Source organism: Camelus ferus, chromosome 12, assembly GCF_009834535.1.
Source record: "Camelus ferus isolate YT-003-E chromosome 12, BCGSAC_Cfer_1.0, whole genome shotgun sequence".
Taxonomy (NCBI): domain Eukaryota; kingdom Metazoa; phylum Chordata; class Mammalia; order Artiodactyla; family Camelidae; genus Camelus; species Camelus ferus.
The window spans coordinates 11,245,840-11,524,694 of NC_045707.1; the positions used below are offsets into that span (position 1 = coordinate 11,245,840).

The following is a 278,855-nucleotide window of genomic DNA, read 5'->3' on the forward strand; positions in this document are numbered from 1 at the left end:
GGAGGCGCGCTCCCAGCGCCGTTCTGAAGGTAGGGTCAGCCGTCTCCACCTGCACAGAACTTGGAATCGTGCCTGGCACTCAGGACAGAGTAGAGAAGCACCACTTATCAGTGTTAGGACTGAATCAGTAAAATGGATAATTATTCATAAAAATGACACCGCGATCCCACCCGCCGACTCCACGGAAGGCGCAGCTCCAGGCGCTGAGGCTTCATCCCGTGGTCTCGCCCCCATGGAGCTCCGTCTGCTCCCGCTGAAGCTGCCCCCCCTCCTCTGCCCCCGGGTGCCCCCCTCCTGCGCCTTCGCCGGCAGCCTGAAAGCTCACCACGCAAGCGGCTGACCGCCTTGACTAGGACGTGTCCCCCGCAGCTGGCCGGTGCCTGTCTCTGTCGACACTGCAGCTCTCTCCCTAGTTTTCCAGCCAGAGCCTAGGGTCACTCTGGACACCTCCGTCCTGGCCCACCGTGCCCAGGCCCCAGCGCAAGTCACCCCCACCTCCTAAAGAATTAAGGATGCGCTGGTCTCCCACCAGCCTCAGTCTCCGAGAGAAGCAGCCGGCCCGCCTCCCACGTGGACTTGAACACCTGTCCTGCCCCCCGACCCTCGCCCCCCGTGGCACACAGTGATGTCTTTGCTAGTGCACAGGGGAGACGCGGACGGCAGGGGCAGCCCTCAGAGGGAACCCGCCATGCTCCAGGCGAGGAGTAGCCGGGCCCCACAGCCCAGGCCTGCAGCCGCCTGCCGGACACAGATCCCCATGTGTGCTTCACACACGAGTGCCTGCTTTTTCATAAAAGCGTCCCTCTGCATTGTCCCAGTGGAGACATCCCAACGTCTCACCCAGTTAAAACATCCAGCCCCAGGTGCAGGGTCCCTGGGAGCTCTCGGTCACGGGCAGCCCACGACTCAGTGACAAATATGACACTCAATGTGGAGAAGCCAAGAGAGAACGGGACAACCACAGCCAATATTCCTGTTCGCGAGAGCAGAGAATGCGTTCCCCGCAGGGGAGATGCTACAATTTCCTGCCCGGACTTGGGAGGGGTGCCTTGTGACCCACTTTCTTGAACCACACCTCCCTTCCGGGGTCTTTCCTTTGCTGGTGCCCCCGTGGCCACCTGAGGCATCCGCGGTGAGGGACGCCCCTCCCTGGGACCGTCAGCGCGGCGTGTGGGGTGAGGCCCGGGGACTCCCTCGGGGCTGAATGCCCACGTCCCTCGCTTCCCAGGCTTGGAGTGAGGGCGGCGGTGTGATCCTCTAATAAACTTAGTCGAGTTCCACAACGTAACGTTCCATCCGCTCTGGCTGCTGATCAAACCCAGCCAATCAGCAACGGCACGCTGTCACTTGCTAGTACCCGCTGGATCCCGATCTGAGCTTTCCGTCTCCTAGCAACAGAATTCAGCGCTGTGCTAATCTCCATCCTCAGTTTCCATCTTGGTCTCTCACCAGGCCTCCGGGAACCTCCGGCATCTGCCCCTGCCCCTGGGCTGCCTCCCGGCTGTGTGTCAGCCCCTCGGCCCCGGTCAGGAGGCCCCAGTCCCGTCTCTTATCCCCCCCTCCTTGCCCCTTCCAGCCTCGCTGGGTTTCAGACTCTCTGCACCCTGGATTCTGAGGCGTAAGTGCCAAGAACTCCATTCCCCGTTCTTGCTGCTGTGGGTTTTCAGTACTCGGCATGAACTAGTCAATCTGCTGCTCCGGCTTCCTGAAGTTTTCCCCTCAACAAGGTTCTTTGCTCAATCAATCTCCAGACGGGCTCCTGGACCTTCTTTGGGCCCCATCTGTGTGCTTCCTTCTAGATCCAGTTTTAGCAAGAACCCTGCTAAGTCGGTTTATCAGAAACCCCCCACCCGGGGATACCCGAGGAGGCTCCTCTCTCCACTACCCCCGCCCGCAGGGTGGCGCCTGACCGCCTGGTCTGCCTTCAGCAAGAATCCTGTTGCGCTGGTTTAGCCAGAAGCACCCCCACCCCTGATGTTAGTAATTTTCCATCCTTGACCCACCTGCTCCTCGGCTATAAATAACCACTTGTTCATGGCTTCCTCAGAGCTGAGCCCAGTCTCTCTCCCCGACTGCAAAACCTCACCCCCGCGGTCCCGGTACATAGTTTGGTGGTGCTGAATAAAGTCTGCCTTACCATCTTTAACAAGTGTCGTTGAACATGTTTTTTTTCTTTAACAGGTCAAACCCCTAACATTGCAGCTACAAAAATCTCCAGGTCTGAGTTTTGGGATGAAGGAGGTGGTTTAACTCACTCAGTGTGCCTCCTCCATCTGCTTGGAGCAACCTCCCCAACCATCCCACGGTCGCCATCACCATCCCCTGAGTCCTTTGGCATGACAGCCCCAAGGTATCCTCCCAAGTTCATCAGAGAGCACATCTCTCTGTGGAACAGTGTTTGTCAAACAAAGAAAATGACAGTAACCAAAATTATCAGGTGGACAGCCAGCACTTTAAGAAATGAACTGGCCAGACTAGGACATACCAGAGAGTACCGATGGTGTATTGTTCTGCGAAACTTTCATTTCAAGTGTGTGTGTGTGTGTGTGTGTGCACGCACATTTGTCTTAAGGATGCCTCCAAAAATGTTTGGAAACCACTCTACTGGGAGCTTCCCTGGACACCCTGACTGCGTCCCACAACCTGACTCGGGGCCAAATCTCTCCTCTGCCCCAACAGACTCTTCTATCCCTCCCTCACAGCACTGGCCACACTGCTCTGTGACGGCTGGTTTCCTACCCCACCGGAAATTTCCAGGGGACAGAAAGCACCTGTCTGGTTTACCACCCCTCCTCCAGCACCTGGCATCTAGCAGGTGCTCAGTAAACGGGCATTGAATACAGGACTGTCCAGAGCAGGAGTTCAGAATGAACAGGACGAAATGGAAGATGAAACACTTTTATAAGGTACATCCTTTTAACAGGATGAAAGGCTTCAGTCAAAGGAATGGATTGTCAGGTGGAGATTCAGGCATCCGTGGTGGCCCCTCCCTGGCCAGGGGGCAGAGGCCAGCAGGGCACATAAGACAAGGGGTCCTGCCCCCTGTGTCCCCTGGGGTTCTCAGGAGCACAAGTCTGGCTGCACCTCCCTGCCGGCAAAGGGAGACAAGGAGCTGCAGGTTGAGAAGATACTGAGCAGCAAAGTCAGAGTATTTTCATGAAACAGGAGTAGAAAATTTATGGAAAAAATGTCATTTTTGTTATTGTTTATGGCTGAGTAGTATTCCATTGTATAAATATACCACAACTTCTTTATCCAGTCATCTGTCGATGGACATTTAGGGTGCTTCCTGCTGTACACCAGAAACTGACACAACATTGTAAACTAACTATACTTCAATAGAAATATATATATATACCCAAAAAAATGAGCCTGGACACAGTCACATTACTAGCCCCAGCCATGCCGGAGCCCCTGGAAAAGGCTCCCACCGAGCCAACCCCTGGGACCTGGACAGACCGCCTGGTCTGGGCCTCCTCCTCCCTGCTGGATTTCCCCCACAGGGTGTGTGTGTGTGTGTGTGTGTGTGTGTGTATGTGGAGGGGTGCCTGCGTGCATGGTCTGGGGACAGCTGTTCCCTCATGCCTTCATGGTAAGCTCTGGGGTTCCTTGGGGGCCTCCCAAGCCAGGACTCGGGTGGAGGAGTGATGCTGGGGACCGTCTTCCATCTTCGCTTCTCCCAGCTGTTCAGTCCAGCGCTCAAGCCCCCTAGTGGCTCCTGAGAAAGGGTCCCCAGCTCCAACAGGACCTCATGGGTCCTGCAGCTCCCCTTCCTCATGCAGAATCCAGAAGAGACTCTGGGTTGGGAAGGGTGAGTTTCTATGGCATGTCCGCCAGCTGGCAGGAGGCAGCGCCTGGTGGACAGTGTGGCCGGCACGGCAGGCCCTGGTAGCAGAGCCCTCAGGTGAGCACCTGGACATGGGAGCTTGTCTTGCCGACGAGGCCTGCGCAGGAGGAGGGGGTGGGGAAACTGACCTCCAAGGAGTCAGCTTTTTCAACCTCAGCGTTTTCATAGGAGACCAGCTCCTGGCAGGGGTAGGGGGTAGTCTGGAGATATGAGACTGAGGCCTTGTGAACGTGGGGCACAGAGGCCATTCACCAAGTCCAGGGCAGTGGGCTGAGGTGGAGGGGCTACAGCGGGGACAAGGAGAGAGCTCCGGGAACATGTGTCCCTTCCCCGCCTAGGGAAACGGGCAGCCTTCCTAGGTGCGAGAACTCAGCGGACTTTGCGTGGGGCCAAGGCTGTGCTCTGCTGGGGGCTGGGGACACCAATACACAGAACAGAACAGGGATCACAAGGCCCATCAGAGGAAACGGACCAAAGTGCTGGGAATAAATCCCGGTACCCCCGCCCCAGGCAACACCCGGCACCCCAGCGTTGCAGGCAGGGGCGGGGAAGGATGCGGGCGTCCAGGGCCGCGGGCCACATGGCCCAAGTCCGCAAACTTCACGCTGGCCGGGCCCGTCCTCCCCTGAGGAGTCCAGGCTGCGGGCGCGCCGGGCCGTCTCTGTCGCCATCCAGAGGCGCGGCTCTGGCGCTTCGTCCCCTCCGCCGCGGGCCTCCCCCGCCAGTCCCGGGGCCCGCGCGAGGCCCCCGCGGCGCCGGGCACGCGCGTCGGGCGCGCCCCTCGCATCGCTGGTCGGCGCGCCGAGCCCGGGCGCGCAGCGACGCCCAGAGCGGCAGGGCCGGCGTCCCCGGGCTCGGCGGGCGCGGGCGCGGGCGCGGCGCGCGGGGCGGGCCGGCGCGGGGCGCAGTGGGCCGGAGCCCGGGCGCGGCGGCGGCGGCGGCGGCGGCGGCGGAGGATGGCGCGCGCGGGGCCCGCACGTGGAGGCCGGCGCGGGGGCGCGGGCAGGGCCGGCTGCTGAGACGCGCTGCTGCCCCCCGCGCGGGCGCCGCGGCTTCAATGGCGCCATCGCCCAGGACAAGCAGCCGGCAAGATGCGACCACCCTGCCCAGCATGTCCTCAACTTTTTGGGCGTTCATGATCCTGGCCAGCCTGCTCATCGCCTACTGCAGTGAGTACCGCGCGGCCCGGGCCCCCGCACGGCCCCTTCGGCCCGGCCCCGGCCCCCGATCCCGGGCCGCGGCCCCGGCGGGGCGCCCTGCGGGCCGCCCCGAGTCTGTGAGGAGTTACGAGCTCCGGGCGCGCCTTTCCCCAGGTCCCCGCCGGTCCTTCGCTTGGCCGGGAGGGCGAGGGTCCCCCCAGGCTCCCAGCTCTCTTGCACTTCAGAGGCCGGCGCCGCTGCCGAGCCTCCCTCCCCCGACTCTGGGGCAGGGCCCAGGCGCCAGGCCCCGGGTGGCGCGGCGCGTCCCTGCGCGGCGGTGCCCGCGGCTGCCCGGCGTGCCGCCGCCGCCGCTCCCGGCCCAGGCCCGCGGTCTGAGCCGGGCCGGCGGCTTCCTGGCGGAGCCGCGCGCTCCGGAGGCGGCGGCGGGTCCGGGGCGGGCGGGCAGCGCTGCCCGGGGTGTCGGCGGAGCGCCCTGCCCAGAGCCTTCCGCTGGCGACACTCCCGCGGGGGATGTGGGGGCGCGGCAGCCGAGTCCGGAGCGGGGCGCCCGGGGCAGCAGCGGGGCTCGAGCTAGGACACCCGGCTGGAGCTGCTGTCGCCCCGGGAAGCAGGCTCGCCAGGCGCTTTCCTAAAAAAGGGGAGAAGTGAGAGGTGGGGTGCCCGGAGAGGTCCCGCTGCTGCCGCGGGCATTTCGCGACTAGTGTCCGGGGACCTGAGCCGGTGACTCAGTGGGTCTGGCGCGGGGCCGCGGGCTCGGGGCTGGGGAGGCACGGGCTGGCGGGTGCCCCGGGCACAGGCTGGAGGCTGGGGGACCGGGAACAGGCTCGAGGTCTGCTGGGGTGCGTGGGGATGGGGCTGAAGGAATGGGGGTGGTCAGACACCGGGCACAGCCTAGGGACTGGGGTGGGAGGGGGTGGGCAGTGCTCCAGACACAGGTTCGCCGCTGGTCGGGGTGGGTCGGGAGTGCTCAGCGTCCCGGGCACAGGCTCCTGGCCGGGATGGCGCGAGCTGGTCGGCTCTCCGCCGACCGCCTGGCACAGGGTCTCGTTCCCTTTCCACCCCAGCGAGAGGGAAGGACGGGTGCTGAGGAACAACACCTGTCATGGAGAATTGCCACGGGCGCCGGAACCGATGGAAAAATATGGATTCTTTACCAAAAAAAAAAAAAAAAAAAAAAGAGGCCGGCGCCAAGCCTCGTTCCACCTCGCAGGCCCTTGGCCTCGGAGCTCCCAGTTCCAGCCCGCCGCTGTCTCCAAAATGGGACCGCAGCGGGCCATGGAGATCCCGGCCGCTTGCGGTCGCCCGAGTCCTGGGACAGCCCAGCCCGCGGGAATCGCGAGGGAAGCCCGGTGCTCAGAGCAGGAATTGTGCTGCTCCGCTCAGCCCCCTTCTGCACTTCTCTCTAGCTGCTGGCGCCGCTGTGGCACCTCGCGGGGAGGGGTCTGGGAGCGGGAAGATCCCCTGCCGGGTGGCTAGCCCAGCTGCCCAGGCTGGCACTTAGATCCGGCATGCACCCTGGGCGCCCCTCCGAGGGCACCGGCTGGGCTGGCTGCCTGGAGCGGGGCCTGGGGGTTTGAGCCAGGTCTGCTCCCTCTGGGGGCAGCCGCCCCCGGGGCCAGAGCAGAGCCCTAGCCAGCTTCCTTGGTGGTGGGGAAAGGGCTGAAGGCGGAACAACCCAGGGGCTCACGGAGGAGGGGGCATTTGAGTGCACCTCCTGGCGGCATCACGGGAGAGGGGCTCATTCAGCAGTGTCTGGGGAGGGGATCGTTGTGCTGCCGTCTCTGGCCGGCTCTGGGGACGATGTCCTTGGTGCCAAGGCGAGATCCCGGCAACCACAGGCTGGCGGGGAGGCAGCCCTCCAGGTGCAGGAAAGAGCAGCTGATTGTTGTTAAGCACATGGCACCTCCGCCCCGTGGCTTCAGCGCTTCACGCCCCAGGCGCACCAGCCAGGCCTCCCTTTCTCACCTTCTCCATGTGCGCAGCCTCCGCGGCCCCGCCCCCCGCCCCCTCCCCCGGCACCGCGGGACCTGAAGGCACACCGCTCCGTCTATCCTGACACTCACACCTTTGCGGGGCTGGGACTGCTGCCTGCCTCTCTCGGGGGTCAGAGTGCAGCCTCCGGCAGCTGCTCAGACGCTTGGTGGAACCCAGACCCCGTCCTCCACTCAGGCTGCCTTTAGGAGGCCTCCCTGGCCTTCTGGAAACAGCTCTTCCAGCAGGACAAGGACATTTCGTAAAAAATGTCTTATCCAGAAGAGCAGAAATCATTAATAACGAAAGCTTGGGTTAACCACATCTTGACGGCTGTGTCCATCGCCATGTGAGGGAATAATGACAATAAGATAATGTTTTTGGACACACCCCGTTACACCAAATGCACTTGGAGAAATTAGACATTTCCCTAAAACACAAACAGGCATGTGCACTTGGAGAAATGAAACATTTCACTAAAATACAAAATAGACATAATAATAATTTATAGCTTGGAACATCAGTCCTAGAGAAAAAGAAGTCCTTTCTTTTTAGAATTGATAAAGCAAATAAAATGCAAATTAACAGTTCCTGTGAGTTCATTTTCTTTTCCAGTATATCTGGGATAAAGAAGAACAGTTAGAATCCGTGTTTGTAAATTGTTTTTGTTATCAGTCGGGATTTTTATTGCCCCAAATGTTTTTGTGTTATGGAGCAGATATATTTGTATCATATTAATTAGGGAAACTGATACGTATCATAGAAGATTCAATTATCCTGCCTATTAGATTGGGGCGTTCCTCTGCAGCATGCAAGGTGTTGACTTCCTGGCGCTGCTGAAAAGAAGACTGGACTGTTTCTTGGCCTGGTTGTCGGCTGGCGGGTGCTACGTTCTTGGGCCAGGGAAAGCCCTCCCTTCTCTGCAGCCCGCTGAGATTCCTGTTTAAGGAGTTGAGCTCCACCCTCTGGCTGGAGAAGGACCTGCAGCCCATCAATTAGCTTAGTTGCTATAGTGACACAGCCTTGTCATTTTCTCCTATTGGGGAAGAAAAGCAGGAAGGGGAGAGGGGCCCCTCGATGCTGTCTTAAAGATGCACACTCCGTCTCAGTGTGCTCTCCCTGAACAGCAGGGCTGCACGCCTGGTAAAGGGTGGGCTTGCGGGTGGAGAGCTTGGAGGAGGAAGTTGAAATTCTCCTTCGTTCTGCTCTGGGGAAACATCTGTCCTTGTGGCTTAGAAAACGCTGATTGAGAGCGTCTTCCCCTTAGCGTGTCTGGAGCGGAGAGGGCTGCCTGGACCTGGTCCTCGGCTCGAGTGGGACAGCTCTGGCGAAGCCTGGTTTCACTATGTGCTGGGCTCGTCCCCATGACCCCGAAGACGCGGTGTCTCACGCTGGCAGACGACGTATCGGCTGTAGTAACAGTGAGGGACGCGGAGGGAACGGTGGGCCTGTGCCTGCCCCACCGCACTAAGCCTTGACTTGACACTTGTGCGCAGGCTTTCATTTGAAGGTGGAGAAGGCGGTGCTTCCCCGTGGTTGCACGTCCCCTGTCTGGACAGGCTTGGTGGACAGACCTTCCTGGTGTGTAAACGGTGGCAGGAAAGCCTTTATTTTCAAGCACCAGGGAGCAGGGTGGGGAGAGGCAGTGTGACTGTTTTTGACTTTTTTCTTCGCAAATAAATCTCATCAGAGTTGAATTGTAGCTTTAAGTTAACTTCACGTCCTCGGCCGCAGCCGTGAGAAGAAATTGCAAACAGCATCTGAATTGTTTTTAATCCATTAGAATCCTAATGGAGCGTGGGCTCTCTGATGTTGCATTTCCTTTATAAATATAATTTATTGCATATTTAGGAGAGATTAGAATATGCCACTTTTCTGCTGTTGAAATTTTATTTCTGGAGTTTGTGAAGAGGTAAAATGGAGACTACTGGAAAGTTAATGGAGTGGCAGCACTCAGAAGTTTATTTCGTGTCCTTTTTTTCCCTCCTCCTGTTCCCTCCTTTATTTGATGAATTTCCAGCAGGAGGAGAGGTGCTGTTTATTTCTTTCAGCTCCATAGAGAGAGGTTTTACCTGTGCATGGGGTTCGTATTCGCTGAGCTCCGTACTCCAGGACCAGGGAGGTGGAGGCAGTCTTGCCCCTGGAAGGCAGCCAGGCTGACTGGTGCCCCTTCCCCTGAGACACCAAGGGAGGGTCCACACCCTCTTGGATGCTCCCTGACATCTCAGTCCCCGCAGCAAGGCCAGAAGACAGTGTACCCAAGATGGGGGCTGCCGGGGGCGAGTACAGCTCAGTGGTAGAGTGCGTGCTTGGCATGAACAAGGTCCAGGGTTCAATCCCCAGTCCCTCCATTAAATAATAAATAAATAAGTAAATAAACGTAATTACCTCCCCCCTAAAAAATAAATAAAATAATACTTAAAAAAAACGAGGTGAGCTGCTCAGCCCACCCGCTCTGTTCCCTGCTCTGGACCTGCCACTTGACAGGCCACGGCGTGAAATATGCAGATCAACTTTTGTGGCATGAAGTATTTTCAGGTGACTTTTATGGGTGTAATTATGGGAGGATGTTATGATAATGTGGCAATAGAAAAGGGAAGAAAAGCAAAACATTAAAATCCCTGTTTCTTTATGTAGCGTCACAGCTGTGCTGATTTAGAAGGGCTCATTTTTGCATTAAAATGTGGTGCTCCGGAGTTAACGACCTTGACAGAATGCCACCTGTCACCCAGAGCCGTGGGTGCCGGCCGAGTGACAGGAGGAGACCGGTGACAAGGAGGCCAGGGGCCGGGACCCTTGCTGGAGGGAGGCCCGCGGAGAGGGGCCTGAGCCTCTGCTGGGTCAGGTTGCTGGGAAGACCGTCGCTCGCCGCCCTCCCAGGGGCCTGGGTGGCACACGGGACTGACAGTGCCTGGCGGTGTCCCTTTCTGAAAGCGGCTGCGCAGGCCATGGGTAGCCCCCGAGCCCAGCTTGGGGCTGCCGGGGCTGCCCCAGGGCTCCCACGGCGTCTGGGAAGCCTCCAGCCTGCCGCTCCCTCCCCTGGCCCCTCCACGCGGTTTCCAGATCTGGGCCCTGGAGCAGCGCTCACTGAGGCTCCCAGCAGGCAGCACAAGCTGTCTTGATGGCTGGGCTTTCCAGAAACAGCCCCGCAGCTGGCAACGGATCCGGGCAAGCCTCCCTGGCTCTCCTTCACCCCGGCGGGCGCGGTGGAGGGCTCCCGCAGGCCCTCTCACGTTCACTTATTTACTCGAAGGGCTGGCAGGAGTCGAGGGAGGAATCAGTCTTGTCTCCAACGAGGCCGGCGGGACTCCTCTGGCCTGCCCTGGTCCCGGTGGCCCTCAGGAGTCCCCGTTCCAACTTTGCGTGCCCGCGGTGTCCTCGGGGATGGCGGGTCCAGGCCTGGTGGGACAGTGGCTCCCAGGTGAGATGTCCCCGGGAGAGGCCCCACTCATCTCAGTGCCCTTCCCCGCTGTCCTGGTGGTGCTGGGTGGTGCTGGGTGCTGCTGCACCCCCTGCTGTGGAGGGACTGGCCTCTGTGGGGCCCCACCTGGGGACCTGGCTCCCTTTCCGAGTGTGTTGAATGAGGCAGGAGCAGGTGGAGGACCAGCTCCAGGCGTCTGGGTGAGGCATGGTGCTCAGTGGCTTCTCTGTCTCCAGGCTGGCTGCCAGGAGGTCCTCATGCGTGGCTCCCCTAGAACGGAGCTGTGCACCCGTCCTGCCCTCCCGTCGTCCACCTCCTCCCCTTTCACCTCACTGGGGCCTCACAAAGCCAGATCTTTCCTGCCCGGTGGCTCTCTCCATCCCTCTGTCCTGGCCTGCCCGAGTCCAGCCCCGGGGCCTGCACCCCAGCACCTCCCTTCTTGGGAGCGTGCTAACAGCCCTCAGTGCTACGGAATGCACAAAGGGAACCCCGAGCTGGACTGGGCTCCAGAAAACGACCTGACCCCAGTGTCAGAGGCCCCTTCCTCCAGGAAGCCTCCCCTGAGCACACAGCCTCCTCCCCTTTCCAGTGCGTTCATTCATCTGGACACCGGCTCTCAAGGCTCTTTTCCCACCTCTGTTTTCTACTCTGAGCCCCAGGCACTGACTGCCGATTCTCTGAACAAACATGCATTGATACGGAGCCCTGGGCCAGTGATCTGTTATGGGGCGGGGCTGAAGGGCTGGGGGTGGGGCCCAAGGTTTGGGGCGGGGCCAATGTGTTAGGTGTGGCCAAAGGGCTGGGGGCGGGACCGGAGAGAGGTCTTCTGACAAATGAAATATTTGTGGGGTCTGGAGGATCAGTCTGGTTCTAACACTGTCTGATTAAAAAGAAAGAAAAAGAAAAGTTGTGGACTCTCCGTGAAACGTTCGCTGTTCTGTGATGTATTTGTGGCTGGGCTCTCACAGGGCCAGGGTAAGAACCCACCTGCCGCCTGGTGCTCCCTGGTTTGTTGAATCAAGACTCAGGTCCTGGCGGCGTGGCAACCGTGTCCCTGTCTGTAGCTGAAGGGCCAGCGCGGGGATGCGCTGACGTTCAGCCCCGACGCCTTTCCCCGCAGGCCAGGCAGGTGGGCGCGTCCCCGCAGCCTGCGCCCCAGCCAGGCGGAGCCTGGGACAGGCTGTCTGCTGGGAGGGGAGGCTCCCCGCGCGCGCTGTGTCTCCAGGGTCCTGGAGCCAGCCTCGGGGGCCGCGAGTTGCTTGCAGCCTCTCTGCCGCGTAGTGATTGCTCCGCATCCCGCGTGGAACTCTGTTGCCGGTGGTGATAAAGCCGTGCGCAGGCAATCAGACCTTCCTGACCCAGCTGCGGTGACGGGGAGCCCACCGCCCTCCATCAGCTCCCCACCTGCTCAGTGATGCTTGCCTTCCTGGGAGGCAGTTGAGTCTCTGGGTGTAACTTCGGAGGTTCCTCTCTAAAGCCTTTGGAACAAATTCATAAATGTCTTTCCCTCTGGAAGGTTCTGCTGCCTCTGGCAGGACTTGGCTGTCTGGAAGCTGCCTTTATTTCAGTCCTTTTGGGAGGGGACCAGAGCCAGCTGCCTGTACCCCCAGTTGGAGCTCCACCGGGCACTTTCTGGTCCAGCCTGCTCCCACCCACCGGCCTGGGCCTGGGCCTTGGGTGGGAGCAGTGCCCGGTGTCAGGGGGCCCATGCCAGTGGAGCCTACAGACCCACGAAGTGCCAGAATGCCCCTGGGCCCGGCAGGGGTCCGTCCCGGGCCCCCGGGAAGCCTGTGGCCACCCTCCTCCGGGAGTCCACCTCCCTCTCATGCGCCCTCCTTGTGAGTCTGAACTTCGGTGTTTCTCGTGCCACGCTCCTGCCAGGCATTCTCCCTGCTTTTTCAGGTGGCAACAGCTTTCCCCGGGTCCTCACGTGGTCCAGGGCCCTGCGTGGGCACGTGCACAGGGTGTGTGGACGTTTACGTGGCTGCATGTCGAGCTGAGTCTGAGGGCACCCCTGCAAACACGTGCCCGTGGAGCACACACGCACACCTGCAGCCCCCGGACCCAGCCTGCACTTTGCTTTTCAGCCTCAGATTCCGAGTGTCTTGAACCAAGCCCGTGGTCTGCCCCCACCAAAGTCAGTCACTTCGACCTCAGGTGGGAGGGAGACCCCAGGTAGTGCGGCTGGCACTTCACTGGTCCTCAGGACTTTCCTCACCAGAGAGTCCTTCACCAGCAAGGCGGGACGCCCGGGTGCGGCCTGGCCACTTCCTTTGTGGACAGAGGCTAGACATGGCTGGACAGAGGCCATGCAGGGAAGGGCCGGACCGTTCGGAGCTCAGGCCTCCCCTCGCTGTGCCGGCTCCTGCCCCCGCCCGGCCTCCTCCGGCCGCGTCTGCTTCTGTTTGCGCACATGTGCACACACCGTGGACACACGTCCTGTCCCTTCCATTGGGGCCTGTTTCTGCACCTCAAGGTGCTAATCATCTCGCCAGGCCCAAGACTTTAAGAGGATAAGCCCAGAGCTGAGGTTCGCAGATTTGCAGGGTTCTGACCCGCGATCCCAGAGCAAATCCCCGTGTGACAGACGGCAGCTTGGGCTTGCCGGGACCTGGCCCCTCACGCTGCAGCCCAGGTTGGAGTGACGGCTGCTTGCTTTCTGCTTCAGCTCCTCGGGCTGAAGGACCAGCGGGCTTTCGCTGTAGTTCACACAAGGAGGCTGAGACATCACTGGACAAACACCTCGAGTGTGCTTTCAAACGAGGGGCGGCTCCCGCGGGTCACCTGGTGCCACGTGGGCTGGGCTGGGCTAGGGTGGTGCCCCGGGGTCCCTGAGCACACATAGCGTGTGGCCTGGTCCTCAGGGCACGGGGACCCTCTCTGCGGAGCAAGAACTGCAGATGGGTGGCCCCTGTAGGTTTGCTGCTGTCTCCGCTTCTGCCCCGGCCGAGCCGGAAAGCAGACCCTGCTGGGGCTCTCCTGGCACTGAGCAGCCGTGTAATGATGTCGCTGAGAGGCCCTGGGACCTCGCGCATAGTCACCTCTGCAGCCAGGCCCCTCTGTGGGCCCTTCCCCGCTGGCATCCTTCCACATGCCACCTGCCACAGCCACCTCGGGGCCCCGCGTGCAGGTAGGCTTGGCGCTCCAGCAGGTGGGCCCGCGCCCAGCGGCTCCTCCCAAGGGAGGCTGGTGCCTGGCACGTCTGCTGGAAGGAGTGAGTGAGGAGGAGGGTGGGGGCTCATGCACCCCGCTGGCTTCCTAAGGCTCCTTCTGAAGTAGCTCAGTCACTCTGACCCTTCCCTCTGCCCAGGGCTCCTCTGGCTCCAGACCGGCCAGCCGGGCCCCCCCAGGCACCTGGCCCTGCCTCTCTTGCCCCACCTCAGTCACACCCCGTCCATCCTTGCAGCCACCCTCCAGACATTCCGAGTGACCGCGGATCCCCAAGACCACCCTGTCCCACACCAGCCTCATGGAGCCCATGCCCCCGTCCTGCCCCCGCCTGGTTGGCTCTGTCTCCATCCTGGTGATCCCCCTCCCTGCCCCCCAGGACTGGCTCATATGCTCGATGGGGAATTGCCGTGGAGGAAGTGCGTGGACTGATGGGAGGGCCTGCTCTCCTGGGCACTGGGACCCGGGGCTGCACTCACCTCACATGCACGGAGCTCCTGCGCCAGCTCTGAGCAACCCCAGGCCTGCCCCTTGCGCTCAGGTCCCCCCCCCCCCGATGCACGGTCCGGCAGCTGGGTGTGCTCAGGGGTGCGGCTGGGGTGAAGACGGCTCCCCGAATGTCCCTCTGGTCCAGGCTCATCTCCCCAGGGAAGGGAGTGCCCAGGGAGGGCAGGGCAGACGTGGGCCTACAGGGGGAGGCAGCTGCTTCTGGGAGGGCTGAGCTCTGCTGACCTCGCTGTACCGCCCCCAGCACACCTGCCCAGGGCCCAGGGGCAGGGGCTGGGGAGAGGTCCTTGCGCCTCACAGGTGCACACTCGCTGCACGAAGGAGGTGGTCTCCCTCCGACCCGGGCACTCGTAGGTCCTGGGAGTTCTGATGGGGTGGCCGGTAGAGCCTGACCGACCAGTGAGCCTGCACGCTGAGTGGTGTCCCCAGGGGGGGGCAGTGTGCTGGCCCTGCTTGAGGCCAGAGCTGGAAGCCTAGGAGGGCCTCCTCCTCTCCCGGGAGACTGGGGGAGACTTGTGGCCACTGTCCCTGAGGCTGCTCTCTGTGCCCCTGCAACTGACGCTGCAGGCTCCCACAGCCCCAGCTGTCCTGGTCACCGTTGTGCTGTGTCCTCAGTGGGGGCCTCTCCAGGGAAGGCCCCCGGCCCCCAGCACTGCACCCCAGGTTTACCGATGGCTCTAGAACGGTTTCCCAAGAGATCGGACTGGACTAGAGTTGCTGTAGAGATGGGGTCACGAGGGCCCTGAGCCTTTCAGGACACCCCCCCCCCCGTTGGTCCCACCTGGTCACACCTGCCTTGTCCCCGTGTCTTGAATGTCCAGCGAGAAGGGACGCTGAACAGTCAGGCGGGCCCTCCTGGTGTCCTTGCTGACGACCTGTGATGGGCCAGTTTCCCCTAAGCTCTACCCCGAGGGCTTCAGTGGACGCTCAGGAAGCTCCATACCAGGGTTATGAACGTCGGTGAGCTTCCTCACTTGTTCCTGACATCACTGGTTGGCGAGATGACGGAGCAGTCTCCCTGGCCTGGTCCACCAGACCCCACACAAGTCGGCGGAGCTGGACTGAGGTCCGTGGCCCCCTGCCATCAGGTGCGGGCGGAGTCGGGGAGAAGGGCGCGGCCGTCCTTCTGGGACCAGGCGTGTTGTGATGCTGCCGAAGGCTGTGGAAGACGGTCTGCAGCCCCCCCCCCGGGCCCTGAAGCCTCGCAGCTCAGGGGGAGACCCGGGCAGTTCTTGGGGGGCTTTGCTGTTAGGATGTTTCACAGCTAAACTGCTACTGTCCCCAAGCTGCCCTGAACGCCCCTGGACGCAGGTGAAGGCCTCTCTTGGCTCTGTTTTTTGATTATTTTTCTCTGTTACCTGATAGCACATCCCGATTACGGCTAAATACCATGAACGGGTTGACAGGACTCTGTTAATTAGTTGATGCTAATCTACGTTCCTCGCCACGGCCGCGGCTGAAGGAGGCCGGCCTCAGAGCCACGCCAGGCGTTCCGCGCACTCCCCTCGTGGTGCGCTGTGTCTCTTTCCCTCCCCGGCTCACCCCGGGGGCCCAGCGGCCACAGGAGCGAGCTGTGCAGGGGGCAGAGGTTGGGCTTCTGAACTGCGTGCTGGGGACCATCACGTCCACGTCTGCAGGCTGGAGAGGACAGGTGTCTGCTCCCTGTGTGTGGCGGGTGGGGCTTCTTGGGAGAGTGTCAGCTTCCCCGGGGACAGTCACCCTGAGAGGACCACGGGGGTGGCACGCCACTCACTCGGTTAAACACTCCTGTGTCCTGGAAACACTGCCTCTCCGTCAGGCCAGCTGGGGCCACCACAGCGTCCTGGTCATTCCAAACCGCACAGTGAAAATTCTCAGGACCCAGATCTGGGAGTGCACATGAGTTAATTAACTTGGGGAGGTTTCTGAACTCCATCACACTGAGATGCGAGGTCCCAAACTAAGAAAAAAGCAGAATGTGTCATCACCGTCAGCACCTGGGACATTGGGTTAAGGTTAGGGTTAGAGCTAGGGTTAGAGCTAGAGTTAGGATCAGGGTCAGGTTTAGGGTTAGAGTTAAGGTCAGGGTTAGGGTCAGGGTTAGGGTGTGGGTTAGGGTTAGGGTTAGAGTTAGGGACAGGGTTAGGGTCAGGGTTAGGGTCAGAGTTAGGGTTAGGGTCAGGATCAGGGTCAGGGTTAGAGTTAGGGACAGGGTTAGGGTCAGGGTCAGGGTCAGGGCTAGGGTCAGGGTTAGGGTCAGGGTTAGGGTCAGGGTCAGGGTTAAGGTGTGGGTCAGGGTCAGGGTTAGAGTTAGGGACAGGGTTAGTGTCAGGGTCAGGGTTAGGGCTAGGGTCAGGGTTAGGGTCAGGGTCAGGTTTAGGGTGTGGGTTAGGGTCAGGGTTAGAGTTAGGGTCAGGGTCAGGGTTAGGGCTAGGGTCAGGGTCAAGTTTAGGGTGTGAGTCAGGGTCTGAGTCAGGGTTAGGGTTTGATTTAGGGTCAGGGTCATGGTTAGGGTTGCCAGGTTGGCTTTGTGAGACACCGGCCACCGTCACGTGACAAACCATGGGCCTCTTTTCACGGATTTAGATTTCATCATGTGAGTGGTCCGTTGTAGCAGAAATGCATTTGCTGAATGTGGCCAGTGTTTGGTCTGTTTTAGCTCCGTCTACATCTCAAGGTTCCAGGATGAAGAGGGAACAGATTTTAAAGGCAGAGCAGCAGAAACCCACGCAGTGGAGTGGTGACCGCTGGCCGCCCCCAGCTTTGAAGCCCGGCGTGTGTGAGCTTGACGCAGGTGGCCTGTCAGATGCTGTCATCATGGAGATGTTACAAGGCGCCCCAGGCACCATCCCTCTCTCAGGGGTTCAGAAGGGGTCTGCCTGTTACATCGGCGGAAGCTGGCAGGACACGCAATACCTCTGTCCACTCAACACGCCAACACCGCCTGCTGGGACCTGGAGGGAGCAGGTCGATAAGCCTCCTCCAGGGGATGGGACCCTCAAACCTGATGCCCGGTTTGCTCGCTCCTGGTTCTTGGGGCCGGTGAGGCTGCCGGTGCTTCTGAGAAACAGACACAGTGCCACCGAGCACACGTGGTGCGGCCTGGAAAGTGTCCTCTTGGGCGTCTGCAGGGCCCAGAAGGTTCCGTGGGGTGGGCCAGCCACCTGTGACTGGACACTTGGCACAGCCTCGTCTCCCACCGGCGCCGTGACCAGGGCTTTTGCCGGTCAGATTTCCATCAGGGCAGCTGCAGGCCCGGCACGTCCTTCCCTGCAACCCAGGTGGACGCAGTGGGGAGGGCCAGGAGCTGGCCCGCCATGCAGGCTCTCCCGCAGGCTTCCCGGCCTTGGACTTGGGTCTCCTTTCCTGTTTCCCGCACTCAGGTTTGGCGTCTCCACTTACCAGGCGCCGACAGGAGCTCCTCCAGAAGTGAGAGCTGGTCCTCAGCTCCTCGCTGTGTGGGTCCCACGTTTGCACTGGGCTCTGAGCCCGAGGCCTGACCCGGCCTCCCTGTTGTCATACTGTCCGGGGGCTCCGGGGCCTCCAAAGAGCCAGTGCTGCCGAAGTCAGTCCAGACTGGCCGCCGCTGTCGGTCATTTACACTTGTGTATGGATAAGGCTCTGATGGCTGAGGTGTGGACATGGGGATCCCACCTGGTTCCACTCTGACTTGGAAGACTGGCTCTGGCAGGTGTTTTTACCTGCATAGTGGACGGGCCGTTAGTGACTTTCTAGTCCACTGAAGTCCTAGGAGGAGACAGGTCATCTGGGCCATGGGGTCCTCATGGTCAATGCCTCGCCTTCCGGCCCAGCTGGAATGCAGACGAGGACCCTATTTGCCCCAGGAGTCTCCCCTCTGGAGCTCCTCACGCTCCTTTCCCACCAGGAGCCCCCACCTTGTCCAGCACGCAGCGGCCCTGAGCCTCCCTCTGCGGCCCCACCCTTGCTGGTCCCCGTGTGTCCGTGACGGGTTAAGTCCTCTTCGATGCCGGGGTGGAGGTGACCTCCGGTGGAGGCACTGCCTGAATCTGCTCCTGGCACTTGATTCGTGCAAAAGAAGGACCCCTCCCCCCCCCCCATGCAGGGCTGCAGTGTCTGGAACCCTGTCCTGCAGACCTGAGCCCCGCAGACAGGACGGGGCGTCCCCCGAGGCCCCCGGAAGCACCGGCCCAGGGAGAATGGGGCCTCTGTGTGGTTCCTTCGTGGTCACTCTCTTCTGCTCAGAGAACACAGCATGTGCGCCTGTCCTTCGACAAGCAGGACAGGGGCCGGCGTGCAGCCCACATGCTGCTCACTCGCAGTGACCCAGAGGAGGTCCTCACCTGTAAAACCACATGGCCGGCGCTGCCACCGCCTCCACCTGGGGACGGCAGGGCCCTGACCGGCAGAGGTTCACCTGGACGTGGGTTCACCTACGTACCTGGCACAGGAGGGCCAGACACACCAGCCATCGCATCACGGGACGCTGTGCTGAGGTCACACCCCAAGTGATGGGGGCTCTGGGAGGCGTGTCCACCTGCACGCGGTGCCAGTCTCTGAGCTGAGCAGTCCTTGGAGAGTGCCCCCAGCACGACACTTGACTCCTGTGAGGGAGCAGCCCGAGGAGCCTTCTGGAATGCGTCCACCGGCCTGCGACCTCCAGCAGCCCACGCGGGCTTGCCTGGCCTCAGAGAGCCCCGTAGCCCATGAGCTGTCAGCGCCGAGGGTGCGTGCGTGTTGGGCTTCCGGAGGCAAGATGGGTTCTGTCCTGAGCAGGGGCTGAGGGCAGTAGTGGGGGTCGCCGACCCTGACGGCAGATGTGGGGGTGAGCACGCAGAGGCCACCGGCCAGGAGGAAAAGTGGGGGACGCGGGAGGGCTGGGCCGTCAGGCGGGCTTCCGCCCAAGGACTGTGTTGGGTGGGAGGCGTCCTTTAGGTCCCCTGGCCTTGGGACCTTCGGGGGAGTCGCGTGTGGTCAGTTACCCCGCCCAGCCTGGCCCCCGACACAGCAGCTGCCCGAGCTGGGCCAGCTGGTCTCCTGCAAAGAGGTGTTGGAGCCTGTGCCCGGCGCGGCCCTGCATCCAGAGGGGAGCGTGCTGATCCAGCCCTGAGGCGACGCTGGTGTATGGGGGGCCCTGAGCACACGGCCCTGCTTGCCCCTCGCTCAGTTACCGTCTGTGCCAAGGCCACTGGGTCCAGGCTGAGGCTACATTTCAGAGGAGGGTGGGTGCTCGGCAGTGATAACCTGTGTCTCCACAGGATGGAGAGGTGGGTGCTTGCCCCGGGCCACCTGGAGAACCAGGGACAGGCCGGCCATCCCTGTGGGGGTCTGGCTGTGTCCACTGGCTCCGGGGCTCTGCCCAGCTCTGGTTCCACCGTTCTTGTTTTGCTAGAGTTCAGTAGTTACTGCTTGTTTTTGAAAACAAAATTTCCCCTAATGATTATAGCTTTAAGAATTAAATTTAAGACAAACGTTCATTAGGCAATAATCGACTTAAATTTGAGAGAAAACAAATTGCGGGATTCTACCACGAACTGTTTTTACAGCAACACTGTGTCCTGCAGTCTTGTTCTGGCCCCCTGTGAGATCTGGTGTCAGGCCTCCTCCTTCAGGAAGCTCCCTTGGGAGATCTCTCCCCTGCCCCCACTGTGCTCCAAGGCCCCTGAGGTCAGAAACACCGCCACGTCCTGCCCTGCAGCCTGTGGCCGTCCCCTCAGGCCTCCACGGAGGAGGCAGATGGTGAGTGTGGACGTTGAGATGTCAGTCTTTGCCCTTTCCTGCCTCCTCCTGGGCAGGCAGAGAGGTCTGAGCATCACCCGTATCTCACAGACTTCCTTCCCATGTGTTAGAAGCACTTGGGGACTGAAAGAAAGGACTTCAGTTGTTTGCAAAAATTCAGTCCTTAGGAGCAATGGACAAATTCTTAGAAAGGTGCCACCACTCAAGACCAAACCAGGAAGAAATAGAAAATATGAACAGACCAATTGCCAGTAATGAAATGGAATCAGTAACTTAAAAACTCCCAGCGAACAGAAGTCCAGGACCCGATGTCTTCACAGGTGAATCCTACCATGTTGGGAAGAGGTAACACCTGTCCTTTTGAAACTATTCCAAAACATTTCAGAGGAAGGAACACTTCCGAACTCACTCTGTGAGGCCAGCATCACCCTGATACCAAACGCAGACAAAAATACCACAGAAAAGGGTTACAGGACAGTTCACTGGTGACCATGCAGAAATCCTCAACAAGATACCAGCGTGGCGAATCCAGCAGCACATGCACAGGGTCATGCACCACGATCTAGTGGGATTTACCCCCGGGAGGCCAGGATGGTTCAATATCTGAAAATCAAAACAGTGGGATACGCTGTGTTAACAAATTGAAGAATAAAAAGCATGTGATCATCTCAATAGATGCAGAAAAAGCTTTTGATAAAATTCAACGTCTATTTATGGTGGGAAAAAACCAAAACTCTCCAGAAAGTGGGCATAGGGGGAACATACCGCAACAATATAAACTCCGTGTGCGGCAGACCCACAGCTAACGTCATACTCAGTGCTGCAAAGCCAAGTGCATTTCCTCTAAGACCAGGGACAAGGCAGGGATCCCACTCTCATCAATTTTATTCAGCGTAGTTCTGGGGAGTCCTAGCCAAAGCGATCAGAGAAGAAAAAGAAATAAAAGGAATCCAAATTGGAGAGGAAGAAGTAAAACTGCCGCTGTCTGCAGAAGACAGGGCACCACACACAGAAAATCCAAGAGGCGCCACCAGAAAACTGCGAGAGCTCATCAGTGAATCCGGGAAGGTTGCAAGATACAAAATTAACACACAGAAATCAGCTGCATTTCTATATATTACCACTGAAGTATCAGAAAGAAAAATTACGGAAACAATCTCATTTACCATCACATCGAAATGAATCAAATCCCTAGGCGTAATCCTGTCTAAAGGGGCGGAACTGGACACGGATGATGGAACTGCAAACAACGCGACAGATGGAAGCGCACGCCCTGTGCCTGGGCTGGCGGAATCAGTGTTGTTAAAATGACCGTCCCATCCAAAACCATCCGCAGGCGCGGTGCAACCCCTGTCAGATCACCAGTGGCGTTTTTCACAGAACTGGAACAACAAATTGTTAAAATTCGTATGAAAACACAAAAGGCCCCAAACAGCCAAAACAATCCTGAGAAAGAAGAATGCAGCTGGAGGCGTCACCCTCCCTGACTTCAGGCCGCCCTGCAGAGCTGCAGCCATCAGAACAGCATGGCCCTGGCACGAGACCGGACGCATAGGTCAGTGGGACAGGGTAGAGAGCCCAGAACAAGCCCACGCACTTACGGTCAGTTAACCTGTGACACAGGGGGCAAGAATGTACGATGGAGAGAAAGACAGTCTCTTCAGGAAGTGGTGCTGGGAAAACTGGACAGCTGCCTGCGAAAGAATGAACTTAGAACAGTCTCTGACAACATATACAAAAATAAACTCAAAATGGATTAAAGACCTAAATAACACTATAAAAGTCCTAGAGGAGAACAGGCAGAACACTCTTTGACATAAATCGCAGCAATATTTTTTTGAACCAGCTCCTAGAGTAATGGAAATAAAAGCAAAAACAAACAAATGGGACCTAATTAAACTTAAAAGCCTTTGTACAGCAAAGGAAACCTTTAACAAAATGAAAAGACAGTCTACTGGAAGGGAGAAGATCTTTGCAAATGATACGACCTATAAGGGATTAATATCCAAATATAAAAAGTGCTCATGCAACTCAGCATCAAAAATACAACCTGATTAAAAAATGGGCAGAAGAGCTGGTTAGATGCTTTTCCAAAGAGGAACTGCAGACGGCCAACAGGCACATGGAAAGATGCTCAGCATCGCTCATCGTCAGGGAAATGCAAATCAAAACCACAGTGAGATGCCACCTCACACCTGTCAGGGTGGCTGTTATCAAAAAGGACACAAATACGAAGTGTTGGTGGGGATGTGGAGAAAAGAAAACCTTCATGCCCTGTGGGTGGGCATGTAAACTGGTGCAGCCACTGTGGAAAACAGTATGGAGGTTTCTCAAAAAACTGAAAATAGAGCTACCATATGATCCAGCAATCCCAGTCCTGGGTATATATCTGAAGAAAAAACCCCACAAATTTATAAAGGGACCTGCACCCCAATGTTCACAGCAGCACTGTTGACAATTTCCAATCTGTGGCAGCAACCCCAGTGTCCACTGACAGGTGCCTGGATAAAGAAGCCATGGTGTATATACAGTGGAGTACTACTCAGCCATAGCAAAGGACAGCATGTTGCCATTTGCAGCAACATGGATGGACTTGGAGGGCATTATGCCAAGTGAAATGAGTCATACAGAGAAAGACAAATACTGTATGATATCACTTATATGTGGAATCTAAAAAAATAAAACGAACTAGCAAATAGAACAAAAAACAGGCAAGCACACAGATACAGAGAACAAATTAGTGGTGATAGGCAGGGGATACGTGAGTGGGGGAGGGGGAGGGCAAATAACTGAGAGCAAGACAGGCTCAAGGACATGTGTATGACACGGAGACAGCCCCTCCCCAGGCCCGAGTCCCGAGCCGAGTCCGTGCTGTGGCGGCACCCTGCCCGGGCCCGGCCGGTCTCCGCAGGGCGCTGCGTCTCTCCCTGGGAGGCTCGTGCATGTCCTGAGTGTGGGACCCTGAGTGCTGGGGGCTCTCTGTGCCGACAGCCTCGTCTGTCTGCAGGCTCTCTGCCCAGGGATGCTGGCGGGGGCAGTCAGTGAGGGATGTTTGGTCCAGGTGGCCTTGGTGGGGACAAGGGCACATGGCTTCCAGGTGGAGTGGAACAGAGGAGGACTCAGTCCTCCTTCCCTGCCCTTCGTTACTGTGAGGTCTCCAATCTCCAGCAGGCATGTGCCCCATCTTAATGCTCATATTGGCCAGAGGTGACAGGCGGCGTCAGGGATCTTTCCTGAGCCCCCCACGTGGAATCCAGGGCAGGCCACCAAGTGGCTGCCCTGCGTGTGCACTGGCGCCAGACGGAGTGAACACATGCTCCTCTGAAATTCCAAATTGCAGAATTTTCATCTCAATTAATGTAACAATGAGCTTGGAAAGGCGGCAGTGGGCATTGGCAAATTAAATGACACCTTCTTGGCGTCTCGTGTTGCTGAGAAGGCCAACTGATTATTTTTATATTACAATCCCTAGGCATTGTCAAATTGATTAATAAATTCGCGGAAAACCGATTACCTCTTAATAAATTTAATTTCGGTAGTTGGGGATAACTTTCCTGTGACCTCTGAGTGTGGGCTCCCTGGGCAGCAGCGTGGGGCTGACTTCTCCTGCAGCAATGGCACACACGTGAGATGGCAGGGCAGTGACCTCTTGTCCCCTAGGGGCATGTGGAGTCATGGGGGTGGACGGTTCTGTCAGCTGCCTTTCGAGGGACACGGTCCCTGGATCTCTCCAGGTGGCTTCTGTGCTAGACAGAGTGGGAGCCTGCTGGGCCACCCCCCTCTCCATTGTCAGCCAGTTGACTCGTCCCAGCTGAGAATCATCAGCCCCAGAGGGACTCCAGAATTTGAGCACAAAGCTCTGAGCTTCCTGGCAGACAAGGCAAAAAGGGGAAATCACTGGGTGTAGGGCCCTCAGTGTCCATCAAGGATTAAGCTCAGAAGGTTGAAAAAACACTAGCAAGGCTGTTACTCTGGCTGTCACAGCACCTTGACAAATGATCTTCAACCTCCAAAACCAGGCAAGGTGGGCACCATCATTTCCTTTTTTTAGGGCAAAATCAGAGAGGCCCTAAGAGGGACTGATATGCAGCTGGGTGGGCATGTCCCTGAGAGATGGACCGGGCCCTCCCCAGGGTAGGGAACAGTGGTGCAGAGCTGCTTTGGGGCCAGAGAAACCCCAGCACAGGGCCAGCAATGGGGACGGCACGGGGATGGACCCACTGGACCACAGCTTCCTGCTCTACAGAACAGGGATTTGGGGTGCTGGTCCGGCTTGGCCCCTGCTGGATGACCCCTTCCCATGTCTTTCCCACGCCCCTCCTATGGCACCTTGGCTTCAGACCAGACGACCTCAGCTCCCCCATCCCGCCTGTGGGATCCCCCCGACTCCTCTCCTGCCTTCTGGGGCAGGCGGCACCCCCCACCTGCCCAGCACCTGCTCTCCCGCGGTGCGGTGCCTTCATTCCCCGGGATCTCGCCCATCAAGGTCACCATGTCACCATCACCAGGGCCAACGCTGAGGTCTTTTGGGGTCTTGTGGCGCCGGTGGCCGCGCCCCCCCCAGCCCCTCCCCATCTCCTCCTCCCGCCGCTGGTCCTGGTTTGTCTCCTGCTAGCCTCATTCTCCTGGGGTGCACTCTGTCTTCTGTATGTGGAGGGCTGCCCCCACCCCTGCCCCCTGCCCCCTACCCCTGCCCCCCGCCCCCTGCCCCTGCCCCCTGCCAGGTACGGGCCTTAGCTTTGATGAGAGGGGTGATCCGGGCTGTCAGTCTTTGTAGGCAGCTGTCTTCGTCCAGGGGACTGAACGCAGAGACCCCACCCTGCCCAGAGCAACCCCGCTGGCTGTCCTGCCAGCGCCTAGCCTCACCCAGACCCCACCCCCCTGCCCCTGCCCGCCACGCGTCCTTCGCAACCTCGGCCTTGACCTCCCTGGCAGCAAGTCGGGGAGAAACGGAGGTGAGAGGCCGCCCCGGCAGCTGCTCTGATCAGCCCGGCGTGTGCCCCATTAACTCGGCGGTGCGCCACCCGAGGTCTGATTAAACCAGATGGCGGTAAAACCCGAGTGGAGGCACGGAGACGCCTTTGCATTTACGTGGATCAAAATTAGGTGGAATGGCATATGTTAGTGGAGATTAAGAATTTTTTACCTACATACTAACAGCTCTTCCGAACACCCTCCGTAGTGATCCCGGCCCAGATCTCGCCTTTCACACCGCTTAATTCTGGCTGCCCTGGTTCTCTGTTCCCCGAGACCTCTGGGCAGCTGGGTTTTGGTGCCACTTAAGCCAGTAGAGTGTTCGGTGCCGACGTCACCATCGTGGGTGGCGTTGTGGCTGAAGAAAAAGACACTGGCCTGCTGCTCTCATCGGGAGCTGGTGGGCCCTTCCCGGGGACCCACAACCCCGCAGATGGCCGTCTCCATGGCGATGTGACGACTCTAGCTTTGCGTGGCGGGGCCCACCTGCCGGGACCCTCTGAGCCTACGTTGTCCTGTCTTGTTGTTGTGTCTCTGGCTGGGGGGCTGGTCCCTCCAGGGTGCCCACCCGGCATGGAGGGGAGGCTGTGCCCCACAGGGGGCAGCACCTTCTGGGGGGATGGTGGCTGCAGCCTCAGTCAGGCCCTTGCTGGGCGCCCCTTCCAGGCAGTGTCCTAGGCCCCATGGGTTGTGGCCCTGGTGCCCGGGTGTGTGCGGCGGGCGGGGGCCGTGGGGCTGGGGATCTGTGCGTCCAGGCTCCCTGGGTGGGGGAGAGTCTCACTCTGGCTCTCTCGGGGAGAATCTGGAGCTCCTGCAGCCTTTTAAAAAGGTCCCTTGTTTTACTTTTGTGTTGAGGTGAAATGCACGTGACAGAACTCGCTGTGTGCAGCGTGCGCTTGGTCGGCATTGAGGGAGTTCAGTGTGGCCGCCGTCTCGATCAAGTTCCCAAACATTGTCATCCCCCACAAAGGAAACCCCGGCCCGTCCAGCAGGCCCTGCCCGTCACCCCCCCACCCTCCGCCCCCCCGAGAAACCTCCAGACTCACAGCCTTTGTGAAGCAAAGGCCCAGAGACCCCTCGGGTCCTCGCGTGCAGAGGGTACACGGGCGGTTCTGAGCGCCGGAGCAGGCACACCGTCTTCCCTCTTGGCCCCGAGCAGGGAACAGAGACCTGGCTCTGCCGCCGCTGCCCAGCTCCCTGACCTTGGGAGAAACCCCTTGTGCTGGGGGCCCTCAGGGTCTGGCACCGGCACACAATGGACAGTCACCCCTTGATCCATGACCCCTGCCCCGCAGGACGCTCGCTCCAGGCCCTGCATCCTCCTCGAGATGCCCCAGGGCGTCCGTGTGGGCCTGGGCTGGAGATGGGGGTGGCCCTGGGCCCTGGAGCTGGCACTGTGGCTCCGCCCGGCTGGTGAGGCTGGCACACGGACATCCGGGGCTTCTGCCCGAGGGCTTGGCTCTGGGCCATCTGGGGGCCTCCAGTTGCGTCCCAGTGGGAAGCAGCCCCTCGCCAGGGCGCAGCAGGCCCCGGGCTCCTGGATCCCCTCAACCAGGGCTACAGGGAGGTGGACGACGTGATTCCTGGGTGGGGCCCACAGCCATGGCCAGCCCGTGATGGGGCAGGGGTGGGGGCAGGGGGGGCGGCCTCCCCCCTTCCCTCCCTCCCCTGGCCGCCCTCCCCCGTCCGTCTTCTCCGGGCAGGCTCGGGGGGGGGATGAAGTCCTGGCAAAGCCTGCTCTGTTTTCCAGCCCAGTAGTGCTCACATGTGACAGCAGAGGGGACAGTCCCCATGAAAAGCCCCTTTGTCTCTCTGGCTAATTAAGAAATAGCAATGGGCTCCGAAAGGGGCCCTGGCCCCAGGTCCTCCCTGGATGGCGGCCACGGTCCTGAGGGGCTGGACGAGCGCGTCCAGGAGTGGACTGGGATTCACAGCAGACCTTCCAGCCCCCGCACAGTGTCCAGCCGCTCGCTCCCGGGGGCCTCGTCCACGGTCCGCGTGCTGTGGCCTTCTGCCCTGGCGGGCCAGGCCTCGGAGCTGAGGCCTGCTTTGGCGTCGCTGCCGGGAGGCCCAGGCAGGGGTCGGTGTGCTGAGGCTCGGCCCTCTTCCCTGTGAAATGGGCCAGCAGCGCTGCTGAGCCCAGACACTGAGGCTGACTCCAGGTGCCCGCTTGCAGTGCCCTCAAGCCGGGGGGTGCCCACATGGGGCTGCCCTCTTCCTGCACGGGCTGCAGGGTGGTCTGAAGTGGCATCTCGTGTGCAGCCCCTGCGCCCAACCTGGCGCCCCTCCACACTCCAGTCTGTACCGCCAGCGAGCGCCCGGGGATGGACACCAGAGGACCCACCTTGGAGACGCCAAGCAAGGCTCGCACGGGATTAGAGCATCTCCCTCAGTGACCCTTGCCGGGGTCCCGCCCCCTGCCATGACCCTCGAGAGCAGCAGGGCTGTGTCCGGAGCAGAGGGCCGGCGAGGGAGGCCTCTGTGATCGCTGGGCAAAGCCGAGAATGCGGCTGCAGGTTCCGATTTGCTCAGAAACAAGACGTCCAACCTCTGAGGTCCGACGGGCGCTGCACGGGCTCCTGTGTGTGCTGTGGGCCCGGGTGCCACAGACTTGCTGGAGCTTGTTCAGCTCTCAACTGCGACACCTCTTGATGGAACCCAGAGCGGCTCGGCCTCTGGGGCCTTGGTTCACTGGTCTGCATAATGGGGGCAGGAGCCCAGGAAGGCTTACTTCCAAGGCTCACTGCCAGGCCTCCCTGGGTTAATGTAGGTGAGTGAGGGTCTCCCAACACCCCCTCCAACCTGGACGGTAGCTCAGCCGGGTCCCCATTGCCCCCATCACCACCAGTGACCTCACAGGACGCGGGTCCCAGCGAGGATGCCTGGCTGTGATGAAACGGCCCCGGGACCCCTCCTGCACAGCAGGCATCTTGTATGTCTCCCCCATATGGTCCCACCCAGGAATCCCAAAGCCTCAGGGGCTCTCTGGGGGCAGGCGGGACTGGACAATGATGGCCAGTTTGTCGATGAGAAAACTGAGGCTCCCAGTGGAAAATTATTTCCCCATGGCACAGTAACGCTGAGGGGCATCCACCCAGCGTCCCCCCCAGCGCTGTGCGGACAGTCCCTCTGCCAGGGGCGGACCCTGGCCTTCCTCCCGGGGAGCAGTTGTCACCTGCGTGGAAGGTGCAGGCTGGGCCAGGAAGCGCCCGGGGATGGCCCCGGCCTCGTGCGATCAACAGGCCCTTAGGGGCTCGTCCCGAGCAGGAGAGCTCTGGGGGAGTTTAAATTTGAAAATTAACATGAAATCAAAAGAGACAGAGTAATTTTTCATTCTGCTTGAAAGGTTATTTGCTTTCTCGGCCGCTGCTTAGTGTACTGATACATGATGTCAAAAGGTAAATGATTTTAAACCAGATTCAATTTAAATTTCATTACATATTTGTAGGAGACGGAGGTGCCAAGAACCCCTCGCTTTCTCTTGGAGGACCTTTCACTTTTAATAACTCTGGTGCCCAAAGCCCTCGTCTGTTTATTACACAGTCAGGTAGCAGGGGTGATGCTGCCCGTGCTCCCCAGAGCCCCCCACGAGTGTCTGTGAAACAGGCTGTGCTGGGGCCCCAGCGCAGCCCGGCAGTCCCGGGGAGGCAGGCTGGAGACCCCGGTCCCAGGAGCCACTTGGCCCGAACACCGTGACTGTGGACAAGCTGTACCCTTCTAAGCTCGGTCTCCCCATCTGCAGCATGGACGCCTGAGTCGCTGACCTCCCGTGAAAGTGAGGACAGGGGCCAGGCTCCAGGTGTCCAGTCGAGGTCTAGTCTTGGCTCGGCCATTTAGTTGCTGTGCAGCCTTGGACCAGTTGCTCAGCCTCTCTGGGCACGGTGTCCTCCCCGACACAGGGAGAGTGGTAGCACCGCTCGTGTAAACTGGGTAGCACCCCCTCAAAAGCTGTGTACACATGGGACCTCACAATGCGACCATATTTGGAACTAGGGTCCTCGCAGTTGTAATTGGCTAAGATGAAGTCATACTGGAGCAGGGTGGCCCTAAAGCCCGTGACGGGGGTCCTTGTAAAACGGGGAGGGGACACAGAGACACAGACACATATGGAGAAGCCACGTGATGTCCAAGGCGGAGATCCAGTGATGCATCTGCTTCTTGGGATGCCAAGGATGCTGGCAAACCCCAGAAGCCGGGGGAGAAGCCTCGGAAGGAACCAGCCCTGCAGACACCTTGCTCTCTTGTGAGAGGATGAGTTTCTGTGGTGCAGTTTGTGGCACCCGTGGCGGCTGCCGTAGGAAGCAGCACTTCCATCCCCTCCACCCACGGCCACGGCCAGTCACAGCTCTGCCCTGAGCCCCCCGTTCCCCATCTGAATGCCGTGGAGCAGGAGATGGGGCAAGGCCGCCCAGCAACCACGGCTTGTGTTCTGGTCCACGGAGGAGCCGACTGCACCTCGTTCTGCTGGGTGAGACGGCACACCGCGAGGACGTGCTCAGGATGGGGCCTCCAGGTGGGCAGCGTCACTGCGGAATGGGAGTCAGAGCCTGAACGTCTGCTTCTGGGCGTGTGGCTCACCCCAGAGATGAAACTGTGATGTGAGGATGATCCCATGGGTGGTCCTGAGCCCCACTGCGGGCTTCACTCGCGGGTGTGGATGGATGTGGAGGCTCAGCAGGGCGCCCGGGCGGGACCTTGGAGAGGGGAGAGCCTGGGGGCTGGGGCGGGCAGGTTTCCCCGACGGTCCCGTAAAGTGCCACCTCGTTCTCTGATCACCGGGGGCTCGCACTGGGCTGACTGAGGGCGCCATGCTGCTGTGCGTCACATTCAGAGAGGAACGTGCCCTGACCTGCGCCACACTGACCGTCCTGGCCACACCCAGCCTGGGCTTCGGGGACTGAGTAGTGGAAATGTCACTTTGATTTGTCTCTAGGGCTCTCCAGGTCTGTCGAGTGGCCACAGGTGGAGGCCCCGCGGCAGGGGTGCACAGGGCTCGCTGAGGGCCCAGGGGAGGTGGACAGGACACAGCTCGAAGGAACACATAGATGCCTGAGGTAGGTGCTGGGCTGGTCCTGCAGTGGGTGCAGAGGAGTGCAGAGGGGGCCGGGGCCAGCAGGTCCCGACCCCAGGTCCAGTGTCAGCATCCATCTCCCGCACCGACTGCTAGAAAAGCCTGGTGGGTGGGTGGTGACGTCCTACAGGCAAAAAAAAAAAAAAAAAAAAAGGTCTGTTTGTTGGGGAATGAGAGCACGGACAGAATTTTCTTTGGAAACTAATTGGTGAATTCTTCCCACGGAGGCTGTGACCAGGCAGGGTCCAGGCCGCAGGGAAAAGGGCTGGAAACGGGTTCCTTTGGCCCATTTCGCCCATTCCCGCCCCGCTGCCGTCTTCTGGCTTATTTACCTGGCAGGAAGTTGCTCTTAAGTGTGCATCGGGGCACTTTTAAAAAAGAATGTTAGCGCATCTCGGGAGCACTTCTCCCTGGTTTGGGTTTGTTTTATTTTGCAGCATCGCATGGTGAGGATTCCAGATCACGGCCTGCAGGCCTGGGGGTGAAGTGAGCATGCGGACTCTGTCAGCGTGTGTCTGCCTGCCTCCAGGCCCAGGTCCCTCTGCCTCGCCGCCCCAGCCCCTCCGCTCTGCGGTGCTGGTGGTGTTTGTCCCCCGTGCCACACAGAAACAGCACAGGATGATCACCCAGGCATTAGTCATCATTGAGCTGGGGAGGCAAACAAAGACAGGCCGAAGCTTTGTTTCCAGGATGGGCGCTGTGTCCTTGATGAACGGTGTTTGTTACAAATGTGGGGTTTCAGGGATCCAGGTGGCCCGGTGCCGAGGGGGAGGGGGAGGCAGCCTGGCTGCGGGCAGCTCCCGTCGGTGAGGCCTGGAGGGTAGGCGGACCGGGAGGTAAAACTGCCACTCTGAGCTGCCCGCATCTGTATTGGATTTGTCGTTAAGCGTCTGGGCGGCCCTGGGCTGCGTCAGCATGGCCCCCATCCGCTGTCCTGCGTCCATGAACTTGGGGCGGCATCAGGGCCTCCTGTCGTGAGGTGCTGGGAGGAGGGTCCCTGTTTGCTCAGCTCCTGCTCAGAGCCAACTGGAGCCCTGGGCTCGGCTGCAGAGAGGACCGGGACCCGTCAGGAGGGAAACGTGTTCCAGGAAAGGAGCCCAGTCTTCCGGGCAGCACTGGGCGGCCCAGGGTCGGGGCACAGGGCAGGGGGGCCTCTGCACCTTTCAGCCCTCCCGCGAGGACCACTCCCGAATGCCCTCCTTCCCCCGTGCTGGGACCTCCCTGGCCACCACCCCCCCCAGCTGCTCCCCACCTCCCCTCCCTCACAGGCCCCCTGCGGCTTCTCTTCCCAGGACCCCTCCTGCTTGCATCCGGGACTGGGCGCTTTTCGCGTGAGGGACCTCGTGCCCTGCTGGTCGCTGGGTGCTGGGGTGAGAGATGGCACCCAGGTGACCACCACAGTCAGAGTGGCTCAGACGTCGGACGCAGGGCCGCAGTAAATGAGGGAAGCATTTGTGTCTGCATGAGGATGGAGACAAAGCCACCTTCCAGGGGCCTCTGAGGGGCTTTGCAGGACGTCTCAGCTCCGTAGGGTGGCCGTTGCACGGGGAGGCTGGCAGCTGGCTCTCCTGGGGTGTCTTCCCCAGGCCCAGGTCTGTGGCGGCTTTTGTCACTGCAGAGGTGTTTTGGGAGGGGCAAGGGGGCCGGGGTGATGGGGGAGCCTCTGGGACCCCTGAGGGCCCCGCCTGCCCTACCTCCCCTGACTGTGTCCACCCTCCAAGGCCACAGCTTCCCCTGTGTGAGTGCCCGGAGGCTGCAGGAACAAGTGACCACAAACTGTAGTGACCGGAGCGCACAGATGCGCCGTCTCACGGCTCCGGAGGTCAGAGGTCTGAGCCGGCATCACGGGGCAGAAGGCAGGGTGAGGGCACAGCCGGCTCCTCTGGGGCTCCAGGGAGAAGCTGGTTGGTTCCTGGCCTTTTCCAGCTTCTAAAGGCCGCCCACCTCCCTTGGCGCCTGCCCCCACCCACCAGCGCCCATGGGGCAGTGTCTTCCCTGCCCCTCTGACTCTGACCCCGCCGCCCTCCCCGCAGGGGGCCCTGTGCTGACACTGAGCGCACCTGGGCAACCCAGGCCCTCTTACCTGCTCTTCATCACAGCCACCGGCTCTCTGACGCCGTGGCAGGGGACACACTGTCGGGCTCCGGGGATTGAGGCTCCTTTGGGGGCATGACTGGCCTGCCACGCCCACCAAATGGTGGGGTCCCACCTGGGCTGACCCTCCTGGGGTCAGGGAGCCGCCTGGACCCCCTGACTCAGGACCCCCCGACTCAGGACCCGCCTTCAAGCCCAGGAGGCCCCTTCCAGGTTGGCCTGGCCCCGCCCCCTCGGGTGCCTCCTCCGCCCTCTCCCGGCAGCCCTCGGCCCGGTGGGTGTCAGAGGCCCTGGAGGGCTTGTGGGTCACCCCTGGGGCTCTGAGCCAGCGCGTCTGGGCATCTCTGACGTGGAGAGCCCCGATTCTGCCTGCACATGGGGGGGTGCCCTCCGCTGCCTCCCGGCTGAGCCCCCGTCGAGGCTGGAGACCTGATGTGGGGGCACTTCCTGCCTCACTGGCCAGCCGCCGTCAACCAGGTACACCTGAGGTTCCCGTCCGGCTGAGCACGGCCGCCAGGTCACAGGAGGGTGGAGGCGGGCTCCAGGCAGCCCCTGGGCGGTTTCCAGGGACTGTGGGCACCAGCCTTCCAGGGGCTGGTGGGAGGGAGGGCGCCATCACTGGCGTCACGGTCACAGGGGAAACAGGCACGCCTGGCCCAGTGCTCCCAGGTGAAGAGGACACTGGCTGTGCATGTGCACAGTGGGAAGGTTCCTACACCCTTGCCAGCATCCTAGAGGCCCTCCGGCTGCAGTGCCCTCATTGTGGACGGATGGACAGCCGACTCCCAAGTCCTCAGGTGGGCTTGGTCGAGCGGGTGCAGCGGCCAAGCCTTCAGAGAGCTGCCGCCCACAGCCACATCCGTGGGTGGCCACGCAATGCGCTGGAGCCTCCAGGTCCCTGGTCCCGGGCCTTTGTCCTGAGGGACAGGGCGGGCATCTGAGGACCGCTCCGTCCCGTTAACACTGTTCGCATACCGGCTCCCCGCAGCTGACTCGCGGGGGCTCCCGGGGGACAGCTCTCACTGCTGCCTCCTTCCTGGTTCCCGGGGAAGAGACAATGTCCCGTGAATGCATTTGCATGCTGATCACGCTGCCATTATGTATCCGCGTTTTTATCATGAGAAGAATGAGATAATCACGTTGGTATCTACTGAATAGACTTTAAAAGATTGCAAGACGGCACTTTCGTTGGGAGAGGGGAATTAGTTTAAAAATACGCTGTCAAAATATGTTGTTCTAAATGCTGAGATGATGGTTCTTTTGTTTTGCTTTGTTTCTTGAATGTGTCATTAGGAGAAATTAACAATGACATCGACTGTGAGACGGGCCACCGCTCCTCGGAAGGGAGGTGTTGAGTTGTTCTTGTCATTTTCCTAAAATGATTTCTTTGACTTTAAATATTACATCTCTCATGCAGAAAGCCCATCGTAACTTTTTCATTCCTTTTGTGAAAGTCAGATGTGTGCATTTGGAGAGCTCAGGACATCCTCCCGGGGCCCGCGACAGCCTCCCGCCCGCTCCCCGTCGTGGGCTGGGTCCAGCCCCGGGGGGACTTGGGCCCCCGGCCCCAGGCTGGGCTGTGCAGGCCACACGGCCCAACGTGTCATCTCAACTCCCTATAGCTCTCATCCGTGTTTCGGACTCCAGCCAGGTCCACCCTCCAAGGACACCTAGAGCAGGGCAGCGTGAACGCTTCCCAGGCCGACGGGCAGTTGCCTGTGCGTTACGTGAGGTGGGTGTGTGTCTGCGTCCACGGGTGAGCAGGTGAATGAATGAGTGAATGGGCGAATGGTTTCAGGAACGCAGGGCGGCCGAGGGGAGCCGTGGCCCCACGCCAGGGGCTCCCTGCTGAGGAGCCCGCACCTCGATGTCCTCTTCCTGAGACCCCCTCCCTGGAGGTCGTGCTGTCTGAGCCTCAGGCCCACAGCGGAGACGGGAGCCACCTGCTCCCTCCTGTCACAGCTACTCCTGCCCAGAATCCTCTCCTGGGAAGATTCCGGGATCCCAGAGGCCGCCGGGACCCAGAGCAGGGAAAGGCGCGTGCTGACCCTGGCGGGGACTCCAGCAGAGGGGCGGTGGCAGCTCCCAGCAGCCCCCAGGCCATCACCCCTCCTGCCTGGAGAATCGATCACCCTGGCCCTGGACTGTAGAACCTTCCAGAAGGCAGACCAGGCATGGCTCAGGGAAGACGGGGCAGGCATAGAGTCAGTGTGTCAGGGAGGATGGGGGCCCCGACACGGACCCTGAGGTGGGCAGCAGGCAGCCCCCAGCTCCACCCCGGAGCCCTCCGCCGGCCTGTCCCAGGGAAGCCCAGGAGGCATCGCGGCTCAGGGTGGTGGTGACTCAGAGACACACCCAGGGGCACAGCGAGGACAGCGTTTTGCACATTTAAATTTCAATAATTCTTTTTCCAGAGTGAGAAGGAAACAGATCGCTGCACCAGTTAAAAACACACTTCCCGGAAGGACACTCAGGCCCCCCTCGTGCCTCATCCAGAAGTTCCCACCCCAGCCAGTGCTGGGCAGTCCCGGTGCCACTCTGGTGGGGGCCAGGCCAGGTGCCTGGCCCCTGGAACCCCCGCCTCCCCAGAGCCCCGCAGGGAGGCGCCCACCCTCCTCCCTGGGGTCCGAGCGGGTGAGGGAAGCCCAGGGAAGGCGAATGGAGGAGAAATGCCCCGGGGCTGCCCGGGCTGTGGGTCTCCCCGGGCTGCTGCGCTCCCCACCAGGGGCCCAGGAGGGCGGCCGAGCCGCACGGTGGCTGCTGCTCCGGGCAGCAGCCCCTGGGGAAGAGCTGGTTTCTCCCGTCTGAAGGCAAGCTCTGGGCAGCCCCAGGGGCCCACGGGGGGGGGGGCGCGTGCACCTGATCTCGGTGGGGGATGCGGGTGGTAGGGGCCGTCAGGGGGCCCCGTGGACGGACAAAGCAGCCGTCTCCCTCGTGGGCATGTGGTTCTCGCTTCCGTCGAGGCTGGGTGGGGGTGGAGGGACATCCGGCTCACGTTGGGTTCCAGCCCATAAGCCCTTCCTGAGCGTGGGGCCCCCGGACAGACGGGGTCTCAGCCCTCGGGAAGCTGGCGTCCCAGTGTGTGTGGGGTGTCTGAGAGCACGCATGTGTGTGGACATCACCCTCGTGGGTGCCTGTTTGTGCGTGAGGCTGCGTGCCCGTGGAAGCACGTGTGCGTGTGAGGCTGCATGCTGAGGAGGTGCGTGCGACTCCAGCTGGGGCTCCGGGCTCACTGCACCCCAAGCTCTGACCAAGCCCAGCCTCCACCCTCCTTCCTGGCCCTGCACCCCGGCCAGTGACTCCCACCCTTTCCCGCAGCCCTGCTGTTTGAGTGGCTGCTGCCACAATGTGGAAAGTCCCCCTGGAGGGAGGGAGGCTGTGCAGGAAAGAAAGGTTCTTCCTCCTGGAAACTGGCACGTGGACCCCAGCCCAGGTGTGCAGGGCAGTTCCCACCAAATCGGGGCTTCTCCGCTTCCTTGCAGTGGTGCCCCGCTGGCGGGCCTGCATCTTCCTTACTGAGTGGCCCCGTGGCCTCCTCACCACAGGACGAGGCCTTAACCCTCGGAGGTTCCAGAGACAGCGGGTCCTCAGCCCTGTGGTGGGGGGGTCACCAGCTGGCAAAGTGGCCCCACCTGGCCAACAGGCCCAGACAAGGGGACCGTCCAGGAGCCTCTGAGCAGGCAGACGCCATGGGCAACCTCGGGGGCCCAGGAGCCAGGCTCTGAAACTTGATTTTGGGAGAACGGGTGGGAGGAGCAGGGGACAGCGAGGGGACAGTATTCCGGGCAGAAAGCCCAGCCTAGGCAGAGGCCTGGGGTGGGGACTCTGCACAGGGTGAGTGGTGGGCAGGCCACTCGGGCCACGGAGGCCACTGACCAAAGCAAAGAACACCATGAAGGGTCATAACATGGCAGTGACCAATGAAACCTTTTTCATTTCTAGGAACTTGCTCTGAGGCCCACGTGTCTGAGCTCTGTGTGAAGGCGCGGAGATCCAAGGCCTTCAGGGTGTCCAGGCAGGAGACCCGGGTCTGGGTGGGAGCGCAGGCTGTCTGGCCGGACGTCCCAGGATCCGGGCTGGACTGTGTGAGCTGGACTTTCAGTCCCAGTGTGGCGGTGGGCTGGGTGTGCGGTGCAGGGGAGCAGGTGGGTGAGTGCGGCTGGGCAGGGCCAGGTGGCGGGGAACTCTTGAAGGAAGGGCCGTCGAGTGAGATGGGATCCTGGACGAGCTGGTGCGGCCCTCGGCATCCGCTGTGGACTAGGCCTTGGGCCCTGTGTGCGTGGCTGCGGGACGGGGCTTGCCCGCTTCTGCGCTGGTGACCCTGCAGCCTCTCGGTCGCCATGGAGACCCGAGGAGGAGGCGGGGCTGCATCCCCACTTCTGCAGCAGCAGCAGTTCAGCAAATCTCCTCTCCTCTGCCTGCGATGTCCGAGGCTGTCTGACCAGCAGGCGGTCCGGAGCCATGCGCTCCCCGCACCATGGCTTCCTGAGAAGACGCGGGCAGAGCCAGCCTCCCTCGTCAGCTGGCTCAGGGGCAGGGGGTCATCCAGTCCAACTGGCTGGTGTTTTACCAGGAGAGGAACTGAGGCCCAGGGCAGGTAGCGGGCCGGCAGGGCTCTCCTATCTGCCCCCGGTGTGCAGGTAGGGGTCACCACTGAGGAGGGTGAGTGGGCTTGAGGTCTTCGGGGTGGGAGAAGCAGAGAGTGGGAGGCCCCCCTGGCAGGGCCCCCGTGAGTGAGTGGGGAGTGCAGCCCCCCCCCAAGCCCTGCAGCTGTGTCCTTGCCCGGCGCCCAGGCTGCAGTGGCGTCCCGGCAGGTGCAGGGCTGTCTGCTCAGGCCCGCCCTCCACACCCGACTCCAGGAGCACGGAGTTGCTCGGCCAGAGCAGGACCCCGCATGCTCCAAAATACCAGGAAAGGGCCACGGCTGGAGCGGTGGGGGCCTGGCACTGACTGGAGGAGGGTCTCTCGAGGGTCACCAAGTCCTGGAATTTCTTTCCCGACAGCATCCAGCCTCCGGCCAGAACAAAATGTCACGCTGTGCCGTCACCCAGAGAAGGTCATTTCACTTTTCCCCACTTTTATTTTTCCTTTTCCCACCCATCCCTTCTCTCTGGACAGAGAAGCCAGTGTCTGGACCAAGATGAGAACATTAGGTCGAGGCTGGGCCTGCGGCTGGGCACAGCGGGGTCCTCGCCCTTTGCTGGGAAGCGTGGAGGGCGCCTCTGTGGTCTGTGGGCAGGGGCTCCGTGCCCCGAAGTGCAGCGAGGGAGCCTCGGCACCAGGGCCCCTGGGAGACACAGAGAGGCCAGAGCAGGTGACGTGGGGACAGGCCTTCCTCCCGGGTTCTGCCCAGGGGTCCCCACGGAGGTGGCCCTGCCCAGTCTGCGGTGGAGCTGATAGGGTGCCAGGGCAGAGAGGAGAGGCCGTGTGTGCCGGGCAGGAGGTTCAGGAGAGCAAAGGGCCTTGTGGGTGGGGGCGTGGAGGCTGGGAGGCCGGGCGGGAGGGAGATGTGGTCAGAGCCCGCAGAGCCCGCTGGGGCAGTGGGATTAGCTGACGCCCAAGGTTGAGCTCCTGGTCTCACGTCCCCTCCCTCCTGTGTTAGTTGGGGGTGCCTGGCTGGGGGCCTCGGGGGTCAGGGAAGGGCTTGGATCTGGTGACCACTGTGGTAAGGTCGGCACGGAGAAAGGTGGCCCTGCAGTGATTCAGAGGGAGGGGTGCAGGGTGGGGCGGCTGATCAGTGCGCTGGTGGTGGGGCCCCGGTTACACTTCATACGGAGCCACACCTGGGCCTCTGGTCCCCTCGTGTCCTTCCAGCCTCACTTGTCCCTGGTCGGGGCTGGGATGGCTCTGCCTCCTGTGCCTACGAGTCCTTGGAAGCCTCCCCTCCCCCCACCCAGGGCCCACCCCGCCCCTGGGCTGCTGGGTGTGGGGCTCCCCGACCAGAGGACACCCCTGGCCCGGCTCCCGGGCCTGGTGGGACTGACCGGGGCGGGGTCAGAACACTTCATCATGGCGCATTATGGTTCTGATTCTCTGTGTGTGTGTGTGAGTGTGCCCATGAGTGGCTCCTGAGAGGGTGCAATGTTTCCCTGGGATCATGTGAGGCGACAGTCCCACTGTATGTGCACACGACTCCTAGAAACGTATCTTCTCCACACGCAGGCACTCTCCCCGTCTCCCCGTAATCCCGCGCGTGTGCGTGTGCGTGTGGAGAAGACGCACGTTTATGACTCCTGTGCATGGAGAGGGGACGGCAGCGTGGAGTGACCTTTGTGTTGAGACGAACCATCTGACTTGCATGTTGGTGGGTGTGTGTACATCACAGACGCGTACGAGACACGCGTGTGCAAAGGCTGATTGAACACGTCGTGTATGTGTGCGCTCACCCCCATGCACACACAGCAGGGACCATGCACACGCACACGCCTGCCTGCACTGCAGGGGAAGAGCCCCTCTGCTCACTGGTCTGTGCAGAGGAGCTGACCCAGAGCCAGCAGTGGTTCTCAGCAGCCGGTGGTTTTCTTCTGAAACTCGGCAGAAGCAGCCATCCGTGCGGACGCGGGACTCGGTCTTCGTGTGCCCCCCGCGCACACGCACACGCACACGCACGCGTGCACCCAGTTAACCCGCAGCGCAGGCTCTGTTGAGACACGAGGAGGAGCCTGGTTTGTCCTCAGGGTTCCCCACCTCAAGCCAGGAAACGAGCGGGTTCCCCTGGTTTGCTGACGAGTTCTGGCCTGTGGCAGGCGTCAGCCCGGGGAGCTGCCGGTGCCGAGCGGGCGGACGCAGGGTCCGTGTGCGCCGACGCGGCGCGCTGTCCGGGGCCCGGGGCCCGGCCTGTTGTGCCCAGCATTCCGCTAGAGGAACATAGGCTGCAGCCTGGTTCTCAAAATGTGACATTTCAAAAGCACACGAGGAGCTGCTCACTCGTGGGTTTCCCTGTCAACAGCACCCCCGTCCCCCGTGGCGGCCCGGCTTCCGGCCCGGCCAGCCTCCTGGCCCAGGACAGGCTACCTCTGTTTCCGCAGGGACGGCCGCAGGGCACGCGGACAGGGCGGCGGCTCCGCAGCTGGGCAGAGTGTGGGCCAGTGGGGGAGGTGGGCTCCGGCTGTGGGGGCCTGGTGGCCTCCCCCTCCTCCCCGCCTCCCTCCGTTCTTCGTACCCGGGGTCTCGTGTTGGCGTGGCCGTCCAGGATGGTCCACGTCTGCGGGTCGGGTGCCCCTGGTGGGATGGAGGAAGGGGCTGGGGCTCGAATCCTGCCTTGGCCACCTCGCGCTGTGCAGCCCTGGCCAGCGTGTCGTCTCTGATTCTCCACAGCTGATCACCGATGTGCATCAGCAGGGCTCTTCTGAGCTCCAGGTGATGTGCGGCTCCTCGTGGGCGTGGACCGGAGGTCATGGCCTCCTCCTTGTTCAAGGAGAAGCCCTGCAGGGGGCTGACGCCCCTCCCCAGGGGCACCTGGGGCTCTTCCCTGCCCCCCCCAGCTTACCCCACTGGACGGGGGCCGGGGTGTCTCCATGGGCACCCCTGCCGTGGATTCCAGGCAGCGTAAGGCTGTCATTGTCACCTGCTGTGTGGCACTTCTTGCCTGCAGCCCGAGTCTGTATTTCCAAGGAGCGAAGGGTGAATGTTACCCCCTTAAAGGGCTATCACGGCAACAGAGGGAGAAGGTGAGTGACGAGGTCGGTGCGAAGTGTGCAGCAGGCTCGTATGCTCGGGCGTGAACACACACAGCTTACACATCTTGGGCACATACCCATTTCGGTAAACTGACGGGATGCGGGCGCGGGAGGTTTGGAGGGCTGGGGCGGGAAGCCACAGCTCCGGTCAGGCGAGGCCGGTTCCGCTGACGGAAGGACCCCGAGGCCTTCCGTGACCCGCCCAGTAATTGCTGTTTTCAGACCCTGCTTTCTTGGGACACAATGACATTTCTCCATCACAAAGGATGCTGGCTTTGTGATAATGAAGGCAAGGCCCTGGAGAGGTGGCCAGAAAGACCCTGGTGGGCCCTCAAATTGGTTTATTTGCCAGGTAATCAGCAGCAGTGGAGGCGCCGTGATAGGACCCGGCTTGGTGTAGACGGCGCGCGGTCGGGCCCTGCGGGACGGGTGTGGGTGGGCGGCCTCCCTCGGAAAGTGGCTGGTACAGTTTCCCAGGCAAGAAGAGCAATTTGATTTCCCTTTTGGTACCTGGGCTGAAACGACGAGAATTACTATGCTGGCTTTTCCTGAAGACAGAGTTACGCGGAGACGGCTGTCGTTCGTCGGGGGGTGTCTCTGGCCCCCCTTCTGCTGTTTGGGGCGGGCGTGGTGCTTGTGAGGCATGGGGGCGCGTGCCGCAGCAGTGAGGAGTGAGGGTGACCGAGGGCATCGTGGGCAGGAGCACCACGCACTGTCCTGTGCCGGGACCTCCAGGCCTTCGGGGTCTGGTCTTGCCCTCTCGGGCCCCCAGGACACGGGCCAAGGTCCCCGAGAGCCCGTTCCGTGTGGGCACCTCTGCCATGCCTGGGGTCCCGGCACCTGTAGCCCAACTGGCCGTCACTGGAGCCTCCGCTCCAAGGAAGAGAAGCCACAAGCAGATAAATAAATCGGCGGCAGATACATCCAGTGGCCAGAGGGTCCCTCCAGAACTGGACCTGGACCTGGAGCTTGGTGGTGGCAGGAGGCTGCAGGGGCAGCGGGTCAGGGAGGGCTGCTCCCAGGAGACGACGTTTTAGTGAGAGCTGGAGGGCGAGAAGGCAGAGGTGGTCTTGTACGGGGGGCACTGCTGCGTCCCAAACCTTCAGCGGCTCCAGGGCTGGCCTGTGGCCTCCTGGAGTGGGGGACACAGGTGGGAAAGGCTTTGGTTTGGTTCCACATGTGACGGAGCCTCAGGAGGACACAGTCTGATTCAGGCCCTAAGGGCTCCCACGCTGGGGGGTCATGGATTGGGGGTGGTGAGTGGGACAGGACGGGGCCAGTGGGGAAGGGGATGGGGGAGTCAGGGTAGCTGGCGGTGCTCGGGTGAGGGGAGAGGGGGCCCTGGTGGCCCTGAGCCATCGCATCCCAGCCGTGCCAGGGAAGTGACACCCACTGGAGCTGAGCCCCAGGAGGTCACAGAACTGAGATGCTATCAGTTACAGGTGACAGAGAGCTCGACTAAAACCATCTTAAACAGAAAAGGGGCCCGTGGCTCCCAGCACGGGGAGGAGGGCTGTGGGTGCCCCTGCCCCTCTCGGGGGCCCCTCACCCGACGAGCCTGCCAGCCACACCCAGGGCTGCGTCTCCCCTCCCGGCGCTGGGCTCAGACCCGGGCCCGGCCTTCTGGGGGGAGGCTGAGCTGTGTCGTGGCTGGACCGGCCAGGGTAACAGACCCACTGTTGTGCCGCAGACTGCGGGCAGGAGACGGAGGACGCTGTGGCCTGAGGTGGTGGGGACACCCCAGGAGACGGGCCAGCTGCCCTGGGCTGTGGCTTCTCCGGGCGGGTGGAGCCCTGAAGGGAAAACCTGCAGACCCCGGGGGGGGGGGGCTGGGAAGAGACGCTGCCTGGCCTTGCAGGGTCCCTCTCAGAGGCCACTTTTCCAGGGTCACTGGGGCCGAAATCGCATGCCGTGTAATGAAGGGACCAGGTCACCAGCCTCCCTGTTCCTGGGTCCCCCACGTCCAGCGAGGCACTTGCACTGCTGGCCTCCAGAGTGGCCCAGCTCAGGCCATCCGGGCAGCCCCCCCTCTATGCAGAGAAGTGAGGGTGCGGACTTCCCTGGGGACCCCATGCGGCCTCAGACACCTCCGTTCTTTTCATGAATCCCAGACTCAATGCCCTTTCCTTCAGTTCTTTCTCGAGTTGCTGTGTTAAGATAACCTCATCTTGGCCAACTGCTCCTTCTGTGCGGACGGCGTCATTGAGAATGTAGTCACTGTACTGCCGTAAACGCGCGGCCTCGGTTCCCGCTTCCCTTTGACGTGGACGAAGATTTGTGGCCTCGGTGTACGGGTCGCTCTGTGTTAGCCTGTCGGACCGTTTTTCATCGCTAATAATAAAAGCAGGCGTTTATTAAAAGCCGGCCCGGTGGTGCCAGGCCTGCCTGGAGACTGACGCGCGGGTGTGTGGCTGGGACTCACGGGCACTCTGGAGAGCGTCTCCCACAGGGAAACGGGCCCCGGGCTGAGCGTCGTGCCCAAGGACCCTGGGCCAGGGAGACCAGGCCGGCAGTCAGGGCCCGGGGGAAGCAGCCTTTCCTGCTGCCGAGGCCCTCGGGTGTGTGTGGGGGCCCGGGACGGTTCCCCAGGTCTCTGTGCTTTTCTGGCCGGAGGTGCTGGATCCGGGCCCTTGGAGGCTGCTCCCTGTGTAAAGACAGCTCCACGTCTGATCGGGGCCGTCTCGGCTCTGGCTCAGGGGTGAGGTCTCTGGTAGATTGTTCGGTCCCCGTGGTCACACTTGCTTGTCGGCCACACGGGACTGTGGGCGGCTCCTCTCCACGCTGTGAGGATGGAGAGTCCTGGCGTCCCTGCAGGGGCCATGCTGGGGGGTCCCCTCCCCGCCTCATCTTGGCCCCAGGCTCAAGGCCCTTCTTGGGAAGGCCCTGCTTCAAGCCTAGGGACCGGTGGCCGACCAGGTGTGCAGCCCTACCGGGCTGCAGGGCGCGGGTGGCCAGTGGTGCCCATGGCCCTGGGAGGCCCGAGCTCACAGCTGCAGTGTGTCCCCGGCTCAGCCCTGCTCAGCAGGTCGCTTGAGTGTCCCTCCCAATGCCATGATCACAGCTGGGTTTCCAGGGCCCTCGGGCACAAGACAGGTTTCCCGGGGCCTCTGTGACAAAGTACTGTGACCTGGGTGGCTTCAAACAGCAGACAGGTCCTGTCTCACAGTCTGGAGACCAGAAGCCTGGGAGGCAGACTGGTTTCCTCCCGGGAAGAGCCCGTTCCCTGCCAGCTTCTGGGGGCTCCCTGGCCTGGGGCTGCATCCCCCAGGGTCTGCCCTGTCCTCACAGGGAGCTCTCTGTCCACGTGTCTCCTCTTCTTAAAAGGGCCCCGATCTTACTGGGTCCAGGGCCCACTCTCCTTCAGTGTGACCTTGTCCTCACCAATCCCATCCGCAGCAGCTCGGCTTCCAAATGAGGAAGTATGGACACGAGGGTTCCGAGGGTTAGGACTTGAGCATCTCTCTTTAGGGGACACAGCTCAACCCCTAAAGACAGGCTGGTCTGTCTGGGCCCCGGTCTGCGCTCCCGGCGCTGCCCTTCCTGGCTGCTGGGAGGTGTTACGGAGCCCGAGGGAGGCGTGCGTTAGATGGAAGGTGGCATCTGTCCAAACAAGGTGACCTGCCTGGTGGTTAATGTAAACCCCGTGTGCCCGGGGAACGGTGACTGGGCCACCCAGCGTGTGGGGTGCCCCCGCGCACAGACCGGGGGGTGCAGCTGGCTCCCAGCACCACACTGCCAGGGCCTCTGCAGGACCCTGGCCTCGGAGGGAGGGGAGGGCGGTCCTGGGTGGGTCTGTGATGGCTCTGGGGCAGGACAGGAAAAGGGCGGTGGCACCGGCCACCTACAGCCCCGCTTCCAGGACGGCCACGCCTACACGAGGGACACGGAGGGGTGATGCTGGCTGGCTGCAGGGAGGGAGGCGATCCTCTGTTTCCTCTTTCCCAGGAAAGCAGAGCCGCCACCACATGAAGTAAAATGTCCAGCCCCGCTTCCGGGGCGTCTGGCGGGGGCGAATGCACAGGCCAGATGTGGGGGCTTTGAGAGGTCAGGGGAGCAGGGAGGGGCGCAGCCCCAGGTGGGCCTCCCTGCTGGGTGGGCGTCCTTGTCCACTCGCCTCCAGGAGGCCCTGGTGCCTGCGGCCCCACCCCCAGGAGGGGACAGGGGGCCCAGCTCCACCCTGACTCTGCGGGCTGCTGCTGGGAGCGCGCTGCGGCCGGTGCCTCTCGGCCTGCTCGGAGGGGCGCACAGGAGCTACCCGGTCTCCTCCGTCGCACGCCCCTGCCTGGGAGGCAAGCGGGAGGCCGGCCCGGCGGCCACAGGCTGAGCCCCGGCGAGTCTCGGGTGAGCGGGGCGAGTGCTCAGAAGCCCAGAGCAGGGCGAGCGGGGGGCTGCCTCCCGCCCCAGGCCCAGGCCAGGCCTGGCACCTGACGCCTGCCGTGTCTGATCTTTCCAGGAACACAGCACGGGCACGGTCACTTCTACCTGTTTTTAATTCCTCCTTTGGCCCCACTGAACGTCAGGACGCTGAATGGCATTAACTTTTCCTGCTAAACTCCCATCAGCCGAGACACTCACCCTCCCCAGGGCGGGAGGTCGGGCCCCAGTCATTTTTGGCAATAACATTTGTGGAACTTATAGAGAAAATGTTCATAAAAGGATCATAAAATGTAATCCTGGCTGAGACGCCGGCCCGAGTGGAGGGGAGGTGACCTTTCCCGTTATCCTGGAGGAAGTGTCGCCCAGGAGAGCGGGCAGTGGGGTCTCGCGTCCGAGGAGAGCTCCCCCGCCAGGCGAGTCCAGAGCCGAGGCCGCCCTCCTGAGGGAGCCGCCCAGTGCGGCCCCTGTGGCTGAGGGCCGTCCGGAGGGAGGGCAGAGTCTCCCCTACATGGGGGCCGTCGGGCACTGTGCGTGCGGCCTGCCCACCTCTCTGTCCTGCCCATCCTGGGCCTGCTGTGTTCTTGCTTTCCTGGGGCGACTGTGGCCCCGTCTGGGCAGAGGCCCTGGCCCCCTCCAGCTGGCGTGCCCTGGCCAAGGAGATGCATCTCCCTGCCCCCGGAAGAGTTTGGAGTTGCTCCCAGGACTCAGGGAAAGGGGGCTGAGTGTCATACTGGGTGGGAACCGGTCAGGACAAGACTTGACACTTGTGAGGCGCCAGGCTGTGGCCAGGCTTGGCCTCGGGGTGCAGGGAGGCCCTGCCCAGGGGGCCCGCACCAGGGGGCATCCGACAGCCGCGTGGCCAGCCCAGCCTGCAGTGCAGGGCCAGCCCGCTCTGGGGGTTGGCACGGAGGGTTCTGAGACCACGCACTCCCAAGGCCCCTGCACCATCAGACCTGCGTGCCTGGCACACAGTGGTCCCGTCTGCCAGGCCCGGGGGCCAGGTGGCGGAAATGGAGGAAGTTGGGGGAGCTGGGGGAGTCCCCTGCAGGAGGAGCTTTCGGTGGGTCCCAAGGCTTCACTGACATCTCCACGTCCCCAGTTTTCCCCAGAACTTCCGACCCTGGACCCAGCAGTCACCTCTACACTTCTCCCTGGGGGACCAGTGAGGGACCCTGCCTCGCAGATGGGGTCCCCTCATGGCTGTGGATCTGGGGGCGCCCTCCGCCTGAGCTCCCCGCCCACTTCTCTGGAGGACGGTGGCACAGAGTGCGCGGGGGCTGGTGTCCCAGGGACAGTTCCAGCTGCCGCCTCCACTCCACGGCCAGTCCTGGGTTTGCAGGAATCCATCAGACTGTCAGTCGAGGTGACATCTGACGAGGCAGGGTTTTATTGAAACACGCAGACCTCTGCACTGAATGCTGATGTGGGCTTTGTTCAGAGGAGCAGCGGCCCGGGGTGGGGGTGCACGCTGGGTGTTAATAGTGTTAACAACGCGCCGGATCCCCCTGGGCTGCGGGACCAGGCACCAGCGGTGCTTCGTGGCTGCCCTTCCACCCATTTCTTCAGAGCAAGCCCAGCGTGCAGGACGTGCCGCATCCCCTGAGCCCCTCGCTCAAAGGCCTGCTCTGGGTCATTTCGGGCCTTGTGCGGATGAGAAGGCCCGGGGTCCGGCCACCCTCTGGGCGTTGCAGAGAGCCGCTTGTCCAGGGCCCTGGGGTCCTCACCTTCACAGCAGCCGAGGCAGCATCGAGCAGCCCAGACCGGGCGAGTCGGGGCCCAGTGGGAATCCGGGCCTGGGGGTCGTCAGGAGGAGGTCGAGCACAAAGCTGACATCCTGAACCTCCCCTGGTCCCTAGAGGGTCAGATGGGGGTGGGGAGTGAAATGAAGGTTAGAACTTACTTCTCAGTCAGGCAGCCGCCTCCCCCAGTGTGACCGTCTCCTCCGAGTGGGAGCCGCCGGCCCAGCCCCGCAGATCAGCCCGCAGGAAGTGATGACTCAGCCATCTCCAAGCCTCTCCCCAGACATTCAGGTGCCAAGGGTTTCAAGTCCTAAGGAGCTGCTACGTTTTTAGGATGTGGCACCCTCTCTCTCTCTCCACCCTCACCCCAGCCTTTCCATCCGCCCCCTGAAGCCCACCCCGTAACCACAGCAGCCTCAAGTCTGGTTCCAGAATTCTCGGCAAGGACAAGGTCCCTGAACCACCCCACTCCGGCCCACTGTGCGCAAGCATCTCTGTCACCCTGTCTCAGGAGCTAAACCTTCCCCCTTAACTCACTCATTATGGTTTATTGTCACTGGCGCCGTGTGGCGCCTTGACAAGCATGGAATCCACAAAGGGACAGTGACCCTGTGTCCCTGACCCCCGGGGGACAGCCCAGGGCCCAGTGCACAGTGCACAGCGCACAGCACGTGCTCAGTGCATGTTTGTGGAGTCAAGGGCTCGCTCAGCCCGACTCCCAGTCCTGTGGAACCCGGTTGGGCATCCCTGAGGTCCCGGTGCTGATGCTGGGAGTGGGCAGGGTTCACAGTCTCCCCTGAACCCCCCCCCCAGGAGTCCGAATCTCTTGCAGGGAGACCCAGGGTCTACACCCAGAACATATCTGGGACTGGGACGAGGTGGGCTCCTGGGAACGTGGGCCGCCAGCAGACACCGTCCTTGAGGCTGTCTCTGTTGGAGGTGCTTTGTCCCAAGATGCCACCCTGAGTCCTGCAGGACCGAGGCCCGCAGTGTTGACTGGGTGGGTGGCTCTGGGCCTTGGGCCCAAGGCAGGTCCTACCCTAGGGGGCCCTAGGAAGCCATTCCTGAGGCTCCTGGAAGCCGGGTCAGCATGGGGGATGAGGAGGAAGCCGGCACTGTGCTGGGGCACCAGGGCTCGGGGCTAGGCCCTCCTTTACTCCCTAGAACGGCCAGGTGAGCACCTGGAGGAGCCAGGGCTGTGGGTGTAGCTGGCACGGGAGGACGGCTGGCCTGGCTGGGCCAGGCGCGCCCATCCCCCTCCCAGCCCTGGGGCCGGTGGGCGGGGCTCACTCCTGCCCCTCCCCTCTCTGTCCTCAGGGCTGCCTCTGTGCCTGTGTTCTCACCACTAACACCTCTGTGACTGGTGCTCACCGGTTGGACGGCCCCCCCTGCCCAGCAGGGGAAGCTTTCTCTCCTCCTCTGTGCGCACCTGTCCCAGGTGATGGGGCCTCAAGCCAGGCGCACCATCACGACGTCCATGGTTCACTCACAGATGAGTGTCTGGCCCGCGGATGGACAGCCCTTTGAGACCCCTCAGTGCCCACTGCGTACCGTCCGCCCCCGCTGAGCTCCCAGGAGGAAGAGGCACCTGCGGCTGGGGTCCTCCGTCTTCCCGACGCTGCCTGCCTGGGGCGTCAGTGGTGTGCGAGGGTCCGCACCGTGTGGGGCGTCCTGCAGGCACGGTGTGGGGGGGCCCTCGTGGTCTCTCGCTCCGGTTCCCGAGGCCTGTCTGTGGGCCACCCGGCGAGCAGCACGTGCGTCCTGCAAGCGGAGGCTTCTCTGTGCTTCTGGAAAGACCAGGCGGTGGTGCTGGGGTCAGGCTGGTTGGTTCCAGAGCCCTGGGACCCTGGAGGCCCCCCTGAAGCCCCCGGCCTCGTGGGGGAGGAGCGGGCCGCGGGCCACGGGCTGTTCCCACCCGCTGCCTTCACTCAGCCCCACGAGGGCTCGGGCAGCTAGTTGGCCAGACTCAGTCTTTGCCTTGTTTCAAAGAGTTTGTTTTTCCAGACTCTGTCCAAGTCGGTTTTAATCCACCAAAAAAAGAGCTAAGTTTGATAAATAAAAGAAGATTAAAAATGGTAGAGAAAAATGTGCGTTTCCCCAGCTCCCAGGAGAGGACTGCCAAAACTGAAGTGTAGGAACAAAAATAGAAACGATCAGAGTGTCTGATGGCATCTCTGTCTTCAAACGAAACTTCATGCCGTCCGCCAGCCCAGCCGCTCGCGGCCTGGACGCCGCCTCACCTCCCGCGCTCGGTGCGAGCTGAGGGCGACCCTCCGTCCTCTGCTTGGTGGGGTATGCAGGGGGTCCTCCGCTGGAGACCCCCCGCGTTCTGGATTCCTGGGCCGTTAGCAGGGGATGTTGGGCCCTGAGGTTTGGACCCGTCAGGGGAGCTTTTGGGTCTGGGGTCCCCCGTGCCCCAGCCCTTTCCCTGGTGACCCGTGCCTGTGCCTAAGATACACCTGTGTCGTTCCAGGCCCTAAGGTGTCAGACTGCTCAGGAGCTGTGTGGTGAGGGCCGGAGAGGACCCTGGACTCGGCACTGGTCGCTGGGCTGCACCCAGGTGGGCAGGAGATGTCACTTAAGTAATCACAGTGGAGGTGACGGCACCTTTCCTCTGGAGGCTCAGTGTCACCTGCCAGTCCTGTCTGCCACATCACAGATATCACCTCCCTTAATCCTCACAATCCCGTCTAAGCAGGGGGCTCGGAGTGGAGTCCTGGACCAGCGTCCTCGGCCGCGCCCGGGAGCCGGTTAGAAACGCAGATTGCGGGCCCGTCCCTGGCGCCCTGAATCAGGCGCTGCCAGGTGGCCCGGCCCCCCCGTCTGTCTCCTCTCCAGAGGGGTGATGCTCGTGCAAGTTTGAAAACTTCTGCTTAAGGTACGTAGTGCGTCCTCCACCCCGTTTTAGGGAAAAATTGAGAACGTTGACAGTAACTAATTTGCCCAACATTTGGTTTCTCATCAGTGTCAGAAACAGGACCAAGGAAAGGCAGCGCCAGCCCAGATCCAAGCCCGGCGCCCCTCCCCCGTGCCAGGTCCACACTGGCCGCCCTTCCTTCCGGATCCTCCCAGGTCCTACGACAGGCAGTTGGAGACCATGAAGTCCCCAACCCTGGGCGACCTGGCCACTGGGGGAGGCGCCAACGGTGGCCACCGGAGGTTTCCCTGCACCCACTGGCGTCAGCGCCCCGGGACGTGCCCTTTCTCATAAATAAAATGTAATGAGGAAGATGTTGGGGATTTTGGCAAAGTCTCCGGAGATGATTCGCGATGCCACGTGCTTCCCACTCTCCCTGCCCCCCGCCGCCCCCAGCCCCCACTGCAAATGGGGTTGATCGTGACAGACCCCTTCTCAGGTTCTCAGCCAGCCTGCGTCTGACGCTCAGGGTCTGCTCCGTCGGCTGCTGCCCCCGCGGTGTTGCGTGGCAAAGCGGACACTCCAGGCTCGGTGGGTGCAGGGCTCTCTGGGTCAGTGGGGGCGGCTTGGGCTGTTGGGCTGGGTCCGTGGCAGCAGGGGCAGGGCTAGATCGGACCCGGGCCAGGCTTCAGGGCAGGGCTGTGGGTCCCCGGGGCTGGGCTGCTGTCAGGAGGCTGGGCCCAGGCTGAGGGGTGGGCTTTGGGCTGTTCCCGGCGTGAGGCACTGAGGGTGCCAGCTCGGACCCCCGCGCCAGACCCCACGACTCTGCCCCGTCGGCACCACGTCCCACTGGCTCCCGTGGGCCGTGTGGCGGGTGCAGGGGCAGTGTCGGGGGTGGGGGTGGCGTTTACTCCACTGTCCTCAGCCCCGGCCTTTCCACCCACACCCCGGCGAGGCTGTCATACAGCAGGCGCTTAACGCACGCCTGGCCCCCCGCTGGCCGGGGTCGGTTGTTTCCACTGAATTCCTTGTCTCCCCGGGAAGGAGGTTATCTGACGCTGTCACACCCATGCTGAGGCTTTTGGCCAGAGACCTTCTTGATAGACTCAAATTGACCGAAAGACGATCTCAGACGTAAAATGAGGATCACTGGCAAGAAGCGGCCTTGTCCGTCTCGTTGTGAATTGGCTCCGGAGCGGGAACACGAAGAGAAAGTCACACGGCCCCCTCTTCCCGACTGGCCCACGTCTGCCTCACGGCCCATCCCTCCGCGTCTGCTGCGAGCAGCCGTCCTCCAGAGGTGGAGGCGAGTTGCCTGCGACGCGTGGGGGTCCTGCCCTTGCAGCCGGGCCTGGTGCCGAAACCCACACGCCAGCCTGTCGGCACCGCGTGGCCCGTCAGTGGTGCCGGGAGCAGTGTGAGCCCAGGTGGCCATGTTCCTCTGCGTCCTGGAGCTGCAGGTGGATTCCTAGTTCCAAAGCCGTGCTGATCCTGAACTTCGGTGCTGCAAATGGTTCTGCACGCGTGTTAGACGGGGGCCCTCCTCTGAGCTGAGATCTTATTCATCGGATTCATGCAGTGGCATTTGGAGAAAGGGACCCATGACCACACCATGCAGGCTACAGGAACTCAACCACTGTGGTGCCACCGAGGGCTCAGCCCAGCTCTGGTCTGGTCTGTCCACTTTTCCAGAGGTGACGACCCCAGGCCAGGCGTTCCTGGGGGAAAGGGGACGTGGCAGGAGCAGGGCCAGGCCACGGGCAGCTCTGGGGCCACTGCTTCGGGTTGGGATCCATCTCTGGCCCTCACTGCCTGTGTGGCCTTGGCAGTGGACAAGCCACAGGCCCCCTGTGCGAGCGGAGGAGAGCAGCCCCAGCCCGCACCAGGTGGGGACCGAGCATCACCTGGGACCGACACGGGCCAGCCTCCCGGGCCCTCAGCTGGGCGCTCCCGCCCGCTCTCTGCACCAGGCGCTGGTGCAGGCGATTCATGTGCAGTGACTCACTCACGGCTGCACCCCCGTGAGGTGCTATCGCGGCCCCCTTTCTCCCAAGGAGGAACGGAGCCACTGAGCATTTAAATACCCTGAGCACATGGCCCACTGGTTCCAGAAGCCGGGCTTGGGTGCCAGCGCTGGTGGGTGCCCCCTGGGTACGCTGCCGCTGGCTGCACTGCTGCTGGGACGGGGGCTTCTCTGCCTGCCTGTCGTGGCCTCACTCACAGCCTGCAGGAGCCACGTGCTCGGGGTTACCTGCCAGCCTTGAGTCCTCTCGTGAACCACTCAAGGGCCTCCCCAAGCCAGGCTGCACCCCCGGGGCCAGCACAGGACCTGGATCTGAGTGAGGGCTCCACCAGCCTGCGGGCAGCGAAAGACGCAGGCACTTCCTGCTGTCCGAAGTGGATGTTTCTCCCGGGCTCTCCCGTGCTCTCCCACGGTCCAAGTCCCAGGAGGGTGAGGCGCCCCCCACCCAGAGAACTGTTGGAACGAAGGTTGTGAAATGGCCCTTGAAAGGAGAATGATCTCAGCCCAGGAAGTCCTCCCCGAGCATCAGTCTCCACCTGGGTGGGCCCCAGGGCCCGCGGGGGCGCAGAGCACACGGGACAGGACCCCAGCAAACTCACATTGCCTCTCACTGGCCTGGGGGCCCCCGAATCATGACTTCAGACTTTCTAGTCCCAGTTGTCAGAAAAGCTAGCCTGGGCATGCCCAGGCAGTTGGAGCAGACGCCTCTGCGGGCTGACCCAATCACAGTGACCGTGGGGCCAGAGCAGCCTTGACACGTTTCTGGGTTGGCCAGTGACCCGCCTGCGTGTGCTGAGTGGGTGGACGCCAGGCCGTGTCAGAAGGAGGGCACGACTGATAGGACTTTCTATAGCGGGACACACGCAGAGACACACCACCGGGCGACGGCGGGAGAGGAAGTTGCAGACGAGAGGGTGCGGTGAGGTGGCGACGGCTTCCAGAGATTCCACACGTCTGTCTTACAGCCAGTGGTCACCTCATTTCAGATGCCTGGCAGGCTCTCTGGAGAAGTGTCCTGGCGTCTTCTGGGCCTGGCAGGGGGTGGATCAGTGGTGTCTGTCGCGGGTGCAGGTTGGGGGAGTCACCTGAGGAGCCTCTGCCTCCTCAGGGCAGCAGACAGGTGGGTCCAGGACCCTGGACAGCTCCCGGGAGGCCGATAGGGTGCTCAAGGCTGAGTGGCACCTGGGTGAGGGGGCTTTGATCTCGGAGAGCTGGGAGCAGTCCTGTGGCCCTGCCAGGCGGAGGGCTCGGTTCTGGTCATCTGGCCTCATCCCTTGTCCTGGGTCAAAGTCCTGGGAAGGCTGGGTGTTCACGCGGAAAACCTCTGTTGTTGAAAATGGTCCCAAAGTCCTAGCCGGTGTTCCTGCCTCGGGCCTTTGTGAGAAGGGCCAGCGTGCATGGCTGGGACACTGTCCCCTGCAGCCACCGGGCTGCTCTGGGTCCCCTGTATGGCATCATTCCGAGTCCTCCACGCCCCGAGGTGCAGGGGTCTCAGCGGGCAGGGGTGCTGCGCCTTCCAGTGCAGACACCATCATCCCCCACTGGCCTCAGGGCCTCCCTGTGGAAGGACGGCCTGTCCCGTCCCCTGTCACCTCCCAGGACAGGGGACAGCCCAAAGCAGGGCTTCCCAGAACGGAGGAGGAGCTGAAGTCCCGCCCAGAGGTGGGGCCAGTGGCAGCAGGCTCGCAGGGCTTCTGAGCTCGCGCTGTGCAGATGAGCCCGTCAGGAATTCTGCTCCAGAACTCGCTGATATTTGACTTAAAGTTCAGCTCTAAATATAGACCCATGGGGCCACGTCACAGCGTGTTGTCTTTGAGGTGTGTGTGTGTGATCACGTGCGCGGTGTAGTAGCGGGCAGGCAGTGTTTTTGCATCTTTCCTAATTCCTGCGGTGTTTTACAAGGAGGGAGACACGTGGGACAGAGACCCCAGGGTCAAGGCCTCCTGCCTTCCCACCTTCCTGCAGAGCCAGGCTGCCGCCTCACCCGCTGCCCAGGCCGGAGCCACCCCGCCCCAGCCGTCCCGTAGCCGCTGCCCAGGGGGAAGCTGTCGGCAGCGGAGTTGCAAGGTTAGGGGCTTCTGGGCCAGAGGAGGAAATCAGAGTGGACAGTGGACAACGTGATTAAGAGCCTGAGGCCCCCGTGGAAAGGGGGCACCACTCAGGGAACCTTCCGAGTGGCCTTTCATTTAGTAAGCAAAGCCCTTTGGCTGTTCAGCTGATGGCTGACTGGGGTCAGTGATGACGTGGGGGTTCTCGTGGCCAGAGCCCTCGTGGGGTCTGTCTGGGGCTGCGTGCCAACACGGCCGGCTCTGATCCTCCGAGGGTCCCCGAGAGGTGACCCGCCTTCCCCTCCTCCATCAGAAGGAGCCTCCGGGTCTGGGCCTTATCCAAGGAGGAAGCTGCACTGCCCGGGCACCTGGCCTGTGCTCTCTGCCCACCTGAGATTGGTCTTGGCTGGGCGGGGGGTGCCCAGACCCATTCAGACTGCCCTCTGAGTTCCAGCAGCTGAGAACCAGGTGCCCCTGGTGTCCTGGCGGGCTGGGGCAGACCCTGGGTCGGGGGGGCCGGCTGCCCTGTGGGCTAAGCCCAGGCTGGGTCAGCCTCGGTCCTCACGGCCATCTTGGGGTCCAGGACAGTCCACCTGGGACACTGAGTGGCACTACCCAGCATGGCAGGGGCTGGGGTACGACTTGGGCCCCGTGGGTGGGAGGCGGAGGGCAGAGAGCTTCAGGCAGGGTGTCGGCAACGGGGCCTGCCTGTCCCTTCTGTCCTGTGGCCTTGAGCAAAGCTCTCATCTTCGAGAGCCCGATGCTTTAATGTGTGAGTCTCGGGGCCATAACGCCTGCTCCAAGAGGCGGGTGCAGGTTGAGTGAGTTGGTGAGGTTCAGTCCCGGGGGCAGGGAGAGAGGTCTGTGGGTGCAAGCTTCCAGCGCGGTCTTCCCTGGCTGTCTCCACCCAGGGCTGGGACGAGCCAGGACCCCTTGTCTGGGATGGAGATGTCTGGAAGGTGGGCACATGCAGGCTAGCCAGTCTCAGGGCCCTGTGACCCTGGCCCCTCAGAAATCTGGATCCTCCCTGCCCACCTCCCCACAAAGGCTGGACTTCGTGAGCCTCTCGCCTCCACATCTGGCATTGGGGGACCTCTCCGTCCTGGGTCTCAGTGCCCCCTCCATCACCCCAGGTCAGGGCAAGGCCTGGACACCCCCTTGGCTCCGGTTGGGCACACAGGGCGGCTCCTTGGCCCTGCGGGGGGTACAGTGCCCAGCCTCCACCCCTGGGAAGGCCCCGTGGGGCTCAGGCATCACCACGGGTGGCAGGGATCCCAGATCCCCCACCCCAGGGGCCCCCCATTAGACCAGGCTTCCAGAGAGCTCAGGATCCTGGGCTCTGGCTGGGTGCTCGGTCTGGGGGAGGGCACTGGGACCTGCTGGCCCCCATCCAGCTGCTCCCCTCTGCCAGAGAGGGCTGCGTGCCACCCTGTCCCCGTTCAGCTTTGTTTGCAAGAACAGGCCGTGGTCTGGGGGAGGCAGGAGGGACAGATGCATTCAGCTCTGGAACAGAACCATCTGTGGGGCCAGAGCTGCCACAGGAGAGCAGGGGCACGCGAGCTCATGCCAGGGGCTGCCGGGGGACCGCACCTCCGTGGAGGTGACAGCTGGGCTGGGTGTGGAGAAAGGAGTGCCCTGCAGGAGGAGTTAAAATATATAAATCAGATCGTGTGGTTTTCCGTTGAGTTGTGTTGATGTAATTGAGTTGATCTGAAAGTAAATGAGCTTCCCTCGGCCTCCTACACAGGGAAGCTGGCGTGGGGCCGCCCCTGCCCAGGGCACCTCCACGGACAAGCCTCCCGAGGGTCTTCCTGACTCTGCATCTGGTGTGACCGCAGCCCTAACGTCTCGGAGTCTCTGTCCCAGCCCGGCTGGCTGGACTGCGGCGCGGACCCCTTCGGCTGGCAGCTGGCCTGTGCAAGGCCTCGCCCTGTGACCGGGGCGGCCTCGTTCCCGAGAGGCCCGCTCACACCGGGCACCCTCCCGGGCGCTGGGCGTCCGCACAGTCCTCGCCCTGCGTGGGACGCTGAGTGACGGGCAGAGTGGGACATGCCCTCGGGGGGTCTCCTGTAGATTAGCTCGGCTTCCTTGATGCATTGATTTTGTCAAGGGTCCGTTTATCACACTGACAACTGGAAAACCCTTAAGTAAATATTTACCGTGCAGAGTGGGGTCTGCCCAGGCTCCTGAGGGAAGTGGAGACGCAGCCACACCGGGCTGCCCAGGCTCGGCTCTCGGGGGAGGCGGGGAACTGGGGTCCCGGGGGCTGGCGCCCAAGGGCAGCGCCCCTGCCTGGGGCTCCACGGTGCTGACCAGGGGGAAGGCTGCCCCCCTGCGGGGGCTGCCTCCCACGTCTCTTTCACTCGGGCCCGCATCCACTCAACGTCCCCGAGAACCTGCAGTCTGCCCGGCCCTGTGCTGAGCTGGGAGGGGAGTGAGAGCCACCGCGGGTGGGGGCTGCCAGGCCGCAGGTTGTGCCCGGAAGTGACCACAGGCAGGCAGGCAGGGAGAGGAGGCCCCGAGGGGGACCAGGCTGACCACAGGGTGTCCTCTGGTCAGGCTCCTTCGACCAGAGGGCCTCTCACGGTCCCAGAACCTGGCCGAGAACTTGGCGCCTTGCCGGTTTCCTTCCCTGCCGGGTGGGGAAGGTGGCCTTTGTCCTGGCCACCGTCCTCCGGGCAGGAGCATCAGGGCAGATGGGGAGACTCCCCTGACGTGGGGAAGGGGTGCTGTCCCCTTGTCTGGCGCCCTGCTCCCAGGGTCCGTCTTCATCCTCAGCTCAGCGGCACCCGGGGGCATGGTGGGGAGTGCGTGCCCATGGGCTCCCTGAAGAATTAGGGAGAGGCACATCGTCCCCAGCCAGCCGCGCCTCGGGGAAGGCGGCCGGAGTGTGCGCTGCGGCTTTGAAGGCGCAGAAGTTTGACAGGCTAGTTTAACTCATCATTTTTTTCCCTATTAATCAAAATTAGGATAGGAAAGAAATTAGCATAATCCAACATTGACAATGAAGTTTTCCCATTTACTTCTCGTTCTGTGAGGGTTTTTTTAATCAGAATGATTTATGATTAATACAGTGCACATTAAAACTTTTAACCTGGTACCTTCCTAAAGTAAAAAATGTTCCCAACATATTACATTTTTAATCACATGAGTTAATTACTCTTCAGGGAGGCTTTGGAAATTCTGGGAAGGAGAGCATTACGGATTTCAAAGAAGGAGACTGAAACTGTCATTTTAATGAGAATGCAAATGAGAACTGTTAAGGTTCAGTGAAGGTCACAGAGGCTTAATCGGCAAATTATTATGGCCATTTATTGCCAGTAACAAATGAATATTAAAAGCTATTGTTTTAACAGATTAGACCTCCAAATTATTGTTATTTCAAAATTTCTCAGGTGTTTGAGATGCAACTTAAGGGTCATTAAATGCTGAGATCCTCGTCCCACCCAGCACCCTGTCCTGCACGTGTTTCTCTTACAAAGATGCGGGCACACTGGTGCCCGGATGTCGGGGTTCTCCGGCTGGGCTCTGCAGGGATGCTGAGGGCAGGCGTCTCACCCAGGGGTGGTCCTGCCGCCTCTCATGGGCGGCCCCTCTGTGTCTGTGGAGGTCCCTGGAGAATGGCCGTGTGGCAGGCGAGGCCAGGGTTCAGGGTCAGCGAAGGTGGAGGCAGGGGATGCTCGGGTAAACGCCAGCATCATAGGAGCGGGCGGAGACGGCAGACTCCCTGTAGCACGAACGCCGAGCCCTGGGGCAGCCTGTCTCCATCCGCTCACCACTGATACCAGGGCACTGTCCATGGTCTGGCCCACGGAGGGTGGGCTGGGGGCTCTTTGAGGGTCTGGGAGTGGAGTGCAGGCTGGCGGCGCGGGGGCTGTGGATCAGCGCTCTTCTTGGCCCTGCGGCCAGGCTGGCTTCCCAAGTCTCTGGACCCTTCTCATCCTGGCCCGCAGATGTCCGCTCCTCCTGTGAGGTCAGAGCAGGGCCCTCTGCTCCAGCAGCCAGGGGGTGGGAGGCAGACCCGCCCCTCCCAGGGCCTCAGGGCTGCTCTGGGGGGCATCACCTGCCAGCCCATCCCCGTGGCCTTGGCTGGCATCCGTCCCTTCACACAGCCCCAGTTCAGTGCATCTGTGTCTTCAAAAGGAAGACGCATCTTTATTGGAGAGAGAAGGAAACATGCGGAAGGGAAGTTAACCCCGGAAGTGCCAGGGGCATGGAGCACGCTATGGGCTGTGGGCACCCAGTGGTCTGAAGCCACCTGCAGCCAGGTGATCCCCTCAGCAAAGGACTCAGAGAAGAGGTGACCTTTGCTGGGTGACCTCATCTCAGCCCCTCCTCCACAGCTGAGGGCCCAAGGCTGATGGCCCGGGAGCCACATCCATCTCCCCAGAAGCAGGGCCGCATCCTCCCAGACCAGGGTCCTTGGATGTCCAGCATGGCTGATGCGAGGTTATGGGCGGTGAGACTCTCCCCTTGACCTGACCTCCCCTCTCCCTGCCCGAGAGATCGCGCAGCCGGGTGTCTTGGTGCCTGGGACTCACATCCTGGCCTCAGCCTCAAACTGTGAAGCCTGCTCCTCAGGGCAGCCAGCTGTGTTGGTAGTTCTGAAAGGGTGACCTGTGGGACCACCCATGGGAGGTGACGTCATGTGGGCCTGGGAGTGGGACAGAGGAGATGAGAGACGAGTCAGTCTTAGCCAGACCCCGAGGGGTCCGGGGGAAGAGGCGGGGTCCTCTGGAGGAGTGCTTCCCAGCCCCCGTCCCCGGGCTGCGCGGAGGTGGGGGAGAGCCGGCCCCCCCGTCCCGGGAGCAGCCCCCTGGGGCTGTGGCTGCGTCTCCACCCCGCACACGCGGGAGGAGTGATTACGTGTAATGGAAGCCGAGGTTCTGGAGGTACGTTACTGGGAGCTGCAGCTCACACACAGACACGCACCTGCTGAGCCACGGGTAATTAATAGATTTATTTAAATTGGCCTTTGCCATCCGGATCCATCTGGGGAGGGATGCGTCCCGGGCCGGCCCACGTTGGGATGCCTGTGGTTTGTGAAAGGAAGCCGGGGATCCCAGAGAGGGCCCGGGGCAGCAGGGGCCCAGGGCGGACTGCCAGCAGGAGCGATGGGGCCGTGAGCCCGGACAAGGGGACGCCGTTCCCACTGACAGCCGGACGGAGGCCAGGTGTGCGGGTCCCCAGAGGGGCTCGCGGGGGCAGAGACCCAGGGCACCCGCTCACCTCAGGGCTGGGCCATGCCCTTAACCGCTGGTCCGGGCTCCACGTGCGGCCCGCTGGGGGCCTCGTCTCAGGGTCTAACGGGAGGCAGCTCAGTCAGCTGGTTCTCAGCCACCGCCTGCCACCCTGCCACCCGCCTCCCGCCTTCAGAGGCTGACTGCCTGGTAGTCATCTCCCCAGTGGAGGCACCCAGCTTCCTCCAGCCCGGACCCCAGTCAGGCCTCAGTGCACGGGGGCGCCTTGTGCGCGGGTCTCCCTTCTGAGCGGCCAGCCCTCGGCACATGATGCAAGCTGCAGACTGAGCACAGTGGCACCAGGACCTGCTGCCAGAGGCCCCTTTCCTGGCGCCTGAGTCCGAGGGTCCGCCCAGACTGGGAGCGGGAGGTGTCTTTGCTGTGAAGGTCATCTCTGGATGGTGGCTGGAGGGGCCGAGGGCAGCATGGGCCAGGAGCCGGTACCCATTTCGGCCCCACGGCTGGTGGTTCTCGGGCAGCTTCCGGGCTCCTACTGCGCCTGCTGCTCCCCAGAAGGTGCTAGAAGGGCGTGGTGTCAGCAGCCCCGCCCCCTGGGGGGCACCTCCGTCTCCCGCCCCACCCCTGCTCGCCCTCTGCCAGCTGTGCGGGTGGGCTCCTGTCTCACCCCACAGGTCCTGTCGTCCCCTCCCTTAGCCCTGAGGCGGGACGGTGCCTTCGGCCGTGCCACGCCCCCGTCAGATCACAAGCTCTTTCCTGGGGGCCAGATCTCCTGTGTCCCTACTGAGCCCTGCAGCCAGGGTAATTACAGGGTGAAGGGGTGAGCCGCTCAGGGGAGAAGCCTGGGGACCCCCCCACACCAGGCTGCGGGGTCAGGGAGGGAGCCCTGCATGCCTGGGGCCCGGGGCTTCTCTGAGACCCGCGTCCTCTGGCCAGAAAGGCTGCTGTGTGTTTGTTATAATGTCCCCATCCTGAGTGTCATGCCCCTGGGCCTCTAGCTGGTGCCAGACAGACCCTGGATGCCCCGGGAGGAACCTTGGGTCCCAGGCTCAAGTTCTGACATAAAATGTCGGAAAACAACCAAAACACGTCAGGCATACCTCGTTCTGGAGGAGGCCATGGGGAGTTCTGTGGGTGCTGGCCAGCAGGAGGAGGAGAGGGGGTGTCTGAGAGTGTGCTGTCGTGTGGCCCCTGCCCCCGGGTCGTCCCTGTGAACCCCGTGTGGGCCCCCCGGAAATGGGCCCGAGAGTGTATCCAGAGGCCCTGTGCGTGGTGAGGCCGGAGCTGGGGCCACCCCCGGTTCTGTCTGGACCACAGCGTCCCGTTGAGTCTGGTCCTCACCGTGACCTTGCAGAGCGATGACCTTTCCTTCCTGTGGGCACCAGGGGAGCTCCGCGCACGGCCAGCGCTTTCCCGGAGCCAGTCCTGGGGACTGAGGGGGCTCCCTCGTGGACATGAAGGAAGCCGTCAGGGCCAGAAAGCTGGGTCGGAGTCGGGGCGGCCCGGCGGGCTCAGAGGGAGCCGCCGGTCCCACCCGCCCGGGGGAGGTGGGGCTGGGGGGCCCTGCGGTTCACCGAGCATCCCCCGTCGGCCCTCGGGCTCACGCGCCCCTGCCCTGCTCGGTCCTGGAGGAAAGGCAGAGGCCCGCACAAGATGAGCGGGTCCCTGCTGGAGGAAGGCAGTGTGGGCGCCTGCATCCCCGGACACACAGGCCTCAGGGAGCAAGGGCAGGTGCCCATGTGACAACAGCAGCAAGGACGCTGGAGACGGGTGCTGGGCTGTGTCCCCCAGACTCCTGTGCGGAAGCCCTAATGCGCCAGCACCTCAGCTGGAGTCGGGTCACAGGGGTGGGCCCTGATCCTACACAGCCGGGCTCCTCAGAAGAGGAGATTGGGACACAAGCACACAGAGGGACAACCGTGTGGGGACACGGGGACAGACGGAGTCTGCAGCCCAGGAGAGAGGCCTCCGGACGAACCAGCCCTGCGGCACCTCGACCTTGGGCCTCCAGGCCCACACCCTGTGGGACAGCGAGTGTCTGTCGTTTAAGGCCCCCGTCCTGGCGTCATGGCCACCGGGCAGAGCGCTGCAAGGGGGCGGCGGGTTGGCGGTACTGAGGACAGCTCCCATCCCTGGGGCCTGAGGGGGAGCCTGGTCTCCCCGGGGGCCTCGTATCCATCACCCCACCTGCAGGCCTCGCTCCTGGGGACACAGGTGGCAAGCCACACACTGCCTGTGGCTCCCGATGGAAGAGCCCCCCACTACCCCCAGTAGAGGTGCAGCCCCACGTACGGTGCCACTTCTCCGCCTTCCCAGGGCAGAGCGTTTGGGGGGGCGGGGGCGCCTGCACGTCCGAAGGATCAGCACAAGTTCCTGGGGACGGGGAGGTGACAGGAACTCGCAGATGGAGGGGGTGGGGGCTGGGCCTGCGCCAGCTCATCCTTGCTCTGCGCCACCGTCGCGCCATCCCAGTACAGTCATTACTGCATCGTCACTCTCCGCGGCTGCATCGTAATGTGAGCTTATGTTCAATTTGCCGGGAGCTGGCAAATCACCGTCTGCGGCTCCACGGCACACACTCATTTGCTCCTTGCCCTAGGTGTCTCTTCAAGTCTCGCGTTTTACACACAGACAAATTAAATCTCGGTTTGAATGCGTCCCTCTCTGGAGCCGACATAATGTGTTTTAATAGCCATGGCCCCTCTTGGGGGGTTGGAGCTGCAATCATCTGCATTTTCAAGCGGCAGGTTAACTACAGGGACGTATCCTCCAAGCCAATAATGAAGTTACTAGACGGAGTCAGGGCCCAGGTGGGTCCAGGCTGCTCCCCTGCTGGGGCCGGGCGAGCATGGCCATTAGGGGCAGCGGCGCCTGGGGAGAAGTCTTTCTCTGTTCCTGCCTTTGTTGTTCCTCTGGGCGACCAAGACACGTGTCCGGAGCCTGGTCCGTGTGCAGACACTGGGAGATGGGAGCCTGGAGCTGGGGTCCAGGAGCTGCAGGCAGGCGAGGTCCCAGTGGGCACGTGGACTGGATGGCGAGGACCACAGTGCAAGCACCTGCAGTGGGAGGGCTGGTGGTTCACGAGGTCTAGAAAGATACCCTGAGCGCCCGTGTGGGCCGGACAGAGGGGCCAAGAGTGGTCCTGCCCATGGGCGTCCACCCACAGCCCCCAGGCTCCAGGGCAGAGTGTGTGAACAGGTGCCCAGTGGAAGTATGCAATTAGCAGGCGTTAAGTATGGACTGAATCATGTCCCCCAAATTCAGATGCTGCAGCCCTACCCCCAGTGTGATGGTGCTAGGGGTGATTAGGTCATGAAGTGGGGCCCCCCCCGGGGGGTCAGGCAGGAAAGCAGGCAGCGTCTGCAGCCAGGAGCAGAGTGTCCAAAGGAGCCGAGGCAGCAGCGCCTGGATCTTGGACATCCAGCCCCCAGAGCTGTGAGGAGCGAAGGTAGGGCCTGTAAGCCCCTCTCTGTGCTATTTGTTACGCAGCCCAGGCTGACCTGGACAGTGGGCCCCCAGCAGTGGATCTGCTCTGAGGCCAGTGATGACCAAGGGAGGGGCTGCCTGCTCTGCTGGGCTTCTGCTCTGTGGGTCTGCAGGGTGTTTGTGCTGCTGTGGCCTGGCCGGGTGCAGCCCCTCTGTGGGCTCAGAGGCTCAGAGCATCCTTCTGTATGCAAAGACGGACACACCGAGCCTGTGGTGGATGCAGTGCCTGGAGAGCTGAGCCCTTCCCTGCTGTGTGGCTGCAGGAGCTTCCTCAGCACGGATCACTGTGGTCCCAGGGCTGGATGCTGGAATCTTTTGGCTGTTCCGTGGACAGTGAGGCTGATCTGGAAGTGAGCGGGGTTGTGGCTGTCTGCACCCAGTGGGCAATGGTGGGAGTGTTTCCACTGTGTTTAGGTAAAAAAATGCACCACACTTTCGGTTCGCTGTCTGCCCAGGCCCTCATGGGCACCCGTGGTCTCATTCACGGCCTCAGTTCTCATTCATGACCATGGTTTTCAGGATCCACCTTGGGTCCTGGACATGCTCTCCACTGTGCTGTGAGGGCCTCGTGTCCACACTGGGTGGCTGTCCCCTGGGCCGTTGCCCCTGTTCTGCTGATGCAGCCGCCTCTCTGGGTCTCTGGGCCCCTGAGTGTGGCCTCCAATGAAAACATGCATCAGTTTATAAACCTGACAGTTTATAAAACGTTCACACCCACTCTCTTATTCACTCCGCTCAATAGTTTGCAGGTTCACCAGGGCTGAGATGATCGACTTTTGTTATTACCGAGGTGAGGATGGCAACGCTGGGGCCAAGCATCCCCCCAAGAGAGTTCCAGATGGCAGCAGGTGCAGTACGGCACCCGCACAAACAAGGCACCGCCACGCGTTTAAAATCAATAAGCCATCTCTGAAACTTGCCTCGGGCTCTGACCTTATTTAGCAGCTGATGGCTGGGCTACCGGCGTTGCTGGTCAGGGTCAGGCCCAGCCTCGCACACGCTGGACGAGGCAGCATGTGACCCACGTGATCCCCGTCCCTCTGCTGTGGGGCCGGGGGGTACCTCACGGCGGGCTCCAGCTGCCAGGCTCTGGGGGCCCTGCCCTGCCCTCCTCGTCAGGGATCAGTGATGGTAACTATGTCTTGGTGCCAAGACTCGGACTGGACAGCTCCGGGCGCCCAGGGGTGCAGAGAAGGCACCAGCAGTCGTCGCCGCTGACGCTGCCGTTGGTACCCTCAGCCCTCACTCCTGAGGCCCTTCCTGGAAAGTGGAGGGGTGTCTATGGGGAGGTTACCCGGCAGCAGATGGCCTGAGACTCCCATGGGGAGACCACATCTCAGTGGGAAGCCCACCCCCATCCCGCAGGGCTGGCATCTCACCTGGGGAGTGGTGGCCAGGACCCTGGGCAGGACCCCGGGCAGGACCCCGGGGCCAGGGAGCCCCCATTCCTGGTCCCTTCACATCAGCGTCCTGGACTGTCCGGCTTGCCTCTGGTTATCAGGGGACAGCACAGGGCCTGATCCCTTCTCTACAGGGAGAGAAGACACTAGCAGATTTTCAGATCTCCCCAGATCCAGTAGGGCTGCACCCACGGGTGTCTGCTGCCTTTCCCTCCCTTTCTCTCCTGACCCAGGCGAGGATGGGGGCCCTCTGTGCAGGGAGTGGTGCCAGGGCCCTGGATGGACTGCAGGCCAGAACCTGAGACAGCTCCACGCCCAGTGGGCAGTGCCACTTCCAGGCCAGATGCTGGACTGAACCGGGCCTCCCACTCCCCTGCAGCCAAACCATGGCTCCTGACCTTCAGCCGTTTCTCTGACATTTAGCAAACAGTGCCATCTGCCACCTCCTCAGACTCTCAGCCAGCCCTTTGTGTGGACCAAGTGAGGACTCCTGTGGACAAGGGGCCGGTCCTCACCCTGGGGGTCATTTGCACATTTCTCCAGAGGGGATGGCAGTGGGTGGTTAGGTTGGGAGGACAAAGGGGCAGTCTCCTGAGCTTCGAATGGTCTGTCTGGCCTCACCAGTGGCCTGAGGGGTAAGCAGCAAACTCTGTAGGGGACTGGAGAAGCCGGCCCAGCCATCTGAGTCCCTGGATGCAGGACGGCAGGCAGTGATGCTCCCCACATCTCCTTCTGGGGCATCTGGTCCCCAGAGGGAGCCTGCGCCTGCACTCAGGCAAGGACCTCTTGCTGCCCTGATGGTCATGGCATCCTGGGAAGGTGCCACTCCCAGGTCTCCAGCTCTTCCCTCACAACTGGAGTGGTCCCCACGCCCTCTGAGGAGCAAGGGTCACAGGGCATTTGATCAGGCCTCCAGCTCCCTGAGCAGGGCCCTAGGGCGTTGGCTCCTGGATGGACAGCATCTTCACGTCCAGGAGGTGGAGGTCAGGAGCCCTGAGGGAGAGCTGCTGGGTGTTGATCTGACTGCCTTGCCATGTGGGACAGCTGCTCTCCCCCCGCCTGTCCTGGGCAGCTCCCTGCCACGGACCCACGGGCTCCCTCCCAGGTCTGTCCTTCCTGAGCCTGGCCACGCTGGGCGGGCAGCACAGACTGCTCCTCAGCTGTTTTCTTTAGAAAGGATGCCCCATACAGCAAGGGCACCTTGGTCTGGGCCCCCCAAAGCAGCCCAAGACGAGGACAAGCCTGCCATGGTGTTTGGGAAGTGACTGGAGGAAATAGCTCTGAGGAAGGAGACAGGAGTTGGGAGAGAAGGAAGAGCGGTCAGCGGGGTGATGGCTTCCCAGTCACCGCTGTGGGCAGCTGGGCTCTGCCCTGGTGGGGACAGACCACGGCTGCCCCCACGAGAGCAAGCAGAGACAGTTATCCGGAGCCCGAGGCTGGTCGTAGGGGGCGGGGGGGGGGTAACTGGACAGGAGAGTGACAGCCAAGCTCCCAGTCCCTGCCAGAGAGAGGCAGGGCCTGGGGTGGCTGCAGCACTGACCAGAACCGGGTGTCCCTGTGACTGTGTTGCAGAAAAGTGTGCGACAGCTCAGTTGTGACAGCCACATGGATCCCGGAGAGAGACCAAGCAGCACTCGGAGAGCTGGAGAACTCAGATTTATTACGCCAACAGGCCCACAAAAGTTAACACTGCAAGCTCTGGACCCCATCTGTAGGTTTACACAGGCCTTTATAGGCTGCCAGTCTGCACTTTGCAACATCGTATGCAAATAAGGTATAACAGAAGTTGACTAATTAGGAACAAGCTTCGTAGAAATGGACCAATCAGGAGGGAGAGAAATAACCAATCAGGAGTGAGGGAAATGGACCAATCAGGAGTGAGCTCCATGCAAATGAAGCACTACAAATGGACCAATCAGGAGTTAGCTCAGGGAACCAATAGAATTTTAGGGGTAAGTTCCACTTTCCTAGAAGTTAGCCGTTTCAGAGGCAAAAAGTGAGATAAAGCCACTGGGCCAGGGAACCGGATGGTGCTGGCAGGAGAGTATTGGCCCTGGCTGGGGGTCCTGCAGGTCTTTTTTTATGGGGCTTCCCGCCTCAACTGTGGGGGGCATATCTGGCTCTCCTTGGTTGGTCCTGAGTTGGAATCGGGGATAAAACAAGGGAAGCTTGTGGTCACTGACCACACCCTGGACATTTGGAGGGATGGCTGTAGGGGCGGGTTGTGGGTCACAGTTCTAGGTCACATATGGTCTGGCCCTTGTCCGTAGAATGCCAACTGCCTCCTAGTGGCCAGGGTGGGACAGACGGCAGAGGCTGGAGCCGGGGGTGGCATCATGGCCCCCTGCCAGCCTAGAACTTCTCTGGGGTACACTGCCCATGGTCAGGGGCAGGGCAGGTGGGAGGTTGGACAGAGCCCCTGCAGGGCCACACAAGCTCAGGTGGGGTGTGGGCCTGGGGAACGTGTCATGACCCACTATCAAGGCCACGTGCTGGACAGGGGGTTAAACCTGAGAATGTGCAGCCGGGGTGGCGTTCCTCGGTACCGGCTGCAGGGGCCAGGTGGTGGCTCACCCAGATGTGGAGAGAGGCAGGAACACAGATGTCCCCAAATCCCACTTGACAAAGAGAGGAGGCTCCCTCTCACAACAGCAGCTGTGGGGAAGCCTCCTGTTCTAGCTTTAAAAGAGCATGAGACTCAATCCCCAGCAGCATTTTAAAAAATGTTCAAAAGGCTGGAGCCACCAATCTTTTACCATTTCTGGCTCTGCGTGGCTCCACCCGACTTCCTCTGCCTGCTTGGGGAGGAATCTGGCATTTTCCTCCCTCAGATGGAGGCCTTTTGGTGTCTGCATAGAAGCCTTGTTATTCTCGAGTCTCAGCTTCTGAAAGTTCTCTGCCACGTTGGACCTCTGTCTTGCCGCCCACCCAGCCCTTGGGAAGCTCAGCCCTTGGGAAGCTCCTGTCAGCCCCAATCACAGCATGTGCCCCATAGGGCTGGGATTATCCAGGAGCTGTGTCCATGTCCTCCAGGTGCAGGCTCAGAACAGGTTTGGGTCTGCTTTCCTCCTGAACGTTTCTTGTCTCGACCAGAGCCAGGCACAGGTAAAGGATGGATGGATGTACAGATGGGTGGATAGAAAGAAGGATATATGGCTGGCTGGATGGATGGATAGGTGGGTGAATGGGTAGATGGATGGATGGGTGAATAGATGAATAGGTGGATGGAGGGATGTACAGTTGGGTAGATAGAAGGAAAGATGGATAGACAGATGGGTATGTGGATGGATGGATGGATGGATGATGGACAGAAAATGAAGGATGGATGCGTGGATCAATAATGATGAATAGATAGATGATGGGTGGGTGGACAGGTGGATTGATGGAAGGATGGGTGGTTAGATAGATGATAGATGGCTGGTGGATCTGTGAGAAGTGTATGATGGATGTCCAGATGGAGGAATAGATGGATGGATGTATGGATGTCCAGACAGAAGGAAATGGATAGGTAGATGGATGGATGTGTGCATGAAGGACGGATGGATGGATGGATGGATGATGGATGGTGAAGAGGTGAAGTAGCTCTGAGCATGTGACAGCCTCTTCAGGGAGCAAGGGCTGCCAGGTCTTCCCAGCCTGAGCCCAGCCTGTCCTGGCGTGGCTCTAGGCAGGTCCTGAGCTCCCTGAGCCTCAGTTTCCTCAGCAGTAAGTGGGGAACCTCTGCTCAGAGTCCTGTGAGTCCTGTGTGGTGTGTGGCCCGCGGCAGGGCTCTGGCTGTGAGCCTGGTCTAGGGGCTGTGCCGGGGGCTGGCCCTTCTCGCTCTTCTGCTCGCCTGGTGGTTTGGGGGCTTAAGCTTGTTGACACAGTGGGTCTAGTTCATTCCTTTTTCTCTGCTACGTAGTATCCCAGCTCGTGGCTCTGCTTGGCGTCACCCTTCCCTGTAGGAAGGGGTTCCCATTGTTCGGATGGTTCTAAGGTGTTGCTACAAAGAAGCTGCTCTGAGTCGTGGGGTGTGTGTGTGGCAGGGGCCCTCATTCCATGCCTGCCATCCGCTCTGGGGCATCCTGTGGGATGTGACTTTCAGATTTAAAGCTGTGACATCTTGAATTTGACTGTATTTCCTCAAGGATACTTCAACAGGAAATCACTGTTTTTAAACAAAACCAAAATCTCTGTGGTTGCTTCCCAGAGGGCAGGCACAGCTCTCACGCGGAGGCAATGAACTGGCCGCGTCCCACCCTCCGCTGGCCCTTGCGGCCCAGGGGAGGGCACCGTGCGCACACCTGTTCCGGGGGACCGTGGTTCCCTCACAGGCTCACTAGGAGACACTGAGCGAACGGGGTGCGTCAAGTTCCCCTGAAGTGTGAGAGTGAGTCACTGTGTGCGGAGGGCGCTCGGGGACTTCACAGGGGAGGCAGGGCAGCTGCGGTCCGGGCGGAGGTCAGAGCTGCACAGTGACTGCTGCGTTGGCCGGTGGGGCTGGCCAGCCAGGTGCAGAGGGGTGCCGGGTCCTGAGAGACCGGCTGGGGGGCAGGTCTGTTCCTCCAAGGGGCCTCAGTCTCCCCTGCCCCACCGCTCACCCAGTTCTCACCGGGGCGTCACACCCTCTGGGCTCCTTCTGGGCACCTGGCACAGGTGGGTGAGGTCCTCGGGGTGCAAAGCTTGCAGCCCTGCTCCCTTGGAGGCCCAGGCCACGGCCGTGGTGGGGGCGGCGGCGGGATGTGGCGGGGCAGGTGGCCCTGTGGTGTGTGCCATCTGCCTGATCAGCTCTAATCCAAGTCTGAGCCCTGAGGAAAGATCGAGATGCAGGACTAAGAAGCTGGCAGAGGCCACACAGCCGGGCCTGGGACCGCGGCCCTCCCAGCCGGTGGCCGTGTGGCCGTGCTCGGTGGGTGTGCAAACCTCTGGCCGGAGGATCGTGGCGACTAGGAGCAGAGCCTGGCCCAGCTCGACGGTTGAAGTGGTGCCTGTGGGTGGCGGGGTCCTGCAGTGGCCAGGATGGGGACGAGGGTGAGGTGAGCGGGACCCCACCTCAGACACAAGATCTAAGGGAGCGCCAAATAATGTCCATCATCAACAGGTGTAACTTTAAAAAAAATTTTATTGACGTGTAGTTGATTTATCATGTTGGTTTCAGGTGAACAGCAAAGCAGTTCAGTTCTACGTACACATGCAAGTATTTCTTTCTTTTCCATTATGTGTTGTTACAGGGTATTGAATACAGCTCCCTGTGCGCGACAGCAGCCTTGTGGTCCATCTGCTTCATACACAGCAGTGAGTGTGTGTTGATCCCAGACTCCTCATCCATCCCTCCCCTCCGCCCCTTTCCCATTCGGTAACCAGAGCTTGACTTCTATGTCCGTGAGTCTGTTTTTGGTTTGTAAATAGAATTTGTGTCTTTTTTTTTAGACTCCACGGAAGAGCGATATCATATATTTGTCTTTCTTTGTCTGACTTCAAGGAAGAGTAACATTTTAATGCAGTACTTTAAAAATCCTCTCGGCAGTCTGTGATCCACGGGTCCGTGCCTGTGTTTGTAGTTAAAGTGTGGTGGGGGGTCTTGGCTGTCGCCTCTTTGCTCCTCTGCGTCACTGGAGGGGACATGTCGAGGTGACTTAGGTCTGGAAGAGCCGACTGTGTCCAGTGTCCCCTGGGGGCCACGCGGGTGTGCTTACAGCAGGGACGTGGCACAAGCTATGACCGGGCTTCTCCCCAGAGAGCTGGGGTTCAGGGCAGCCAGAATCCTCGGGGGTGCAGCGGACCAGCAGTTCCCACCCCTTGGGCAGACATACGGGCAGGGTGGGGACTGGGATGTCCTCCTCAAATGTGAATCACCGCCTGGCAGGGGCTGGTTCACAGCACAGCTTCTGACTTGAAGAATCCACTTTCTCCTGGTGAGCAGCCTCACCCGCCCATAAAGTTCAGCTGAGGCGGAATTCCACCCCCCTATCCCCAAGAAGCCCCTCTGCTGTGTGGCCAGCCCCGGGGAGGGGGGGCCTGGCCCCCGCGCCGCGGTTGGGCACCACCCTGCCTGCCTAGAGCTCCTCCTTCTTTGGGAGGCAGTGTTGTTGTCGTCCCCATTTTAGAGATGAGGAAGCTGAGTCTCAGAGGGATGAGCAGGCCAGCCTGGCTCACCCAGATCTGGGGGGTGAGATCCCAGCTCTCATGGTCCAGCCGCAGAGCTGCCCTGGGACCACTGAGCCCTGCCCTGCAGCCACAGACCACCACACACACTGTGAGGCACCCGGGGGGGGGGGTTCCTGGAAGGTGGGGGGCACTGCAGGACTTATCAGGGACTTTGTTTAAAATGAAGATGCTTGGGAGTAGGTTATGTGGTGCCAGTCAACTGTGCTGTCTCCACGGCATGTCCACGGGGCCCCCTCCAGCCACTTACAGGCCAGGAGAGGGGCCAAGCGGCGTGTGGAAGCCTGCAGGCCCATGTGCACAGTGTGGGGACAGTGGAGGGACCCCGACTTCCAGAGGCTGGGGCAGGCCTGCGCCTCCTGGGAGGCCGCGGGAGGGAGGGGTGTGTGTGTGTGCAGGCGTGATGCCCGTCAGGGGGCCGTGACTTGGGGCTGAACCCCAGCCCAGACTCACGCACCATCTCTGCTCACAGGTCCTCAGAAGAATGCTCCCTGTGCAGAGGGTCTGGCATCCCCTGTCCCCGGCCTCGGGTCTGGTTCTTTACAGAAGCTGTGGAGACATTTGGTTTCCACAGTCGTGACCCTGGGACCCCATCCCCGGACAAACCGGGCCAGGAGGACACTCGGCCCTGTCCACCCCACAGGCTTCTCCAGCCTGTGTTTTAAGCTCAGCCTCCTGCCCTCCACCCCCGGGAGAAGCCACACCCCAAGCCTGCGCTGCGTCTCCGCAGCCCCAGGGGGATGCCTCCGCCCCATGACCCGGCTTCGTCCCCGGCACCGGCTACTTCCTGCCCCCTCGGCGGGGCGCTGCCCCGGCTCTCCACCAGCCTGCAGAAGGCTCCCACTTCTTGTGGCTCCGCGTAGGACCCGGAGCTCCGGGAGGTGGGCTCAGTCCTGCGGCCAGGAGATGGACCTGGTGGACCTGTGTGCTCCAAGGGGCTGGGCCAGCGGCCTGGGCGGCGGCCCGGTGGGGGTCCTTTCCTCTCTGACCCCCTGCCAGGCGACACCCCTGCTGAGGTCTCCCTCCCTGCCTGCGCCTCTGAGGACTCCACCTTATTGCCTCAGCACTGCCCTCGGGCCCAACCCAGATCCTTCCACCTCTCCATCTGCCCCCTCCGGTCTCAGTAGACTTTGGTGGGGGCCTCAACCTCAAAACCATCTCCACAGGCAGGGCTCCACACTGTCCCCTCCGGCCTGGTCTCCCCATCCGTTCCAGACCCCGCCTGCTGCCCCTTCCTACCCCCCTTAGGTACCAGTGGACGGCCCCCAACTTACCCCGAAACCAAACCCTCCGCCACCCCGCCTGCTCCCAGCAGTCAGCTGCTCCCGTCTGCCCGCAATACCTCTTCCTTCTGTAGACCTTTCTGGAACTTTCTCTGAATCATCACCCACGTCTGACCACTTGCAAGCGTCTCCCGCACTGTATCGTCTGGACTGTTGGTGGCCCAAGTGGCCTCCTGGCTTGCTCCCTAGTGACCCGAGGTCTCGTCTCCTTGGGACGCCCACCCTGGTGCGTCCGTGCCCAGAAGGGAGACACTCGGTTCCTGGCACGGCAGCTGCGGGCCCAGGGGGCCGGCCCCGCGTGTCTCATCCCCGAGTTCCTTGCCGCCATCCAGCCACCAGCAGGGAGGCACGTGGGTTCGGCAGGGACGGCGCTGAGCCTGGGACTCCGGAGCGTGGCCCTTCCTCCCGCCTGCCCCGTCCCTGCTCCCCAACCCCGCCAGGCCCCTGGCTCCTGCATGCTCTACGCCTGTCCTGGGGGCCGTGTGATTTAAGCATCCCGGTTTGGTCCAGGTGCCCTTCTGCTTGGTAGCCTCTGGGATGGACGGCTGGTGGTGAAGCTGGAGTCTCCCAGGGACACGGGGACCACGGGGCGTGTGCATCCGGCTCCAGGCTTCCTCTGTGAGCAGGACGGCCCCGCCTCCGCCAACGCCTGCCCTTCTGTCCCAGCTGCGTGTCTGGGCTCCCAGGGAGACCCTGCTGTGGTTCCCAGGGTCGGGTCCTGCCTGTGCCTCGCGATAATTAATTATTCTTTTTTTTAACATCTGTATTGTGGTATGATTCCTGTACAGTAAACTACACATATTGCAGATGTACAATTTGATGAATTTTGATAGATGTCTACACCCACGAAACCACCACCGCAATTAAGAGAGCTAACATGCCATCACTCCCTGGAGGTGCAATTTTCAAATTCCCAGTTTACCGCTTCCCACCCCTTCCCCCCAGGAACCGTAAGTTTGTTCTCTGTGTCTGTGAGTCTGTTTCTGTTTTGTCAATGAGTTCATCTGTGGCCTTTTTTTTTTTTTTTTTTTAGATTCCTCATATAAATGATATCATACGGCATTTTTCTTTCTCTTTCTGGCAAATTATTCTCGTTGATCTGGGGCCTGGGTCCCCCAGAGTGACCTGCAGATGCAGGCTGTCCGTGCGAAGCGCGCTGGTCACTTTCCGGCAGTCCCACGGCCCTTGCTTGGATCCGGGTGAGGGTGGGGCTGCTCCCCAGGCCTGTTCCCCTCGCTCGGACCCAGGAAGAGACAGAATCCCGGCCCAGTATCCTGGCCTTTCCCAGGGCGTCTCTGGCCTCCAAGGCTGCGCAGGACTTGCCCCGGGTCCTGATCCCCAGCCTCTTCCCTTGTGGTTTCCGGAGCCTGACGTCTCTGTGCAGCTGCAGTTTCCTCTTCCGGTGCACTCACCAGCAGGCTAGTTCTGTCTGCGAGTCCCGGACTCGCGGCCTCTGAGCCCTAAGCCTGCCAGCGGGGTCCCTGCCTGCTGCGTCTCCCCGTCCTCCTCCCTCCCGGGGTGCACGCTGATCCTGCTCCCTCCGGGGGCCGTGCCTCTGCCCAGCAGCCGAGGCCAGCACACCCACCCCGTCTGCCACCATGGCCTGCCGTGGGCAGAGCGTGTGTTCACATTTGTTTTTCAAAAACAGCTGTGGCTGTCTTTATTTTTATTTGTGTCTCTCTCTCTTTATATATATACACACACACGCACACGCACACACACGCACACGCACACACATGCACACACACACGCACGCACACGCACGCACACACACACTACTTGCCCATTCTTTTCAACGAGTGCAAACTCTTATGTTACGTGGACTTCACACAGTTTATGTACATCATTTTTTATGATACCAGGTTTCCTCAAATCACAGAGCTGACATGACCCACATGTTAAAAAATATTCAAAGAATAAATGAAGGTTCCAAATGAAAGCAAGATCCTGCCCCCATCTTTCCTGACTGTCCCACCAGGGACAGAAGAGTCTGGCCCTTCCTGCTGTAACTTTTATTTTCTTGCTTTTCACCCAGCGCTGTGGCTGTAAGGGCCAACCTAGACGCTGACTCCTTGCCTCGCCACCTCGGGTCCGCCCGGCCAGGGCCTCACCTCCCCTCACGCTGCGCAGGGGCAGGGCAGAGGCCTACTCTCTCCTTCAGCACCAGGCCTTCCCTCATGCCATAGAAACAAAAAGATCATCAGAGTTTAAGAATTTAGGTTTACCTTTCTACTACAAACTTTCTGAGCTTTTTCTCCTTGTGGGTTTTAAAACTTGCTAAAAAAAATTCAGTGGCATTTGCAGTATTACTCCAAGTGTTGCTCAGCCCAGGTACCAGAGTTGCGCCCAGTGTGATGGAGAGAGAGACTGAATGTTCTGGCGTGAAGGTTTTACCAGTTGCGGGGGATTCTTCCGCGCGTGAGGGCCTAGCGCAATTCTGAGGCACACGCTTCACGCCAGATTTCACTTCTAGAGATGCGAGACGCTAGAGTTCCCTTTATCCCACGTCCCCACACCCGATTCCTTGATTCCTTTCTCTGCTGGCGTGTCACTCTAGGTCAACTTTTTGTCCAGGCCACGTGAGCAGGAAGCTGCACTCCTGTGAGCCTTTAAGTGGGAACCCGAGCCGATAGTTTAGCTGGGTGTGAAGTTCTAGCTGCTCCTCCAGAACGGGACGACCTGCTCCCGTGTCTCCCGGAGGCCGTGCTGCTGCTGGAGACCCTGCCTGTTTCAGATGCCACGGAACATACCTTATCTGCTCTTTGTATTCTGTTGGCTTCTCAGGGTTCCTTGCATTTCTTGGGTCTCGGTCTGCCTGTTAGACCTATGTTGAGTCTGGGGGCTGCCGTCTGAGCGTGTGTGTTGTCTGAGTTTTCCCCTCTGTGTTGCCTTTTTCCTTCTTCTTTAGGACTTTGCGCAGACTGGAGCTCGGCACTGTGTCGCACCCCGTGGGTTCCAGCGTTTACCCGTGCTCTCATTTCTCTCTCCAGTTGCTGTCCGTTCTGGGAAGCATCCTTCACTGAAAACCGCAGCCTGGTGTCAGCCGTGCCCACTTCACGACGCTGTCCGTCCCCCGAGCCTCGAGTGGGCTGGTCCTGCTGACCCCTAAGACCTCCTGCTTGCTCTCTTGCCTCCCTTTTTGTCATGGTCCCTTATTTTCTTTCGCGGGTGCTGCTCCTCTCAAATCTCTTCGAGGACTGTACTACTTGGAAATATTATTTTGCTTTTCCCTGAGTCATTTCTGATTCCTGCCCCTTAGGAGGTGAATGTCAGAGCACACACATCCTGGGTCTTCCTTCCTTTGCTGCAAATCCCCCATGGCCTTGCCCGCCGGGTCCTCCCTGTAAGGTGATAAAGGTAGAGGTGAGGACAGGAACTGGTCGGTGTGAGTCGCCTTGTCCTGGGTAGCCCTGCAGACCCTTGCTTCCCTGGGAGAGCTGAGCACAGGCTCTCTGGGAGTAGGAGGGTGTGTGGACAGATGGACGCGCCTGGAAGAGGCAGGGCAGCCAGCGAGCAAGCAGGGCCCTGGCTGGCCTGATGCTGCGTGTCTGTATCCGGGGGACGTCCGTGCCCCTCCCTCCCAGGTGTGGGCCTCGCTCTGACCTGGCCCTGCTTGCTATGGGTGGCCCGTGACCTCCACTCGGCTCCGCCTCTCTCTCCTGCTCCCACTTTGTCAGGCCTGGTTTTTTAGCAACCTGGTGATGCCTGTGAACCCCTTCCCCAAACAACATAAAAATGTATGCTTACTAAGAAAATCGATTCTTTTGAAATGCAGTTCTATCAAACGTTGGGAAATCTATTTTGATAAAATAATAATGTTTGCTTCTTTATTAAAACATTACATAAAAATAATCTGGCAGTGGGGCAAGCATCATGTGAAGTAAGGGTGATATTTCAAGATGTGCACAAGCACTGTGATGGGAGGTAAAGGTTCCTGCAATTTCTGTTAGTGACAGAAATCACCGTTACACCTGAACTCTTGTGCTTACTGCCTCCTCGCCTCATTGAAGGTAATGGTCAAATTTCGGTTAGAGACGCATTAAACAAAACGCACCATCTCCCCGTCCTGTCCAGTCCCTCCGGCACTCTGGGGATTCTCCCTGGGCAGAAACCCCTCTCCCTTTGGATAGCATCCTTCTGGCTCTCGCCTGAGCCAGCCTCACCTGACAGCTGCTCTCTTCCAGGAATAACTACCCGTAGGGACCTGGCCTGTGCCCCCAGGAGGCGCTGCCTCCTCCTTTGGGTCATAGGTGCTGGTTCCAGAGAACCTGGACATGACTCTGGCTCCAGCTCCTTCTCCTCCCTCCCGAGCTGGCCACAGGACGCCCGCCCTTCATGGCCTGCAGGCTGTCCTTGCTCTTGGTCCCCGACACTGTTACAGTTTTATTGTTTTTTACAGAATCTCCAATCAGACCCTGGCTGTCCCTTCCCGAGGTGCATGTGGTACTCACGCTACCATCTTTAACTCACTTCCCAGTGGCACCGTGGGCCTCTGTGGCATGCACTGTTAACCGACTCTTAGGGCCACCTGCCCCAGGGACCCTCAGTTGTCACCTGGTGCCTCTTCTCAGGCCATAATCAATGCCATAGGCGTTTACTTGTAGAAGGTCCTGGATCCGGGAGGGGAGCCGGGAGGGGGAGGCTCTGGTCCCCACAGTGCAGCACAGGCCCTCTTGTTGCACTTGTTGAAAATAAATTTACACCGTGTTTCTCTTTATACACTTTCTTTTCTTAATTCTCTTTGCAGAAGGATCCTCCAAATGGTTAGTTTATAAAAGTTCCTCTGGTGAATTTAGAATACTTTCAGTTTTCAAAATTTCAAGGACTACGCACCTGATTGGGGCACCCCCCTTGTTTCCTGCCTGAGGTCCCTTTGGGGGCCGGGGTGTGTGTGTGTAGTCAGCACCTGGTGACCCTTGAGCCTTTTCGGTAGAGAGCTCTGCTCCCAGTAAGGCCTGAAGGCCAATGACCTTGGCGGAGGTCAGGCCCTGCAGGCCACGGAGGGCGGCTCCCAGAGGCTGCTGTAGGTGGGGCTTCAGTGGAGAGTTCCTGGAGGGTGAAGGGCGAGGGGAGGTGGAGGCTGTTACAGGAAATGAGGTTCAGAGGGGCTGCCCGAGAGGAGAGAGAGTCCCCGCGGGCAGCACGTGAGGCTGTGGCCACTTCTTCAGGGGCGGGCTGGGACCCGGCGTTCGTGTATCGTGGACACTGCCCAGGGAGGGGCCTGGGAGTGATGCAGCCAGAGTGGGGGGCTGCTTCTCAGGCGGCCTCCCCTCTGACCGGGACTGGCACAGCACCCGCCGGCCCGGTGGGCAGTGGCGCGCTTGCTTCTGGTCCTAATTGCCATGGTGTCAGTGTCAAAGCCTCTGAGGGCCTCAGTTTCCCCAGGTGTATGTGGTGAACTTGACCTGTCTGACCTCTACGGGCCCCTCCATAAATGTCTGTGCAGGAAGGAGGCAGTTTTCTTTTGAACCCCTGAGCGGGGCTGCCCAGGCCTGACACTCCCCAGAGCCTCCGGGGATGGGGCACCTCCCTTGTCCTCCACCCACCCACACAGTCGGAGGGCGCAGGTTTGAGTAGAGGCCCCCTCCCTCAACCCCAGCCAAAGCTCTTTGCTGAGCATTTAAATTGAATTTGAAATTCAATTCAGGGGAAAAATGCCTTGAGGCTTAGATACTGTCCTCTGGGGCAACTCTGAACAGGACACAGATGCCCCAGCTTAGGGCTAGAGATGGCGAGGAAAATCGGCTGGAAACAAACCCTAGCCTTTCCCAGAGGCAGGAGGAGGCCGGGACAGGAAGGTGCCCGCTGCTGCATCTGGAGCAGTCCCTGCGCGTCGACCGCGCCCGCGCGCTCCGGTGCAGGCGGCCGGCCTGGACCATGGTACCGATAAGGGCCTGGATGCGGAGTGTTTCCAGGATGAGGTGCGGTTTTTCAGAACCCGCTGTGGGTCAGTCCTGGGCAGTGGGCCGGATCCCCTCCCCTTCGGGGGCGTGGGGTGCCGGGGGTGTTGGGCGCACGGGAGGCCACGCGAGCCGGGCTCCGGCCCCCGCCGCGGCCGCCTCTGCAGTGAGGCCCCTGCGCACCTAGGTGGAGCCCGACCCGCGGTTTTCGGCTGGACCGGCCTCGCCTGACCCGCCGGCGCGCCAGGCGGGGGCGCTGCAGGCCGGCGGGGGTCCCCCGGGTCCCCTCCGCGGCCCAGTGCGCATCGGCGGCTCGGCGGGCCGGGCGGAGCGCAGACGGCGGCGGGCGCGGGCCGGAGTCCGAGCGCCGCGCTGCCCCTCCCGCCGCCTCCCCAGAAGGGGCCGAGCCGAGCGGGCAGCGGGCGCGCGCCACGGGCCGGAGCAGCGGCGTCCCGCGGGCGAGGCGCGCATTGTCGCCGGCCCCACCTGTCGGCGCGGCCCCCACCACCGCCGCCGCCGCCGCCGCCGCCGCCGCCGCCGCCGGCCCCGGCCCCGGCCTCGGCCTCGGCCCCGGCCCTGGCCCCGGCCCCGGCAGCGCCAGCCGTGAGGCAGCCCGCGGGAAATCCGGCCCGGACTCGACCGACCACAGCGGCGGAGGCGCGGGCACCCGGGCCGCGGAGGCCGGACCGTCCGGGGACGACCGGGCCGCGCAAGTTCGCTCCCCGCGGGCCGGGCCGGGCTGCGCGGGCCCCGGAGGTGGCGATGGTGCGGCGGCCCCGCGCCCGGCGCGCAGCCCCAGCCCCGCTCCTGGTTCTCCGCGGCGGCGGCGGCGCGGCCCCCTGAGCCCCGGGCCGGAGCGAGCGCGGCGGCGGCGGGGAGGAAGGCGACGCCGGACAGCGGCGGGAGGCGACAGGCGGCCAGGGACCGGGCCGTTGCGCAATCCGCGGCCCGCCGTCCGGGCCCTGCCGGCGGCGCGGCTCCGGGGGCGGCGGCGGGGCTGATTCATGGGGCCGCGGCGGCCGCCCCCCTGCGCCCGGGCCCCCGGCGCCCCGCAGCCCGCGATGTTGGCCGAGCGGCCGGAGCGGCGGCCGCCGCGGCCGGCGCCTCGGTGCTAACCTCCCCGCCCTGCCCGCCCCCTCCCCGCGCCCCCGCCCGCTCCCCTCCCCCTGCCCAAAAAGACACAGCCCGGCTCCCGGAGCGGCGCCTCCAATCGCGGCGGAGCGCGGCGTTGGCGCGGATGGAGGGCGCGAGCGGGCGGCCGCGGCGGCTGCACCCGGCGGGGCGCTGATGCGGCGCCTGGACCTTCGCTGCTCGACTTGGGGGGCGTCGGCCGAGTGGGCACTCCGCGATGCAGCTCCTGAAGGCCTCTCTGGGCACTCGCCGGGGCCGCGCTCTGCTGCTTCCTCGTCCTGGTGATCCACGCGCAGTTCCTGAAAGAAGGTAATTGTCCCCGGCGCGGACCGGTCCCCCGCGTCGTTCCCCGCGCTCCCTGCTTCCAGCACGTTCCGCCGCCACCGTCGCCGCGCTCGGCCCGGCTCGCCCAGCGCCACTGCGGGGCCCGCGCGCCCGGCTCGGACCCTCCCTGGCGTCCGGCCCCGGCGCGGAGCCCGCCGCCCCGCTCACATCGGGGGTCACAGGCGGCGCGCGGCGGGGGTGCGGCGGGGTTTGGCGCGGCGGCCAGAGTGCCTCTCGTTCCGCCGGCCCCAGCCCGCGCCCAGGCTGCTGTGCCGTCCCCTGCCCCGCACGGCTCGTTGGCGGCGGTTCCCGCCCGCTCTCCGCGGGCCTTCGGTAGATGGCACCCGCGCTCCACGCTGGCCGGCGAGGCCTGGGGCCCGGGCGGCGGGAGCCCAGGGCCAGGCCTGTGGGCCCGCACCCCATTCCCCACGCCGCCTTCCGGGCGAGTCCGGGACCGCGGGCTCTGGGAGCAGGGACTTGACAGCCAGAGCACCTGGCGCTGCACCAAGTTCAGCCCCTTGTTCTCCCAGCGCTTGCTTGAATGCGGGGCTCTGGGATCCGGTTCTAGGACTTGCTTGAGTTGCGCGAGTTGATGGTCGGACCCTCGCAGCTGGAGGAATCTGTGGGACCCGTAGCCCGGCACCAAGGGCCTGGGGCGGGGGCACATGGGCTGGTGTGGTCAGTGGGCACCAGTCCCCCAGGCACTCCTGGAAAGTTCCCCACTCCAAGGCAGGGCTCTCCTGGAGGCCTGCCCTGGTGCGTCCTGGGCTCAGCCTGGCTGGCCCTTGTGGAACGGCTGAGCTGGGCACCCGCTGCCCAGAGTGTCACCCGCCGCCCGCGGCCGGCTGTGCCCTTGCCCCCAGCGCTGCCTCATGCTCCCCCTGGCCAGCAGGGAGCAAGCTGAGCAGGGAGCTGGCGGGGCAGGTGATGCGGGCAGATCCTCATTAGCTTCAGGCTCTTACAAAGGAAGGGTTTGCAACGTTCAGCTGCTTCCCTGCCTAATTAATGAGCTGCCTCTGGCTTCCCAGGGAAGCAGGTAGGTAGGTGTGGGAGGCCAGCCCCAGCTGTCACCTGCTTCGCTGGCCTGGTGTCCATTTCCCTCCCTGGATTTTGGGTCCAGGCCCTGAAGGGAGACAGGTCAGTCCCAGGGGGCTGCTGCGGGCCTGGATGGCCCCTTGAGAGCCTGAGGCGCTCCTGCTGAGCCGGAAGCTGGCCCTCCACAACCTGCTTGCTGACTTGCTTCAGGAGTGGGTGGTTCTCCGAGGGGTCGGGGTCCCCTGGAGCTGGAAAGCCCCCCGAGGGCTGATCTCGGCTGTCTTCCGCCAGAGGGTCTCAGGACCCACCAATTAGCCGGAGGTTCCCTCCTGCACAGCTGGGCCTCCTTTGGCCAGCGTTCCCACCCTTCCCACTGATCTTTCCTTCCTGGGAGATTCATCTTAAGGGACTCCTGTTAAAGTTCCATTGCTTCTAAGATGGAAGGGGCCTGGCTGTGTGAGGATTTTCTGGGATGAAGGGAGTCTTCCGTGATTTTAAGGCTGTGCTTCAGTAAGAGAATAAAACTCTGAAGCCTATGGCTGAAACGTTCCCTTCCGCTCACCCGGTGGGAGCTGACCGGTCCTGCTGCCTTCACAGGGCACCGCCGTCCTCTCCGGGCCCCGCATCTTAAGGACGCGATGTGCTTTGGTCAAAAGAGTTTCTACCTTTCGGATTTTAAGAATCTGAGTGTGGCGCAGGTGGGTTTTTCGGGGAAGTATCTTGCTCAGAGAGTGTAGTCTTTTCTGCGGATGGCTACCCGAGAGCCCTGCTCAGAGCCCAGTGTTCATCCTGGGCTGGGCAGGCTCGTCGGCGTCCTGGGAGCCGGGGCTAGAACAGGAAGGTGGGACGGGGTGAGGAGCAGGCACGCGCTCCGAAGGGACAGTGTCTTTCAGGCACTCGGGGGAAGTTTGAGCGGCTGCCTGCACGGCGCTCTGGGATTCTGTGAAGTCCCGCCTGTCCACCCGGAGACGTTTACTTGCTCCACGGGGACGGAACACCCTGTGCTCCGTCTCTCTGGAAGGTCAGAACTGGGGCAGCGTCCCCATCCTCCCTGAGCCGTCCCTTCCGGCGCTTTGGGGTTGGGAGCCCAGGGCAGGCGCTGGGAGGGTGGCGGGCTGACTGGGTGCCGGGGATGCCCTGCCTGTCCCCGGCCGGAGGCTGCAGGCTGCCGGCCACTTCCTTCCAGCGGCGCGCTGGCCAGCGGGAGGGAGGGGAGCGAGGCGGGCAGATGGACAATTGTGACTTGTTGTCTGCAGATGAGTGGGAAAGAGCTGTTTAAATAGCCATTTCCATGAATCTGGTTTTTTCAGAGGTGAAGAATGGGGGACACAGGGAGCCGTTTTTCTACACTTTGTCTTTTGTGCAGAGATACGGGTCACCCCGTGGCTAATCCGTCCCCCTCTGGCCAGTCTGCCTTCCAGTGTTTGCGAAGATGAATAGGGCTGTGAACCGAGAGAGAGGCGTATTGTGGTCCCTAATTGCAGCCTTGGCTGGGCCGGGCTTTGTGAGATGGGTCCTGCCCACCGCGACGGGCCTGGCCCAGGCAGCCGGAGGGCCAGGAGAAGGCCCCTGGTCACAGCCACGGCGTGGGGTCTGGGGGCTCAGGGACCTGGGCAGCTCCTTCTCCTGCTGGCCCTCTGGACACCCTGACTCTCCTCTGGGAGGTGAGAGTTGTCCTTTGCTTCTGAATTCAGCCTGCACGTGCCCTGCATTTGTGAATTACGGGCAGAGGTGGGGTGGGGGTCTGGGGAACCTGATTTCAGACACACCCTCTTGATCAGGGGGACAAAGCACTGGTGGGGTGGTGCGCTGGGAGAGGGCAGGGCGAAGGTCCTCTTTGATCTACCTAATTATGCCTGGTCTCGGAACATGGCCTTAAGGAAACGGCCAGAATTATAAAGATCTTTCCCATCCTCCCTCTACCAAAGACTCGAAGATGCCTTTCTCCCAGCCTTCAGGTCACTCCACAGATGGACGCCTTGGTGTCACAAGAACGGTGACTGCACTACGGAGAAGCAGGGAGGTGCGGCACGCTCACGGCCAGGCGGGCCGGCCCACCTTGGCATGGTTTCGGAGCTGGGACCGGAAGGAGGCAGGGGCATCCCAGGAAACTCCGGGCCGGCTCTCCTTTCTGGATCACAGGGAGAACCTGGGCTTTTTCCTGGGGGTGTGAATTTGAGGTCTGTGTCTCCCTCTCCATCCTTGTGGTCTCAGGGAGCCTGCAAGGGGGTGAAGACGTTGTTAACAGCCCTCGCACGCTCCCACCGAGAGCTTGTTTGGGGAGATGAGCGTCTGTGACTGGCCGCCCGTGCAGGGGACCCGGCCTTGGTTCCTCTCTGAATCGCCGCTGCTTCCTGAATTAGCCGGCTGCTCTGAGGGCCGACTGTTGATTGAGTAAACGAATTCAACTTTCATTTATTTATTTAGCTCCTCGTTCTGGAAGTGAAGTAGGACTCTGTGAGCCCTGGGGCTGGGAGGGACCACACTTGGCCTGATGTGTGAATTATCGCGGCTCTGGGCGCCGATCGTTCACTGCTGTGGTTGTTACGAGATGGGCGGCTAATGCACGGTGTTACTAGGTCTGTTACGTCCGTGAGTTTATTTTAAAATTGGACAGAGGTCTTAGGATTGACAGAGCAGTTCCTGGTACCTAGGAGTCCATCAGAAGTATTTGTGGCATCAAATAATCATCCCGGCTACACCCCCTGCGCGTGTCCTGGGGCACAAGGGCGCAGGCGCGTGCGGGCAGCTCTTGGCCAGCTGGAGGGGCTGTTGACCCCGTGTCAAGCTTCTGAGGATGAGCGCTGTTGTGGGGGTCTGGCTGCACCCAGTTCTGTTCTCAGATGCTGCGGTCAGAGGGGTGTCAGGGACCGGGCTTGGGGTGTGCGTTCAAGTGAAGAGAAGATTCCAGAAGCCCTGTGTTCTGAACACTTGCAGCCACCCACCCAGACCTGGCCTTCAGTGCCGGCTGCAGGGCTCCCAGCCTGGGCCTGGCTGCCCATTTGTCCCCGAGTCTCTGCGCTGTGTGTGGAGGGGCCCAACCAGGCTGCCCCCACCCCCCAGCAGACTTTATCCAAGAGGCCAGGGGAGGGGGACTGGCCGCTGGGAGGGGTGGAGTGAAGGGGCTTAAAAGTATCTCAACGGCTTCATCATCATTTGCCATCGTGTCAGTGTGACAGGATCTAAACGAAACCCAGGCTAACCGTGATGGGAACCTTGTCGCCGGGCATCTGACGGTGTGAAAGTTAAAGCGGAAAGGGACCGGTGATGGAGCTGACTCTCCTTCCGTGACGGGGCCAGTGGCACCCTCCCGAGGGCCCGGGCACACGTGTGCACACTCAGGAGCGCCACCACTTAGCCGGACCCCCACCTGCATCACTGGAAGCTCTTCCATCCCAAGAGGGGCTTCGGAGAGCCAAGCTGGGGACCACGTGGGTAGCTCGCTTAGAGGTCTGACATCAGGGCCTCTGCCCGTCTCTGGGGACGCAGCCCTGTGCGGGGCGCCAGCAGTCGAGGGGGTGGTGGGGTGGCCACATCCCCGGCTGGTGGAGGCAGGGGCGCAGCGCACCTCGAAGTGGGACACGGCCGAGTCTCTACGTGTGTGCACACCTGGATAAACGCGCACGTGTGTTGTCTGTGACGGCGTTCGGCACTCAGTATATGAGACACGTGGTGAGCTTGACTTAAAGTACAGCCTCCTGATCGGGGCAGAGGCCTGAGTGGTGATGCCCTGGGAGGCACAGACGGAGGCCGTCCCCTCACCTCTGCATTTATGCCTGAGTAAACAGATCCGTGACGCGTGGTGCAGCGTGAACGTACGTGGCACGTGACGTAAGCACGTAATTCTACATCTGCACGCGACACAGCTGCTGTTCACATACGTGTTTAATGAACGGATTCAGGGTTTCTTTCAGATGTACGTTAATGACACTTGTGGTCGCTGCCCCAGCAGGACAGCGACCAGCCCGCCCTTTTGTTACTTTTTCCTTTAATCTTTCCTTTAATCTAAACTCAGCCCAAGTCTACGCACACACGTGTAACATTACAAACATGTAAACACACGAACACACATGCATTAGTGGACTCATACGCACATGGACACACACACACGCACACACACACACACACCCTGCGTGATGCAGACTCCCAGCCTGGAGGAGAGGGGCAGAGGATGAGGCCGCCACCCCCCGTGCTCAGCCCCCGCTGTCCGTCCCCTGCACCTGACACTGCTGCGGGGCTCCTGCACCCCCAGAGCAGCCGCGTGCTGTTCTGCAGAAGTGTTTTCACAGACAAAGCAAGTGAGGCCCCGTGAAGCCGAAGGACACGCCGGCCCACAGAGGTCGGTGGGACGTGGGCCTACGCGTGGGCTCGACTTCCCTTTTCCTCGGCTTGGATCAGGAGGTCCGGTGGCAGCCTGGAGTCGCACACCCACCTCCCCTCACACGTCCCAGTACCTGCCTCGCGGACCCAGTGCCTGGCCCGTGGCTCACACGTGCTGGTACAAATGGCCTTTGGAATTAGGAAGCCAGATGGCAGTGGGATGTCAGGCAAGTCACTCGGCCACTGGGACCCTCAGTCTCCTCAGCCGGGGGGGACAGGATCGTAGAAGCTGATGCTTTCGGGGGTTGTGGGATGACAGGTGGGCCTCCAGCCCCGTGCCGGGCAGGCACCCGAGGGCTGTGACTGTGTCCAGCAGGTTTTTCTTGAGAAGCCCATGCGTATGGGTCAATGATTCCGGGTTACTTCAGACAGACTGGGTGGCGCTTGGGACGGCGGCAGTGGGGTCGGCGCAAGGGACAGCCACCCAGCCCACACTGGTCTAGCATTAGCAGATCTCCTCAGATGCGGCGTCTTCCAGGTGCAGAAGCCACGGCCTGGTCCACCGCCCACTCCTGGCCCCTCTGAGAGTCCTTTGCCAGGTGACTCAGCCCGGGAAGCCTCAGCCGCGGCCGCCAGCTGGTTCTGGCTCCCGGGGTCACAGGGAAGGGCAGTGGCCCTCCATCTCTCCCTCCCGAGGGCCCTGACCGTCGGCCCCGTCCGTGCTCTCTCCCAGCAGATGGACAGGCCCTCCAGAACCATCTCTGCACAGAGCGGCTTCCCAAGAGGAAAGAGGAGCTCAGGACAGCTGAGGGGGGGGGAGAGCGAGCCCAGCCCCTACAGGTCCACTCTGGGACCCGCCAGACCCGGGGTCTGGGGTGTGTCCCTGGGGGAGGTGGCCCAGGGAAGAGCTGGAAGCAGGCCTGGGTCCTGAGAGCCCAGCGGGCTGGGGTGGCCGCGGGACGTCCAGGTGTTGGCTCACCAGGCTGGGCTGTGGCCCGGCTGCTCTGGGCGGAGGCCCTCGCCTCTGGGTGGACCTGGGGAGCCAGCTGCCGGGAGGCCAGCGTCCACCTGCTCCGTCGGCGTGGCTTCGTTACTGGCGCACGCGGGGCTGCGGGTGCTGTAGACAAGGGCGGCGCCCGGCTGCAGGGAGGGAGGTTAGCCGGCTCCCTGCTGAGCTGGGCCGCAGAGGGGCTGGAGGCAGAGGGACGGGCTTCCCCAGCTGTGACCTGGTGGCGAGAGACACAAGGGCCAGCCCCCTCCTCCCAGGCGCCATGTGTGTCTGCGGAGCGGGGGGATCGGGGGCCTGGAAGCAGGGCCACCTTTCTGGGGAAGCATTGGCAGATGTTCACAGGTGGGGAGCCGGGTGAGCGTCCCCTAGAAAGATCCCAGCCTTGCTGAATCACCCGCTACCTGCGGTCCACACGGCCTGCAGGGGTCGAACGAGCCCAGGGCGGAATCCTGGCCACGTGCCTGGCTGCCCCGTCATGTGGTGTCCCAGAGGCCGCCCCGTCCTGACCCTGCGACGCTCGGCTGGGTGACCTTGACAGTGTCCACGGTCATTTCCAGATGACCCTCCATCAGTCACGTGGCTCTTTTGTGTAAACCCAGCTTTGCAGGGAGCGGGAGGGAAGCCTTCCCCATGCGCCCAGCCCCTCCAGACCCCCTGGGGGACCTCAGGGGGCCCCGCCCAGACCACCTCCAGGTTCCTTTTCAGCGCAAATATCCACGTCTTTGAGAAAGCACGTCACAGACTCAGACCACTGCTCTGGGCGACCCGAGTGGGGCGTCCTGACTAAGCCCCCAGCGCCCTGGGGAGAGTCAAGTGGCTGGCCGGGCCCGGCCATGGGGGTCAGACACGTCCAGCCGTCCCCGTGGCCCTCCGGCCCCCGCATTTCCCATTCGCAGGCCCTTGTCCATTCAGTGCCCTCCCTCCTCCCGGTGGCCCCCGGGAATCAAGCTCCTTTTCTGTCTTTGTGTCTAATTCTGCCTAGAAGATGGAGCCTCGTCTTCTGGGTGAAAATCCCACGGGTGTGGCTCTCCTGCCTCCGGAATTTGAGCGACTTTGGCCTCCAGATCCACATGGTCTTGGTGGTTGGGACCAGGGCAGGGGAGCCTGGACAGTCTCAGGCCTTCCCGGGGGGTGGGGGGGTGGGGGGACGGGATTGTCACATCCTCTCCAGCCGTGTGCTGGCCGCCTGATGGGGGGTCGAGCTGTGACCCAGGGGCACTCAGGTGGCACTTCAGGCAGGCTTTTGGGGGAGCATGTCCAGCGCTGAGAGGGGCACCGCAGCCTTTACAGCACTGGGCTCCGTGGACTCCTGGTGGATGATGGCTGGGGCCTTGGCGATCCCCGAAGTGGTCCCAGAGGCCTTGGTCCAACGGCTCACAGCCCTGGTGGGTCCCACGGGCACCGGCTCCGACTTAGGAGGCCACGCCAGGTCTTGGGCAGGGTGGACACCATCCTCACCCTTGACTGTTGGCCCCCGTCTCTGGACTCCAGCTGACCCACAGGGACTGAGATGTGACCTCTGGTCCCCGCTCGTGGTTCTGTGCGCTGGGCTCCTGGTGTGACAGTGGGTCCTGCTGGGCCGAGGCTGGACCTGCTGAAGGCGGCTCCCTCTGCCACCGCCCTCCTGCCTCCAGCACTGTTCTGGAAGGCTCCAGGCTCAGGAGAGCGTGCAGCCCTCTGGGACTCTCCCTGCGGACTCTTGCCAGAAGACCTGGCCCCAGCCACACCCACAGCCCTCAGCCCTGCCTTCTACCCGGGGTCTGGAGCCCTTAAACGCACACTTTTTCAAAGTCAGCTTCTGCCCGGAGAAGGTGGGTTTTCTTAGCCAATTACCTTTTTTCTCCTCCGATTAGGAAGCAGCTGAGCAGGCCCTGGATTTGCTTCGCTGAGAGAGGAGCCCAGACCTCACTTATAAATAACTGTGCTTTGCAGAGCCACACCATCCGTCTTGAGCCCTCCTTCCCCGGGGGAGCGCCTGCACGGCGACAGCTCTGCGGGCTGGTTGCCTGGGTGACAACCTTGCTAGACAAGCCAGCACAGCCTGAGGCACACGTATTGAGCACCTGCTGTATGCACACATGATGTATGAAATGTGCACAGCGGAGGGCCCGAGGGGTGGTCCCCCAAGGACAGGTCCACCCGAAACCCAGGGACGTGGCCAGATTTGGAAGCAGGGTCTCAGGCAAAAGCAGCCTGGATTGGAGTCCACCCTAAATCCACTGACAGGCCTCCTTAGAAGAGACACATGATGATGGAGACAGAGACGGATGATGTGGCCACAAGCTGAGGGACGCCTGCAGCCCTCAGGGACTGGGTGAGGCCGGCAGGACCCTCCTCCGAGCCTCCAGGGAGAGTGTGACCCTGCTCACACCTGACCTTGGACCTCTGGCCTCTGGGACCTGGGAGAATGGGTTTCTGTGGTTTGTGATCATTTTTACAGCAGCCACAGGAAACGGGCAGGCCACCCACAGGTGACGGAGGAGCCCGACCACGTGTGCCGGGGGTGCCGGGGCCGCCGGGGCCTCACCCGCACCGTCTGTCCTGAGGAGGGCTGGGACCGGCAAGTGCTCCATCAGTGTTCAGGCCAAGATGTGGTTTCCTGCCTGCGCGGCTGGACCCATGGAAGTAATGGCTGTTGGTTTCGAGGTGGGGGCAGCAGCAGCAGTTTCCCCTGGCGGCGGTGGGGCTGCGGGGACAGCCCAGAAATTCTCAGCGCGCCTCCATCCATAAATCAGCATTTCCCAGAGCGAGGGCACGTCCGCGTGCGCACGAGGTGGCTTGACGTGGGCTTGGGCGGGCGTCTTTCATCTTAATGGGCGTGTGTTTATTTTTATGGTTACCGTCTATTTACAGGCCACGGCACTGGCTTCCCATTCCCAGGAGATGCAGAGTTCCTTTCTGGCTGGACAGGGACACTCGGTGTGGGGAGTGGTTGGTGGAGACACTGAGCAGCTGGAATGCACCTGTATTGAGCGCCTACTGAGTGCCAGGCCTGGTGAATAGGCTGAGCCGAGGAACAGGCTGCCGGAGGCCGTTGGCCATGGGTCAGAGGCTCCAGCGATCCCTGTAGGCATGTGAGGGTCACTGCAGGCCTGCTCTCCAGGAATCGTGGTCACTTCCTCAGTGTCCAGGTCACCTGAGGATAAAGGGGCCTCCCTCAGATGTGGGACATGGAGCCCGCGGTGGACACGGGGATGGGGGTGTGGACGGTCAGCTCCCCACAGGGCTGTCATCACAAAGGACCATGATGGGGGCCCAAAGAACAGACATTTCTTGTCTCCTCCCTCTGGAGGCCAGAAGTCCAGACTGAGACGTTGTGGGGGGTTCCTTCTGGAGGGGGCTCTCATCCTTCGAGGCTCTTTCCTGCTCCTGGTGGCTCCAGGAGGCCGACTTTGCTGGGCCCGTGGCCGCAGCACCGCAGTCCCTGCCTGCTGCCTGCTTTGTCCCTCTGGCTCACATCCCCCTCCTCTCTCATCACGAGCCGGTCATTGAATCTAGGGCCCACGCGGGTCCAGGGCGATCTCATCCTGAGATCCTTAACCGTATCTTACCTCTGTCTGCAAGGGCACTCCCCACAAGGCCACGTTCTGAGGTTCTAGGTGGGCCCACCTCCAGGGCCACGGTGCAGCTCACCCCTGGGGTGGAGGACAGTGTGCCCCTGTGCTGGGGTGCCGACACCATCACCATCACCATCACCATCACCATCACCATCACCAGAGGGCCCAGTCCTGCAGGTCTCAGAGCAACAGGCCCCAGCCTCCTTCCAGTCTGGGTCTTGCTTTCGTTTGGGGGTTCTCTGGAGGGCCGTGGGCGAGGGTAGTTTGTAGGAGTCTAGCGGGCAGCTTCCTGTCTCTCCTGAGCCCAGTGCGGTAGGGGCAGGCCCGGGGAGGCCCCCGCGTGCACTTGGAGGCCCTGGTGTCAGCCCGGGCGGCCCTCCTCCCACCTGGGGCCTGCCGTCAGCGGGCCAAGCTGGCCGCGTGGGCCCAGGACACCGCCTCTAAGAGTGCACGGCACGTGTCCATCTGCAAGTTAACTTTCTTCTGTTCTTTATTTCTTTAAAGAAAATTGTGAAACCTGCTTTGGCATTTGTGCCTGGCCTCCCCCAAGGCGTGCTCGTTCCCCGTCGGGGCCGTCTGCTGCAGTTCAGCGGCTCCCTGGCCCGTCGCGGGTACGGGGCTGGCAACGTGCCGCCCGCGGGCTCCGGTTCCGCCATGCGCACTGGCTCACGTGAGCTGAACGTCGCCTGTTTCTTTTGTTCATTAAGTGCCCGTCTTGCGGCCGGAGCACAGTGCAAAGTTCTGGATATTGAGTTGTTTTCCCACAGCTGCTGAGAAGCTGTGAGCAGGCGAGAGATGGTGCTTTCCACGTGGAATCTTCTAGAACAGAGGGTGGGTCTTCTTGGGTGCAAATCACCATAGGAGCCAGAGATTTGAGGAGCAGGAGAGAGGTCCCCTGGCCCCCTCTCAGGCTGACCCCGGGATCCTGCCCCCCGTGGTCCTCTCGTTGGAGGGCACCTGACCCCCAGGGCTGGCAGGCCAGACGCAGCCACCCACCTGGAGGGCGGCTTCTGATGCCCCCAGCTCTGGCCCTGTGTTGGGGGCGATGGGGCATAGTCGTGTCGGGAGGGTTCCGGGGGTGGCTTTGCTGTGGAGAGTGGCCTCTCGCTGGTTTAGGGAGGGGACAGGGACACGAGAGGTGACCAGGACGAGGTCCAGGGGAGAGAGGACGAGGTCCAGCGTGTGTCCCGGCAGTGGGGTCCGGGGCCAGGGCCTGACGGAGCTGCAGAGGGCAGAGCTGGATGTGGAGCCGCTCCACGCCCTTGGCAGCTCCCGGGCCTGTGCTGAGGCGAGGCGGCATCTCCCTGGAGGCTGGACCCCTGTCCGTGTCACCTGGCTTTCCCCGGAGGGTGGAGGGCGGAGGGCAAGGCCCAAGGGGGCGGGCAGGGGGCCTGATGAGTCCGTGGGTGGGGGCTGCCCCTGCAGGCAGCTTGCTCCCCAGCAGATGGCCCTGGGCCTGCCGCCCTCTGACTCCCTCAGAATGGACCCACTTCCCACAGGAGCAGGGCCCAGACTCATGGCCCTCCACCCGCTGGAGGAGCGTTGGGGGAACTGGCACTGAGCGTGGTCCAGGAAGAGCCAAGTGTCTGCCTGGACCTAGGGCGGGGGCACCCTGGGAGGTGCACCTGCTTCCCCCAGGGCCCTGGGGGGAGGGTCTGGGGGCCCTGAGGGTCCCTCCTGGTCCAAGTGACCCCTGGGCCATATGCACAGGCCCTGTGCTGACCTGGTCCCCCAGGGCCCAGCCCGCCCAGCCCACCCCGCCCCCTGTCACTGACCCTGCTCCCCAACCCCCGTCCTGGGTGGCAGTCCCAGCCCTGTGCTGACGTCCCCCAGGGTCCAGCCCCCCGCCCCCCAACACTGACCCTGCCCCCCAACCCCCATCCTGGGTGGCAGCCCCAGCCCTGTGCTGACATCCCCCAGGGCCCAGCCCACCCCGCCCCCCAACACTGACCCTGCCCCCCACCCCCCGTCCTGGGTGGCAGTCCCGGCCCTGTGCTGACGTCCCCCAGGGCCCAGCCCACCCCACCCCCCAACACTGACCCTGCCCCCCACCCCCCGTCCCGGGTGGCAGTCCCGGGGCTCACGGACCCCCGGTCTCATCTGGGAGTCCTCCTCCCAGCCATGACTTAGATGACTTGTGTTCTCGTCCATGCCTGGCTTCCTCCCGGGTCCAGGGCAATGCTGACAGCCCTGAGCAGCCCTTGGCCCTGCGCCATGCAGGTGCAGGTGGGGGCGCAGCCCTTCCATCAGGCCCCGGCTGGTTCTCAGCCTCCTGCCTTCCCATCTGCGGCCCTGAGGTTGCTCTGCTGTTCTCTGGGCAGCCTCCTCCCATTTTCCCATCCCACCCTCTCATGGTGATGCCGAAAGGCTGGGGGTTGGCCCCTGGGGCTCTGGAGGGCGGGAGCACCAGTGGAAACAGAATTTCCTGGAACAATTAGCAGGAGACGCAGGTGAGGGGGGCATTCGCGGTGCTGCCCCGATGCCCACCTGTGTTTTCTGGGGCTGATCTTGGAAGGCTGCCGAGGGGCTGTCGGGGTCACTGAGCAGGGCCCTTGGGGCTGATATTGTGTGGGACCTGGTTCCTGTGTGTGGAGCAGCAGCCCTCGGCATCCTGGATGCTGGGCTTCCTCGGAGCTTGCTGAGCGAGGGAGGGGGTCAGGATGGTCCAGGTGCCCGCAGCCGTGGGAGGGAGGTGCCTGCGTGCAGCCCAGGTAGGAACCAGAGTGGACCCTGGTGCCTGGTCTGCTGAGTCACGCCCATCCACAGTGTCCCCTGTGGAACTTCCCTGAGCGACTCCTTGTGCACCGGTCAGCCCGGCCGACACCCACGTCACTGGCAGACTGCAGGGCCTCAGGACTGGGCAGCGCAGGTGCTGGAGACGGAGGCGCGGGGAGAGCGTCCGGTGTGACCAGCCCCTTCCTCCTTCCGATGGGGAACCTGAGGCCAGCGGGGGCGGGGCTCTCCCAGGGCCACGTGGGTCTCAGTGAATGATGTGGGTGGACGTCCAGGCAAGTGGATTTTCAGGACAGGAGACTGGAGTGGCTGAAGGCTCACAGATGGCCGTCCCCCAGGAAACAGGCAGGGGCTCCAAGCTGGCTGACGGGGCTGAGGGCTGTGGAGGTGGGCCGATGAGGGTGGCGGGGCTTGGGGCCTGGGGTCAGCCGGGCTGAGCACAGCTAGTTACTAAGTTGCAGAGAAACATTCCACTGGCTCCTCCAATCAGCATCCCTAGTGCCGTGTGGGACCAACCGCCCAGAACGGCACGGTTTATTCCTGGTCCGCCTCCGGGAGGAGGGGCACGGCCTCGCCCCTCCCGGGCCTCCGTTTCCCAGTCTGTGAGGTGGGGGTGCTCCCAGCAGCCCCCCAGGCTGCTCCCGTCCAGCCTTGCTGCGCTGGCTGGGGCTTCTGGGGCGATGACGGAGGGCCCCAGGGTGTGCGAGGGGGATGGGCAGCACATAGCACTGTGCCCTGCGTCTTGTAACCCCTACGGTCCACACTGGCATTATTTTTATCTGTTCTTATTTTTCTCGTTAACTCGAGTCCTTTTTTAAAGAGCCATGGTTTCCTAGGAGGCTGATTACGATAAATACCAGAAAACAGACGCCTGTTACCAGCCGCTGTGCGGGGGCCGGCAGACCCTCCCCGGGCCTCGAAGCTGCACTTTCTCCATCTGCCGAGCAGTGCACGTGTCTTCCGGCTCCGGGGACTCCCGGGGTGACACCGGGGCTCGGGGGGCCTTGGAGTGTGGTGGGGACCGCAGGTTGCCCAGGAGACCGCAGAGCTCTGTGTCTGCCCCCCTCAGCGAGGCCGATGAGAGGGGCTGGGGGCACCGAGGCGCTTCGCAGGCTGTACACATGCGGGACCTCTTGGTTTGCTCCCAGAGCTGAGCGTGTGTAGATCTGAGAACGAGCTGGTGCCTGGGGACCCGAGGCTTCTCCCCATGCTCAGGAGCTCCCACGTAGGTCCCCCGTGCCCAGCAGCGGCCCGCTCTCCCCGCACGCCTTGCCACCTCTGTGGGCGTCCGGACAGCTTTCTCCGTGTCTCTGCTGTCTGTGGAGACCGGGCGCACGGTCAGTGCTCGTAGGTGACGGAGGGTGCGATGTAGGTGGCCGGGCAGACGGACCTCTTGGCGTGGAGCTCTGGCCACCAAGCCCACTCGATCCAGCCTGTCACCAGGCTTGGGGTGGGGTTGGCAGGGGGGCCAAGTCCCCTCAGGACAGTGTCTGTGTCCCACCTGGAGGAGCCCTTTGGACGCCGGCCCATGAGCACTCCCTCTCCTGGCTGGGAGGCCCTCCGGATTAGCTGTACCCATAGGCCCTGGGCAAGCAAAGCCGAGTGTCTGTGAGTCTGGAATGAAGTGTCCCCGTGAGCCCCGTGACCTGTGCGTGGGGAGCACCAGTCTCACTTGGACTCGGGGCCCTGAGCGCCCATCAAGCTGTGCGCCTGCACGTGTAGCCTTCACTGCCCCGATCGCAAGGAATCCTTGTTAAGCCGTCTCAGGGCGCAGGGTACAACCCAGGGAGAGCGGCGCCGACTCGGGGGCACTCCCTGTCCCCAGAACGATTGCCTCCCCCAGGTGCCTCTGTTCCCTCAGCCCCCAGGCCGGAGGTGGTCACAGTCGTTCCCAGAAGAAGCTGGGGAAGTGGATGCATTTTGTTCTCAGGATCAGCATGTCACCGGCGGCAGTAATGACATCCTGCTATTCTCTGGGCCAAAGCCAGCCGAGTGGGGTTCCCTGGGGGCCGCAGCGACCGCACAGGAGTGACACCCCGGGGACTGGGCGGTGGGCACAGAAGCGCCGCAAGCGCCTGCCAGCCACATGCCTCTGGGAGCCGAGACCCCCGAGGTGGCTAATTAGTGTCTGCAGACCCCGCGCATCGTTAGGCGCTAATCCTTTAAGAACAGAGAACGTCTCCAATGACAGCTGAGCTCCAAGCCAAATAAATTAAAACTTCTCCTGCACAATATCTCGTAGCCTTGTTAAGTGGCAAGATTATGCAAAAAAAAATCATTGAGATAATGCACCCTTCGGCGTGGCGCCTCCAGACATCCATTCTCTCCCACCCGGCCCTGCTTAAGCTCGATTCCAGGGGAATTAGTGGTATTACTGTTTAAATCTTCACTTCTGTGTTATGGCAGCGCGTTGCAAAGCTTTTGAAATGTATCTTGAAAGTAGCGCCTGGTTCTCCTGCCTTACGAGGGAGTCAGAGTGAGGGATTTCAAAGTGGGCTGATCTGGAGGTATTTTGATCGTGTGCCAATAGATTTTTTTTCATCTAATGAAAAAGAAAAGGTGTTGTTTTCCTGAAAGTTACCGAGATAGAGTTGTTTCAGGGAAGATGAGGGACAAGGAGAGACGGCCTCGGAGGGGAGCCCTCCTCCCTGGCCGCTGAGGGCCAGTGCCCGGCACCAGGCCCTGGGACCCATCCGGGGCGGAGGGGGCCGCAAGCCTCCCTGGTCTCACGTTCCAATTGTGCGTCGGCGGATGAGTGGATAAGTGAGGCCTCTACGTACGAGGGAATACTGCTCAGCCTTGCAAAAGGGGGACATTCTGACACCTGCTGTGACATGGGTAAGCCTTCAGGATCTCGTGCTCAGTGACACAAGCCAGACACAAAAGGGCAAACACTGAAGGATTCCACTTGTGTGAGGTCCCTGGAGCCATCAAATCTGTAGAGACAGACAGGAGACAGAGGGGGCCGGGGGCTGGGGTCGGGGTGGGCCGTGAATGTTTAAGGGGGCGGAGTCTCAGTTTGGGGAGATGGTTGGTCCGACGGTCACAACCGCGTGAATGGACGTGATGCTGGGAGCTGTTCGCTTATCAGTGCTCAAGTGGTAAGCTTTGCAGTGCGTACATTTTGTCACAATAAAAAAAAATCAAGGCACGTGCTCCATTGTGTCAAAGGGTGAGAAGCAGGTAGTTATAATATCATTAAAGCAAATGACAGTCTGTGCTTTTTTGTTGCTGTTGTCTGAACTGAAGTACAGTCAGATCACAACCTTGCGTCCGCTTCTGGGCACAGCGTAGGGGTCCATGCTTTTCAAAAGGGCTGATCTAGAGTTGAGGGAGGTTAGAGCAGGTGGTAGGGGGCGTCCCGCTCTCCCTGCGCCCAGTGTCCCCGCCACTCCCCTCCCGCTGGTGCATCTGTCATGTTGCTGAGTTAGTATCCATGGTTCGTTATCCTTAACCAAAGCCCACAGTCCTCATCGGGGCCTGGCGTGCTGGTGCACATTCCGTGGCCCTGACAAGTGCACCAGTGGGTGGGATCCCCCACACCCATCCTCTGTCGTCTTCTTGCTCTGGCCACTGGGCACGGACCTCTGGGCACTGACCTTGCACCCCGCGCCATCCAGGCTGTAGGTCCCGGACGCCCAGGGCCTCCCATCTTCCAGGCAGCTATGATGGCAGATGGTTCACAGCCTGGGCCCAGGGTGCAGGCAGGGGGCCTGCTGCGGCCTTGGCTCTGACGTGACCGTGGGCAGGTCACCCCTCAAAGTCACCACGATGGCGACCAGGTGCCTCGGGGACTGAGCGTGGACCCCCTGTGCTGGGGTCCTCTGAGGGGTACAGCAGGGGGCTGGGGGCCACCCCTCCTAGGTGACTAGGCTGTGTCTTCATTGCCCCGCTTTGCAGTGTGGTTTTATGATGTAGGACAAGACACAGCTGAAATTCCAGCATTTTACTTTACTACCTTTTTCCTTTATCTTTAACACCAAAAAGTGGCGCTCAGGTGACTTTATTCCCTTATGACACACCAGTCACAGACCTGCCTCTCTCGGGAAGAGAGGCCCCTCCACCCCCGCTTCTCTACCCACAGCTCCTCCCACCACTGCCGCCCCAGGGCTCCCTCATCGCTGCTCCCACCCCCTGGGCCGGCGGCGTCTCTGCCCCCCTTTCTCCCGGGCTCACGTTTGAGGGAAACCCACCAGGCAGCTCGCTCGGCCCCAGGACCTCCAGCATCCCCGCCCACAGACCCCGCTCCCCATCACGGAACTCACGCAGCACAGCTGGCCCTCCCCTGTCCGCGTGTGTGCGAGTCCAGGTTCTCCCGGGAGCAGAAGCAGCTGGCGGGCAGAGAGGGGAGAGGCTTCTTTTAAAGAATTGGCTCCTGTGACTGTGAAGATCTGGGAAACCCAAGTCCGACGGGGAGGCCGGGATCCGGGAAAAGCCAACGCTGCCGTCCAGTGTGCGGCTGGCTGGAGACGCAGTCCCCTCTTAGCCGGGCGAGGTCCCTCTGTCCCGCTCGAGCCTTCAGCTGGTCGGACGAGGCCCACCCACGCTGCCGAGAACGATCTGCTTTACTGCCTCGGCCAACTGGAGTGCTCACCTTCTCAAAAGGTACTTCCATGGCACTGTCGAGAGTCACATTTGACCAGGTATCCAGGTGTGGTTGCCCGGCCAGGTGGACACTGAGTCACCCGTCACGGGAAGTTACGTTTGGGCGGTGGCGGGAGGGCCGGGGTGTGATAATCAGGGGTGTGAATGGTCCGGGGCTGAGGGCAGCCATCCCGGAAGGCACGTCTCCTCCTGGGGCTGGAAGGCCCCGCGGCCCCAAGGACGCAGGCGATGCCGGGGCCTGGCATGGGGCCTGCCCTCCTGCTGGTGTATGGGATGCCCTTGGGGCGGGGCGGGCCAGCAGGGCCCAGGGGCAGGTAAGTTGCTGAGGACACTCAGTCTGTGGACCAAGAACGTGACTGCGAGGATGGAGAGCCAGGTGCCCCTCAAAAGCCCAGGGGAGGGAGTGGCCCGGCGGGCGGCTCCAGATCCCCACCTGCCAGGATGGCGCCGAGCAGACACGGACTCACGGGGGGCACTGGTATTATTCAGAGCTCTGGACCGATGTGGGGGCTCGTGTGTGAAGCTGGGCTGTGGGGTCCCTGCCGGCTGCACCTCTCCAGGCACTGCGCCCTCTCCTGCCCCCGGCAGACAGGGCCAGGTCCTGCATCCCTTCTCCTGAGCCGTCCGATGCAGTCCCTGGGCCCTGGAGGCGGGGAGGGTGCAGATCCCAGCTCAGGGACACTGAGGAGATGCTGTGCCCCGCACGGGAGCCCCTTGCCCAGGCCAGCTGGTCGAGGTCTTCAGAGGTAGGGGTGGAGTCAGGCACCGGCCAGGAGCCCGTGGCCACGTCATGGGGCTGGTGTTCACACAGGGGCCTGCCCACCAGGAGGACAGACTAGCTGTTCTGGGGCCGCACCCCTTGTTGTGAGCCCCCCAGGGCCAGCTCGGCCCCCGCTGGGCAGCTTTGCCTCCTTCCCCCACAGGCTGCCTGTCCGGTGCCCCAGCCAGGCCGGCACCTCCTTCCACGTCCTCAGCCCCCCTCCCCGCCCTCCACCGCCCTGGGCTCTGTTGTCTCCAGTAATGAGGGCAGCCCTCCACAGCCCACCCGTCCTGGCCCTTTTAGATTCCAGGGCCCCTTGGAGAGTCTGATTCCAGAGGGCCCTCTGGTAGACACGTCATGGTCCGTCTGTGAGCCGATCCTTGGTCAGCCTTACAAAGGAGGGGAATTCTGACATGTGGAGGACCCTGGAGAACACCACGCTCAGTGAAGATGCCGGACACGGAAGGGCAGGTCCTGCGGGATGACCCTCGTGCGAGGTCGCTGGGGTCAGAGCGCAGAGACAGAAGGGAGACGGTGGGGCCCAGGGGCTGGGGGGAGGGGGAGGGGAGTGTCTAACGGGGACGGGTTTCAGTTTGGGAAGAAGAGAACGTTCCGGAGGTGACGTGGTGATGGTCGCGTAGTGTGAGTGTACTTAATACCCCTGAGAGGTGCCCCTGATTAGTTGAGAAGGCGAATTTTACTCTCTGCATTTTACCAGAATAAAACCTGAGTAAGTGCGTAGAGGAGGAGGCCTCCCCCAGAGGGGCGCACGTGTGCGCGGACGTGTACACAGACCCCTGCGTGCGGAGGCCCTCAGCCCCTCCCGCTAACGGGCTGCAGCATGGCGGGGCCCTGGATGGCTGCGGGGGTGATGGTGGGTCCTCACTGTGTGAACGGGGAGGCTCCCCCTGGCATCTCCATCGCCCTTAGGGTGGGTGCCCCGTGTGACCTCCACCCCCACACCCTGGTGCGCAGCACTGGCCTGAGTCTGAGCTGTTCCAAGAAGATGCTGTCTGGACAGCGGGTGCCCTGGACGGGAAGCGGAGTGTGTCTCAGAGGGTCCCTGGTGTGACCTCAGCTCTAGGGGCCGAGTCGAGGGGTCCCGGGACGTTGGTCAGCTGTGCGCTTTGCCAGCCGCAGGTGCTGGGCAGGCTGACTGTGAACGCTGCAGTCTGTCCTGATTGGCCCGTGCCGTGCAGGGGACGAAGGGGTGTGTCTCAGGGCTGAGCTGAGCAGCGGGAGCCGCTCCTGTGTGTGTGGGTGCCGAGGGGCGGGGGTAACGGTGCCCCTGTTAGCCGTGAGGGAAGGCGCAGCGCGGGGCTCCGTCTCCCTCTCCTCCGGTCTGCCCCTGCTCCTGTGACTCAAGCCCTGGGCCTCCTTCCCGCAGAGGGGAGGCTCCCACTGCCCAAGACTCTGTGCCCAACAGCAAAGCTTCCCGTGGTCCGGGTGAGGGGCTTTCACCCCTGGTTTGGAGTCGCAGCGTCCGAGCCTGGACCTGATCTGGGACGTTCCCCAGGGCAGGGCTGGCTGGCACTTGTCTTCACCAGGGAAGTGAATTTGGGTCGCTCGGGACCGGTGGAGGGCGCAGCTCAGCCCCAGCTGCCGTGGGCGGCGCCAGGCCCTCTGCTCTTGAAGCACCACCTCCAGAAGCCCAGGTCTGGGGACCGGAGCCTTGGCTGCTGATGCGTCCTGAGTGGGAGGCGCCTTCTGCGCGGAGGCGAGGCTGAGGCCAGGAGGCCAGGAGGCCGGGAGGGAGGATGCTCTGCCCCGCCCCCCGTGCATCGCTAGCACTATGGGAGGGCACCAGCCCAGGACGGGCCACTCCCAGGCTGGACGTGAAGGCCCGCCTGGTCCAGGGCCACATAGGAGGGCGTCACCACGAGGAGGGGCAGTTGGCGGGGTAACCGCTGTGTCTGCGCCAGCGTGAAACCTTCAGTGAACTCGCCTGAATGTCAGAGCGACCGACAGGCCCGCCCGCTGGGGACGCGGGGTGGGCGGAGGGGCGCGGATGGCAGGAGTTTCACTTTTACGGCCAGGCAGGCCCAGGCCAGCCAGCAAGGGTCTGTCGATGAGGCAAACTTAGCAGCCTGTTAACAACATGGGGTTTGCAACGTGGTGACCAGCTGGGGCCCCTGGGCGCAGGGTGCACTGTCCCTCCCCTGTTGGTGTGAGTATTTTCATGCTGAGCAGCCAGGGCGAGTGATGGTTCTGAACTCCCACCAACCTGTGGCTGGGATCCCCAGGGGATGCACGTATGTCCCAGGGGACGGAGAGGGTGGGATTTAGCTGGAAGGATGCCGTGAATGCCGTGTGTTGACCACGCAGCACCAGGGCCCCTGCACAAACTCACGGTGCTCCTGTGACTGTCACAGGGGCACAGGGGCACAGAGCTGCGTAGCGGGGAGGGGCTGTCCTGGGGCCGCGGGCAGGCAAGGGCCCACAGCTCAGATGTGAAACCGCGTGTGTCACGTGTTCGCTGAGGTCACGCGGCTTGGACACACTTTGGTAGCAGGTGTGGAGGCCCACCCTGGGACTCCCCCGCCAGGCCACGCCGTCTCTGGCCCTCACTGGCTCCTGCCGCAGGCACACGGCTCTGGCAGGAGGAGGGAGAGGCCGGAGGCTGAGAGACTGGTCTCCACCCTCAGTCCTCAGGCGTCCACGCAGCGCAGGGCTGGGGTGAGGCGTCCTGGAAGGCGGCTCTGAGCCTGGTCACTTGGCACCGGGCTGAGCACAATGGGCAGAGGACCTGAGAGCCCCGTGGTGAGGACATGGGGTGGGGCAGCTAGACCCTGGGAACAGCGAGGTGTCTGACCTGGAAAGGCTGATGGCTCTGGTCCAGTGGACATGGAACTCATGTGGGTCAGCAGTGGCCCTGAGGGCCCGTGGGCGCCGTGGGGGCCTGAGCACCTCTGGGAGGAGGGCTGTCTGGATGCCAGGCCCACCCGTCTCCAGACACCTGGGTCCTGTCTCCATCACGATGAGTGGACCAGCGGGACAACATGAGGAACACCCTCCTGGGAGCCTCGGTTTTTGTGCTCGGTGACACCCAGCATGTGGCCAGCGGAATAACGCACCCCCCGCGGATGCCCACGTCCTGACCCCCGGACCACGCGGTGTCCCCGCGCCTGGCGAAAGGGGCTCTCAGGTGATTAAGCTGGGGGCCTCGTGTTGGGAAGTCATCCCAGGGTTCTGAGTGTCTTCAAAGCGGTCAAGAGGGTCCTCGTAAAGCAGAGGCAGAAAGGTCAGAGGAGAAAGCAGGAGATGTGACAACGGAGGCAGCGGTTGGAGAAAAGTGAGGAAGGGGCCCAGGAGCCAAGGAAGGCGGCGCCTCCGGAAGCTGGGAGGTCAGGGCCGCCACCTGCCCTGGAAGGAGGCGCCCACGCTTGACCTGGGCCCTGCAGCCTCCCTTCAGGCTCCGGAGCTGGGAGGGGTAACCTTGCGTCACTGGAGGCCACGCCCCTGACGTCCGCTGCGGCAGCCGCAGGAAGTTCGCTCCCAGCCTGCGGTGCACCTGTCCTGGGCCCCCCACCCCACTGCCCGCTCACTGCCGGGTGACCCATGAAAGCAGCAGGAACAGGACGGTCCCTCCCGATCGCTCCCTCCTGGGAGGGGAGGCTGGCGCTCAAGGGACCCTGGGGAGGGCTGCTCGTCAGAGTCACCGCTGTTCCCTGCTGAGGTGTCTGCAGGGCATTCCAGCTGGGCGGAGAGCTGCGAGGTCTGGTACGCACCCTCAAACCTCTCCATGAACATGGTCCCCGGGGGCGTGCAGGCCCCGTGGGAGAGCAAGTCCACGCCCCACCCCCTGGGTGCTGTTTACGCCCATTTCTCAGGTCGGGAACCTGAGGCAGAGCCTGGACGCAACCCCTGCGCCTGGTCTGCGTGGAGACAGACGTGATGGCTGGTGGTCCTGACGAGGGGCTTCCCCTGCTGCCCTCCAGCACCATCCCCACCGATGGGCACGGAGCAGCCTTCCCTAGGGGATGCGCAGAGGCGGGCCCTCTGTCCATACGGGGTGCTCCGTGCCATGTTCCCGCCCGCACAACTTCTTACTTCCTTCTGCAGCGTCGATTGAATTAGAAAAAGCTGTCCGTGCAGCCTTGAAACAAGAGACCTCGTAAACACTTCACTGGAACAAGCTCATGGTCTACATGCTCATAAAGGTGCCCCGGACGGCTCCGCCCGGCGCCGGGTAAGTGATTGGCTGGCTTAATGTTCATCGTCAGCAAACAGGCCGTTCAGGCACGTGGCAGCACGCAGAGCTGTGCGGCGTGGCCTCCGGCCCGTCCAGAACCGAGATCAGCCAGGTGGGTGTCCTGGCCCCTGTGTGGCAAAGCTGCTTGACGCCCGTCCGGTACCCCTGCCTTTGCCCCGCTGGCCGCAGGCCTGGCGTCGCCTGGCTTCCCTGCCCTGCTGCTCTTCGTGGAGTTTCAGCAGGAAGGAGTGCTGGTGGGACCGGGGCACGCGTGAGCTGGTCGACTTCCCAGGGTGCTGGTCGGCCTCCAGCTTCAGTGTCCTTGCTCTCGGTCAGAGCTGGGACTTTCTTGTCCTGGTTCCCTCCTCGGTCTGGCCCCGATTTCCATGTTGGAGGCTCCATCTATCCCACGATTGACAGCCAGGGACACCCAGGGGTGCAGGACGCAGGTGGACCCCAGGCTGCTAGACCCCCCCCCCATCGGGGAGGACTTATGTGAACCCGGGCAGACCCTCACCTTACAGGCCGGGGACTGAGGGTTGCACCGGACGGGAGTGGTGGCTTCAAGTCGGGGACAGGGCCTCAGCAGCCAGGCTGCCAGGGAGAGCCCTTCGCCTCCGACGTCGCAGACCCACCTCCCGTGTCTCTGAGCTGCACACGCACAAGTCCCAGGACCACAGGCACCACAACCTGGGTTTCTGTGGGACGCAGAGCTGCAGGTGTCTCCTTAAAAAATACCAAGGTCAAGTCCAGCAGGAAAGGAAGAAAGAACAGGAAGGAGTGCGAGCCCGAGTCCGGCGGGCGGGCCAGGAGGGAGGGGAGAGGCGACCGCGGGCGCCCTGCCGTCCTCGGACGTTCCCGCCTCTTGCCCTGCGCCGCACTGAGCTTCAGAGACTGGATTTTGTCCTGTGACTGACGGCTCAGGCTTCCCCAAAGTGGGACCTCTGGGGCCTGAGCCCAACGCCCAGGTTCCAGAAGGTGCTGACCGTCAGGCTTCTAGCCCTGCCCTGAACTCCCACCCCGTGCTTTCCCAACGTGCCGCCCCCACCCCTGCTGCAGGGAGCCCTGGGCCACGTCTGCTGCCTGGGAGTGGCCGCCCCTCCTAGGTGCTGCGGGCAGTCGGGGCGTGTGGTGGTGGCACCTCCGACGTCTTCCACAGTGGACCTCGGGCTCCCTAGGGTATGGGAGTCAGGAGTGCCGGGAGGAGCACTGGAAAGGGTCTGGGCCATGACAGTCACTCAGTCATCCAACAAACGCTCATTAGCCCTGCCCTGTGCCCGGAGCCGGGACAGAGAATTCTCCTCTGCTGGGGGACCCTTCGGCCTCCGCCTGCTGCCTACCACATGAAGCCCTGCACTGCGGCCCAGAGGGGCCGCCTTCTCATCTGACTGGCGAGCCACCCGGGGATCCTGTCTGTGCCGGGCTGGGGCCCCTGTGCAGTGACCTGCAATGACCACCAGGGGCCACACGTTCCAGGCAGGCTGCGGGCCTTCTCTGACGGGTGGTGGGCCCCACGCCCCTGCTGTGACTCCCAGGCCCCCAGGCCAGGGTCCTGCCCCACCCCCGGGGACCGCGCAGGGAGCTGGCCCAGCCGGCTCTCTCCCCGCCGGGCCCCCAGGTCTCCAGTCCACGATGCTCCCGTGTTTTCTCTTCTTGGGAAAGGAGCTTGAGAAGAAGCCCCTGGGCCGTGGGCCGAGCAGGGCTGGGCGCCACGCGTCTCCGGAGCCCCTTCTGCAGAAGGGGCCTCTGCACCTGCCTGCTCCCCTCTGCGGTGAGCGGGAGAGGTCGGTAAAACACCTGGAAATCACCCGGCAGCGCGGGGCTCGTCGGAGCCTCGGGCAGCTCTCTGCCTCCCGAGGGGGGTGGCTGGGAACCAGGCTGTGTCCTGGGGTTCACGGGCTCAGAGACGCCAAAAGCCCCGCTGACTGCCGTGTCCCCCAAATTCTTCTGCTGTCTTCACCTTCCAGTGGCCCGACGTGAGGGCACTCAGAGACAGCGGTTGGCCACTCGCATGCGGGGGGCGGGCCCTGGGCACCCAGGGGTGCCTGGAGACGGGGTAGGGTCGCGGGGGACAGGCCGGGGGGGCCGTTTCCCACGTCAGATGCTGGCACAGCCTCCGGGGGCATCTGTGGGCTCCTCGGCATACACGCGGTGGGGACGTCATGTCCTTTGTCATTTCCATGAGCCTTTTAATAGAAATTGGTTGTTTGGGTCTTTTTAAGTTTTAGGTTTACAGAAGAGTTGTGAAGATAGTTCAGAAAGTCCCCACGTGTCCTGTGCGCACTCCCGCCGTCGTCAGCACCGTGGGGCGGTTTGGGGCGCTGGCCACGGTGCAGTGGTCGGGGCTGTTCTGTCGTCATTTGCGAAAGTCCACGCGTTTCTCAGAATTCCTTACCTTTTGCCTCACGTCCGTTTTCTGTCCGGGACCCCATCCTGGCCCCCACACACCCGTCAGACGTTCTGTTTCCCTGGACTCCCCCCGGCTGCCCGTTTCTCAGACTTGCCTCGATTTTGAGTGGCTTGACAGTCTGGGGGAGCCCGGCAGGTGTTTTGTGAAACGGTTCCTCCACTAGGTCTGGTCGGATGGCTTCCTCGTGATTTGACTGGGGTTGTGGGTTTGAGGGAAGTGAAGGGACAGCCCCACCCCATCACACCCGGGCACCGCCGTCCACTCCTGGTCCCTGCGATGCTGACCTCGGTCACCTGGCTGAGGTGTGCTTGGCCGGCATCTCCTTCTGAAGTTCCTCTTTTTTCTCTCCCCATCCTGGTCTCTTTGGGAGGAAGGCACTGCCCAGTGCAGGACTAAGGGGTGGGGAGTCACGCCGCGGCCCCCGTGGGCGGGTTCTGCACCTGCAGGCATTGTCGGGAGGTGTGCACCTTCCCCATGTGGTAACCGGTCCAGGCGCTCCACGTCAGCGTGGACACACAGACTCTCTATACTTGGAGCGAGGACCCTGTTCCGCGCTGTTTAGCTGACTGGTCAAGTTTAGCTTTGACCATTGGGGGCTCCTGTGTGCCTTTGACTCACCCGTCCCCGACCAGGGATTTTGTGTTTGTTTTGGAGCACTTCTCTCCTTCTAGAGGCACCACAAGATGCTCCAGGCCGTATCTTTCCTACAGTCCTAAAATCAGCCATTTCTCCGAGGAGGCCTGGCTCCCTCTGGGACGGTGGTGGTAGAGACCACGAGCGGGAGCTCCTGGGGCCCCCAGCTGGCAGAGCCAGGGAGTATGTATGGGCGCTCGCCCTTGTACACACACATCTGCATCTGTATCTGCATCTGCGTCCATGTTAGGCTGAATGTGTCTCAGCGCTGAGCCATCGCCACGTGGACCGTCCCCACCCTCCTCCTTGCCCACCTGACCTCCCTCCCGGGGCAGCACTGAGGACCCCGCCTCCACCACCCACCATTCGCTTGGTCCTCGGTTGGTTCAGGGGTCAACGTGTTGCAGTACCAGAGTGGTCCTTCTGTGTCCCTCAGGAACGACACGTCAGCTGGGGACAGTGCCTGCAGTCCCCCCGACCCCGCCATCTCCATGGACACAGGGCAGCTCTTCTCCCCGCCCCCATCAAGGAGGGTTTGCACATTTCCAGCAGGTGAGATGCCCCTGACACCATCTGGACTCCTTCCTGGGACTCCCCCAACCTCCTAAGTGATTTGTTTACGTTTGTGTGCACGAGGGGTCTCTGTGTCATAAAGTAATGCAGCTCTGACAATCATGTAATGCCACATGCTCTGCTTGCAGTATTACCCAGGACAGTGTCACTGGCCCGAAGTCCCCCTGTGCGCCACCTCTCCCCCGCCTCCCCTCCCCCCGTCCCTGCCCGTCTCCTGCCCTCTCCTCCCCAAACCTCTGGCAACCCCGATCTACCTTCCGTCTTTATGGCGTTGTCTTTTCCGGAACGTCCTATAGGTGGAAACCACCCAGAACGTAGCCTTTTCTCACTGGCTTCTTTGGCTCAGTGACACGACGTGGGGTCCCCCCATGCGGCTCTGAACTCCAGATCTCCTTTCTTTTTAGTGCTGAGTGCTGTCCCGTCGTCTGGCTGCACCAGTGTTTGCTTATCCGCTCAGCACCAAAGGGCATCTTGGCTGCTTCCGGTTTGGGGCCATTATGAGTAAGAGTTTCTGTGAAGTTTCATTCGCGTGTAGCTTCCTTTTCTTGTACGGGGACAGACGGCTTCGAATCCGTATGAGTAGATGCTTAGGAGCGTGAGCGCTGGCTCGGACGGTGAAGACGTGCCTAGCTCTGCGAGGAGCCGACCGTCCTCCCGAGCGGCGGCTCCGCGTCTGCACCCTCGCCTGCACCGTGCGCGCGCGCCGGCTGCTCCACGTCCTCTCCAGCGTCTGACGGTGTCGGCGCTCCGTGTTCTGGCCACCGTACCGGCTGTGCCGTGACGTCTCCCTGCAGGTTAACTTGGAATTTCCGGATGACGAGTGAGGTCGAGGTCTTTTCACACCATGTTTGGACACGTGTGTGTTCAGATTGCCCGCTTTTCAGCTGGGATGTTTGTTTTCCTGTCATGGAGTTTTATGTGTTTGTGTGTATTTGGGAGACACGTGCTTGGTCGGATGTGGGTTTGCACGCCTTGTCCCCCATCTGTGGCTTGTCTTTCATCCTCTTAGTGGTGTCCTTTGAGAACAGGAAGCTTTAACGTTAGCAACGCCTGCCTTACCGGCTTTTCTCCTCCCTGGACCGTGCTTCCCGCGTCCTGACGGCTCCTCGCCACGCGGCAGGGCCCACGGAGTCTCCTCGCTTTCTTCTAGGCGTTTTACATCTCTGTGTGTGTCTAGACCCTGCTTAGCTGCTTCCGTGAAGCTCAGAAGGTCGGGTCTGGGTCGCTTTTGCCCACGTGGATCTGGTTATTCGAGCGGCTCCTGTGGGAAGGTGACCCTTCCTCGTGGGGTCGCCTTTGCTTCCTGGCTGGAGACCAGTCGTCTCGAGGGGGTTCGGTCCGTGCTTTAGGGCCTTTGGCCCAAACAGCACCAGCCGCCCCTCCGAGGCCATGACCGCGCCCGCCCCTTGCGTCCTGCCGTTCACAGAGATGCATGTTGAGACGGGAAACAGGGTTTTCAGTCGGCACCTTGGCCTGGGCCCTGCCGCCCTGGAACCCTCAAAGGCAGGAAGCTGGGGGCTGGGCTACTCTGGACTTCCTGGGCCTCGGCGGCCGGGCCCTCCCAAGGCAGGGTTGTCGGGGCAGGACTGTCAGCACCACTTCCCCGTCACCCGCCCTGCAGTGGGCGTGTGCCGGGCAGCTGAGGGGCCCGGGCAGAGGCAGCTTCCAGGCACCCTGGGGGTGGTGAAACCGCCTTCGTCCACGGGCCCCTCAGGGCGGGCCGGGAGCTGCCCGCAGCCCTGTGCCCTGCGGTGCTGCTGGTGGGGTTACCCTGGAGCCTTAGGACAACCTGGGAAGGAGAGCTCCTCATGCCAGCCAGGCCTCAGGTGCCCCTCCCGGAAGAGGAGACACTCGTGAGTGACGGGGGGCTCGGTGGGGCCCAGGCTGCTGACACCCTGCTGGGCACAGGACCGTGCACCCTGACCCTGCGACTCCTCTGGGATCCAGGTGTCCGGGGAGCCCCAGGGCATCGCACCTGCTGTGCGGGGGGTGGGGCCTGGACGGGCCCCAGGCCTGGAGCTGACTCACCCGAGGGAGGGTCGGGGGCCGGAGCCAGGGAGGCTGAGCCTCGGAGCCTCGGTCTGCCCTTTGCTGCTGACACAGCAGACGCCAGATTCTCTAACAGGGGCTCAGTGGGCAGAACGTGCCAGGCTCTTCCTCGCTGAGGGAGGCGGTCATCCCTCTGTGCCCAGCGCCCCCCCCCCCAGGCCCCGGCTCTGACCAGCAGTGAGACCCTGGGAGGGGGCGGGCTGGGCCCTGCGGCGCGCAGCTGCCGGGTTTCCTGGCCTCTCTGGCGAGGGCCGGCGCCACCTGGGTCCCCAGCCTGCAGTGGACGCCCCGTCCTGGTTGCAGAGTGGTGCTGGCCTGCCTCTCATCGACCTTTGCAAAGTCGTAAACTGCAGCGTAATTACCCGTGTTCACGATGTTGTGCCAACAGGGTTCCGGTCCAGCTCGGCCCGGGCCGGGGCCACCGGGACCCGCCAGCCGCGCTCGCCTCATTAACAGACACGTTCGCGAGGATAATTGACGGGGAGCCAGCTGGACAGCCAGGGCTTCATCGTGGATGTCTCAGGGCAGAGCTCGCTGCCTCGAGGAGACCAGTGAAAGCGATCTGTCCCTTTACTATCCCTGCGCTCACGCCTGTGCGTCAGCCGGGAGCTGGGCCCTGGGCCAGCGCCGCATCCTGGCCGAACCTCTGCCGGGAACTAGCGCCCGGGCAGGGGCAGAAAGTGCAGCCTGCTAGGGGGTGGGGTGAGGTCTCGACTCCTTTGGTTTTTCTACCTGAAACCAGGCATCCAGGCCTGAGGCCCAGCCTGATTGGGGCCCCCGACCTCCCCCCGACAGACCCGGGTGCCGCAGGGCCGCTGCGGGAAGGGCTGGGGAGGACGGGGGCCCTGTGGTGTCTCCTGGGTTTGGAGCACACCCCAGGGTCCTGGGCTCACCTTCAGGGCCCAGCCACCCCGATCCGCTCCCCTAGACGGCTCCCGGAGCCTCGGCCGCTCCTGAAGGTCGGGTGAGCCCAGCCGCTGGACGAGGCCTGAGGTCCTGGCCCCTCTACCAGCCAGGCCGGGAGCGAAGCTGGCCACCTCGGGTTCCTGGCGGGAGCTGCAGCCCCACAGGCGCGGTTCCCGGTGGGCAGCCCGTCCTGACATGTGTCCTCCTGCGGGCAGGGCTGCCTCCACGCCCCACCCCTGCCTTTCCAGAAGGGAGCTGGCCTGGAGAGACCTCCTAGATGGGGAGGTAGCCCTCCCGGGCCCAGGCGTGGGGAACCTGTTCCTCCAAAGCCCGGGATTGCAGTCAAAACAGAACCCAGAGCCAGGGCCGTGCGGCTGTGTTGGCACCCTGCTGTCCCCGGGCTCCCCATCTGGCCGTCTCCCTGCTACCACGTCGGGGCCCCGGGCCATGCGGTCAAACCACGTCCCGCAGATCACAGCCCTGACAGCCTCGGGCCTCACCACCCAGCTCCAGGAAGCAGCGCTCACAGCCCAGCAGGCGCACCGCCTGCTGTGCGGGGACCCAGGCAACAGCCCCTCTGCTGGGACCCGAGCCTCTTTCCTGCTCCCGCCTTGAGAGGCCCCGGCGTGTGGCCGAGACATCCCAGAGCTTGTCTGCGGTAACGTGTGGAGGGACAGCAGCCGGTCCCCCCAGTGCGGGGCCCGAGTTCTCTCCAAGGAGCAGACACACGTCCTGCCCCGCAGGGCTGGGGGGCTTCAGGGCCGGCCAGCCACGCTGCTCAGGGCGGAGCCTGGGACAGTCTCTTAACCCAAACCATCTTATCACCGGTGATTGACATTCAGCGTGAAGCCTGCATTCTCTGTGCCCCAGCCGTGTCTTCTGAGAGGTCATCTCTCGCCCTCGGGGTCAGAGTGGCCAAGGCACAGGGGTTCCCTCTGAGCCGGAGCCCCCGACATGTGGCCCATCCGTGGTCTGGGGGTGAGCAGCCTCCTTGAGCTACAGGAGGCAGGAGGACCAGGAGGGCCCATTTGTGACCTGTGAGGAGGCTGGGAGATGCTCAGGCCACTCAGCCTCCATCCTCCTCCCACCACACCAGCTCTGCCCCGGGCCCGCGCCCCGTCCCTGCCCACCCAGAGCCACATCTGGAGGCCTTTCCCTTCCGCCCTGCGAGCCAGCCTGGCCCGCCCCGGCCAGCCTCAATGGTCCTTGGATGTTAGGCCTGGGGCCACCAGCCAGGACATGATTGCTGCAGCGGCCGTAGGAGGGTAACCGCGCTCTTACCAGTTCAGCACAACACAACACAAACATCTTCCCCTGTGGTTCTGCAGGGCACAGTGGAGATGGGTCCCTCTGAGCTGAAATCAAGGTGGAGGCAGGGGACAGTCCAGGCTGATTGTCCCCTCCTGATGGAGAGGTCCCAAGGCCGCCCGGGTGGAGCGGCTCAGCCCTGCCCTATAGTCCTCATTCCTCTCTGAGGTCTAGGACGTGCTGACATGGGGAGGGGCAGTGTGGCCACCAGCCTTCTCACTGGACCCCTCGTCCCCTCCCAGCGAGAGTGAGAGGACTGAGAGGTGGGGTGATCCAGTGCACCCCACCGAGTGTCCTGGGGAAGGGGGCCTGTGGGTGTGAGTGGGGAGGGGCCCCGTGGACCTGGCGGTGAGTAGGCGGGGCCACAGCCCAGGGGTCAGGCACCAGGGGAGGTGGAGGACAGGGCCGGGGGACGCAGGTGATGCGGGCAGGTAGCAGGCAGCTCTGTCCCCATCCAGCCTTCTCCCGGGCAGAGCACAGCCCCGCAGGGTCATGCACAACCTTGGACTGCTCTGCTTGCTGCGAGCTGGCCTGGCCCATCTCTAATAACCGTCCCCTCCACAGACTGAGGGCCCAGTGCCTGCCGCAAGCAGCCGCCTGCCCACCGGAGGCCTCCGGCTTCCCAGGAGTCGCTGCAAAGTGCGCGCCGAGGCCCTCAGGGGCTCCTGCTTCTCCGTCTTGAAGCCGGGTTGGCAGCTGCCTCTGAAACCTCACATCTCAAGGACAAGCACCCTGCCTCCGGGCCCGCCCTGTTCTCCGCGGATTGATGGCAGTGGCAGTGACAGCAGGGGGAGGTTCCCGCCAGCCACACGGTGGCTTCCGCTCAGGTCACCTGGCGCGTCTGCAGCCCAGCGCGGTCCTGCCGCGGGCCCCTCGGCGGCAGGTGCAGCCTCTGTGAGCCTGGGCCTGGGGCGGGGGGAGCGGCCCGGCCGAGGGCGCAGACGTGGGTTTGGGTGCAAGGGCGCCGCGGGGCCGCTGAGGGAACTTGGCTGGAGAGGCCTTGATCCCCGAGCCGGGGGCCCCTGGAGGCCCACACCAGGGCCGCCATCACAGCCGTTACTCTTCGCCTTCCATTGCGGCCCCTCCAGCTGGTCTCTCCCGGATTAAAAAGCCCAGCCTCAGGGAGCCCGTGAGCGGCGCCTAGAAGGGCCTGCTGGGCTGGCGTCTCTGCAGAGGCCTCCCTCTGGGCTGGTGCACGGTGGGGGCTCTCTCCTCCCTCCCCCTGCTTCCTGGGGCCCTTCCCGTGTGTGCAGCTGTGCAGGTGGCTGCAGGCCAGGCCAGGCAGTGGGCGGGGTCCTCTTATCCGTGGTCCCACTGGCAGAAGGTTCCAGGGAGTGCCCGGCCGTGGGAGGGGGCTGCCCCCTGCCCTTCTTGTCCCAGCTCAGCTGGCTTCGGGGATTGGGTAGAGGATGGCCGGGTTGGGGGACGCCGGTGATGGGGCAGGAGCAGTCTGGGAGCGGGTCAGCTGGATTCTGGGAGATTCCCAAGGGAAGATCTTTGACTTTGCTGGAAGAGCCATGGTGCTAGTTCACAGTCACGTTAGAGGGGACAGCAGAGGGGGTGGGCCAGCTTCCAGAGCAGGCTGAGGCCGAAGCTCTTCCTGAAGCGGGAGAAGGCAGGTGCCTCACTTTGGGCCTGAGGATAGTCTGTCTGCAGATGTCACCTTCCCCCAGTTACCCAAGTTCAGCCCTTCCCGGCCCTTCCTGGCAGGTCCCCGACGAAGCACAGCCAGGCAGGATCGCCGTGGGGGTGCCAGCTGCCTGGTTTCCCCGGACTGCAGGGATCTCTGCGAGAACCGGGAAGTCCAGGCAAACGGGGGCAAATCCAGGCTCCATCCGCATTCCAGCCCCCAGTCCCATCTGTCTCTCCCATCCAAGGACAAGCTGTGGGATGGGGGGCCAGCCTGGTTAAAGGGCAGGTTGACACCACGTGTCGTCACAGCCAGTGGCATGCAGGGCCCAGCACGGCTGGCTCTCGGTCTCCCGTGTGTCTGGGCCCTTTCCTGCGCAGGCACTACCTGGGCTGGGATCTGACCGCTGACCCCCAGTGTGGCCCTCCTCCCTGTGGGCCTCCAGGTCCTCTCCTCCGGGGAGGGGCTGGGCCTGGAGCTCCCAGACCGATTCCTACGGTCCAAATGGTCAGGGCCGGCCCCACAGCTGGGTGGGCCAGGCCATGGCCTCCTCGAGGCCTGAGCCACAGGGCAGCCTGCGCTGGTTGCCTGTGTGAGGCCACAGGAGGGGCCCCTCTGTGAGATGCTGGCTTCACTTAATTTCTTTATCCCCCGGCGCCCCCACGCAGAGAGCACCCCTGGCCGGTCCCCACACCCTCCCACGGGGAGTGGGCTTGGTGATCGGCCCCGCATGTGTGATGGGCGCTGATGAGGCTGACCTGCCACCCAGGCTGCGGTGCCGGGGCCTCCCAGCACACTCGCTGTCAGTGTCACCCAGACACCACGGCTGGGGTGCCCCACCCGACCTTCAGTGTCCCCGTCTGTGTGTTTTAATCCTCGTGCTACTGTCTGTGTGATTAGGAGTGAAACTGAACATCGGTCACTTAATCGGGGCGTCCAGCATCCAGACGAGTATTTGCAGGATTTAGTTTCAGTCTGGAAGTGGCAGCTCACATCCTGCTGAAGTCGGGGCCCCAGCACCCCCGGGCAGGAGATGGAGGGGCCGTAGGTGTGTGGCGTGGGGGCCACACTGCGGTGGGTTCCGGCTGGAGCTGTCTTCCCAGGACAACAGGAGAAGGGTGCGTGGGGCCAGGTCAGGACACCCCCGTGTGTGGCACAGCCTGGCTCGGGTGAGGGGGGCCGTGGCACCCGTCCCCAATGTGAGGGATGCGGTTACCGTCCACTTGGAGTCCCGTGGGCGGCCCTGAGGTGCGTAGCTGGTGGCCATGGGCGAGTGGAGGGAGCTCTTTGCAAACAGGAGCTGCAGGTGTGGTTGGAGCTGACGTGGAGCATCCAGGGTCCCCCAGCATCTTCTCTCAAACTTCTTCTAAGCAGGTGGGGGTGGAGCTCCAATCACCGTGTCCTGAGCAGGGCATGGGGCGCGCACCCCCACGTGTGCCGACAGCCGAGGCGCAGGGCCGGGCGTGGGGCGTCTCCCCGGCTCCCCCCCAACTCTGATGCCTCCAGTTTGGGAGCTGCGCCCGCCACCCTCCCCCCGTCTGCCTCCTTCTCTCCTTGTCTCTTGGCCTCAGGCCAAACTGGCGGGTGAGTTTCACCCGTAATAAAAACAGTAATAATAGTCATCTCGTAACTGACTCTCTGAGCCTGAGTCAGGGCAGCAAAGTGCCTTTGCCTGCGCCGCCAGAGTGGCCTCCCCGCCTCCGTGAGCTCCGCGTCGTCCAGGGCTGTTTCAGGGCCGTGATGACACGTTCCGCGCACCGGAGAGTGAGGTGGGGGAGTGGCCCGCGCCCCGCCCACCACCGTCCCTGCAGGCTGAGTGGAGTGTCCGTGACCTCTGCAGAGCCGCCCCCATCCCCAGGCAAGCCCCCCTCCCTCTTACTGCCAGCGATCTCTCCACCTCTTCTCCTCCCCACTTTGTCAGTAGTGCCTCCTCATCATGTGACACTTTGAACATGAGCCGAGTGCAGATTCGGGGACCTCCGTCCTGATGATGCCCATTGGGGTGACTGTGGGCAGAGCAGGGCTGCTGACCCATGAGCGTCGTCCGAGCGCGGTGCGAGGGGCTCCGCGTGCAGAACTGAATTCCTGCAGTACCGTGGGAGGGAGGGGTGTGTTCCCAGGGTGTGAGAAGCTGTCCCCACGGTGATTCCTGGTGGCCCAGGCCACGCCCCTCCATATCCCAGGCAGGTGCCCCGTGTTCCCTGGTCTGTTGCATGGTAACATACAGTCAGCACAGACCCCTAGAGGTCCCCTCACAGGCCGAAGCCTGGTGGCCCTTCAGGGTCTCGGTGCTGAGCCCCCCCGCTCCACACGGGGCCCACCTGGGCTGGGGCTCCTCTGTCACCGGCGGGGCCAGCGGGACTGGAGATTCTCCCCGGTCCTCACTGGCCACCTGACCACTTCTGTGAGGAGCCACCTGCCCCAGCCTCTCCAGAGAGACGAGTTGCCCTGCCCATCCCTCTTACAGGGGAGGGGTCTCCCAAGGCCGGGGCACCCCAGGGCCAACCTGAGAGCCCTCCCCGGCAGCCGGGGGGGCGTGAGAGCTGAAGCAGCCAGCTCAGGGCGCGGCAGCCGCGCTCCCGTCTGGGCAGGCCGGACGTCACCCGGGGTCGCAGCAGCAGCAGGCTTGCCGGTGGGACCCGTCCCTCAGGGGAGCGGGGTGGGGAGCGGTTTTGCACCCCGCCTACACCCAGCATCCCAGGGAGCCATGTTAAGGCCAGGCCAGTGGGGAGAGCGATGGGAAGATGGATTAGGTGCCAGACACTGGCTCCAGACCTGGGACCCTCCGTGTGCTCAGGACACATGTGGAAGGGCCGTTGAGGCCTTCTCAAGGCCAGTGAGCACCACCCACCCCGAAAACAAGGGCTGCTGGTCACCCTGGGGCCGATCCAAGCACATCCACCACGTGGCCCCCACTGGGCCTCCTGGGCGTGGCCCCCTCGCTGGTGTGGCCACACCTGCAGGCCCTGCTGGCCCCCTCGCTGCCCAGGCCGAGACCAACACTCATGACTGCTCACGGTCACCCTCTCCACGGGTCTGTCAGTCATTCTGAGCCTGCAGTCTGTCATCCACCCTGTCAGACGTCCGCCCTGTCGGATGTCCGTGTCAGCCAGATTGAACAGCTCCCGGGACAGGGCGGGGCTGCACGGAGGGCCCAGGCCCCACTGAGTCACCCAGGGCCTCCTCCCGCGCAGGAGGCCGCCGGGCACTGGCTGCCCAGAGCCGTCCTGTGCTGCCCCCGTCTGTGCAGAGCCGCTGGGCCTGGACCGCGCCTGCCTGAAGCCTGCCCCCCGGTGTGGAACCCGAGCAGTGACCACTGCAATGAGTTTGCACAACTTCCCTCGGACAACTTCCCAGTCCTCGCGGGCTCATGGTCTGGGTGGTGGCGCCTTCAGCTGGGGTCCGAGCTGGGGATGTTGAGGGGCTGGTGTCCGGCGTCCAGCCTGGTCTGACTTGGGAATAAATGAAACGACAAAACTTGACTCTCAGCCCAAACGGAGGAGTGGGCGCTGCGCCTGTGAGGACGCGGGCTCCAGCGGCCCGGCCTACGGCCCGTGGGGTCCCAGGGACCAGGAGGCCCACAGGGGCGGGACGTGCATCCGGGAGCTGTCTTCCCCAGGCATTTTCGTGGTGTCCCCTCCTCAGGCCCCGGGTCCCCAGTCTTACCCCCCAGGGCATGTGATGTTACCTCTGGTTGCTGTTCGTGTAAAATCTGTAGAAACAGGAGTAATGACAGTGCTGGCCTCACAGGCGGCCGGCCAGGGCTTGGCGCAGCCCCCCTCTGCCTGAGGCTGGCCCAGCCCAGAGTCAGGGCCTCGGTGACCGGCACCGAAGCTGAGGCCAGCACTGGGCTTCTGGCCCCTGGGGCCGCCTAGGTGGTGCCTCCCCTTCCTTCCCCCAGGGCATGTCAGCTGCCTGGTGGAGCTCCCCCCGTGGCCAGTGGCTACAGAAAGCCCTGGACTTCGGCCCTGCCAGGGGCCCCTGGTGCTGGAGCCTGGAACCCCACCTCCCACCTCCAGGCCGGGCCTGAGCCCTGGCCTCCGGGGCCCTGTTCTGATGGACCCACCAGAGATACCGCTGTTCCCAGGGTGGGTCCCCACCTCCGGCTCAGCGATGAGCAGCGGGGCAGCCAGGGCAGACGCCTTCCCCTGCGTCCCAGCAGCCACGCCCCAGCCCTGCAGGTCCCGGGACAGCTGAACCCCAGGCCGGGCAAGGCTGCCTCCCGTGTCGATGACCGGGGAGGGGGTGAGAAGTGACGGGCCCGACCTCTCCGGGGTGCATCCTGCTTCCCTGTCCCCAGAGGGCCGCCCTGCAGGCAGTGGGGACAGTGTCCAGGGGCAGTGCTGCTGGTCCCGTGGAATGGCGTCCCCAGGAGTATTAGGGGAAGCAGTGAGGCCGTAGGACTGGGGCTTTGCGTGATCCACCCCCGCACACCCTGCCGACGGCTGCCTTCTGGGGACAGTCTGCAGGAGGGGCTCGTCCCTGAGGGAACGTGACCATTTCCCTCTTTCTGAATTTCTCTCCATGGTGTCTGGTTTTTGTTAATCAACCACGTTGCTGGCTTTCTGCTATGAAAACCCCTCAAAATTTTGTTCCTTTCCACCTTCACGGTGGCTGCCCATCCCCCTCGCACCCCTGGGCACATGCATGTGCACGCACCGGGGCTCCCACCCCGGGCCCTGCCTGTGGGTCCTGGCCCCCGGGGCTGGGCGGGGGCGCAGCCGCAGGGAGGCCCAGTGGCGCCCCCTCCCCGCAGGCGGATGTGGCCGGGCGTGGCTGTGTGGACCGTGGGAGCAGGTGTTGCAAAAGGGATTGTGATTTCTTGTTTGTTTTATTTTTGAAACAGTATTTTTTTTCCTTCTGGTTTTAAAAGTAATGTAAGTTGCTTGTTAAAAAAAAAACAAAACTTGGGGGAAAGAAGAGAAGAGTTGTAAACCCACCATCTGGAGAGAAGGCCGGGCCGGCGTGTTTCGAGGTGGATGGACAGGTCCCTTCTGAAAGCAAGGACAGGTGGAGGTGGGCATGGGATCTGGGGCCTGGAGGGGCCGCCTGCCTCGTTCCTGTCTGGCTCTGCCCAGGGCCCTGGGGTGGCTGAGAGAACCCCAGACCTCGGGGCCCAGACTCTGCTCTGTGTGGCTCAGGCCGGCCCGGATTCACCGGCCCCGTCCAGACCATGGGGGTACCTTGCCCTCCCCCGGCCTGGAGCCTCGGCCTGGAGCCACTCAGACCCCTGGCTCTGCCTCCTCCTCCCTGAGTGCTGGCCCCCCCACGTGAGGACAGGGGAGCTGGTGGCTCTCCTAGTGCAGAGGGACGTCTAGCCTGGCCCTGCTCTTGTCTGGGGGCATCAGGGGACCAGACACTCTGAGGGGCATTGGCCTCCATCCCCAGAGCATCCGTCTCCCTAGCTGGAGACAGGGTCACCCCACCTGGACCCGGACCACCGCCCCGCAGGCATCTCTCTGAGCTGGAGGGGTGTGTGGTGGGTGTGCATCCGTGTGTGTGTCCATGTATGTGTCTGTGAGACACAGAGAAAGTAGAGATGAGACAAGAGGAAAGGAGGGTGGGGAGAGGAGAGGGGGAGCCCAGCCTCTAGAAGCTTCCTGGCTGCCTCCCTCCCTCACAGCCCTGTGTCACCGCTGGGAGGAGGAGGACCCCGTGTGCAGAGAGAACCTGGAGAAGGGGGAGCCTGGCCCCACCCCAGACCTCCCCTCGCTCCTCCCGGGCCCGGGTCCCAGCTCCACTCTGAGCGCAACTGTGTCCCACGTGCGCTCAGGGCGTTAACCTGCAGTGCGGTGCCATCCCAGGCCTTGGGGTCCACCAGTGTCCTCTCTGCTCAGGGGGCGGCCTGCAGCACCTGCTGGGGCCACAGTGGGCCGGCCCTGCCGCCCGAGCTCGCCCTCAGCTGGGGGCGAAGGGCGGGCATGGGGGGGCCTGGGGAGCGTCTTCCCAGGGTCCAGGCTTGGCAGCCCAGCGGGACGGCTCACCCACGGGGTCCAGGCTGCCTGCAGGCCGGGTGGACGGGGTCAGCCCTGTGGCCCAGATACCCATCGTCAGGGTGCCACTGGCCTGGTCAGGGGACACCCGGGGCCGAGATGCCAGGCAGTGAGACCTTCACAACAAGCTAGAAATCTGAGCAGCACAGAGAGATGTGTAAGTGCAGGGGGAGGCCTGCCTGGAGCTGGCTCCGAGAGGGGTCCCAGAACATCACGGGCGGTGTCCGGGACCTCAGCCCTGGTTGGAAGTGGCTGGTGTGGTCAGCCGGGCCCAGGGCCCGCCAACAGCCTGTCCTCCCGCCGCTGCCCCACCCTTGGACACAGGTCGAATGAGATCCTGTGGGTTCCCTGCCAGCTGGGTGGGCCTGGGAGCCCCAGGCTGGGGGCAGACGGACAGGAGGGACCAGCCCCTAGAAGGAGAGGTCCGCTGCATCCACGGCGAGTCCCGTGAGTTCAGAGCAGGTGATCACGTTCTAAGTGCTGTAAGAACCCGGGAACCACCCGCTGTCGAATGCACAGCCCGAGGTCAGCAGTCGGCCCTGGGGCCAGAGCAGGCGGGGCCAGGTGGAAGCCCAGACGCTGCTCAGACTAGCTGCGTCCTCTCCTTGCGCCAGAGCGTCCTCGGGGGGAGGGGGGGCACCCACCTGATACCTGACCCCGCGTCCAGCTGTGCGGGCTGCAGGAGCATCCGGCCCGTGGTGTGAGAGCGGCCAGCAAGTGTCTCAGGACGCCGCCCCTTTCGAGTCCCCCGGGGGCCTCGGGTTTCTCTGCGCCTCTATTTTGGGCCCGTGTGCTGATGCATTGCCGCCCTACCCCCGTCCTCTCGCCCTTCACCCTGGCCGCTGGCTTCCAGGAGTCCTGGCCCTGCCCGCCTGGGCGTCCGGGCCTGCTCTCACCCGCATTGTCACGGGCGTGGGGTGCCTGCCCTGAGGGCAGCGCCGTGTGGCCCAAGGCGGGGGCGGAGGCAGGCAGGGTGGGCGTGCTTGTCTGTAAGCTCCTCCAGGGCCTGGGGACAGCTCCTGAGACCCAGCTCAGCCGGGGAGATGGTCACAGAGCAGAGACTGCGTGAAGGCCTGGGGTGAAGGCCCAGGAGGGGATCCCAGGCTGCAGAAAGCCAACCCAAAACTAGGAATGGACGGGGTGGAGGGTGAGGGCTGAAGACCCTGGAGAAGGGAAGGTCGGGGCAGCCGTGGGATCGCTGGTGTGGACGGACAGGTGGACAGGGACTGGGCTGGGCAGTCCGGCTGAGTCCCAGACGTCCTGTCAGCTAGGAATAAATGAGTGAACTGTGGTCTCCCGAGGGCGCGCAGAGCCGGGCGGGCAGCGCCCGTGGGTCCCAGTGCCGGCTCCTCCCCCGCCGGGCTTTCCCACGCTCTCAGGGGCAGGTTTCCTTCCTCCAGGTTGGTGGTGTCCCTGAGGGAGCTGTCCAGGTCCTAACCACGCTGCCTGTGAAAGCGGCCTTACTCGGAGATGGGTCTTTGCCTCTGTGGTCAAGTTGAGAGGTCACTGGGGGGCCCTAATCCAGTTTGACCAGTGGCCTCGTGAGAAGTGGGGAGACACTAGAGGAGGCCTTGTGACGACGGAGGCAGAGGTGGGACGGAGGTGGCTGCCGGGGGGAAACGCGGCCAGCGGAGCCCGGGAGGGGCAGGAGTCCCGCCCCACGTCCCCCAGACAGAACCTCGGTTTTAGACCGACAGCCTCCTGGCCGCGGGTGAAAAGTCCTGGGGTTTAGGGCCCCCGGCCTGTGGTCCCTCTTTATGGCAGCCCCAGGGCACTGACTGTCCGAGGATCTGCTCTTGGGCGTGGCCCATGGGGTGGGTCTAGAATCGTGACTCCTGGGGGACGAGGTGTCAGGCTGACAGCCGCTGCTGGTGGGGCTGCCTGGGTGAGGGGTCCACCGGGTGGAGGGCCCTCTCAGTCCCCTGCAGCGGCCCTGCCCGGCCACCCCCTTACAGATGAGGGTCCAGGGGTGCGGCGTGCCTGGGGCAGGGCTTCCCGCAGCTGGGGCGCAGAGGCCCGGACGCTGGTCAGTTAACGCAGCAGGTGCAGCCCCATGGCTGGCTGGTTGCTTCGCTGGTTAGCGGCCAGGGCTCAGGGCCCCAGGAGATGGACCTCTCCCTGCCACTGACGTCCGCAAGAGGTGTCTGGGGTCAGAGCGGGTGGCAGTGAGGGCCGAGAATAGCAGAGCGTCCCCACGTCAACCTGCAGAGCTTGAAGCAGTGGCCGGAAGGAGCGCACGCAGCTTCCTGATGGCACATCGCGGTTGGACCAGCCCGCGGACCTCCGCGTCCCACTGTGCGCGCCCGGGCCGCTCAGGTGCCTGGTCGCTCGTAATCACACTCTTGTCGCCAGAGAAGCCGCCTCATTGTCCCCGACACTCCTCATCTGCTGTGTCTGTTTATTCACTTATTTACTTACACGTCTGTTTATCTTTGCCCCGTTCTCAGCGCGGTGTATAATTTTGTGTGTAATTAGCTAGTGCGGGCTGCAGTCTGCAACGGAAGGCTTCCGGGAGGCTGCACTGGGGCGCTGGCCCTGGGGCGGGCTCTGCTCAGTAAGGGGGGGGGGTCCCGGTGGCTGGGGGAGGAGGTGCCCGGGGCCCCCTGCTGCCCTCCGTCCTTCCTCCTACACCTGTGTGGTCCCCCTCGCGCGACGTTCACGACCGGCTCTGAGGCTGGGTTGGCGTACAGTGCACGGCTCCCTCCAAGCCCTGGGCTGGGCATGCCCCGTACCCATCACAGACACCCCCATGCCCCTTGGGTCGGGTCACGCTCAGACACAGCTTCCCCAGGGTCGAGGCAGTGTGGGCAACTCTGCACTGATGGAGCCAGGGTGGCAACTCCGTGCTTTTTGTCCAAGGCTGGGGACCTGGAAACTATGTAGGTGACAAAAGGGCAGGGCGGTCCTGTGTAGTGAGCTTCCTGGAGGACCTGGAGTGGGGGCTGCCTGGAGGAGGGGGCCGGAGGTGCCAGCAGTGGTGTGGATGAGGCAGGCCACCCAGGGCTGAAGAAACGGCTGCCGGGAAGCCCGAGGGAGCTGGCTGCTGGCTCTTCCTCTGCAGGGTGGCGCTGCTACCCTCCTCCCCTGCAAATGGGGCTCCGCTCCCGTGTGCCCCTCCCGGTCCTTCCCTGGTACTGAACCGCAGCGTGCACCCCCGTCCTGTCTCCTGCCTCCCCCGCGTTGGGGTGGGAGCATTATGGCGCCGTCTCCCCAAGCTGGGTCTGGGAGGGACCCTCAGGGGCCGGGTGCCGTCTACTCTCCACACTGTGGTCCCAGGCCCGACGCGGAAGGAGGGCTGCATGCAGTGGGATGCTTACTGTTTGCTGAGGGAATGAAAGTGAGGGCCGAGTGAGCGGGCCCTCCCTCTGTGTGATTCTGCAGAGGGGGCTAGCCGGCCGAGGGGCTGCCCTGCGGTCCCCAGGAGCTCCGTGGCACCCGTGCTCACAGCCCGCGGATGAAGCAGGCGGCGCCAGCCGGGCTCGGGGAGGACCTCCCGCCTCCCTGGGGCAAGTGGCCAGGCTTCCGTGTCAGCGCCCTCCGTCTGCTGCTGGGGCTGCCTCCACCGTCAGTGTCAGGGCTCGGGGCTCCTTGGCTGAGGCCGGCTGCGTTTTCCCTCTGCCAGGACGCGGGCCCTGTCGCGCCTCAGAGCAACGGGTGCTCTCCCGGGATCTGGGAGACACTTAGGGGATGAGGAAGCCGCTGACACTCGGAGTCTTCACTTGCGAACGAAGCCTGCCCTGTCTGCACGCTCGGCCGGTCCAGAGAGTGACCGAGGCCCGGGGCCTGCACGCCCTCAGTCCTGTGACCGGGGGGGGGGGTGGCCGGCACTCGGGAGCAGGGCAGTGTCCACGTGGGGCAGCAGGAGGGAGGGGCTGTCCGGGTGTAGCTGTGTGTACATGTCTGCATGGAACACGTGTACTGTGTGAGGGTCTCCGTGTGTGCCTGCATGTGGGTGTGTGTATGCAGGACACACACTGTGTGAGGGTCTCCACCTGCATCTGTGCCTCTCGGCCTTGGCGTGTTCACACCTGAACGTCCGCCCTGTGAACCTGGGTGCGGTGTGCTCCGTGTCCATCCGTCAGGCGTGTGCATGTCTGCACCATCTATGTAGCTGTGTGTGTGTGCAACTCATGTGCACGTGTGTGCACGTGTGTGCACCAGCCTGTGGCAGACGGGAGGGGGACAGGAGACCCTGGACGGCCTGGTGTGGAGGTGGCCCGGCTCCTCACCGCTCCCAGCTCTGGGCATCTGTGGGATTCTCCCTGGCAGGGTGGCGGCCCGCACAGCCCCCAGCAGTCTGGGGAGTGGATTGGGGCTGGGCTCCCCGCCTCCAGGACCGGCCAGGGCAGAAGATGCAGGCACAGCCCGGTTCCCCATCGCCCTGTTCTGTGCAGCCCCGGTTCCTGACGTGTGACCGGGGCCCTGTGTCCGTGACTCAGCCCTTCATTTCTGGGCGGGACTGAGACCAAGCGACATTTAATTCCCCGTCCACTCAGGCAGGGCCGGGGAAGCCAGGCCGCACAAACGCAGAGGTCGCTGGCCTGACCCTGCGCGCAGGCTTTTACAGGGTGTGTTCTGACAGCATCACCGGAGGGGGTCCCGCCGCCCCTCTGGGAACAGCCTCGTTGCGGGGTGCGCCGGGTGGGCACCCGCTGCGGGGCTGGGATGGCCGCCAGCTCGTCTCCGGGGCGCGTCCACTCAGCCGTGTCCGTGCCTCTGTTGCAGGTCAGCTGGCCGCCGGCACCTGTGAGATCGTGACCCTGGACCGGGACAGCAGCCAGCCACGGAGGACGATCGCCCGGCAGACAGCTCGCTGCGCATGCAGGAAGGGGCAGATCGCAGGCACCACGAGGGCCCGGCCCGCCTGCGTGGACGGTGAGAGTCAGGGCGAGCAGCCCCTCAGGGGCCGTGGGGGGGTCTGTGCGCCGGGGGTCCACCCAATACACCCCCCGGGGACATCCGCCACGGCCTCCTGGTCTGTGGGGGCCCCCAGGCAGTGTTGGCGGGTGCACTTGTGGGCTGTGTGTGTCGCGTCCAGAGCTCTGTGGGCAGAGGGGACAGAGGGGACAGAGGTCGTGCCACCTGCGAGACCCCCAGGTGCGCACAGGGTTTCTTCTAAGGTACCAGCGCGGCCTGGTCTCCTTGCCCTCATGCCTGGCAGGTGTCAGGTGCCCAGGCCCCGGGCTTGGTGGCAACAGGTCCCCTGCGGGCTCCCAGGACAGCCGAGGCACCCATGAGGTGGGCTGGTGGTGCCCTCCTGCGTGGTCACCGGGGGCCCAGCCGTCTGGTGAGTGAGGCGCGTTGCTAGCGCCCTTGCCGAGTCAGCGCTCAGGCGCCTTGCGGGGGCAGCGCCTTTGGGAAGCATCTTCAGAAACGGGATCACACGTGGCGCCTAGAGGAGGAAAGGAGCCCCTGCAGCTCCCGTCAGGGCGCCTGGCGCGGGTCTGTCCCTGGTCGGGGAGGAGACGGCGCGAGGCTCCGTGGGAGAGCGGGGCGCTGCCCAGCCAGGGCCCAGGCGGTCCAGCAGGAGGCCCGGGCACCACGTGGCAGACGCAGGGTGGCCCCGCAGGAGTCTGGGGGCAGCACCGGCCAGGGGTGGGGCTGACGGGCGAGTGTGGGAGGGCGCAGGCAGTGGTGGGCGTTGGAGCCAGGCCAGAGCTCTGCCCAGCCTTGGGGCTAGAGCAAGGGGAAGACACCTCTCTTCTGGGCGGTCTGGGGGGCTCCTGTGGGCCTGGCCGGCAGCAGCTGCCTGTGTCGGTCCGGGTTCTTCGGGATGGATGGCCCCAGGCCGGGTGTGCGAGGACTTGGTTCTGCAGGGGACTGGGAGCGACATGGTTACTGCCGTGCCGGTGGCCAGGTCTAAGGGATCAGCCATCCATCCCGCAGGGACAGCAGGCATGCATGGGGTCACCCAGAGCTGGATTTGAACCCTGGGTCTTCTGCTCAACCCCCCTCCCCTGCAGCCTCTGGATGGGCTCTGGGGCTCTGGCTCTCTGCTTCCAACCTGCTGCCCCCTCCGCTCTGACCTGAGACCTGGGGAGCACCACCTTGCCACCTGCGGGCTGTGCTGGTGATGGTCACCAGAGAGGTGACAGGCATGCTGAGCACAGGGCTGGGGCGTGGGGAGCTCCCGGCCACTCCAGCTGGGAGAGTCGCCAGTGCCAGGGGCGGGACTGCATCTGGCGTCAGGACAGTGTCGTCCCTGCAGGGGAGCCGGGTGGGTCCCAGTGCAGCCCCCAAAGTGAGAAAGTCCCCCAAGAGAGGAATCAGCAGAGTCACGAGGCCCCTCGGGGACAGGACTGATTGTCCAGGGACCCCCGTCAGTGTCACCTATGAGCCTCTCCTCGGATAGTCCGGGGACGTGGCCAGGGCTGTGGATTTGCCTGGGGCCCAGGGCCTGGAGTGCTGGCCCCACGGGGCCTCCAGCAGGAAAGGGGAAGTGTGGGGAGAGGGGCCCGGGGCTCCCAGCTGGAGGGAGCAGGTGCCGCCCTCCCCACTCCAAGCCCAGATGCCCTGGGCACCCCTGAGCTGAGCTGGCCACGGGCAGATCTCGGGGTGCCCAGAAGTACCCTGGAGGCCCTCGGGGCTCTGGGGCCACCCAGCCACCCCCAGGCCCTGCCACCAGGCCCTGTGCCACCTGCCTTGTGTTGCCGGCCTGGGCTGGGAATGTCAGGGCACCAGGGAGATTGTGGGGAGGACCGGGGCCAGTGGAAGGACGGTGAGGCCGCTGGTGCCTTTTGAGGGCCTGGAAGAAGCAGGAGCACGTGCTGCGGCCGGTTTTGTCTCTAAGGACCCGTTGTCTGTCCTTGTTGAAAGCACCTGTCCCTGGGCGTCCCGTAGACGGCGTGGGTTGGGACAGCCGGGTGTGCAGCTGCCCTGAGGCTGCTCCCCCGACCCTGCAACTCCATTCTGCCCAGCGGGTCCTGGGTGGACTTGGGCCAGGGGGCGCGGCGCCTTGACCCCCAGTGAACTGAGTTCAGGTTAGCATTAGGGTCACTGCATCCCCGTCTGCGGCTCCTGTAACTGGGAGCCTTCTGGGCTGATGCCGACAGATTCTTCCAGGACGGGGAGGGAGGGAGGCGAGGGGCCCGGGCGCAGCCGGGAGCCTTCCCCTCTGCTCGTTAGCTCTGCCGGCCTGCGGGGGAGTCAGTCAGAACTGATTACTAATTGAATCTGGGCTGCTCTTCTGAAACCGTGTTCTCACCCCTCTCCTGCGAGCCTCCCCGCGCCTCAGGAGCCAGGTCCCCGAGACCCAAATTAAAACCCAGGTGTTTTCAGGGGAGGCCGCACAGATCAGTGAGCTGGCCCTTTTTTGCACAGTGGGCGTTTTCAGGCTGCCATCTAATTTAATTTTTGCTTTTCTATTTTCTTGCTCTGTGTGCATAATAAGTTTCCCTGCATGTGACTGGTGTCTGCAAAAGAGAAAACTTGTGCCACGTTGGGTTGCTTGGAATTCGGTGTGAGCAGGGTTCAAGGCAGGATGGTTTATCCTGGCCCTACCGTGTTCAGGAAAAATGAGAGCTTGAAATACTAGATCACGGCTGTGTCTGTTCACATATTTATTCATTTCTTTATTAACTTATCCTTCATTCATTCACCCACTCATCCTTTCATTGATTCAGATAAGGTGTACGCTCATGGTGGAGGAGACCTGTGACACTGTAATGTACCCAGAACAGGTGGTGCTGTGGGGCTGGGGTCCAGATGGTGGGACAGGGACTCTGGGACCTCAAAGTACAGCCGTCTCTTCCTGCCCAGGATCTTGGAAAAGCTGCATCGGCAAGGGAACATTTGAACAGGGTATTGAGGGATGAAGAGGAGCTCACCAGGAAAGCATCTCTTCATGGAAGAAGGGGGCTGGTGGTGAGAGGAGGAACTCCTGGCCATGTTACGGAGCCTGAAGCCTTTCCGGCTGAACCGCTCCCCAGCTTGTATGCAGGTGGCCTAGTTCACCTGCAGAGAGTCGTTCCAACTCATAGAACCATCAGGGAAAGAGCGTCTCAAAGAAGCCCCAGCCCCATCTCTGCAAGGCTTCGTGTCCTTACACGCAGATACAGGAACAGTGCTTCACCTCCTGGCCATGCGCGTCCGGTTAGTGCCCGGCGGGCTGGACGAAGCCTTCTGCACCGGCACCGGCTGCTCTGTAAGGCTCTGAGCATCGCTCTCCACCCGCAGAATCGCGGGTGGCCCCGATGCCTCCGTGAGGACTGGGGCCCGGCCCTGAGCCTCGCCCGCCCGCACGCAGCCGGAAGTCATCCGCCTGCAGGGTTCTCTCTCTGGCAGCGGCCTTTCTCTGTAAAGACAGGACCTTCCTCCCGCCTGCTGGGTTCTCGGGAACCTCTCTGGAAAGAAATCAGAGTCAAGACAGCAGCCTGGTGCCCAGGGCGGGGTGCAGGCAGTCGGGAGAGGGGAGGGTGTTTTCCGGGGCAGCACTGCCCTGGTCCCGGGGGTCGGCGAGAGCAGGAGCCTCAGGCCAGGCCCCGCAGCTTCCCCGAGATCCTTGCAGGGGATAGTGCAGGCCAATGTCCCAGCTCCGCACAGGACTAATGTCTGGCCTGGCACAGCCCCGACAGGGTCCCCTCTGTGCGTGGCTTCCAGGCTCCCTGAAGACCCTGCCAGGACCCCCCGGCTGATCCAATTGCCCCGTGGCCCCTGCTGGGAGCCCACCTGTCTCCTAGGTCACCGTGCCCTTGTGTTCCTGAGCAGGGAATAAATGCACCTGCGTCACATGCCTGCACAGTCAGCACTCATAACATGCCTTTCCCTTCCTGGGGAGCCTGGGACACAGATGGGGCCCCGGGTGTGGGGTGGACAGGCACGGCTCCAGGCCTTGTGTGTGTCCCCAGCTTTACCCGTGAACATCCACCAGCTGGGGTCACAACCGGACACGCTCACACTCTCCTTAGAGTGCGAGGACATGCAGAGGCCCCCTCTCAACAACTGGAAAACAAACTTTCAGAAAGTGTTCAAGCCGAAGGCTGCTTTCTGTTGGATCCAGCTGATCCCGGAAGGCGCCTCCGTTCCGCACCGGCCCCGCCGCAGCGCCCGGGCAGTGGGGCCCGCGGCCCGGGCAGCACCGTCAGCGGCATCCGTCGTGGTCCAGGGAGGGGCAGGGAGGCCGGGGCGTGGTTCTGCTTCTCAGAAGCAGAAGCAGAAGCAGAAGGGAAGCAAACCTGAGGCACGTGGACGCTGGGGGAGCTCAGAGGGAGAGCAGGAGCCGGGTGTGCGGGGAATTCCCGGGGCGGGGGAGGAGCCGGGGCCGCCCCCGGGAGCCGGAGTGCTGCTCACTCCTCCATCAGGGGCCTGGCTGCTTTCAGCTCTGGGCTCGCAGCCTCACCTGTGGAGGGCCCTACAGGGCAGCAGGGAGAAGCAGGCCCAGCAGGGTCACCCCACTTCTCCCCGTGGGAGCTGCAGGAGCGCTGAGGGTGCAAAGACAGAGGCGTGAGGTGCGACGAGGGGCCGTCATGGGCGGCACAGACCTGAGGCCCGAACCTGGCAGATGCGGCAGCAAAAATCTGGGAAGGCTTCCTGCAGGAGCTGAGCACCGTGTCCCAGGGAGGCGGCCACGCCCACCTGCCTTGCTCCTGGGCCCTGGTTGTGCCTGAGCCCCCCGGGGGTCCTTTGGCAGCAGGCGTGAAGGAGGGGCCGCCTGCGTCCATGCCCAGCGCTGTCTAGACCCCGGCCTGCTCTGAGCGGAGGCAGCCTCTGAAGGGGGCAGGATTCGGAGGGGACGGCAGGTCTCAGGCTTCGGGGAGAAAAGCTTTATGTGTCTCGATACTTAGAAGTATTGTGTGTATTTAGAAACGTGCGTGCGCGCTTCGTGCAGGTCGGCTAAGCTCCCCAAGCGGCGGGCAGAGAGGCCGCGGAAGGTGTGAGCCACGGCCCAGCCTGCCTGACCTCCTGCACCTGGTCGCCTGCTCCCTGGAGTCTGCCAGCCCTGCCCCCGCGGCGTCCCGAGCAGGCTCGCACTGCCTTCCGAGCCACGTGTTAAATTTTCAGAAATTTTGTGAGCCAACTGCTACATGCAGCCATTATTAAAAAGTGAGTTATGTGAAAATTATACTAAATTATATTAGAAAGATATTCACCTTAAGACTCTATTAAAAGAACAAGCTAAACCCAAATCAAGTAGAATGAAGAGAAAAATAAAAATCAGGATTGAAGGAAGTAAAACAGAATATTAAATAGTGGAAATCAGTTAAGCCACAGCTTAATTATTTGAAAGATAAAATATCGCAACTTTATTTTTAACTAGACCGATCAGAGAAAAGGCTCAGATGACTAAGTCAGACCTCAAAGGGAGGGCCGCGCCTTGTGTTCACCACCCTTCGCGGCAGCACAGAGGGTTGGAAGGAGTACTGTGAGCAATCACATGCCAGGAAATTTGGAAGAAATGGACTTGTTCCCAGAAACACACAAATTGACTCAAGAAGTAATGGGAAGACTCAGTAGACCCAAGACAAGTGAAGACAATGAGTTAGAAATCAGACGGTTACACTGGTGAAGTCGACCAAATTCAGCAGAGAATTAATACCAATTCCTCTCCAAGTCTTCAAAAACAAAATATATGTGTAAGAGGAAGCAGTCCTTACCTCACTCCACGAGGCTAGGATTACTCTGACACCAGAAGTATCGGGAAAAGGCGCCACAGGGAACCTCCAGACCTTATGAGCATCGATGCAAAAATCTTCAACAAAATATTGGCGAACTGCACCTGGTAGCAAATGGAAGACTTCCACGTCGTGGCCGAGCAGGGTTCATCCCGGGGTGCGAGGCCGGCTCCACGTAAAGCGACCAGGAGATGCAGCGTATTAACACGAGAAGGAGCAGTAATCACATGCTCATGTCAGTAGTTGCCGAAAAAGCATTTAACAAAATCCAGCCTCCTTTCACAATAAAAACACTCAGCACGCTGGAAACAAGTGAGTCCTGCTCAACGTGGAAAAGGTGGGCAGCACCCTCCTCGGGGAGGAGTGGACGCTTGGGCTCAGACCAGGAACAAGACAGGGGTGTCTGCTCACCACTCCTGCTCAGCTGCCCCGGGGACGCTGGCCCAGTCACTGGGGCGAGAGCAGGAAATAAGTCTCCCTGATCAGGAAGGAAGGCGTGGAGTTATTCATTCACATACGACGTGATCTTTTGCAGAGAGAATCTGCAGGAGTGGGCGCACACACTGAGAAGTGTAACGGAGTTTGGCGGGGTTACGGGGTACAGACCGGTGTACGCAATTCAGTGGGATTTCTCCACCGTGGTGGCGAGCGGTCTGAAAATGATCTCCGGAAACAATTCCGTTTGCAGCCGCTGCAGGAAGGACGAAATACTCAAACAAAGTTCACCAAAGAAGTCCCAGACTCGTGCATCGGAAGCTAGGAAACAGGAGGCTGATAACGGTGCCTCCCTCATCTCACGCATTTTAGCCAGTGTCTGAGAGCAGTCAGCACGCAGAGGAGGAAGCTCTTGGAAGCGTCCTGGGGGACGTCCTCTCCGGGAGCCGGGAGCCGGGAGCCGGGAGCCGCTGCGCCCCCGCGGGAGGAGGGGCCTCGTGCTCTGTGTTGCTCCACTAGCAGGGACACTTGTGACGGTATCCGGCGGGGTGCGGGGGGTCTGCACCAGTCACCAGACAGGCCTGCGAGCCGCCGCGTCCTGCCCCACCTCTGTAGCTCAGGGACTTGGACGATGCTCGCCGCGGGGGGTCCTCGAAACCCTCGTACACGGGGTGCAGCCCAGGGTCCGCCAGGGAGTTCCCAGGCTCCCCACCCTGAGGCTGCTGATGGCTCTGTCGTCGGGAAGGAGGCCGAGGGGGCGCTCCGCGCCGGATTCCCTGACTCTGGGTGGCGTTCATATGTGGACGCTTTTCAACACCCCCAAAGGCCAGCTGCGGCTGTCATGGAGGTGACAGGGCCGTGTAAACGGCTCCTGGAGGCCAGCCTGCATGGGCCCTCACTGTCCCCAGGCCCTTGCTGGAGGCTTTAAGTGAGCCGCTGGTTTTATTTTCACGAGCGCCGGTTGAGGGGAGCGCTGTGGCCCATCGCCCCCCTTTGATGGGACCTCATGATCCTTCTTGTTGTCTGAAATTTCAAACTCCATTAAATAGTGTGAAGACAAACAAGTCAAAGCCAGGGAGATTCTGGAGAAAACACTTTTATTTTGATCTTGGAAGACGCTTTGATCGGGGACATGGGGTGCTGGGGACTGTGCCTGTGCCGTGTCCTAGTGGACAGAGGGGCACTGGTCCTGGGCCTTTCAGGGCTCTCAGTGCCCACACAGCCTTCCAGGGTGGGGCCGAGGAGCTGGGGCAGTGGGGGGAGGCAGGAGCTGACCCTGTGGTCAGCTCTGCAGGCCGGCAGGCCAGGGGCTGATTCCACCTACTGGGAGCCCGGGTGGTGTCTGATGGACTTCTAGAAGGATCTCCACCCTGCTCTCCGGACAGTAAATGCAGGGCAGTGGACCAGCGCTGGGAGATGTCAGGCCGGTGATGGAAGCAACGCTGACAGGTGGTGGGACTCAGCCTGATCACCGTTCCCTCGCCCTCCACCCCCGGCAGGTGTGACTCACCTGCCGGCCTGTGAGCAGGTGCCCAGCGGGGACCTGGAGGCAGGTGGGGGCGGGCCCACAGCTGGACGGTGTGAGCAGACGTGAGGTCCGCAGGGAGAGAGGAGGCAGCTCGGGACCCGGACAGGGCTGGGTGCCAGGTCGTGACTGCTGCTCAGAGCCTGAACTGGCAGGGGGGAGGGGGGGGCGGCGTGCCAAGCAGGGCTGAGATGTCAGCCCCCTGTTCTTGTTCTCTGAGGCCACGTGTCGGGGAAGGAGGGAGGCCTCCACGGCAGGGAGCCGGTCTCCCTCTAACTGCTCAGACACCTGCAGAGCCCAGCAGAGCCTGCCGGCCCGACGGGAGAGGCCGGCTGTCAGGGCCGGGGGGTCGGAGGGGCCTCCTGGGACGTGGGGCCCTTGGGGTTCAGGGAGCCTGGCGAGGCTGGCTCTCAGGGTCAACCTGAAGGACCCGGCCTGGCCTTCGCTGCCTTTCGTTTGGCTTCATTTGTCATCATTTTCTGTGTCCTTGGTCCACAGTCCAGCTGATTTAACGCAAGTTTGTAACGGGGGAAGGTGCAGTGTTCACGTCCTGAGTCCACACCTTCGTGAACAGGGTGCCACGCCTGACGGTCAGCGTCTCGGGCCCCTCGCCGGAGTCCTTGCAGGGCCTGGGCCCAGCTGCCCCCGTGACCTTGAGCATCACCTCCAGCCCGAGCACCGGGAGCGGCTGGGAACACGGTGCACGGGCCAGCGTCTCCAGGGACCTGCGGCACCGCCTCCTGGCGGCAGCAAGCATCGTTGCAGGCGTACTTTTTTTTTCTTTATGCTTTTATTTTCAATCTTTTTATTGAAGTGTAACTGATTTACAGTGTTCGTTTCAGGTGTACAGCAAAGCAATTCAGTTATACAGACACATACATACAGTATTTTTTCTTTTCAGATTCTTTTCCATGATAGGTTGTTACAAGAAGTTGAATATGACTCCCTGAGTGCTTCAGCAGGACCTTGTTGTTGATCTGTTTTATTCACAGTAGTGTGTCTGTCAATCCCCAGCCCCTCACTTCTCCCTCTCCGCCCTTTCCCCCTTCGTCATCATGGCTTGCTTTCTGCCTGTGAGTCCGTTTGGGGTTTGTAAATAGAATTTGTATCATTTTTCGGTTCTGCACGTAAGTGATATTGTATCATATTCGTCTCTCTCTCTGACTTACTTCACTCAATATGGTCATCTCCAGGCCCATCCATGTTGCCGCAAGGGGCACTGTTTCATTCTTCTCATGGCTGAGTGGCATTCTGTCGTGTGTGTGTGTGTGTGTGTGTGTGTGTATAGACACACCACAGCTTCTTTATCCAGTCCTCTGTCGATGGACATTGATGTTGCTTCCATGTCTTGGCTACTGTAAATAATGCTGCCGTGAACACTGGGGTGCAGATGTCTTCAAATTCGGGTTAAAGAGATGCATTGTCGCCTTAGAATGTGAAAGTGCCTCTGAAACCTGAATAATGGGAGGAGACGTCCCAACACCAGGACGAGATAAATGCAGCCGTCCCCAGTGAAAGGCGCCCGGTGACCCGGGGAGTCTGCACAGTCACACACGCAAAGCTGCGCCGCGTAGACACGTTCAGAAAAGGCCTCGGCCTTTCGCAGGCTCCGGAAGTCTAAAATGAGAGTTTTTCCTTAAAATAAAAAACCTTTAATCGAGATGTAACACACACACAGGCTCGCACGCAGCTTGTCGGCCTGAGCCCGGAGGCTTTGGCCCCGCCAGGGACGCCCCCCGCCACTAGTGCCCCGTCTTCTGGAACCTCCCGTGAGTGGAGTCAGAAGGACACTGACGCCCGAGTTTGGCTCCTCTCACTCGCGGTGTCTGTGCGACCCCTCGTCGTGTGCAGCGGTGTTTTGTCATCGTTGTCGCTGTGTAGGATTTCATCGTCTGGCGGGACCATCATTTAACTGTCTATTCCCAAGAAGATGGGTATTTGGGCTGTTTTGAATTTTCAGTCATTGTAAGTATGGTGCTGTGAACGAGAAACACTGCCCCTGTATCAGCACACAAAGGGTGCTGCCCACCGAGTCCCCCGCCGCTCCCGCGCCCCTGGCAGCCAGCGGAGGGGCTCAGGACGGGGACAAGCAGGCAGCCCGGCCTCTGTAGCCCCCAGCGGTGCCCCCTGAGGGGACGCAGGGTGGGAAAGCACGGGACAGACGGTGGCCCTGGAGCGCTCAGTGCAGGTCAGAGGGGTGATTTCAATGAGCCCAGACCTCTGCACCTTCCCGCACATAGAAAAGCTGTCTGGTTTTCTTTAATTAACAGTGATCTTTTAATGTCCCGACTACCTGTCTTTGTTGCAGAAACCCCTGCACACTCTGGCTCGGCCCCGCCTGTGCGGAGCAGCCCCTCGGCACTCCCTGGGGGCCTCCCCCGGCCCCACGCGCGCAGGAAGTCCACTGAATGGAACGCAACTCGCAGCTTTGGGGCTGTGCATTTTTTCAGTCAACAGTGACCACGACTGTTGGTGGTGTGTCTTCTGGTGACGTGGACACATTTATCGTGGGCACATGCGTGCCCAGGAGCGTCAGAGACGCGAGCTGCCGGTGGCAGGATGGCCGGAGCGTCTCTCAGTGTGGCCGCGCCGCTGCGCCCGCCCCGCAGGTGTCGGAAGCTGCGTTTGCTCTGCGTCCCCGTTGGCCCCCGTCATTGTCGGACTCTGTGGTTTAGCCGTCCTGCCGGGTGCAGGGTGACGACTCGTGCGGCTCCGGGCTGTGCCGTGGTGACGAGCAGGCTTCTTGGGCAGCGGGGGGGCATTTCTCGTGAAGCCCCTGTCCGCATTCCCCCCCACCGCCCCCACTGCTGCTGGGCTGTTTGTTCATGTCGTGCAGGAGCGCTTTCTAGATTCTGCATCCGAGTCCTGCTGACACCTCCCGGCCTGGCCGGGCCCTTGCTTTACCCGTGTGCCTGGAAGAACAGAAAGTCCTAACTCTAGCCAGGACCGATTTGACAGTCTTTACGCTGCAGGCCGTGCGTTCAGTGGGTGGCGGCTGGTTCCCCGGGTCCTATGCCCTCTGTCGTCCGCGGGACACATTTGAGTCTACGGTCGGCTTCTCGCTGGTTCTCACGTGGCCTCACAGTGATCCCAGGCTGCATTTACAGCATCATTACTGAAAAATTCTAGCCTTCTCGACTCACGACAGTTTGACATGAAGTTCTGAAGCCTGATTCCGAGGCAGCAGGGGGGAGGCGGGGCTCACCCCTGACTGCGTCTCACCCGATTAGCTAATTGTCTCTTGCCGTCTGAGCAGCTGAGAACCGGGGCTGAGGCCACGCGTGGATTACCATGCATGCTCAGCCTGCCCCTGCCCGCCCAGAATGCTCACAAACTCGTGGGGTTTCTGTTTCCCTGCTTCCTTTTCCACCTTGTGAACAGCTCAAGCTGGAGTTTGCAGGAGGAAGTGACGGGGTGCTCCCATGCCCCCCCGCCATCCCCAGCCTCTGTCCAGCCCAGCCCCGGCCTCTGGGCCCTCCCGGGTGCATGCAAGGCCGGGCCCCACCAGGCAGGAATGCTGGCCGCCTTGGGGGTCCCTGGCCTGGGGGTCGTGGGCCCTTGCCGTGAAGGCAGTGCAGACCCATGGGCAGAAGCGGGCTCCAGCCTCTTCCTCCATCCAGGGCTGTCGGCCTCGAGGGAACCTTGTGCCTGATGACAGAGACCCCGCCGCGCCCGCAGACAGTGGGGGGCTTCCTTCCGTCCAGTGTGGCCCCACGGCCATGGAGCCCGGGCCAGGTTCTCCCAGGGAGACCTGCCTATCAGCTCCCCTGCTGAGGACCGGGCCACGTGTCCTGTTCCACGTTGTCTGGCTGGAACTTGTGTTTTTTCTTTGTTTTTAATTAAGAGGCTTTATTTTTAGAGAAGTTTCAGGTTTGCAGAAGAACGGAACAGAAAGTACAGAGTGTTCCCACGTCCCCCCCACTGTGACCCCACTGTTAGCGCTGACAATAGCGTGCTTGGTGCGTCTGTCACAACGGAGGAACTGACATCCATGCACCGCGATTACCCAGAGGCCACCATTCGTGTCACGGTTCTGTGTTGTGCTGTCTGTGGGTTTGGCCGGATACAGCATGTCAGGGACCCACCAGGAAGGTGTCACACAAAACAGCTGCATTGCTCCAGAGCCTGCTGATGGACCTGGGACCCCTCAACACCCCAGGGCCATTCCCTGAGATGGGGCGCATCCCTGCAAAGGGCGGAAGGGAGCTGCTACCCAGGGTGCGCCTGTCCCTGCCCCTGGCCGGGCCCGGAGGTGCGGCTCCGTGTGGGGCATCCTGGAGGCCAGCAGGGAGGCTGGGAGGGGCTGCCTCTTCCCTTCCGTGCAGGGAGCCAAGCAGTCGGTGAGTGGTAGGCCCGAGGACAGCCCGTCCTCCCAGCTCCGGCCCCCACAGAGGAGCCAGCGTCCAGGAAGCGGCTGATTCCAGGGCCTCCACCTGTCACCAGGCCAGAGCTGGAGCTGGACGCCCACGGAAGAGGGACCCAGTGTGTCCAGAGACCCAATAGAGCACCTGCCAGCCACAGGTGGGGGCAAAGTGGAACCCTGAAGACCGAAGACGGGGCCTGGGCCTCCTGCCCCCTCCCCCCAGAGCAGCCCAGTGTTTCATGTGCCTGGGTCCCGTCCCGCAGGTTTTGGAAAAGGCTCCTGTTGCTCCGAGCTGCAGGAATGGCCTGGCCACTCTCCAAGGCGCTTCTGTTCACACTGGTGGCCCTGTCTGTCCAGGAAGGCCCACACAAGGGCCCCGAGGACTGGGGACAGAGGGCATCAGGGCGGGGTCCCTGCTTCCTGCTCGGAAGGGCTGGGGCTCCGCAGAAGGCAGGTGCGTGGGATGGGAGCTGCTGCCCACAAGCAGCTTGGAGCCAGCGCCCTGTCCGGTCCGGCCCGGAGCTCTGGGGCCTGAGAGGGCCAGCCTGTGAGCGAGAGTCACCGCTTCCTGGCCTGGTTACTGCCGCCCAAAGCAAATTGCCCACCTGTCTTGGACCCCCCGCCCGGGCAACGGGCACACGTCGCAGGAAGAGGACCACTGCCCCTGAGAGTCAGGAGGCAGACTCGGAGAGGAGGGGGGCAGGCTGGAAGACTCCTCATAAAATTGCATTTCCTGAAATAGCCGGGGCCGTGATGGTGATGCGTCTGCCGCTGATCGGCTCGGACACGGGCACCGCGCGAGAGCCGCGCCTCCGGCGGGGGCGCTCCGCCCGCTCCTGGGCCACGCTCTCCTGCTGGTGCTTGTTGAACTCGCGGGCCGGGCCGGGACAGCGGTGCCTCTGTGGAGGCCAGCACTGCATTAGAGCCCACCTCCCGCTTAATTCAATTTCTCTTCTTTCTGACTCTGCTGACAAAAGTAATCGGCTCGTGGCTGCCAGGGCTGCAGCATTCCCACCGAGAGCTGGGTCTCGAGGTGTCCCCAGAGTCCCGGTTCTGGAAGGGTGGTGTGCGCCTGTCCCCCTCCTGGAGTACGTTTGCTCTGGGTCCACCCTGAGTCGAGGAGTGACCCTGCCCTCAACCTGACCCTGCATCACTGACCGCCCACGGGCATCAGAGCTGCTCTGCAGAGTGAGCCTCACCGACCTGCCCCCGGCCGGCAGGGGCTCCCAAGGCTCCACGGGGCTGGCTCCTTGGAGAGGAACCAACCAGAAAGCATCCTTTCAGCCTCCCTCCCGGGAGCGAGTTAGCACCATGACCTTTCTTTCTGAATAAGGTTGGTTTAAATGGTCCAGAACCGGGCACTGTGGGCCGCGGCATCAACTGAGAGCACCTGCTCCGTGTCAGGTGAAGCCCCTGCCCTCGGCCGCCTCCCCCAGCCCTGTCTCTCCTAGACTTTGCACAAGAAGGGTCCATGCTCACTGGTAGCTGGGTAACAGGATATCACGAAGCTCAGGTCTTCAACCCAAATCTCCAGACCCCCAAGGTCAGGCTGCTTCCAGCCTGAGCTGGCCTCTCCGTTCAGATAGTCAGGAATGGAGAAAACACGGCCCTGGCCCCTCGTCCACCAGGCAGCCGTCCCCGGTCGGTCGGCCGTCCCAGCCCGTGGGAACCACAGGCAGATGAAGCACGGCCTTCAGGAGCCAGACACCTCGACTCTGGCCTTGGGTCTAAAGCCTCCCAGAGCAGGCGGCTCTGGCTACGCACGTGCCCCCCAACCCCCAGTGCTGTAATGGGCTGCTGATCGGCCTGCGCGGTCTCAGGATGGCCGTCCTTAATTGTGGCTTTCGTGGCAAGTAAATACAGCATTCTTACAGCTCCTCTGTGGACGGCATTCCTGCCCGGCAGAGGTCGTGACGGTTTGGCGCACGGGGGTGTTCGGAGCGCTGGTTAATGGAGCACTTGCTGCAGGAAGGCTCCGTCGAGTGTGCCCCCGATACACCCGCCCACGTGAGCTCTGTCGACCTTTCAGGGGCCAAGCCAGTGGCCGGCTGGCAGCTCAGACCCAGGAGCGAGCCTGGGGCCAGCTGCGGCCTTCAGGGGCCGGCGGGCGAGCGGCCTGGGCAGAGCGAGGCCGAGGGCACCGCTCCCCGCGGCACAGAGCCGCTCCCGGCGCCCCGGGGTAACGGCCCTGCGGACTTACCGGCTCATCAGGGTGCGGACCACGCGGGGTGGAGGCGTTCTGTCCTGGCCCTGCCGGTGGGGAGCCACCTCCCGGGTGGGACGAGGGCGATGAGTCACCCACACTACGTGCGGCGGGAAACACACTTTCCAAGGCCGGGTATTCTCAGCACTGACTCACCCGCTTGGATGAAACCTCGTTCAGTCACCCTGTCACTGCTCGTGACCCGTGAATTAGGAGCCGGGGACGTGCAGTAGGAAACACCGGCGCTCTTCCACGTTCAGGGACACCGTGGGCCCGGGAGGACCAGGACGCGCTGCTCGGACACACTTCTTAAGTCACGCCCTTGGTATTGGTGTTGCTGCCAAGCGTGGGAGAGCCGTGGCCTCTGTTACGCAGCCGAGGTCAGGTGCTCGCCGGCCGGGCGCCCCCGGGCACAGGCTGAGCCGGAGGAAGCTCACCAGGTCCTGACCGGCAACTACTTCCCTCCGTCCAGCCGTCACTGTGGGGCCAGAGCCTTCTCCCAAACGAGAAGCCCTGACTACCCAGTGCATCCTCGGGGAGGCCGCCTTCCTCCGCATGACTCCAGGGCGCCCCGCTGGGAGCACAGAAGCCCTCCGCTGGGTGGGGAGGGGCCGCCGGGTTAGTGTCCCGAGGCTAGGCTCCGCTCTTGCCCGGGAGTCAGAATGCTCAGCCCGACCGAGCCGGGAGCACTGAGGCCTTGGTGTGCCCGGCTGGCACCCCGGCCTGGACAGAGCCGTTTTCAAGAGGAATCCATGTGGTCAACCTGCAGTATGTGCCCCTACCATCAGACAGGCTTGTCAGGGAATCCCCCGGCTCCCCCAGAGCCCCTGAGACGCACAGCACCCTGGACGCGCAGGCAGGACAGTGGCCTTCCCCCAAAACAGCTGTCTCCCGGTGTGAGGGAGCCTCACCAGGGACTCAGCCCCAGATCCTGTCCGGCTGCACCCCCAGGGCCAGCTCAGCAGGAAGAGGGGTGGTGCCTCTTTTCAAGACCCAGACCCTGTCCAGTGACTGGGGAGTGAGCCCGGGGCGTGGGTCCAGTTACTAGGGTTCCAGCCTTGAGTCTTGCACTTGGCAACTGCGTGTCTTTGAGGAAGAATCTGTTTTCTCATCTGTGAGATGGGCAGAGCGCCTGCTTCAAGGACCACAGGTAAGAGCGGCAGCCATTACTGCCACGTGTCTGCCGGTCCTGGCCAACGCGAAGACTCCCTCCCGTGAAATTCCCCGTCCCGGACTTCGACGGCTAACACTCCTCCTTCTTTGCTTGTGTTTTAGCTCCTGGTCGTCAGGCTGTGACCGATGGGCTCTGGGAGGGCTGGTTGTGGGGACCTCCACTGCCCGCATCGGTGCCTAACGTGGTCGCCTCCCTTTTTGGGGGGAGGATCGGAAAAGAGCAGCTTACTTAACATGTATCTTTAAGACTAGTGCTAAATACTGTTTCTGGCAGGTAATTTGGACAGGAGAGGGAAAATGCAGCGAAAGAAGATGGAAACACCCCCTTCCTTCCCACAGAAAGCGCTCGTCTTCCTCGTGCGCATCCGGGAACAAAACCCCACGGGTGGGAGACATGCTGAAGGTCGGGCACACGTTTCCTGCCAGCACGGTTCGTGTCCTGTGCTGTCTTGGCTGTTACAGAACAGCAGCTCAAGGTCACCTCCTTTCAGGGCTTCCAAGACGTGGCCCACATTCACCTGGCCTCTCCGGCCGGGGGCGGCTGTGCGTCCCGATGGCGGCAGCCTGGCACACACTGTGCCCCATCTCCCCGCCCCGCCCCGGAGTCTTCTAAAACTTTCTTTGGAACTTCCGCGTTTGGGGGCATCAGTGGGTTACCACTAGGTGTGTGGCCCTCGGGCAGGACGAGGAATGGACACTCCCGTGTTCCTGGGGGACATGGCCCACGTGACCTCGGATCACACCCCCCCAGCTGCCTGTGCTCTTCCCGCCGGAACGGCTGCTCTCCGTGGGGGCAGAACGGCGACACCCAGGCACCGGTGTTTCTGACTCGTAGCCTGGGCGCTGGTGGCCGTGCACGCCGCGTCCCTTCTGTCACTCCTGCTTCTAACTTCTGGGCGCTCCTCTGCTGTCTCCCTGCTTCCCCGTCCCCGAGGTCCACCCTCCTTTCACGTGAGCCGCGTCCGTTCGAAGCTCCGAGGGCACTCTGCGCAGGGCTCCCCGTGGTCCCCACCCCTGCGCCTCTGCTCTCTGGCTTGGTTTTCCGTCTGCTCCTCTCTGCACCGGCCTCCTGCCGCGGCTGCCCACCCGGACCGTCCTGGTGGCTCTGCCTGTTTCTGAACAAGGATAATCGGGTTAATGAGCTGGGATGCAGCTGGGGGCCCCCTGCTTCTGCAACAGGCTTCCCTCTGAAACTGGACACCGGGAGGACCAGGGGCCCAGCACTGCCCAGCTAGGAAGGCTTCACAAGCCCTGGAGGTGCACTGCCTCCCTGAAGCCTGCTTGTGTGTGACAGTGGGGAGGGGGCATGGAGGATAGGGTCACTGAGGGTCAGAGTTACTGCAGGCTCTGGTGATCGCTGTTTGGAATTCTTCACCGGCTGTGCGCCCACTTCCGCGTACCTGTCTGGCCAGCCCGCAGGTGGTTTGGGGACGCGTCTTCCTGCCTCGATCTGGGACTGATGGTTACAGCAGACGCTCTGTGGGTACCGGGGAGGGGGGCGTGGAGAGGGCGTGAGCCTCTCATCTTGATGCTCCAGGACAGCGTGGGGACACAGCTCTCAGCCTCTCAGCCTGGATATGGGGTCGTGGGTTCCTCTGCTCTCACTTCCTGGGACACCAGCCCAGCTGCTCTGACCACCCCCAGGATGAGGCACAACTGTACCTCTCACGGTGGTCACTCACGCGTCTGTGGTCCCTCCTGCCCCAGCCGGGACGGCCCGCCCTGCCCACTGCACTCCCCCGGGATGAGGGCGGCTTTCAGGCCTATGTGCTCCTGGACCCCAGGACTTGCTCCCCTGTCTTTGACACAGTCAGTGACCTCCCGATGTGTCCTTCCTTGGAACACAATCCCGGTCCCACAGAGGCCATTGTGGCTTTATTGACTGAATGGCATGGTTTGCAAACTGCGCTCATTTCGATATCAGCATTGGGGCTGATCCGTTTTAATGCAATTAGACGCTGCATCCAGGGCCTTAATCACCATCTGCCAGAGACGGTGCACAGCAAAGGGATGGGAGGACCTGGAGCCTGGGGTTCAAGGGTGGGAGCAGGGGTCCAAGGAGGACCAGGGGCATGGGGAGGGTGGGAGCGGGGGTCCAGGAGGACCAGGAGCCCGGGGAGGGTGAGCGAGGGTCCAGGGAGGGCCAGGGGCATGGGGAGGGTGGGAGCGGGGGTCCAGGGAGGACCAGGGGCCCGGGGAGGGTGAGCGAGGGTCCAGGGAGGACCAGGGGCCCGGGGAGGGGTGAGCGGGGGTCCAGGGAGGGCCAGGGGCATGGGGAGGGTGGGAGCGGGGGTCCAGGGAGGATCAGGGGCCCGGGGAGGGTGAGCGAGGGTCCAAGGAGGATCAGGGGCCCGGGGAGGGGTGAGCGGGGGTCCAGGGAGGACCAGGGGCCCGGGGAGGGGTGAGCGGGGTCCAGGGAGGACCAGGACCCCGGGGAGGGTGAGCGGGAGGGTAAGTTCTCTAACCCAGTGTCTTTGGAAGGAGGGAGCTGCCTCTCCCGCCGTCACCCTTTCTGATGTGCTGACCGAGCTCTCACTGTCCCGGGTTCTCTCTGGGGCTCAGGTGATGCTCCAGGGGCCCCCAAGCTCTGCTGCTCTCCCCACCTCTACCGGAGGCCAGGTGCTTCCATTGCTGCCCTGGGGGTGAGTGGACCCCACACCGGGAGGGACGCTGGGCCCTGATTCCAAGTCCACAGCTGGTGTGACTAGAGCCACCATCCGTCCCAGTCTTGATTTACTGATGTGGACACTGCGGCCGGGGCCATGTGCACTGGTCACCACTGGGGCTGATGGGTGAACCTGAGCCCCAGGCCTTGTCCCTCCACCCCAGGCCGCTGACCTGAAGGCCAGGTGAGGACTTGAAGCCGGTGTCTTCTTTGGAAGGAGGGGTGCTGTGGGACCAGCCTCTGCGGCCTTGGAGCCGGTGCACTTGGACGGAGTGCCTGGAGCCCCAGCACAGCCTGGGCCGGCCTGGTCACCGCTGACAGCTTTGGTCACCAGAGACCCCAGGGCAAGGCCCCGGGCCAGGGCTTCGTGGCCCACAGGAAGCTTGGCTCGTCCCCGGGAAGGGACGCCTGCCTGGAAGGTACATTCTGAGCATCCTTGCCTTTAGGTCAGTGTCACCAAATCCATACTGGGACACATTTGTGCTGGACTTCATCCCGTGTCCTGGACAGAAAGCTGTGTCCTGTGCAATCAGGCCACACAGAACAATGTCACGTCCCAAGCTTCGGCAGGGCTGCTGACGGAGGGGCCGGTTTCACTGTCCTGCTGCCTGCCGCGGGGCTGGCTCCTCACCACACACCCACCCGGGACAGGAACACGCCCCGCATAAACTGTCACCCCACGGCGGCCCGGTGCTGGCCTCGGGAGTGCGGTTCTGGAGATGGGCGTGCCGGGGCTCTGGGGTGGAGGGCAGCGAGGGTGCCAGGACCATGCACACGTGGCGGGGACGCGTATCCACGCAGCAGCACCGCCATCCCGAGAGCCCCTCTCACGACTGCTGCTCACAGCCACACCCGCCGTCCGATAGCACAGAGCCCGCACCTCCCGCAGGGCCCAGGCCCCGGATCCCGGGGCTGGAGGTGGCGCCCCAGCGCTGAGTGTGCGCAGAGCTGCCTTGGGGGAGGCGGAGAAGGCTTCGCTTCCAGCCTCCTGCCACACGGGGCCGCACTCCTGCCCTGCTGGGCACTTGATCCTCTTCCAGCCGTGGCTCCCTGAGGTGGCAAGGAGGCCCGAGCTCAGTGGGGCAGGGCAGCCCCCAAGGACAGAGAGCACAGGGTGCCGGGGGACAGAGCTTGGCTGGCGGCTTTCCCAAACTGCTGCGAGACCCCAGGGCAGGTCTCCTTCATGGAGACCCCTTGTGTGCAGGGCGCTCGCGCACGGGGCCCCTACCTGGCGGGAGGCACGGCCCCGCGGGGGAGAAGCCAGAAACCCCGGACCCACCGTGCTGCATCTAGGCAGCCCCGCAGGCGCCTGGACTGCGTCCGCCCCACCCGCCAAGGTCGGAGGTGCTGGGCATCCCAGGGTGGGGCACCGGGTGCGTTCCAGTGTGCCCCTCAGGGCTTCCAGAAGACCCCAGCCCGTGAACCAAGGGTCTTGGTTCCGTGGGGGTTTAACTCTCTGGGGCCCTTTCTTTCTGATTCAGCAGCTCTGCTCAGATGGTTGGCAGTTCCCTGCAGTTTCCAGCGAAGAAAATCAGCAGTACTGGGCAAGGCCCCGTGCCCGGGCTGAACCCGAGCTCAGAGTGACAGGGGAGCTCGGGGACTGCAGATCAGAGCGGTAACCAAGGAAACCGCATCCAAATGTCCAGACCAAGTTTGCCCCATTTTGGAGAGTCTCAGAACACGAGGGGATGAAACGTCAAGCAAATAAACAGCCCATCAGGAGAGGCTGCCCTCCCGTTCCTTAAATCGAGCTCTGTAAGTTTACGACCCAGGCGAGAAGCTTCCCGTGGAGACGCACCTGCGAAGGGGGCCGCAGGTGGAAATGAGATGCAATCGGGTTAAGACGAGGTCGTCAAGGTGGGCTCCGATCCAGTGACCGGCGTCCTTATAAGAGGAAATGCCCGTGAAGACAGACTCGGGGGGCAGGCCGTGCGACAGTGGAGGCGGCCGGAGTGATGCGTCCACGTTCGTCCCGGGGAGGCGCGAGCCTCCCCCGGGCCAGCATCTCCCGACGGGGCCCTTTCCACAGGCCTCACAGCCTCTCCTCCACAGGGGTGCGGGGCCGGGGCCTCGGGGGCTGTCGGAGGCCGACTAGCAGGTGCCACGTCAGGGAGGACTGGGAGCAGAGCTGCGGGAACGGAGGTCGGTCTGGGGTCAGCCCTCCGAGAGCCGCCGGGACCTCTAGTTCCGTGGAAACTGAATGGCTCCCAGTTTACAATGGCAACCCCCAACCCCCCCCCCCACCCGTCTGCCCCACCATTGACTGCTCGGGAGATGGTCACAGGCTGCATGTTTACAGGTCCACTCCAGGCCGGTCAGAAAGAGCCAGGGACGCAGGCTTTGGAGCCCACGGGCTGTCCCTGGCCCCCGCATCTCCACCTGCCGACCTTCCTGGTGGAGCGCAGGAGAGGCGCGGGGGAGGGGAGAGGCGGGAAGTCCAGGCTGCCTTGTGTTGACTGCACGTTGGCTGCACGTGCCATGGGGGTCAGAGGGGATGCAAGGTGGGGCTCTCAACCTCAGCCTCCCCCTCCCTCCTCCTTCTGAAGCTTGTTCCGGGGGCTGAGGAGGGAGGGCTCCCCGAACAGTGGGCTCATTGGCCCTTCCTAGTGGGCATGGCCCTGTCTGAGGCCAATGGGCATCTCTGGTCATTGGAGGAAGGAAGGCAAGTTCAGGGTTTCATGGTGCTCCACACACCAAAGGTCTGGGGGAATGGATGGATGGATGGATGGATGGACAGATGGATGGATGGGTGGTTAAGGGAATATATAGGTAGCACGGATGGATGGATAGATGAACAGAAGGAGAAATGAATGGACAGAGGATGATGTTCTAAACATTTCATAGGCCTCAGAGGAAACTTTCTGTGAGAGATAGTAGGGCTGAGTCCTAGCGGGCAGCCAGTGTTTTCAGCCTCAGTGTCTCTGCCACGGCCACTGTCTCCCCGCACAGGCAGGACCACGAGCCCAGCCCGTCGGCCTCCCCGCCTCCTGGGGGACTGACCCGCAGCACGGTGCCCATCCCCAGGGGCGCCCGGCTGCCCCAGACGGCCTCTCTAAACCCAGGCACGTCCCAGCTCTGAGCGAAGGGCTGTGAGGTGTCCCCACGTGTGAGGACAGGGCTCCGCCCCGCTGCCCGCGCCCTGGGGACTGCCCCCCGGAGGAGCCCAGCCGCCTCTCGGAACCAGAGGGGAGGCGCTCCCTCAGCGCACGTTGAAGTGAACCGCCGGCTGCCTCCCTTGCCTCTCCTCTTCAGTAGCTCTGCCAATTTATGGGAATTTGCCCAAGAAAAACGGAGTGTTTTTTCCCTCTCTACTTACATTTCTTAATCCTAATGAAATAATGAAACAGGTAGCTTGTGACAACTGTGGTTTTTCTCTCTCAATCTAATTTGATTGCCCAAATCTGGAGTGTTCTCCACTGGCGTGGGACCGGGCGCCAATCACGGCGCAGCGGCCTCTCCGGCCTCCGGCGCCGGGGGGCCCTTCGCCGGCAGCTAATGGATCACGCTAATCAGAGAACCATCTTGAAAATTAATACCTTCTACTGTACTGTTTAAAGGAAAAATAATTATCGAGACTGTCCTCACTGAATTATGCTGTCGAGAAGTTGTAGAAAGAAAATTTTGCCTAATTGTAAAACGTAATCTGGGTTCTGAAGATTTTTCTTCTCAGAGTGATTAAAGGATTCAGCCGAGTGGCCAGGAGGAGAGCACGCCTCTCCCGCCCGGATCCCTGGGCGGCGTGTGCGGGGCACCAGCCTGGCCCGGGGCGGAGGCCCGGGGTCCGGGGCCGCGTGGGGGCCCAGCCTCCCCCCCGCCGCCTTCCCCCGGGTGGGCCACGCGGCAGGAGGAGGGCCCCGAGCCGGGGTGGGAGTGGGGGCTGCCAGCCCCACCTGCCCCCCTCCCAGGGTCTCGGGGTTCAGGCCACCCACAAACGGTCCGGCTCGTTCCTGGAACCCAGGGCCAGGGTGCAGCAGGGACCCCCTGCTCCTGATGAGTTTAAAGGAAACAGAGGCAAGTGCCCGTGGAGACTCGATGGGGCCGCGAAGCCCTGAGTGCTGCTCGCTCAGTGGGGTTTAGTCTGGTGGGTGCTCCGGGCCCCCAGGTCTGAGCTGACTTAACTCACTGGCTCCCGATTTCGGAGCCCAGGTCCCCCCTGTAGACGGCCAGCCCCCTTCCCACCCCAGGACTCCCCAGGGGCCCAGGCTGCTTCCAGCTGGCTGAGGGCCACCATGTCCTTCGGGAAGGGCGGGTCTGGGGGTGGTAACCGTACGCAGCCCGCGTCCCTCCCTGCCTCCCATGCGCCTCCCTGATGCTCTGCCCGGCAAGCTGTCTGCTAGCTGCTGCCCATCAGGGAGGTGGCCTGAGCACTGGGAGAGTTTCCCTCCAGGCACCTCCGCCCACTGCTGTCCAGGCTCCTCCAAGAGACGTGGGCTCACAGCCTTGAGCAAAAACCCTTCTTTTGCCCTCGGGAGGCTGCCCAGACGAAGGCCTGGCTCTCTGACAAGAGGCTGGGGTCCCAGCAGGGGTCGTGCTTGGGGCCCTCCCCCCAGCACCTCTCCTGTGCTGGTGATACACCTGGCAGCCAGGACCCTTGAGCAGGGGCAACTGCACAGGCTGGAACCCCGCGGACCACCTGCCTTGTATGGGGTCCACATTCCAGAAGGCGCTGCCTGCAAGTCAGGCGGGCGGCAGCGAGGCCCTGGGGGCCGTGACTGCCCGGTGGACTCCGGGCCACAGACATCCCTGCATGGCCCAGAGGACATGGCTTTCTAGGCCACATCCAGCATGTTGCCCCCACCCCCAGGGCAGCCTCCACTCCCCGGCCTCTCTGTGGCTCCCTGGATGCAATGCAACTCCCCCTGGCCCCTCCACAATGGCCTGGGCTCACGGTAGTGACCACATGGCCACCCCTCATCCTCCTGTGTCCATCACGCCCCCTGCCTCTACACTGCACCGTCTCTGCCCTCTCCATGTAGCCAACTCATCCTTCAAAGCTCGCTTCTTCCAGGAAGCCCTCCTAGCTGGCCCCAGGCCTCCTCTGAGCCCCACTGCCCTGTGGACAACCAGGCCCGGTGCTTTCCGTGGAGCAGTGTGTTCTCAGACTGACTTACTTTGAGCCCTGGCCCCGAGATCCTGAGGGGAGGCCCGCGTTCTCCAGCTGGGTGTGCTCCACGGCGTGGGGCTCAGCCTGAGCGAGTGACCCTGGCCCTCTGGGCCCGGAAAATAGAGGCTGACCGGCCACCTGAGCTCAGGGGTCCTGGTGACTGAGCTGTGCCCAGTCCCATCCCAGGCTTCCCTGCTGGATTCACCCAGGGCCAGAACTCCCCGTATCTGACGTGGGGCCGCCGGGCGAGGGAGGACTTGGGCCGCTGGACGAGGCCCTGCAGTGTCAAGGTATCTGAGAAGACCCCAGAAAGCTGCCAGCAGTCCTTGCCTGTGAATCAGGATGTTTCGTGTCCTGGGCTGGCTCACTGAGGTCTGTCCATCTCAGAGAACCGAGGAGACCAGAGCAGCTCAGGAGCCTGGAGCCAGACCCCGGGTGCAGCCCCTCGGAGAGGAGGCAGGCTGCTCCCAACCAGGATGGGCACAGAGGCCACCCCTGGCCCACAGAGGTCAGGCTCCAGGTGAGGGAGGGGCTGCCTGTCAGAGCCCTCCATGTCGGTCAGCTGGGAGGTTCCTGCCCTGGCCCCGTGAGGACGGAATGGAAGGGGGTCTGTGAGACCCAGTGCTAATGTATCTCTTCCCGTTGGCGTTTTGGGATTACCGTCGTGCCGTCTTGGGGCGGTGGTGGGGCAAAACCAGCGAGGGCAGGTGGGTGCGTGACCCGCACATGCGGTGCTGCGTGTCTGATCCCGGGACCCTGGGAACAGCGAGGGTGATGGAAGCGATGACAAGGGCACCCACTCCGGACCAGGAGCAGAGAAGCGTGATGGTCAGAGAAGATTCTGGAACGCTCCTCATTCCCGGCACTCCTCCTGGCCCGACGCTCACCTGTGTGATCATGGCGGCCTGCTCCCGCCCCCGCACCCACGCGGACACCTTCAGTGCACCCCCGTGTGCGGCAGCGCAGCGAGCTTTGAAACTGTCACCGGACCAGGGACGCTGTCCAGTGAGGACTTAGGTCAACGGCCAGGAGTGGCTGTGTCGGCTCGTGTCCCTGCCCAGGATGCTCTGTGCTCGTCCTGTGTCCCCACTCACCTTTTCCACTTGGACCCAGGAAAACTGCCCCAGCGTGTCCACAGTCAGTGGACCCCATGCCCCACCCCCTCCCCTGCTGGGACGTCTGGGAGCCGGGCCCACAGAACACGCTGGAACCAGGTGTGCGGCCGGGGCTGTTGTGACTCAAGGTCGCACGGCAGTCACGGCGCCCCCTCCCGGCTGTCAGCGGCGATCAGCGCCGACCGGGACCAGGTCCAGGCACAGACCCGACGCACCCTGGGGGGCCCCTGGGGCAGCATTATTTACTCAGTTCTTAAAAGAGGTGTCAGCGCAGCCTGGCGCCGGGGGGTCGAGGGAGTGAAACTAACCCTGTAAGCCGGGGTGCGCGTCGGCACAGCTCACCCTGACAACGCAGACGGGCGGACCCGCGGCGCCTTGGAATTGTCGGAACCAGGCAGGACGCGTGGGCGCTTAGAAGCCCCTGGTGGTGTGTGTGTGCGTGTGTGCAATCTGCGTGTATGTGAGGAGGCCTTGTGGGGTTGCTGGTGTCCAGGACGAACGCCGTCCCAGGCAGGCCAGAGTGGGAAGCAGCTGTCTGTCACTGACCGCTGACCACAGACCCAGTGCGTCCCAGGCCGAGCGTCCCTGTGCCGGCAGCCAGGCCTCAGGAGCCGCGGGGGCTGGGATGCTGCCGGGTCCCCTGCAATGGCACCCTCGGACCCCCGTCCAACATCTACCCTCCACATGCTCCCGGGGCACCTGCTGGGGACAGGGAGGGCCTCGGGCAGTTGCCACCACTGAGGCCGCGCAGCCCTGGTGCCGTTGGGGTGGGAGGGGCAGCACGCACCTAGGCCTCGTGGAGTCTCCTGTGACCCCCACCCCTCCCGTGGTCACAGCTGGGACCACCGAGCAGGCTCTCCAGGGAGGGTGGGAGCCGCCGTGTCTCTGTGCAGCTCTCAGACCCGGGCGCTCGCTGGCTTCACGGCCACAGGATGGGTGTTTGTGGGGGATACTTACTCAGGCCCAAGGCCACCGGAGAGCCGCCCTCTGACGCTCCTCCCACAGATGCTCACACAGCCACCTGCAGCGTGTGCCTCGGTGCCGGCTCCCCGGGGACAGACGCCAGGGGACGGATGCCGGAGGACGCCTGAGGGGCCGCAGGCAGGGTCTGCCTCATCCCACGGGCAGCCTGGTGGGGCGCGTCCACGCACACGGAGACACTCAGCCCTTTGGTCGCTGGGTCATCCCTCTCCCAGAAATATGTCTCGAGAAAATAATTCAAAAGAAGGGAAGGCGTGTTTACAGAAGAGCTAAGCTGGAAAGCGGATACGGCCGAGACGCCCAGCAGAGCCAGGGGTGGAAGGGGACCGAGCAGACGCCAGCTACACAGGCTGTTTAACAATGTCAGGGGTGGGATCTGCCCCAGGGGGAGGGTCACCGCCTCGTCCCCTCGATGGCCCTGACCCTGGTCGTCTCTCTGGCTGTCCTGTCCCTGCCTGGCCGCCAGCGTTCAGGGTACAGTCACAGGACACGGCCCAACCCACCTCCACCGCAGGGCCGGCCTCGCGCGGGCAGCGGCCTGGCGCTGGGTGACAGCCGGCGCTTCGCCACAACGCAGCGTCCTAGCGCCGTTCCAGCCCATAATAACCATGGGAGAATGAACAGTCGGGGGCGGGGGCTTCACTCAGCTGGGTTGTTCTGATTTGCTCCCACGTCCGCCAGTCCTGGCGCCGGCCCCACCTCGCGGTCTCTGTCATCCCATCAGCAGAGGAGAAACCTGAGGCACAGGGAGGGCAGGCGCCTCAGCCAGGGGCCCGGCTCCGGGCAGCAGCGCGGGCGTGGGCTCGGGCTCCCGGACGCCACCCCGGCCCTCTCCCGGGCAGTCCGGGTCTCTCCTGCCGGCCAGCTGTGCCTGCCCGTCCTCCCACTGCCCCTGGGGGCCGGGTCCCGCCCGCGGCCACGTGGGATCAGAGCGCGCGGGGCTGCCCGGGCTCAAGTCCCCACGTCCCCCTTCCCGGCTGTGTGGCCTCGGCCAGTCTCCTCGCCTCTCGAGCTCCCGCGCCCCCACGTGGGATGTGAAGCCAGGGCTGATTCCTCGTAAGTAACGATCAATAGTCAGCGAGGCAGTGAAGGAGCACGTGAGTCCCGGGAGGTCCAGTGGTGTTTGAGCCCCGACGTTTCAAACGGGAGTTTCAGGGAGTACAGAAGCGGCTTCTGGCTACGTGGGGCCAAAGCGGTGTCTCCTGGGAACGTGCGCTGTCCCAGCAGACGCTCTGGTTGGTTGTGCTTCCCAGGTGGCTGGAGACCGGAGCTGTGAGGGAGGCCCAGGTGTGCCACACAGCTGCCGGCGTCCCCAGGCCAGCTGGGTTCTCGCCGTTGGTTACCTGTCCTTACGCCTTTGCTGCACTGTCTTCCAGAGCCCTGCTGATCTGACTCCTCCGTCCCCAGGGCCAGGCTGCCCTGAGTGGCCGTTGCAGGGCAGGTCCTCGAAGGGTAGCTCGGGGGGCTCCACAGGGTGCCCTCTGACCTCCCAGCCCCGGGGGCCTTCCTGCCCCAGCTGGTAACTGCTCCCAGGAGGAGCCTAGATGTGCCACCCTGAGGAGCAGAAAGGTGGGAGCCAGGGGCCCTCCTAGGATCCTCAGAACGTTTCCAGCAGCAGTAGCTTCTCAGTCACGTCCTCGGGGCCCGTGCCTGCTCTTCACGTGTTAGATTCTTCTGGAACCCTTGGTTACATTTGACTCCCGTGGGGGGTGCATGTTTGTGTATATAATTAGCATCTTATATGCTCATTTTTAACGTCAGCCTCCCCTGTCCCCATGTCTGGATGTGGCCTGGCCCCCTGTCCCCCCCACGGTCTAGGACAGTCAAGGGGACGCACACTTCTAGGTCAGATGCTGCTGAGAGCATGGCCTCCCCATCCCGGCTGTAAATGGATGAGGTCCATTTACGACCGTGTCTGAGAACGTGGCCGGAGATTTCTGGAATCCCACTGGTTTTGTTCTGGATGATTCATTTTTCCAAGCCGTTGAGTAAAGTAAGCAGATTCATGTGTTAATGGAAATGAAGACACAGTTTATCCCAGAGGGAACCGTGCAACTTATGAGCAGCCAAGGGCGCAGGCGTTGAGCGGAGCAGCCCAGGCTCCAGGATCCCCGGGCAAATTAGCACCGCGGGTCCCCGTCCATCTGTCTGGACTCAGGCCAGCAGACAGCAGGCTTGTCAGCAGTCGCTGTCCGAGGGACAGTGCCATCCAGCAGACGCCAGGTGTCTTCAAGGTCATCTGGTTCCTTAGGTTTGGGGGGGTGGGCGAGGGAGTCTGGTGGGGGCACTTTTCTGAGATTCCCTGTCTTCAAAGCTTGTTTGCACTGTGAACAAAGAGGAGGGTCCCAGCACCACGTGTGTCCTGGCCACGGAGGGGGCGGGTGTAGCTGGCGGCAGGTTCCCCACAGCAGCAGTTCAGTTCCTGGAATAAGATGTCAGACACCACCCAGTGTGTCTGCACCACACATGTACACGTGTGCACACAACATACACAGCGTGCACACACATAGACACAAACACACAGCCACCCTGCCCAGCACTGTCACACGGGGTCAGCAGCCGAGCACAGAGGTGCTTGGCCCTAGGAGGCTCCCTGTGGCTCTGCTGAGCTGACTGAACTGGGGTCCACTCAGACCCTCTGTTGCAGCAAACTGTGTTACAGCTCAGTGTTACAGCTCAGTTGTGACAGCAGCCTGGATCCAGGCGAGAGACCAAGCAGCACTCGGAGAGTTGGAGAACTCAGGTTTATTACACCAGTGGGCCCAGAGGAGTTAACACTCCAAGCTCTGGGCCCCGTCTGTAGGTTTACACAGGCTTTTATAGGCTGCCAGTCTGCACTTTGCAACATCGTATGCAAATAAGGTATAAAAAGGTTGACTAATCAAGAATGAGCTTTTTAGAAATGGACCAGTCAGGAGTGAGCTTTATGCAAATGAGGTGTTACAAATAGATGAATCAGGAGTGAGCTCAGGGAACCAATAGAATCTTAGGGGTAAGTTCTGCTTTCCTAGCAGCAAGCCGTTTTACAGAAGCAAAAAACGAGATAACGCCACCGGGCCAGGGAACTGGACGGTGCTGGCGGGAAAGTAGTGGCCCTGCCTGGGGGTCCTGCTGGTCTTTATCATGGGGCTTCCCGCCTCACCTCCACCACCTCCCCAAGACCCCCACTGGGAGGCTGAGAGGAGTAGAACGGGAGTGCACAGCCCCTGGGGAGAAGTTACAAAGCTAAGTGCCCCCTTTGAACAAGGTGGACCCGGGTTCCCTGGGGCCCGACAGCCTGTGCCATCGGCCCCGGCCCCCCCGCATTTCCCTGGCCTCGCATGGATAGTCTGTTCACCGATGCAGCAAATTCCAGGGCGGCGGCCACTCGAGCTCTGGGGCTGAGCCAGCGGGGGCCCTCCGGGGGCCTGGAGAGGGCAGGCGCTCGGGGGATGTTAGCAGAAAATAGGCAGCAGCCGAGTGCCACGGGCCTCCCCAAGAAGGTGCTGCTGGCGTCTGCTCCTTGAGGCCGACTCCAGGCTGTTTTGCAGACTCCTGTGAAGTTCCAGGCGTGAAGCGCTATCAGCTTTTTGGGGTGAAACTCAACCAAAGGCCCATCCCTCCCCCAGCTGGGGGATCTGCGTGAATTTAGCCCCCGAGTCCTCTAATCCCCGGGGGCTGATCTTCAGGGGGGCGACCGCAGGGGCGGGCCGCTGAGGGCTTCCGGCAGGCTGAGCGCTCTGCTTTTCCTAGGATGAGAGCGCCCTCCTGGACTGCAGCTCCTGCTAGAAATTCCCAGCTGTGGGGGGAGCTCTGCTGAGGGCTCTGCTCCAAGCAGAGCCGTGACCAGAGGGCTCCGTGAACTCGGGGGAGCAGGAGGAGCCCCCCACCCCCGGCACTGGCCCCAGGAGAGCTCCCAGCATCTCTGTGCTGCGGGCGTGGCCTCAGGTCCCGGGCAGGGCGTCACCCAGGGCGGAGTGGCTGGTGGGAAGGGCGGGCTTCAAGGGCGGCCCCGCTGGTACCCGACTCCGGAGCATGGCCTCTGGGAGGGGACCCGCTGGGCCTGGAGCGGGGCTGGTGGGCTCAGGGGCAGGGGAGAGGGCGGGCAGGGGGCTTGATGCAGGGGAAGGGTGACCAGGCTCAGGGCAGAACATCCTGGGGTCAGGCTGCATCCAGGCTCCAGCACAGGAAGTGTGGACGTGTTTTTGTGGGATTGGCGGACAGACAGGAGAGTTTGGGTTCTGACTTGGTGGCCATGGGGCCACTGGGACCCCTGAGCAAGCAGCCAGTGGGTTTGGACGTGTAGCTCGTTCGTTTGCGTGTTCTGGCATCTCCTCCGTGTTGGGCATCTGCCTTGCGCGGACTCAGTGCCAGGCTGGCCCGCCCCCTCCAGGCCCACAGGCATCTCCCCCCACCAGTGTCCTCGGCGCCCCTGCCCACCTGGAGCACCGCGGGTGAGGGAGCCCAGGCTGAGCCTGCGTCCGCAGTGCTCGGGCCCCAGGCCAGCGCAGACACGTCCCGCCGCACCCAGCTGAGCTGCTCACAGTGCTCTGGGGGCCTGCGGCTGAGCGGAGGGCGTTTCTGAGGTGGCCTGGAGCATTGCCACCTCATTCCTGTTATGGGTCAGGTGTCCGTGTGGTGGGGACACAGGCTCACTTCTCGGCACCCTCTGGAGACCCAAAGCAAGGCATTGGGGTCTGGCCCGAGCCTGACACGGGGATGGCACACGGAGAGCAGCAGCATCGGCCGTGGGAGGCCCTGAAGCGGTCAGGGGAGGCCCTCCCCTGCGCTCCTCTCCCACACACTAGCCCCTCCCTGCTTGAAAGTTCAGCCTAGGCCTCCCCGGGTCACTAGAGGTTTGCGGTTCTGTTGTTTCCTACTGGCAGGGGCTTCATTCTGGGGACGAGGTGGCCAGGAGCGAACCTCTGAGCCTGAACATCCTCGCAGTGGGAGAGTCTGAGAAAGGAGGCAGCCTCCTCATCCCGAGGCCCCAGGCACTGGCCGCCAGAGAGGACGGTGACTTGCGGGCCAATGTCCGCACGCGCACATGGTGGATACATGTGTGCAGGTGCATGCGCGTGGGGGAGGGGGAGGGGGATGGTGGGGGTCACTCCGAGGCGGGGCCGGGCTGAGTCCCGGGACTGCAGAGCCTGGTCAGAGGCTCTAGGTTGGCAGAGCTCGGCCACGTGAGGCCCCGGGGCCCAGTCTGAACAAACCTGCTCTCCTTCAGGCCTGGGAGCAGGCACTGGGCGCGTAGCCATTGTGTGACCCACGCCCCTGGCCTGCATGGGCTGAGGGCCCGGAGGTCATGACTCAGGAACAGGCCAGGTCGCTGTCCCCCGCCGTCAGCCCCCACCCCTCATGCTCTGTCCGCACCGGTAGCCCTGGGGTCGCCCTTCCCGGCCGAGAGCCTCCCTGACGTCAGGGGCTGGAGGAGATGAGGTTGTGATGTGTGGCATGAAAGGCCCTCTGTTCCTGGGATGTGGGGGCCCTGCCCTGCGCCTCCGACCGCCTCCCGCAGGAAGCGGGCTGCGGCCAGGTGAGTCCAGCTCCCGTGGCCAACAAAGGGCGTCATGTGACCGGCACCGCCGCCGTGCCCTCAGCAGGGCTGACCGCCCCGGCCGTGGTCCGCCAATCAGTGTGTCTGTTCCTTCTGCAGACACATCCATCTGCCTGCCAGCCCATAAGGGGCCCCGCATGTGTGTGTGGTGGCGTGTGTGCCTGTGAACGTGCATTCACTCGCACGTGTGTGCGCATCTGTGTGTGTGCCCGTGGGCACGGCGTGCTGTTCACACGTGGAGCCTGTGCGGGTGCAGGTGGGTGTTTCGTGTGTGCATCCGTGTGACCTCTGCTTTCCCATCTGTGTGCGTGCATGTGTGCGGACGTGCGTGGCCAGGCTCCGTGGCGGCACGACCAGGGCTGGGTCCCGGACCTCCCTGGTGATGGACGTCTCTGAGCCGGGCGCCGGGCACTGACAGCATGTCCCTGGGCACAGCCCAGGGGACAGAGGGGAGCACAGATTCAGACGTTTTTCAGCCGCACGGGAGCTTCCCACCCCGTCCATCCTGGCTGATCCTGAGAAACCCTTCCTCCTTTCTCTAGCTTTTCCCGACCGTCTCTGGGCCGAGCACGTAGGATTCCCGGGGATCGGCAGGTTGGAGAAGCGGTTTCAACCCTGTAGCTTCTTCATGGGTTTAAGGCTTGTATTTGCTGGTGCTCGATGAGGTTTGGGGGCCATCTTTTACTGTCACCAAAAGATGCCCTGGGGACGGCAGGACCTCCGTGGGGACTTCTGCAGGAGTGATGAGCAGACGCGGGAGAGAGGCCCGAGGGGGCCATGCTGGTAAATGCAGCCGGCCCGACACCTGCGGGCCCTAGGAGGGCTCCCCAGAGGTGGTGGCTGGAGTGGGCCTGCTGTCGTCTTTCATCTTGGAGGCGTTCCTGGGGCAGCCGGGCGGCCCTGCTCTGAAACCCACCATGAGCACAGAGCCAGCAGAGATGAGACCACCTTGTCTGCTCCAGGAAGGGGCCGTGTCTGCTCCTTGAAACTGTCCCCCACGCCCTTGGTCACTGCTTACCGAGTGGCCCACAGCAGAGCTGGACTTGGGCAGCGAGCAATAGCCTGGGAGGCCAGGGAGAAGGCAGCGGCCCAGCCCGGCCACCCCGGCTGACCGCCGGCGCCGCCCGCCGGGCCTTTGCGCCCGATGTCGCCCGGTGCTGGGAGTCATGCCCCGGGTCCTGCCGTGGCGCTGGGCCCATGCTCACGGCTCTCTCCTCTCTCCGCAGCACGGATTATCAGAACAAAGCAGTGGTGTGACATGTCTCCCTGTCTGGAGGGAGAAGGCTGTGACTTGTTAATCAACCGGTCAGGCTGGACGTGCACGCAGCCCGGCGGGCGGATAAAGACCACCACGGTACGTACGTGGCCCCCAGCTTTCTTGTGGGTGCCCTGGGGCGGGGGAGTGGGCTTCGGGCACCAGAGCACACGGGTGGGTGGGCCCCAGGCTGGCGGTGACAGGGACAGGCGGAAGCTGGTCACTAGCTGGCCCCTGCGCGCAGGCTGCCAGCCGCCTCCTGCTGTGGGACCCCTCTGCCCGGGGCCAGATCGGTCTGTCCCTGGGCTGCTCTGCTCCATCACACCGTCACCGCGTGCGCCTCGGCCCAGTGGCCGGACAGAGGCCCCTCTGGGCTGGCCAGCCCACACCCAAGATTGCTAGTGCCATTGTCTTGTTTCTGGGTGATGTGCCCTGGCTCCAGGCTGGAAGGACGCTTAGAACCCACAGAGGGGCCTTTCAAGAGAAATGATTTGGGGGGGGGCTGTGGGCCTCCTCCAGGCCACCCCCTCCTGCCCCAGGCGTGGTGGCTGTTTGGAGCTAAATCTCCAAAAGCCCCCGAGGGCACTCAGTCCCTCTCAGACCCCCCTGAGGGGCACGGGCCCGCCCTGGGATCCCCAGGCTGGCCCCCCGCAGGCTGGGAGGCAGAGGACAGCAACGCAGTTCTGGGGCCGTCTTCTCTGAGATTCTTTTTCAGAGGAAAAGTCCTCACACACAGGCTGCAGTGGTGCAGGTGGGCCTGCGCCATCCTGCCGGGGCCAGGGGGACAGCAGTGGGGCTGCACGGGCCAGGCGGGCACGGAGCGGGCTCCATGGCCAGCGGTCACCCATGTCCGGGCTCTTCCTCCTGAGGCGTACAGAGGACGCTAAGGGCTGGGGCGGGCTGCGATCTCCTGGCCAAGAGTCCCGCCTTGATGCGGGGGATGTGAGGCCGGGAGGCCTGGGGCTTGGTGGCAGCGTCCGGAAAGCCCCGACTGGGATCCCGTCTCCCCCAGGAATTGCACAGAGAGGTGGCGGCTGTGGTCCTCAGGAATTTTCTGAGGAAAAGCCACCCCCTTCCTGCCCCTGCGTCCTCCGTCTGAGAACTTGGATGGGCCGTGTCAGGGAGGTCCTCACAAGGCCTGTGGGGTTCGCTGCCCCGAGCAAAGCCCTGGATGCTCAGGTCCCACCCGGCAGGCAGGGCGGGTCTGAGCGCAAGTCAGGCCTCAGGGGCACATCCTGAGGTTGGGGCTGGAAAGCCGGGTGTGGCCGTGGGCCTCCACCGGGTCCCTCGGGGCCTCGTGTTCGAGTGAATCGGGTCTGGGGCTCCCCTCTGTGAGCTGTTCCCACAAGGCAGAGACTTGGGGACAGGCAGGGCCTCGGACCACTGGGGCTTCTGTCCCAGGTCTGCGGGGCCTGGGTCAGCGTCGGGGGCCGGGCCGGCCCTGGGCAGGAGACACTGTGCCGGGGTCTTTTGAATGAACGTCGGGAGGAGATGAGGCTGGAGGGGAGGCTCCAGACCACTGCCCACCGCAGCAGCAAGGGTGTGGCTGCGGGCTCAGGCCCGCACTCGGGCCCGCGTGGGGCCGGGCAGGCCCGCTGGAGGAGGCCGCGGAGGTGCCCCGTGCCCTCACAGAGATGGGGCTTCTCCCCTCAGCAGGGTCCCTGCGACCGCCCCCCGCCCCACCCCACCCCCTCCCCGCCAGCGGGGGTTCTGGGAGCCGGCTGCATCTAAAGGGCGCCCTGTGGCGTCCTTGTCGCCCCTCCCCGCGGGCACGGCCTCAGGTCCTTAACTCCCGCTAAGAACTTTGCTGAGAAAGTGCAGACGCCCGTTCCCTCTGACCGCACAGCCCTCGCACTCAGAAGCCTCACCTCGGCTTTTCAGCCGTGAAAACTGCAGCTGTGAGAGGCTGAGATGCTGGCGGCAGCTGGCCAGTGGGTCGTGGGGGCGGGGCTGGAGCCTGCCGGGTCCGCCCGACTCCAGAGCGGCCCTGGCTCTGCCTGAGCCCCACGATCAGTCTCTGATCGGCCCCCCCCGGGAGGGCAGCGCTCACACGGGAGGCATGTACCTCCTTGCAGGGGGCGGACACGGGCGGTGATGCTCCGCGACCTCCTTCCTGTGTGGTGGCCCCGTGTCACCTCCCCACCCAGGACAGGGACCCAGGGCGCGTGGGCTGGCAGAACCAGTGACAACACTGTGGGTCCAGTGGGCTCTGTCGTTTTCCCGACTGTCTGCGGAGGGGTCTCTGGCTCTGATGGAACCCCAGGCCCACGGTGACTGTTTTCAAAGCTTTCTTAAAAGGTTAGTTGAGCTCTTGACCCAAACACTTACAACTGGAGCACGCGGCCCCACGCCCACGGTTGCACCTAGCTCCCCTCGCAGACGGCAGACTAGCGCGTGGGGCTTCACATTGTACCATAAATTGGTTTTCCGTGAGGCGGGCTTTAAGAGCCCTCATGACTGGTGGGCCGCAGACCACTAACTCCATCCCAGCTGCCAGGTTCTCAGCCCGGTGCCCAGCAGCCAGGGCCACATCCCGAAGGGGCAGCCAGCCCACCCCCACCTCATCATGCCTGGCCGCTCCTCTGAGTGGTCCATGGCTGCTCCCTTCTCTGTGTCACCCGAACCGTGAGCTGCCCGAGGGCAGGCACCGCCCCGTGGCCCTGCCACCCCGGTTCCCTCACTCAGGGCTTCCAGAGATACGTGTGCTACATCGATTAATTGATCAGCTGAACCCCCGGGCATCTGCGGATGCTTGCAGTCCCTAGACCACTGCTCTTCCCAGTGCAGGCCATCACCCCGTCAGCGGGGCTGGAAGTAATTTAGTGCATCACGCTTCGCATCTGAAAGAAGGAGGAAGAAATGGAATCAAAATGTCAGAGCACGCCTCGGGTCTCGAGGGTGACGGCCATTCCACGATGCACACACGTCACAACTGTGGGGTGACGCAGTGACCGGTGCAGGCCGCCGCGAAAAGCTGGAGACCCAGAGTCCTGCGGGGACGGGGAAACCTGGCACCTGTGGTTCCCGCGATCCCTGGTCCAGGCACTGCGTTCCTGCCCGGTCTGTGCACTGTGATGTTGGTCTGCCCTGGGCAAGGTGACCGGGTGGACATCCGAGGCTCTCCCCAAGGTCACGAGCAGTGTCCCCTCCTTGACACCCATGCAGCTCCCGCTCCCCGAGCCAGGCTGCAGGGTGGCCTCCCCCTCAGCTCCGTGGCTCGCACTGTCCGCTGAGGCCCGGCTGACAGGGCAGGGTAACGGAGAAGGAAAATTCCAGGGTCCCATGTGGGAATGTGGGTCCCACTTCTCTGTTCCCGCTTCTGCCACCTAGAAACCCTGATGGGGCGGGACGTGAAGGAGGGGTGGGGCACGATTCCCCTGGCACAAGCTGAAGGGGGCAGAGGCAGCAGCAGAGCCGAAGGGGGACGGGTGGACTCAGGCCAGCTGAGCCAGACCCCGGGGGGTGGGGGGGGGCTGGTTCGGTCTTCAGCCCCCAGGATGCAGGAGTCGGGGCTCAGGACCCCCTGTGTGTGGAGTGGAGGAGGCGCTGGAACAGCAGGGCCTGTGGAAAAGACATGGGGCTCCCAGGTGCCCCCTTCCTGGCCCCTGGGTGGGGCACCCTGTGCATCCTGCAGGGCCTGGGCCCACCAGGGGCTCTCCCTGGGGAGGAATCACACCTGAGCAACTCTGGACCCCACAACGCCAGCGTCACAGGTGGAGGGAACTTCCCGCAAACCCCGAGCCCTGAGAGCCGAGGGCACAGTCAGGACACGGGACTTCTCTCCCGAGAAGCTTAGGGTCTGAGCATCTTGCGTAATAAGTGGCCACGCTCCGGGTGACTTAGAGCAACAAAAATCATTCTTTCACAGGGTGCAGGCCAGAAGTCTGAGATCCAGGGGTCGTTGGGGCCGCACACCCTCCGACGTCTCGGGGAGGGTCCTTCCTGCCTCTCCCGGCCTCTGGTGTTTGCCTGCACCCTGGGCGGTCCTGGGCGGTCCTGGGCTGTGGTTCTTGCCTGTGCATCCAACTTCCGCTCTTCCCCGCCAAGCCCAGTGCAGAAAACTGGGGGGGGGGGTGCCGAGAGCTGGGCTCCGAGGGCCTTCTGTGAAGCCTGCCACCCACCCGTTGGTGCTCCAGCGTCCCAATCCTCTGCATGGTGGGGTCACAGGATCCCTGAGGAGCGAGATGGCAGACACAGACCTCGGGAGAAGGGATCAGGGACCCAGAGGAGACGGAGCACTGGAGAGGACAGTGAAGCCGACAGGCTCACCGGCCACTGTGGCTTTAACCCCCGGGTCGGGTGCTGTTTGTTACGAGGTGGTAGCTTCCTGGAGCGAGGAGTTATTTAAAGAGCAGTGAGAAGACGGAAGTGCTTCTGGAGATGCCACACACGCACACGTGGTGTGTGAGTGTCTGTGTGCGCGCATGTGCGGCAGAGTTTGCTGAAACCCCAGGTAGTGTTTGGGACGTCAACCAGAGGACATCTCAGAAAAGCAGGAGTAGAACTTAAAAAAACAAGTAGGAAAGGGGGAGAAAGCAGATGGCAAGAGCAATCCGGGAGGCCTAGAGAGCATAAGGCCAAAAATAGAGAGAAGCCAAGACGGACCATCAAAGCGGAATTTTCTAAACACTTCGTGGCGCCCAAAGCCCCGCCGCCTGTGCGCGGGGACGCACCCCGGGCCGGAGACGGAAGAATAAGGGCCCGTCCTAAGGTGTGTCAGCGTGAAGTTTCAGGCCACGGGAGATGAAAAACACGTTCTGAAAACTCAGAGGGAAAAAATAGGCCACATTCAAAGACACGGACATCAGAGGGTATCTGGCTCCCCAGCGGCGGCGTTCAGGCCGGAGAGCGGCAGCGCGGCCCTTGCGGGGTCCTGGGAGTGCTGGAGCTCCACGCGCGCAGCCCCGCCCCTGGCAGGGGGGAGACCGCCCGCCTGGAATCCGTGACGGGGACGGCCCTCCGGGGTGGGGGGGCAGGCCCGCAGGCGGCCCCACCCTCAGGAGGACGCGGGTGAAGCGTCCGGGGTTGAGGGTGGAGGGGCCAGGACGCTGTGTGCAGCCAGCACGGCCCGCTGCCTCAGGACGGGCTCCGGGAGGGCTCCCCCAGGGAGGGGGTGAGGGGCTCCCTGACGGATGCTCCCAGAAAGCTGTGGCTGAGCCCCAAATGCGTCAGGCGCCAGGGAGTGGAATAACCTGAAGCTTCCCTAGGAAAGTCACCGCAGGGGACAGTACACGGGGAATGTCCGGGAGCCTCGGGTCTGGTCCAGCGTCTCCTCCACTCACATCCATCCACCCGGATGTCTGCCCCGTTGCCTGCTGGGCTGCCCCAGGGAGGTCTGGTCACTCGCATGGTGGACACAAGCACTTCCCCCCAGAACCTCCCGTGGGTCACGGGCACCACTTCCCAAGGGGGTGACCACTGAGCCGGCGTAGCCAGGAGACGTCAGGAAGGAGGGTCCACGGGGCACCTGCAGCTCGGGCCAGGGCGTCACCTGGAGGGAGTGAAGTGGGTGCTGAAGGGGACACCCTCCATCCAGGGGCTGAGGTGCGTGGACGCCACCCCAAGCTAACCATCCGCCACCTGCCCTCCAAGGAGCCCAGGAGGGACCTGTGTCCTCTGTGCACACCACGTCCTCCCAAAGGCGAGAGGCTTTTGTGCAGGAGGGTCTGGGATTAAGGTGTCGAGAGACAGAGCGGACGGTGGGTGCTCACCCAGGCGTGACTCAGAACCTGCACAAACCGTAAACAGCACCCATCATCGCGCCGATCCCCGTCGGCAATCCGTTTTTGTTCTTTGAATCACGGCTATTCATCACCGCGATGATAGCTGGACATTTTAATAGATTCTGTATGTAAACACGGCGTCGATGGCTGGCCCAGCCCCACTCGCCCCCTGAGCACCGACGTTCTTCATCTTCTCGGAGAAACGAGACCAGAAGCAAAACGCTTGGGTCTGACCACGCCCACAACATTTCCGTCGGACATTCGGCCAGTTTCGCAGTAGGAGGCACCCCTCGCTGGTGGCTGTTCACGGTAACAGTGCTTCATTAGCCTCAGGGTTCCTTCAAGTAGCTGTTCTTTGAATCTTTCTTTTTTAAATGATTTACATAAATGGCGAGGGTTGAAATCGGAGGAAATGTGTCCAGTGGAGAAAGACGGTGGGGTCAGGGTGGTGCTGATGCCACAGGGATGCCAGGCAGCCTGCTGAGAGGACAGGGTCACGGCCAGGGTCTGGTCAGCTGAGTTCTGACCTGCTGGTCCATACCTTGGGGTGGCCGTCCTGTTGACCCTACACGGGCAGCCGGGCCCCAAGATCAGTACCTCAGTTTTGCCCCCACCACCTCCCTGCTCTGCATCCTCTTTGGCTCCATCTTGGATGCTGGGATGCAGGAATGAAGCTCTCACGGTCCCCAGATCTCAGGAGGCAGCGGGTACCCCTGGAGGATCCCCAGAGGGCCTGGTTTGGGAGCTGAGAGGGTGGCTGTTGCTTAGAACATGAGGTCGTGGTTGCTGAATAACTGGAGGAGGACAGGAGGGCCCTGGCCAGGTACCCACATCCTGCAGCTCAGCCTGATGGAGGGAGCCCAGGATTTGAGAATCCCACGTGGTTCCAAGTCTCAGCAATGCTAAGGGAGGCTGGGGCCCACCGTAGACACAACGTGTGTCCTGAATGGAGGAACCTGCAGAGCTACTGCACTGAACAGGAACCTCCTCATTCCAGAACCCGCTACCCCGACCCTGCCCATCTCAGCCATCCATGCCAGCCACGGGCTGTCCAGGCCTGCCACCTCCCCTGGCCCTGCGCCCGGCTCAGAGTGCCCCTGAGGCTCCGGGAGCGGAAGGGGCCCCTCGGAATTGGGGCTGTGCGTCCCCGGCAGCCCTGCAAGCATGCATGTTCCCGCCTCGTCAGCAGTGTGTCCTCAATAGGGGCTGACAAATTTCCAAGCCCCCCGTTCCCAGGAGGGCCTCTTGAATGAAAACTATTTGTTGATTCCAGGTTTCAGGAACTAATTGGACAGAAATACTGGCAAAGTCAAATACAGGTTGACTACGTCCTTGTAATCTCACGCACGTCATTGCTTAGTGATTTTTTTTTTTCGTAAAGGACAACACTAAATCTGATCCTTCTTAACGGTGCTGTGAGAATCAGGTCCTATATTTGAGGTGGAGTTAAGTCAGCACGTGCACGGCGGGAATCCTCCAGGCCATGACGTCCTTCCCACCCCAGCGTGGTTCTGGTTCTGTTTCAGAACAACCATGGGTCTGTGGCATCTGCTCCACCTGCACCCAAGCTGCCCTCTCGCCCCCCGAGGTGACCCTGACCCGCCGCCCCCAGCCCTGCCCCGCCGCCCACACAGCAGCCCTGAGGGGGAGGAGCCTCACCGCCACCCCCTCCCCATGGCTTCCGGGCGCCGCAGTGGGCGTGAAATACGGCATTTGGCAGAGACGTTAGTTAAAGATCAGTCTTGAAAAATGAAATGGAAGGATTTGTGTCTCGATCCAAATTACTTGAAATGTCAACTCCCCATTAAGCTGAGACACACCGGGTGATGTAGGTGCTGGGACGGTGCCAACACCAGCATCGTCATCACTGCACCTCCGTCCCTGGGTCCCCTCCTCCCGCCTCCTCCCTGAACCAGAGCATAATCTCAGGCCCACCTGGCCTGGCATGGCCTCTCTGCACCTCCCTGTTCCAAGCTGGTCCAGAGCTGCCGTCCCGACGGGCCGTCCTCCCCTGGGACGGCTGTGATGCACATTTGGGTGGGTGACCTGGCGGGAGTCCCTTCCACTCTCTGAGCCTCAGTTCCCTCATCTGTGCAGGAGGTAACCGTGCCCCAGGCTGAGCTCACGGGTCTCCGGGGCTTCGAGAAGGGGACTGATGGACAGGAAACACTTCTAAACACCCAGGGAGTCTCTGCAGGTGAAGGATGGTCATTGTCCTCCTGCGGCGCCTTCCAGAATATTCTGGAGTGGTCAGGCTCCTGATGGCTGCGTCAGAATGGAGCCACGCCCCGATGCCTCCTGAAGCCCTCCCGCCCATCTGGTCGTCAGCGCGTGTGGCAGGGAGCAGCAGGCACCGGGCACGTCTCTCCACTGCGCGTGCCTTAGGTGCGTCTGGCCTGGTGCAGTCACGGCCACCTGGCTTCAGGTTTTCGTAGGATTGGGCGCGTGATGGGCTGCAGTGGCGAGAAGACCAGCAGGCGAGGTGGCTGCCCGCCTGGGCGCCCCCCTTCACACTGTGCAGCCTGGGCCCCAGTGGCCTGGCCGGGAGGAGAGGCCGGGGTGGGGGTGCCCTGCCCTGGAAGGGGCAGGGGTAGCGGGAAGAGACGTGGGGCGGGAGAAAGTCGGAGGAGGGGGCATACCAATCGGCCATCCTCAAAACTCTGACCTCTCAGCGGGGTCAGCCCCCATGGCGAGCCGCCTTTGGGGTCCCATGAAGATCGAGGGTCTCTGCACATCACCCCGAACTTCCCGGCCAGCCTGGGGCAGGCAGGGCCTCACACCCCGCCGGGAGCTGAGAGGAAGGATGCAGACTTGCTCCCCCTGAGCCTGCCGGCCCGTTCCATCTACAAGGGAATAAAAAAGCATCGCAGCCAAAATAGAAACGCAGGCCCGTGAGCGAACGAGCCCCGTCTGTGGGAGGCAGCACTTCCTGAAGACTTAGAGGCGGGGTGAACTCTGGAAATAGTCCCCTGCAGGAGACACAGGCTCCAGGAGAGCGTCTGCTTATAGCATCGGAGACACAGAGGCTGTGACTGTGACCTGGGAGCACGGAGCCAGAGCAGAAGGCAGCCTGGGGTGAAATGCAACGTGCGGAGGTTTGCTGGGTGGACTAGAGGCTAAACACAGAGGGGCCCGCCGTCAGGGTGGATGGGGATGTGTACGGAAGCTGCAGATGATGGCAGTGCCCCTGCGGAGGTGGATGCGGTGATGTGGACACATCTCAAACCAAGAGATAACTCATCAGAGATGCAGGAGACGGAGCCAAAGAGAGAGAAGCCATAAGTACGAAGACAGAGGCTCCACATCCAACCTGAGGGAGTGGACACCGCCAGGGAAGCCACCAGGGCGAGGACAGAAGGAATGGCCAGGTGACAGTGGTAAGAGAGGTCTGCCAAGAAGCTTCCCTGAGCGGGGAGCCCCCATCTAGAGCAGAACCAGAGCGCCCAGGGCGGGGCTCCCTGCACCACCTGGGAATGGAGAGAAGGAAGGAAATCTGCGTAATCGCCCAGGCTGTACTGGGGAAGAACATAAGGGCAGGAGGACAGACGAGCCGCCTTGAACTCAGGAGACCTGAACAAGCGTGAGAGGGAGGACCGTCTCCAGGGATCTGTCGAGAAAGAGTTCCACTTGTGAACGCAGTCCTGTTTCTGGTTGTTGTGCTGGACAGAGGAAGTAAACAGGACAGCTTTCAATTTGCGAGGATGTGGAAAGTATACCACCCACGTACCTTTCCGGAAAAGTCAATGACGGAAGTCTGGAGCCAATCAAAGAAATAGCAATGAGTGGCTGGTGACTGGAAAGGTCATAGGCCACGGGTAAGAAGATCAGTGGTGACTGTTGATGCCAACTAACTACATGGAGCTTGGATAGGAATTATGCCTGTGGCCGTGGTGACACCATTGACAGAATTGGCAACAGTACATTTAACCTTCTCTGTACATTGTGGAGAACATTTTTGTGAAGTAATGAACTGGTTTGTAACCTCGGGTTAAATTGACAACGCCGGCGGGGACTGTGGGGAGCTGCAGGCAGAGAAGAGTCAGCATCTCTTCCTGCAAAGAGGGGACTTACATCATTATGGAAGTGGCTTAATCACTAAAAGTGCACTTAATTGACATAAAAGCCGCCACTAATAGAAACAAGACATGATTTCTTCTAAACTACAGTGGAAGAAAAAGCATGGAAAACTGTATAAAGAAATAAATCATGGAAGAAAGAGAACCAAAAATCAGTGTGGAACGTACTGTTCATGACAGAAATTCAGCACCAGTGGTGACAATAAATGTAAATGGGTTAGTTTCTTCTGCTAAAAGGCAAAGACTATCAAACCAGGTTTTTTAAATAGCCAAATACGCGTTGCCTTCTAAGGGCACTCGTACAAGCAAACAAAGAGTTTAAAAGCAAATAATGAACAAAGAGGTACCAGGCAAATGAAATGGAAAGGAAATCATAGGTAAAATGATGAAATTGGAGCAACCCGCGGGCGTGTGTTAGCACACCTTAGACGTGCATATGATTAGTGACACACGTCAATCCACTACAGTTCAGGTATCACAGAAACCTTCACGTCCTGATCAGCGTGAGTTTATAGGAAGCGAACTGACCATAAACACAATTTTTAGTTGGAATTCAAACAACTCTTAGATCCGTGTTAAGAGTGAGTAAACGCCACCGACAACAGTGCTAACCAGAGCCAGGGCAAAGAGGTTTTGAATAATAAAATCACCATGGCTGAGTCTGCAGCCGCATTCTCAACAGGCTTTTTCTGATTTCCTGCCATTTGTGAAACCTCCATGAAGGTGTCCGTGATCCAAGTTACTAATTAAACCTCAAGAAGAGGAAGGAGTTTGCCAACCTTCTTTTCCAATCACAACGCAGTATGTTTAAAACCATACCCAAAATAATAATCATAACGCTGGCAACCGGAACCTCCCTGTAATTCATTAGTTGAGGGATGGAGTGAAATCTGCAGCCACGCCCACAGGTCACACGCGGGCTGCGAGGTCAGCCTTCCTGGTTCCGTTCCTGGGCAGAGAAGCTGTAATCAGCTTACCTCAGGGACCTGACTTCGCCCCCGTGGCTCAGTTTCTGCATCTGTAAAATGGGCAGGATGCTCTTCCCCAACTCCCGGGGCTGCTGTAAGGACGGGAGGAGTTAGAACCTTGACACCGTTCCTCGGGGCCAGTGCTTACTGGACCATGACGTGTGTGTATTTGAGTTACTGTTAAGCCTCATTTCGAACGTGCTGAGGATAACACGGGGCACCAGCAGGTCTGGGGACGGATGGACTCATCTGTGTACCTGTGTCTTCAGTCACTTAATTTTTAACTCAGGAAGAATGAAAACGAAGAACCCAAGCTCTGGGAAAAGCCATCCTCAAAAAGAGAGGAGAAAACTGTAAAGATGAAAAAGAAAAGTTAATCACTGTTTCTTAAAGCATGGAATTGATTGTTGCATCTCTGGCAACACAAGAAAAATGTGTTTTTACCTCTGTCATGTGTAAATTTTTTTTTTTTTAAGTTAGGAAGTCAGCCTGGAGGGAGGAAGGGAGGTCAGCATGCACTGCGGCCTCACGTGACTCGAGTTTGTCCTGCACAGCCGGTCTGCCGAGCGCTCTGTGTGGAAACTGGATTGCGTGTATGATTTTCTGGGGGGAAATCACCAAGCATAACTAAAGGAGTGGGAACTGCTAAGATTCTCCAGTGAAAGTTCCAGACTGAGCGGTTTTAACTGGCGTACTCTTGATAATGCTCGGAGCGCAGGGATCTCCTCCCCTCAAACTGGAAAATGTGGAAATGACCACTTTCCTTGTAGGAACTAGTGAAATCTTGAAGCCGGAAAGGTCCCGAGAGTAAGAAAAGCGCACAAGAAAGCCGCTTCGTTCAACAAAGACTTCTGAGTCTGGGACGTGGGCTGGGGCCGCGCCTGGCCCTCAGGGAGCAGGCATTGTTCTGGGGGTGTAGGTACCTCTCTGGGACCCCTGCCTCCTGGAACGTGCCTTCTCTGGTGGCGGTGATGACTGGGACACACGTCTTCCCGACCTGCGTGAAGTAGCCACCGGCTGACTTCTGCAGTCCTTTCAAAAAAGGCCAGCACACAATAGGTTTACGTAAGAGATGTAAATACATTTTAATATTTCAGAATCGGGCGGAATGGCAAACCACATCAGGAAAAAAGTAAAATATGTGTTCTAATTCAGAAGACGCTGAAAAAGGCACCAGGCAGACACTGGGTTTATTTCTCAGAAGACATCAGAGGAGTGACCGCCCAGACCTCCAGGCCAGCCTGCAGGAAAAGGCGGGCCTCCCTGCAGCCCGGCGTCCCCCCGAAACCAAAGCCACCTTGCACTGAGGCGGCCCTGCCCCACCTGTACCAGGGCCGAGGCCCGGGCCAGCTGTCATGAGGCTGGCCTGCAGTCACCTGGGGACTGGGGACTTCTTAGCGAAGCTCCGGCAGATGCACTCCCAGAAGTGTTTGATGGGAGAAACGCGGTCAGTGGTGCTTACAGACAAGGAACAAAACTCTGGAGAGTCACCTGAAATGCCTTGGAAACTAATTAGGAAGTTTATTAAATTGGACCCATTATGGACGTGGAAGGTTCTCCACTTGTATTCGGCCGTAAGCTTTCATAGACACAGATGAGCCGTGGTCCAGATCAGAGGTCGGCAAACTGCCACCTGCTGGCCAGGCCTGGCCCCCGGCCTACTTTTGTAAACAGCAGGTGCTGGGAAAACCGGCTTCATGTTTGGCAGACATGCAAGTTGGATCCCGAACCTCGCACCACATCCCAGGTTAAATCCCCAGGGATTACAGTTGTGACCTATGACACCTGAAATTCTGAGACGGCGGGGGGCCAGTCCAGGTGAACATTTGTGCTCGGGGAGGGAGGGCGCTGCACAGCGGTGCTCAGTAGTGACCGGTGATGGCAAGTGATGGTCGCGGACACTCAGTGATGCCATTCTGGCCACGCACACAGATCCACCTGTCCAGGCTGACAGCCACCGGGGCCCGCATTTTACAGATGAGGACACCGAGGCCTTCTGCAGGGCCCCCTCTCAGGGCGCAGCCCTGACTTACCTTGACATCCCAAACTTCGGAAAGTCAAGCTCCCCTCCCAGAGAACAGAGGCAGAGCACAAGGTGGGCATCGGGGGACCCACCCAGCAGGAGCTGGTTCCTAACCCCCGGGTGGGGGTAGCACGCAGACACGGGCGCACGGCCCAGAGCTGGAGAATTCCTAAAACCGAAAGCGGGGATGGCCTCGAGGATGCCGGTCAGCACGGGGACGGCCTCGAGGGTGCCGGTCAGCGCGGAGACTTGCCCGTCTTTCCCGAAAGCGCTCAGACGACGTCATGGAGAGAATCAGAAATGTGCGTTTTAGCCCCTTGGGAAAAGTCTGGCAGTGGCTCAAAATGTCAGACACAGAGCTGTGACCCTGCACTCCTCTTCCGACGCTGCTGCAAACAGACAGATGTGGAAGGACATTCGAGCCGGAAAGGGTTTGACTGACGGGCTGGCGGCTGGCAGGGTCACTGCGCCCTCCGCTGAGTCCAGTGCGGAGGTGACCTCCCCACCCCTTGAAAGCAGACACAGGAAATGGATCAGCGAGGGTGGACCCGAGCTTCCCAGGCACGCGGGGCCGCCCTCACCGCTGCGCGGGGCCAGGGGTCAGCGGGGGCCCCTCTGCTGCCACCTCCGAGGCTGCGTCCTCCACCTGCCCACCCTGCCGTCACCAGGCCGCCTTGCTGGTGTCGCCGTTGAGCTTGGGCCGACAGGGCAGCTGTGAGCCGCAGTCGGCCGGGGCCGTCCTCCTCTGATGCCAGCGGGGCTCTCGTTGCTGGCGCGGGACTGGATTAGGCAAGTGACGGGTGGGACTTCAAAGGCCGACTCGGCCTCCGGACAGAGAGGGCAGGGGTCTGAGGCTGGTGCGCACTTGTCAACCCTCCCTTAAGAAAAGCCGTGGGAAGCTGGTGGTCCCCAGGCAGTTGAGTGTGTGTGGCTGTCCAGGCAGCCTGCTGCAGAGCTGGGGTGACCTGGGTGACGCCTGGCCGTCCTGGGACACCGGCACAGCGTACCAGCAGCATCGAGGCAGTGGGGGCGGCATCCTGTCTCCCTGGAGGGCATGGGTGGGGCTGAGCTGGGCCAAGTACATTCCGTGAGGGGAACAGGGCCAGCCTCAGCCTGGGGGCCTCGTCCTGCGGGGCACCTCCCGGCAGGAGCCGGGCGGCACCTGGACAGGATGCTGCAGGGGTCCCAGGCCTCCCTCAGGTGGAGTGGCGCTCTCAGCGGCTTCCCTAACCCAGGACCCAGTGAGACTGAGGCCAGGTGCCCACCACCTGCAGGGTGGGCGGAGCCAGGGGTCCCTGCACGAGGCCTGGAGCCGGGCCCTGGACCGGGGAGCGTTATTTTTCGGTGCTGGGTATGCACTTCTGGACTGGGAACCGTCTTACTGCTCAGCGGGTTGGAAGCCCAGTGTGGCCTGGCCGGCCTCTCTCCCTGGGTCTCCTGAGGGGAATCCAGGTGTGGGCCGGGCTGCACTCGCCTGGGGCTCCGGGAAGCATCCTGTCCCAGGCTCCCTCCCAGGCGGCAGAATTCGGGTCCTGGGTGCTGTAGGACTGAGGCCTGTTTCCTCGCGCCTGTCGCTGGGGGCCTGGCTGCCCCGGAGGTCGGCACGCTCCTCCAGGCGGCGCCCTGACCTGGGTGGCGGCAGGATCAGGGGCTGTGCGTCTGTCCCTGGTGTCCGCTGGTGGCTGTGGTTCCACTGACAGAGTCTCCCCCCGACACTCTTGTGTGGGCGCCACCTCTGTCCTGCCTTCACTTTTAGAAAATGGAGTAGGAACTAAGGCACTTGTGGGACCTGTGAAGGCAGGTCCTCCGGATCGTCCGCCTCTGCATCCGCCACCTCGTCCTGCTCGCCACAGTCCTGGGGCGTGCGGTTTACTTCCAGCAGCCTCCTGGCTGCCCTGTGCGGTGCGGGCCGCGTGCTGCTCCCCCGGATGGTTGGCCGACAGCCGCGTGCAGGGCCCTGGGCCACGGTGCCGGGTGCTTCCCTGAGAGAAGGGGGCCTGGGCTGCGGCGGGACTTCGTGAACAGACATCCTTGGCAAACCTCCACCCCCAGGGAACCCCATGACGGGTGCCATCACTTTCTCTGGGACTAAGGGACCAGTTTCCGTTTATTTACTCCGGGGCTCATAGACCCAGAGAAGCCAAGACAGAGCATTCTTGGGCCTTGATTCTCGGATGTGCAGGCGTCCTGCGGGAGAAGGTGAGGGGGTCCTGGTGAGCTTGTCGGGGGCAGCCGTGCTCTGCTCACACCCTCTCCTCCCGTGGAAGGGGGAGCCGTGCACCTGTGTGGTCCCAATTCAGACGCCCCTTTAGAGGATGTGGAGACGGAGGGTCTCAGCCACATTCTTCCCAAGACCCCAGACCTCACCGGTGACAGACCCCAGGCCGAGCTCTGTCGGGGAGGGGTGATGGTGAGGCAGGGAGGGCGCACTGGGGTGGCTGCAAGGAGGTGACTGTTGCCAGGGTCCTGCACCTCACGCTCTCTGAGCCCTGGGTCAGCACAGCCATGCAAAGGCCCCCCAGGGCCAGGCGAGGAGTTGTCCAGAATACACACACATGCGTGCACACACACATGCGCACACACCCCTGCACGTACACACACTCCCGTCAACGTTCCTTTTCAAATGCCTGTGAAGAACGCCGTCGGTTCTGTGGGACGCTTCTGTCACTGGGTGTTTAATCAGCCTCCCATACCTCTGCGGTCTTTGTCGGTCTTTTTTAAGCAGGGGTCTTCCTCGCAGAAAAGCTGGGGGTGAGGCCCTCGGAGCTGGTAGAGGCCCCGAGGAAGTACTGGGCGGTCACTCACCACAGGACCCCCCAGGGAGTGGGTCTGAATCACCGCGTTAACGGCTACTCGCTGATCACCCCTCAGAGTCGAGGGTGGATTTGCCATCAAGGGGACACCATGGTGTGGCCCCTGACCTAGCCCTGCTTGGAATTCACAGCTACCAACTTGCATAAAATAAACTCCAGTCTGGTTCTCTGTAAAAGCTAAGTAGAACAGCACACACCTTCCCTGAAGGGCCCTGGCACTCCCAGCGCGCCTCCTTCCCCAGCTCTCTGCCTCATGGCACAGAAGGGCTGCGTGGTCAGTGCTGGCCCACATTCGCTCAGTGCCCTGGTGACAGCAGTCTGTTGCCTGCTCCCCAGTTCCCTCCCGTCCAGGTGCCACGTCCTCTCAGGCAGCTGAGCGATGGGCATTGTGATGGCTAAGACAGATAAGATGCCTGGAGCAGCCCTGCTGCGTCCGAAGCTGATGTCTGATCTCCAGGCTCCCTGCTTGGGTTTGTAAAGCCTGAGAAGCGCATTAGGGCAGGCCTGGGGAGGGGGGCTGGGGGGTTCCAGCCGCCCCCCTCCAGGTCTGCCTTCAGCAGCCTGCTCTGGTGCCCTCTCCATCTCAGCGCATCTCTCCCTCCCTGAGAAGGGACCCCTTCTCAGCGCTCAGTCTCCCGCACACTCAGCCCTCCATCCCCTGCGGTTCAGCTACTCCGCCATCTGCAGCAGCCCCGCGCCCTGGCCAGCAGGTGCAGCGTCAGCATCTGTCCTCCCACCCGCAGGGTCCGCTCTGCAGGGGTGGTCCGAGCAGGGCCCGAACGTGCTGGCTCTTTCCAGTTCACTCGAGCTCCCCGCTCTGCCTGGGTGCCCACCGCACTCCTGCCCTTTGTTGGTCCTTGATCGGCGCAGCAAAGAGCTCATCCTGCAGCCTGGCTCCTCCGGTCCTGGAGCTGAGTGGCTGCAGTGCGTTAAAGCCAAGGAGGAGCCCTGCTCACAGAGGCCCCGGAGAGGAGGGCCTCCGGCCTGTGCTGAGCCTGGAGAGGCCGACGCGGCACCGGAGCCCTCGCCGGGGGTGCGGTGGGAGGACAGAAGTGGGGACCCTGAGGCCACCCTGGCTTCTCCCCGCTGGCTGTGTAGCCTCTGGGGGCTCCTGACTTGGGTCCTCGCTGTGTTTGGGGGAAGATGACGGACAGAGTTGCCCACCTGCTCTGCCTGGAGCGGGGCCGGCTGGCTGTTCCACCTGCTTCATAAGCACAAGAAGACGCGAGGCAGCTGAGAGCCTTCGGATCACTTACCTGAGGACCCGCTCTTCCACGAGCAGTGGCTGTAGCTGAAGGGCGTCCCCAGGGTCACAGGTGGAAGCCCTGACCCACAGCAGGACTGCATCTGGAGGCACGGAGGTGCCTGAGGTTAAATGAGGTCCCGGGGTGAGTCTGACCCCACAGGAGCGTGGTCCTGCTATGAAGCGGACGAGGCAGAGGACGGGCCACGTGTGGACACGTGAGACGGCGTCCACAAGGGTGGGCGGTACCCAGAGGACCAGCCCGGCCACACCTGGATCCCGGGTTCCAGCCTCTTCCTGACGTGACCTGGAGCTGTGTCTTGGTCTCGGTGTGGGTGTGGGAGCCCTGTTCCTTCACTGATGTGGCTCTGGGGCAGCGAAGCCCCGGGCGGGGATGGCTGATGGCCCTGGCATCCTGCAGGAGCCCCGCCTGCTGCTCTTAGCACCGGAGGTGCCTGTGCCTTCCCCCTCTGTGAATTCAGGCATGTCCGTCCATGGAAAGCTTAGCTTCTGGCCGCTCAGCCCGGGGCCCCAGGGAACGCATCCTTGACCTTGTCCAAGGGGGAGGCTCAGCTGGGCACATGAGGCCCCCAGGACCGGGGCCAATGCCTGGACACAGGTGCAGGCAGCTCTCGGATGGAGCCACATTCCTCCTGCTGCCCCCGACTGTGGGGTCCCCTGATGGACAGGCCGTCCCTGCACACCCGCATAGGACGCGAAGGCGGAGATGACTGGTCACAGCCCTGCCACCCAGTGAAGGGAGCCCCCCACCCCAGTGCGATAGACTGTAATGGAGAATCCCACAGATTACAGGAAGGGAGGCGGCCCCAGATCCAGCTGCACATGGACAGAGCGGAGGCAGAGAGGGGCCGGGCCAGGGCGGGAGGGCCCCAGGCCTGCTTCTGTTCTGCCTGGGGGTGGAGGTGCGGGCTGGGGGCGGGAGACCATCTCTGCTTCTGCCACACCGGGCGGGAGGCTCTCTGACCCCAGAAGAGGACAGTCGTGTGGGGCAGGGGGCCAGCTCTCCACCCTGATCTGGATGCTCTGCCAGGTTTTGCAGCAGAAACCAGCGCCCAGCCCGTGCTGTGTCACGGGGCACAGGCCATGTCACGCCCGGGCTCTGCGCCCCGCGTCCCCGCCCTTCTGGGCCTAGCCTGGGTAGGTGGAGACAGAGCGACAGCTGAGCCCCACCCGGCCCCCACCCCACCACCTGCCCCTGGGGCTTCTCTCAGGAGCCCCCATCACCCCGAGCGGGCCCCACGTCTGTCCTCACTTCCTCGGTGGGTGCCCGCCAACCTGGAGCCTCAGGCAGCCTTGGGGCTGGGGGCCGAGACACTGACGCTCCCCGGACCCCTTCAGCTTTGGTCCAGCGCTGCCATCAGCCTGCTGGGTGGTCCTGGGCCTAAAACACCTAAACACCAGTGAAGCGGCCCCCACTGATGGGTCCAGGGCACTGCCGCATACAGCTGGGGACGAGAGGGCAGGATGCAGGGAGGCCTCGGGGGGCCCGAGGGTCTCAAAGCTGCTCCCTGGAGCCCTGTGCCTGCCACCGGGTTCCAGGGCCACAGGCTTGGGGGAGAGGAGGCTGAGTGAGTCCTGACCAGTGGGCAGCTTCTCTTCCTGGCTCCTGGCCGGCATCGGGAGCTGCAGGGGTGAATGCGGCGCACTGGCCCTGGCAGGGCTGGGGGAGACGTGCAGACCAGGCGCCCCAGGGAGAAGCGTCGTCTGTCCCAGGTGGAGACCAGTTCCAGCCGGTGTCCAGACTGCCCCTGAGCTGGTCACTGGGTGAAGACAAGGGCCCTCTCCCGGCCCCCGCCAGCTGATTCCAGGACAGGATGAGTGGTCAGGGCAGGTCACAGGTGGTGCCCCGGGTGGAGCTGTCTGCAGAGGGGTGGGGTGGGGGGCTCCAGGTGAGCAAGGACAGCGGGCGCACAGCCTGGCGCTGCCGAGGAATTGAGAGCACCCAAGAGGCCGCGGTGCGGCCAGCATGGCAGGGACGGGGACCTGCGACATGGGCGGGGTTGGATGGGAGTCTGCTGGGAGCCCCAGGGAGGAGGCACGGCTCAGGTAGGATGGGGTGGATCCGGGGCCCAACAGGAGCCTCTGTAAGGAGAGGTGGGGGGGGGGGTCAGAAGTTGAGCTGGGATTTCTGGGGCCACCCAGCCTCTAAGAACAGGCCCCCAGCCCATCTGGAGAGGCCCCTCCTGGGCCCCTCACACCCGCTTGGTCCAGTCTCCTCCGTCCCCACCCCTAGAGCTGAGCCCTGCAGGGAGACAGGGCAGGAAAAGGCAGCCCCAAGCCCTACCGAGCCGGGTCCTGCAAGGCAGTGGCCACCAGGAGACTGTCTATGGGATGCCAGGCCCTGGGCTCCCTGCCTGGGACTGGGGCCACCCTAGAGGACAAGGGGAACCAGTGCCCAGTGGAGACATAGGGTGGGAGGTTTCTAGAGCCAGGGCCCCACCACTGTGGCTGCAGCACTCCGTGGAAGCTGTAGGCTGTTCTGTCTCCATCATTTTAACGGTGATATTCCCGCCGCCCCAGAGCTGAGACTGGGAACTGACAGGTCGCTGCACGGCCGTGAGCTGCGTGTCCTGTCGCGTTTCCTGGGACTCTGGGACAGTGAGGGCCTCGTCAGCCAGCACGTGCACACCACCCCAGCCCTGCAGCCTCCCAGGGGCCCTGTGGGCATGAGGCACACACGTTCCCATCACTCTGTCGGTACAGCTATGCCGCACCCGCTGTGTGCAAGGCCTGGTTGGGGAAACAGGCGGATGTAACGCACGGGGCGGAGGACACACAGCCCAGACCTGGCAGCCAACAGTGCTCCGCCGTGCTCTCCGCCATGGCCAAGGGCCGGTGGGGCGCCCAGGGCATGGAGGAAGGAGGAGTCCCTGGGGCTTCTCTCTGTGGCAAGTGTAGATTTTTCCTCCAGCCTTCAGGTCAGAAATCAAGTTTTATGTCCCCACGAAGGTCAGCTGGCATCTCTTAAGCACACTGTCCGGGCGAGGCCAGCCTCCCAGACATTTGCTGGGTTCTGCCATCCCCTACCGGGGCCCTCCAGGTCCACAGAGGCTGACAGCCCTCCTCTCTTTGCTCCACAGGTCTCCTGACAAACGCAGCCCCAGAGGGGCCCCGGGAGTGGCCTTGGCTCCCTGGCAAGTCCACACCTTGGCCACGGTTCCCGTCCGTCGAGGACGACACCATTCTCCGTCATCCGCCCACCCTCCGTTTCTCTGTGGCCCGTCAAGGGCACCTGCTTCCTGGGCCTCCTGAGCTGAGTCTGTCCATCCGGCTGCCCAGAGGAGTGAGGCCTGGGACACTGGGACACACAGCGGGGCTGCACCGGGCATCCGTCCGTGGGAGCCTGGCCTGGCCCGCCCTCCCTACCGAGGAAGAGGAGGAGGAGGAGGCTGCAGTCCAGCTGGCCCGAAGGAGGACAGCACCGGCCCGGGGGAGGACGGACTCTCGGGCGCAGAAGTGGCCTCTCCTGGTGCCCCAGACTGTCCGAATCGCTTTTATTTTCTTACCCTTTCAGTATATTCAATAGACCAAAGATCAAAATCTATTTTAACGCGGACTCGCCCTCACCATCAGAGTCCCTGGGTTTGACTGGGCGGCACAGGGCAGAGACATGCTGGTGGCCCCGGCGGGGCGGAGGGGGCGGCCCCGCCAGAGGCCTCCGCCCCAAGGACACTGTGGTGCCACCTGAGGGGCCGGGTCGGCCGGAGGACCCCGCGGCTGCTCTGCGGGACACGGCGGGCGATGTCCCCACGCAGCAGACCCGGCGGGCGCGCCTCCCCGGGAACCCAGGCCGCGTGCTCACCCCGCTCCTCTGTACTTAGATGGACTTGATCGTACTAAACTCACTTTCTGTTTTAACCAGTTAAACACGCCTCTCTGCAGCTCCATCTGGTAGTGGGATAATCCAGAATTCGCCAAGAGCATGTTGGGTCTCCCATGACGGCTGTCTCATCAGATCACCATTTAGCTCCAGAAAGCAAATTAAAGAAAACTAAAGTAACCCTTGTTTGAAAGAGATCATTAAATGTATTTTGCAAAGCCTAAAGTTATATATTTAACAGTTTTTATATGTCGTATATTTGTAGAAAGCCCTATTTAACAGTTACTGTGGCAGCCCGGGCGGTCCCGAAGGCTCTGGTGCGGGCGGCGGGGCCCGGAGCCCCGGACACTGGGCTCCCGGGCGCCGGGGAGGGCGGGGCTGGGCGGCTAGCTGCGGCCACATCCACAGTGGCGCCGCACGCCGGCCTGGGCCGGTGGAAGGGCCTGCTGCTTCTCGCTTGGTCTGGGCCGGGCGATGCCCTACTTGGTGAGCAGGCCTTTGGTCACGGCTCCTCTGACGGATCTGTCTCCCTTTTTCTTGTTCCTCCCACACTCACAGGTCTTGAGGGCGGCCAGTCCCTTCTTCCCAGTCAGATGCCCGCTCCTTCCCAGTCTTCACGTCCGAGGGGGAGACGCGGGGGCTGGGCCGGGCCCCCGGCCTCCCCACAGCCTCCTGCGAGGCGGTGTCCCCGAGCCCCCTGAATGAGGGGCCCCCAGGCCAGGTCCCCTTGCTTCCCTGAGCTTTAGCTGAGGCGTACTACCTAAGGGTCCGATTAACCGGAGCGTCATGCTAGCTCTATGCTACTAAAAACCAGTTTAAAACCAGACTATATAGAAGCTGTCCCCACACCCACAGACTAAAGACAGGAGAGAAAGCCCAGTTATTTAAGACCCGTTCCGACGTCCATGAGTGTTCGCCTTGCCGCCGCCGCCGCCGGGTTAGAGGTGTCTGCATCCTGGAGGGAAGGGGATGGCCAAGGTTCTGTTTGTCATCACAGAGGAGGCTGCCTGCGAGGACGCGGTCTCGGCCCCAGGCTCCGCGAGCAGGACGGCCCGGGAGCGCCCCCGGCCCGGCACGCCTCTGCCCTGCCCTGCCCTGCCAGCATCCCCACCACCCCCTCCCCGCCTGTTTCTTCGGACAGCGAGTGCAGGCTCTCCCAGGGCAGAGACCGGGAGATTTCCTATGTCACGGCACTTTTTTCTTGTTTTACAGTATTCAGTTTTGTGTTGATTCAGCTAAATTATGGAAATAAAGAAAAAATCCTTTGATAAGCATGGCTTCTGTTCGCCGGCCGCGGTGTCCTGGGAGGGGCTGCGGCTGGCGTGGTGGGCGGGGACAGAGCCTCCTTCCGGGTGGTGGGCCCGCCAGACGACGCTTAATCGAGAGCCCTCTGGGTTTTCCTGGACCCCCGAGTATGCTCCCTGAGGCCCCACCCCCAGCGAGTGGACAGAGCCTGGCCTATAACCCCACGCCATCCCCTCTGAGGCTGTGCGCCCTCTCCAAGCCGGTGGGGAGGCAGACAGCCGCACCTCTTCACGTCTTCCCGGGGTCTGTGAGCCAAGCCCCGCACACTCCCCCAGACACGGGAGCAGAGCCCTACCCAGGGGCTCCCAAAGGAGACCCGAGTCTAAAGGACCCCCTTTCCAGGGAAATCTACCCCAGTCTCCAAAGAGCAGTCCCTGCTGTGTTGAGAGCCCCCCGTCCGTGGCTGTGCGCGGTTGGGGGAGGCCACGCCTGCTGGGCTCCAGCGGCTCTTTACGAAACACTGATCAGCCCTGGGACCTGCGGCTGGGTGGTGGGTTGTGAGCCATCTGAAGTCTGTGCCTGATGTGAGGGGACCTCACTGGCCTTTGGAGCTGTTACAACGGGTGAGAGACCCCCGCCCTCTGGCACAGAGCGGGCTTGTCCTGGGATGGAAGGAAAGGAAAACAACGAAGGCCTAGCTGCTGCCACAGGGCCCCCAGGTGGGCCCTCCCGCTCTGGGTGGGGGCCCGGGTGCCCATGTCAGAAAGGGCTTTCCCCCAGGGCAGGGGGCACCTGGGGGAAGTGGCTTAGAGGCTTTGCAAACAGGCCAGGGCAGTGTGGCCGGGAAGGAGAGGGGGCCCCACGGCCCCCTCCTCTGTCCACACAGAACAGTGAGGAGCGGGGAGGAGCAGGGGTGTGAGTGTGCCGGAGGGAACACTGCCACCCGACAGCCACCTGCCCAGTCGCTATTCTAGAGTCTTCTGGGAGTAACAGAGGGAAAAACAAAATCGTGACACTAGAGAAAAGATAAAGAGCTTCAGGACAACCAGATCTCATAAAAATGGACAATCACCTTCAACCAGAGCCGGGGGTGCACCTGTCAGGGTGGGCTGGGTGATGCTGCAGTAACAAACAGCCCACCTCTGCAAAGCCGACCTTCCCATCCTCAGGGCTCTCCCCTTGAGCCCCCAGCCGGTGTGCCTGGCGGAGCCGTCTCCAGAGAGGCTCCCTCCCTCTCCGTGATCGGGGACCCTGGAGCACCAGTACCGCTGCAAAGGCTTCTGCGTGGAGGTGACGCCCTGCCCCGCCCGCTCTGCTCCGGCCACGCCCGCACGTCTCAGTCTCGGGAGAGAAGTGACAGTGCCGCTTCTGTTGTTTGTTGATTTGAGCTGCTGGCCTGGGTGTCCTTACCCACCAAACGGCACAGGCATCGTTGCCGCCCACCTCCAGCCCTCAGTGCCCCAGAGCGTGGAGGCGTGAGTTCCCCTCCCCACACTGGGGGACGACACGCATGGTCTACACGGCGCCCACCTCCACGGTGAGCTGAGGCTGAGACAGGCATGGGCGCTGCCCCAGGAGGGAGAGGATCGGACAGTCCTCCTGGGCCGCCCGCTGGCCCCTCCTGCGGCCCCAGGCCAGCCTTGCTCTCTGGCAGACTGAGGCCCAGTGTCCTCAGGGCACAGCCCGGGCCTGGGGGAAGCCACCCGGCCTTGCGATGGGAGGGCGGGAATTTGGAGTCAGCCCGGTTTCAGCTGCTGGTGTAGGTGAGACGCACCTCCTCTCGGGGCCTCCCTGTTGGTGGACCAGAGAGGGCTGAGCTGAGCCCCCCAGGGTCCCTGAGCAACGCAGGAATCGCCTCAAAGTACAGGAGGGGCGTGGCCTTCGCCCCTAGTCGTGGCCGTTTAGGGGCAGCTGCACGTGAGAGCGCCACTGGCTCCCTGCTCTGTCTCTCGAACTTGTCCCACAGCCACATTTAACAGCGAGGCCCTGTGGTCACCTGTTGGCCAGCATCCTTGCTCCGCGTCTTAGGAGATGAGGATGTGAACCCAGGCTGCAGGAGAGGGGGAGCTGTGGGCACCTGCCTGTGGGGCCCGGGGAGCCGTTTCCACAGTCACTGTCATTACGGCCATCAGGCACATGCTCGCGATCAGTTCCTGGACCGGCCAGTCAGGTTGTGTGGACACCGCACATGTGTGTGCGTACCTGTGTTCAGGGTCACCATCGTGTGCTGAGCACTTTCCAAGTCAGGGGTCCGGGGAGGAGCCTCGAGGAGCCCCATGGTCACACTCAGAGGTGTTGGTCTGGAGAGCGGCTGAGACGGGCTCACCCGTGACGGCACCACCATCAAAACCTCGGCTGTCCAGGTGGACGCCGGCAGCCCTGCGTCCCCAAGGTATCCCAGGTAACATCACGCTGGCATCCGGAGGTGGTCACTTCACCGTCCTCATCCTGAGCTGACCGCCTCCCAGAGAGGCTGGCGCCATGGGAACCGTGCGTCTCCTGAAAGCCTTTGTGGGATGTGAGGACAGGGAGACTGCCGGAGACGCCAGGGCGCCGGCGTCAGGCAGGAGGCTGGGGCCGCACACGACCGTCCTGCCTGTCCGGCTGATCGCAGCCGCTGGGTCACCGTGCCCGCCGCAGAGCCGGAGACAGCGCCCGTGCGGCTGTGGAGAGGACCTGCTTCAGGGCCCGAGAAAGTTCCTGGGAAGCTGGTCCTGCTCCCTCAGGGCCCAGGGAGAGGCAAGTTGGGGTGCCGGAGGGGCCCCGTACTGCTCCAGCCGAGGCTGAGGGAGGGGAGCGCCCGCGGGAGGGGCTGGAGGAGGCAGATGGGAATGGGGTGTGCTCAGAGGCAGAGGGCGGTGGGTGCCCCGCTGGCTGGGACGGGCGTCCAGGCTGCTCAGCACAGGCCCAGGACCCCAGGACAGCCGGAGACAGCAACCCACACTCCCCACAGACACGTTGCCCCCACTTCCCCCCAGCACGCTTTACCCCTGACCCTGAACTTGCTGACCCTCCCACTCCCACCGAGATGAAGGCTCCGGGCACCCATTCTATGGGTGCTGCTCACACCCTGTGCCCTGCCCCCCAGGGCTGCTGCCACGTGGAAACGGGGGACTCAGCTGCCCCCAGACGCCCGGGCTCCGGCTGCGTGCAGGTGTTTGCAGGGGCCGCCTCGGTGGCGATGTCTCAGCACCGCTCCGGGCGGGGTTCGCACCCCGAGCCCCTGGTCTGTTTCCAGAGGTCCACGTGTCCTGCCCCTCAGCCCCTGCCCCCGGGCCTCAGATGCAGGGCCTGACCACCCTCCACAACAGCTCCCCAGCCGGGGCCGCGGCCTTGGGCGTCGCTCGGCCTCCCAAGCCCGGGGCAGCGGGCTCCGCGCTCCCACTGCCCGGGGACGCCTTGCCTCCTCCCTGTGCTGCCCGTCGAGCTTCCCCGGCCGCACGTACCTTCTCCACTTAGTTGTTAGCGTCTTTCCAGGATACGCTGCGTCTTAAATATCTTTTATTTCTTCCTTCTGTGCCCGGGGTCATCGAATTACTTTAAAATAATAACCACATTTATTTTCTGCTTTTACGAATGTCACCTGATTTATTCCTTTCGCCAGAGCTGCGGGGAGGGGATCAGTCTCCTTTCTGGGTGGAGGGTGGGGGCGGGCGGCCCCTTCCTGCTGGGCGATGTCACCCTTGGCCCCCCGTGGCTCTCACTGGGAGATGACTTTATCCCAGAACAAAGGGAGCCTGGAAAGGGCCCCTCCAGGCCGGCTGCACCATCCAGCCCCATCCTGAAGGCGGGAGGTGAGCCTGGGGAAGGGAACAGTTGCCGTCAAGGAAAAAGTCACTGTGAGGCTCGTGAAGACGCGAGGAAGACTTTGTTGAGTCCTATTGCGGCGGGGAGGCGGGATTCCACTCCGAGCGCAGCAGCGTGGGGATTTACCGCCCAGGAGCAGAGTGGATGGGAGGCTGGCACCGAGACATCAGGGCCAGGGGATTCTTGCCGTGGGCACGTCAGCGAAGCTGGGGCTCCCTGGAGGCTGACTGCGCAGGACTCTGGCTAAGACGGCGCGTCAGGGACGCACACAGAACCCCGCGGCCGGGCCTGGCCGAGCACAAGGACTGGGGGCCTGATAAAAATCGTTCTCGGGGAGTGTGCTGGTCGTGAACTTTCTCTGAAGGTGCAAAGGTGGCTTTTCCTCACTAACCTCCACAAAGTGACCCTCTCGTTTGAGCCCAGACTCATTTCTGGGAACACAGAAGGGAGGAAAGCTCCCGCCCCCAGGGGGACGGCCTGGCTCGTGTCCGTGGTCGCCACCGTGGTCCCGACGTGTTCGGGCAGGGTGAGGGGGGCGTCCTCGGAAGCACCTTTGGGTGACGCTCGGTCTGATGCCCCCCAGATGTGGCAAGGCCAGTCCTCGGTCAGGGGCTGGCCGTAGCCCCTGAAGCAAAGCCCTTCCCTCCGGTCCAGGGAAGGCAGGTACACCCGCCCATGAGCGACAGGGCTGTGGTCCAGTGGGCCTGCTCAGGTCCGGGCCCTTGTGTTCCAAGGACAAGCCCAGATGCCCCTGCAGCTCGGGGGCCATGCTGTCAGGGGTTCTCAGGACCGTCCCCGAGGGGTGGATGAGGCCTCACCGAGCCGGGCAGGCGGAATGGCCTGGGCTCCCTCCTGAGAAGTGTGGGCGGGCTCTCCATGTGCCTGCTTGACCTCGTCCCCGAAAAGCCACCATGTGCGGCGTCAGCAAACACACAAGGACACATAGCCCGCTGAGAGACATTCTAACTGGGCTGAGAAGGATGAGGCCACGTCAAGGCTGAACACACGGGGCTGGGGACTCTTGCTGACGACAGACACCAGTGGGAGCCCTGCCCCTGCCTGCGCGGCCTCCCTTCAGCCACACCACTGGGGAGAGGAGGCCAGAGTGGCCTCGGGGCTGAGGTCTCAGGAGCATGAATGCAGCAGAGTCTCCCAGAGTCCACAGCAACCAGGAGATGCTGAGGTCCACTGTGTGCGTGGGGAGGATGCCAACGTCCCCCCAGGAAATGTCCCGTGTGGCCTGGGGGTCCCGGCTCCGCACCCTCCCAACGTGGGTGCCCTGGATCAAGAGATGCCTCTGCCCTTCCCGGGACCCCGAGCCCGGGAGGACGGGGTAAAAGCCCCACTGACTCGGACAGAGGGAGGGCCCACAGTGAGAGCTCGGAGGGCAGAGGCGGGTCCCGGCATGGGGGCACTGGACGCAGGGGCTCCACTGCCCAGGTTTTCAAGCGTTTTGCCTGCTTCCACCCGGCGTGCCCGTCAGGACCCGGGGACGCTGCAGATGTGCTAGTGAAATCGATCTGGCCAAGTCATCGATCTAACTCCTAAAACGTACCCCGAGTTCCCCCCATGGAGTTGCCCGCACGTGCGAGGCCAACGGTCAAAAGTCACCGGGAGAGAATGAACTTCCGACTTTCTGATAATTAGCCTGGCTTTTCTGCTTTGGATTCATAAACTTCTCCCTAATTATGGCTGAGAGACCCTCAGTCACCGGGGAGGGAGCCAAGGCAGGAGGCACCGTCCCTCTGGGGAGACAGCCTGCCTGACAGAGGGCGTGGGAGGGGCCCCGGAGGGGCGGCAGCCGGGCACCCAGTCATCACCTGCAGACGCCCCTCCATCAGGAGGAAAGAAACGGCGGTGGCGGCAGCGACAACACGAAGCCCCCGAAGGTCACTGGCCACCGGGGTGGCCCCTTCTGGGATTCTGTGCTCGGGCTGAGAAGGGAATTTCTACACTGCTAGGCCTGCCTTTGCTCCGGGTGCTTTGGCTTCTGTATTCCATGCTCAGGGTCAAGGTTAAGGTCAAGGCTTCGGGTCGGGACGCTCTGTGGTTTGCTCAGGCCCCAGGTGGCCTCCCTGTCTGCAGCCCGCAGGGTCCACGGGCGCCGGGGGAGCCGGGCAGGTGGGCTCTGCCCCCAGGAGACAAAGCGGACTGAGGATGGAATGAGGTTTTGAGGTGAAGCTCTCGGAGGAGGGGGCAGGGCCGCCCCTCCCGCTGCCGGGTCAGCGTGACCTGGGGTGGGGGGGCCCTCCCTGCTCCCGCTCCCGGTGGGCGTGGCCTCAGGGGCCCTTCTGGAGGGGGTGTCAGGATCCGGCTGCTCGCGGCTCCAGGGAAGTGCCTGCCTGGGGGCAGAGGTGACGAGCAAAGGTCCTGGAGCAGCGGCAGAACATTGTCCTCAGACACTGAGCTGGGTGTCCGTCAACAGAGACTCAGCTGCCAGATCGAGAAGGAAATGTTTGTTTTCCAAATTAGCTTTACAGCTGCTGTTTGATCTTGGGAGGGATGTCTGTGTCTGTGTGTCTGTCTGTGCGTGTCTGTGTGTCAGTGGGGGTGTCCAGGTGTCTGTGTGGGGCCCCAGCTCTCGTTCACAGGAGGAGGGGCCCTGGGGGAGCAGGGGGTCCTCGAGGGCTCCGTGTCATACAGGTGCTCCCAGCCTGGCACGGTGTGTGGCAGAGACAAGCCCGGCGTCCCTCCGCAGGGACGTCCCCTCCACTCAGCCCCTGGGGAGCCTCTGAGATGCCCACAGGCACGAGTCCCACAGAGCAGGAGGCTCAGGAGGGCCGCCCAGGGGCCTGGGTCACAGAGACAGCCTACAGCGGGATCGGCCCCAGAGAAGGGATGGCCGCATCCAGTATGGGTTCCAGAGAAACTGTTGTTTTTCAAAAAAGGAAAAGAAAATGTGAAGAAGGCAAAAGGTGCTATAAGGAACAGGCACACTTGGGAACCAAAGGCAGTGGCCATCGCTCCCCGAGGGGTCACCTCTGCTCCTGGCCGCTCTCCCGGGCGCCTGCAGCGGGTCTGTCCTTGACCCTCACTGGCCCCTGCTGCACATCATGCACACACCCATTCATCAGCTCATTCAGCACACGCCCACCCTGCATGGGGTGAGCATGGGGGGAAGCAGCTCGGGGAACAGAGCAGGTGAGGTGCCGCCCTCGCAGGGTTCGCCTTCTGCTGCAGTGTGGTGGGAGGGCAGGGGAGCCTGCAGTTGGATGCGGGGTGGTCAGGGCAGCCCTCTCTGACCAGTGCTGTCTGGGAGGACAGGAGGAACCTGAGGGCACATCTGGGGAGAGGCATTCTTAGAGGAAGTGCAGTAGGTGCAAAGGCCCTGAGGCAGGACTGAGTGCTGTGACAGCAAGCCTTGTGGTCCCAATACCAACAACGCTTTTGAGGGCAAGTGTGTGCCACCACGTCCTTTGGGTCTGAAGTAGAAGGGACACTGTCTACCAACTTGATACGCCCAGTCTGCCCTGCATCTCCAGGGCCAGGAGGAAAGGTCCAATGAATGGGCAAAGCAATAGAGGACAGAGATGAGGCTGGAAATGCTTCCCTACATAGCAGCCCTTTTCATTTGCTCGTAACCCCCTGAGTGATCCTTCCTGGGAGATCAAAACGCCGTCTGGCCTCTGGCTCCCCAGGGCAGCCAGGCATCTCGGAAACGCACCCAAACCCCGCCTCCCCCGCGTTCCTGGGGGTGGGTTCCAGAGGCAAAAACGATGTATGTGTCTGGCACATGGTGGCCAGCCGGCTGCAGACGGCAGGCGAGGGTTTTCCTAGGGCTCAGGCCCCAGGGACTGCAGGGCCCAGATCCCCGGTCTGTGCACGTGGAGGCAGCAGAAGGGGTCTGGGGGTCAGGGTCCCGGCCCAGCCCAGCCCGGCCCAGCCGAGGAATCAGCGGGCTCCTCGGGTCCCCCCACCATTCCTTTGGATGTTGGTTTTCCAGGGTCCTTCCTTCCAGGGTAGGACCAGGGCTGCAGCTGCCTTGAGCTCACTCCTCTGAACACGTGGCCCCCCTTCCCGGACACAAAGCGACACAAGGGAGCAGCTCCCACCCGGGGCCCAGTCCCGGGGCTGAGCCAAACGCGGGCAGGCGGCCGCCCGGCGGCTCGGTTTCCCCCCTTCTCACCTGCCGCTGGAACAGCAGTACGCACGCATGCGCGGAGCCGACGTGAGTCTGGGGCCCTTCCCCCCACCCCGCTGTGCTGTGTGCTCTCGCCTGGTTCCCAGTCTCGGCCTCTCCACCTGGGACTTCTCCCAGACACGGCGCCCCTGTGGTTAGGACCTGGTCATCTGAGCAGCTTGCAGGCCCGCGGAGTCCCCTGACTGATGGGCCCGTCTGACTCCCCCGCTGAGGCCTCCTGGGCACCGGCCACCGCGCAGGGATGGGGAGAAGCTGTCATTTCACCAGCAGAACATCGTGCCTCCCGGGCAGGGAATTTGCGTCCAGCCCTGCTGGCCTGGGGCGTGGCCCTGGGCTTGCTCGACCAGTGACACTGAGCGGAGTTCACACCGCCTCTGAACACGCGTCTTCACAGCCATCAAGCCAGGCTGTCGGCTGCCGCGCCCTCTTTCCTTCTCCTGATGCCACCTGACAGGCGAGTCCCCCAGCAGGGTGCCAGCGCGAAGGGACGAGGCAGAGGGCAGAACCCCCGCTGACGGGCCGCCCTGCGGCCGCCGGGAGGGGGAGGCGATGACCGTCTCTGTTGGACCCTCCAACGCCTGGGGCCTCCGCCCGCCGCGGTGGGACTTGTCCTGGTCTGACTGAGACAAAGGCTGGAGCGGCCTTCTTTTAGGCCTCGGGGGGTTAGGTGTTTGGGGTCCTGCTTTGCCTTCCTTTCCACTCTAGCTTTTTGAGAACCTGGTCCGCACTGCACTCGGCTTCTTTTAGTCTCCCTGCACCGCCACCAACATCTTCACCCCCTCCCCCTGCGCAGACCTCAGGACCGGGCCCTGGGTGAGGTCCAGACCTAAGTGACATCCCAGGCAGGACTCCCTGTGGCCTCTCCAGGGCACGGGCCCTGGATGGCTCCCTCAGCCCCGCAGGGCACCAGTGGGACGTGTGGGACCATCCACGGCCGCCATATGCTGGGCTGCAGATGCCCAGCACGATGTGGCAGAAACAAGAGGCCCCCTCAAAGCATCATCTCCTTGCTCTGTTCAACCATTTCCATCTCCAGAAGTTGAGTGCCAGCCTGCCCACGTGAGGACTTCAGAGAGAAGATGGCCCTCCCAGCCACCGAGAGATGGGCCCAAGCACGTCACTGACCGCATGGTGGCCTCTGACCGTCAAGGTGGCAGTAGACCCCCGAGTGCCCAGGACCCAGGACCACTGCCCGGTGTCAGCATGCAGAGCACAGGGACCCCGGGGGTCAACCCGTGTCCTGCAGATTCAGCATCACCGCAGGCTCAGAACACAAGATGGGCACGCAGAGGCCACAGACGACCAGGACAGTGCCACCCAGACAGCGCTGGAATGCCTGAAAGTTCTGGGGGAGACAAGTCAACCTTTCCAACTAGCAAAGATATACTTTTAAAATAAGGACAAAAATAAAAAAAATCTTGAAGCAAAATAAAACCTGAGACAATGCACTCTTTTAAGACTCTGACTCCAGGAAACAGGAAAGGATGAGGCAGGAAAGAAGGTGGTCCGAGGTGGACCCTGGGTGGCCCAGGAAGGAGCAAGGAGGCTCGGAGGCGGGAGGCCGGCACCAGGAGGAGGAGGAGTTTAGGCAGCTTTCCCAAGAAAGCAGTCACGCACCCGGAGTCCACTTCGTCAGCACAAGTGCTTGAAGGCACCAAATAAAGGCAGGAGTAGATGGAGGAGGGTTTACTTCTGAAAGATGCTACTGGCCAGATAAGAGCTGCAGTTTTGTGGCTTTTGTGCCCACGGCTTCTCCCAGAAACCCCCGCTGAGGCGATGAAAACACGGGCTTGGAGGGCAAGGCAGCAGGCGGCAGGGCCCGAGCACCAGGGTGGCTGGATGTGAAAGGAGGACGTCTGTGAGCGGTGAGCACAGACGGGTCCAGACCCAAGCTCTGAGCGTCAGCTCTGCCCGAGTCCCCGGCTGGCCACTAAGTGACACAGGGCCCTGGGGCAGACATGAGGCAGACGCTGTGACGGTGAGGAGGAGAAGGCTGTGCCTTTGACCGAGGATGCCCCCAACCTGCACAGTCCGGGCTGCTGAGAAGGGAGGTGCTCAGTCTGAAGGAGGAGCACACAGTGGCCCAGGAAGTCAGAACCAGAGACCCAGGGGGTAGGCAAGCCCCCACATCTGAGTACACACTCTGCCCAAATGCAGGCGAGCCAGGTGTAGGATGCACACAGGAAGTCAGGGTCCCAAAGTAAGCAGAGTGGGAAGCCGAAAAATACCAAAACAAAGCAAGCCCAGAGACCAGGAACCCTAAGCAGAAACGACCACTGCTCTGCACGTCGGGGAGGAGGCAGATTCCACGGCCGGCAGCAAGCAAGACGGTCACCAACCGTCACGGAGCCAGCAGCCCTCAGAAAAGTGACAGACATTTCAGAGGGCCCACAACACATTCCTCATGACAGCGAGCACTCCCCCAAAATGTCTCGGGCGTGCAGAGAAGCAGGAGCTGGGGTCTGTACTCGGGAAAAATCCAGGCATGTGAGCTGGATCCAAACCAGCCCTGACGCTCGCCTTACGGAGACTTCCAAGTAGCTCTCGTAAAGATGCCCAAATAATTACACGACGGTGTGGTGTTAATGAGTAAATAGGTAGAGAATTTCAACAAACGATTTAAAACATAGAACGGCTGTTCTAGAGGTGAAAAATAGGGTATCAGAAAGTGGAGAACGTGCGAATGAATGCATGTATGCACACGCGTGGCTGAAGCATCATGCTGGGCACTGGAAATGGACGCAACGTTGCAAACTGACTAGGCTTCAGTAAAATAAAGAAAGAAAGAAGAAAGAAAAGAAACTGAAAACCTGACCAGGCGGGCCCAACGGCAGCTTGTGGCCAGCAGGGGAAAGAACTGGCAAGCATGAAGACAGACCCATAAAAGGGACTCGCTCTGCAAGAACAGGCAGACGCGGCTGGGGGGAGGCGTAAAGGCTTCAGTGACCCTCTGGGACACTGCTAAACGGTCCAGCACAGGTGGAGGTCACTCCCTGGAATAAGAGGAGGGAAATGTGGTGTAGAAACAGCGTTTGTAGAAATAGTGGCCAAGATCCCTGCAGTCTGGTGAAAACGTTCAGGTACAGACTGATCAGATCAACAACCCAGAGGAGAACAGACACAAGAAACCGTGACGCGGCGCACGGTCGCCTCACCTCTGAAAGACAAAAAGACAACGGGACATCCTTGCAAATGAGGAAGTGGCCCGTTTCGCAGAGGGAGCAGCGACACCAGGCAGCAGGGAGGCCAGACACTGCGAGACGCATCTGAAGGGTTGGGGGTGGGGGGCGGGGGCGAGTCTATCAACCAAAGAGTCTTCCAGAAAAGCTATTCAGCCAGACAGACTGTGGAATCAAGACCCTCCCAGTAAAACAAAGCTGAGAAGGTCCCCTGCCAGGAGCAGTGCCCGGTGAGGGGGGCTAAAGAATTGTATAAACACAACAAATAAATCACTACATAAATACAAACACACACTGTGAGAAACGCTAAAGAATTGCAGAAATACAAACGCAAAATGCTGAAGAATTACAGAAATACAAGCAAAGAATTATATAAACACACACAGACACACACGAACTACACGTAATTTCCTAATTTCTATCGAGCACGCCTGGCTGAAGCGGGCCTGAGAACGCTGCATTGCTAGCTTTGTCAGGTTGCCTCTCTCTGTACAAAGGCACACGGCCCAAAAGATGGTGGTGCAGACAGAAAATATTCTGTCGTAAGATTCTTGTTTCTGTTTCAGGAATCACTTAATATCAACCTTAAATTGACTGTGATAAGATTATAGAATCCTTGGCACAATCACTAGAAAATAATGCAGAGCGATCTCCCCTAGAAAGCGAGGCTGGGAGCTAGAATGGTGTGTTAGCAACGATTGATGATCCCGGAGGAAGACAGGAAGGAAACACGAGATGAGGCCACAGAAGAGAGAGGAGGTGAGGAGGTGACACCAAAATCCGGGCAGGTCAGCAGGCACGTTAGACACAGGCAAAGTTGGCGGTGACGAAGGGGCCAGGCAGCGAGAACATGCAGGCACGCGCGCAGACCGAGCGCAGCCCAGGCGCGCAGGGCAGAGCAGACAGCGCGCCGCGCCGCGCCGACGGCAGGCTTGGGGATCCCGGGGTGGCCGTATTGGCGGCGTTAGAGGACACGGCCTCTCTGACAAGGAATAGTGCGACGGACACGAGGAGCCGTTGGTCATGATGAAGTGCTGATATGGCAGGCAAGCGGGGCAGAGTCGTGACGCCCGCGCCCAGAAACAGGGACAGAGCACAGGGAACAAGGCCGACTGGGCCGACAGGAAGCCAGACACGGTAACCGCTAGAGATGGAGAGGCCACCACCCCGCCGCCAGGAACGCAGAGAAAATCAGGAACTACGCGTACGACCTGCCGACACTTCACTGCATTTCCAGAACATTCTGCCGCCCAAGGGTGGATCCTAGAGGTGCTGGAACGCAAGGTGGGCTGTGTGCGTCTCTTTTCTTAAATTGCCAAATCCTGTTCCCAAGTGGCTGTGCCGTCTGGTCTGCCTTTAGTAAGCTCAGCCGTTCTGCTAGAGCTAGCTTCACACACGTTCTTCTCAAGACGCACAGAAGGAGAACCAAGACAGACCAACGCCGGGCAAAAAGCACGTCTCAAACCTTCAAGGAGGGAAAAGCGCACCGTCCATGCTCCCCGACCACAGCAGAATTGAATTAGAGACCAAATAGAAAGTGATATTGGGGGAGTTCCCAAATATTTCAAAATACTTGTTTAAAATCCGTGAGGTAGGGAAAGAAGAGAACTGTACACTTTACACATTTTAATTAAATTAAACTTGACTTATTTTGACTTGAATGAGCATGAAACCACACGGCAGTGAGGATCCGGTCGGCGGCGCCAGCGCCGTCGCTGTAGGAGCTGACACTAGGCCGGCAGCGGGTCTGGCGCGGCTGACGGAAGCGACCACCTCAAGCTGCCAGAGAAAGGAGCGGGGGAAGCTCAGCGTGAGGAGGAGGGAGGGAGGAAGACGGGGAAGAGCAGGCGCCAGCGACACAGCAGGTGGATGCGTGAAAGAAGGCAGTGAAACCCAAAGCTCGGTTTTTTAAAAAATGCTTTCCAGAGCGCAGACCGACCCGCAAGCGGCGTGGGGCTCCCCTCGGTGGCCCTCGCCTCTTCTGCTGCGCTGGTCTGGGCTCTTGTCCGCCGCAGGTCCCCCTCCTGCTTTGGGCTTCCCCGACTGCATGAGACGGAGCGTTTACATGTTTCATCGCAGATCCTCTCCGTTGCTAACGCAAACCTTTACAGCTGCGACTCCCCCTCCAGGCGTCGGTTTGCTGCGCTGCACAGGTTTTGAACTGCTGTCTTTTCATTCCTGTCCTGTGCAAAATATTCCTGTACTTTCCTTGGCTCCTTCTTCTCGGCCCATGAATTGCTCAGACATGTGCTGTTTAATTTCTAAATATTGCAGATTCTGTAGATATTTTAGTGTCATCGATGCCTCAATTAGTCGCGTCATGGCCAGAGAAAGCGCTCCGCGGGATGGAGTCCTTTTAAGCTGACTGAGGCTAAGAGCTGCGTGGCCCAGCGCGTGACCAACGCGGTGAATGTGCCATTGTCGTTTGAAATAAATGTTATTTTGTAAATGTCGCACTGGTGCTTTGTAAATATCAACTGTTTTAAGAACCATATGTCCTAAACACACACTTTCTAATTCCGGTGTGTCTCATTCCACCAAAAATCTTGTTTGAATTTGGATGAGAATTGCACTGAATTGATGGATCAATGTGGGAAAACTGACGTTTTCAAGGGACCGACACTTTACATAAGAGAACATGACAGATCCGTTTACTTAGATTCTCTAATTATCCTTCACAATCGTTGTATTATTTTTTCCGTAACAGATTTTTATGCACTAAGGGTTTCTTCCTTTCATTTTCATACAGAGCAACTTGGAGAAACTTATTATTTTGAATAATATGTCTGTTGATAGCACAAAATTGCTTGGCAATGATGTCATTTTCCCCTTTTTTAATCTTTATATCTTTTGTTATTTTTCTTGTCTTATGCCACCAAATTGGAGCACCTGTAATTTGTTCCAGATTTCAGAGAGACCGTGTCTAGAAGTCTTATCCTGACATATGAGGTTTGCTGTCAATTTTTATACATAATCTGTGTGTGGTTAAGGCAGAACTCTCCTATTCATAGTTTTTTTCAGAGCATTTATCAGGAGTGGAGGTAAAGGTTTTTAAACGCACTATCTTGCCTCTTCGCTAATAATTGCACACTTGTTAAGTGGTGAATTACACACATGGCATTAATGCATCCTTTACTCCTAAGAAAACCCAGTTTGGTTATGAGTAATCTTTACTGGATCACTGCATTTGCATTGTTAATATTTTGATTGATTTTTTAAATCTATGCTCACAATCATACTGACCTACGCTTCTCTTATACTGTCCTTGACCGGCGTGGGATGGAGCTAATACCTCACAAGATGAGTTCTTTCATTTTTTATTGTCTGGAAAATTCTGTATGCGGTGGGAATGATCCGTGCATTGACTGTTTGGTTGAAGCTGCCTGTAAAACTGTCTGTGCCTCTTTCGAAATTGAAGCTGTAGTGCGGACGGACGGACTTTCTTTAATGGTTATGGGTCTGTTTGGGCTTGCTGTTTCCTTTTGGGTCATTTTGGGGGAAGCTGGATTTCTCCAGGCACTTTTCAAGTTTGCTTAAGTTTGCACACTTACCGGGATGGACTTGTTTCCAGAGTTCTCTCATCTCCAATGCCGTCACTGAAGTGTATCACGCATTCAGGGTTGCAGGTGAACGGTCTGAAGGGCAGTACAAATGGAGCTCTCGCCCCTCCCGCCCCGCGTCCGGTCAGAGCCCGGCAGCCCTGAGGGAGCCCCCACCGCCCCACCCAGTCTTTTCTTCTCACACGCTTTCCCCGGAGTGACCACCCCCCTGCCTCTGTGACAGTCACTCTCCTGCACTGCTTAAGAGTGAACAGCTTGGGAGTGCGTCCACACATTACATCGCTGGGCTTTAAACCTTTCTTATTGACCTGCAGTTGACTTGTAACGTTGCGTTAACTTCAAGTGTACAGCAAAGGGATTTCATTATACGTATTGCATACGTGTATGTTCTTTTTCAGATTCTTTTCCAATATAGTCTTACAAGATACTGAATACAGCTCCCTGTGCTGCACAGTAGGTCCTTGCTGTTCATCTGTTTTATATACAGTGGTGTGTGTCTGTTAATCCCGAACTCCAGATTTATCCCTCCCCACCCGCTTCCCCCTTCGGTGGCCGTCAGCATGCTCTCTGCGTCTGTGGGTCCACCTCTGGTGTGTAAGCAAGTTCGCTCCTACTCTTTCCTGAGATTACACACACACGAGGTACCATGTGGTGTCTGTCTTCCTCTGTCTGACTGAGTTCATTTACTGTGATCATCTTACATCACTGGGTTGAAAATGAGAGTCGTAAACACAAAACTTGCTTTATGGCCACCGTGTAGGGAAGGCACCCAGAGTTCCGAGATGAAGTGGAGAGTGCCCGGCCAAGGGAAGCCACCGAGAAGAACCCTGACCAGCTCTGCGGGCGCCTCGAGCTCGGGTCAAACAGATGATGTGATGGGCAGCCGGGAGGCTCCGGCTCAACCTCCACATGACCGTCTGTGAGGAGGCACTCCAACCCAGGCTGGGTAAACTCTGCGTCTGGTGGGCACAGATTCCCCACCAGCCTCCCGAGGTCGGTGGCCACGCTGTCCCCGCCTTGGCTATCCCGTGCCCCGCACCCCCTTGGAGGGTGTCTGCTCTCAGCTTGGTGGGAGAAAGACCTCCAGGGAGGCAATGTTTCCAGGCCCTCCTATCGAAGTGGTTTTTATTTTATTGTTGAATATTAAAACATTGAAAAGTTTGGCTGGGTAAAGAATTTTAGTCGGAAACCATTTTCCTTCTGGACTTGGAGGTAGCGCATCGCTCACTGTCTTCTGGATTCCTGTGCCGCTGTTAAGAAACCCGAAAGCCTCTTTGATTTGCCCATCCCTTTAGCTACCTTTTCCTACATGCAAGGCTATCGCGTGGTCCTGTGTCCTGCTGTGCAGTTTCACAGCGATGAGCCTCTGGGGGACCTACTTCCGTTCCTGTGCTAAGCATTTATTGGGTCTTTTTAATCCATCACCTCATGCCCTTTATTTTGGAGAAATTGTCTTGATCCCACCCCAGCCCTTTTTAGTTCATTCTTCCACAACTTCTATTATTTGGGTGTTGGACCTTCTGGACTGGTCTCCTAATTGTATTTCTTTGTTTCTCATCGCCTTGCCTTTGTGTCTGCTGACTTTTGGTAAGATTGTCTCACTGTGAGATTGTTTCAATTTTAGCTTGCAGACCTTCTATAGAGTTTTCATTTTGACGGCCATGTTCTTAATTTCCAGTCGCTACTTTGTTACTGTTCTCTGAATTTCCTCTTGGGTTATAGATAGCTTTTTGTTCTTGTTTTATTATTGCAATATTCTTTTTCTTATTTCTCTGGGCTATAAGATGACTTTTTTGAACATCTCTGCTCTGAGAAGTCCGCGTTTCCGCCAAGTTTCGCTGTTGCGTTTGTAGCTCTGGTGTCCGTCTCCCACGTTGGGAACTCCCCCCGCACGTGGCCATCCTGGGCTGCTGGCTCTCGGCGGAGGGTGTTTGGAAGCTCGGTAGGGGTAAACTCACTGACTTTGAATTTTGCTACAGTGGCTGCACCAATTTACATCCCCACCAGCAGTGGAGAAGGGTCCCCTTTCCTCCACATCCTCTCCAGCATTTATTATTTGTAGACTTTTTAATGATGGCCATTCTGACTGGTGTCAGGTGATACCTCATTGTAGTTTTGACTTGCACTTTCTCTGATAATTAGTGATACTGAGCATCTCTTCGTGTGCCTGTTGGCTATTTGCATGTTTTCTTCGGAGGAATGTCTGTTTAGGTCCTCTGCCCAGTTTTTGATTGGGCTGTTTGTTTTTGTTTTTGTTTTATATTAAGCTGTGTGAGCTTGATACACTTCAATAATAGAACCTTATTTCTATTAGTTGATTTACAAGCTTCAAACCACGTCTGTTGGCCTCTTGTACCGAGAAGGATGATGAGATGCGTGTTTACCCATCGCCTGGCAGGCCTCCCGGTCCCCCAGCTCTCTGATTGGCTGTGCACTCATTTCCACAACCACCCTTTCTACCCTTGCCCGAGCTGGAGTCCTAACTTTAAAGGTTTCATGACAAGTCACTACGAGTTCACTTGCCACAACTTCCTCACAAGCTCTCACCTGATGGCTTTCGTCTTTGAGTAAATTCTTCAAGAGGGTGATGGGAGAGAAGATCCATCTCTGCCCTTTGGACTCAGCCAACAGTTTGGCTGGGCGTAAAGTTACAGAGTGGTGTTTCTTTCCTTGAGTCTCTGTGAACCTTGTTCTCCGCTCTTCTGACATCAAAGTTTCATTCTTACGGAAAAGCCATGGGACGGCTCAACGTGCCCCACTAATGTCTAACTGAGTTTACGGGGAGGTGCACCCCCACTGCCTTGTCTACAGGGAGGTGCACCCCCACTGCCTTGTCGCTTTGCCTTCCAAGTTCAGGAGCTTCTCTTCCTCTTCTGTGGGGAAGACAATTATACACACGTGGGAAATCTTACCCTTTTACGGCTATCAGATTTGTGCTTGTACTTAAAAACTCAGCCAAATTATTTCATTTTGCTGCAGGCTTGCGTCCTCACTTCCCCCAGCCGTGGCTGTTCACCCGCTTCAAATGGGACTTTTCTGCGATGGTGTCAGGGTCATTCCTTTCCAAGTTTACCCGTGGATTTTCACCTCCTTTTTTTGTTTTGTTATTGCCTCATGGTTCTCTGGTGCCTTGGCTCTAAGCTCCCGGTTCATTAAAAAACTTTTGTGGGTGGTTAGAGCGCAGCTCAGTGGTAGAGCACATGCTTGGCGTACACAAGGTCCTGGGTTCAATCCCCAGGAGCTCCATTAAAAAATATGTATATAAATAAACCCAATTACCCCTCCCAAACAAACAGACAAATAAAAAACAATTAAAAACCCCTAAACAAAACAAAAAAAAAGAAAAGAAAAGAAAAGAAAAGGAGTAAGATGTCACTTACAAACCTTTTTTTAAAGCTAGGACCTTTAAATCCATGAAATACAGTTTTTTCTTGGTAGCACTTTTTATGACTGGCTCCCTGGTCAGATTTTTCTGTTGTGTATTCTCAGCCTCCTCCTCTCCATCCTTCTTTTTTTCTCTTGTTATTTTTCTTTTTATTTGAACGAGAAGAGCTCATTCCTGCCCAGATGTCCGTGGCAGGACAGTGTGTGCGGGCCGCCCGGGAGAGGGCCATGCGGGGCGGCCCTCCAGGTCCGCGCGAGCGGCTGGCCTGCTCTCTCTTGCCTTGATCAGATTGCGGTGCCTCCCGGTGATGACATCCCAGAAACTGAAAGCCAAAATAATGAACGCAAGAGGCTGTGTTCCCACTTTTTTTCCTTCTCCTTGTTTCATCTGCATCAGGAGAGAAGTCAGCCCGTTTTTATGGTGACCAGCAGCCCAGGAAGTTTAGGGCAGGTTGTTACGTGTCTCAGGAGGTGACTGGCCCTGAGCAGGACCTCCCAGAACTCAGCATGAGAGGAGAGAGCCAGGGCTGCTCTGCCCAGCTCTGTCCTCGGTGCTGAGGAAGCAGCCTGATTGCAGGGACCAGAGCCCACTCTCCCGGAAGCTGCACGGTTGTCAGATGGCAAAGGTGTGTGGGGAACAGAGCAGACAAGGGAGTGGGGAAGGCTTCCTGGAGGAGGTGAGGGCACGGATGCCAAGACCTGGGGACAGTGGGACAAGGAGCACAGACAGAGGCCACAGCAGGAGGAGGGCTCCAGGCTCCAGGTATGGCCGGCGGACGGAGTGGCTGGATGGAGGGGCTGTGGGGAGGGTTGGGAGGACGAGGTCAAGGAGCCCTGGGAGCTGCACCCAGGGCCTGGGGACCCCGAGGCTGTCCTGGCGGTGCTGTCAGCAGAGAAGCAGCAGCTCTGGCTTGGGGTTCCCGGGCTCAGTGGCTGCTGGGGGGCATCAGGCCACGGGGAGACCAGAGCAGAAGCAGGGAGCTGGGTGGTGGGGGTCCCAGCCGTGGGGCAAGGGCCAGTGCACACGTGGAGAAAGCTCTGGAAGACCGCTCCCTGAACCAGGCCTGGACGCCAGCCCCCGCCAGCGATGAAGGCCCATGAAAGACGGGGGACAGGGAGCTGCTCCCAGAGCCAGGATGGCCTTGACTAGACGTGGGGGGCGTCCATCCGTCTCCATGGCGAGCTCCCCACTTGCCAGGTGAGGGCGGCTGATGTAAAATCATAAAATGGGCCATTTGCCTTTGTCTGCCTGTAACCTTGGGCTTTGTGAAACTCTCTGAGCAACTTTCTTGAAGTTTAACTGAGCGTCAGGCAAACGTCCATCTTGGAGGTGCTCTGGGCCCCAACATGGGCGCCCCTCCTCGGCCATCAAGCCATTGCCGTCGGGTGGGCTGGGTGCGCACCCCAGCGTGGGCTGGGGCGGGGCGCCCGGCTTCCCTGCTTGCTTGTGAGACTCCAGAGGCAACCTGTCTCTTCCAGGGAGAGGGAGGGAGGTCTGCAGAGATGGGCACCGGCCATGTGCGCAATGTGGCCGATGGACCACCACCTTGTTTAATCCACAGGACAGCCTTCTAGGCGGCACCGTGTGGCTCCCAGTCTGCAGAGCAGATGCAGGCTTAGAGACAGGGGCCGACTCACCCAAGGCTATGCAACTGCGGGGCAGTGTGGGAGTTACCAGTCAGGGGGCCCTGGGGGCTTCCCAGCAGAGGCTGCAGCCCTTGCCCTCCCCTCCTGGAAAAACTTCACTCGCTTACTGTATCAGTCAGGGGCCCCCAGAGAAGCTTCCATCTGCAGGATGGAGGCCAGGACAGGCGAGGGGGCAGTTCGAGCCCGAGCCGGAAGGCCTGAGAACTGGAGGGGTGGGTCAGTCGGGTTCGTCCCAGTGTGAGCCTGACAGCCGTAGAACCAGGAGCTCCCCGGCCCCGGGTGTCTCTGGGTGGGAGGAGACGGACGTCCCAGCTCACGCAGAGAGGGAGGGAGAGAGACAGCTTGCCTTTTCTTTGCCTTCTGTTCTATCTGGGCTCTCGGGGGATGGGATGAGCCCCTTCTCAACACACACAGATGGGGGTGGGGGGCACCTGCTTTACTCCGCCCACTACTCAAATGCCCATCTCTTCCAGAATCACCCCCATAGACATGCCTGGATGAATGCTGGGCCAGTGGTCAGGGCACCCACGGCCAGGCAAGCTGCTCTATAAAACTAACCATCACAGCGATACAGCGGCCGAGGCCACAAGTGAGGAGAAGAAGGGAACAGAAGAAGACAGACAGCGCTGACTGGCCATCTCTGCAACCACAGGGGGAACAGTGCACTGAGAACCAGGCTGAGCTTGCAGGGAGAGGCCAGGCGGCTGGGTGCTTCCTGAGCTGCCCATGTGGCTGAAACACGGACGTTCACTCCCTCGGGTTCTGGAGGCCGGAATCCAGGGCGAAGGTGTCTTCAGGGCTGCTTCCTCCTGAGACCTCTCCTTGGCGTGCAGACAGACACCTCCCAGTGTCCTCAGACCTTCCCTCTGCGTGAGACTCTGTCCAGATTTACCCCTGGTCATGTTGGACCAGGCCCCACCCTAGTGACCTCCTTTTACCTTAATTACCTCCTTAAAGATCCATCTCCACATTCGGAAGCCCTGGGTGGTCAGGGCTTCAACCCATGAACTTGGGGGCCACAATTCAGCCCCCCAGGGGCAGGTCAGTGTAAAAGGCTGGCCCACGTATGGACACTGCAGCCTCGAAGGGGGCCAGCCTGGCCTTTCCCAGGGAGGTGGGAGCCGCGCCCGGCGTGTGGATCTGGCCCCTCTCCCGGGGCAGCTCTGCTCCCGTCCAGGACCCACGCTGCAGGGGCTCAGCCCAGGGCTCACTGCTCCTTGAGGGAAGAGCCAGAGGCACCTCCACAAAATGAATCCAAAACTTGTGGTGACAGGGTATAAGCACAAATCCGGGAACAGCCGGGAGTAATCCTAAAACCAGCACAGTTTTAGGAAACAGCAGTTTTCACCGAAAGAATGCATGGCATATGCTTCTATTTTTATAAAGTCAAAAAAAAAAGGGCAAAATTATGCTTGTGTTTAGGGGGTGTAGACACAGGCAACGAAACCGTAAGGAAAAACACGGACGTTACACGCAGGACACCGAGGGAGGCGGGCTAGCCTGAGCTCGGGAGGTGGCCAGCCGGGGGAGGGGCGGTGCAGACGCGTGATGGGGGCGTCCCCAGCGCTGTCCTGGCTCCACTTTGGAGCCCAGGGATGAGGAGGGAGGGATGAAGCAGAACCCTGCCCACCCACCACGTCGGCTCTGCGACCCTGGGCAAGTCCCTGAAATCCTGTCTGACGTCCCCCATCGTTAAGGTGGGCTGTTACGGGTTGCCGTGACAACCAGAGGAGATGCTGGATTCAGAGACGGATGATTACGGTGTGGCGTGGATCGGACTGTGCCCCCAGAAAGACGTGCTGGAGTTCTGACCCCTGCCCGGCCCCATGAGTGTGGTCTTGTACGGCCTTCGCAGCTGTACCTGAGTTAAGATCTGGTCACACTGGAGCGGGGGGGGCACTCAGCGCAGGCTGGGGTCCTTATGGGGGAGGGAGGCGTGGAGGCGCAGAGACACGGGGGAGGCCACGTGCACGGATGCAGAGGTGGACGGTGCGGCCACCAGCCAAGGGGCCCCGGAGGAGGCAGGAAGGACCCTCCCCTGGAGCCGCTGGAGTGAGGAGGGCCCCGCCCACATCTTGAGACCTCTGGCCTCCAGAACCAAGAACCAGTAAACTCCCATTGTCACACTCCCCCAGTCTGTGGTACGTCACTTTGCTGCCCTTGGAGACCAATACGTCCTCGTCTCTCTGGACTTGCCCGTCGTGGGCAAAACCTGTCTCCTGTCTGCTGTAGACTCTCCGCCCCAGCTTGGTCCAGGCGCACAGTAGGCATTTAATCTGTGTGCCGGATGAATGGATGAGTGTAGGCACCCCGGTCATCTCTGTGTGACGAAGCCTTGTTCGGTGCCGCTAATAGAAATGCGTCCCGTCATTTAGCATGTGGAGACAGCCCCCCTGTGCCCACACGGACCCGCCGGCCCCTCTCTGTTGCAGTGAGTGAGGCCACCGTGAGCACGTTCACCTGTAAGCACCCCTGCCCGCAGCGCGGAGCCACTCCCTTGCGGGAAGACAGGCAGGAGGTGGCAGGCGAACGGCACAGCAGCTCCATGCATCCTCACGGGCGCCGGGCCGGCAGGCTCACAGTCCAGGGGCGCGGGGCCCGTCAGAAGCCCCCGGCCCCGGGGCGGGAGGGCTGCCGTTCCCACGCCGCCGCCCAGACCAGGCTGGGATCAGCTTCTCTTTAATCCTTGCCAACTTGCTCAGCAGAGGAAGGTATCAACCCTTCTAGGTTTCAATTTGCATGTCTTTGATTCCGACTGAGTTTGAACATCTTTTCATATGTTTAGTGGCCACTTATGTAAATGGGCCCTTCACATTCATGAAGCCGCTTAAAATGCTGGGCTGCCTCCTACTTGGGGGCGATGAGGCCCGGGCTGGGGCAGGAGGAGCACCGGCGAGGGCCCGCCGTGGGCGCTGTGCTTTGCGTGGCGTCCGGCCCCTCAAGGATGCCGCGCGTGTCCCTGCTCCTTTGCGCTCCCTGAGCAGCCTCTCTGGGCTCCGCCCTCCATGGCTGGCTGACAGCAGGCTGGCAGGGCCTCAGCTCCCAGAGGTTTGCATGTTAACAGAGAGCTCCGCTCCAGGCTGAAGATTTAAAGACTACAACCTGAGCCCTGGGGGCGCAGCTCAGAGCCTTTCAAAGCCAGACTAGCCACAAGCACACACTTGGTGGTTAGTGCGCTTCAGTGCCTCCCAGCCCCTGCCTGTCCCCTCCCCGGGGATGAGCGGGCCAACAGGGAGTGGTTTCCCAGCAGTGAAGTCACAGCAGCGTCCTGCCACCCCCCCTCCCCCGAGATGCCCAAGGGCAGAGGGCTCCCGCCCCAGTGCCTGTTCCCAGAGGTGTGCCAGGTGCGGGGCTGGGACCCAGGCCAGATCCTGACCAGAGGACCGCCCGCCCGCCTCTGGCCCTCTCTGGGGCTTCCCTCGGGATGCCCCCCCACCATCTAAACCATCCCCGAGGTCAGCCGGCCCCAGTAGCCCACCTAAACTCAGCTGGCTTCCCTTCACCTTCGGTCTCCATTCTACCAGCTAAATTAGTCTACATTTTCTGCTTTATTTTCTGATGAGTCACACCGAGCTCATTAAGTGGGAGATAGAACTTCTCATAGAACGTGTAGCAGGGTCTCAGATGATTAATTCCAAAATCAAAAAAATAATAATAGTCAGGCGATGAAATGCATTGTCTGCGCATAAAACTCACCTAGTGGCTGAGGATGGTGGGTTTACAGCTGCCGGGCCAGAGGACAGGGCCTGTCTCTGGAGCTGACCTCACCCGTCCGGCTGGGCTCTCGGCCATCCTGGAGGACTTGCTCCCAGAGAAACCTGCCCAGTGGCCTCTGCGAGTGCCAGGCCCTAACCCGACTAGGTGGACCCGGCCCCAGTGAGGAACTTGCAGGCCCTGAGGTCCCCCCTCACCTGCTCCTTCACATTGGTCCTGGGGACACAGCTGTGTGTGTTTCAGCAAGACCCCTGTTGGACTGCCATTCCCGGCTGGAGACCATGGTGAGGGCCAAGGAGGTGGTTCTCAAACCATCAGGGGGTTGATAACACACAGATGCCCAGCTCCAGCCCAGAGGCCCCCACTTCCCAGGTCTGCTGGGGCAGGAGCTCTGCATGGCCAGCAACCCTGGGTGGCCAGCAGCCCTCTGGGCTACATCTGGGGAGCTGGGCAGGTACACGGAGGTGGGCGCGAGGCTGGGTCTTCCTGTCTGCTCCTCTGGTGATGACCTGTCTCACTGGGGGGCTGCAGATCAGAAAAGAGCTTTGCTGTCTGTGTGGGGCATCCCCAAGGGGCTACCGGTGCCGTCAAACGTCCTGATCTCAGGAAACGCACACTGGCTCAGGAAGCAGCGTGTGTGTGTGTGCGTGTGCGTGTGCACCTGCGTGCTCACAAGCCCCTGCGTGGAGGGGAGGGCTCACGTGCGGCCCTGGAATGACCGTCCTAACCCCGGGGAGCGCACTGCACTTCTTCCTGCAGTCGCTGCAAATCTTCTATAAGCTTGAAATTATTTCAGATACAGAATCAACCAATAAAATCAACCTGGCAGGTGCACCTCGTGTTGGGCGGGTACAGGTGTGTGGTCCTCTGGGTTTGGGTGCCAGCCTCTTGACCTGACTCCCAGGGTGGGGGAGGTCGGGGGAGAGGGCTGGTGACCCCCTGACTATTCCAACCCCCCCCCCACCTGAGACCTTCCCTCTCAGCTTTGGATCTGCAGCCCCCTCCTCCCCCGCCCGGCCCTCCAGCCCAAAGTCACACACTGGAGCCCTGACCTCCAGTGGGGTGATGAAGGTGAAATGGGGTTGTGAGGTGGGGCCCTGGTCCTATGGGATGGAGCCCCTATAAGAAAAGGAAGAGACCAGAGCTCGCTGTCTGCACACCAGGATGGGCATCCTCACCAGACACCAACCCCGCTGACACCCTGACCTTGGATTTCGGGCCTCCAGGGTGTCTGTGCTTGAAGCCACCTGGTCTGTGGCGTTTGTTACGGTGGCCTGAGCTGACTGAGACAGGCATGAGCCCCAGATTCTGTCCTGGCCTCACTCTGCACTGGGACTTCCCGCCTGCAGACACAAACACACAAACATGAATTACCTTTGGGGTTGAGGATCTCCCGAAAGTGTCCACAGAGTCAGGGGTATTAGCGCACAGCATTTACCATATTCCATGGGCACCCCCACCGCAGTGGGTGAGGCTGGCCCCTTGGCACCTCCGGGGTGACTTCCTCCTGCTCCACTCATCAGCTGGGAACCCCAGACCCTCCCCTGGACCCTGGCAGGGGACCCCGCCCCAGTGAATCCCAAACCCAGTGCGTCACCTCCTGCTCTGCCCTCCGCAGGCCCGTTTCTGTGAATGGCGCCCCACTGACCCAGGAGCCCAGGCCAGATGCCGTGAGTCCGCCTGTATCTCTGAGCTGGGGAAGTCGTCCTCAGGGACAGAGCGGTTTCCAGCCTTTTTCCTTTCACCTGTGTCCACAAGGGTGTCCCAGGCACTGTGGGCAGGTTAGAAATCTGCAGAGTCACAGGGACGTGTAACCAGGTGATGGAGGTGTGCCGGGGCCTGGAGGGGCTGGGGGGCTCGGTCTGCAGAGGAGGGCTGGGCCACCTGACCCACAGGGGAAGGTGCTGGTGGAGGAGGAACCCCCCTCCCAGGGAGAGCAACTTCGGGCAGAAGTCCAGCTGGAGAGGAGGGGGCCGAGCAGCCGGGAGGGCAGCCTGGGGACCGGGCAGCCCCTCTGCCCACGTGCTCAGAGTTTCCCTGAGGGGAGGACCCTGCTCCTCTGCCAGGAGTCACATGATTGTCCCTAAACACCTGCTGTCACCGCAAATTCCTGGCTTTGGTTTCCTGCATCAGATTCAGGCCGGGGGTGTTGAAGCCTCGGCTGCCCCCCGGGACTCCTGGCCCCGGCTGTGGGCGCTCACCCATCAGGGTAGATCCTGTGGGAGGCAGCCAGCCAGCCGGTCATGTAGTTTGACCCCTATTTCTGGTTTGGGTAGAGCCTGGGAAGCCCTTCAGGCGGCCGGATCCCGCGCTGGGCAGCCGTGTCAGTGTTCAGCCCAGAGTCCCAGGAAGCAGGGCTGCAGGTGGCCTGGACGCTTGGACCCAGAGGAGAGGGAGGAGCCTGCCAGCCATTAATGAGGGCCCTCTGCTGGGCCTGGGGCGTCTCTCCAGCCTCAGGACAAGCCGGGCAGCGCGGGCGGGGATGACCGGAGGTGGGTGGTGCTGGTGCCAGCGCCGGCAGTCCAGCTTGGCTGACTGTGGCCAGGAGGTGTTCCCAGCTCATTACCCACAAGCACAGGAGGAAGGGCCAGATACAGATTTTCCTTAATTGCACGTGGGCAGGCCTTGCCTCCCATGCAGACTGACAGTGAACCACTTACAGAAGCTCCCGGGGCAGCTGGTGGGGAGCAGAGGGGCCCCACGCGGAGCACTCCTCCAGGAGGGGACCCATCTTCTCTGTCACCCACCTCTGAGGTCCGTTTAACAGCCTAAGTGGCCAGTGTGAATTAGCTGTGCTGAATAGCCTCCCGGCCCCTGGCAGGGGCCTGACCTGCAGAACGGAAGGGATGGGTGCTGAGAAGATGGAGGAGGAGGAGGGCCAGCGGTCTGGGGGTGGGGGTGACCCTGAGGCTCAGGCCGGGTCAGAGGAAGCCACAGGCCATCTCCCCCAGGCCGAGTGGTGCTCAGGCAGCAAGATGCTCGAGGCCTCGCCCAGTCTTGGGGTGGGTAGCAACCTCCCAAGGGCACCCCTCCTGTAAGGTGGGTCCAGGCACGCAGGAGCTGGGAGACTGGAAGACGAGGGGGGCGGACTCTGGTGACACAGGGGCCCCGGCTCCATCCCCACCGCAGCCCCCTTAGGGTGGTGGGTGGTCTCTCTGCCCTCCCCTCCCCTCCCTGGAGTCCCTGCAGGATGTTTCCAGGTCCTCCACCACCCCCGCTACTTCATCATGTGAATAAAGTGCAGCTGGGTTGGGCCCTGGGAAGACCCTGCAGTGAAGACCCCAGACTGGACCCCGAGCCCACCCTTGAGGAGCGGGCTGTCTGCCCAGCCTACGTGTGATCCTGACAAGCCCCAGAGAAGCTGGGGGCGCCTGCCCTCCCAGCCTGGGCGCTCAGGGCAGGATTTTAGAGGGAGGGGAGGCGTCTGGAGGGTGAGGGGGCTTCGCCCCTGAGCAGCAGGGAGGCAGGATTCGGTGGGCGGGACAGACAGCGCAAGCCAAGCTCTGGAACCAGGAACCAAAGGATGCGCTGCGCCGCCCCCGAGGAGTAAAGTGAGGGTGTGGGAGGGCCCAGCCGTCTCCGTGGTGGGGGGCCCAGAGCTGGCAGGGGAGGGACTGGGATCCAGGGCGCCATGTGACAGAGAAGCGATGGGAAAGCAGTGACATTATAGAGAGCGTCTGGCTTCAGGGCGGACAAACAGGAAGGGACAGGGCAGGGAGGCCAGGAGGGGGCGGGGAAGGCGGGGGTCCTGCTGGGGCCGGGGCTGCAGGGACGACAGAAAAGAGAGAAGGGTTCTGCAGACGGCGGTGCTGTTACATCGCACCTTTGCTTTGATTTTAAAGAACAGACCAGTTTTGCTTTCCAGACGGGGTTTAGATTTAGAGGACAATCGTGAAGCTAGTGCAGAGAGTCCCGTGCACCCACGCCCAGTTCCTCCAGCTTCCTCCATCAGTGGGTGCGCTTGCCACGGTGAACGAACGCCCTGCGTTATGCTACCGCATCAGGGCCTTATTATTAAAGTCGGCACATTATTCAAAATCCCCTGGCCGCCACGCAGCACCCCTCTCCGTCCAGGCCCCACACGGCGCGCAGGCACCCTGTCCCCTTGGGCGCCTCCAGCTGCGCCCGCTCCTCTCTCCCCTTGCTTCCATGACCTTGGCCGTCTGGGATCAGGGCGGGCGCCCTGCCGAGCGCGCCTCTGCTGGGCCCGTCTGGCATTCTCCTTCTTGGCCTCATCGTCATCTTGGAAGGAGACACACCAAGGGTGCACACTGTCACGGTGATTTATCGCGGCATGCTGGCCCGTCAGCTGGCGGAGGCGCGCGCGACAGGCGTCCCCGCTGTAAGGGGCCTCCTTTCTCCCCTCCCCTTCCCGCCCTCCTCGGAAGGAAGCCGGTGCAGCCCAGGGCCAGGGCGCTGCGCCCCTGCTCCGCCATGGCGGAGGGCCTGCTGCGTTGTCCGGGGTCCTTCAGCGTTGATCTGTCTCTTCTCTCTCACTTATGTCCTCCGACCTTTGTTTACCTCGGTGTGGCGGCCTGGAGACTGCCGCAGGCTTCCGGGTGCAGCCCTGCGCCGCTGGGCCTTGTCCTCGAAGGGCCCAGCTCCGACCTCCGGGCCCCTCAGGTCCGCTCTGCCCCTTGACCTGCCCTCACCATGGGCTCCCTTCCCTCCCTCCTCCCGCTCCTCCTTAAAGGATTGTTCCCGTTGCTTGTTCCCGCCCTCCCTCCTAGCGGGCAGCCCCTGAGATCTCTGAGCCTCGGGAGGTGCACTGTGGCTGCTTTTCCACGGAAGCCCCGAAACCCTCGGTCTTTATCTCCCCGGCCTGCGGAGGCTCCTGGAGTCGCACTTACCTTCCCGGCTTCCTTGGCTGCGCGATTCTGCTTGTGTTCTCAGCCTCTCGCCCACGGGCCCAGGAGTTCTCAGACCAGTCGGTGCCTTGAGGGGCGTCGTGTGTAGAGTTTCAGGCTCACTTCCGTCCCACTCTTTCCTCTGGGATTTTTGGAGCCTCGGTCCTGGCGTCTCCACTGACCTGAGTTCCCGCTCTCTCTGCCCGGCCCGGGGGTGCCCTGGCACAGCCTCGGTGCCGTTTGGGATCTGCTTTCTCCCCCGCGTGCTGGCTTGCCTGCTGCCCGAGCAGGAGGAGCAGCGACAAGTGCAGGGTCACCCAGGGGGTGTCCCTGTGTGAGGGGACTCTGCTCCTCAGGTCCCAGCGGTCTCGCTTGCTCTTTGATGCCTCCTAACAGCCTTTGTGAAAACCTTCATCACATGGTGTCACTTGTATGTGGGATCTAAAGAAATGAGACAAATGGACATGTTTACAAAACAGAGACAGACTCACAGACGCAGAAAACAGACTTACGGTCACCAGCGGGGAAAGGGGGAGGGGAGGGATAAACTGGGGGCTCCGGGCTTGCAGAGACAAACGACCATACACGACACAGATAAACAGCAAGGCCCTCCTGTGCAGCACAGGGAGCTGTGTTCAATATCTTGTAGTGACCTGTAATGAGAGAGAATAGGAAAAGGAACATGTGTATGCACACATACACCTGAATTGCTGTGCTGGACACCAGAAAGCAGCACATTGTGAGCTGACTATATTCCATTAAAATTTTTTTTAAAAAACCCTAAACTTCATTAACTGTACGGCTGTTCTTGGTGGGAGAGTCAGTCTAACGGGAGCCCCTCCAGCACAGCTGCCCGTGTAGGGTCAGGCTCCAGGTGCTCACGCCGCTGGGTTACGGCGCTGCCAGCTTCTAGGACAGCGGCTGGTGAGCAGACGGAGCTGGCAGGTGTTTGCCTAGTGTTTGGGGAGAGCAGAGGTGAAGAAGGAGAGCCCTCAGCAGGTGGGAAGCGTTGAAACTTAGGACACAGGATGCTGCCAGTGAGAGATTCTACCTCCCGCCTGTGGAGACTGAGGAGGTGAGGGACCCGCCACACCTGAGGGAGACGCCCGCAGGTGGCAGGTGACACTCCCTGGAGCCGGAGGGGGAGGGCTGAGGCGTCCTTCCTCCAAGAGGGGACGGAAGAGGCGGTCCCGGGGACGCCAGCGGCCGCGCCCGCACGGGCTCCAGGTGAGTGCGAGCAGCGTCTCGCCCTGCGTGGAGGCGGCGGCCGTGCTGGGGCCTTCGAGTGCTTCCCTGAGGTCACTTCCTGTCTCTCTCCCCACACTGAAGGCGGCAGTGAGGTCCCCTCACTCTTCAACCGGAATGACACCGCTGCTCACTTCTTCCAGAAGCCCACCTTGACAGCTGCTCTTATGGAAACAGGTTCTGGACTGGGAAATGCAGTCCTCCAGACAAAGCCTCAGAGCCTGCGAGTCGGCAGGGGTGGGGTCGGCCCGGGCAGAGTGGACCCTCCTCCCATTTACCTGCGTCCGCTCTTCGACTGGGGCTGTCGCTGGCCAGAACCAGCTTCTGCAGAGCCTGCCCCCAGCCCACCAGCACCAGCATCGCCGAGGGCGTTTGTGAGAAACGGGGCCACCTGGCCTGCCTCCAGGCTCCAAGGACCAGCACCCCAGCGTTAGGCTGGGGGGTCCGTGTTCTCAGAGCCTCCCAGGAGCCTCTGACGGCTCCGTCGGCTGGTGAAGGGGGCATGTGGCGAGAACCGACCACCGTGCCACAGTGTTTGTTTATTTGATCCGTTTGCGTTACTTACTGTATCTGTCTGGTTTCATGTTCTCTAACAGCCACTTGTCTGTTTATGTATCGGCTGTCTGCCATTCTTTCTATTAGTGCCTGTTTTGGTAGATCTCCTTTCTGGAGTCGTGGCCGACATTAACCTGCAGAAGGGATTTCTGCCCCTTGACCCCGGGGGCTGTCCTGTCTCCCCACCCCTGACTCCTCTGCGGTGTCCTCGGCCCCCACGCCTGCCCTCCGACCCCCAGCAGGTGAGCCCCTTCCTCCAGATCAGTGTCTGAGGCGCTGTCCATGGTGCCGAGGACTCAGCGAGCAAGGAGGTCCCGGTGTCCAGGTGGAGGGCAGGTCAGGCAGCGGAAGGGGGAGCCCGTGGACTGACCTCACAGCTTCACATGTGAGGAAGCAGAGAAGGCAGTGTGACGAGATGGGTCCTGGCGCCTTGCCCACAGCGAGATCTGGGTTGAAACCCGAGGGCTGGGCGGGGGCCGCACCTGGGGGTCACCTGGCAGAGGGTCAGGGTGGGCACCAGCATGATGATACCCCAGGGTGTGGAGGGATGTGACGAGCTCTTGGGTGGGTGGGGTCGAACTCCAATGGGGCTCCGATGGGGCAGGATGTGGACGGGCTCAGTCTGCGGTTGGATTCATCAGACTTACATTACGGCGTTTAAGAGAAGTTGTTACTGTGGGAAGATGGTCTGCAGGGCAGAGCAAGGCCACTCAGGGTAAGTGGGGGGCCAGGGCAGCGCCCAGGTGAGAGCACATGGGGGCTTGGGGAGGGAGGTAGAGGTGGGGGTGAAGGGAAGAGAGGAGCTATGGCTGCTCTTGGCAGAAGCGTCCCCAGGGCTTCTGGGAGGACTGGACGGGGGTGCAGGAGGGGGGTGAGAACGTTCCCAGTCAGAGACAGCAGCACCGCTGTCGGGAGAAACGGGGGAACATGCTTTGGGGGCCGGGAGGGCAGGGAGTCTCTGCCCTCTAGTCTGGAATGTCACTGGACACACACACGGAGATTTATCCTCAGGGATAATGTTTGATCAGGAATGCAGCTCCATGTGACCCTTAGCGCCCATGGCCTGGGCCCTCCAGGTCACAGGGGACCCCCGAGCAGGGCGGAAGCGGGAAGTGTGACCATGGGGCTCGCGCGGCCCGTGGGACAGGAAGCGTCCCTCTCCAGCGTCACTAATACTATTAGGGACAGCGCCAGGCTCCTTTTCCTCTCGATGGCCGCTGGTAATCGGTTCTCCACAGCTGCCAGGCACCAGCAGATGGCTGTGTTATGTCTGTGCGGAGACCTACTCGGGGTTCGGGGGAGAGGCCCGGGAGGATTAGGGGTTCTGGGTTCAGGCTGCCAGCGGGAGAACACAACCACCTCAGTCTGCACTCGGGGGTCAGAAAACCGTGGGAAGGGATGTGGGCAGGTGTGCTTGGCACACTCAGCAGAGTCTGCAGCTGAAGGTGGAGCAGAGCGGGGGCTGCGAGGACAGAGGGGAGCTGGGCTACCAGAAGGGGCTCACAGTCAGTGCTGGACCTGCCCCCATGGGTGCCCCGGTGGGGGAGAGCCCAGGGGAGGGGCCTGACTTCAGAGGAGCAGGGAACCTGGGATGGGCACGTGGGGCCCAGCCTGTGAGGAGGTGTTGGTGTAAAGGAGGGAGATGGCTGGTGGCCTGTGTAGCGATGAGAAAAAGCAGATGGGGCAGAGGTGCTTGACCCCAGACGGCCAGCAGAAGCTGTCCCCACCGCAGCACAGACACACCCAGAGAACTGGGCGGGGGGTGTGGATAATCACCTCCCCTAAACTGTGCTGGACTGAAAGGCTGATGCAGGCCAGGCTCTGGGAGTGCGACTCCTGCTAAGAAAGGACAGAGGACTTACGGCCAAGGAGCTTCAGGACCTGCGACACAGGAGCCAGGAGACCGTGTGGAATGGTTCCGACGTGAAGGATCTGGGGGACCTGGGGTTACATAAGGAGAGCTTATCCACATGGAGACCGCTCCTGAAATGCAGGGCTGAGCCGGACCAGGACATCGGGAGGCAGGGCAGCCACGGTGCCAGGATGACCCCTGGATGCTTGGAGAAGTCAACACGGATTTCCAGGGAGGTGGAAGTGTCCTCATGGACCCTGTTGGAGCAGGGGGCCTGGGGAGCCAGGTACCAAACACAGTCCAGCCTGGGCGCAGCCCCGTGGGTGCTTTGGGTCCTCAGCCTGGGTGGAGGAGATTTCCTTGTGGGGAAGCATGAATGGAGGCTCTGAGACTAACCCCCACCTCTGCCCCCCAAGAAAGCAAATAAAAGTCAACTGCATCTCAAGGAGAGTGGAGGGGGCCATGCTGCCCCTGAAGACCTAAGGGGTGTGTTGGGGGTCCCTGCTGCTCCATGGTTAGTTCTCCAGCCTGGCCCCAGCTGACCAGATGGATCCTGGAGGCTGGCAGTGGGCCAGCAGTCATTCAACCCTGCAGACCCCCGTGTTAGACACTGCAGGTGGTGCAGAAAGATAACACAGAGGTTATAGAAAGTCCCAGGAGGCGGGGCAGTGCCTCCCCATCGCTCAGCTGCGTGTGGGGCAGCACCATGGACCGTCGGGGTTCCTCTCACCCCGTCCCACCTTGGAGGGTCGGACCAGCCCGCGATTCCATGACTGGTCACCTGGTGCCCAGGCAACTGTGCCCACCTGTCCCAGACAGGTCAGCTGACGTCCAGGGCCAGGGCACCCAGGAGTGAGTGCAGAGCAGGGAGAGGCCAGCTGCTCCTTCCCCCATCGGCAAAGTGTGACCACCAACCAGACCACGTTGTTTCTGGACAAATTCACCAGCAAACCCTCACTAGGCACCTTCAGAAACCTCGTGGTCTACAGCTAGACGAGGGGCCCAAACAGACCACACAGACCATCTTCCACGGGTAACGCAGCCTCGACCGAGCCCCTGCAACAGGCCCGCAAAGCGCCAGCAGACCACAGGGCCTGGCTGGCTCGCATCCGGCTGGAACAGACCACTCACCAGGCAGGTGAGCAAGGCCGGCCACGTGTGACAAATGGCCTCATTAAGGAGATGGATGGCGCGGTCCACTGCTCCGCAGAGTCTCTGCCCGGGCAGGGGCCAGGTACGTTCAGAGCTCCAGCCAGCGGCAGGCAGGCGCCGGGCTGGCGGGGTGGGGTGCTCTCAGGGGAAGGGAGCCACCTGGTCCCCGGTCTGGGGTGCTGGGCCCTGTGGGGCGGCCAGGCCCAGAGTCGCTCGGATGCTGTGAAGATGATCAGGTGGTGGTTTGGTAGGTGTGTCTGGGGACAGGGGGGCGGTGGGGGATGGTGGGGGAGGCTGGGGACAAGGAGATATTGCAAGATCCCCAGTGAGTCAGCTCTTCAGGGTGGAAGTCCAGCCGGGCCGGACGCCTCGAACTCCGTCTGCTCCCTGTTCCTCCAGCCCCAGCGCGGCCCTCCCACTTCCTTCTGTTGGGCCCTTGCTTGGCTGTCTTTAGCGTCCCTGCCAGCCAGTCGAGGAGGCCCTGGTGGGGTCATTCCTGTCTGGACACAAGCACCCTGGGAAGCCCCACACCCCCGGGCCCTGCCCAGGGAGCACATGCAGGAGAAACGGGGTGGGGCTGGCTGGGGAGGCCTCTCCCACCTCACTCCCCTGCCCCGCCTCCTCCTGGAAGCTTCCCTCGCCCAGATTCATCAGCTCGCCTGACGCATTCGCTGACATGGTCCTGTGGGGGCCCCTGCGCCGCACTCCCAGGCTTGGGCTGGAAACTCGGCTTCCCAGGGGCTAAAGGCCCCTTAGGCGGGAGCTGGTGGGACATGCAGGCCATCCCCAAGCCTCTGGGGGCCCCAGTGCCCTGCAGTGAGGGCTGCCTGCCCCCCGAGCCTACCTCAGAGCCTGGCCAGCCTGCAGCCCCGGGGGCAGGGCTGGACTAGGGCAGACCTGGCTGGGGCAGGCGTGAGGGACCAGCAGGGCCTCGGGGGTGGGCCACGCTCCAGGTGGAACTCCCGAGACTCAGCTTCCGCGCTCAGCGTGCGGTGAGAGCCCGGCCGGGCGGGGCCGGCCTCGGGAGCACGTCTGGTACAGCGTGTCCCGGACATCGGGGTCCCGTTCCTCCCAGGGGAACTTCCGTCGGGACCCAGAACCCCTCCCCTCTCCTCCTGCAGGGCCGTGCGGTGAGGTCAGGACCCCGGGAGCTGCCCGCGCTCCCCGAGCTGGGCCGGCCCCGCCCTCGTCCGCGAAGAGCGGGGTTTAGCTGTGCCGGTCCTGCCCCGAGCCCGTCACAGAACCAGCCACTCAAGCCTCTGAGCTGAGGACGAGCGGGGACTGGGCTCCTTGGGCTCGCTGAGAAGAGCGGCTCCACCGCGGCCTCCTGAGGACCCTTAGGAGACGATCCTCTCCTCGAGACGCCCATCAACCCCCTTCACCACTCCCAGCCACGGCTTCGAGCCAGGAGGAGGTGCCTTGCTGAATCAGTGCCAGAAAATAGAACCCTCAGACGCACCAAATCGGCGGGCGCGGCCCCGACGGACCGTCAGGAACAGGGTTTCCGCAAACCCTCGAGAGCAGCAGACAAACCGCCCGGCTGTTCAAGTGCTTCCCGTTCATATCGGCTCCTGTTTTGCCCTGATTTGTGTCTTTGGAGTCTTTGTGACCTCAAAACAGCTGGTGAGGCTGACCTTGGCCCGACGGTCAGCCTGTCTGCCGTGCATCCAAGGCGGGCGGGACGGCCTCACTGCACCGCCACCCCAGCCGGGAAGCGTGCGGGGCGGGGAGGCCGCGGCCGGGTGACCGGACGGGCGCAGGAGCCGGTGGAGGTGTGAGCGGTGTCTGCACACGGACGGGGCTTCTCCTAGGGACACGCGGGTGTCGCTGAGCCTGGGGACACGGGGTCGGGGTGCCGTTTGCTCCTGGCACCTGCGCACGTGGGGGCACCAGGGCCGACCTGCGTGGGACCTGCTTCCATCCCCCCTGTTCCAGCGCACCCGCAGCCTGAGGCGGGCCCGTCGCCGGTGTCGGGCAGGAGGGGCCTGTCCGGGCTGCCTCTCGCTGCCTCTTGTTCTCCCGAGATGAAGCCGTCGGTCCCTGCGAGGGCTTTCCCCTCAAACACGGGGTCATGCTGAGTCTTTTCACCCCCGTGCTGAACATGCTGGTTCTCCCCACGGCACGCGCTCCAGCTCCACCCCGCAAACCCGCTGCCCTTTCCTTAGTCTTCCCCAGACTGCTGGGCGTGCGGTCGGGCCCACCTCTTCGGTTTGTTTCCGAATTATTGGGGACTTTTCCCCTTTTGAAATGACCTTGTCATTATAGAAAGATTCTATGCGATTTGTCCCCTGCCGTTAGTTCTGCAGGGATCTGGTCAGCGCCAGCTTCCTGCTGAAGTTTCTCCCGCAACTTCCTGGGCGTCTGAAGACGCCTCCCAGGCCGACGCCCGGGACTGGCCAGAGGGGACCCCAGGCCTGAGCTCTGACCTGCTCCTAAGCTTGCTCTGTGGCTCTGCTACTCGGAGGTCAGTTAGCACATAAAATCCGTGCCTGCATTTTGTTTCTTTGAGCTTCTTAAATCTGTTTCTCCGTTTTCCTCTGGTACGAAGTTTGCTGTCCAGAGTCCCGGTGACACTCCCATCTGGGTCTCGGCCGTTCGGTGACCGTGTGTCCTGGTTGACGCCTGTGCCACACAGCACCGTACATACCACATCGCTGCCTGCATTTCAGAAGCTTCCTGATGGCATGACGCACAAGCGAGTCCCGGTTTGGACACACGTGGAAAACCATCTGGTTAAAAAGCGTGGGGACAAGGTGGGGGGACCCGGCTCCTGTTGGCACCACAGGTCTGCCTGTACTGTGCCCGCTCGCCCCCGCAGGTCCAAGACCAGCTCCCCGCCTGGGTGACCCGCCGTCCTGGAGGTTCCTCCTGGAGGGAGGCCCAAGGAGGTGGGTTTGGGGGTCTCGCAGACGCGGGCTGGAATCCGGGCCAGGCCCCACAGCTGCGAGCGAGCCCAGGGCCCGGGACGAGCTGCCCCTGCCTGCGCTGGTGCTGCTGCCTGTGAAGTGGGCTGGCCCCGCCCTTCACAGGGTCCGTGGGGCAAGACGCCACAATGAAGTGATGCACTTGCTGGTACCCTGGCTGCCCCCGCCCAGGCCGGGAGGGCTTCCCTTGCTTCCAGGGTCCTTGGAAGGCAGCGAGTGCTGAGTTGCACAATCTCCTTCCAAAAATGCAGGACTGAGATCTCTCTACACGCTAGGAAACGCCCGCTGCTAACCAGGACCCCAGACTCCTCTCCTGCAGACGGCTTCGCGCCGTATGTTCTGCAGACATGGGGCCTCCCCACTGTGCAGAGAGCAGCCAGCACCACCCTGGAGGCCGGGCCATCGGGGGCAGCTGTGCGGGCCGTGACGGGGCCTCCGTGATGGGAGCCAGGCTCCCTGGGAGGGTCCCCGCAAACCTCACTCAAACCCATAAACTCATGTGGATGGACAGAATTAGTCTCCGAATTCTAATGAGACTGTGCGCCCGGAGACAGACAGCTCATCTGAAGATTAAATGAGAAAAATTGCCGCTTTTGCTGGTTCCTTCAGAAACTCATTTGCATTCTGTCAGCTTCCATTATAGAGGGAAGCTGCGGAATTGGGGGAATACGGGGGAGGGGGCGGCCCACTGCCGGGCCAGGGGTGGGTGCTGTGTGGCTGGGGGAACAGCTCTCTGCGGGGCCCACTGTCTCCCGCCTCCCCCGGCCCTCGGAACCCTCTCCCTCCCTCAGCCTCCCAAGGTCCCCCACCCGCCAAAGCTCCGTGGAGAGTGGGCACAGCCTCCTTGCCCCGCTCCCTTGCTGTCCTTGAGGCGAAGGCCAGGAGCCCAGCCTCCTAACCCAAGGGTTTCCTCAGTGTCTCTCTCTGGTGTCCCTGCAGGGATCTGGCCGTCTCTCTCCTGCGCTCTCTATGGTCCACAGACAGATCACCACAAACCCTGGGGCTTAAAACGAGGCAACTTATCACTTCTCACAACCCTGCAGGTTGGCCGTGTGGTTATTCTGCTGGACTGACCTCATGGGACTCATTCCTGGGACTCAGTCTAACTGCAGCCAGGCCGTCCTGGAAAGTCCAAGAAGGGCCCCCACGTGAGCACAGGCAGGGACGGGGGGCCAGGCTGGGCAGCGTGAGCAGAGCTGACCACACGCACCAGACTGTCCACAGAGGCGTCCGCGTCAGGTGCGTGGCCCCAACGTGCGCGAGGCTCGAACCACCTCACTTAGAGTCCACGTCCTCGCTGCCCAGCGGCCCCGCCCATGGAGTCTCGCACTGGAGGTGTGGGGCAGGCAGAATGTGAAGTCAGCCACCAACGCTAACAGCTGACACTGGCACTAATGGTAATTAAAAATTAGCATAGAAATGTGCTTTTAGGAGATTAACATTACTGGTGGGTCCCGACCCTTATGCTTCTCCCTAAGTGATGGAGGACAAACACGTCTCACATTAAATAAAGTACATCTAATGGGCTTTTGAGAGAGGAAAGATGCAAATGCATTGATTTTCCTTCCTTCTTGATTTACAAATACGTCTCCTGCATAGACAAACACCCTGTTGGGACTGCTGGCCCGTCAGACTCCGCTCCCCCCGCCCCCCGAGGCAGTGCCTTCATCAATTTCCACACGGGTCCGCGACCCCTAATAACAGCTTTGTACCGTAAGCACTTTCCATACCCTGAAAATTGCATTACATTTTAGAAATATTATCTCCCTGCAGCGAACTATCAGTTAATGACGAGCTGAGAGGGTGAAACGCATGTCAGGGAGAGGGTGCGACTTCACGGAGCAGTTCCGGCCTGGCGGGGCGTGGCCGTGCTGCGCGAGTGGCATCCATACTGGGGGACGTCGGGGCTGCCGTGGGCAGAGCGGTGTGGAGACAGACGTGCCGCCCGGGGCACGTGGCAGCTGCGGACGGCGGAGATTCTCACCCGCTCAGCCGGCCCCCGCGGGCTCCCAGACCCGGTGTGCGGGCACGGGGGCTTCTGGGTCTCCCTGCGGGTCTCCCTGTGGACACGCGTTGTGCCTGGCTCTGCTTTCTCGCTGTGATTTGATGAGCTGGGCTCCTGCTGGGGCCCGAAGCAGGTGGGGGCTCAGCTCATCTCCTGAGAACTGCGTGGGCAGCGCCCACCCGTGAAGGCTCCCGCGGGGCGGGACTAGTCTAGGCTAGGTGCTGGGAAGAAATGGAGGCGGGGGAGGGGCTGAGTGGCGGGGCACAGGGGCTGGCTTAAATACTGCAGGCCTGGAGGGCCTCTCTGAGGAGGTGACTTTTGAGGAAAGTCCCAAAGGAGATGCAGGAGCAAGTCACGTGACTAGACGGGAGGCGGGAGCCCAGGACAAAGGGCACAGGGGTGTGGGGTGCGGAGGCTTTGGGGAACACGCCCTCTCCCAAGGGCGACAAGACCAGTGTGGCTGGAGGGGGACGGAAGTGAAGGGGCAGTGACAGCCGCAGGCAGGTCCTGGGGCACCCAATCTCCTTATTTGTGAGACCAATTCATGGCAGGGTCCTGAGCAGGGACCTGACCCAGCTTCGTGCAGAGAATAGGCAGGAGGCGCTGTGGAAACAAGGCGGGAGGTGAGGCAGCTCAGAGGAGGGGGCGTGAGGAGGGCTGGATTCAGGCGGGCTTCGTTCACATGGGCAGGACTCTGAGGTCAGAGAAGGGCTGCAGAAGAAAGAAGACACAAGGAGGATGCAAAGCTTTGGTCTGGCTACTGGGGGTCGGATGGGACTGGCTGAAGCCCGACATGAGCTGGGAGCTGGGCAAGGAACCACCAGTCGGGGAGCCAAGAGTGAGGTGCAGATGCCAACAGATCCCCGGCAGGGCTGAGCAGGGGCTGTGGATAGGGTGAGGACCAGGGTGAGGACCAGGGTGAGGACCAGATTGAGGGCAGGTGAGGACCAGGGTGGGGACCAGGTGGGGACCAGGCTGTGGAGGAGGCCTCCCAGGACCTGCATTCTGCTCCCAGGGTTTCCTCACTCGTCAGAGACATCTTTCCAACTACCTGGCTGTGCAGCCCAGCTCTTCAGGTTTTAGCACCTGCCTGGCCGGCCCCGCCCCTTGTGAGGAATGAGCTCTGTTCTGTGCGGCCCCCCCAACCCCCACCGTGGCCACGGCCTGGTCCCCCCCGGCCTCCCGCTCTGGTCTGCGCCCAGATCAGTTACGAAGGGACTTTCTCTTGGGCCTCTTGTATCAGTTACTCCCAGATCCGGCTGCTTTGCCGAGAGTTCCCGGGAGGGGTTCGACCCCACCCCCAGCTCCGTGTGTCACTGTCACACTGTCGGGCTCGCATTCTGAGCCTTTGCAGAAGCTGCTCCCTTTCCCTGCCATGCACGTCCCTTCCTTTGGTTCCCATGAAGGGACTTTCCAGGAGCAGCTATCTGCCTGGCTCTGAGCATCCCATCTCTGCTCCCTGCAAACCGACGGCCATGCCCACCAGCGCCCCAACCCCGGCACAAACAGTGCTCATCCGGGGTTTGTGGAAGGAAGGAAGGTACCGGGGATGTAGAGGTTAGGTCCTGCGGATGGGCTGGCTGGGGGCTCAGACCTGCCCTCACCCGCCCAGCACGAAGAGGAGACGCAGACCCAGTGTCGCCCAGGAGTCAGGGACGAGTCGGGAGAGACTCGGGATCATGTTAAAGAGGGGACACCCTCGGTGCCGGCTCCCAGAGGCCAGGTTTCTAAGTGTCTGCACCTGCGGTTTCCACGCAGTGAGAACCGGGCTGGCTCTGAGGCGAAACTCTGAGATGAATGGAGAGAGGGATCGGATTCCACAGAAAGAAAGAGGAGGGCCTGGGGTCACCTGACGGAAGGTCTGCAGGAGTTTCACTAACGCTCTGCGACCCCAGGTGCTTCCTCCCCAGGCGGGCTCGGCTGGCCGTGGCCGAGGCAGGCGGCTGGGGGTCAGGGGTCCGGAGGAAGGGCAGGGCCCCCAGCCCACCGGGCTTGGCTGCTGGGTTTCACAGCTCCCTTCTCGGTCCGTGAAGAACAGGGACTGCTATTTCTGGTGTTGGAGTGAATTGTCCACTGTGGAACGAACCCCTGCCCTCTGAGTGCCATTAAGAACACAGAGGAATTAGAAGGTCCACTTGTTTTCCTTAATACCTGTCCTTGCTTTTCCTGCGGGGTCCTGGGAGACCCGGGCCTCTGCTCCGTGTGGCTTTGACCTCCTCAGCCCCTCCCCACACCGGACGCCCTGGGGGCCTTTCACGCAGCACCTCGGCCCGTCCTCGGCCTCCTCCACCCGGTCCCGTCCTCAGACGCCTGCACTGTCACCCCGCCACCCACACCCGCACGTCCTTGGCCTTCCCTGCCCTGGACTTGCCTGCAGACCTCAAAGCTGGGAGGAGGACCCTGCGGGCAGCTCCTCCATCCCCCACTGGCCTCTCCCTGCCCCTGCCCCAGCCACGGCCAGGCCCCCAGATGTCTAGTACGCCCCCCACCAGGTGAGAGCCGGGGCTGTTCTGTCAAAGGGGCGCCCGGTGAGAGTTTGGGGTGAGAGCTCGAGTCCCGGGCTCCCAGCCTGCTGGCCAGCAGAGCGAGTCCCGGGGCCCTCAGGGACGCGGAGGACTTGTACAAGGTCCTGATCCCCAGAAGGGAAAAGACGCAGACCTAGCTGAGAGACAGAGCCCGGCTCGGGCGGCCCTGCCCGGCGCTGGCGGAGCCAGTTCCGGGGAAAGTCACTGGAAGTTCAGAAACTTCAGCACAGATCAGAAAACCACCAAAAAGAAAGCTGAGAATGTCTAAAACTTTTTTTTTAACGGAGCCTTTAAGAAGTGAAAAAAAAAAAAACATCATTTTTTTAAAGAGAGAAAATTGGCAAAAACGGAAGGGACAGCTGAGTAAGTTCCCAAGAAAGAACTTGAAGGACAAACACCAAAGGCCATAAACACCATCACTGAACTGCTGTGAGAAGCAAAGGAGCCGGCGGAGGGACAGCAGCTGCAGACAGAACGGCTGAAAAGTTTCTAAAATTGGCCAGAGACGTGGATCCAGCTGCGGAGGACTCAGGATGAAGACAAGAGGGTAAAGAGAAGAGCCTCACACTGAGAAAAGCCCTCGAAGAGCGACCTGGCGGGCCCCGGGCTCAGAGCCGGGAGCCTGAGAGTGGCCGGGGAGGAAAGGCGTGTCCCCCCCGGGTGCCGGCAGGGACAGCAGGAGCCGGAGTGCGCGGCCAGTGACAGCTCCGAAGGGCTGAAGGGAAAACAGGAGCCAATAGTTCTACGTCTAGCGTCAAGAGAAAAGGAAGAAGGGAAGTATTTTTAGACAGAAGTGGAGACTTTCCCACCCAGAAATCCTGGGAGAAGGTTTCCTAAAGCAGAGACTCAAGAGTTTTGCTGCAAACACGCGGGGCTCTGAGGCGGCGTGTAGCCTCCATCGCTATTTTGACCCCTTAAAAGCCCATTTTTCTTGACCAGCCACACAAAAGACACAGCCAAGCAGAACACAGCACCTAAGGAGGCGGCAGGCTGAGTTTGGCCCACAGGCCGAAGTTTTCTGCTGGAAAACAATGGTCTTTAAACAAAAAGACAACTCAAACCATTGTTGATGGGGGGCAAGGAGAGAGAGAATTGCCAATGACCAAGAGGTGATTTTACAAATTCAGGCAGATTCCACGTTAGTTTCGCTGACCTCAGACTGTCACGGAACTGATGGATCTGATCAAAACTTAAAATAATTCCAGTAACATTTCATTTTTAATGATTTAATCATCAGTTGGTTCTAATGCTCACGCCGTAACCATCTAAGATGGTGTCTAACGCCCGGGTCCCTCCGACCTGGCCGTTGCTTGCTGTGTAAGGAAACACGGACATCAGGGTAGCCACATCCTGACCCTCCCGCACAGGCACTGGGAGCGGCGGGCGGCTGGGTCTCAGAGGCCATCGTGCAGGGACAGTCCCGCGGCGGCCGGGGCCAGCAGCGTCACCGAGGTTGACTCAGTCACACAGCCGCTGACGCACCTGCGGGCGCGGGCTGGCCCTCCGCTGGGGCTGCCGTGCGAACCCTCCACATCCCCGCCAACACCTGTCATCTTCTGGGTGTTTTAAATCAGCCATCCTCAGGGGTCTGAGGGGTATGCATCCCCCCTTTTGTGTCCCGGCTTCAGAGTCGGCGTCCCAGAGTTTCCAGGGACGGGAGCGCGGACCCCTCATCAGCGGAAGAGCCGTGCACGTCAGGCTGTGGGCGTGCTGCTGGGGGACGTGTGGGGCACACGGCTCCGCGACAGCCTCAAAGAACTGGTGCACACCGGACGAAAAGGTCCCTTCATTTCTCATCTTCTGTGTGTGACCACTTTCTCAGTGCTTTAGATTAAAATTTAAAATTAAAAATAAAATGGATGCTGAGTGTCATCTTATTCCAGGAATTAGTCATCCAGGGGGGCGTGATTTAAATGTGGGGATGAGATGCATTTAAAACCCCTTTTTACATTTGCTAATCATTTGTCAAATGTATACGACGTTCATGGGCTTTTAATCTCGGGTTGTGAAAATAATTCTGATCATAACTCAACCTAGAAGAAATTTTAGCATTGAAAGCCCACCAGCCCCTGGACATTAAAAATATCAATTGATATACGTATTTATTCATGTTATAGTGTGGAATTACGGTGGGACTATCAAAAACCTCGGAAGCATAAAATGTATGAGGCTACAGTTTAATGGAGGGCTAGAGTGGAAATACGAAATCAAGGTAATAATTAACCGTTTTGGTTTCAGCTTCAACTATAAAACCAGCACTTACTGAAATTGTTACAAAACAGATGCCTGGTATTCATTGTTGTATGTTTAGGTTTTGATGCAAAAACGTTAATTAACGATATAAGTTTTATTTTAATGTCTGAGTGCCATGAAAATCACATTTTTGTGGCTACTTACAGTTATGATGACAAATTTCAGATGTCGCCATTTTTAAACACTCTAATATGAAGAATAATATCTAATGTGTAATGTGCATCTTAATTAAATTTCATCAAATGAGCGCCTGGTAATAAACACCAGGTCACGAAGGACGCGCTCCCTGCTCTGAAACCCTCCAACCCACTCGTCGATCCCACACTCCCACCCCGGTCCCGAGGGCAACCACACTCTCGAATCATGTTTTACACTGGAGTCATTTACCCCCGAAACACCACCCCTGCACGCCGGCACACAGGGGCCTCGGTGACGCCGCTCGCGCTGTACCGTGCCGAGATTCTTCAAAATTCCGTCTGTGAGCCCCTCCGGCGCGAGCACGGTGAGGAGGCGCGGCTGACACCCCCGCGTCCAGGTCCCTTTGCCTTTGATGCTTGTGGGTCCTGCACTTGCGTCCAAGAAACCCTTCTCCGCCCCGAATCGTGAGGCTGATCTTCCCTCCTGTTTTCTAGGAGGTTGATTCTTTGTTTGTCAGCCCACCTGGATTCAATTTTACGTACGATGTGACCGAGGGTTCACGTTCGATTGTTCATTTTCTACACAAATACTCAGCCGTCCCAGCACCATCTGTTGAAGGCATCCTCTCCCCGCCTGCTTCCCGGAGCCGGTCAAGGGACCAGCTGCCACGCACGCGAGACCCACTTCCCGGTTCCGTCCATCGCCCCACTCTCAGAGTGACTGCCTGGCGCTTATGTTCAAGAATCTGTCTGGAGAGCCAGTGCAGAAGTCTGGCCACCGGGCCCTTCATTAGGATCATATTGTCTTATTTTTGACTCTGAATTTCTGTAGGACTCCGAGGATGATTTTTCCGATTCTACAAAACCGCACCTGCCCTCTGTTTGCCGCCCTCGTCCTCTGCTCCTGTTTTATCTTCCATAGCTTTCCTGCCTTCTGTGGTTTTAATTGAACAGTTTATATAATTTCCTTCCTTAGCATACCTTATTTCTTTTTTACCTTTTTTTAACCGATTGCCTGGAGTCTGCTGTTTACACTCACAACGGACCCAAGTGTGTGTTTGATTTGTCCCACACCACTCGAGTGTCGTCGCCGATTCACCTTGTCTGTCTATAAGCATGCATGTGTCTGTAAGGGCTATACGCAAGCATACACAATCTAACACATCGTCATTATGATTTTTAACAAGTAATAGACACTGTTTGCTACACTCGTGTATTTTTAACAAAGGACTATAACAATAACAGCCATCTGTTAGGTCAATTAAAGTAAGAAAATACATTTACTTTACTTTCACTTAGCCCTTCTCTAATGGTCTTCCTTTCTTTAAATAGATCACTTTCTAAACTATATCATTTTCTTTCTCTCCAAGAACTTCTTTACCGTTTCACTTTTTTTTTTTAATGGAGGTGCTGGGGATTGAGCCCAGGACCTCGCGCGTGCTAGGCGGGCCCGCGGCCCCTGCGCTGTGCTCACCCTGCCTCTCAGTATTTCTTGCAGGGTGTGTCTGCTGGCACAAGCGCCCTCGGACCTGGTTTCTGAGAAGGGCTTTATTCCCTTCACTTCTGAGGGACCAGTGCTCAGCTGTCAGAATGTTAGGGTGTTATCAGTTTCTTAGTCTCTAGATACTTTGAAACTCCATCCCATTTCCTTCTTGCCTGCATTGTTTCTGAGGGAAAATCAGACGTCATTCTTCTCTTCGCTCCTTTGTAGACGCGACGTCCCTGCCTTTGGCTTCATTCAAGATTGTTCCCTTTGTCTCTGACTTTCTGAAGCTTCGGTGTGATATGCTTGTTGCATGTTTTTTCGTTTTATTCTGCTTCACTTTTTGTATTTATTCTGCTTGGTGCTTTTTGCCCTTCCTGGACCTTGGGCTTGGGATCTGGTGTTAACTTGGAGAAATTCTGTCACTATTGCTTCGAATATTGTTTCTATTCCTCTTTCTTCTCCTTCTAGGCTCACATACGTTTTGTCATTTACTGTTATTGCCTTGCAATGCCTGGATGGTCTTCGGTTCTGTTTCACTCAGCCTTTATTCCATCTGCTTTTCAGTTTTGGAAGTTTCTGCTGACATCTCCTCCAGGTCAGAGAGTCTCTCCTCCTCCATGTCCGCTGACTAATGAACCCGTGAAAGATGTCATTTATTTTCACTACAGAGGTTTCAGTCTCCAACGTTTCTTTTCAACGCTTTCTTAGAATTTCTCTCTGCTTCTATTTCCCACCTGTTCTTGCGTGTTGCCTACTTTTTCCATTAAAGTCCTTAGCATATTAATCCTAGTTGTGTTGCTTTGTTTGTTCTTAAAATTCTTAACCTGAGAACATCCCTGCCAAATCTGACTCAGTGTCTTCAGACCGTGTCTGTGCCTTTTATACACCCTGTGTGTGTTGTTGTTGTTGTGGTAAAAGTTCAGAAATAGCAAAATTAAAACCACCACATCAACAAGCAGTATTTAGGAAGAGTTCACTGTGCATATAAGAACGGTTCACAAACTGGGAGCTTTCAAAAGTAAAAACTGGTGTGAGGCTAGGGGCACGAAGTTACAGGACAGCGTATAAAGCAGGTGTGAGGAAACCGCTCACCTTGTGCAATGGCCGGTTATCGCGGTGGGCTTCGCAGACCACGGGGAGCCGGCTCAAACGGATGGCCTCATCCCATTTGTAGGAAGACGACTTAAGCTTCTTTTATGACTGCCAGAGGCGTTTATAAGAAATAACCTAAGTTAGTTTTCGCTCGTGCTCATGAGATTAGCTAGACTTAGCTTGGCGTACATGGCTAAGTCCATGGCGTTGTCTGTTCAGAGAACTCTCGACTTTGTGTTTAGCTTTCCCTGTTGAAAGGTGGCCATGCTGTAGGGGCAAGGGGGCCACTGTAATAGGCCCTGAGAGAGGTGGGGGTGAGGCGGGGGTGCGCAGGAGTGCTCCGTGATCCAGTGACCGGGTCTCAGGCTTCTGGTGAGTCTGTGCCCCTGAACTGCAAGCTGAGCTTCTCAGCTTCCTACCCCTCAGATGAGATAGGACTACCAGGGGGCACTGGAGGCGGGTGTTTCCCTCTCCCAGGTTGGTTAGGCTCTGGTTGACTGCTTCTCCTGGTTGAGCTTGTTAAGAACAGGATGCGCTGGGCATTTCAGAGTGACCGCTTCCCCTCCTGCTGAGGGCACTCTCCTCCGATGTTCAGCGCGAGGACCTGGTGGCCCCTGGAGGTGACGCTCACTGTTGTGGGGTCCCTGTGGGACAGGCTCCCCCAGGGTTCCAGCCCTCAGACTTCCCCACTGAACCTCCAGCCCTTCGTCACTGCCTGCTGGGTTCTCCCGCCCCCTTCCTGGATTTGTGCTCTGGTGACGTGAGCCTCTGTGTCTGCTTGTCCTTCCCTCCGATTCTGGGGTGAGGGGGCAGAAGCTTTCCCTGCGACCTCAGTTCTCTGATGGCCCCAAGGAGAATTGCTGGTTTTCCAGCTTGTTCTGCCGCTGATTTGTTCTCAGGATGGAAAGGCAAATTCTAAGCTTCTTGCGTGTTGGACCCAAAACTGGGCCTTTTCATCTCGCTTTCTCTTTACTTGCTCCGCCTTCTCATTGTCTTTCCCTCTGTCCTTGTAGGTGAGTGTGCGGTCACCATCCTTGCTCCGCGCTTCATGGTTCTCACTCAGTCTTCAGCATTTTCCCGGCTCTTCTGTGTTTCTGTCTAAATATTTCCTTCTGGCCTGGATTCCAGTTTGCACACCCACCCTCTGGCTGTGCCTAAGCTACTGGTAAGCACACACTGAACTGCCCTTTGGCTGCTGTGCGGCGGCTTCTGCCCTCCCTGCTCGCCCAGGAGCCCCTCTCCCTTCCCCCGCATCTTTGCTCTCCTCTTTGCTGGATCGCTCCCGCTGGCTCCGGCCCTGCTTCCCGCCTACCTTTGAGGTGAGACCCCTTGTGGGTCCAAATCCTCTCTTCCCTTTCTCTCTTATGCCCACTCCCGTCTGGCTTTTGGCAGCACCCCTCCACCAAACTATTCTCGTCAACACTGGGCTTCCCCCTGGCTCATCCTGAAACCTCTTCTCCGTTTTCACTCACTGTCACGTGCAATGTCATGGGTTTTAAACACCGACTGTCTTCTAATGACCCCAAATGTAGACACCAGAGACAGACATCCAGTTATCTTTTGACATAGTCACTGCATGTCTAAAATATATGTGAAGCTCACCATTTTGAAAAATAACCTCCATTTCCCAACAAAAATAATTAAAAAAAAAAAAACCCAGCAACTGCAGGAATCCCCCCTGCAGTCTCTCTCCCGCTGGTTGAGGACACCCCCATTTTTTCAGTTGTTGAGGCTGAGACTGGCAGCTCCCGTTGACTCCTCTCTTGATTTCCACAGCCCTAGGATTACCTCTCAGGGGCCACCTGGGCACTTGTGATAAACGCCCTCAAGACGGACCGCGTCCCGGCACCCTCGCTGACCGCTCACCGCAGGGCCTCACCCTCCGCGGTGACAGCAGGGGGCGGCTGGTCTCCGGGCGGCTGGTCCTGCTGGTCTGTCATCAGCCCAGAGGTCGGAACGGGCCTCGTAAATCCCGGGCTGGGTCAGCTCAGAGTCTGCCGAGCCCAGAGTCCAGCAAGGCTCCTGCCCACTCGGAGCGGGGGCTGGAGCCCTCAGGACGCCTCCTGGCCCCGCTGTGCCCCCGGCAGCTCCCTGGCCTCGGCTCCACACGCCCTCCCTTTTCTCTTTCTGTTCCAACTGCAGTGGCTGCCTTGCTGACCCCTGGAAATTGCCAGGTGTACCCCCCCCCCTTGGAGCATGGCTTCCGCTGCTGCTCTGTTTGAAATGCTCTCCCCCAGGCGTCTGCTCATTAACACCCTCGTTTCCCGCACGCTTTCACATGCATGGCACTTCTCCCAGGGAGGCCCCTGAACATTCTTCTTAAGTTGCAGCCTTGCTCCCGCCCAGCCTCAGCCTGATCCCCAGCACCCCTGCCGCTTCAATTACGCTCTTAACCGCCGCTTTCTGCTGCGCCACGGGAGCGCTCAGGTGCCCTTTGTGCTGCCGGCTGTCCTGCCCCGCCCCACCGGGAGCGCAGCTCTGCGGGCCCAGAGCCCGGGTCCTGCTCACTGAGGCTCTCCCTGTGATCACAGCCGTGCTCAGCAGCGGATACTCACTGAGCATTGAATTCATAGGTTTTGGCTAAGGGGGGTGAGGCAACGGCGAGCTCCCCAGTTTTGTGTACAGAAGTAACCCGGCTAGCACTATTTTAGTAATGCTCACTCTAGGGGCTTAGGGGTTTGGAGGGGGTGATGCTGGAGTGGGGAGCTCAGCCAGGGGCAGATGCTCTGTAACGAGAGCCTTTCCAGGGAGCGGAAGGATGTGACTGAGAAGTCAGACCTGATCCCAGAGAAAGGAAGCAATAATGGGGTGCCAGCAGGCAGCCCCTGCTCCAGAGATGCCTGTGAGGGCCAGCCCCTGCCGTCTGGGGTCGGCATGTCTAGTGAGCAGACAGAGGATGGTGCTGGGCCCCTGTGAGGTGGGTGTGCTGCCTGCATCCCACGGGGAGAGGGCTGGGGCCACGGTGAGCACGGCTCTCTGGGACCCACACAGACAGAGACCAGCTCCTGCAAACCACGCAGTTCCAGAAACACACACGTATTTGAAGTAAACTTTTTTATTTTGCGATTGTAGAGGCACACACAGCTGCAAGAAAACATACAGGAGGGATTCCATGAACCCTCCACCCGGTTTCCCCAGGTGACAACATCCTGCAGAACCACAGGGTGTCACAGCCCGGAAGCTGCCTCAGATGCAGGCAAGGTGCAGGACACGCCCCACCCCCAGGATGCCCTCCTGCCCCCTTTTACAGCCGCAGCCAGGTCTGTCCCTCCTCCAGGCCCTGCAACCTCCCCTCTGTCCTCCACGTCTGCACCGTTTTCGTTTCAAGGCTGTTACATGCTTGGAATCACCCAGGAAGTAACCCTGAGGGTTGGCGGTCTTCACGCGGCCCGATTCCATGGAGAGTCTCCCAGGTCGTGGGTGTGGAGGGTTTGTTCCTTCTCGCTGCTGAGTGCTTGGCCCACCGGCCACCTGCCAGAGGGCGTCTGGGTTAGAGTCCTGACTGACGATTGCAGGAAGAGGCTGCTGTGACCCCTCCGGCACAGGCCTCCCTGTGACCCGCTGCTCCCTTTGCCTGAGGTCGCACGGCGGTGGCGCGGGCCAGCTGGTGGCGGCAGGGCCACCCGCGGGTAGGGAGGCCGCGCTGTCCTGCACCCGCTCCAGGGTTTTCTTCGTCCTGCTTTGTGGATTTGAACCATTTTCGTGGATGGGTGGTGATAGCTCGTGGAGGTTTTAACGTGCTTTTCCCTCACGGCTGATGAACCTGAGTGCTTCTGAGGGCCTTTCCGTGTGTTTATTTACCCTCCACACATCATCTTTGTTGAGACGTCTTTGCCCATCGTTACGTCCGTTATTTCATTACATTCTTTCGGTTGAGTTCTGATAGCTCTCTCTGTGCTCCAGGGGCTGGCCCTGTGTCAGACGTGCAGTTGGCAAATCCCTCCGCCAGTCTTGACTTGACTTCCGTCCTCCTACCCTACACAGAGCAAACGTCCTTAATTTTGATGAGGTCCAGTTTACCACTGTTGCCCTCAATGTCTGTGCTCCAGGGTCAGGTCCGAGATCTTTGTCCCGCCCTGGAGTCAAGACTCTTGTCTGTTTCTAGTATATTTATAAATAGCAAAGCAAGGCTAATTTAGAGTTATGAAAATATTAATATTGATGTTAAATACGATTTTTTCTTTTTTTAATTGAAGTATAGTCAGTTTGCAATGTTGTGTCAGCTTCTGCATAATGTACAGCGTAATGTTTCAGTCATACAAATAAAACACAATTTTAATAACGAAACAGCCTCCGAGGTAAGTCGTGCTGTTGGTACAGTGTGAGCTCTTGTGAGGCGCCCCTTCCAGACCCTGGTGAGTGACTTTCTGCCGTCCTGCCAGCTGACGGGGGAGGTGACCTGGCTGGACTGGGAGCCAGTGGGTGGCCTGGGACCCCCGCCAATCCCCCACCAGGCTCTGGTGAGCTGCAGGACCCTGGACAAGACTGTCCCCACCACACATCTCATGGACAAGCACTAATCAAAGCACAAATCCAAGGCCGTGTGTGGGAAGCCCTTCACCTGTGCCCAGTGTGGCCTCGCCTCCAAGTGTGGCCTCGGTGAGTCCCAGCCTGCCTGCGAGGAGGGACCAGCATCACGCCCGTTTGCAGATGTGGGCACCAGGCACAGAGGCGTGGAGGAAAGGAGGGGTGAACTGGGGCTCAAAGCTGGCTCTGACTTTGACCCTCTCGTCCCAACCTGGGGAGCACAGGGCAGGTTTGTGCACTGGGGTCAGAGGGCTAATGAACCTGTCCAACCTGCAGCACGAGCAGACAAAGTCACCTAGAGGACGTGCCGGCTGCCAGGGGCCTCCAGGCCGGAGGCAGAAACACACCTGAGACGTGGGTGCATCCATGGTCACATCGTCCACGGGGCGAGGCTGCAGCCCAGGATGCAGGCCAGGTGGACAGACTGAACCCGGTGGCCACGTCCTTCCCGTGCCCCAAGGAAGGCAGCTGTCCCTGCCTTGTGGTCGCCGCATCTCCCTTGCTCCCTGGGCAGGCGGTGCTGGCATCTCCGCTGCCCTGCCACGCACGGAGCCTGTCTGTCCAGGGCGAGATCCTGGGATCCGTCTGTTCATCACCAAGTCCCGTGGCCCCCGTTGCTAATTCTTTAATAAAAGAGCGCGTTTATGAAATCTGACAACATCAGGGGAGATTTTTAGACGCTGCCCGTTAAGCCTTTCGCAGGGAATAGTTAATGACAGGCAGGCTCATTGGAATCGAGGTTTCATCTAATACCAGTTTCGGGAAAGTCAACTGCAGGGTTATTTCTGCAGATGAAATTAGCTCTGTTTGGAGGTCGCCTCTGGTAGCTGGATTGAGAGAGACAGAGACACAACAGCAAACGCTGTCAACGAGATGCTAATTCCACTCCACAAACAAGGATATTACTTTAAAAGAGAAGGTTTTTCTTTATCAACGCCCTCCGCCAACCCCATGCCTTTGCTGAAGGACAGAACGTATTGGCCAATTATCGGAACGTGCACGCCCATTCGGAACCTTCTCCTCGGGATTGTTCAGCAGGCGAGGAGGCGAATTCCTCTGCTGCAGCCCCGACCCCTGCTCAGGAGAGACTTGGGACGTGGGATCCCTGCAGGGCGCCCCCCAGAAAAGCCACGGCTTGGACCAACCTCTCCTCTCTAATCCTTGTTTCTGAGTGTTCTTTATTTTTTCTTTTCTTGTTCCTTGTTTTCTGGGGCTTGATTGGCTTGGGGGTGAGCAAGTGAAGGGTTAGGGTTAGATGCCAACCCCCAGGGCAGCACCGGGCCACAGGGAGGGCACCCACCTGCCCACCCAGCGCCACCCCTGCCTTCCAGCCTTCACATGCACAGGCATCCGGGCCCGCAGCTTCATGCCCTGTGCCCCCCCCACCAGTGACTCTCTGAATTTGGCTCCTGGGGTGTATAGTCGGCTGCCTGGAAACCCCGTAAGGCAAGTCCGTGTCCCAACTCGGAACCTGGGACGTGGCCTTATTTGGAAAAAGGCTCTTAGGCAAATAGAACTCAAGGATCTCGAGACGACATCTTTCTGGATTATCTAGGTGGCCCTAAACCCAAAGACAAGGGTCCTCATAAGAGACAGAAGAAGAGACACAGACTGAGGAGAAGTCGATGAGAAGACGGGGCAGAGACGGGATGATGTGGCCACGGCCCAGGGGCATCGGACCCACCGGGGGCTGGAGGAGGCTGGAGGGGGCAGGAAATACCCTCCCCGAGCCACCGTGCTGACACCTTGAGCCCGGACCCAGCCTCCAGGACGGTGAGGAAACAAGTGTGGTTGTTGTATGTGTCCCCAGTTTGTGGCCTTTGTCAGGGCAGCCCCGGGAGCTCACACAGGGTCACAGGAAAAGGCAGATTCCCGGGCCGTTCCCCACAACTGACGTCCGGGGGAGGCCCAGGACGAGAAAGACCGGGGGGAGGGCATCTGTGTCGCCAACTTGGAGTGACGTCCACTTACCCGTGGTCCACGGAGCGTGTCCACACTCACTAGCCGTCTCACCGCGGCCACACAGCCCTGGTTAGACGAGGCGGGAGTTAACCGCCGCCTGGGTGGGTGCAGCTACAGACGAGAGAAGCTAAGAGACTGGGCCAAAGTCACGGGCCCTGGTCACTGGACCCGGTGTTAGCACCTGCTTGACTCCTGACCCGGAAGCCCAGCGGGGCACAGCCTTCCCCTCCGAGCTCCCGTCCCCGTATGAGCCCCCTCCCGTTCCCAGCTCCCGCAGCCCACAGGCACCCTTGTTCCTGTGTCGGCTCCTCCCCGAAGTCCGCAGTGCTCCCTGTCACGGAGGCACACGGAGCCCGGGACGCCCCGCAGGGAAAGGTCACGCTCACACCCAGTCGCAGGAAGCACCGGCCGGTCCCTCCACATTTGAGGAGGAGATTTTCGCAAGTCTTCATAAAAAGTCTTTAAATGGACGTAATGTGGCTAGAGGCTTCATTTGTAGGATTTTGTCCTCAAATATATGAAGATCGAGGCAAAGAATCAGGTGGAAACCTGTTCAGCTCTGCCTTGTTTGTAACAGTGAAACGTGGACGCCATCGCTGTACCCAGCAGTTGCCCATCAGTTACGCGTGCGGAGAGACCGTCCGCAGACTCAAACCCCCGCAGCCGCTGAAGCGCGCCCTCCCGGCGGGGCCTGGGGAGGCCGGCACAGACAGGCGGTGTGGTCAGCAGGGCAGCGGCCGCGGCGTAGCCGCGCCCCGAGCAGGTCTGAGGGGCAGGTGGGACGGCATTTAGTGGAATATTTTTCAGCAGTCAGATAAATAAGTGGCAGACGCTGCAGTGCGGGGGACCTCAGCTGCCTGTGGGTAGGAGAAGGCAGGCACCAAAGTCCCCGTGTCTTGTCATTCGACTTACGGAGATCTCCAGAACAAGCCATGGGGACAGAGTCAGCTTTCCAGGGACTGGTCGTGGGGGTGGGGCTTCTTACCAGGGTGATGCAATGTTTTGGAAGCAGATGGTGGTGATGGTCGCACTAGACTATGGAATTGTGTGCTTCAAAAAGGTTAATTTTATGTCACCTGCAGCTCTGTCTGTGGTGCATCTCCTCCGTGTGGGAGGCCCACAGCCCTCGCCCTGCTCGGTCCACGGCCCACTGCTGGCCGGACGGAGGTCCGATGCGTCATCGACTTGCCCAAGGTTGGTCCAGCAGGCAGCGCGGTGCCGGGGCCGGAGGGCGCACCGATTGGCCTGATCCCCTTCCCAGGACTCACTGGCTGCACTGGTCAGAGCCCTGAAGACACGGTTGTCCCCCTGTGCCCACAGCTGCCCGGCGTGGCACCCTCATCACCTGCCTGAGGTGTCTAGGCAGAGACGCGGGCCTGCTCCAGCCTGCTTGGCGGAGTCGTCCCAGATCCCTCCCAGCACTTCCCGCCCACCGCGGCCAAGAGGGAAGCTCCCCGTCGCCCAGCTCTGTCCCACGGCCCCGACCACCGGCACTGATGCCGTGACAGCCCAGGCCCCGGGCAAGAAGAGAGAGGTGTGCACGCTTGCCCAGGTGGTGACCTTGTGGGAATTCACGGGTGGGGGAACTGCCCTCCATGCCTCCAAGCAGGTGTCTGGGGTTTGGATTTGAAGGACCACCAGGCAGCTGGATGTCGAGGGACAGCCGAGAGGAGCCCCCAATATGAACAAGAGAAAAGCAAAACAGGGGCTGTACAACAAAACCCAGGCAAAGCAGGGTGAAGTGGGGGCACCGTGGCCGGCCCACACGGGCAGCACCCTCCTAGAATCGGGGACCTCTCCACCTGCCTCGGCCACACCTCTGCCCACGGACGACCTCCCGGTGCGAGCGTCTGCTGAGCCCGGCCCCCCATCGCCAGGAGAAAGGCCCGCTCTGGTGGTCCTGGGACCCCTGCTGGTCTGGAGAGGGCGGTGTTCTCCCTTCTGGAAGAGAGTTCAAAAAAAAAGTCTCTCCCTGTTTAGGTCCGGATTTGTCTTTACCTGACGCTCTCTCTCCACCCCTCGGGAGAGACGCAGGGATGTGGGGAGGCGGCCGCCGGAGCGTGGATGAAGCCCGGGGACCTCGTTCCCAGCCCGCCGGCCGGCAGGTTGTTTCTACCGTTCCATCAAGCTTTGTGGGGATGTAACTGGCGAAGACACTGGCAGACTCAGCGCACAAGGTGATGCTTTGACACACGTGCACGTGGGCGAGGACTCCCACGGTGGAGTGACTCCCCCATCACGTTGCATGGTCACCCCTGCAGCCTTCACGCCCAGGCACAGGGTTAACGCTCGTCCCCAGGCTGCAAGTCAGGGCCCAGAATCCGCCTCGTGACTGTCGTCGGTGCCCTGCCCTGCCCCGTTCCCCCAGCCCCGGCCCCGCTGGCCGTCGTCTCCGCTCTGTTCCTCTGAGTCTGAAGGTGGTTTTTCCCTGAGTGCAGCAGGGAGGGGTCCTGAGCCAGTGACAGGCCCCAGGAGGGAACGTGGGTGACACCAGAGAGCAGGGCCACCTGCCTGGGACCCGCCCGGGCACCAGCCTTCCCAGCGGTGGTGACTGGTGCTGCCTGTTGTCCCGGCCTCAGGGACGAGGCACACGTGCCTGGTCAGGGTCCAGAGCCCGGGCCCGGCCTCTGCGAGCCTGGCCTCACCCCGCTCTGCGCCCAGCGCGGTGGGACCCCATCAGCAGGTGAGTGACAGTGACACCCCTCAGGAGAGGGGTGTAACAGGTGAGTCACGTCCTGAAGAGCAGGGGCTGATAAATACTGAATTGCAGAGTTTCACCAACATGCCAGTTATCTCCCGGAGAGCGGGAGTCGGCGCCGCAGAGCCGTGCGGGACTGAATGTCACTCCGCTAACTGAATGTCTTGATTGACTCAAACACTCCCAGCTCTGAAATTCAGCCTGGCGATGGATGGGAAGTTTCCATGGCTACAGCTATTCCCCTGAGGTCGGGGTCGGGGAGCTGGCCCTGGGAGAGCCCGAGGGGCTCACCTGCTTCCTCCCCACGGGCAGGGCCAGCGGGGCCGCACTGTGCCTAGGCCCACCCCTCCCTCCCGCCCCCTCCCCGCTGTCCTGAGTGTCTGCTGTGCCTGGGTGGCGCCAGCGCCCAGGACCCACCCTGCGTGTGTCATAGGGACCAGAACCATTCCCTGCCCGGCAGGGGGCGCCGTTCCAGGAGGGACGAGCCCCGGGTCCGGGTCGGAGCCCGGCCTCGTCCTGCTCCCTGGGGCTGGTCACCTGTTTTCTCTTCTGTCTTCAAACCGTCCCTCCTGGCGCCACGTCCTCCGAGCTGGGGAGCAGATGTGCTTTCATTCCGCCTGGAAAACCAAACCCACAAACGAGAAGCTTTCTATTTGTCCATCCGTCTACACACCAGCCCCTCTCTCTCTATGACGAAGCCCCTGACAAGGTGTCTGCGTCTCCCCCACACACCCCCCGCATGGCTCCGGGACCAGCCGCGCCACCCTCACCGGTCACTGTCATCCCCAGTCGCCCACGACACGGGCTGTCTCCCGTCCCCTCACACCTGCTGGGGTGGGCGGCCCCCTCCTCCATCCTGCCACAGGCCGGAGCCCCAGGAGGGGCGGGGCAGACAGCTGGCCCCCCGGGCGGTCAGAAACCGCTGAGCAGCGAGGAGGCTCTAGCTCGGCGGTAGAGCGCGTGCTTAGCGTGCACGGGTCCTGGGTTCAATCCCCGGTGCCTCTGTTAGGGGGAATATTTTTTAAATAATAATAAATAAAATAAAAATAAATGTCTGTTTAAAAAGAAGAGACCAGAAAGAAAAAAAAATAATCAAGCCAAGTGGAGAAGACGGCTGGGTTACAATATAGTCTGTTTGCTGCACAAGAACGTGTCTGTTCCCCGGAGCCCCCTCATCCCGACTCAGTCAATGATTTGAGGACGTTCACTCAAGAGCCCTTTAAAGGCTGCCTGGCGTGCCGGGCAAACGGGACCCTCGTGGACACTGCGGCATCCGATCCCCGGTGTCCTGGGGCCAAGTCCCCCCCTCCCCAGACCCCGCAGCCTGGCCTGGCCGGATAGGTGCGGAGTTCTCTGTTATTAAGGGCCTGAGATACACGGAGCCGTTCCCAGCCCTGGAGAGAGTGCGGTTATTCAGAGTTACGGGGACATCCTCCTTCTCCTCCACCTCCTAGCCCACCTGTAGTGGAGAAGTGACTGCAGGTAACACCCGAGCGAGACGCAGTTCATCTGGGGAATCTGTCTCCGGGCACAGCAGAACCCTCTGGGGGAGTCTGGGGTCAACGTACGCCAGCTGTGCTGGTCTGAGAGCCCCGGGGAAACAGCCAGCTGGTCCCCTGCTGACCTCTGCCCCCACCCCGGCCACCCCAGATCCAAATGCACAGCCAGGTGGGCACACTGGCCTCCCTGGGCCCTGAGCCTTTGTGCTGCGTTGTCCAGGGGCCAGAGGTACAGGTCAGGGTGGGTCCCCAGGAACTGGGCTGAAGAGTTGGATTCCATGCCCTTGGGCCATGAGATGACCCCGAGTGGCCTTTACAGGAACGTGCCCAGGACTTCAGGATGGCTGGGCAGCGTCCACAAGTATCGAGGAGCAAAGAATACGAAGACCCCAAAAAGGGAAGAGGGCTGGCTAGTTAGGGCTGGGGGCAGGGGCGCCACTGAGGTGGGAGGAGAGACAGAGACACAGACACAGAGAGAGAGAGAGAGAGACGGCGAGGCAGAGAGAAGGAAGCGAGGACCGAGTCGGGTGGGCAGCCTCCCCACGGTGGAGCCGGAGGGGAAGGCGGAAGGCAGCTCCCAGGCCCGAGGCTGGGCCCAGCGTGTGGGCGGACGTGTCTCCACTGCGATGGGGCGAGAAGAGGAGGAGAAAATGCAGGGCGGGAGGTGAAGAGAAAATTTTAGAGCCAAGGTGTCGAAGGTGATGGTGACGCTCCCGAAGCCGCTGGTGACGCTCCCGAAGCCGGCACTGCCGACGCCGGGCTCTGGGGAGAGGTGCGGGCTGCGGGCAGAGGACAGGGGTGCAGGGGCCTGAGTGTGAGTCGGGGTGAGGGGGCCCGAGGACCCCGGGGGAAGGGGTCGTGGGGCAGAGGGCCTGCGGGCGGGGTGTCCAGCCAGACCTGCCGCAGGCCGCCTGGTCCCCCACCGGCTCCTCGTCCTGCGCTAGGCCCAGCCGTGGGTGCCTCCCGAGGTGGGGGGCTCCTGCTCCCCTCTTGCCCCCAGATGGGGGAGCCGGGAGGAGAGGATGTCTGGGCGCGCATCTATCTTGGCACGTACCTGCCTTCTCTCCCTTAACCCTCAAGCATCTGAAGGGGTCACAACTCCAGAGCCCCAGCCGGTGGTCGGGGGTAGCGGGGTGCCGTGACAGCTGGAGGCGCAGGGGGTAGGGGTCCCGGGCCAGCTTGAGGGGGCACGTGGGAACAGAGGCCCGTCAGCGTCCGCTGCGCTCTGTGGCCGAGCCGTGTGGCCCTGCGCCCCGTGGATCAGCTCTGCTTGTGACAGTGAGTGTGCGGAGTGTGTGGCGGGTGCCTGGTTGCAGAGGGGCTTCTGTGGGTTGAAACAAGGCAGGGGCAGGGCCCAGATCTGCCGCGCGGCTGATCGTGGAGCCAGGTCCGCGGGCCCGGGGCCTGGGCACTCCGGCCGTGCTGCGACTTTCTTCCTCTCTGCCTCGCCGACTGGATTAACCTTGGGATGGACAGCGACAGCCGGGAAAGCGCAGGTCTTGACCCCAACTTCGGGCAAGAAGCTGACTCTCCTCCCGGGAGGGGAGGGCCCGCTGACCTTCCTTCCCAGTGAATCGATGGAAACCTCTGGGTCAATAAATCTTAATGCTTTTTCAGCAGCGATCGATGCCTCCCGTCCTATTGTTATGACGCCCGGATGCCCGGGGGTCAGACCCGTCTCAGGCCCCTGTGGGGTGGGCTTCCCCTCACAGCTAATAGGGCCCCGACCAAGATGACCCAGGACCCCTCAGATGGACTCTCATGAGCCCCAGGCCTGCTCCTCGCCCTCCCCCAGGGAGGGGGACACACGGGGAGACACCTGTAGAAGCCGCACCCTGTGTCCCCCAGCCCGGGCAGCACCCTCCTGCCAGCGGGCAGGTGTCCTGTGCTTCTTGGAAACAGAAGACAGGAGCTCAGGAGTAAGAACATGCTTAGGTGCCCGGGGAGGCGGGCGGAAAGTCACCTCCCCGTCAGGGGACACGCCCCACCGGCCCGGGGGCCCTCCCCACAGCCACCCAGGCTCCACGTGCCCCGGGGCCAGTTCCGGCCACCCCCAGGATGGCGGTGGGGCTGCAGCTCACGGCCTCGGGGCGCGGGGCTGTGGACGGTGACGATCATGTGCGAGTGACCAGTGGGGGCCGCGCATCTTCTATGTCTCCTGAGGCCCCAGCACATCAGGCGTGGTGTTTGGGAGTGAAACACTGTCCCCTCCTTCAGAGAATTCTGCCTAATGGGGGAGCAGACAATGAGCCGATCAGAGACTCAAACAGAGCAGCACGAATGGGGGAGGGGGGAGGGGAGGGGGGGGAGAGGCCACACCAGCTCCGCACGGGAAGCACGTTTTTTTTTTTTTTTTGCATGAAGTAGAGTTGTGCTAGTTTCAGGTGCACGGCACAGTGATTCAGTCATACATACATATATATATATATTTTTTTTTCAGATTCCTTTTCATTGTAGGTCACTGCAAGGTATTGAATGCAGCTCCCCTGTGCTGCACAGCGGGTCCTTGTTGTCTGTCTGTTTCGTGTACAACAGTGTGTGTCTGTTGATCCCAAGCCCCCCGTTTACCCCTCTCCCCTTTCCCCTTTGGTGAGCACAGGATGTTCTCTGGGTCTGTGAGTCTATTCCTGTTCTGTAAATAAGTTCATTCATATTACATTCTAGATTCCACGTGTCAGTGATGTCGCACGGTATTTGGCAAGCACGCAGTTCTTGGTCCTGAAGGGGAGGATGCTTTCCCAGACTGCAGTTGGGAAGAGGTAAGGAGTGTGTTCTTTTATCACCGGCTCTGTGCCCAGTGTTTAAAACCTGCTGTCTCATTTAACGTCCCAAGGGTTCTGCCAGGAAGATGGTTTGTAAATGAGCTAACGGACTAAGGACACAAAGCTAGCAGCTCCTGGAGTGGGAACGCAGAGCCCCAGCCTCCCCGCCGCGTTCCCACGCAGTCCTGTCGTGGGCGAGGACAGTCCCCGCCAGCCAGGCCTGGGCAGACCGCGGCCGGCCTGCTGAAGAGACTCGACTTTGAGGTTGGGCTGGGACTATCAGTTGCTGCGGAAAGGAAGGACCCAGGTGTTTGACTAAGGAGCGTGACCCTCATCCTGACAGTGACGGGAGCAGTGGCTCGTCCAGGAAGGGGGTGGCAGGCACGCGGGCCGCAGGAAGGGGCCCCGGAGCGGGTGAGGCTCGGGGGGGAAGAGCGCTCAGCTGTGTGGCAGCGGCTGCACTTGCGACCTTTGTCTCATTCGATTCCCAAAAATATTGGTTGTGCCAGGAGGGAACCAGGGGGCCGTGAGGAGAGCAAAGCTGAGCAACGAAGGGTTGGTATAATTGTATTAACAGTGTGTCCACTGCCTTAGAAAAGAGGGCACATGGCCGCGCTGTGTGAACTTTGAAAATCGCCATCTCCCCCAGAGGAAGTGGATTCCGAGGTGTCTCCTAACGCTTTCCCCACCTGCGCCGTCGACCCTTGTGGTTCTAGGGAAGCAGGGAGCGCTGGCAGCGTCCCGGGACGTGAGAGCGACATGGGTGGGGGTGGGGGGAAACGGGATGCCACCAATTTAAAGCCAGATTTCTTCATTTAGGAAAGCAAGTTCGTAAAAAAAATTCCGTATACTCAAGGTGAAGGAAATCTCATATGAACACAAGTTCGGGAAACGACGAGCCGCTCGGGAGGAAGCATCGGACCGCGCGGACCAGCCGACCACGAGCTGGGCAGCGAGCCGACGACGCACGCACGGAGGGGGGCGACTCGGGACAGGCCGGCCGTGCGGGCCGGGCCCTGATCGGTGCGCGCGCAGGGGCAGCGCAGAGGCTAAACAGCCTTGGCGACTACGGACCCCAAAGTCACACAAGTGGAAGCAAGGGAAGCCGGGGGGCGCTCCGCAGAGCCAGTCAGCAGCGCGCGGGGCCCGGAAACCCACCCGCGCGCTCCGCCCGCCGCACGCACGCAGCAGCTCGCGGCCCTGTCCGCGCTCTTGTCCTTTTTCCCTACAAAAGGTCTTCAGGAACTAACGTTTCTGTGGTTAGGACCACAGAGCAACAGTCCCCTCCGCTTTGCTTCAAGTCATTTTTTCACGTTAGACATAATTCAAATTAAATGACCTAGTTTAAAAACACATAATGAATGGCCCACCCCTCCTCCTCCCACCCGCCTGCATCCATCTGGGGACGGTCCCCTCGTGTGAAGACAGGCTTCCCAGTGGGTGGGGCTCGGGGGCTACTGTGCATTCCGCAGGCGAGCACCCCAGACAGACGGGGCTGCAGGGTGGGGCCGGCTCCGCGCTGGGCGGGTGTGAAGACGGGAGCTTCCAGAAGGAGGGGAGGGGGGAGCAGGCGGGCACGTCTCCTCTCCCTTCCTGTCACCCCCACCAGGCCCTTGGCAGGACTCTGGCCGGGGCTGCTCAAAGCCGAGACCCCAGGGCGGGGGCTGCACTGTCCCCGGAGGTGGGGCGGGGCTGGGCGGGGCGGGGCGGGGCAGGGCAGCTCCCTGCTCGCCCAGGCTCTTCTCTGCACTGAGCACTGGGCCCCTGGGGTTCTCTGGGAGTAGCTGGGACACTCCTAGGCTGGGACAGTGTGTGTGACAGGCCGGCTCTGGCCATCAGAGAATCCAAAAGAGACGGCCTCGGGGGTCAAGGCAGAGGCACCCAAAGCCAGACTGGTCGCACTGTGGTTTCTGTAAAAGTCCACGAGTGATCTGAGCGGCCCTGGCCCGTGGTGGACACTCCGCCCTGGGCTGCAGCCCTCCTGACAGCCCTGCGGGGACCCTGAGGGACGGAGGGCCGGCTGGGCCTGCGTTTCCGCCAGCTTTGGGGTCTCTGACTTTGGACATCTTTTCTGAAAGTAGTAGTCTGGCCCATGTGTGTGTGTGCACGTGTGTGTATACTTGTGAGTTTGTATGTGACCCTGGGGTGTGTGTGTCTGTGGTTTATTGAAACTGAATTTCTTTGAATCTCTATGAGCTACCATTCTCTCTCTCTCTCCACACACCCCTGCTCCCGCCTCGGTGGCACCTCCGTCTACAATCTGTCAGCCTGTCGTTTACCAACCACTCGAGGCTTGAATGGCGTCCGTGGTCACAGCGGGCCGGGCGGGGAGGCTTGGCTGGCTGTTCCTTCTCGCAGGAAGCAATCTCTTGGGTAACGTTGAGGGGTCTAGCGTGATTTCATCTCACGACTGCCCCCTGCCTCCAAGGAGGGGCACCTGGGGTCTGAGCCCCCTCCTCCCGGCACCGCACCGAGGCGACAGCCTTATCTCCTCACAGACGCGACCCGCCCCAGGACAGGGACGTGACGGAGCATCGCCGTCGACGGGAAGCGGCGCTGCTTCCAACATGCCCGAAGGAAGCTACCGCTTTACAAACCAGTCCAGCAATAGTGAGATGAGAATCGTGAGAAAAGCAAAGTCATAAATCGCAAGGTAAGATAATGAAATACAATCAGAGCTGAAATAATGTCGGTAAGTGGGCCTCTGATGCCCTCTGTGTTTTAAGATACAGGGGGAAACACCCTCATCGAACTCCAATGAATCACTTGGGTTTAATCACTAGAATATAAATGGAATCTATGGTGTCATTGGAGAGACATTCTTTAAAATAACACATTAGCTCTGCGTCTATGACAGTTCAGGGAAAAATGGCGTCATTTCAGGCTTGTTTATTCAATTTATGTTAAAATTAATTGTTTATTAGTTTTCTATGTTTGAGCATCGCCTTAGAGCATCCATCACGCCTCTATTTCCTTTCCCTACCTTCAGAGGTGATTTTGCGTCTTTATCTTCTTTTTGCCGACTCACATAGCATCACAGATTTGTCTGGAAGGATCCAAGTGGGCCTTCCCCCTTCCCCACGGTCACGCTGCCTTCAGGACCGGAAGGCCTGGCCACTCAGGTCTCCAGTTTCTACATCGTCAGTGGGAGAAGAATCCACCTGTCTGTCTGCCTCTCTCCCCTGGGGCTGGTGGCCCCACGTGACTGGGTCCTCCCAGCCCTGTGAGGGGGGTCCTGCTGGGAGCCCATTTTCCAGACAGGAAGTGGATCCGAAGACAAGGGCTGCCACGGTCACCGGAAGCCAGCCCCAAACCCAGGGGTCCCATTTCAAAGCTGGAGCCACCAAGAGCTTCTAAGTCGCCAGGCACCATGAGGCCACTCCCCAGGATGGACGCAGAAGCTCACAGACCCACCGTCGCTCTTTTCTCAAGAGCTGTTGGTGGTGGTTGCAATGCAGAGGTGGCCAGAGCACAACCTGGAGACTCTCACTGCAAATAAAGTTAAAACCGAACCACAAGCTGCATCGCCAGGAGGGTCGGGGGTCTGCGTGGGGGATCCCCCTCCCTGAGCCTCCGATGTTCTCCCACCTCCCAGCTGATCTGGCCGATGGGCTGTGAGGGGCGCGGCCTGGGTCACTTCCGGGCTGGGGCACAGGTGCCCGGGCCGCTCCTCTCCCGGGCTGCTGTCCATCCAAGCTCACAGCAGCCCGCGTGCACATCCCTGCAGGGAGGGGACTGCCCCCTAGGCCACGTGACCACGCGGGTTGGAGTGATGGGACGTCAACACCACTGAGAATTCAGGGCTGGATGCCCCCTCTGCCTGCCTGTGGCACCCTCGCCACAGAGAAGCGGGTTCCCGGGGAGGCACCCAGGTGCTGGCACCAGCAGTGGTGACGGGGACCCTGTCTCGGCCTGGGAACGGGGGCCCAGGCGAGCAGGTGAGACCATGGGAAGACTGAGCCTGGGAAGGTGAGGGGCGGCGTGTGGGCCCCGCACCTGTGGGGGCCCCGTCCTCTCAGCCGGCACAGGCGCTCTGTCTCTACAAGCCTTTCTCTCTGCGGCAGCTCCTGCTGTTGCTGTCTCTTCCCGGATGACTGGACCGTCCACTCTGGGTGGAGGGTGGGCCTTGACCGCACCTGCTCCCCGCCTCAGAGGCTGACTCTCAGAGGCCTGGAATGAAGGGATGACTTGGTAGGGGGTGTGTGCCCAGCTACCGGGGCCGGCGCGCCATCCACGCGGGCAGAGGCGAGGGGAGGTCCCCGGGCGGGCCATTAGCCCAATTTGTGCCCCGGGTTTGGATGAGACTTGGAGGCAGTCCGAGCTGGGTTTGCCGGTTTTGTGGGACCCTTTCTCCTGGCACAGGCCCCCCTCTTTGACATCCCGGGGACTCAGAAGGGCTATTCGAGGGAGCAGTTTGCAGACTCTGGGATCCCTGCTCCTCTGCGCCCAAGGACATTAAAGTTCTCCCTCCGTGTCTTTTCTGGGTGACAGGAGACGGTCAGGGGTGTGCACCTGGTCCCTTTGTCCCGTTAGTGGGAAGCCCTTGGTGCGTCAGGAGCCGTGGGCCCAGAGTTAGGGGAGCCAAGCCCCACCAGGCATCTGACCCTGCGTCACCAGCGAGACTCCAGACCCGCGATGCCCAAGGGGAACAGGACACCAGTCGGCTGTATAATTTGAAATTTTCCACCGGTCACACTCAAGAGGGAAAACAGGTGAAACATTTGTATTTCAATCATCTATTTCATTTAATCCAATTATCCAATTATCATCATTTCAAAACGTATCCAATTTAAAAACTGATGAATGAGCTGGTCCAGCCTCTCTTTCCTGTGGTGCCTTTGACACCCAATGCGTGTACACGTGGGGCTCGCATCTCTACTTGGACTCTCCTGGGCTCAGGTGCTCAGTAGCGGCACATGCTGCAGCCCCTGCGGAGGGGTGGTCTCGGGCACCCTGGCCGGATGCCCCCGGGAGAGCAGAGCCACCCAGAAGCCCCCAGCCCCAGCCCGCCGCCAGCCCTGGGCTTGTCTCCAGGATCAGCGGTGGTTGTCCCTGGGCGACACCTGTGAGGTGCGGGTGCCCAGCTGGGAGCAGGTGGGCTTGTCCCGAGTCCCAGGAGAGCAGCCCCTCCCTTAAGAAGCCCCCTTGCAGGACAGAGAAAGCAGAACGAGGAGGTGTGTCCTGGGAGGCGGCAGGACTTGCTGAAATCCACTGACACCAATGCACCATTTCACTGGCACCAAAGCCAGACCTCCCCTGGCGTCAAGGGAAGAATTTCATGTGAAGAAAAATGCTAATTTATTAATTCAACTGATACCAGGCTGTACATGCTGTGTGCCCCACATGGGGATGCAGACCCTAGTGAGACAGGTGCCGGCCCTGGGGAGTCACTTTCTCACAGGTGCATGGCCCTGTGTGCACAGGAGGGTGGAGCTTGCCCGGCCCTGGATAATTAAAGACCTTTTTGAGGTGGGTCTTGAAGGTAAAGTAGGAGTTTGGGGGACAAGGCTACCTGGGAAGCAGGACCAACACGTGACATCAAGGGCACTGAAAGGGCAGAGCACGTTGGGGAGGGGGACGTGGAGCGTGCCTGGTGGGGGAGCAGGGGGAAGGCGGAGGGGGCGGCGGGGCCCCGGGGTGCAGCCCCCCCTCCCGGGAGCGCCAGAGACGGGCTGCGGCTGGGATGCTGACGCGTCCGCTGCACTAGCTTCCCTGAAACAAGCGGGAGACGGCAGGCACGCTTTGTGCCGTCAACCGCAGACGCTGGACAGAGCGCTTCAGCAGTAACCAGGATGCGGGTCCCCGTGATCTCCGTGCTGCCTCTAAGCACCTGTTGCCTTAAACTATCTCTGGTTCCCACTCCCCGCGGACCGGTGCCTCGGGTTTGGCTGTTCTGCCTGCACGACAGGTGAGGAAATTCACTCCCCATCAAAGGGTCCCCTAAAGGGTGGTCCCCGCTGGACTCCTTGTGTTGCCAGAATCCCAGTTCTGTCACTAAGGTGTCACAGAAGCACACGGAGCTCGGGCTCTGGGACCAGTGGAGGAGCCACAGGCTGGGGCTCAGCGGGCCGGCTGGGAGCCAGGTCTGCGCGCAAGTGCGGGTCAGGGGCTACGCCGGGTGTGCCTGGGACGCCAGGCCACAGACTCCTGTGCCCGTCCCAGCCCAGGCCCAGTGCTCCTTAGTTCTAGAGCTGGAGGGAAGCCCAGTGGCTGGTGAGCCCACAGCCGAGGAGGTGGGGGTCAGCCGTCACCTCCAGCGTGGTCCTTCCAGAAGGTTCCAGAGACACAGGGGCCTCTGATCAGGGCACGTGGCTCCTGCGATCGCTGGCACATTCCCCGGCCCCTGGAAGTGGACGGCGGGGTGGGGAAGGGCACCTGTGGGCTTCTCCTGGAGATCGGCTCTCTCTCTTGGCGCTGAGGAGAGCGCCAACATGGTTTTTGGAAACCCTCTCTGGGATGGTTGGCTTCACGTGTCGCCGTGACTGGGCTGAGAGGATGCCCAGGTATGTGGTAAGCGGGATTCTGGGTGTGTCTCTGAGGATGTGGACGGAATAGAGCAGGTGGTTGTCCCCAGCCTGGGGGTGTCCCCGCCCATCAGCTGAGGGTCTGCGCGGAACAAAAAAGGAGGCAGGAAGGAGCCCCCCTTTCCCGCTGTAACACTGAGCCGGGACACCCCATCTCTTCTCCTGCCCCGGACTGGGACTTCCCCCCCGGCTGCCCCGGTCCTCAGGCCCCCAGGCTCACATGGATGGCACCCCCGGCTGTCCTGGGGTCCAGCTGCAGGGTGTGGGACTTCCCAGCCTCCCTCACCACGGGGGCCAATTCCTGCAACGGTTAAGTTTCTTTCCATTTCTCTGAAGAACAACCTCCAAATCCACTTTGCTAGATTTAGCAAATAAAATCGCAGGAGGCCCAGTGAACTGTGAATTCCAGATACGCAATGAACATATTTTTAGTCTGAGTATGTACTATTGTGCACGTAACGTGCATGTGAAAGGTGGGACCTACTTCTACTGAAATGTAACTTCTGCTGACCTGGAATTAAATATGACTGGACACACCGTATGTTATCCAACAGTCTGTCCCGAATACGGCTAGGACTACAGTGCAGCGGCACGAGGGAGGTTCTGGGTGAAGGAGCCGCTCTCTGTGCGGGTGGCGGTGACAGGGCTCTGGGCACGTGTCACACGGGTAACAACCTGTGCTCTCACACACACAGCCGTGGCCCAGTCAAGGGGCAAGCAGCTCCCCGTGCAGTCAGGACTCGGGGGGGGGGGTTCACAGGGAGACAGAGCAGGGAGGCTGGGGACGGACACGCTTGCGTAAGGCTTTATTGTGTCTGTGTGTCCGCACCAGCACAGCACTTGGCATCTGAGCGCTCAGCGATCTGCACTGAGATAGTCGAGTTTTAACCCCCCACGTTCACCTTCCCCGTTTGCTGTCGGAGGAGATCTTTGTCTGAAGGCCAGATCTGATTATGTCGGCTGTGTGCTCGAAAGTCTTTGCTGCCTGACTCCTAATAAACTTGAAATTTGACATCTTAGCCGGAGGTTTGTGACCGCCTCTGAGAGGTGCTGCTCTGCTTCTCAGACGTCTATCACTCCTTCCGTAGAGAGGTGTGGTTTTACCCAGCACAGACGAGCCCTCCTCTGAAGGGCTACATTCCCAGCCTACTGTGTGGGTTCTGGCCAATGAGATGGCAGCAGAAGTGTAGTATGGGAGTTTGGAAAGTCCAAGGAAAGCAGATATGATGGTTGGAGCACCAGCAGCCACATTGGACCCTGAGGCAAAAATGATAAGCCTCAAAAGGCAGCAAGACAGAAGGGCCCTGAGCCCTGGATGACTCCACAGCCACCAGGCCCGCCCTGGGCCACCTATCCGTGTTCACAGGAGGGGAAATGGCCCTCCATATTCTGTAGGCCCCCATTCCTTTTTTCCTTCTCTTTCCTGGCACACACAGTCAACCCTAAATCTAAACAGCACCATCACTCTGTAACTTTTCATTCGTCCGTTACATTTCTTGCCCGGCACTCCTGGCAAAGGCCCTGCACTGTCTCCCTGGGGTCCTTTGCTTCCTTCCAGGCTCACCCTGCCAGGAAATTCTTTCTTTCTCCTCATTAGGCTCCATTCAATCCCACCCCCAACCCCCACCCCCCCACCCCCAGTTATCCCCAACGTGGAAGCAGCCCTGTGTCCCTTTGTGATCCTCAAGGCCACACCTGTGGCGCCGTGCACTCCTGCTCCCGTCCAGCTGAGCCCCTGCCCTCTCTGTCCCCCAGTCTCTCATCCATTCAACAGAAGGTGGTCCTCCCTGGGCTGGAGTGACAGCAACACACCACTGTCACTTGTTCCACTAGCCTCATGGGGCTTGCTGTTCCCGGGGGGACAGGGAAGCCTGTGCCACAGGGTCTCCCCCAGCTGACCCCAGATGGAGCCTGTAGCTGAGGATACAAAGGGGTCAGATGCATCCTGGGCCCGATGCTGGGACGGGGGAACATCAGTGCCAACACCACGTGAAGGGGCTGGGACACTGACAGCGGTCACGAGACAGGCCCTGAAGGTCAGTTCCTCCGAGATCAGCCCAGCCACTGGCCGCATGTCTCTCTCGGCCTGGTTGCCGGTGCATTTTGAGTCACCTTCCAAAGTGTGTGTCCAGAAACCGATCAGCTGACACCACGAAAGCGCTTCTTTGTGGGAAGTCACTCCCCATGCAGGCACGCGGTGACGCTGAACGTGTGTTTGAGATGAAGTAACAGATTGCTTAACTGCTTCTATGCCCGAGAGGGGTTGCCTCCTACCGCCGGGTCCATCATCTCAGGCCAAACTTCCAGCGTTACGTTGTGCCCCCTAAACAGCAAGGCCGCCGCAGGCCGGCAGCACACGCGTGTCTGAGCGCCCTCCCTGCAGGAGCGGGGGACAGTCAGGGCGCGCTGGGCGCCGGGCTGGTGCAAGGTCAGTAGTTCCTACGGCCAGGAATTGACATCTTTTGTGTCCAGATGTGGCCTTTTATTTTTAAACGAGCGTTCTCACCTGGGTCCTCAGCACAGCCCGTGCCCCAGGGCTGGACCCCGGCTGCAGCTGTGAGCGGGTGCCCCGCGCACCGCATCTCTCCATGAGACTCAGGGTCTGGTCGGGTGTGAGTGCGGCCTGTTCTCTTGGGACAGTAGCAGCTTCTCTGAACTTCAGTGCTCAAGCAGAGAGGGAGAGCAGGATCCAGGCCTCGGGGGCGAACCCCCACACCCACCATCATCAAGTCACTCGACAAACACTCATCAGGCCTCTTCCCCCTTCCCTCCCCCTCGGGCGCTGTCCTGCCCCACCTCCCCAGGAAACGGCTCTGGTCTGGTCCCCGTGACTCCCCGTCCTCATCCGAACACCCAGCTTCTCAGCCTCCTGGTGCCCGTGTCTGCATAAGAGTCCTCAAGTCCTGCCCTGCTGTCCGCACTCTCTGTCCCCTCCTGGACCTCACCTGGGCGGGTCCTCGGGGAGGCCCCAGGCCTCACGCTGTCCCTCCTCGCCGGGACCCCAGGTGGCCTCCTCCCCCGTGGCTGGCAGGCCGGGCTCCAGCTGGGCGGCCTCTCAGCTCCAGGCGGCCTTGCGACCCCACCCGAGCCGTGTGCCGGGCGCTCGCCTGGGACCTTGACCCCTGGCCGTCCCGCCCCACCTTCCACGTCACGTGGGATTCAGACGCCCCACCCCAGGCCAGGCCACCCCCGCTACTCTTGTTAGGATTGGCACACTGAACGTCTACGTGCACCGAAAACCCTCGGGTGACGCTGAGATTTTTATTCAATCGTCGTACGTATTCTGCATGTGGTCTCCTAGTTTCCTAGACGGCCGACCCTCCTGCTGGCCCCCCACCCCAATTCTCACACCTCCGGTCCCCTGCAGGGGTCGAGCCCCTCCCGTCTGGAGAGCCCCCTTTAGCCTTTCTTTTAGAGCACGCTGCCGGCAATGAGCTCTACTTACGCCTCTTCTGAGAATGGTCTCACGTCATCGCCAGCCCGGAGAGAGGCGGGGTCCCTGCTCCCGGGATGAGAGGCGCCCGGTCAGCGAGAAGGCTCCCGCTCCGAGGTTCAGCGTCTGCCTCCCAGGGCCACCTCCGAGGCCACTGCCGTGGCCCCACCCAGAGTTGGTGGGGAGGCTGGGGAGGGGGGCAGACAGGGGAAACAGGAAGGGGGCGTCTCCTCTGCGCTCCTCTCCTTGGAGTCTCGGGGCCACGTCTGGCTACCCCGGGGCTCACATCTCCGCTGGGCGGCCCTGGCACGCAGGCAGGAGACACCAAGGAGAGAAGGGAAGAGAGCCTCAGCTCCCCCTGGTCGGGGACCTTCACGCCTGGGGCTCTTTCCCGACGCACCTGTTACACCTGTCAGGTGCCCTTCCGGGCCCTCGGGTGCGGCTCCCTGCTTCTCTCCAGGCCGTGCAGGCCCTGCAGCTGGGTGGCGGGGCGGGGAGGGCCACTCCACGGCCCCGAACCGCGACGTCCCACGTGTGCTCTCTGAGGTGCTCGGACTCAGCGCTCCCTCCCTATGCTGCTGAGACCTTGAATGCAGCAGTGCTCCCGTCCGCGGCGCTCGCACGTGGGTCCGTGTTTCCCCCATCGGCCCTCCGGTCTGCCCCCCGTGCGCACACTCCCCTCCCCCTGGATCTGACCGTCATGCAGAAAGCAGCTGTTAGGGCCGCGCCCCGCAGGCCGGCTGCTCTTCCACTGCCCCGTCCTCTGTGCCGCCCTGATCCGCTCCACCTGTCACCGTGGTCCACGCACCCTCACGGCTTCTGACCGTTCCACTGGGGGGCTAGACCCCATCTCAGCTCCATGCGGCTCCCGGAAGGCGTTTGGGTGGTTTCCCGTTTCTGGAGATTGTGAACATCTTTCCATGTGTGAACACACGTGAGCATTTCCAGAGTCCATCTCTGGGCGTGGGACCGGTGTCAGCGAGTGGACATCACTTTAGCCTCAGTGGGCATTATCACCTTTTGAAGGTCTTGCCCCCATCTGTAATCTCATCTGCGCCCCAGGGAAGTTCTGTCTGCTGCTCAGCTGCACAGATACGCAGCGTCTCCTGTCTTCCCATTGCGTCACCTGCTGGACGTGCCCTGAGGTTGAGGACGTTCATCAGCCACTAGTCCCCCGTCTGCCCTGCACCAGGCCGCAGCTGAGACAGGAGTGGAGGGGCAGGACACGGCCGCTCAAGGACGGACACGGTGGTTAGTCCTGAGACGGCGGAGAATTCCACTCCCAGGAGACGGGAGGCCCAAGATGGCAGGAGATCTGACCCCCAGGGACCGTGACCTTCCTGGTCTGCTCCCGGTGGTGTATCAGCATGTGAATGACGCTCCCACAGGCGCCCTGACGGCTCTGAGGCTGACCCTGAAAGGGCAGAGTGGGTGCGGCCTGGGGTCCCCGGCCCTTCCCCGGAGTGGTGGGAACAGTCCTCCCACTCGTCACCATACGAAGTCACCGAGCCCCTGGACACTGTCCCCCCCGCGCCTGCCTGCCGCCCTCCCTGCCGAGTGAGACGACTGCACTCAGTCCACGGGGTGTGTGTCTCTGAATAAACCTGCTTTTACTCTCTTGTGGATTCTTTCCTGTGGGAATCCAGGACCCTCACTCAGTGGGGTGTGTCCCAGGGACTCCCCTCCTCTCGCCCGCTGTGCGCCTGCATCACTCGCACTGAGAGTGACTGATGCGGGTCTAAGGCGCTAAACCTAATGCGTCACCAGGGATGCAGTCGGACTTCCTCGGGCTGGTCCCACGAACACACACACCTGCACGTAGATTCACACACACACAAGTGCACACAGCATCTCTTTCACAGACCCACACACACAGACGCCCTGGGTCCACAGACACCGTCCTGGGGAGACATGGACGGCCTGGCCCCTGGCGTCCCGCAGGGAGCCCCCGATGCGGCGTGTCCTCTGGCCGATGTGGCCCCACCTGGCAGGTGTCTCCCACTCTGCGCTGCACCCCGACCCCTGTGCGGAAGGGCTGGGGGGAGGAAGAGCTGTAAACAACCCCTCTTATTCTTCCTGTCGTGACGCTTCGTCACAGCCGGGGAGCTCCCGGCATCTGGCCGTGATGAGACCCTTCGGCTCCCACCCCCGAGGACCCTGCTCACCCCAGCCACGCAGGAAGCCAGCTGCCGGCCCCGCTCCCCACTTCCTCCTAGGTGAGCCGGGCTCCAGCGTGACACCCCGCAGAGAGGGGCCTCGGCCCTCCTGTCCCCACCGCTGTCCCCACCACCAGCTGTTGTGGAGGAAGGGCGGCCGAGGGGAGGCCCTGGCAAGGCCCGTTCCCAGGGTTTCATCCCTAGGACACTTAGAGCTGCTTTGCTTGTTTTAAATATTTCATTTGCAAATAACTTTGCATTTAATTATGTCAGATTAAAGATGCAGACTTTGCAGATTTATGGAGCCATTACGTATGCTGCAGAAACCACACTCAGAATCAGACCCACGACGGCATTCTGGAGATTTATGTACAAACGCTAAGAGCTCATTTGAACAGCTCAGCTTGGAGACGTAACTGGTGGTCTCGGGTACCGGCTGGTGCGGCTGGCTGGGGCGCCGGGGGCCCAGCACTCCACCCCTCCTCACTCCCTGGGCTGGTCCTCACGGCAGCACCCCTGCTTATACCTGCAACCCATCCTCCCTGCCTCCGGGAGCCCAGGAGGCTCGGGAGGGTCCCTGCACCTTCTCTGTGTCTCCCCTTCCCCTCCCCCTCCTCCTCCTTCTTAACTAAGACTTTATTTTTCAGAGCAATTTGAGGTTCAAGCTACAATTGAGCGAAAGGGTCCAGGCAGCCTCTGTGCACGTGGGAGGCAGGTGATGTGCAGGTTCGGCCTCCCTTTCCACCGTCCGGGCGTGCGTTCCAACGAGCAGGTGAGCCTCCAGCCTCCGCCAAGACCGAGCTAGAGCTCTGCTGAGGAAGGCGGTTCCCAGCAGCGGCCGCTCCTGAAGCCACCTGGGAGGTGTGCGACGGACGCTGAAACCCAGCCCCCGCCCGGATGTCCTGATCCGGTCAGTTTTGGTGTGGCCTGGCCGGCAGGCCTGGGACAGCCCTGGGGGACTCTATCATGCAAGGACGTCCGACTCAGGGACTCGGCCCCGGGGAAACGCAGCAGCCAGAGCAGGTCCAGCGGGCACCCCAGCCTCCACGCTGCAGGCAAACGGCCCCGCAGAAGGTTGCGGCTTGTTCGCGGCCCGCCCGGGTTTAAGGCCCGGTGAGGAGGGGCTCCGAGGGGCCGAGTCAGTACTCGCTGGGTGAACGAATACATAAGGTGGACGCACTTTCTCCCCTCCTTGCGCTGTGACCCCCGGGCTGAGGTCACTGGCACAATTAATGGCGCTGTCAATACTGCATAAGTGAGCCGCGTCCCCCCCGCCAAGGGGCCGTGACTCCGGGAAGGTGACCGGGTCCGCGGCCAGACCACCAGAGCCCAGGCCCCACGTGCACGTGGCGGTCCCGCCAGCCAACAGTCTGATTGTATTAGTCGAAGGTAATTTTCACACTTCACAGCAGCTGCCCGGTTTACCTCCAGATTCTGCTGACTCTACGAGGAATTTGCACAATAAAATAATGGGAAAACTAAGATAACCAGCGAAGCCAAACCAGAAGCCTCATTCCATCAAACCCTCGGAGCAGAGCGCGCTAACGGCCCGGGTCAGGCCTTGCCCGCCCCGCGCCATCTGCAGCTTTGTCCCCGGGGGGCCTGGGCCGCCAACACCTCAACTCCCTGTCGCAGACTCTGCAGCGTGCTGGGTTTGCCTCACGTTCTGCTTGTTTGGGGTCTGGCTTTGATGCCACACGCATTTGTGAGTTTGGAGGTTGGGCACCTGTGTGGCGTGGGCTCTGGTTCTGGGAGGCGGCAGACCTGGGACAGAGGCCAGAGAAGAAAGGTCCTGGGGGTCGGGGCAGGCTCCTCGGGCGAGGGGCAGCTCAGTGGACGGGCGCAGAGGGAAGGAGGGAAAGAAGGGTGCGCCTTTCACTCTGCGAGGCGGGGGGGAGGGGACCCCACTTGTAGGGCTGATGCTTGCTGGGTCGGAGGGTCGGTGGTGACCCCCAAAGAGACCCCCGCAACCTAACAGTCAGAGACTTTGAATGTGATGCCACTTGGCAAAGAGTCTCTGCCGGCGTGATTGAGGCTCTCAGGGCGCAACCTCCCCGGACTCAGGCTGAGCCCTGAACCTGCTGACAGAGGTCTTGACACGAGAGGATAAAGGTGGGTCTGAGACTCAGACGTGCTGGGGAAGGAGGCCACGGGAAGCCAGGGGCAGAGACGGAGGGTGAAGCCACGAGGCAGGGAGGCCTGGACCCACCAGAGCCTTCTCTTTTTAAAACACTGTCTTTTAATGGAGGCACTGGGATTGAACCCAGGACCTCATGCGTGCTAAGCACGTGCTCTACCACCGAGCTAGACCTAACCCCCTCTCCACCCCGCCACCCAACACAGCCTTGAGAGAAGTGAGGAAGGGTCCTCTCCGAGAGCCAGGAGGGAGCCCGGCCCTGCCGGCATCTGGCTTCCAGACTCCGGCCCCCCGACCATGAGAGCCCCCAGGTCCCCACTGTCTGCGTGGCGGCTGCGGGAGCTCAGTCTCCACCAGGAACCTTCTCCTGGCTCCATGGGTGTCGCCCAGGCTCAGCCTCCCACACGGCCTGTGAGCTGGACCGAACTGTCCCCCCATCCCAGAGCTGAGCTGGGACTTAGACCCGTCAAAGCCCACGTGCACAGTCAGGAAGGGAGTGGGTCCCTGCGGCCCCCGTGTATGGGGAATTTCACGTACAAGGCTGGGAGTCTGGGCAGGGCCCATGTTACGGATGGGGTGATTTGCCCAAGGTCACAGGCAGCGGACAGGTGTGGAGCTGAGCGGGGCCGGAGCCCCATGAGCACAGGACAGCCAGGTGGTCCGGGGCAGGAGGAAAATCGGGAGGCTACAGAAGCAAAGGAGGCCCTTGGGGGGCAGGTGGGGCTTCGTCCGTAGGGGAGGGACAGGGCGACAGGAGGGACTGGACCAGGCAGCTTTGGGCTGGGGGCTGCTGCCTGTCCCCGCAGGGGGGCTCCGAAGGGTATCCCCGCGGAGCAGAGGTTCAGGACAAGGGAGGGTGAGCAGCGGGCCGGACGTCCCAGTTCATTACGAGGGCAGAATGTGCGGGGCATCACGGGGCCCTTCAAACAGCTTTTTAAATACATGTTCAACATTTGCTAATTGGCTGTGGGAACAGCCATTAATCTAATAATAACCCTTATGTAATTTTCTCTTTTGTTCAAAGTCAAGGATTTTTAAAACATCTCTGTGGCCAAACGTGCCAGCCTTCTCCCGTTCTGCAGTTCTCTTCGGCTCCGCCCTGTTTCCGTGACTCCAACTGGGGAGCCACCGCCCACAGCAGGGGTGGGTACTTCCGAGCACCCTGCCAACCACCTGGTTTGTCTTTGAAAGTTCTCTCTTCTCGTCCAGTTCTCGTATCCGCGAACTCTGGGGCATTTTAGGGACAGTTTAGGTGCCTTCGTTTTCTCTGCTGATTTTCCATGTCAAGCAGCTTCTTAGAAGGCACGCTGATGGCTCTGATGTTGAAGGAGAGAGGACCACTTTCCCCTGGTGAAGCCATGAAGGCCCCCCACGAACCTGTGGGCCCCAGCTCTCCCCAGGACATGGAGGCATGGGGCCAGGCCTGGCCAAATAAAAGGAATGAAAGGACTTGGGTCAAGCTGGTCGCAGTCTGGCGTCCTCCCGCAGCCTCTCCTGAGCTGGGCTGGGACGGAAGGGCCCTGAGAGCCTGCAGCTGTGAAGGAGAAGTAGCTGGGTCCCTGCATCATCCCCGGGGAGCCCTGGACAGGAGCTTCAGCTGGCTTTCCTCGGGGCTGGAGGGCAGGGGTGTGGCCCATCGCACTATTTCCTAAGAGGAAAGAGGGGGCAGTTGTGAATGGTTTTGCGATCCCACCTTAGGGTGCTGTCTACACCCTGCCCCTTGTGAATGTCAGAGTGGACCCTGAGTGACTGCCAACTTGTGAGGGGTCAGTGCTTGCTGGCCCTGCATGACCTGTGATGCCGTCTATCGGGAGTACCTAACAATCCTCACGTAGCAGGCAAAGGTAGGAAGTGCCAGGCTGGGGCGGGGGGTGACTCCACCATCTCAACACACAGCTTCTAACTCTGGGCCCAGAGTGGCTGCTCTTGCTCCTGCCATCACATCTGTATCTCAGTTAACTGGAAAGAAGAACAGGGCAAAGGGAGTGCATGCCCATTATTTTGAAGACCATTGCCCCAAAGAGGCACACATCCCTTCTGCCTATGTGCCGTCGCCAAAACTTAGTCACATGGCCACACCTAGCTCGCCTCTCACCAGGCAGGCATGTGCCCGGGTGAGCTTGGGAGTGTCTCCTAGATTAAGGGGACGTGGGAGGCTGGAGGTTGATGGAGGACTGGCAGCCACGGCTGTGGGCCCCTCCCCCACCAGCGCTGGTCCTGACAGCGCACACCCCGGCTGCCCTGGAGGCCAGAGGGCGGGGTGAGGACCTGGGTGAATTTGCTACAGTGACCTTTTCCGGATTTCCCTGGCGTTTGCATGTCTCAGTACGGGCACTGTTTCGTGTGGGCCAGGGGTGGGGAGGACATGGAGCGGGTCTGCCCTGGCCTCTTCCTGCTGCCCCTGTGTCTCATCCAGGCTACATCCGCCCCAGGCCAAGTGTCCAGGTTTGCGTGGCAGGTCCCCTCCCTGGGGCTGCGTGAGAATGTGGTTGGTGTCATGCCCTCTGACCCCAGGGACCAGGAGCAGGGCTCAGCTCAGTGCTCTTTGCTAAGCGACATCCGGCAACCAGCTTCCCTTTTTCCCACAGTCCAGCCCCCTGCTTTGCTTCGCAGAGTCTGGGTCTCCCCTCCCAGCAGGGAGCTGAAGGCAGGCACTGGGGTGACTGCGTATTGGAAAAGATGATGTTACAGAGAAACACCCCGCGAGGCCTCAACCTCCTGCTCTGCCCTGCCCCTTCCCTCCCCCTCCCTCCCCTCCTCTCCCCTCCCCAAGCACCCAGCCAGGGGCAGCTCCTCCCACGCAGCATCCTGCAGGAGGGAGTGTGGGGACCACCCCCCTCCAAGGCAGCCTCCCCCAGTCCCTCTGCTTGGCCCCCAGCTGAGGAAGCTGCCCACAGGACACCGCCCTCTCCTCCCCATACCGGGGTGCCCCCGGGGGGCCTCCTAGACCCGACAGGGATTGGATTACAGGCGTAGAGCTGGCAACTCACTGCCACCCTCCCTCCTCCCCTGGAAAGCATCCCTGGGGAGGACTCACTTCTGTTTAAAACAAAACAAAGCAACCCCTTTGCCTGGGGCGGGACTCACCTCTGTAGTCCTGGAAGCCTTCCCGTCTCCCAGCTCCGCTGACCGGGGCTGCTTCTCTGACTCAGTAGGATGGCTATTCCTGCCGCTCCCACCTCTGCAGGTGACAGAACGGAGGCCCAGGAGAGCCCGGTCCCACAGCGAGTCAGTGCGGCCTATTCTGGATCATCTGGCTTAGAACTCGGGGGCTTTGTCCTGGACCACGTGAACCCACTGACCCCATGATGGAGGGGATACCTGCCGCGAGCCTGGGGTTCAGGACAGGTCAGGAGTCCTCCCGGGGCCCCACCTATGCAGGTCCAGCACAAGCTGAGAGGGGCAGGGTTCTGGACGGCACAGGAGGAGAGCAGGGGCTTCTGGATGTTTCTAGGACCTGGGAGGGGCCCGCTGGGACACGGCGTGGGAGGTGCTGAGATCAGGAAGGGGGCAGGAGGGCCCGGTCAGACGCCCATGTCACGTGGGCGTGCAGGGGTCCATAGGGCCCAGGAAGCCCCCCACAGGGGCGCCGTTCCGTGGGAGTCATGGCCAGGGCACTCCTTCCAGAAGGAGCTTTAGAACCTAATTTCTAAGCTGTCTCTGTGCCGACAAGTGGACGAGTTCTTGGTCGGGGCACACGCTGATACACAGCCCTGGTCCTAAACCCCACAGAAGTGGGGTGCCCTTGGGGACCACGATTCAGGCCAGTGAGGCTAATTTCAGTTCCTTCCCAATTCAAAAGTGCCTGGACCCCAACAGGGTGGAGTCACCTGCACAGTCAGACCCCACCCCATCTAGAGGGGGTTCTTAACGCCCCCCTAGAAGGGGGCGGGGGAGGGACAGGCATGAGGGTGAGCTCAGGACATGGGTCCAAGGTAGGTAAGGAGGGGGTGGCGGGTTACAGGACTGGAGGAGGGGGCGGTCCTGGCACCACAGACCTGGTGTGGGGGCAGAGAGAGGACCAGAGCGATGATGATGGTGCCTGTGGGAGAAGTGGGAACGTGGTCACCGGGACGCGAGGGCGGCGCCACCGGGAGGCGGTGGAGGTCAGCGATTCTTGCAAGAGATGGAGCTCGAGGAGTAAGTGGCTGGCATGTCGGAGGAGACATTCACACAGACACTGAAGTGACCAGTTATGACCAGATGTAGTGGAGGCTGCAAGCCGATGGCAGGGACGGGGCTCCGGGAGAACTCCGACAGCTGCCAGTGAACGTGTGTCCTAGCGTTCCAAAGGGGCCAGTGTCACTTAGCTTCCAGCCGTATCCTGTCTGCAGTGCAGCCAGGAGGCCTCAGTCATCCCTGCACCTGGCGAAGGTGTGGAGGCTGGTGGAGGACAGAGGTTTCCCCGAGGAGGGGACAGACACGTACCCGTCTCTCCTTGGCAGCGGAATGTAAAACAGGAAAGTGTGGTTTTCCCCTCTTTGCAAGGTGAGCGTCCCTCCCTGAGGCAGCTCTGGGTTACACGAGTGTGGCCGTTCACCCAGCGACCAGTGCCATCTGGAAAGGTCCTTCCTTGTCCCCTGAGACGTTGAACCCACAGCACGTGTGGTCCTGCATCCGGGGCAGGAGCAGTCCTGAAGACAAGCAAACTGCAAGTTGTGGCCTGCAGCGTGCTGCCACCCTCAGGGCAGCGCGGCCAGTGGGGGCTGTGCCCAGGGGAAGGGACATCACGACCGTAGGCGTCACGCAGAGGGGAGGGGGCCCTCCAGCTAAGTGCGGGGCTTGGTACACCCCAAGTGCCCCGCTGCCAAAACTGCGCTCCGGCCGGCTGCCCCCGATGGAGCTGGGGAGATGGCCCCGGGCGCGTGCGCAGCCGCTCGAGTCAGATAATAAACGGCGCTTGAAAAATTAGTCCCACAGGTCAAGCAAGAGTCTCCTTCAAATGCCCATCACTTCACACTAACCACTTCCAATTTCCTCTTGAGTTATTACGTTCATGGACCCGTGGGCGCGCCTCAGCCAGAACAAATGGGCGGCGTCTTCCCCAGCACGAAAGGCAGGAGGATAAAGTCCACTGTGCTTTGTGCAGCCGTCCAGCAGCCTGGCCTCCTGCACCCACGAGGCTGACGGCAGCCTTTGTGTCTGATTTAAATGCAGACGATGGAGCTGGTCCAGGTTTGAGCCCGGAGTAGACCATGCGTCCCCGGCTCCCATCAGCCTGCAGACGGGCACTGGGGTGAACGGGGTCTGCAGGATGCCCTGGGCTTCCTGCCGCGTGCCCGGCAGCACGGGGCTCCCACGGGGCACACCCTGCGGCTCGTCTGGAGCAATGGATGCAGTTCCTGGAGGGGTTGCCCGAGAACCACTCCAGCCTTCCCGAGACGCCTTCATTTGGTGCCTCGTTCAAACACGAGTGGGTCCCCCAACTGCACAGGGGACGCTGTGCCCTGGAGTTGTCTGAATCCCACACAGCACATGAGATCCGTGTGAAATGGGGCCTGTAGGACAGCATCAGACCTGGGGCCAGGGTCACAGGCCAAGGCAGATCTTCCTGCTGCGACAGTTTCATCTGAAGAACTTGTGCTGCCACTGGCCCTGCCAACCCAGGCGGGGAGAACCTTCTCCAGGGCCCCGGAGGAGCCAGGCTGGGGAGGGGGGAGGCAGCCTCACGGCCAGGCTGGAAAAAGTGGCCGGGAGCGGCCGCCCGCAGCACTCAGGCAGCAGGTGGGCGAGGAGGGACGGGGCTGCGGCCAGAGGTCTGAGGGGCAGGTGTCAGGTGGGCGAAGGTGGAAAAAGACAATTCTAGAAGCTGCCCCCACACGCCTGAGCAGACGTCCTGTGTGCACCCTTTCTTCCCCTACGCGTGGCTCACGCACAGGAGCCTGCCTTCAGCCAGACCTGGGTTTGGGGCCCATCGCTGTCCCGATCAGCCGTAGGGCCTGGGGGTGGGGGGCACCTGCCTCCTTCTCAGTCCACTTGCATTAAGTGGGGGCTTCGTGCTCACGGCACAGGAGTTACAAGGATGACACACGGTCCTCATTACTGCTTCCCCGTCACGACTCATGGATAACATTTAAACACAAAGGAAAAAGCAAAAAGCAAAAGAACTCTCCCCAAAACAAAAACCCACAACCTCCCTGGACTAATAATGATCAGCTTTGCCCTTTTCTCCGCTAAGAGGCGTGCGTAATTCCGAGAGACCCCGTGACAGCAGCCACGAAGATGCAATAAAGGCCTCCGCGAGGCTCCTCTGAGCCCTCCTCCCAGTCAGGCCTCCCCACTCTGACCCCCGTGTCCGTCTGGGCAAAGCTCGGCGCCTCCCGGGGCAGCCCCGGCTCCGCAGGACGAGCGGACCGCCGCCCCAGCCTGCCGGGGAAGACGCGCTCTGCTCCCGGCCGCTCACGCAGGCCCACCAGCACTTTGTCCTTGTCCCTGCGCCCCTGGTGGCCGCCTCCTCCTGGCCTCCCAGCTCCCACAGGATAGGGGTCCCGTGGCACCCGACGCCTGCACTGAAGCGGTCGTGAGTCCCAGAGTAAGAGCCAGGAGAAACCTCACTCTTTTCCTTTCTTTTACCAAAAATGCAAAGTTTTCGTGTAATTGGCTACATGATGCTACCTCTCCAGGGCGGGCAGGAGTGGCAATGTCACAGGACCGCGTCTTCTGGAGACGATCCACCTCCTTCCTGGCCCCTCGGAGTAGGCAGAGAACGGCCCTGAGATTGGACATTGGTAACAGGAGCTTGATGGGGGTAAGGATGTCGATGAAAGTAGGTGCTAGCATTTCGGGGGGTCACCTGCGCGTGAGAAAGGGCCCTAACTCGCCCCTCCCGCCCCACCTGGTGTGTTCTCACCAGACCCAGGTGACTCCCGGCTGATGGGAAAGTAAGTCGTTAAGATGAACCGTGTGACTCAGCAAAGGCCTCGCTGTCCTGCCGGCTCCCCCGAGGAAGCCGCGGGAGCGCACGTGGAGGCGAAATGAAACCAGACGCCGCTTGGTGCCGGACAGACGGCTCTCGCCCTCCACCCTGCTCCAGCACGGTGTCAATGTTCCATTTCTCATTGCTTGTTGGAAATGAAACATCTCTTGAGCATCATGCTCGGAAACAGTGCAGAGGGCAGCGGAGGACGCGCGGCGCCCGAGCGCTGGGGGCAGGAGCGCGGGGCTGCTTGCTGGGTGTCGGCTGAACGAGGCTCTGGCATCAGCGTGCGTACCTCTGCCGCTCGCGGCTTCTCAGAAACGTGGGTAGAATGATGCGTGCTTTAAGGACAACAGGCCAGGGAGCCTGGGGGCGGCCGGGGCCGGCAAGGCTGCCCCCCTCTGGGGAACGGGCCTTTGGCCTGAACCCGGACAGGCTCTTTGTGAAGTGACATTACCTCCCTGAACCAAGAAAGGAGGCCGAGTGCACTGGTCAGGAGGGAGCCCAGGGCTGGCGGGGCCGGCGGGGACCGGGGACCGGGGACCGGGGGCGGCCCTGCTCACTCAGGCTGACCGTCCCGCTGTGGCCGCGGAGCACCCACCACCTCCAGGCGCAGCCTCTGAGGACAGCCCAGAGCCTTGGTGGGAGGCACGGTTGCCGTGGTGATGCTGCAGCTGGGCAGCCGGCCAGGGTGGGCCAGGGTGGGCCAGGGTGGGCCTGGGCTGGGGCCTCATTGCCCATCACCGGCTGGCCCATGCCCTGTGGCTCGGGGTGGACCTCCAGACCAGGCTCCTCCCTGTCCCCCTCCTGTTCTCTTGTCCAGAACCCACGGGCAGTGCGTGTCCTGTGCAGACTGGGCAGAGCACCATTGCCATGGCGCAGGGCAGCTGGGACTCACAGGGCCCAGGTGTGGGCCGTTTTCACCCTGCCTTCGGGAATCTGCCCCGCGGAAAATCTGGAGGAGCCCGATGGCCGTCTGAGCCGGGCTGGATGCCTGGGCCGCGTGGCTGGGACATCGTGCTGCCCCTGGACTCGGGAACAGATGCCGATCCTGGAGCTCAAGACACTGGACACGCGGAGCTGGGGACAGAGCTGGGGCCACGGCCCCCAGGCCAGGGCGGACTGGGGGGAGGGGGCAGGACGGGCAAGGGGGCGGGGCTGACGCCAGAGGGAAGCAGCTGAGGGTCCTCAGCCCCACCCTGTCCCAGGGGAGGGGGGGTGGACCAGTGGTGGGGTCGCTTTCTAAGAAGGTATGAAAATATAACTGAAATTTCTAATGAGCACATCTTGTGACGTTGTCACATTCCTCATTTTTCTTCTCACAGCTCTGAGCGCTGGACGGTCCCCTCTCCCAGCGCGGCGTGTCGCCGCCCGCACTGAAGGTCGCGGGCCTCCTCCTCCGCTCACGGGGCTCTGTCCCTGAGCCCCGGCGCGGCATCCGGGCGCCCGGGCCCCAGGCCTGTGCGCCGAGGGGCCGCTCTTCCCTTTCCTCCTGGCAGCGGTTCTGTCCGGCCGGTGTTACTGCTGAGCTGCGCGTCGGAATGCGCTAACGAAGTGTGTGTTTCTGGGAGCTTTTCCTGGTGGTGGTGGTTTCTGTTCAGATTTTTGAAAGTTTCTCCTTTGGTTAGTTTTGAAAAGTTGTGCTTTTCGCGAATTTTCCCCACTTTGGCTAAGGGGCGGGTTTGCTGGCAACGCCGTCCGTGGGGTCGTCGTCAGGGGTGCAGCCGGGGTCCGGCCCTGACGGGTGGTTCGTGTGTCCTCGTGTCTCGGTTCGTCCAGCCGCCTCGGAGTTCGTCAGCTGCACGAATCATTTCGGACAACCGCCCTCGGGCTTCGTCCGTTCTCCCTGCTGTCTGCCTCCCACTTCGCCAACTGCTGTCCACACCTTCACTGTTTCCTTCCTTCCAACTATTTTGGTTTAGTTTGCTTTACCCCATAACCAACTTCTTATGACCAGAATTATGTACAATGAATTCAACACCTCTTCTCTTTAAACCTAAACCTTTAGCTCCATAAAATCCCCTGTAGGGACTAAGTTAACACCCCTCATTTCTACGTATTTGTGCTCATTACTCTTCAGTGTGACTTTCTCCTGCGATTCCTTGCAGTTTCCCTCTCTGACCTATGAGCTAGATGGACTTGATTTATTTGATTTATATATATGCATATATATATATGTGTGTGCGTGTGTGTTGTGTGTTTTTATGTAACAATTCTATCACTGATTTTAATTCCCTTATGATTAGAAAATATAATTTGCATGATTTCAGTCTTTTGCATTTTATTGAGATTTAAGGCTCAATTTCTGTTTTTTGATAATGGTTCTGTGAGTGCTTAGAAAGAGTGTAGATTCAAGTTTCAGCTGGCAGTGGTCTAGAAATGCACATTAGTTTAACTGGAAGAGGAGGGTGGAGGGATAAACTGGGAGCTCAGGATTTGCAGATCCTAACCACTCTACATGAAACAGATAAACAGCAAGGCCCTACCGTGCAGCACAGGGAACTATATTCAACACCATGTAATAGCCTATAATGGAAAAGAACATGAAAAGGAATGTGTGTGTGTGTGTGTGTGTGTGTGTAACCGAATGACTCTGTGGTGCACCAGAAATTAACACAACGTTGTAAACGGACTATACTTCAATTAAAAAAAATAAAAAATAAATAAATGGGTTGACACTGTGGTCACATCTTTGATACCTCACTAATTTTATTGTTACCGTTTTTACGTACATGATCTATTAATTACTGAGAGAAGACCATTAAAACCTCCCAGTGTAATCGTGCATCAATTTTCTCTTTTAATTCTGCAGATTTTTTGCTTCAAGTGTTTGAAGCACATTTATGCGTGTGCATACACACGAGAGATTGTTACTGTTTGAATGAACGTCTCTTCTTCGTGTTATATAGTGTCCCTCTTTCTATCTGCTACATCGTCTTGTCTCAGCCCTCTGTGTCTGGCCTTAGCATAGTCCCGAATGTTTCCACTGTGTATCTTCTACTTGTTACTTTTTTTATCTTTTTCTAATTGAAGTATAGTTGATTTACAACATTGTATCAGTTCCAGGTGTCCAGCATCACCACTCACTATTTTTATAAGTTACACTCCCTCTGAAGTTGTTAAAAATAGCAGCTACGTGCCCTGTGTGGTGCAATGTGTCCTTATTCCTTATTCACTTGTCTTTGCTTTTAACTCGCCTAGTTCTTTGTATTTAAATTGTGTCTTTTATAAACATCAAGTAACTGAGTCTGGGTTTTTGTCCACTCTGTCCCTGACTTTTAGTTGGAGCATTTAGTTCATTTATAGTTAAAGGAATATTTGATTTGATTTAAGTCAACTATCATTCTATTTGTTTTCATTTTGTCCGCACTATTCTTTGTTTCTTTCTCCTGCCTTATTTTGGATTAATTGAATATATTTTACTATTTATTTTGCTTTTTTTAATGGCTTATTCTTGTTTTGCCCAATTAAGTATGTTTTATATGTGCAGTAAGATGCACCAATTTAAAGCATATGGATTTTGTCAACACTGCCACCACCACAGTCAAGATACGTAACATTTCTATTAACCCAAAAGTCTCTCCGGCCCTTGGCAGTCAATTCACTCTCTCACCCCGGCCCCCTATTAATGCTGATCTGATTTCTATCAGCGTAGTTCTGAGGTTTCTGAAAGTTTATATAAACTGAAGCATTCAGTGTTGCTGGTTCACATCTGGCTTCCTTCACGCAGCATGATGGTGCTGAGGCTCAGCCATGCTGTCATGTCACTGTCTCACTCAGTTTTATTGCGGACCGGTTCCCACAGCGCAGACACACCAGTGTGCGCTCGTTCGTGCACCACCTGATGGGCGTTCGGGTTCTTTGCGGTTTCTGGCTATTCGGATGAAGCTGAGCTGCATGAATATTCACGTACAAGTCTCTGAGTGGGCGTATGTTTTTCACTTTTCTCCAAGAAAAATGTCTAGGACTGGAAACAGGGGGTCAGGCGGAAGTGTACATTGAGCTTTATAAAACCTGCTGAACTGTTTTGCGCAGCGTCTGTCCCACTTTGCATTCCCACCAGCAACACATGAAAGCCCCACCTGCTCCCTGTCCTCAGCAACACTGGGTGTTTTCAGTCTTTTAAATGTTCACCATTCTGGTGGGTGTGCAGTGGTGTCTCATCGTGGTTTTAATTTGCATTCTTCTAAAGGCTAATGATGCTGAGCGCCTTTTCATATGCTTATTAACCACATGTTTATCCTCCTTGGTAAAGCAGCCGTTCAAATATTGGCCCATTTCTCAAATGTGTTGTTTATCATCTTATTCCTGAGTTGTGAGAGTTCTGTGTGTATTCGTGATACAAGCCCATTTTGTATGTTTTGCAACTTTTTCCTCCCAGTCCACGATGTGCCTTTTCATCTTCTTGTGCGCTTTGAAGAGCAAACACTGCAATTTAGATAAAGTCTCATTTAGAAGTTTTGAAAACTATGTAGTTCAAGTTTTTACTGCCTTATTAAGAAATCTTGACAGAGCACAAGGCCAGTAAGTGTTTCTCTTACGTTTTCCCAGAACATCCACTGTTTCATCACTTCAGTTTAGTCCCCTAACCTATTTCAAGTTATCTTTTCTATCCAGTGAAGACTGCGCTTCACTGTTTTTGCATATAGATATGTACTCTTGGTGGACCTTTGTTGACAATATTGTCCTTTCCCAATGGATTATCTTAGCACCTTTGTCAAAAAATCAATTAATCAAATTTCTGTGGGTCAGTTTCTGGACCTTCTTTTCAGTTCCACTAATCTGTCTGCCCGTCTTTACCTCTCTGATTCTGTTGCTGCTTTGTGATGCGTCTTGAGAGCAGATGGTGTCAGTCTCAATACTTCATTCTTCTTTTTCAAAATTATTTTAACTCCTATAGTTCCTTTGCATGTCAACATCAACTTTAGAATAAGCTTATTAATGTCTACAGAACAAAACAAAAATTGGGACAGTGATTGAGATGTCATTAAATTTATGTCAACTTATAGAGAACTCATAATTTGGCAGTAATTTTTGTCCAGCTCATGGTCATGATTTATTTCTCCGCTCACTCAGCTAGTTGTGGTAGCACGATAATGGCCCCACCCAAATGGCCACGCCTTAATCTCCAGAAACTTTCAAAATGTTCGCTTACCTGGCAAAAGGGACTTCGCAGATGTGATTCAGACAAGGTCCTTGAGAAGAGATTATCCTGAATTCTCCAGAGGGGTTCTGGCCAATCAAGTAAATCTTAGAATTTAGAGGCTCTTCCCCAGCTGTGGTCAGAGGGAGATGCGGTCATTGGAAGAACAGTCAGAGAGAAGTAGCTTCGCTGGCTTTGAAAATGGAGGAGGGGGCCACGAGCCAAAGAAATAGGTGGCCTCTAGGAGATGGAAAAAGCCAGAGAACAGGTTTTTGTCTAGTGTCTCCACAGAGGAGAGCAGCCCTGATGGCGCGTGGGTTTAAGTACTGTGAGCGCACTTCAGGCGTGCACAGCTACGGGAAACACGCTCTACTTAAATTTCAACTTTCAATTATTTGTTTCTAGCATTTAGAAATACAGTGGGTTTTTGTAAATTCATCTTAAATCCAGAAACACTACTAAACTCATTTATTTGTTAAAAAGATTTTTATAGATTTTTTTTTGGAATTTTCTACAGAGATGATCATGTCACCTGCAGATGAAGACAGTTTTATTTCTTTCATTCCAACATGCGAGCCTTTCATTTCTTTTCTTGCCTTACTGAGCTGGCGAGGGCCCGCAGGACACCAGCCATGGCGGGCCACCTCTCGAGACGCCGTCTCTCTGGGGCTGACCCTTCCTCCTCCTCCTCCCCCACGCGGTCACACCGGGCCCACCTGGATAGTCACACAGGCTCTCCCTGCATCAGGGTGTTTCACTTAATCGCACTTGCAAAGCTCGTTGTCGGGTGAGGAGACCCCTCGTGGGCCCTGGCATTGGGGCGCAGGCGTGTTTGGGTGTCATTACTCTGCCTGTCTCGTTGGTGATGCGGACGTGCTGAGACCCCCTGAGCCGGGGCCAAGGCCTCCATCAGATGCAGCCTGGCTGCGATTCGCAGCTCACGCCCCCCCCCCCTCTTTTGTGAGGATGATGCTCTGGGAGCTCGGGCTGAAGTTCAAAATCCTTGTTGCACCTATGGATTCAACTCTAGCAGGTGGCTGGGAGGAGACATCGTACAAAATGTGTTCAGCTCACAACGGAAAACAAAACGACAGAGTGAGAACATCACCATGTTTCATTCCCAGTGAAGTGGTGGGTCTAGGTGTTGAGCGTCAGTGATGGCTGATGTCAAATGTCCAAAAAAAAAAACCAAACACAGATGCCAGGTGCCTCCTGGTGGGAGAAGCAGCCGTCCTGCCCGGGGGTGGCCCCTGAGCCCAGGGAAGCCTCAGACTCCCTGGAGATGCAGAGGACAGGGGAGCACGCAGCCCCGCACCACAAGGGCGAAATCAGCCAACTCCCGGTGACGGCAGACCCTGCTGACTGAGCAGCGCGGCTCCTACAGCCGACGAACTGTAAGGAGGGCACGAGACGAGAGGCAGGCTGTTGATTAAAAGAGGCACGAAAGGCATCACATGAGAGAAAAGACCGAGCAAGCCTTCGCATCCAGGGATGCAGACTTCGCCAGGTGAAGCCATACGGCAAGACGAGGACGTGGTTCCTCCAAAGTCAGGGCCCCTGGGAGCACGGTGCCGCTGCCAGACAGGAAGCAGCCAGGAGCCCAGCTTTGAGGGAGATGAGCCTCCACCGTGAATGTGTTACCTCTGAGGGGCTGGGTGTTCAAGTGGGGGTGCTGGACAGGGGCCTGGATACACGTGTCCACACGTGGTTTGCAGAGTGTCTGGCCCCAGCCTGACCCCGCAGAAAACCTTGCAGCCTGAACTGTACCTGCAAAGCCCCTTCGTACCAAGAGCCAGGGTCCTGGAGGTGAGCACGGGGGTAACCCCTAGACCTCCCGGCCTCGCATCAGGGCGGGGCCCTCTGCCCACAGTGACTGTGGGTGCACAGGCTCGTCGGGGCGTGAGTGGTCTGCACCTCAGCACTGGCCACAGGGGCCTCGGTCGCAGGTGAAGTCAGAGGGTGTCGGAGAAGAGGCCGTCAGAACTGGACGGGGGTGACATCAGTGACCTGAAGGGAGCAGTAGGCACCGGAGCCCCCGGTGTCCCGGGGGTGGGTGTGGAGACCTTGCCCTGTGGGGGAGTTTTCTGCAAGGGAGCAAAGAAATCCAGTGACTGGAAGGTAGCGCCCCCTCCCTCCCCCTGCCACTCCCCCTCCCCCAGTATCTGAAGTCGTTGTTATCCCCACACCTGCTCACGCTCGTGACAATGATCCGCTCAGCTCCTGCCACCTCGTGGATTCCCGACCCTCTTCCTCTTGCCGGGCACCCCAGCCTCCCCGCAGGCACCCCCCCATCTCACTGCACTGGGTCCCGGAAGTGGATCTTAAATCAGAGAGCTCGCGTTTCCAAAGTCAGCCCTGGGAACCGAGGAAGCGCCTGGGTGGGAAGCCCCGGGTTCCCTTCTCGCCCCACCTGAAGCAGCCCCGCCTCTCAGGAGTCATCTCCGCCCTGTGCACGCTGTCCGGTCCTGGCATGCTGGCCTCCTGGTCCCAGAAAGGGGGTGCTGTCCCCCAGCACACATCTCCGCCCTGTGCACGCTGTCCGGAGGCTGGAGGAGACAGTGGTCAGAGACGCAGCTGGACGCCTCCCCTGACGCCTCGCCGCGCCCCAGGGCCCCGCTCTTTCCTATCAAAGTGTCCGGCTGAAACCCAGTCTCAGGAGCCGTGTGGAGAAAGCTGCAGTCAGGCTCCCGGAGAAGCCCGCTCATGCAGGACCCTCTACTGGGCCCTGGCAGCGTGCTCGGGCTCGGTTCTAATGCCCTCTGTAGGTTACGATAGAAATCCATTTCTTTTACTCCCATGGAATTAAGTAACTGTAAACTCCTTTTCAAGACAGATGCAGCTTCAGAACAGGACTGTGTCCTGGAACCAGCCCTGAGCCCTGGCCTCCTTAGAAGTTTCCAAGAGGACCCGAGAGTTGAGAGCTTCTGCCCACAGCCCTTGAGGCTCCGGGTGGTTCCGTTCTGCACGGAGATGCCTGGCATCATACACTCACGTGTGCACCCTTGATGAGCGGCCGTGGTCTCCCACAGAGCCGGCTGGCCCTCGGCACCCGGCTGTGCCACCTGCCCCCGAGGAGACGCCGTCCTGCCACCGGTCAGAGCCCCGCCTCCCGCCTCCTGCTCCCGCTGTGCTGGCCTCTCACCTCAGGGCTTCCGCCCCGCGAAAGGGCTGCTCCCAGCATCGGGCACACCGGCCTCTCAACCAGGGGGCTGGGGAGGAAGACCCAGGCCCGCGGGCACCTGGGGCCCTTCTCCGGGGAGAGGCTCTGAGGTTGGGGAGCTCTGTTAGAGAACTGGGTCATTTGTGTGTGTGAGACGGACAGACACACACACGGAGGGTCCCTGCTAGAAATCTCATCATCCCTGAAGGGCTGACCTGTGGAGGCAGAAAAAGAGTGAGAGGGTCAGAAGGAGAAATGGGGGGGGGGGGCTTCCAAGGAGGTGGGCTTCCTGGGAAAGAAGGAGCAGCTCTCAGCCTGAGGGGAGCGGGCAGCGGGGGCGGGGGTGAGGGGGCAGGAGAGGAAGAGCCTGTCCCCGGAAGGAGGTTCAGGGGACGGAGGCTCGGGGTCCCACAGCATGCAGATGCTGGCCCGGTAGCCGTGTGCTTCGCCTGCCTGATGCCAGAGGCTGGCCGAAAGGAAGCCTTCACGGGTCCACCCACTGCTTTACGAGACGCCGAGCGACTGGCTGGAACGTATCCTGCCCCAGACTGGCTGGGTTTGCACTTGCTTGGACGCTGAACAGATGGAGGCTCGGGCAGGAGTCTCTGGCCCTCCGGCACTCGGGCCCGCGCCCAGGCCCCCGAGGCTGGTGGCAGATGCACTGACCACCCAGGCTGTGCTGAGGGAGGGGAGGCCCCGGGCATGGCTTTGCGCAGGCAGGCGTGTCCTGTGGGGTGAGATCCTCTCCCGGGGAACTGGGGGAGCACGGGGTGGGAGCACGGGGCAGGGGGTCAGAGCCTGCCCAGCCTGGAAGCCTCCACAGAGGCCCCCTTGGGACCGACTGCATCTTATTTTGCAACAAATTCCCTGTCACTTTTCTCTCCCGAAGTTCTGGGTCCTCCGAAAAGAAAAGAAGAAAAGCCCGTTGCACATTGCTCGTGACAGCCCTTGTGATTCAGAAAGCACAGCACGTGTGTCCCCTCGCGGTCATCGTCCCCGGGTCAGGTCTGACAGAGGGGCTGCTGACGGATTCCCTGAATGGGGGGCTGCCGGGGCTGGCTTTGCTTTCCTCGCGATAAATATTCATGTGAAGAGGAGAGACAAAGAAAGTGAGGTTCAAATACAGGCCACGCTTGTCCGGGCGCCCCGGAGTGTCACGAAGGCACCCGCGCCACCCACGGCCCCCGGGACGGGCGCCCACTGGCCGCCCTCTGCGCGCCAACCAGAGCGGGTTTCTCCGCAGACGTGAGCTCTGTGGCCACGGTGGGGGGAGCTTTGAGGCACCAGGGAAGAGGAGGATTCGGAGCACCTGGCTTGTGGGGGTGTCGGGTGGGTGCGCGGTAAAGCCTGCAGAGGCCGGGCTCGTGGCAGGGCCTCGGGTGCCCAGGAAGGCCGCAGCCCCGTCTGTCTCCTCCCGGGAGCCGAGCCCGAGCACCGAAGTCAGCGTGGAGCCAACAAGGGCCTCCGGGTTCGGCTGCGCCATGCACGTTGCTCGGAAGCCCTCACTCCTGTCCTTGCAGGAAAAGCACTGAACAAACGGGAAAATCAATGGCTTCCTGGAGCCTCTGGGAGCTGAGGTGGCAGGGACCATCGTCACCTGAAATCGAGCGACAGGTGAGCCCAGAGCTCTGCCCACCCGGGTGGCAGCTGCCAGGGCTGCTCACTGGCAGGAACACGTGCACAGCCACCGGTCACTCGGACAGATCCTTGGAGGAGACCGTTTCCAGCAGCCTGGTCATCGTCACCCAGCACTGGGAGCAGCCAGGGTGCCCCGCAGTCGACGATGGATAAGTAAACGGGGGTCCACCCAGACGGGAGACTGTCGTTCCACACTGAAAAGAAACGACCTGTCAAGCCATGGAGAGACACGGCGGAGACTTAAATGTGTGTCCCTAAGTGAGAGAGGCCCGTCTGAAAAGGCTACAGACTGTGTGACTCCAACTCCAGGATGTTCCGGAAAAGGCAGAACGAGAGAGACCAGAACAACAAGTGGCTGTGGGAGGTTTGAGGCGAGCAGAGACAAGGTGGATGTGGGGCAGAGAGGATCCTGAGGGCAGTGGAACCCTGCAGGAAGCTGTGACTGGTGGACTCGCGTCACTGTCTGCCTGCCCAAACCCGCAGCACATGACACGAGCAGTGACCACCCCCACCCTCCGACGTGCACCCCGGACTTCAGCTGGTAACAGTGTGTCAATACTGCGCCTCGGGCTGTAACGCATGACTGCACGCCCGCAAGATGTTAACAGCAGGGGAACTGCTCCCGGGAGGCAGGGGGTGGAGAGGGCACACGGGACCCTCTATACCATCTGCTCAGTTCTGCTGTAAATCTAAAAGGCACTAAAAATGTAGAGTCTGTGTAAAAACAGCAAATGAAAGATCCTAGACAAGGTCCCAGTTCCTCGAACCACCCGCCCTCCCCCATGCATCCCCAGCATTTTTCCCTAAAATAAAGCTTGCATCTTTCCCACCCACTTAAAACCAGGTTTCCCACACATGGTTGTAGCCACGAACAGGGAGCGCGCACAGCTTTTGTTCGCCTTTACGCCAAAGGTGCCACACTGTGCGTGTGAGTTTGGAGTTTGCTTTCCTGGCCCCCACGGTGCTGTGAGATCGCTTCCTGCTGAGATAAATACACGCAGCTCATTCATTTAAACAGCTGTAATGTGTCCACTCTGCTCACACGTCCCGGTTTGCTTGTCCTCTTCCCTGCTGGTGGCATCGGGTGGTGGCTGTGTATTTGCTGTAACTGATGGCGCTGCCCGAACAGTCCCTGCGAGTCTCCGTAAGCGCGTGGATGAGAGCTGCGGGGGGAGGCGCGCAGGCGGCGCACACGGCTCCAGTGCCTGCTCGGCCACCTCACCCGGCTGCGCCCCGCGACCCTCCCTCCCGGGGGTGACCCCCTCGCATCTGACACTGTCAGTCCGAAGTGTCCAAGGTGATCTCATCATCTCAGGTCTGGATGGCATCAAATTGTCCCCATATGTTTGCTGGACAGTGGAGTTCCTTCTTTTCCAAATTGCACATTTATGTCTTTCTACACCTTTATCACATTTTTCCTTCCTCTTGAAGCTTTGTAGGAGGGGTTTGCATGGTCCAGATAAAACCCATTATTGATTTTATTGGACAAAAGAATCTCCTCCTACGTCATTATTTATGGTCGTTTTGCTGTAAAAGGTTTAAATTTTGATGTAATGAAATGCATTATTCATTTCCTTTGGGTTTGGGTTTTTGTGTCTTATTTAAGAAATAAGAACATGAATAAGAATAAGAAAAACATTTTCTTCTAGGATTTTAAAGTTTAGATCTGTGTGCCATCTGGAATTCGTTTTCGTGTGTGGCTGGGGGAGACAAAACCTTCCCCTCCCAGATGGCTGGCCTGGTGCTCCTGCGTGCTTCACCGAGGAGCCCGCCCGTCCCGCACTGACGCGCGGGGACACCTCAGTGACGGGCCAAGCGTGCATGTGAGTGTGGGTGCTCGCGGACCCCCTCTGTCCCAGCGACGTATCTAGTGCCCCTGCCCAGATGAACGAGGTTGTTCAGTGCTTTGTGCAGCGTTTCCGTCCCTGGAGTGGGCGGCCTAGCCTGGCCGGCAGCATGTCTCTGTTTTGTTTGTGTTTGATTTATCATTTCCTGGCTGTCTTTCTATGAGGCTCTCTTAGGCTCCTCCAGGCTGGGTCGCCACCCGCAGCCCCGCGGCCCTTGTGGACACAGCGCGTATCCAGGGCCGGCCGCACGTGCAGCGCGTGTCCTGGAGTCTAGGGCCCCCTGTGTTTTGAGAGCCGGGCGCGGCCCGGAGCAGAGGTTCTGTGACTGGCTCCCGGGTGAGTGCAGGCAGGGAGGGGTGCTGAGGTGGTGGCCTGGTTCCTCCAAGTACCAGAAACTCTGCTCTGGAGCTGGAAGTGAAGAGGGGGGCCCCCGTGCGGACTCGCGGCAGGTGGAGAGCCGGGCGCGCGGGTCATGCTGACAACGGTGCGCAGCACAGCGGCCCCTGAAGCACTTGGACAAGCCAGACCTTCTGCAAAGCGCCTGGGGTGCGGTCGCTCCATCCTCACAGCAGCCCTGCGAGTCCAGTGCTGGGTGCCGGCCTGACTCTCCAGCCGAGAAAACTCAGGGGGCACCACCGCGATTGCACCCGGGGCCAGGCTTCCTGCTGCAGCCACTAACCCTCACCCCGAACTCACCCCTACATGTGGAGGCGCGGGCACTGGACGCGCGTGTGCGTCAGTGAACTTATGGACGTGTGAATACACATCTATGCTTCGTGCATATGCATGAATATATGTTTGACCGGAGAAAGTAATACTTCAGCATGGTTAACGTATCAAATAATGCAAGGGTTATGCAAACAAGAGCCGCCGTTGTGCCCCGGAGCTGCCGGTCCCCTTCCCAGGGGTGAAGCCTGCTGACAGACTATCGTGAATCCTCCCAGACACTCTCACCCGCCCTGGGCCGCGGGGCGTTTCTGTGTTGCTGTGAGTGTGTTTGTACATTTGTCACCCTTTTTGAAACATTAACAGGAGCGTTGTGCACACTCTGTTTTGCATTTGCGTTCCTCATTGAACAATCTATTTTGGAGAGATTCTACCCCATTCTTTCAAAAATGGCTCCACGATATTCCATGAATTATTTACACATTCCCGTAATGAGAGTCCTTAGATTGGTTCTAGGCACTTGTAATTATTCTTTTAAAAAATGGAAATCTTTGTAATATATCTCTGTTCTTACACGCATGTGCTCGTGCAGAGCAGCACTCTGAATGTGGGCGTGCTGCGACAGACAGCAAGTGCATTTCACCATTTGGGAGATGCTCTGAATTACTAGAATTACACCCCAAAGAGGTTGCAGAGGTCGCCTGGCCGCTGGGATGGGATGCGGGCTTGCCCTGAGCACCCTGTCAATCCAAGGCACAGAGGGGACGCCACCTCTAAGGAGAACGCTGCATCACTGGCCCACTGGTTTGCTCGTCTTCACCTTCATGCCATCTGGACATTTTGCACTAGGCTTATAGACTGCTTGTGTTTCCTGTGCTGAAAATGACACCCCACGTTCTCCAGCCGTTTGAGGGGAGAGGCGGGGAGGTGTTGGCTGATCTTTTCAATATTTTAAACAGTTTTATCAAGAATGTATTGTAAATCATTAACCATTTCTATCTGAAAGTTGATGGATTTGGTCGGCAATTAAATTCCAAGCGTTGAGTCATTTCTGGGTCCTGGAAAGAGCCACGTGAGTCACAGCGCTTCCTTCTCTCTCTGAGCTGTCTGATCCCGCTCGTCAGCGTGGCAGGTGGAGGTTCTGCCTCTGCGCTCACAGACTAGACACACACCTGGCCTCGTGTGTGTGTGCGATGTTTCTGGTTTGGCTTGGTTACAACCCTGGAAGAGAAAGGTTCCCCCCAAATTGAATAATTTCTGCATTATTTATTTTCTAAAGTTCTGACAGAACTCAGTAAGAAGTTTTCATGGCGATTGTGATTTAAGGGAAAGGAGCTACCGGACAGCTTTCTCAGTTTGTGTGCGGTGCTTGGTCAGTTTAGATTTCCAGGGTCACTGATGGTAAATTTTGGACTATAGTTAGATAGATGGACGGACAGATAGATAGATGGATAGATGGATGCATAGATGGGTATCTTTCCAGAGCCGTCTGTTCTTCTAGCATTTTCATATCACCGATATATAGCTGAAAAATATGTATGCAATCTGCCTCCATTTGGGGATGTTTCCAGCTCTAATTTCTCATTTTGTGCTGGCTTCTCCTTGCCTCCCTTGTAACGAAGTCTGGTGTTTCGCACTTTGCAGGCTTGTGTACAGAAGCAGCTGGAGAGATTGTCGCTGGTCCTACATTTTCCTCTAGCGCGTCATTCGTTTCTGTTTTTCCTTTTGTGATCCTGCTGCTTCTCCTTCCACTGTTTTCTACTTTTAGTTGAGCGGCTAATTTATTTAATCATCTTTTTAATTCAGAATTTGAAATATTCACAATGAATCGTCTTGTGCTGGGAGTAAGGCTGATGATGTCACGTGGTTTGAGTGGCATCAGCCTTGGGGTTGTTTTCCTCCAGGAATTCAGCAGTTTAGATGCCTCCTGAGAGAGCCATGGGCACCCTTTTGTGCCCACGTACAGGGTGATTTTCTGCAGATAGTTCACAGGACCTGCTAAGAAGCCGCTCTTCCCTGCTCTCAGAGGAGAGTTGGGTGTGTAACGGTCTGGGCCCTTTCACCCCTGAACTCTCACGTGCATTCTGTCCACTTGACCTCAGGGATGAGCAGAGTGAGCTGAGTGTCCGCTTTGAGACAGATGCCCCTGGAGTTCCAGCCACCCGCCCTCCACGCATGGTCACCGGGGCTGCTAGGCTGGGACAGTCCTGTCCCCTGTGTCGGGGTTCCTCACGACAGGAGGAAGACCTGGTGCTGTTTGTGGGGATGGCAAGCCTCCAGCTGTGGGGACCAAGCTGGCTGATAAAGCCTCAGCCTCCTGCCTGGAAGGGACCAGCCAGAGGCATGTTAAGAGGTGGCCCAGGGAACCCCCCGCCGCGCCCCGCCCTCTGCCCAACCCCTGCGCCCCGCCCCGCCCTCTGTCCCCTCCCCTGCGCCCCGCCCCGCCCTCTGTCCCCGCCCCTACGCCCCGCCCCGCCCTCTGTCCCCGCCCCGCCCACCCCGACAAACTTGTTCGCTGGCCCCTTGGCCATGAGCAGCGCAGCTGCAAGTGCCTCCAGGCCATCGTCTGCCTGGCCCCGGTCCCACCCGGTGAGTAAGGTACCTGGTGAAAACCTGATGCCGGGATGACTAGGAGCCGCCCGCCTCGCTTTCCAGTCTCAAGAGGCCGTCTCAGGCTGGCTGGTGGGCGCCACTCGCTCACTCCACCCTCCAGTGGATGCCGGACAGCTGACACAGACTGTTTTCAGCAAGCGCCCCGAGGCAGGTCAGGTCGGGAGCTGCGAGCAGAGACTCACGGCACTTCTCTGACGACGGGCTTCGGGGGACCGGCTGACCCGGCCCGCCCCTGCGCGGCCGCGCGGCTGCTGGCGCGCAAGGCCCGTGCGGCTGGGCGGCGGGAGACGGGCAGGTCGGGCGGTTCACCCGTGAGCTCCCTGCCCTTACGGGACGCACCTCCCTCCTGGGATGAAGGCTGCTTGGGTTATCACAGCCTTTCATTAACACACCGATTCTGAATGAGTTGACTTTGACGAGCGCTGTCAGTGTTCCCACCGCCTGGGTGAAGGAACAGACGTGGGGGCCGAGGGAGGGGTTCTCTCGCTCTGCCTTTCCAGACGCCCCGTCCTGGCCCGTTGATTCTGGGGGCAGGGTCCACCCGCCCAGGTTCCCTAGTTCTTGACAAAAATCCAATCCCACCTTCAGCTTCAGCAAGACCCTGATTGGATCGAGTTTCTCAGCAGGTTAAGCCTCCTGGGAAAAGTGGTTGCCGTGCAGGTGGACAGGCGCCCTCGTACAGGAGCTGCCCAGCCTGCGGCCACCGGGCTTGGAGCAGACAGAGCCGTGGGGCTGGGCCCACATGTCTCTCTGGGGCTCGGCCGTGACCGCGCCGGTGCAGCCCCTGCCCCCCTCCACCCCCCACCCCACTGTCCCGCTTCAGCCCCGAACCACCGCTTGCCCCGCGGTGGAACGCGGCCCAGGAACTCGCTCAGCACACCCGCCTCCTGAGCCAGCCGTCCAGCAGGAGTGTGTTGCTTGGCCCCTCTCTCGTCCCCGGAGAAATGGGCGCTCAGCTGAGACCTGCAGCACTTTGTGGCTGGTTCCGGGGCTCGCCCACGTTTCACCCGATGCCGCGCTTTGGACACTTTCCCTCGTAAGCCGAGGTTTATGCTTGTGGGGTTTTTTTTTTCCTGGCTTCACTAAAGATAGTTTTTTTCTTTCTGCTTTATTCCTTTGGCTGTTTGTGGCTGGCTTCCACTGGAAACTGAATAGAGCTCACTGTTCCCTTGTGCGGCAGCAGGAGTCTGTGCTGATCCGGCTTTACAAAGGTGAAGAGGAACTCCCCAGGAAATAGTGCTCTGGTTTGGGGCAGGGAAGGGTCAGGGCACAGACCTGAACGTGCGGTCTGAAGTCAGGAGGCTGGGCTCTGCCTGCCCCGGCTCTCGGCTCTCGGCTCTCATCCAAGAAGGTGGGGATAACAAAGCTTCCGTTTTAAATGAGAAGACAAAATAGAGCCCCCAGCACAACGCTTGGCAAGCCGGATCCCTCGATAAAGTACGTACCCTCCTTACCTTTAGGGCAATGCAAACAGCCAGACACGATGCATGTCCTGACGAAATGAAACACACAGGAAGTGACACTGCTGATGGGGGCGGGGGCCCAGCGGTCAGCGGCCCACAGCAGCTGCAGGACGTGCTGGACGGACCTCCGAGGCCCCGGATGGGGCGGGGGCTCTGAGGTCGGCCGGTCCCGCTCTCGGAGGGACTGGCCTGGTGCACGTCCTCCGGATCCAGCCTCTCCCTGGGCGGGTCCTTCGTCCCCCTCCTTACGGACACCTGCGGGCTGGCTGGCCTTTGCCCACTTCTCTGTGCAGGTTTGGGAGCCCAGGCGGTTTTAAATTTCCTGATGGTCCAAGAGGCCTGTGATCAGGGCTGTGGGGGCTTCGGCCACAGGCACTGCATAGGACCCTGTAGCGTCTACTTACCTGCTTCCTCTCACTCCTGGGACCAAGGCACCCGGGTTCCTGCACAGACCTCCTCTCAGAGCTGCCTCCACCCCAGGCCTTCCTTGCCCTTGCCCTTGCCCTCGCCCTCGTGTCCCTGGCTGTAACCCCGAGGCCCTGGGAACCGGGAAGTCTCCGCTGCCTGACCCTCACTGCAGCCCGAGTCACTGGGTCAGCGGGGAGCTTGATGGGTCTTTTCCCCTCAAAACCCCTTCCACCGCTTCTCTGAGTCCAGAGCCGGGCGGCTTTGCTGACCCTGGTGCTGTCAGTGCTCCTTCCTCTCAGGGCCAGCTGGTCCTTCCTTCCTTCTCTCCTTCACACCCTGCAGCCCGCAAGGCTGGCCAGCATCCCAGCCCACGGCTGGCGCCGGCAGCTCCAGCATCCCCCGGATTCAGGCTGGGAACCTCTGGTAGTCCCAGGGCTGTCTCACCGCGGGCTCCCCTCGCCGGTGCCTCCCCAGACAGCCCTGCATGGAAAGGAAGTTCGGGCCTTATTCAAAGCAAGGAACAAAAATGCTGCTCAGACGGAGGAACGTGGAAGTAGCCCTTCTTTCTGTGGTCGCCGCACCTGCTGTGCTGACTCGCGCAGTTCTGGCTGCGCCCCTGGGCTGGGGTCTCCCTCCAGGCGGCCACGGAACTGACCTGCCGCGGCCCAGCCAGCGGGTGGGATGTCAGCCTCCGCCTCCCGCCCACTGCTCCCCGCCTGTGGTGATGGGCGAGCCCAGGGGGTTGAGATGAGCTGGGCGGGCGAGAGGCTTTTCCTCCTGAGCCACCTGCGAGGTGCGCCCTGGCGCAGCCGGCCTGGTGCAAGTGGACCCCCTAGCTGAGATCAATGATTAAGAGTTTCAGGATGGCAGGAACAGACCCCTGAGCCAGGGTTGGGCTGAACAACACCCCAAGTGCCCAGAATACAAGCCCTGCGCTTCCTCATGCGGCAAGAGGGTCTTTGCAGATGTGACCGAGTCAAGGGTCTTGAGATGGGGAGACAGTGCTGGATAACCCAGCTGGGTCCTACGTGCAGCCACACGTGTCCTTCTACTAGGGAAGCAGAGGGAGACGTGGCCGCGGAAGGCAAGGCCGGGTGCTGACGGAGGCGGAGGCTGGAGGACGGGCCCCGAGCCCAGGCTTCCCAGGGCCTCCAGAAGGAAGCTTCACGGCGGACACCTTGGCTTCAGCCCCAGGAAACTGACTTTGGACCATCCTCCTCCAGGACAGCAGGGCGGCCAGCTTCTGTTGATGCAGGCCTCCTTGTTTGGGGAACCTTGTTACAGCAGCTACCGGAAGCGAATACAGTCAGTAACTTGCCTTGATCGGGCGCTGGTTTCTCCCAGCCCTCAGCGTCCCCTCCCTCCTTTTCTTCCTTGCTTCCTTAATTTTTTTCGTCTTTTAGTCTGCATTTCCCACCTGACCCCTGGGTCGACGTCCCATGTTTGTCTTCTTGCTTCTGCTCTTCCTTTCCCCCTAATCTTTGATGAACCGCAGCTCCAGATCTCAGGGCAGGCAGCAGATTCACCAAACAGCCATGTGTTTCAGGGCTTAAAAAGCGAAGCAGGCTCGCTGGCTGGGGGCTGGGGGGTGGGGGCTATCCCCTGTCCATCTGGTCGTTCAGAGAGTCAGGTCCCTCCCACCATGCGGCCACGCCCTCCCCGGGGGCTCAGCCAGGAGGCCCACTCTAGGGGGTGGGGGTGGAGCCCAGGGCCAGGTCCACTCTGTCCTCCCTGGCCGGCCAGGACCCCACGGAGAGCTGGGGCATGCAGCTGGGCCAGGGTCTGGGGGAGGGAGGGAGCTGGGGACCTGGCGACCTGGAGGGGCTCGGCCGAGTGACCGGTGCCTGCGCTCGGAGCGGCTCCACCCACACCCCTGCAGGAGTGCTGGTTTTTGTTATTATACGTATTTGTAGCTGCCCCCTAAATTAAGTGTTTCATTTACAGAGGTTTTATTTCAGTATCTTGTGTAGTCATACAAATAATACAAATTAAATACCAGTGGGGGATTTCCAGGTTGCGGAGCAATTTCACATCGGGGACCTCACGGTTCCAGGCTTCCTTTACTGGGCCTGGTTAGCTCCAGCCCTCACGAGCCTGGGGGCTCGGGGGAGTCACCTCTGCATCTCTGAGCGGCACTGTCTATTAGCCAATTGGGAGCGATACCTGCCCCGCGCCCCCCAGAGTGGTGATGAGGTCACAGCCCAGGGAGGACCGGACACCTGCAGGGGCCGTAGGAACACAGCCCACTCTCCTGTCCCTGCCCTGCCTAAGGAAGGAAGTCCCGGCCCGGGTCAGGTCAGGACCCAGGGACCCCGGGGAGCAGGGCTGGGCTTGTCCATGGGGCAGGAACACTGGAGCCCCCTGGTCCTGGTGCCCAGGTGCCCAGCCAAAGAGTCCCCTGCCCTGAGGGCCTCAGGGGCCCAACTGGAGCTGACCGCTCTACTGAGTGGGCTGGGCTGGCCGGGCTGAGCGGCCCGAAGGGCCCTAGCAACCAGCAGGCAGCTCTGATTCCAATTCAGGGGAGAAGGCAGCATGGTGATCAATTTTCCCCAAAATGCAAATTGTATTAAAAAAATCCATACCTCTGGGAGGGCTTTGTAATAAGGCCATAAATCACTCCAGGATGCAGCATTCCAGGGGTAGAACAAATGTCTTATTTGTTGGGCAGTGAGAGGCAGGCAGCGCCCCCAATGCGGGGAGGGCCGGCCCCACCCCAGTTCCCAGCCCTCGGCCAGGCAGGGCCACTGCCCATCCTGAGGAAGGGGCTCTCGCCTCTCCAGGCCCAGACAGCCTCCTTGGACTCCATCTGATCCCAGCATCTCTCCTATCCAGTCCTGGTGGCCACTCACCCATTCACTCACTCATTCATTCATTCACTCACTCCCCGATTCTCCATGCCTCCTGCAGACCAGGCACCTTGCCTCCTGCTGAGCTCACACAGGTCAGCCAAGCCCGGTCGGCGGGTCTTTGACCCAATGAGAGAAGCACAATCCATGGGAGGGAGGCCAGGAAGGCTGCCTGGAGGAGGTGGCAGCTTACTGGGGACGAGCCGCTCCAGGGATAAACTGGGGTCACTGGGGCAGCACCCAGGCCAGCAGAGACCAGAGCGGGGCCTGCAGTGCAGGCAGCCTTCGTCAGAGGAAGCTGCTGGCTGGCAAGTCCCTGATGCTTCCTTTAGGCAGTGGACGCTTTCAGTCAAATCAAATCCCCAGGAAGCCGGTGCACAAAACTGAACAAGGAGGAGCTGCTGGGGGAGAGGCCACCTTCCCTGGCTGGGCCTCAGCTGCCCTGGAGTCCAGAACATGTGATTTTCAGCAATGGGAGTCCTGTGGTGGGGACCTCAGTGTCACCTGCAGGGCCCTTGGACCTGGCTCCCTCCTGGGAGGGGTGAAGGGCACCCAGGCTGCCACTCGGAGTCAGGGGCATGCTCTACAGGCCTCCGCACCCCACACCTGCCTGGGAGGGAGGGGCCAGCTCGCCTCCTTCTCCCCATCTTCCAGAGAGTCCCAGGGTCGGGCAGGCATCCAGCTGGCCAGCCATGACGCCCTATGCTCACGCACACACACACCGGGTGTCTGAGTGGCAACCAGGTCACCCTCTTCCTGGCTCCACACTCCTGGGCACCCTGGCCTTGGCGTTGGCCCCAGTGTCCCAAAGCAGGGTCCTCCTCCGAGGATGAAGTTCAGGCAGCAACGATATCTGCGACCCTGGGGTTTCCCAGTCACAGCTTGTCCTTGGGTGATGTCACTTTGAGCCCTCAGCAGAGCCTGCCAGGGATGCTTTTTTTGTTTCTTGTCCCCAGCATCCCTGCCCTTCCTAGCATCCCTGTCCTTCCCCAGCATCCCTGCCCTCCCCAGCATCCCTGTCCTTCCCCAGCATCCCTGTCCTTCCCCAGCAACCCTGTCCTTCCCCAGCATCCCTGCCCTTCCCAGCATCCCTGCCCTTCCCCAGCATCCCTGCCCTTCCCAGCATCCCTGCACATCCCAGGTAGGTGGAGAGTCTACCCCTCCTGCTCACCTTCCTTCCTCCCAAGAGGCTGGGCTGCAGACCAGAGCCTCTCAACCCCAGAAATTCTGGAAATGGGGAATCCAGCAGGGTCCCTGTGCCCCACCGGCCCCACTGGGCAGCTGGGAGCACCCCTCCCTTTTGGCTGGCTGTGGCTCCCACTCCTGGGCCTCCCTGACCATCCGGGCCTCGCTCATGCCCCACCCCAAGCCTGCCTGCAGCCTGTGTGGGCGAAGTCATTGTGCAGGTTTGGGAAGGAAGAACCAGATGGTGTCGGCAGTGACCGGAATTCAGTCCAGCCGCATGAGAGCCGTCCTCAGAGCTCTGAGCGCCCTCCCTGGCCCCCATCACAGGGACGCAGCCCGCAGCCCCTCCTCATCCCGTTCCTTCTGCCCTCTCTGGCTAATTAATTAACTGCTCTTCTGTGTTTCAGGGCACGCTGTCAGTGAGGAGTGGTGGCCAGCGGGGAGGGTGCCATGAAGATAACACACAGGGCAGCCTTCGGCCCCACACCTCCATGGGCCCTGGAAGGGACATGGGGCCCCGAAGTGGCCTCGCTGGTCCAGGGCCCTGGGCTCTGGGCAAGAAAGCTCCCCTCGCAGCCGGAATTTTGAAGGATGCCTTTCCCACCCCAGGGCAGAGCTGGGGCCCAGAGGTGGGCCTGGGGCACGGGAGGTGTGCTCTGGAGACTCACGTGCTCGTCCAGTGCCGTCTACACTGTACCATGGTGGTCCCCGCCGCCTTCGGGTCATCCCCCGGGCTCCTCCCCCGGCCAGCAGTGCTCCCAGCCCGTTTTCTCAGACGAGACGGTGTCCAGAGCCCGTCATCCCAGAGGCTGTAAGCGCCTGGGCACTGCGGGCCCCTGTGCCTGGCCTGGGGCCAGCGCAAGGTAGGCTGTCATCAGCTTTTGTGACTGAATAAAAGAATGAGTGAGCAGATGAACAAGTGACAGAACCAGAGCCTGGTGAGGCGGGGTCCGAAGGCACCTCCAATAACAGTCGACGGTTCTGATCTCAGCCACACTGGAGCTCAGGCGTCTGGCCTCCGGTTCTCCTGCCGGCCAAGTGAGACGATTTCGGCGGTCCCTGCTCTCCCCAAAGTGTCCAACTTCAGCACTGCAGGGCCCAGCCCCCTCCCCAGGGGCTCAGAGGGCCACACCCGTGTGCCCCGCCCCCGCTGTGCCATCACCCTGGGGACGCTGCTGGCATCCTCACCGAGGCCAGCGAGGACCTCCGTGCAGACAGAAACTTCCTTCTCACCATGAGACTCGGGTGCCCCCTGGGCACCTCACTCCGCTTTCCCACTTCCTTCTTCGGTCCAATTTTAAACAGAATCCTTAAACAGTCAGGGTGTGAGGCCATCAGCCCTGCTCAGAAGCAAACCCGGGTGCCCCGTGGAGGCGGACGGGGTGCTGGTGGAGGCCGTCTCCCACCGGAGACACGGAGCAGCACTTCCCAGCTCCATCCTCCTCCTTCACAGCCACCGGAGTCCCCAGAGCTAGGAAACTGGGAGCTGGAAGAGGGGCTGCCTGGGATTCCAAGGAACAGAGCCCATTTCTGCTTCTTGGGCAGAAGGCTCCATCCACGGGGCCAGAGCGACACCCGCCCGCACCTGCTGGGGAGGCCCCGTCTCCAGGAGGCACCGCTGTGGGAGCCGGCAGCTCTGGGGCAGGGAGGGGCCCCGCTGGCCTGCTGCCCACCCAGACGCCCGGTCCCCCGGACTGGGGAGCAGGGGCTGAGCAGCTGGGGCGAGACGCTTCCACTGCTGCTGCTTGCTCTGTGGATCAGTCCGGAGCCTGGACATCACATCGTGTTAACGTATGACCAGCTGTGTGGCCAGAGGCCCGAGCCTGCGTCTGGGAGCTTTGCCTGCCCTTTAAGTGGGATGGTATCCCCGGATCACTGTGGCTGCCCACGTGACATTCACCTGTCTCATGTGCTGGGGACCCCGAGGCACTCAGGGAGAGGGGGCCGGAGCAGGGTCCCCGCCCAGGCCGACCCCTAAGCCCACAGCCCCGACACTGAGCGCTTTCGCCCTCGCGGACCTGCCCCGCACCCTGGGAGCGCTCCAACCCGACCTCCCCCTCCAGCTGCTGCTGTGTTTGTCTCCAAGCTGTGGGCTGTGCTGGCCTCCCTGCCGGCCAGGCCTGGAGGAGACTTGGTGTCGCAGCTCTGCATCCCTGGGTTGGCTCAGGACAGAATCCTCAGGCCAGTCTCCGTGCCTCCCAGAGGGCCGCCCCAGACCAGACCAGCTGCCCTGGCGGTGGGGGGCAGGGTCCTTGCAGCGGGCGGGGTGGATGGAGGGGGACGTGGGACAGATGGGGTCAGGGACAGCAGTGCAGAGGGGGCCTCCCTGGTCCAGTGAGAAGCGGGGTCCAGCCGCCCCACCCCCACACCAGGAAGTGAGGGCCCAGAGACCCTTCCTCCTGCGCTGCACCCCTGTGCCTCGCACCGCAGGATGGCTTGTGCTGTGCTTGGGGGCCCCACTGGGTTCACGTACTCTGCTGTCATCCTGAAATCCTTAACAAATTTATCTTTGAACTTGCATTTTGTAAGCAAACCCCAGGGGGCCCGCATGGGGGCCACGGAGACCCAAGCAGTGTACGTGCCCACCGGCCCAGCGGGCCTTATCCCCAGGGTGGGTTTGTGGGGCCGGTGAGCACGGGTTTCTGGGGGAGCGAGTTATGGCCACGACGGGGTAAGGGGGGTGTGGGAGGAGGCAGACAGGCCCCGATAGGCCATGCTTTCCGCCCAAACCAGAACTTGCTTCAAAGCCAGAGAGAGGGCAGGGTTCTGATCAACCTCCACGGCCCAGGGCCGCACGGCGGCCTTTCCCACCCCTTGCGTAGTGCATGGGTGCAGAGTGAGGTGAGGATGGACGCGTCTGCTCTGTGCAGCGTGTCCCCTGTTGTTCAGAACGAGGTCTCTGGGCGTGTACGAGCCGTGAAACCCGAACTGTGTAAGTGAGTGTGATGGTTGTGCATGACACAGATGCACAGAGGAACTCACGCTCGGAGTGTGAGCGCTCGGCTTGTCTGCGCCCAGGACGCCGCCAGGCAGCGAGTGAACCCAGCGCATGAGGGGGGACCATGAAAGGAGCAAAGGCTTCACATCCCGGTATCTTTAAAGGGCCTTTCTTCGTGCTTCTGAACAAGGTCCCTGTGTTCTCACTGAGCACCGGGCCCTGAAATTTTCCCTCCCTTTGAAGCTGCGTCCCCCTAAAACTCAGCTCCCCTGTGGAGTGTGTGAATAATCTCTCCGGTCAAAACTTTATTCCTCCCCTTGTCCTGCCTCTGTTCCCCTCAGGGTTGAAGAGCATCAAAGGAAAAGGGGGCTTGAAGCCAAGTAGGGCCCTGCGGGGCCTTCCCGGGGGCAAGCGCCACTGTGTGCCCCGTTTCTTGTCTTTAGAGAAAAGGCTTTAGTCTCCTAGGTCTTCCGCGAGCTCCAAAGAGCAGGCTCACGCGGTTGCTGATCAGAACGGCCGAGTCACAGGACCCCCAGGTCCTCCTCGAGGGGGAGGACAACAGTCTGCCACACACGCGAGTGATTCTGCAGAAACTGGGACTCCCCCGCCCGCTGGAGGAAGGCCGCTGCGCGCTGGACCCAGACTGGCTGGAGCCAGAGGGTGGTGACTGAGGCTCCCGTGACCTCACCACCAGCCAGTCAGAAGCGGGTCCACGGG

General features: G+C 61.0%; 1 protein-coding gene and 1 long non-coding RNA gene across 2 annotated transcripts; both read left to right on the forward strand.

The window, feature by feature from the left end:
* The first annotated feature begins 4,780 nt into the window (after positions 1-4,780).
* TAFA5 (TAFA chemokine like family member 5) lies at positions 4,781-173,092 on the forward strand. The gene is made up of 4 exons (XM_032492512.1): positions 4,781-5,016; positions 119,938-120,087; positions 152,152-152,279; positions 172,128-173,092. Exons 1-4 carry the CDS (start codon positions 4,905-4,907, stop codon positions 172,134-172,136), a joined length of 399 nt encoding a protein of 132 aa, XP_032348403.1. The 5' UTR covers positions 4,781-4,904; the 3' UTR covers positions 172,137-173,092.
* Positions 76,141-81,221, forward strand: LOC116667558. Its single transcript, XR_004324401.1, has 5 exons — positions 76,141-77,484; positions 79,132-79,232; positions 79,428-79,555; positions 79,901-80,198; positions 80,486-81,221. It is a non-coding gene; the product is annotated as an uncharacterized LOC116667558 (long non-coding RNA).
* Positions 173,093-278,855: the final 105,763 nt, after the last annotated feature.

Bases quoted from the DNA above. Each gene is read 5' to 3' on its own strand.
- TAFA5 (XM_032492512.1), top strand. From the start codon at position 4,905: ATGGCGCCATCGCCCAGGACAAGCAGCCGGCAAGATGCGACCACCCTG. The intron at 5,017-119,937 runs GTGAGTACCGCG...CCTCTGTTGCAG, and splicing joins CCTGCTCATCGCCTACTGCA to GTCAGCTGGCCGCCGGCACC. The intron at 120,088-152,151 runs GTGAGAGTCAGG...CTCTCTCCGCAG, and splicing joins CCGGCCCGCCTGCGTGGACG to CACGGATTATCAGAACAAAG.